The 210,105-nt window shown below is 45.2% G+C and overlaps 2 protein-coding genes across 5 annotated transcripts in view; both read right to left on the minus strand.

Annotated features, from left to right (window-relative positions):
- Positions 1-57,188: 57,188 nt before the first annotated feature.
- CAPN15 (calpain 15) lies at positions 57,189-187,169 on the minus strand. 2 transcript variants are annotated; one of them, XM_087728556.1, is made up of 13 exons: positions 187,092-187,169; positions 136,317-136,634; positions 83,171-84,611; positions 76,530-76,738; positions 73,133-73,316; positions 70,263-70,486; positions 66,364-66,489; positions 64,815-64,967; positions 63,514-63,675; positions 61,969-62,195; positions 60,770-60,936; positions 59,927-60,105; positions 57,189-57,908 (listed from the first exon to the last, which is right to left on the minus strand). In XM_087728556.1, exons 2-13 carry the CDS (start codon positions 136,490-136,492, stop codon positions 57,731-57,733), a joined length of 3,426 nt encoding a protein of 1,141 aa, XP_087584682.1. In that variant the 5' UTR covers positions 136,493-136,634; positions 187,092-187,169; the 3' UTR covers positions 57,189-57,730. The 2 variants fall into 2 exon arrangements, with proteins under 2 accessions (XP_087584682.1, XP_087584683.1); XM_087728557.1 differs by lacking the exon at positions 136,317-136,634.
- Positions 187,170-204,886: 17,717 nt separating this feature from the next.
- RAB11FIP3 (RAB11 family interacting protein 3) overlaps positions 204,887-210,105 on the minus strand; it is an 86,363-nt gene continuing 81,144 nt past the window's right edge. For 2 of the 3 annotated variants that reach the window (XM_087729298.1, XM_087729299.1), the window contains 3 exons: positions 209,629-209,769; positions 207,633-207,742; positions 204,887-207,257 (listed from right to left, as the gene is read on the minus strand). In XM_087729298.1, the coding sequence (XP_087585424.1) occupies positions 207,146-207,257; positions 207,633-207,742; positions 209,629-209,769 (363 nt within the window). In that variant the 3' untranslated portion in view covers positions 204,887-207,145. Of the gene's footprint in view, positions 207,743-209,628; positions 209,770-210,105 lie in introns of all 3 variants that reach the window. The other variant, XM_087729300.1, reaches the window with a different exon arrangement.

The following is a 210,105-nucleotide window of genomic DNA, read 5'->3' on the forward strand; positions in this document are numbered from 1 at the left end:
CCCACCATATTCCCTGAACCCTACAACGATCCAAACAATATTTATTCCACACCTTTCCCATCTTCTCTGCTGTCTTTATTTCTATTAAGAGAGAAAAAGTTAAGAGAGATTTTAAAAAATTGAGTAGATGGCCACATCTTTAGATTGCTCTCGTTAGGCTTGGTAGATCTGGAACAGTGGTGGGTTTCAAATTTTTTTAGAACCTCTTCTGTAGGTGTGGCCTGCTTTGTGGGAGTGGCTTGCCAGCCATGTGACTGGGTGGGAGTGGCTTGCCAGCCATGTGACTGGGTGGGCATGGCCAACTTGTAAAATGTGGTGAAACCCACTTAATAATGCTCTTCCTTAACAACCAAAATGTTGGCTCAGAAACTCTGGCATTTGAAGCACGCAAGTCTTAAAGCTGTCACGTTACAAGACCCTTGCACCCCCTAACCCTTTAGAAAAAAAATCCCCCAGGGGTCTTCAAACTTGACAGCTTTAAGACTTCTGGACTTCAACACCCAGAATTCCTCCTCTCGCTCATTTTGATGATGTGCGGACAGGCGGGGGGAGGGAGCTGGAACCGGTTCTAAACAGCACTGTAGATTTGTGGAACCTCTTCTATAGAAGGGGTTAGAACTGGCAGGAACCCACTCCTGATCTGAAAGTACGCTAGCTATCATCCCTAACCAACATGGCTGATGGGAAGGAGTGAAAAACAGGGACATAACTGTGTGGAAATCATTGAGATATCAAAACACAGGTAGTCTTTGATTTACGGCCACAATTGAGTCCAAAATCTTGGTTTTTAAAATTGAGACATTTGTTAAATCAATCTTGCCCCATTTCAACGACTTTTACCCCCATCATTGTTAAATGAATCACTGCAGTTGATAAGTGAGTCACCCGGTTGTTAAGTGAATCTGGCTTCCTCATTGACTTCATTTGTCAGAAGGTTGCAAAAGGGGGGTCACGTGAACTTGGGACGCAGCAACCCTCATAAGTAAGAAGCAGTTGCCAAACATCTGAATTTTGATCACGGGATTCTGGAGATGCTACGACTGTCACAACTGAGAAAAATGGTTGTAAAAGTCACTTTTCTCGGCTCTGTTGTAACTTCGAAGAGTCACTAAATGAATTGTTGTCAAGGACTACATCTATAAGTTTCTCATTGTAATAATCATCGAAGTAAGTTGCTCATTCCAATTAGAAAGAGAAACATATTTATTATCTAAGTTATCTCAAACCCCAACGAGGGGATGAGATCAGTGGTGGGATTCAAATTTTTTTTACTACCGGTTCTGTGGGCATGGCTTGGTGGGCATGGTGTGGCTTGGTGGGTGTGGCAGGGGAAGGGTACCACAAAATCCCCATTTCCTCCCGATCAGCTGGGACTCGGGAGGCTGAGAGTAGATGGGGGCAGGGCCAGCCAGAGGTGGTATTTACCGGTTCTCCGAACTACTCAAAATTTCCACTACCAGTTCTCCAGAACTGGTCAGAACCCACTGAATTTCACCTCTGAATGAAATGCACCCAGCATGTAGAAAATCAAAAGTTGAGAGTATCATAGGAATAGTTTGTTGAAGAGGTAGAAAGATTATGACATTGTGGTAGAAGATTTGTTAGAAAATCCAGGTTTAATTTAAACTGAAAGAACCAAATTTAAGAGAAGCGAATGACTCCCTTGAAACTTTGGACAGCTTTCTTTTGAAAGGAGGCTGGATTAGAAAATACATTTACAATAGATTTTAATCTGAATTTAACTACAGTTATCGTGATATTTAGGGTGGCTCAGTGGCTAAGACTCTGAGCTTGTTGATCAGAAAGGTCAGCAGTTCATCAGTTCGAATCCCTAGCACCGCGTAACGGAGTGAGCTTCCGTGACTTGTCCCAGCTTCTGCCAACCTAGCAGTTCGAAAGTACGTAAAAATGCAAGTAGAAAAATAGGGACCACCTTTGGTGGGAAGGTAACAGCATTCTGTGCGCCTTCCATGTTTAGTCATGTCGGCCACATGACCATGGAGACGTCTTCAGACAGCGCTGGCTCTTTGGCATTGAAACGGAGATGAGCACTGCCCCCTAGAGTCGGGAATCACTAGCACATATGTGCAAGGGGAACCTTTACCTATCGTGGTACTTCCTTGGGGTTTTTATAATTCTGCCCTTCTTTTTGTTTTTAAAATAAAAAAATTGAAAGGCGTCTGGGGTTTTTCCAGGGGCTACATTCATTACTGGATCTACAGATAAGTATTTCCAATTTAAACATCATGGACCCAACAATGTTTTGTTTTTTGTTTTATTGTAAAGCAATGTCCTCTGATCAAAACCCCAGAGATCCATCACTAGACAAGAGAAAGGAAGAAGAACTGAACTAAATAAATCTGTTGCTGGATGATAGACTTAGCCAAAAATAGAGTAAGGAGGGGAGGGAAACTGCTTTTAAACAAGCAACGATGTGGATTAAAATCTACCTGTGTTGTGTAATGTTATTTTCAGCCACAAAGCTTGATTTCTGATTAAATATTGTGACTCCAACATGTTCATACGATTAATTAAAAGTACTTGAAGCCAAAACTGCAAGGTGGAGCTTGTTGTATCACAAAAATACCATCTCAGCTACCATCTCTTGGTCTACCTGTTAGAAGCCAGGGAGAAATGGGATAGGTCCAGCAAATGAGAATGAAGAATAACAAGTTGAAAGAAATCATGGAGGTCTTCTAATCCAAACCTCTACTTGAGCAGTAAGGTAAAAGTTCCCCTCGCACACATATGCTGACTTTAGTGGGTGGTGCTCATCTCTGTTTCAAAGCCGAAGAGCCAGCACTGTCCAAAGAGATCTCCCTAGTCATGTGGCTGGCTTGACTCAATGCCAAAGAAGCACTGTTACCTTCCCACCAAGGGTGGTTCCTATTTTTCTACTTGCATTTTTACCTGCTTTCGAACTGCTAGATTCAAAGCTGGGACAAGTAACGGGAGCTCACCGCCGAACTGCTGTATTGTATTGTATTGTATTGTATTGTATTGTATTGTATTGTATTGTATTGTATTGTATTGTATTGTATTGTATTGTATTGTATTGTATTGTATTGTATTGTATTGTATTGTATTGTATTATTGTATTGTATTGTATTGTATTGTATTGTATTGTATTGTATTATTGTATTGTATTGTATTGTATTGTATTGTATTGTATTGTATTGTATTGTATTGTATTGTATTGTATTGTATTGTATTGTATTGTATTTATTTGCCTTGTATGCCGCCCACTCCCGAAGGACTCCGGGCGGCTCACAATAGACAAGGGAAGGGGGAAGACTAGACAAAGACAACACTTTAAAAACAAAACCACAACATTCACAATTTCCGAGGGGCTGGATGTTTCACAGGCCCCCCGGCCTGCTGGAGCAGCCAGGACTTGGTGGCTTTGCGGAAAGCCGGGAGGGTCGTAAGGGTCCGGATCTCGACAGGGAGATCATTCCAAAGGGCTGGAGCTGCAACAGAGAAGGCTCTCCCCCAGGGGGTCGCCAGCCGACATTGGCTGACGGATGGAATCCGGAGGAGATCTAACCTGTGAGATCTGATCGGTTTATGGGAGGTAATCGGCAGGAGGCGGTCTCTCAGGTACCCAGGTCCGATGCCATGTACCACTTTTCTGATTGACAAGCTCAGCATCTTAGCCACTGAGCCACCGCATCCCCTTTAGTTCTAGGTTGGATCTCTCTTTAATGATCTTCCATCCGTTACTTCTTGTCCTGACCTCAGGTTCTTTGGAGAATAGGTTGACCCTTTCTTATCTGTGACAGTCCCTTCTTCATAGGGTGGTTTTTCCTTTTTAGCATTCTTTCAACAACCGAGTCTCTCTTTTCTTCATTGTTCGGTGTTGGAATGAGAAGACATGTAAGAATTCTTTAGCGCAATCTTTCTCGAGCTTCACCACTTTAAGGTGAGTGGAGTTCAACCCGCCAGAATTTCCCCAGTCAGCATGGTAGCTGGGAGTTGAACTCCACTCCTCTTAAAGTGGTCAAGGTTGAGAAGCATTGTTTTAGTTGTTGTTGTTAGTTGCGAAGTCGTGTCCGCCCCATCGACCCACCGACCCACCCCATGGACAATGTTCCTCCAGGCCTTCCTGTCCTCTACTATCCTCTGGAGTCCATTGACGCTCATGCCAACTGCTTCAGTGACTCCATCCAGCCCTCTCATTCTCTGTCGTCCCCTTCTTCTTTTGCCCTCCATCGTTCCCAGCATGAGGCTCTTTCTTCTCCAGGGAGTCCTTCCTTCTCATTAGGTGGCCAAAGTATTTGAGTTTCATCTTCAGGATCTGACCTTTTAAAGAGCAGCCAGGGTTGATCTCCTCTAGGACTGACTGGTTGGATGGCCTTGCAGTCCAAGGTGACTCCATCCATCCACCTCATTCTCTGTCGTCCCCTTCTTCTTTTGCCCTCCATCGTTCCCAGCATGAGGCTCTTCTTCAGGGAGTCCTTCCTTCTCATTAGGTGGCCAAAGTATTTGAGTTTCATATTCAGGATCTGACCTTTTAAAGAGCAGGCAGGGTTGATCTCCTCTAGGACTGACCGGTTGGATGGCCTTGCAGTCCAAGGTGACTCCATCCAGTCCCCCGCATTCTGTGTCGTCCCCTTCTTCTTTTGCCCACTGTTGTTCCCAGCATTTTCGTTAGGTAGATCTTTTTTACACACACACTGGCTCAAATCCTTTTTCCGATATGCAACATCCCAGGGCATTGGGAGAAAGTTTAGGCAGGGCCGTGCCTGGTGCGACATGTGGCTCAAACCGGCCCCATGGTCTCATCCACGCTTGGCCACCTCGGGCGCAACTGTATCCAGAACAGAAGCCACTGTCTGCATGCTTGGACTGACTTAACGTGGCGTGGAACAGCTGTTCCGTGAAAAGCAATTTCCTGCAGCGGGAAACTGAAGTCAAACGGAGGCGGCTGCAGCTGTTTGGTGGAGAATTAGCTCTATGTGGGTTAAGCCTTCACTCCCAGTTAAACCTGCAGGTTGTGAGAAAAAGGGCAATGCTGTCAGGCCCAATGAACGAACGGGGTTCTGACAACCTTTCTTTTTTTTCTATCGGAATGAGAAACAGGTTTTAGGGAAGGGAGGGTGGGAGAGAGGGAAAGAAGAGTGTAAGGAAAGAGAGAGAAAGAAGACGGCAACATTTGGGTCTGTCTTTTTGGCTTGGGAATCCCCCCCCCTCCTTGGGAGCAATTGTTTGCCTGCTTTGAGTTCAAACAGAGATTTTTTTTAAAAGTTCATTCACATTTCACATTTCAAGGTTGAATTTTATTCGGTAGAAACGGACCCTTGGCAAGGGAGAGCCAACCTAGAACTAAGAAGAGATTTCCTGAGGATGGGAACAATTAATCAGTGGAATTGCAGAAGTTGCGAGTTCCAGTGATATGCTACTCAGCTGGAATGATCCACTGGACTTTGGCTGAGCTGGAAAACTTGGACCGGCAAACGCACAACCTTTTGAATATGTACTACGCTTTACACCCATGAAGTGATATCAACAGGTTGTACCTGCCAAGAAAAATAGAGGGCAGGGGGGGTTATTGCAAATCCATCAAATTGTAGAAGAAGAAAAATGACGTTTGAATGATTATGTGAACCAAAGCACATAAAGATTGCTGCAGGATGTGAAAATAGAGAACATTATAAAAACAACAGAAACGAAGGCAAAATATAAGGAAAAACAGTTTGGTGACAGATTAAAGTTCTGCATGGACAGCACTTGAAAAGCATTGAAGGAAAATGTGATGATAATTTGACATGGGCACAGCTTAAGAAGGGAACCATCAAGAAAGAAATGGAAGGTTTAATACTGGCTGCTCAAGAACAAGCACTACAAACTAATGCCATGAAAGCAAAGATACAAAAATCCACCAACAATCCAAACTGCCGATTTTGCAACGGCAAAGTCGAAACTGTTTCACATTTAATATGTGAATGCAGCAAAATTGCACAAACTGATTGCAAAGCTAGACATGATCGAGTTGCTAAATTAATCCACTGGTAACTATGTAAAAAATATGCCCTACCTGTATCCAGAAAGTCATGGGAACATAAAGTGGAAAAAGTTATTGAAAATGAGAAGGTGAAGATCTTGTGGGGCTTTCGAATACAAACAGATCATCATTTGGAGCACAACATGCCAGATATCATGGTTGTAGAGGGCCGAAGTGTACAGTTTATTGATATCGCTATACCAGGAGATGCCGGAGTCGAAGAAAAAGAACTAGAAAAAATCACAAAATATTGCAACCGAAACTACACGGCTATGGATGAAGCATGTAACAGTGATACCCATTGTCATCGGGGAACTTGGCACCACGTCGAAGAATTTTACAAGACACATCAACAAATTGCAGCTTCCTGCAATAACACCAGCGGAACTGCAAAAAAATGCACTACTCAGAACATCGTATATTTTAAAAAGATACTTGGTTGATACCTAGGACGCTGGCAGCAAACCGTATCAACCATCAGTACCAGTCAATGCTATTTGTACTATTTGTTTAATGAATAAAATATACACCGGTAGTAATAATAATGCAATTTTGCCAATCTTTGACAGGGAGTTGGATTAGAAGATCTCCAAGGTCCCTTCCAACTCTGTTATTCTTTTATTCTGTAAAAACTAGGTTCCTCCCCAAAAAATGTATCTTTAGAATGGAAAGATGGCTTTAGCTTGCTAAATTTTAGTAATAGAATAGAATAGAATAGAATAACAGAGTTGGAAGGGACCTTGGAGATCTTCTAGTCTAACCCCCTGCCTAGACAGGAAACCCTACACCACTTCAGACAAATGGTTATCCAGCATCTTCTTAAAGACTTCCAGTGTTGAAGCATTCACAACTTCTGGAGGCAAGTTGTTCCATTGATTAATTGTTCTTAACTGTCAGGAAATTTCTCCTCAGTTCTAAGTTGCTTCTCTCCTTGATTAGTTTCCACCCATTGCTTCTTGTTCTGCCCTCAGGTGCTTTGGAGAATAGTTTGACTCCCTCTTCTTTGTGGAAGCCCCCCTGAGATATTGGAAGACTGCTATCATGTCTCCCCTAGTCCTTCTTTTCATCAAACTAGGCATTCCCAATTCCTGCAACCGTTCTTTATACATGTTAGCCTCCAGCCCCCTAATCATCTTTGTTGCTCTTCACTGCACTCTTTCTAGAGTCTCCACATCTTTTTTACACTGTGGCAACCAAAACTGGATGCTGTATTCCTAGTGTGGCCTTACCAAGGCATTATAAAGTGGTATCAACATTTCACGTGATCTTGATTCTATCCCTCTGTTTATGCAGCCTAGAACTGTGTTGGCTTTTTTGGCAGCTGCTGCACATGGTTAGCTCATATTTAAATGGTTGATCACTAGGACTCCAAGATCCCTCTCACAGTTACTACTGTTGAGTAAGGTACCACATATACTATACCTGTGCAAAGAGCAGAGCCCCCACCATCATCTCTTGGATAAAAAGAGTGATGTACAATTCAGTTATATATAACATCTTTGTAATATTTCTCATTCCCAATAGCAACCGTAGGGAGATTCACTAGGAGAGTGTAACAAAAAACAAGATGGTGGCCAAAGCCATGTGACTGAAACCCTGCCCTATTTTCACAAGGGACTTAAAGAGGGACTAGTTCTGATCACACAGTTGTGGTGCCAGTCTTGACATTTTTGAGGATAACTCTCCAGATTCCAATCAGATTCCCAAGTGCATTCAAACACAGGCCAACCAATCTAATCTAATCCCAATCTAGGGAAGATGAATACAATCTCCATCACAGTCCTCACCAGCCTCAACCACTGATCTGAAAAATTAGATGCGCTTACTTCAGAAACATGGTTTGTCACTAGATGCTCAAGCCAAAAAAGCCAGTCTTGATTGGATGGGATGTGTCATCCAACATCTGGAAGGTACCAGGCTGAGGAATTGTTTGACTGTAGAAATGCATTGGAGACAAATAATTAGCATCAGCAGTAGGCCATCAAACGTGTCTTCAAGAATCATCATCATTTAACAAACCCATAATCCCTTGTGGGGTGGAGTCAGGCAACTGAATGGCCGGATGCCCTTCCCTGTCGCCTATGTGGAGTTTTGTTCGGCAGATATATTCTCAACGTGCCCAGAGAGAGAAATATCTGCCTCTACCAAGGATCGAACTCACAACCTCCTGATTCTGAGGCGAGAGCTCCACCTCTAGGCCACTGCACTACTCTGCTTGTCTTCAATAGCATCTTCAAGAATGGGTCTACCTCCTTCTACCATATGTGGTGGGGGTGCACGAAAGCTAGGGCTTTTTGACACCAGATAAGAAAGTATTTGGAAGAGATGCTAAATCAAAGGATGGAGTTGAGGCCAGAATTATTTCTACTAGGGATCCCGAAAGAAAAACATGGCAAAGGTAGACTATATTTAATGCTGCATATTTTAACGGTGGAAAGACTGGTTTTTGTACAAGAATGGAAAAATAAAGAGACTCCCTAGGACAGTGTTTCTCAACCTTGGCAACTTGAAGTCCACAGGACTTCAAGTTGTCAAGGTTGAGAAACACTGCCCTAGGAACAAGAAGTAATAAATAAGATATGGACATGTGCAGAAATGGACAGACTGACTCTAGAGCTCAAAGACAAGGATGAATGAGACGGAATATCACAAAATCTGGGACAAATGGTACCGATGATTAGAAATGAGGAGAAAAGGCCGGGACAGAAAAACACAAGACAACTTAAGAATTGGAAAATATGGTATTAAGAATGTGTGATAGGTAAGACTTGGATATGTGCAGTGGTGGGATTCAGCCAGTCCGCACCTATTCGGGAGAACCGGTTCTTAACTTTCTAAGAGGTTCAGAGAACCGGTTGTTGGAAAAAAAATCTCCTTTTGGGTTTTTTTCCGCTTTACAGGGCTAATCCTGTAAGGAAGGCAGGAAGGAAACATTCTGGTGGTGTTTCTAGCCTCATCTTTATTGCCCTGCTTACAGAAACTGCCTCTCCGGTTAATCCTTATTACATTGTAACAGCTAAGGCAAAGTGCCCATTGACCTGAGCAATGTTGAGTTGGCCACGCCCACACGGTCACATGACCACTAGGCCCCACCTACCCACCTGGTCATGAGGACAGAGAACCGGTTGTTAAATTATTTGAATTCCCACCACTGGATATGTGTTGTATGATTAGTAATTATATAAAAGAAAGGCTCAATGGATAGGTAATCTGACAGACTACATATACCTATGTAATGGATATAAAATGTAATTGTTGTAAGATCTAATCACTATATGGAAATGTCGCACTATGTCCAATGTTTTTAATGTTTATTTAATAAAAAACTTTTTTTAAAAAAAATGGGTTTACCTGCCTACCTGAAGAAGAAGGGGAACATCTGGGATGCCTTTTCAAAATCTTGCCATTTTCATATCTATATGTGAGGGATGGAACCGGCCCAATTTTCACATTTTTAATTAATGGGTGGAGATAGCCATAAGCATTCTTTCTTCCATAAGAGAAGAAATTACCCAATTGCACAGCATTAGCATATTCTAATTTATACGGCTTTGTTTTATTCATTTGTTTATGTATCAAGTTACTAAGGTTGGACACTCCTGCTTTCAAGTGACAAAAGACATTGTGTTCTCCTCAGAGTGGATGATATGATGGGGAAAGATCTAGATGGCTTCTTCTTGTGTGGAGGGAGGATACCTGGCCATCTACTTCAGCCGTCCAAGTGGGTACGGCTTCCCTCCTTCACAATATGAGGGACGCCTAAGACCTCTTTAGAGATAGACAGAACGTAAGTGCTGTTCTGACTTAGGCTTCCCCAGCGGCACGAAGCCGAGTCCTCATCCCAATACACCTCTTTTATTTAATTTACAGTGAATTCCTCTCCAGCAAAGTCTTTCTTCTCCCACAGTCTTTCGAACAGATCACAATTACCGACCTTTATCAGGCTTGGAGAGTGTCAGGCCAATATCTTTCAGACACCGCAATATTTGGCAAGAATGCAGGAATGAACTAATTGTCTCCTGCAAACTCCACTCCCCTTTTGGTCCTCTTTTATTCCCTATGGGAGGGGCCATTCACCATCCACCTGTGCCTTTACTCCGAAGTCTACCCTGATTTCTGAGTTATTCTTTTCTTCTGGCAGCTCTGTGTATGTGCACACTGGGAACAGGCTCCAGCTGTTCCTCTGCCTCACTGCTGTCTAGCTCCGAAGGCAGCTGAGCATTCCCAGATGGCCACGGCCCCGTATCTGCCTCCGACACAGAGCCCTCATCAGAGCTTTCCCCAGCCTCCACGACTGGCCTGTGTTCCACCCCAACCTCTTCCCTGTCCGAATCTACTGCCAGGTCCACTGGCCGCTGGTGGGCCCCAACAGGTGCTTTAAGCCTTGTCATCCATTCCAACGGGTGACATTCTCTGTGTGGTATAACAGGATTTGGATCAAGTCGGAGAAGAATTTTCGGTATTTGGAAAGGTTTTTGCTCTTCCAAGGGGAAAATAAGAACATCCAAAATAGAGTAAGAGGAGAGAGCATGGATAAATTCCTTGATCTGGTGAAGAAAATCAAATCAAATCTCTTTCCTTTTGACCCAAGGATGTCCCGAACACCTAAGATCATGGATCGACCTGCAGGACTACCTTCTGGAAAAGCTCTTTCACGCCAACTAAGACACACAACACCAAGCCTTGACGTGTTTTTTCATCTTGTGACATTGTGTATGCCTCAGCCTAGGGGTGGGCTGCTACAGGTTTGCCCAGGTTCGGGAGAACCTGTAGCTAAAGTTATGGCCAGTTTGGAGAACCTCTGAATCCCACCTGTGGCTGGCCCCGCCCACACCATCTCTTCTGCCCTGCCCCTCCCCTCCCAGGAGTCTCCACACAGCCCGTTTTGGATGCGAGGTAAGTGCAGGGCCTACGTGGAGCCTCAGGGAGGGGGGGGTGAAACAGGCCCATTTCCAGCCTTCGGAAGGACTCCAGAGCCCAGGGTAGATGGTTTTTGCCCTCCCAGAGGCTCAAGGAAATCCTCCAGAGCCTGGGGAAGGCAAAAACACCCCCAACCCTGCCGTTCAGCCTGATGTGTAAAACCAGCCCATATGATTAGATCATGGTTCCAAAACTACCATTGCAGCCTAAGAAATGGGATTCAGGTAATTAAATTAAAACATTTATTATTTAAGCCATTGATGCAGCCTGTGCTATCTGTGTTAGGGTTAACCAGAATCAGGCTGTGAATACATTTTGTCTTGTTTTTCCCTGTTCCGCTTCCAAAACCAGCATGCTGGTTTTTTTTCTGGATTTACTAGATGTCACTGTAAGTGATAAGCAATCAAGTGGAATCTAGGAGAGAAGCAAGACAACGAAAACCTGAGAGTCCGTTTCCGAACCCTGCAGCCATTCAGTCTTGTGGGCAGTGAGGACGCAAGAATTGGTTATTTGTGACTTCCCCTAGAACCTTGCCACAGGCAGTTTCTGCTGTCAGTGATTGTAAACACTAAGGTTTGTGGTGTGTGTGTGTGTGTGTGTGTGTGTGTCTGTGTGTTGAAGTGCTGAAGTCCAAACCCTGTGGAGAATGGCTTCCTTAATGCAGCCTTTCTCAACTTTGCGAACTTTAAGATGGGCGGGCTTCAATACCCAGAATTCCCCAGACGGTCAAGGGTAGCTGGCTGGCTGACTGGGGAATTCTGGGTGTTGAAGTCCACCCTTCTTAAAATGGGCAAGGTTGAGGCACACTAATGTCCTATTGTGTTCAGAACAGCCAACATTAAGCAGAGAAGGCAGCGTTGCAACGTTGAAAGGTGGGCTTAACAAATTGGAAGACATTACAAGGATAGCCGAGAGGGGGAATTGATTACTGCTTAAGCGATATTGGTCTCCCATTAGTCAGACAATTGCCAGATCAACAGGCAGGGATCTTCAAGAGCTCCTCCAGGCATAATGAGTGAGTAGAAATGACTTGTGAATGAAAATGGCCATGAAGTAAAACCATCTTTTTCGGAAGATGTCGAACCCAAATATTATATAGCCAAAACCAAGCATAAATTTTGCATGCAGAAAACAAGTCCCATGGTTCCCACATCTCAGCCTAAGTCAAAGGCGGACTTCCTTGTTTGAGGCCCTGACTACAACTCCCAGAACCTTGAGACAACCTTGGCAGATATGGGCTAAGAGTTTTGGATCGGGTAGTCCAAACATCTTCCAGTGATGAAGGCTTCAGTACATAATAAAATGAGGCACCAGGGGAAAGAAAAAAAAAATTGCTGCTTCTACCTTTCAGTTCTGAGGAAAAGTATGGAAAAGGAAAGGTCTATTGCAGGGGTGGCAACCTGCAGCTCTTGAGCCGCATGTGGCACTTTCATCCTTCTGCTGTGGCTCCTTGTCACTGGTCAGCTCCACGATTGATAGGGCTTTCAGTTAGGACAGGTAGAGGAAAAAGGATGCCGGGCTAGAAGGAGACTCTGTGGTGGGGGAACCGGACTTCGGTCAGCAGAGGAAGAAGGACGCTAGGATGCTAGGACGCTAGGATGCTAGGAGGAGATTCTATGGTTGGGGAACTGGACTTCCGGTCAGCAGAGGAAAAAGGATGCCATTCTAGAAGGAGACTCTTTGGGGGGGGAACCGTACTTCCGATCAGCTCCAGAATTGAATGGGGGGCTTCCGGTTAGCATCTTTGTGGCTCTTTGAGTGTTTAAGGTTGCCGACCCCTGGTCTATTGTGAGGTTCTTGGTGCTCTCTGAGCTTGGTGATTTTCTTGCAGACATTTCATTACCAAACTAGGTAATATCATCAGTGTTAGAAGAGAGTGAAGCTTGTTCTTATTTTTCTACACTAGTCAGGAAATGTTCCTGGTACTTCCTTGATTAGGCTGTTGTTCACTGTCAGCTTGTTCAGCTGTGTTGGTAGTTCCTGGATTGGGGTATTGTTTACTTGATTGTTGGTCTGGTGTTAATCTTAGTCTCTGTTTATATTGATTGCTGGTTAGAAGGTCTTTTTGTTTCCTTTGGGGCTTTGGGATGGTCCCTTTTGAGTCGTACGTAGATGTCATTTACCTCTGTGTGCCTGTTGATTTGTCTGAGTGCCAGGCCTCCAGGAACCTTCCGGCGTTTTTGGACTTGGTTTGATCTAGGATGCTCACCATTTCCTAGTTAAAAAGACTACTGAGAAGGTCCACTACATCAAACATGTTTTTGGAAATCTGTGCATAGCCACACCTGTTCTCCATGGGGGGGGGGAAATCTAACAATCAAGCTTGCCTCTGCCTTGCCTTCATGGGCCCACCCTTACCATTTCCATGGCATAGCTTACAGCTTTGGGAAACTTCCCAGAAGAAAAGCAAGGGTCGAGCTGAAATTTCCTCCTGATAAACGGAGGGTTTAGGCCTGACCACATCCATCATGGCAGCCATGTTGGGAGCAGACAGCCATTGAAAAGAGCACCTTCCACAGTCCTGCCGTCACTTTACCACTAATGAAGTTGACTTCAAGTCCAGCTCTTATTTCGGCATGGAAGACCTGCCTGAAACAGACGACACCTCTTCCCCCTGCTCTCGCCTTAATGGGGCATCTTCAAGGATACTTTCACAGCAAATCGCATTCCCTTCTCTGCAGCCTTCAAGATCTTCCCCTTTGTGAGGACTGACTACCAACCTGCCTTCTACTGAGGACCTGCAAGAGTCAAAAGAGGGCCGTGAAAATATCTACAGATCAGGGGTGGGTTGCTGCTGGCAACTTGGGGGGGCAAAAAAACATTATAAGAGGAATTCCTTCACCATGGAACTGTTCTGACCCAGCCTTAGCAGACTCCCTTGTCTGTGCCCCCCAAAAAACCCTCATTATTTATCTCCTGTGAATTAATGGCATTCACACACCAAAAAGTCCAGGCAATAGTCCTTCAAGGAGTTAACTGCAGTACAGACCTTATCAGTTCCTTGCGATAATTGCAAGGCCGTGAGCTCCCAGCCGCAAAGCTGCACACTAAGTCCTGGCAACCAGTCTCTGAGGCACGAAACACGATGAGCCAAATCTTCAGAAATACGAACTGTTGTCTCCTATGACCACTACTCCCTTTTCCTTCTATTTATTCAGATAGGGAGGAGCCATTCAGCGTCGTCCATGTGTGATTTGCTTCCTGAGTCAACTCCTTGACTTCCGTTGTTCTCATCTCCTAAATGCTCTGCGCGTACGTGCATCTGGAACAGGCCCCAGGTGTTCTTCCTCCCCGCTTATCTCAGCCTCCAAAGGCAGCTGCCTCTCCGGTGGCTAGGAAATGTCGGCCAGCCCTGGTTCCATCTCTGTGTCTGATGCAGAGCATCCATCAGATCCTCCCCCAGACTCCAGGACTGGCCCAACCTCCTCATCGTCCGAGTCTGCCACCAGCTCTGCTGGCAGCCGGCGGGCCACAACAGGAACAACACTACCCAGTGGACGCTGTAGCAGTGATGGGAGCCATTTACCCCAAAATAAATAAAAATAGTTTTTGTGACAGGGAGCTTAATCCTAGTGGACTGTATTCAATACTCTACAAGTAGTGGAACCTTTTGGCGAATAGTCAATAATCCAGTTATCCCTGCTGGTCCTTCCTGCATTTTCTTCCCCACTATTTTCAGTCCTGTTTTCCTGCCCTTCGTTCCAGATTTTCCAAATGATGGAATAGAACTTGTCTGATGGTGGGATGGGCAGCATATAAACTTAATCAATAAATAATCAATAAATATCCAGCAAGAGCTAAGTTTCTGTTACCCGAGATCCTGCCTGCAAACAAGGGGGTGTGGAAATTCCCTCATCTATTTCCATTGAATTCTTTTTTTTAATAAAAAGTTTTATTATTTTTCAATTACACAAATAAACATTCCATCTTTCCTTATGCTGTGTCGTCTGGGTACAAAAATCTCTATGCAACATTGTTCCTCTTTTGCCACATCTTTCCCATTCATATTAACATTATTTCCCTAAGTTTAGTATGATAATAAATTAAGTATTTAAACATTATAAAACTCTCCATTTTTCTTCTTAATATCTTCTATAATGATATCATATTAACATTAAACATCATTTATTCTCATCATACACATACCAATATTTTTTATTCTATTTATATCTCTATCTAAATATATTGTCTACTTATTTTTTAGCCTTCTTCATTTCCAAACTCCATTTTTCTCTCTCCAACCATTGGTAAAATACTTTCCAAATCATATAATATTCCGTTTGCTCTTTCTCCTTATTTGCTAATGTTAATCTGTTCATTTCTGCACATTCTAATATTTTCCTTATAACCTTCTCATCAATAATTGGCTGCTCAGGTTATCATGGAGGTACCAAAGTGCTCCCATGTCACACCCCTTTTAGGCGGCCTGCACTGTTTGCCGGTTGTCTTCCAGGTGCAATTCAAGGTACTAATTATGACCTTTAAAGCGCTCCATGGCTTAGGCCCAGGATACCTGTGAGACCACCTACTGCCACTGGTAGCCTCCCACCGTCCAGTGCGATCCCACAGAGTTGGCCTCCTCAGGGTGCCGTCAGCCAGACAGTGTCGGCTAGAGACCCCCAGGGGGAGAGCCTTCTCTGTGGGAGCGCCTTCCCCTGAGCTTCGCATAATCCCTGACCTCTGGTCCTTCTGACGTGCCCTAAAAAGTTGGCTTTTCCAGCAAGCCAGCCTGGCCTGAATAGAATAAAATATAGGATTAATTTGATTGTTAACTTTAATTTAATTTTTTTAAATTTTATTGTAAATATCAATTGGGGGTTTGTTTTGGATACTTTATTTAATGTCCCTTTTAATTTTTGTAATATGTATTTTCTTTTATGTTGTACGCCGCCCTGAGTCCTTGGGAGAAGGGCGGCATATAAATCCAATAAACCAAACCAAACCAATAGGAATCTCTACACTTTTCCAATGTTGTGCAAATACAATTCTAGTTGTGTTGAATTCTTCCCTGTCAAAGCTAGTATCCTGGCCCCTCAATGGTTGCACCATTAGTATCTTTGCAAAGTTGCACCATTAGTATCTTTGCTATCTCTCCTAAATACCATTCCCTACTGGCTTAATGGGTGACTGAAATGGGGGGGGGGGCTGAAAAAAGACGTGGGAGCCTTGGACAAGAGAAACCAGACAATCTGGATAATTTCCCAGGCATGTGGGTGATTTTTTTCGGCGACAGCCAAAATATCACCCAGACAGCGGCCAACAATTCTACCTCTGCAGGTCCCACAGACCAGGCTCCTTCCTCGCACAGGGCATGAGGCTAACGAGGAGGGGTGGGTGAGTTCCCATCCTTCTTTCCACTTAGGTAGATAACGGTTCCAGCGAGGAGGAAGGCCGAGCCGTTGTCCCCCCCCCTCCCCGCTCTCTGCCGTAGAGAGAAACGCGCTGGTGATCGCCCCAAGCAGCTGCATTCAGAGCGCTGCGTGGGCCTGCTGTCACTTCGCATCAGCCTCCTGGCTCCGATGTGGGGACTCGATTAAGTCTGTCGCCGCAGAACCCGTTTAAGGAGTCAGTGATTCACTTCACTGGCTAAGTGGGACCGATCGCGGTGCAGGTCACTGGCAAGGCCTTGGCAGCGTCTCTGGGAAGAAATTGCATCCGAGCACAGCAAAAAACCACAGTGTCTCCTTACAGGCCTTGTGGGACTCAAGTAGAGTCATAGGGACCTGAATGGTGGAGGAAGTGTTCTTAGAAACAGAAAGGGACCAACTCAGCTTCTTCTCGGGGAGACATTTGAAAGACAAATAATTCAGAAGAGGCCCTCCCTAGTTTCTTGGCCTGTAAAGGCGACGGGGGAGAAATGTACTTTCAGACCTGCAAGATTCCATGAATGCAGGGGTGAAATCAGAGGTGGGTTCCTACCAGTTCGCACCTATTCGGTAGAACCGGTTCGTCAAATCTACCAAACCGGTTGGGAAGAGGTTCCACCAGTGGACCCGGAAAGCAGGCCACACCTATAGAAGAGGTTCCAAAAATTTTTGAAACCCACCACTGGTCCTTGGATATGATTATTCTACACCATCATGCTCCTATTTATAAAACTCAGTGCCTCTGTGAAAGGTAAGGATGACTACTGCGTTTGTGGTGCAATCAGAACATTGCGTGTGTTGAAGTTGTTTTAACGCAAACCAAAGATGCCTTTTAAAAAACAAGTTTCCATCATATTCTTATGCATGCCAGTGCTGTGTGTGAAGTAATTTAAGGTGGTTCTGACAAGTGTCATTGGCATTTTCATATCCGTTCACATGGGCGGCAAGCCACTCCCATCCAGTCACATGGGGAGCAAGCCACTCCCACAAAGGAGGCCACACCCACAGAGTAGGTTCAAACAATTTTTGAAACCCACCACTGGGTGAAATCCAACAGGTTCTAGCAGGTTCCGGAGAACCGGTAGCGGAAATTTTGAGTAGTTCGGAGAACCGGCAAATACCACCTCTGGCTGGCCCCAGAGTGGGGAGGGAATGGAGATTTTGCAATATCCTTCCCGCAGGAGTGGGGAGGAAGGGGATTTTGCAATATTCTTCCCCTGCCACACCCACCAAGCCACGGCCACAGAACCAATAGTAAAAAAATATTGAATTTCACCTTTGCATAAAGTAGAATGAGCTCATCTGGGTGTGCTTTCTTGTGGATTTCTTGCAAGGTTGACACAAACATCTGATGCCATGTTATCCAGAATCCCAGGAAGGAGGGGCTGTGTTCCAGAGGACCAAGCGACAACACAGTTGAGATAGTTGTGTAAGAGAAAGAGGGCGAAGACGGCGCCTCCCTGATATCACCCAGAGTATAAGGTTGGTGGGGCAAGTCATCTGCTTTAGAGATGGAATCTGCCAGGCCAGATTTCTCTTTCCACTAAATGGAGATACAGGAACAGAATAACAAAGTTGGAAAGGACCTTAGAGGCCTTCTAGTCCAATCCCCTGCTCAAGCAGGAGACCCTATGCCATTTCAGAGAAATGGTTATCCAATCTCTTCTTAAAAACTTCCAGTGATGGCGCACCCACAAATTCTGGAGGCAAGCTGTTCCACGTTAATTGTTCTCATGGTCAGGATATTTCTCCTTAGTTCTAGGTTGCTTCTCTCCTTGGTTAGTTTCCACCCATCGCTTCTTCTCTTGCCTTCTGATGCTTTAGAAAATAGATCGACCCCCTCTTCTTTATTGGAGGCTCTCAAATATTGGAACGCTGCTATCATGTCACCCCTAGTCCTTCTTTTCACTGGACTAGACATAACCCACTGGCTGTCCAGTCTCTTCTTAAAAGTCTCCAGTGATGGGGCACCCACAATTTTTGAAGTCAAGCTGTTCCACTGGTTAATTGTCCTCGCTGTTAGGAAATTTCTCCTTACCGTATTTTTCAGAGTATAAGATGCACCGGAGTATAAGACACAGCAACGTTTTGAAGAGGCAAATTTACAAAAAAAAAGGTTTTGCACTCTGCAAACCTTCCAAAAACTGCCTATTTTTTAAAAGGGCATGAATAGCCTTTAGGAGGCTTATAGAGTGCTCCTGGGGAGGTGGGGGGGGGCAAAATTGAGCAAAAAACGGGCCATGTTTTGCTCCTTTCTGCCCTCCCCAGCCCCCAGGAGCACTCTGAAAGAGAGCATAGCTCTCCTAAAAGCTATGCATGGCCATTTTGGTGAAGGGGGCAGGGTTTTGGGAGGCCAAAAATGATGTATTCAGTGTGTAAGATGCACCCAGATTTTCAGCCTCTTTTTTATGGGAAAAAGGTGTGTCTTATACTCCAAAAAATACAGTAGTTCTAGGTTGCCTCTTTCCTTGATTAGTTTCCATCCATTGTTTCTTCTCTTGCCTTCTGATGCTTTGGTAAATAAGTTGATCCACTCTTCTTTGTGGCAGCCTCTCAAATGTTGGAACACTGTTATCATGTCATCCCTGGTTCTTCTTTTCACTAACCAACCATATCCAAATCAGAGGTGGGTTCCTACCAGTTTGCACCTATTCGGTAGAACCGGTTTGTCAAATCTACTGAACCGGTTAGAAGAGGTTCCACCAGTGGACCCGGAAAGCAGGCAACACCTACAGAAGAGCTTCCAGATTTTTTTGAAACCCACCACTGGTCCTTGGATATGATTATTCTACACTATCATCCTCATATTTATAAAACTCAGTGCCTCTGTGAAAGGTAAAGATGACTACTGCATTTGTGGTGCAATCAGAACATTGCGTGTGTTGAAGTTGTTTCAACGCAAACCAAAGATGCCTTTTAAAAAACAAGTTTACATCCTATTCTTATGCATGCCAGTGCTGTGTGTGAGGTAATTTAAGGTGGTTCTGACAAGTGTCGTCAGCATCTTCATATCCGGTCACATGGGCGGCAAGCCACTCCCATCCGATCACATGGGTGGCAAGCCACTCCCACAAAGGAGGCCACACCCACAGAGTAGGTTTGAACAATTTTTGAAACCCACCACTGATCCAAATCATGCATCCATTCTTTGTACGTTTTATCCTCCTGTCCTCTAATCATCTTAGTTGCTCTTCTCTGCGCTCTTTCCAGAGTCTCAACATCTTTTTTTATAACGTGGTGACCAAAACCACATGGATGCGATATTCCAGGTGAGGTCTTTCTTACCAAGGTTTTCTAAAGCGGGGCTAAGATTCCCTTGCCTCCCTCCCACCCTCCCTCCCAACCTGCCAATCCAAACCCATCGAGTGGTTAGCACAAACACCACGATCCCAGCACACGGATGAAAGAAACCGTACCGCAAGAGGAAAGAAATGAACGTGTACTTTTCTGCACCCCCTGGGCTCAGCCTTTCTGGGTTTGTCAGCATTGATTTGCATTGCTTGACTGGCACGGCCATATTCTCTGTTGGATTAGCTGCTCCATAAATTATCGTGCTTTCTCTTGAGGGTTTTGCTTTCACCCGGCATGGAAGCCGATCAGCTGAGGGTCTCTTTTGATACTGGAAGTGCCAATCTGCTAACAGCCTGGTGACCTTTTATTTCGTTTTGGGGAATAATCCCTTGGATATAACCTTCTCCTGCTCTGTCCCCTCCAAACCATCTCTTTCTTAATTGAATGTCAATCCATCCATGGTGAAACATTATCCACTAGATTCACCTAGCAGGGAAATTCAAGGAGCATGAAATCCATCATCCCCGTTGATGCTAGCCAAAAGTAGAGACCCCCTTGAAAGCTGCAAAAGGAAGGCAGAATTATAGCGAGCCAATCCAGGTGGAGTCTCTTCCCTTCCCGTGACTTCCATCTCTGGGATGGGCTGCCTCTTATCCTATCTATCCTCTTCCGACTGAGTCCCAATCATTCCCTCAATGTGGGATTCCAAAGAAGAGCACAATAGCAGAGTTGGAAGAGGTCTCAGAGGTCTTCTGGTCCCACAGCCTGTTCATGAAGAAGACCTTATACCATGTCAGACAAATGGTTGTCCATCTCTTCTTAAAATGAAAAAAAAAGATGTTGAGAGTCTAGAAAGAAGGCAGAGAAGAGCAACAAAGATGATTAGGGGACTGGAGGCTAAAAGATATGAAGAACGGTTGCAAGAACTGGGCATGGCTAGTTTAATGAAAAGAAGGACTAGGGGGAGACATGATAGCAGTCTTCCAATATCTCAGGGGTTGCCACAAGGAAGAGGGAGTCAAGCTATTCTCCAAAGCACCTGAGGACAAAACAAGAAGCAATGGGTGGAAACTAATCTAGGAAAGAAGCAAGTTAGAACTAAGGAGAAATTTCAGTTCTAAGTTAGAACAATGAATCAGTGGAACGACTTGCCTCCAGAAGTTGTGAATGATCCATCACTGGAGGTTTTTAAGAAGAGATTGGATAACCACTTGTCTGAAGTGGTGTAAGGCTTCCTGCCTAAGCAGGAGGTTGGACTAGAAGACCTCCAAGGTCCCTTCCAACTCTGTTATTTTATTCTATTCTAAAATCCCCAAGTATTGGAGCATCCACAACTTCTAAAGGCAAGTTGTTCCATTGATTAATTGTTCTCACTGCCAGGAAATTTCTCCTTAGTTCTAGGTTGGTTCCATCCTTGATTAGTTTCCACCCATTGCTTCTTGTCCTACCTACAGATGCTTTGGAGAATAGATTGACTCTCTCTTCTTTGTGGCAGCCCCCTTAGATAATGAAAGACTTACCTAATTCCTACAACCATCTTCATAGATTTTACCCTCCAGTCCCCTAATCATCTTCTCTGCACTCTTTCTAAAGTCTCAACCAGAGGTGGGTTTCTGCCAGTGTTACTGGCGGTTCGGTGCATGAACAATTTGCTCTGTGTGCGTGCACAGTTGCATGTAAATAGGTCTGCGCATACACAGAACATTAACAATGTGGGGGAAAAATGCCATGGTGACTGGGGAACTTGCCATCCCTACTGGTTTGGCAACCCACTTGCCATTTCCACCAGTAGTTTGCCCTGAATCGAGTATTCCAATGCAGTCTTACCAAGGCATTTGATGGCAAATGAATGGAAAGAAGATCTAAGGTAAAATTACCTTAGGGGATTAGGTGAAGTCCTGATCTTGGTAATGGCTGAAATAAATAGGATACTTCAACTGAAGCTGAGTCAGAACAAGACAAACTGCATATTTTCAGTCACCTCTGCTGCTAGGGAATCTCTTGGATTCAGGACCATGGAGAGCAATAAAACAGACACGTAGCTCCATTGCTCCAGGCCCATCAACTGGATTTGATAGCTAAAATAATCTTGCTAGAAATCTCATCCCTCTTCTAGATCTATAGCTGGCACCTTCTATGAAAGAGAAGTTAGAAATGTGATTGGCAGATTGGAAAATGTTCATCACTAAACTCCATTTTCCCCAATAAAAAAAATCGGCATCACATCTTGGGGGGGTGGGTGAACAACATCTGGAAAGGACCTCAACCTACAAAGACCAGGGATCTGTCAGAGTTTTGGCAGCATGACTAGTATTATAAGATAGACCCAGGAGCAATAACACACACAGAGTCTCTATGCAATTAACAGTAGTTTATATACAACTATATACAGACATACGCATGCAGGAGATAAATTCCCTTAACATTCACTATAGACACAAGGAGAGAACTGAATACACAATGAGCGAGAGAAACGCCTTCTAATGACCACTTATATATAGACTTGTGTGGATCTCCCATCAGAGTCTTAAAAGGGTTATACCATAGCTGCAGTGACTCAGCCTCATTGCATCACCTTACTGATGACAGCTTACAACCTTTCATCAACTGGCAGCTATTAAATCCTCAGTACCTTGACAGAATCTCTTCTAATCCCTTAACAGAATCATGATCACTGCGATCTAGTCACTTAACACAGGGAGCTCTCAATCCTGGTCTGTCAATGGATCTTCTCACAATCTCCCTCCCTCTCAGAGCACCATAGAATCCCTGCCTGATCTCCATCTAGATCCTCATTTGCTCCAGAGACACTGTAGCAAATCCAACTATTTTTTTTCACAGCCTTTGGCTGTGCTAGATTTGAATAGCAGCATTCCAGTGTTTCAAGGGCTGCCAACCAAGAAGAGGAGGGTCAACCTATTTTCCAAAGCACCCCAAGACAAGACAAGACACAATGGATGGAAACTAATCGAGGAGAGAAGGAGAAGCTTCCTAACAGTGAGGACAATCAACCAGTGGAGAAGCTTGCCTCCAGAAGTTGTGAATGGCTCAACATTGGAATTTTTTCAAGAAGAGACTGGACAGCCATTTTTTGTCAGAAAGGGTCTCCTCTTTGAGCAGGGGTTTGGACTAGAAGACCTCCAAGGTCCCTTCCAACTCTATTATTCTGTTAATCATGGAGAGATTCAACCTAGAACTAAGGAGAAATTTCCTAACAGTGAGAACAATTAACCAGTGGAACCACTTGCCTCCATATGTGGTGGGTGCTCCATCACTGGAGGGTTTTAAGAAGAGACTGGACAGCCCCATGTCTCAAATCCTATAGGTTCTCCTGTTTGAACAGGGGGTTGGACTAGAAGACCTCCAAGGTCCCTTCCAGCTCTATTCTGACTGAATCATCTCTTGTGCTTCTGATCTCACAGGACAATACTTCAAAGCCATCATAGATACGTGCAGGTCTCCAAGAGAAAATTATATATATATATATATATATATATATATATATATATATATATATATATATATATATATATATATATATATATATATATATATATATATATATATATATATATATATATATATATATATATATACACATACACATACACATACACATACACATACACATACACATACACATACACATACACATACACACATACATACATACATACATATATATATATATATATATATATATACACACACATACATACACACACACACACACACACACACACACACATATATATATATATATAAAATCAGGATTTTTCCCTTCGAGTCCAGATCATACAAAAAAACCATCCAAAGTTCTGTAGACCAAAACAGACCTTTGCTTGTGGCAGTTTTCCTTCCAAACTACCTGCCACCCCACCAACCACCCTAAACTTCATTGTAGTATTGAGAAACAAAGTCAATCCCGCACCCCCTCCGGTCAATTTCTCCCTTTTCTCTGAATCTTGAGTTTCCCTGGTCTCTTGATGCTTCCCCTGTAGGACGCATGGGGGTGGGGGGAATAAAATACTGCGCAGGATAAAAGCGCATCACGCAAGATGGAGAGAAGGAATTGCTGGATTCCAAAAATCCTCAGATCTTTGTCTGGGCTGCCCTTGAAATATATTTGCTCCAGTTCTGCTGTGGATGCTTTGAAAAATATTGGCAAAACATCAAGGACCGGACTAGCTCTGACCTATCTTGTGGTTGCATTTAGCACCGGGCATTTGCCGGATTTCTTTCTTTCTTTTTTTTCAACGTCAAGGCTGCACTTGCTATATCGTACGGAAAACACTGGAGGGAGGTGTAGCTTTTTGCTTGCAAAGAACACCTTCAAGGCGAGCTCCGATTCAGAGAGGTTCTTTTTGCCAAAACTGAAAGTTCGAATTCCGCAGTAAGCCAACTGGGAAGGGGAGAATTCACAAGGCACCTGGCTAGCCAAAGAACGATCCCTAATTTTTTGACTTCTCCTGCAAAGCAATTTGTAATTTCGTAACAGCAAAGGAAATGCAGATTCAAAAAGGCAAGTCCCACGATAAATTCCCATTTCCTGAAGGCCAAGAAACTGCTTTCTACACGCTGGCTTTTCTGCTTACTTGGGTTTAGAAAAACGGGTGGAAAAAACTCAATTTTGAGTATTTCAGTATTTCAGTATTTCAGTATTTCAGGGGCTGCCACAAAGAAGAAGGGATCAAATTATTCTCCAAAGCACCAGAGTGCAGGACAAGAAACAATGGCTGGAAACTAATCAAGGAGAGAAGCTACCTAGAATTAAGGAGAAACTTCCTAACAGTGAGGACAATTGACCAGTGGAACAGCTTACCTCCAAATATTATGGGTGCTTTATCATTGGAAGTTTTTAAGAAGAGACTGGACAGCCATTTGTCTGAAGTGGTATAAGTTCTCCTGTTTGAGCAGGGGGCTGGATTAGAAGACCTCCAAGGTCCCTTCCAGCTCTATTCTATTCTAATTCATCAAAGCAATCAGAATTTTCAACATCAAATTCAGAAATGCTGGATGCTCCATTTTCACTGTAATACAATTTTTAGGCATTACGTCACTCCATATTTAGCAATAGCAATAGCAATAGCACTTAGACTTATATACCACTTCATAGGGCTTTCAGCCCTCTCTAAGCGGTTTACAGAGTCAGCATATTGCCCCCAACAATCCGGGTCCTCATTTTACCCACCTCAGAAGGATGGAAGGCTGAGTCAACCTTGAGCCAGTGAGATTTGAACAGCCGAACTGCAGATAACAGTCAGCTGAAGTGGCCTGCAGTACTGCACTCTAACCACTGCGCCACCTCGGCTCTTTAAACCTCCACTCGTTGCATTCCGCTCTCAGTCATCATTTAGCTTAATATTTCCCTCTTCCTGCAATAATAATCTCTGTTTCCATGTTTGCCATTTAAAAAAAAACAGTGGAAAAAAATTGGAAAAACCACTGAGAACAAAAAGGTAAAGGTTCCCCTCGCAGGTATGTGCTAGTCTTTCCTGACTCTAGGGGGCGGTGCTCATCTCCATTTCAAAGCTGAAGAGCCAGCGCTGTCTGAAAACGTCTCCGTGGTCATGTGGCCGGCATGACTACTGTTCCCTTCACACCAAAGATGGTCCTATTTTTCTACCTGCATTTTTTACGTGCTTTTGAAACTGCTAGGTTAGCAGAAACTGGGACAGGTATTTATTTATTTATTTATTCATTCATTCATTCATTCATTCATTCATTCATTCATTTATTTTATTAATAAGATTTATAGGCCACCCAATCCCGAAGGACTCCGGGCGGCTTACAAAAACAAATGGGAGTTAGCTCTGTTATGTGGCGCTAGGGATTCAAACCGCTGAACTGCCGACCTTCTGATTGACAGCATGCACCAAAGCAAAAAACAAGATGGCGGTGCCTATGACGCTGCAGAGAGAACGGGTACAGGGGCGTGGCAGGCCGAGTTACTACCTATTCAGCCAAATTGGTCCAAACCGGTAGGAACCCACCTCTGACGCCATCCTTTTTCCTCTACCTATCCTAACTGAAAATCCTATCAATTGTGGTGCCGACCGGTGACAGGGAGCCACAGCAGAGGGATGAAAAAGCCACATGCGGCTCCGGAGCCATGGGTTGCTGACTCCTGCCTTAGGAGATACGATTCAATCAGATATTTCTGTTTTTTTTTTCAGATTTGGGGAACAGAAAGTTACAGAGAAGAGAAGGAATAGAACCAAATTCATGCCAACTCCCTGAGCTGCCTCTAACTATCCAGCCTGCTCAAAATCACCTCCGAGAGGAATTAAAAGGGAAAAAAAATACTTCAGCAACTGAGAAAAAAGAACAGAAGCTTCTTTAGCTCGGGGTGGGGGAAAGTTGAAACATCCCAGGGCAGATTTCCACCTTGTAGAAGATATTTGAATTGCGGCCAAAAAGATGGCATGAAAAGGAGCCAAGGATGAGTTGCCTATTCCATATTTCAGCACCTCCCTTATTTTTGTTCCTTAACGTTTTCTCCCCCCTTCCTCAAACACCGCACTCGGCTTAGTGTACCAAGTCACGCATCTATTAGGCAAATGATGTACTCAACATAGGCATATATTTGCATGCATTTCAATATTAGAACTTTCCAGTTTTACCAGTGCTGAAAACACATCTCCCCTCCATCTTCATTAAGCTCTGGACTTTCTCTTGTTGAGTCTTCCCCAAAATTCTGGCTCGGTAGATTTGCTACGCATTGCCAGCATTTCAAATCCTATTGTTTTGGGTCTGTAATATCCCTGAGCTGCAGGTTTGTCTCACCCCTCCCTCCCAGAATCTTAATCACCGAAATCTGTCAACCTCCAGGACAAGTAGCAATGCCCATCTGTCGAACCAGGCTTCTGCCTCAGGTCAACAGTGTGGATTATTATGGTTCTGATCAGAGTTTTAACTCCAGGGCTGAATTTACTTGTCTGGATGTTGATCACTAGGATTGTCAGTTTTTGGATAGGGGACGAGCATGTGGGCTGGAAGTGGTTAGGATGGATGCATTCCGCAAAATGACGGGTGCATTATGCAAAAATAAATCAAAGAGAAGACAACACGGGGCCGTCTCTGTCCAGCTGATATGATTGCAAACAGGAACATTTAAGCAATGTGTAATAGAATTGAATAGAATAGAATAGAATAGAGAATCAGGAATAGGATAGGATAGGATAGGATATATGGAATATGGATAGGATAGGATAGGATATGTGGAATATGGATAGAATAGAATATATGGAATATAAATAGGATAGGATAGAATAGAATATATGGAATATAAATAGGATAGGATAGAATAGAACATGTCGGATATGGATAGGATAGAATAGAATAGAATATGTGGAATATGGAGAGGATAGAATAGAATATATGGAATATGGATAGGATAGGATAGGATAGGATAGAATAGAATAGAATAGAATATATGGAATATGGATAGGATAGGATATATGGAATAAGGATAGGATAGGATAGGATAGAATGAGGATAGAATAGAATCAATAGAATAGAATAGAATAGAATATATGGAATAAGGATAGGATAGGATAGAATAGAATAGAATAGAATTCTTTATTGGCCAAGTATGATTGGACACACAAGGAATTTGTCTTTGGTGCAGATGCTCTCAGTGTACATAAAAAGACAAGATGCATTGGTCAAGAATCATAAGGTTCAACACTTAATGATAGTCATAGGATACAAATAAGCAATCAGGAAACAATCAATATCAATAGAAATCGTAAGGATAAAATCAACAACCTGTAGATATTTTTCCAGCCCTCTTTTTGACTCCTGCAGTGTCCAGGTCCTCAATGGAAGGCAGGTTGGCAGTAATTGTTTTTTCTGCAGTTCTAATTATCCTCTGAAGTCTGCGTCTGTCTTGTTAGGTTGCAAACCAGACAGTTCTACTATATATTATACTATTAATTGTACTTTTTATTCTGCCTCTTAATGCTCTGTGTTGGAGGCAGAGAGGGGGTCGAGGCTGTCTGAATTAACTACTCACCTTCTGAATTAATTACTCACCTTCACCCAAACTAGGTAGACATCCCATGACATGGGCAGGAGGGCTCCAGAGGGTGTCGAGGATAAAGGAATCTTAAGAGAAGGAGATGGACAAACCGAGATGCAACTTTTGTTGCATCCCCTTTCACTATCATTCTCCTGACACAAATGTCTTGACAATGGCAGGTTTTTCTACCCTACCTCCAGAGAACTTCAGCCATCAGAGGTGATCAAACCAAAGGGGGAAAGGGGCTCCTTGAGAGCCAGGTCTTACCCAAGAACATGGAATCATAGGGTTGGAAGGGAACTTTGAGGTCTTCTAACCCAACCCTCTTATGCCATCCCAGTCAAATGGTTGCCCAATCTATTTTTTTAGAAACCTCCAGTGAGGGAGTATCCACAACTCTGGGAGGCAAATTGCTCTGTCGATTGTTCTCACAGTCAGAAAATTTCTCCTTCCTTCTAAGGTGGATCTCTATTTAACGAGCTTCCACCCGTTGCTTCTTGTCCTGCCTTCAGATGCTTTGGGGAAAAGGTTGACCCTCCCTCTTCTTTGTGGAAGCTTCTCAAGTACTAGAACACTGCTAACATGTCACCCTAGTCCTTCCCTCAAATATAAGCAGTGTAGAGATATAGATAGATAGATAGATAGATAGATAGATAGATAGATAGATGGATGGATGGATGGATGGATGGATGGATGGATGGATGGATGGATGGATGGATGGATGGATGGATGGATGGATGGATGGATGGATGGATGGATAATAGACAGACAAACTGACAGGTGATAGATGATAAATAGAGATGATAGACAGACATAGATATAGTTAGATAGAGATAGATAGATAGATAGATAGATAGATAGATAGATAGATAGATAGATAGATGGATGGATGGATGGATGGATGGATGGATGGATGGATGGATGGATGGATGGATGGATGGATGCATGGATGCATGGATGCATGGATGCATGGATGCATGGATGCATGGATGCATGGATGCATGGATGCATGGATGCATGGATGCATGGATGCATGGATGCATGGATGATGGGTGGGTGGGTGGATGGATAGATAGATAGATAGGTAGGTAGGTAGGTAGAGATAGATAGATAGATAGATAGATAGATAGATAGATAGATAGATAGATAGATAGATAGATAGATTCAAATACTTTGGCCAGCTAATGAGAAGGAAGAAGAGCCAGATGCCAGGAAAGATGGAGGGCAAAAGAAGAAGGGAACAACAGAGAATGAGGTGGATGGAGTCACCAAAGCAGTAGGGGTGAGCTTAAATGGACTCTGGAGGATGGTAGAGGACAGGAAGGCTTGGAAAAATGTGGTCCATGGAGTTGTGATGGGTCGGACATGACTTCTCAAGTAACAACAACAACAACAACAACAACAACAACAACAACATATATAGATAGATATGATTGATAGGTAGATAGGTAGATAGGTAGATAGATAGATAGGTAGATAGATAGATAGATAGATAGATAGATAGATAGATAGATAGATAGATAGATAGATAGATAGATAGATAGATAGATAGATACACACACACACATATGATTATTTCATATTTTTTAATCTGGTTGTGTCCCACTCACAGGCTTTATAGACTTGGGTGGGCTGCAAAAACTGCAGATCATTTAATCGATCATTAAATTAAGTTAGTGGGGCTCATATCTTGTTCCGAACAATAAGGCTCGTTTCAGTCTGCAAAGCGCAACATCTGGGCTCCCACAACAAATTAAGCTGAAAGCAAGCAGCCCACATCATGACTTATTTCTTCGTTAGCTGGACATAACAGCCTGCTCAGCAGTTTTGAGCACAATTAAAAAGAAAGGCAGGCAATAAAATCCAAACACACGTAGAAAAAAAAACATATATAATAATAGATAACTCTAGTGCCAACTCCAACTTCATGGCAAGAGGAATTAATCTTCAAAATCCTGTGGGAAAGCTCCATCTTCTCTTCTGCAAAGATTCCTAAAGATCTACCACATAATGGAGGAGACCAAAGAAAAGTATAGCTAGTCCTTGAGTTACGACAATTCATTTAGTGACAGTTGGAAATTACAAAGGCACTGAAAATGTGACTTATGACCATTTTTCACACTTTCGTTGCAGCATTCTGCATTGTCACGTGATCAAAATTATTGTGCCCGGGAACTGGCTCATATTTATGACGGTTGCAATGCCCCGGGGGGTCATGTGATCCCCTTATGCGACCTTCCGACAAGAAAAATCAATGCGGGAAGCCAGATTCCCTTAACAACCATGTTTCCAATTTAGCAACTGCAGTGATTCACTTAACAACTGAGGCAAGAAAGGACATGACAGGGCAAAATTCACTGAAAAACCGTCTCAGTAAGAGAAATTTGGGACTCGATGGTGGTCGTAAGTCAAGGACAATCTGTATTTGTGGCCCCCTATCTCATGCGCCCTCATAACCACCACCTCAATGACAATGGCAAGTGTATCTTCCGCTTTCCCCAAATCCAAACATCTTTTCAAGTTTTCTCTCTCTTTCCAAATCCTTAAGCATCCCTCACTGAAATAAGCATCTGTTATGGCCCGCCAGCAGCCAGTAGAGCTGGCAGCAGATTCAGACAGTGAGGAGGTTGGGGAGGAACATGGGCCAGTCCTGGAGGCTGAAGAAGGCACAGACGAATGCTCTGTGTTGGAGGCAGAGAGGGGGTCGAGGGTGTCTGGCATTTCTCAGCTGCCTTTGGAGCGAGACAGCAGTGAGGCAGAGGAACAGCTGGAGCCTGTTCCCAGTGTGCGCATGCGCAGAGTTGCCAGATGAAGGGAACAGCTAAGGAACAAGGGTCAACTTGGGAGTAAGGCCACAGGGGGATGGTGAATGGCCCCTCCAGAGGAAATAAAAGAGGAGTGAAAGGGGAGGGGGCTTTTGCAGGAAACAATTCGTTCCTTCGTTCATTAGTTCGTTTCAGGAGTGTGAAGATCTGTCCGTGAATCCCAGAGACTCTGTGCCCAGTCTTTCCTTGCACAGCACCTCATTTGGAAAATATTTACATGGCAGCTTTCCATGCTAGATGAGGTCTGTGGTCATAAATACTCCTTTGAAAGACTGTTTACCAGGCCTTTGCTGAATGTGAATGAGAGGAATTCACATTCATCTAATAAAAGGGTTTTTGTCAGGACCAGGACTCTGCCTCATGCTTTTTGGGGAAGCCTAGGTCAGAACATTACCTCACAGAATGGCTGTAGGTAGCTCACCCAAAAAATCATAAAAATGTGGTGACAAGAGAGCCAGTTTCCTCTCCAATGATGAAGGCACTGAAGTAGAAACTATTGCCGTTGTGTGTGTGTGGGGGGGGGGAAATAGGAGGATGAAGGATTATTGGATGCGTTCATTGCCTTGAGTCGTTTATAAAATAATAGCGAGGTGTTTTTTTAAAAAAAACTTAAAAATAAAGTAACGTCATAATAATAAACAACTTTCAGCCTCACCCTCCTGCTCCCCTGGAAGACTAAAGGGGTAGAGAGCCCTCAGATCTCAGGTAAGGGATGTTCTAATGGGATGAGGTGGCCTCCCATCACCCAGGTCTGATCAGGTGGTCACATTTAAGGAAGGTAAGAGAAGAGATGATTAGGGGACCTGAGGCCAAAACATACGAAGAATGGTTGCAGGAATTGGTGATGTCTAGTCCAGCGAAAAGGAGGACCAGAGGGGGACATGATAGCAGTCTTCCAATATTTGAGGGGCAGCCACAAAGAAGAAATGGGGGGGGGGGTTCAAATTATTCTCCAGATCACCTGAGGGCAGGACAAGAAGCAACGGATGGAAACGAATCAAGGAGAGAAGCAACCTAGAACTAAGGAGGAATTTCCTGACCAATTAACCAACTTGCTTTCAGAAGTTGTGGGTGCTCCACCCCTGAAGGTTTTTAAAGAAGAAATCAGACAAGCCATTTATCCAGAAGGGTAAAAGGTCTCCTGCTTGAGCAGGGGGTTGGACTAGGAGACCTCCAAGGCCCCTTCCAACTCTGTTATTGTGCCAACCGTATCTAACCTACAGTAGGATGGGTAGATACCCTCAGGGAGAGCAGTCTCACAAGTACACTGCCCTGATAAATTTTGGATGCCATCTTGGTCCATATTCCTTTCCCACTCTTTTTTCCAAGCTCTAGAGATCCAATTTCAGGACCCTTGCAAGCAATAGGCAGAGCCCCTTCCCCACCAAAAGAGATGCTCCGGGAAACACCGAGGCAGAGCAGCAAGGACCATCTCCATCCCAACTCTATGACTTTCCCAGGTCCGCCTGCCTCCTCAAGCTTCTTTTCCCTTCACAAAACCACGCGACAAAACCAGAGTTTAGAGGCTGGCGGAGTGTGTGTATGGGGAGGGAATTGTCGCATGCCGCCCTCCTTCTCTCCCCCCCCATTTGAGGGAGGGCTAATTGTGAGACAAGGCCAGTGGGGAGGGGAAGGGGGGGAAGAGACTAGCAATTATTTCTCCTCCCGAAGCCCCGAACCCATTTGAAACGGTTAAGCAGAAGTCGGGCGGTATGGATGCCACACAGTTTCTCGAGGCGCATTCGCTGTTTTTTCACTTGTGAAATATTTCTGTCAGAACCAGTTAATGTACAAATTAGCAGCAGTGGTCTCTCTCTTACGTCTTCTGACTCACTAATTTGACGGAGGGGAGCGGGGGTGTGTGTGTGTGTAAGAGGAAGACTTGGCCTGTCCGGGGAGAAAAATCTCGTGCGCGCAAGGGGGCAAAAGGCCAGCCAGGCATGACTGCGGGTGGAGGGGAGGGACACACAGAGGAGAGGGGGGGAGGAAGGGCTGGGAGGCATTTGTCACAGCTGCGGCAATTAGAAAGCCCACTGCAAGGTGTGCTTCAAATGGGGGGGGTGCCCCCTTTCCGTAGATGCCATTACAAGAGAACCAGGCAGGTCAAACCATCGCTGGGATGATGCCTTGAGTCATGAGCAATTCAAGACACCCATCAAAGCTTACATACGATTCAGAGGGTGGCATCTTCCCAACCCTGGGAGATCTTGAAATGCTAAGCAAGGCCAGAGCTCCATAGGAAGGGATGAGAGACCACCAGAAAAATGCCAAGGCTGTGGAATAGACTGGGAAGTCAAACTACACCCCCCCCTTGTTGTTGTTGTTGGTTCCACCACAAAACCGCGGAGTACAAAATCGCGCTCGACGAAAGCGCGCATTTGACGTCATCACAGCGCGACGAAAACATTGCGCTGTGATCGAAAAATGTAAAAATAAAGCGAAAACCTTACCCTAACCCCCCCAAACCTAACCCTAAACCTAACCCTAAACCTAACCCTTAACCTAACCCTAAATCTAACCCTAAACCTAACCGTTAAGGTAACGCTAAACCTAACGCTAACCCTTAACCTAACGCTAAACGTAACGCTAACGCTGTAACCCTAACCCTAACCCTAAACCTAACCCTTACCTTTATGTGAATCGGCTTGCTTTAATTTTAATTTTATTTCAATTTTTAATTTTTTTCGTCGCGCTGTGATGACGTCACATGCGCGCTTTCGTCGATTGCGATTTTGTCCTCCGCGGTTTTGACGGGTCACGGTTGTTGTTAGTTGCAAAGTTGTGTCCAACCCATTGCAACCCCATGTACAACAACGTTCCTCCAGGCCTTCCTTTCCTCTATCATCCTCTGGAGTCCATTTAAGTTCACGTCGACTGCTTCAGTGATTCCATCCAGCCACCTCATTCTCTGCCGTCCCCTTCTTCTTTTGCCCTCCGTCTTTCCCAGCATGAGGCTCTTCTCCAGGGAGTCCTTCCTTCTCATTAGGTGGCCAAAGTCTTTGAGTTTCCTCTTCAGGATCTGGCCTTCTAAAGAGCAGTCAGGGTTGATCTCCTCTAGGACTGACCGGTTGGATGCCCTTGCAGTCCAAGGGACTCACAGGAGACTTCTCCAGCACCAGAGTTCAAAGGCCTCCATTCTTTGGTGCTCAGCCTTCCTTATGGTCCAACTTTCACAGCCATCCATTGCAACTGGGAAAACCATAGCCTTGACTATGCACACTTTTGTTGGTAGGGTGATGTCTCTGCTTTTTAGTGTGCTGTCTAGATTTGCCATAGCTTTCCTCCCCAGGAGCAAGCGTCTTTTAATTTCTTGGCCCCATCTGCAGTTAGCATTGGCCAGTTATTCTAAGTCAAGTTGTCCAGAAAACAAAGTCTCTATGGAAGAACTTGGATTCAAAGTCAATGTGAAGGAGATGTGACACTGGCTTGATGGTTGCTTAAGCAGGTAAGAGAGGTAAGTTCTCGACTTACAACCACAATTAAGCCCCAGATTTGTGTTGCTGGGCAAGGCTGAGTTTTGCCCCACATTTTACAATCTCATTTTACCTTGAGGTCAAAGCCCCACTCTTTTAGATACATCAAAAATATGTTTTTGTTTGTTCCTCTGTAATTTGTTGTATCCATTTCCAAATTTTCAGCCAGTATTTTTGAGTTTCCGGACAGGTCCACCATATATGATAGAAAGTCACTTGCATTTTATTTATTTTTTTGCACTTCCAGCAGAACAAATAGAATACAAATCGGAACTCTTTCTGCTGGGAATAACCAAGGGGAAATATAGAAAGGAAATTAAATACATACTAATACACCTGTATCAGTGTATTAGCTAGAATAACATTTGCCCAATGTTGGAACCAAAGTAATATTCCCTTAGATGAATTAGTGATTCAGAAAATTCTAGATTGTGCAGAAATGGACAAGTTAACATTAAGATTAAAGGGCAAAGAAGAGTCTGAATACTATGAAATTTTGGATAACTGGTATAAATGGTTGCATAACAGGAATAAAAGTTAATTCAGCTGAGAAACAATAGAGAAATGTATAGAACTGTAGATGAATGCATATAAATATAGAAGTGATATAAGATTGATATATACAGGCATGGTGACATAACAATGTTAATGTGATGCTTGTAAGATGTGATAAAGGGGAAAAACAATAAAAATCTGCTTTAAAAAAATAAGAGCAGAGGAAGAATAACTCAAAAAATATGTTTTTAATTGCATGACTGAGTCTCATCATCTTCCCATTCTCTGCCCCTTTGTGTGTTTTCCTTTTTAAAGAAACAACAACAACTTAAAGTCAACTTCAAAACAGATCAGGTCTGCCGCAGCCATCTTTCTGTGTTTCAGATTGGCACACAGTATGGAAAGGGGGAGGGGTCTGAAATGTCAGACCAGACAATAGCAATCAACTATCCCGTGGGAACCAAGGTCATCCCAACAGGTGCTTGTCGGAGACTAAGAGGAGTTGCCAACGAGATGCCAGAACACCTCATTGTACAATGTGATCTGTGAAATGTGGGGAAAGGGTTGTCTATTCTTTAATTATACTGAAAATGCGGGAAATAGAGTTGGTTTTGCTTTCATACATGCCGAAATGGTGTGCTCAATAAAACAGTTCTTTGAAAAAGCTGTCCGTCTTGGAGTGCTGAATTGGTCAGAACCTTGAAAGTAGAGTGGTGGCCTAGAGGTGGAGCTCTTGCCTCACAATCAGGAGGCTGTGAGTTCAATCCTAGGTAGAGGCAGAAATTTCTCTCTTTGAGCACATTGAGAATATATCTGCTGAATATAACTCTGCATTGGCGACAGGGAAGAGCATCGGGCCAGTAAACACTCAGTTCCATTCAATTGCCTAGACTCCACCCGGCAAGGGATTATAAGGTGATTAAAAGACGATGATGATCAGTCGGAACCTTGACCTACATTTCACAGGTATTCCTCGACATATAATGCAATGAAGCATGCCCATTACAGTCATATCATGTAACGGTCATAAAACAGGTCAGTCTGGTGACCGACCTGACTTTATAACTTCTTTGCAATGATCATATTGTGAACCTAAAAGTCATTGAGTGGACCAATGGTTCGCTATGAGTGCAATTTTGATGAAAAGTGGAAGTGTCAGGTTTTGGCAAAACGGTTGCAAAATGTGGTCAGATGATGCCACAAATGACCATAAATACAATCAAAGTTTTATCATTTGACTGCAGAGGGTCCCCTATTGTCAAAACTTCAAATCCAGCCCCCTTGTTCTAGTCCCATGATGGCAAACCTATGGCATGCGTGGCCAAAGTGGCACGCAAAGCACTTTTACACAGTATGCATGGCCTTGCCTGTTTGTCTTCCGGGTTTCTTGTGTGCATGCGCAGGCTGCGATCAGCTGTCTGTGCATGTAGCGGTGCTGAAAACCAGTGTGCAAATGCCACCAGCCAGCCGATTGTTGGGTGCACATCAGAGGTGGGTTCCTACCGGTTTGCACCAGTTTGGTAGAACCGGTTCATCAAATTTACCGAACCAGTTAGAAGAGGTTCCACCAGTGGACCCGGAAAGCAGGCCACACCTACAGAAGAGGTTCCAAAAATTTTTGAAACCCACCACTGGTGCACATGAATGCTAGAACCCAGAAGTTCGGATTTTCCAGAGACTGGTCCCTTCATGCACATGGCAGTGCTGAAAACCATCCCGTGCATGCCTGCCAGCCAGCTGATTGTTGGGCGCGCATGAATGCTAGAAAATCCAGAAGTTCAGCTTTTCCGGAATGTGGCCCTGACAAACATGTATACAAGATGTTTTTTCTGTGACCTTTTCGGCCATCAGTGCCGAAAAAGTTTGCCGTCCCTGTTCTAGTCAGTCGTAACTTCCAACGTTACACACAGTGACCGGTCATAAGTTGAAGGCAATCTGATTTTCAACCACCTGGGTTTCCAGGGCTTTTAAAAGCATGGGCTTTCAGCCTGGTGCATTTCCGTAGGGGATTGGATGCTTAGACGATGCTGCCTAAATGACTTTTAGCATCTTCCTGTGATTAGGGGGAAGCTAATTACAAGATGCTTTGCTTGTTTGAAAAGCGTTGTGGGAATCAGCCGGGAAACTGGAGCGAAACAAGGGATTTAAAAAAAGTGGCACAGGGTGGGGTGATACATATACAAATACATATACAAATACATATACATATACATATACAAATACAAATACAAATACAAATACAAATACAAATACAAATACAAATACATATACATATACATATACATATACATATACATATACATATACATATACATATACATATACATATACATATATATACATATACAAATACATATACACATACACACACACACACACAGACACTGCAACGGATGAACCAAAAGCACCTTTGGTGAGTTAAAAGGCCCTTCTTTGGTTTCCAGCCTGACAGGCTGCCCCCCCCCCCACCTCCCCTTCAATTAGCGCACATATATCTCTATTTTTAAAAGAGTACACGGAGCGTAATAAATCTCCAGCACTTTCACTTGAAGACCTGACCAGGTGAAAGACGCCTGGGGCGGCCAAGCTAATTCTCTAGCTTTGGGCTTTGAGGACTAGCCGCCTTAATACCGGGGACAAATTGATGACAAATTGATTTAGGAATCACGGGCAAATAGCCCCATGGGGAGGATGGGTCACTGCCCCAGCTCGGCTTCGGAGGGGCAGGGAGGGGGAAGTGGCTGGATCCCAGAAGGTGGGGTCAGCTGGCACGTTTCTTCCCCCCCCTCCCACCTGCCCTGAATGCCCGGTCCGGCTTCTTCTCTGGCTGGAGAAGATTGTCCTGACAGATCGTTTGGGTCTGACAAAGCATTCTGCTTATCCACAAGCCAAGAGGGGCGGCTGGGCGAGGTGGGGTACCCCTGCCAGGCAGGTGGGAGGCAGAGAGCTGCCTGAGGGTCCCGGGGACAGCATCCACTAGTATGTGATGTGTTATGGCAGTTTCCCTGCAGCCCGGAGACAGCCTGGAGCAAACCCCGCTGATGTCTTTAATTGCTTTCCGATTTGATAGCCCACTTTCTGACAGCCTCGGCTGCGCAGCTGCCACGCTCACCACTGTCCCCACTTAGTTGGGGGGCAGCCAGGCCCCCAGTTTCATCTCCTCTCCCCACGGCCTTTGAAAAGAAGGGAGCCAACAGGATGAGGGTCTCCCTGGGCAGTGGTGGTGGTGGTGGGGAGATCGGACCTGCCTGAGATGGTCCTTCGGTCATCGAAGAATTTCTCCTCCCTCGACGTAGCTCAGAAGGGAGGAAGGAGAAGTGAAGTTTGCCCAGGGATGGATTGGGAGCTGAAATGATGAACAAGGGATCAAAGAGAAAAGAGAAGTGGATTGAAGGCAGGGAGCCATTTGGGATCTTTTTCACAGAGATCCTCTAGGAAGATCTAGGGCAGGGGTCAGCAACCTTAAACACTCAAACAGCCACAAAGGTCCTAACTGGAAGCCCCCCGTTCAATTTTGGAGCTGACCAGAAGTCCGGTTCCCCCACCATAGAGTCTCCTCCTAGCGTTGCGTCTTTTCCTCTGCTGACTAGAAGCCCAGTTCCCCCACCATAGAATCTCCTCCTAGCATGGCGTCCTTTTTCCTCTGCTGACCAGAAGTCCGGATACCCCACCATAGAGTCTCCTCCTAGCGTTGCGTCTTTTCCTCTGCTGACCAGAAGTCCGGATCCCCCACCATAGAGTCTCCTCCTAGCGTGGCGTCCTTTTTCCTCTGCTGACCAGAAGTCTGGTTCCCCCACCATAGAGTCACCTCCTAGCGTAGCATCCTTTTTCCTCTGCTGACTGGAAGTCCACTTCCACTGCCATAGAGTCACCTCCTAGCATGGCGTCCTTTTTCCTCTGCTGACTGGATGTCCACTTCCACCGCCATAGAGTCTTCTCCTAGCGTGGTGTCCTTTTTCCTCTGCTGACCAGAAGTCTGGTTCCCCCACCAGATTGTCCTCCTAGCACGGCATCCTTTTTCCTCTACCAGTCCTAACCAAAAGCCCTATCAATTGTGGAGCCGGCTGGTGAGGGAGCTGCAGCAATGGGATGAAAGAGCCACATGCGGCTCTAGAGCCTCGGGTTGCTGAGCCCTGATTTAGGGGTTTGGATCAGCTTTTGCTGGAGTCACATCTGGATTTTTTAAAATTGTATTGTCTGTCTCTACTTTTTCTTCTCTTGATGGGCTACAGCAGTGTCTCCCAACTTTGGCAAATTTAACATGGGTGGACTTCAGAATAACAGATTTGGAAGGGACCTTGGAGGTCTTCTAGTCCAACCCCTGCTCTATGCCATTATATATTACATATGATAACTTTTTTCAACTACATGAAAGACTAAGCCATACCTCAAAACTGGTGCTCTCTCATCCAGTGTGCAGGACACCGGTTGAGCTCTTGGGGGCTTAACGTTTGGAAGGGACCTTGGAGGTTTTCTAGTCCAACTGTCTGCTCAAGCAGTTGACTGTACCATCCAGTGAGGCTATGGACACCTTTTTAGGAAATCTGACCAGCTGGTTTTGCTCACCCGTCCATCCAAAGGATCACGGCCATCCACCAGCTCCTTGCAAAGTTTTGATACCCCCCTTCAGATGTCGAACTGAAATTTCCTGGCTGCAGGAAGGACTTGACCTGAATGGTGCAGTGGCCTCACTTGTGAGCTCTCGCCTCACAGTCAGGAGCCTCTGAGTTCGATCCTAGGTAGAGGCAGATATTTCTCTCTCTCGGGCATATTTGAGAATATATCTGCTGAATATAACTCCGCATTGGCAACAGGAAGGGCATCTGGCCAGTAAACACTTAGCTCCATTCAGTTGCCCAGACTCCACTCCGATGCAAGGGATTGTGGGGTCTTTAAAAGAAGATGATGATGCTGTGGTGTTTTTTTTATGTTGTAAGCTGCCCAGAGTCATCTGGGTGTGAGTTGGGTGGCCATATAAATTTGTTTAACGAACAAAAAGTAAATAAACTGGAGGAAGAGGAGAAATGAAATAGAAATGTAATGTCTATGGAAATTTCAAGCAAAATTTTATTTTAGCGTTCTAGAAAATCTAAAGCAAGAGACTTCTCTAGCAATTGGGTAGCAAAAGAAGATTGAACAATGAACTCTGGAGATAACTGAGCAAGGAAGGTCAGACTCCGTCTTCCGGAGGTGACGGGTGCTCCATTTTTGCAACGAAGTTTGGCCTGGTTCAGCCCTTTTCATTGCGCAATGTCTAAAGGACAAAGGTAGATTTGTCCTCTGCTGGGGACGAGTCCAATTTCCAGCCAAGGAGAGATTATCCCTCAAGCACAACTGGGCATTTAAGCAGTGAGGGATCCATTAGACATGCTGCCTACAGCATCCTTGAAGGATAGGAACTCTGCTCCTGGGTACCAAGTGGATCTCTGGGAGAAGTCAGTGAGTGTGCTTGAGCAAGCTGCGTGAACCTCAGAAGCTCAGGTGACAATGTCCTTGGTGCTCCTCCTTTGGATTCCTTGAAGGTAAAGGTTCCCCTTGCACATAGGTGCTAGTTGTTCCCATTCAAAGCCGAAGAGCCAGCGCTGTCCGAAGATGTCTCCGTGGTCATGTGGCCAGCATGACTCAACACCAGAGGTGCACAGAATGCTGTTACCTTCCCACCAAAGATGGTCCCTATTTTTCTACTTAGAAGAGGCTTCAACCCACCTCCACCTTAAAGTCTGCTTAGCTTTTTTAAAAGTTCAACGTATTTTACGATGATGGATTTTATGATTCTCTCCCAGAGTCATGGGTTCCCCATTTGGGATCTTCCCAGCCATCTTCTGCCAAGCAAAATCAATGGGGGGAGCTGAATTCACTTAACGGCCATGTGATTCATTTAACAACTGTAGTGATTTGCTAAGGGATGCGGTGGCTCAGTGGCTAAGAAGCTGAGTTTGTCGATCAGAAAGTTGGCAGTTCAGCGGTTCGAATCCCCAGCACTGCATAACGGAGTGAGCTCCCGTTACTTGTCCCAGCTTCTGCCAACCTAGCAGTTCAAAAGCACGTAAAAAATGCAAGTAGAAAAATAAGAACCACCTTTGGTGGGAAGGGAACAGCGTTCCATGCACCTTTGGCATTTAATCATGCCGGCCAGATGACCACAGATACGTCTTCAGACAGCGCTGGCTCTTCGGCTTTGAAACAGAGATGAGCACCGCCCTCTAGAGCTGAGAACGACTAGCACATATGTGCGACGGGAAGCTTTACCTTTGCCTTCATGATTCATTTAACAACTGTGGCCAAAATGTTGTAAAAATGGGAATCGACTCAATTAACAACTGCCTTGCTTGGCGATGGAAATTCTGACCCCAACTGTAGTCGTAAATCGAGAACTACCCATATTAAGGGGGGGAACTTCCTGTACACAAATTTAAGTCGGGAAAGGAAGTCCTTTCCCAACTTAAAAGGTAAAAAGTTTTCGAGAAAGGGCAGACGGGGAAACCATCACAATCCGACCGAAACTAAGAAGGAGGCGAACCATTTCGTAACATTTAAGAGAACACAGAGAAAGAAAGAAAAATAAATACTTTAGCTCCCTCCCGGGAGATCCTGCGTGAAGCACCGCATTTAAAGTTCTGCGGAAGCAACAACAGTGGAGAACTTCGCCCGGCGCTTACAAAGTGCTTACCCCGAAGGGCCATTAGCAGCAGCCTGCATTATTGAGGAGGGCCTGATGAAGCAACCGCCAACACCGGCTGGCCCTGGGGGCAAACCACTCGGCCTGCTTTGCAAAGCCGCAAGGCCCCACAGCCGCCTCACAAAAGGGAGACCGTCAGGCCGGGAAAACTACAGTAGTGGCCAAAATTGTGGAAACCTTTTGGGAACAGTGTATTTTTTGAGGTTTGATGGCTAATAACACCACTTTTTTGGGTGGGGGGTGGAGTTTCAAGATCATCATATTCCACTGCTGGAATGTCCTGGGAATAGCCCAGACCAGGGGTCGGCAACCTTAAACACTCAACGAGCCACCAAGGTCCTAACTGGAAGCCCCCTGTCCAATTCTCAAGCCAACCGGAAGTCCGGTTCCCCCATCATAGAGTCTCCTCCTAGCGTGGCATCCTTTTTCCTTTGCCAACTGGAAGTCCAGTTCCCCCATCATAGAGTCTCTTCCTAGTGTGGCATCCTTTTTCCTTTGCTGACTGGAAATCTGGTAGCCCCCACCATAGAGTCTCCTCCTAGTGTGGCATCCTTTTTCCTTTGCTGACTGGAAGTCTGGTACCCCCCACACACCATAGAGTCTCCTCCTAGAGTGGCATCCTTTTTCCTTTGTCGACTGGAAGTCCGGTTCCCCCACCATAGAGTCTCTTCCTACCGTGGCATCCTTTTTCCTTTGCCGACTGGAAGTCTGGTTCCCCCACCATAGAGTCTCCTCCTAGCGTGGCATCCTTTTTCCTTTGCTGACTGGAAGTCCGGTTCCCCCACCATAGAGCCTAGCGTGGCATCCTTTTTCCTCTATCTGTCCTAATTGAAAGCTCTATCAATTGTGGAGCTGACCAGCGACAGGGAGCCACAGCAGAGGAATGAAAGAGCCACATGCAGCTCCAGAGCCACCAGTTGCTGACCCCTGGCACAGACCTTAACCCAACTGAAAATCTATGGAGCCGACTAAAGAAACTTGTTAGTCAGAAGCGACCCAGCAATAAAACTCAGTTAATAGAAGCAATCATTCAATCTTGGTTTCACTTTGTAACAGCTGCAGAACTAAAAGACTTGGTTCTCTCTTTGGGAAGATGCTGTAAGGCTGTAATTCATGCTAAAGGTTAACCAGCTAAGTATTAACTGACATGGTGATCATTTTTGTATATCTCATTTTTTTCTACATGTTTCACTTTTCTTCTTTATACTGTAACTGATATTCTAATAGCAAATCCTCCATAAAAGTTATTGCATTACTTTTTGATTAAATTATCTTTCTATATCTTTTTTAAATTATCTTTTTATATTATATATAATTTTATGATAAAGGTAAAGGTTCCCCTCGCACATATGTGCTAGTCATTCCCGACTCTAGGGGGCAGTGCTCATCTCCATTTCAAAGCCAAAGAGCCAGCAATGTCCGAAGACATCTCCGTGGTCATGTGGCCGGCATGACTAGATGCTGAAGGCGCATGGAACGCTGTTACCTTGCCACCAATGGTGGCCCCTATTTTTCTACTTGCTTTTTTACATGCTGTTGAACTGCTAGGTTGGCAGAAGCTGGGACAAGTAATGGGAGCTCACTCCGTTACGCGGCGCTAGGGATTCGAACCGCTGAACTGCCGACCTTTCTGATTGACAAACTCAGCATCTTAGCAACTGAGCCACCACGTCCCTAATTTTATGGTACTACTATTAAAAAAGTGGTGTTATTAGCTAGCTTTAGAAAATACAATTTTCCCTAAAAGTTTTCCATAATTTTGGCCACTACTGTAGGTGGGTTTAGCATCTCTTCCTTTTCTGGCTTCTTCCTCCACAGGCCATTTGAGTCCTTCCTTGGAAGAATGGCTGCTAACGGACACGTCCAGATGCAGAAGAATTATTTCATTTTTTAAAAAATAAAAGGCGATGTAGAATTCCCTTTTCACCTGTTCATGGGCTCTTTTAAGAGGGCATATGGATTTGGGCTGCCCCTGGAGAAGGCTTTGTTTACATTGAGGGTTTGCGTTCCTCAGCTTCAAAAGAAGTTTAGAGTTTTATTGTGGATCTGATTCGTTACCGTTTATTAGAGGTCTAGTTAATAATTTATACCACGTTAATCAGGAATGCTTAATCCAAAGAGTAGGTTTTCCTTTAAAAAATGGGTAGAATGTATTTCGTAACTCTAGAAATAAAGTTCTGTTCAAAAACCTGACCTCATGATGGATGGATGGAAGGAAAGGGGGGGAGGGAGGGAGGGAGGGAGGGAGGAAAGAAGGAATTAATAGCAGTAGACTTATATACCGCTTCATAGGGCTTTCAGCCCTCTCTAAGCGGTTTACAGAGAGTCAGCATATTGCCCCCAACAATCTGGGTCCTCATTTTACCCACCTCGGAAGGATGGAAGGCTGAGTCAACCCTGAGCCGGTGAGATTTGAACCGCTGACCTGCTGATCTAGCAGTAGCCTGCAGTGCTGCATTTAACCACTGCGCCACCTTGGCTCATATGTATTCAAAGAATCTATGGAGAGGAGAGGAAGGAATGGAAGGAAGGAAGGAAGGAAGGAAGGAAAGGAAAGGAAAGGAAAGGAAAGGAAAGGAAAGGAAAGGAAAGAAAAGGAGGAAAGGAAAGGTAAAAAGGAAAGGAAACAGGGAAGGAAAGAAGGGAAAGGAAAGGGGGAAGGAAGGGAAAGGAAAGGAAAGGAAAGGGGAAAGGAAGGGAAAGGAAAGGGGGAAGGAAGGGAAAGGAAAGGGGGAAGGAAGGGAAAGGAAAGGGGGAAGGAAGGGAAAGGAAAGGGGGAAGGAAGGAAGGCGGAGGAAAGGAGAAGAGAGGAAAGAAAAGGAACCTTAGCTATAAAAGGCAGCTGGGTGACTTTGGGCCAATCACCAGGAGACTGGGAGTTCTAGTCCTGCCTTAACCCTGAAAGCCAGCTGGGTGACTTTCTCTCGCAGGCCAACCTACCTCACAGGCTTGTTGTTGTTGTTGTTGTGGGGAAAATAGGGGAAATGGGGAGGATTAGCTCTCTCTGCCCCCTTGCGTTATTTGTAAAACGTGATCAAGGCGGGATAACCCACAGACAAATCCACACAAATAAGATTCAGTCCCTTTTTCCAAAACCATCCTAGCTCGTCCTGGCATCCGGCTGTCAGTTACTCCAGCGAGTTAAGCAACTACTTGTTGAGCGTGGAATAAAGGCGGCATTTATTTGGTTTCCATCAGCCGGGGGATGATTTATCTTCTCTCCCAACCCAGCCTCTCTGCCTTCCTCCCCGGGATAAAAAGCTGCTTGGTTCTTTGGCAACGGTTGTTGTCTCGAGGCGGAGATTTGTGCTGTAAAATGCACAATATGTTCTATCTGCCCTTTGGGAGACATCAAATATTCACCAGGCTGAAAAAGGAAAACTCGCCTCGCGCTTCGCCCTGCTCCCAACCCTCCTCCCCATTCGGGAAGGGCTCAAAATGTGCCCTTATCTCCAGCTGTGATGCTGCGCGCGGGGTTGCGGCAAAGAGAAAGGGGAGACGGAAGGACATGGGGACGAGGCGTGTGATGTGTGAGAACACAACAGGGACACACACACACCAATAGCTGATCTAAGTCTCCCCCTGCACACAGACACACAGACACACAGACACACAGACACACAGACACACAGACACACAGACACACAGACACACAGACACACACACACCGTTTAACCCAAACACACAATAGGTTTGGGTGGGTGAGTGAAACCGAGAGAGAAGAATCAGAGCTCACAAGTTTCAATCACGAGGTCTATACAAAGCTTTAAATACAGTGAATCAGTTTGGCCTAGCGGTTAAGGCACCATGCTCGAAAACAGGGAGGCGGGGAGTTCTAGTCCTGCCTTAGCCAATGAAAGCCAGCTGGCTGACTTTGGGCCAATCGCCAGGAGATGGTGAGTTCTGGTTCTGTCTTCGCCGTGAAAACCATCTGGATGACTTTGGCCCCAATCATCAGGAGAGGGTGAGTTCTAGTTCCCGCCTTAGCTATGAAAACCAGCTGGGTGACTTTTAGACCATCACTAGGAGATGGTGAGTTCTAGTTCCCCCTTAGCCAGGAAAGCACACAGGATGACTTTGAGCCAATCCCCAGGAGATGGTGAATTGTAATTCCAGTTTAGTCACGAAAGCCAACATGGTGATTTTGGGCCAATCACCAGGAGACTGGGAGTTCTAGTTCCATCTTAGCCATGAAAGCCAGCTGGGTGACTTTGAGCCAATCCCCAGGAGATGGTGAGTTCCAGCTCCATCTGAGCTACGAAAACGATCACCAGGAAACGTGAGTTCTAGTTCCACCTTATCCAGAAAAGCACACAGGGTAACTTTGGGCCAGTGGTGGGTTGCAGGCGGTACGCTCCGGTACCGGATACTGTTCTGTATGGTGCTCCAGAGGGCCCACCTGCCTGCCCGCGCTCCTTACCGTGTTTTAAAGCTGTTGGCACTTACGTGCAGGGCGCATACAGCGCCTGCACTCCACTCCACTGAGCAGCTGGAGCCTTGCGGAGCCTTGCGGAAGCATCGTTTCCAGTTATAACGCATGCGTGCATGTGCGTGACGCCAGGGGCATTCCAACGGTACTAGTTGGAACGGAATCCGGAACCCACCGCTGCTTTAGGCCCATCTCTCTCTCTCTCTCTCTCTCTCTCTCTCTCTCTCTCTCTCTCTCTCTCTCTCTCTCTCTCTCTCTCTCTCTCTCCCTCTCTCTCTCTCTCTCTCCCTCTCTCTCTCTCCCTCTCTCTCTCCCTCTCTCCCTCTCTCTCTCCACTCCCACAGAGTAGGCTCTCCCCCTGGGGGTTGCTAGCCGACACTGTCTGGCCGATGGCACCCTGAGGAGGCCAACTCTGTGGGATCGCACTGGACGGTGGGAGGCTACCAGTGGCAGTAGGTGGTTTCGCATGTATCCTGGGCCTAAGCCATGGAGCACTTTAAAGGTCATAATTAGTACCTTGAATCGCACCCAGAAGACAACCGGCAATCAGTGCAGGCCACCTAAAAGGGGTGTGACATAGGAGCACCTAGGTACCTCCATGATAACCCGCGCAGCCGCATTCTGGACCAGTTGAAGCGGGTGCTCTTCAAGGGCAGCCCCATGTAGAGAGTGTTACTCTCTAGGATTGTTGTTGTGGGGAAAACAAGAGAAGGAAACATTGTGATATGTTCACTACCTACAATTGTTGTTTTTTTTTTTTTTTTAAAAACCCAATAACGGTAGGATGAAAAGTTTTTTAAAAATTTAAATCCCAGGAAAACTTTTCACACATACATGCAATACACGTTACGTTCCTGTGTCCCTGAGTGGTACGGGGGCTGAAATCACTTCAGAGGTGGGATTCACTTACTTTCCCTACCAATTTGCAAATGTGAGAGCATGCACAGTGCTCGCACATTACGTGGGGGGTGGGGGTGGCGGAGCCTCCCACAGCCACTGCTACCGGTCCACCCGAATCGGAGGGAACCAGCTGAATTACCACCTCTGGCTCCCTTGTGTAAAAGAAGGGACAACGCAACGTCGCAGCACAGGACGCCTGGAGAAGAGGGGATTGTGTCGTGCGGCGCTTCCTTTCTGCAGACGACAAAATTCCTCAACAGGAAGAGAGGCCGAACTCAGGCGTGGGGGTGGGGGTGGGGGGCTGAAACAATGCAGCTTCTGCAAAGCCATTCCCCAAGTCTTCTCCTCCACCCCCACCCCATCACCCCACCCTGCCTTCCCAATCCTCTCCATCTGTTCCTGTGCAGCTGATGCTGATGCCTTTTGACAAGGCCCTCCTGCACACAAGACTGCTTTGCCCAGAAAATCTATTACAAGTTGCTCTGAGACAGACCGAAATCTTTCTCCTTCTGCCACACCGAGCTGGTCTTGCTCAGTGTCCAACCCCGGGCATTAAAGGAGGCTTGGCGTGGGCAGAGGGGTTGAGCTCATCTAGGAAGGTGGGGTGGGGGGGACACACCAGACAACTCACAAGCAATCTGGCCGGCTCCCTCCCACCTTGGGTCGAGATCAGAAATAATTGGGGGGGGGGATATAGGATTCCTCTCTGGGGTTTCCCCCCCACTTCTCTCCTGGGGAGGGGGAACCTCAGGGTGGTTGCGTCCATCTGCCGCAAACTAACTAACTTTAACAAAACCACATCCGAATGGACTGCATGGGGCAGGGGGACAGGGAGAGAATGCCTTGGGGAAATGAATCAGAACCCAAGCTGGCTTGCAAAATTAAATCTCTCTCTCTCTCTCTCTCTCTCTCTCTCTCTCTCTCTCTCTATCTATCTATCTATCTATCTATCTATCTATCTATCTATCTCCCTCTATCTATCTATCTATCTATCTCTATATCTATCTATCTATCGATCTATCTATCTCTATATCTATCTATCTATCTATCTATCTCTATCTATCTATCTCTATCTCTATCTCTATCTATCTCTATCTATCTCTATCTCTATCTATCTATCTATCTATCTATCTATCTATCTATCTATCATTTATCTAATCTATTTATCTATCTATCTATCTCTATCTAGCTATCTATCTCTATCTCTATTTCTATCTATCTATCTATCTATCATTTATCTAATCTATCTATCTATCTATCTATCTATCTATCTATCTCTATCTAGCTATCTATCTCTATCTCTATTTCTATCTATCTATCTATCTTTCTATCTTTCTATCTATCTATCTATCTATCTCTATCTCTTTCTATCTCTATCTATCTATCTATCTCTATATCTCTATATCTCTATCTATCTATCCCTATCTATCTATCTCTATCTACCTATCTCTATCTACCTATCTCTATCTATCTATCTATCTATCTATCTATCTCTATCTATCTATCTATCTATCTATCTATCTATCATCTATCTATCTATCTATCTATCTATCTATCTATCTATCTCCTATCTCTCTCTCTCCCTCTCTCTCTCTCTAACCAGAAAAAAACCTTGAGTTTTCCCCGTTGAAAAGGACAAGAAAAAAATTGGCTCATTCTGAAGAGCCGAAACATCGCAATGCCCCAGCCACCCACACAAACAGGCACAGAGAGACTAATTGAAATGCTTTGAAGGAGGAAAAAGGAATCAGTCAATCAGACTAGGGACCTTGGAGGTCTTCTAGTACAGTGCTCAAGCAGGAGAACCCATCCCATCTCTGACAAGGGATTGTCCAGTCTCTTCTTGAAAACCTCCAGTGATGGAGTACCTACAACTTCTGAATGCAACTTCTGTTCCAACGGTGAATTGATCTCACAGTCAGGATATTTCTCCTTAGTTCTAGGTTGCTTCTCTCCTTGTTTAGTTTTCATTCATTGTTTCTTCTCTTGCCTTCTGATGCTTTGGAAAATAGATTGACCCCCCCCTTCTTCTTTGTGGCAGCCCCTCAAATATTGGAACGCTGCTATCATGTCACCCCTAGTCCTTCTTTTCACTGGACTAGATATAACTAAGTGGATGTCCAGTCTCGTCTTAAAAGTCTCCAGTGATGGGGCACCCACAACTTCTGGAGGCAACTTCTCTTCCACTGGTTAATTATCCTCACTGTTAGGAAGTTTCTCCTTAATTCCAGGTTGTTTCTCTTCCTGATTAGTTTCCACCCATTGTTTCTTGTCCTGCCATCAGGTGCTTTGGAGAATAATTTTCCCTCCTCCTCCTCTTCCTTTCTTCCCTTGGGATGGATGGAAGGATGGAAGCCAAAGAGGCTGCATATGGAAGAGAGAAGTTTGGAAAATTCGAGAGGTTCGCACCCACTTCCTGGGCAAATTCATTACTGAAGAAGAGGAAGGACACCATCCTTTCATTCAGGAGAATGAAGCTCACCCGGTCTCTCTTCCCCTCTGTTTAGTTTACTTTATTGTCATTGCACCTCGTACAATGAAATTAAATGCCATCTTCAGTGTACATTATAAAAATAAAAACACACACCCTTCACATTCTATATAATTAAAATTGAAAACCTGACATTGCATTAATATTGCACTATATACGGTACAATTCAATAGTTACTGCCCTGGGATAGAAGCTGTTTTTTAGTCTATTTGTCCTTGTTTTTATTATCCTGTACCGTCTGCCAGATGGTAATAGTTAAAAAAAAAAAAGGGGGGGGGGTCCAGGATGAGATGGATCTTTAAGAATGTTTTGAACTTTCTTAAGGCAGCGGGAGCTATAAAGCTCTTCCAAGGTGGGGAGAGGGCAACCCATGATCCTCTGGGCAATAATATTAACCCTCTGGAGCGCTGTCCTATCTGCCACTGTGCAATTGGCAAACCAGACACAGGTGCAAGAAGTTAAAATACTCTCTATGGTGCAGTGGTAGAAGGTTACTAGCAGTGATCTTTGGAAGGAAACCTAGGGTAGTTTCTCTTTATCAAAAGAGATAACAATCAGGAAGGGAGGGGGGGAATCAAGAAAATGTTTTTCCCTGCCACTAATTTTAATTCCCACCCCCACCCCCTTTCATCCTGTGCAGGGTGCCAAATGTCACATTGAAAGTGCCAGTGCTAATTGGGAACTAGAATTTTTTTTCTGCAAAGTTTGGTGCTATATTTGAGATGCAGGAAATCCAAAGCATTTTGATTCAAGGGAATCTTTTATTGTGCATTAAGACTTACCGAGACCTGTACTTATAATGATAAATCACATGAATGGAAAGAGTCAATGGTTTAACTACCTGGAATGTGCCTTGGCATTCATTAACGTTGTAATTATTGATGTTGGACTTAACGTTGCGTGGATATTTATTTTTTGCTGGTACGGTTGTCTATATACGTAGCTTTTGACTGTATCAGCATTAAACTTTAGCAATAGGAAGAGTATTGATGCTTTTGAACTTTGATGTTGGTGAAGACTCCCAAGAGCACCCTGGATGTCCAAGAAGACAAATTAGAACAGAATCAGAGTTGGAAGGGACCTCGGAGATCTTCTAGTCCAACCCCTGCTCAGGCAGGAAACCCTAGACCACTTCAGACAAATGGTTATCCAGCATCTTCTTAAAGACTTCCAGTGTTGGGGCATTCACAACCTCTGGAGACAAGTTGTTCCACTGATTCATTGTTCTCGCTGTCAGGAAATTTCTCCTTAGTTCCAGGTTGCTTCTCTTTGATTAGTTTCCACCCATTGCTTCTTGTCCTACCCTCAGGTGTTTTGGAGATTAGCTTGACTCCCTCTTCTTTGTGGAAACCCCTGACATATTGGAACACTGCTATTATGTCACCCCCTAGTCCTTCTTTTCATTAAACTAGGTAAAGGTTCCCCTTGCACAAATGTGCTACTTGTTCCTGACTCTAGGGGCGGTGCTCATCTCTTTCAAAGCCAAGGAGCCAGCGCTGTCCAAAGACGTCTCTATGAACATATGGCCGGCATGACTAAATGCCAAAGGTGCACAGAACGCTGTGACCTTCCCACCAAAGGTGGTTCCTATTTTTCTACTTGCATTTTTAACATGCTTTTGAACTGCTGGGTTGGGCAGAAGCTGGGACAAGTGGCGGGAATTCACTCCGTTATGCGGCACTAGGGATTCGAACTGCCAACCTTTCTGATCGACAAGCTCAGTGTCTTAGCCACTGAGCCACCGCGTCCCCATCTTCTTTGTACAGTTGCAATGGATGGCTGTGAAAGTTGGACCATAAGAAAGGCTGAGCGCCAAAGAATGGAGGCCTTTGAACTCTGGTGCTGGAGAAGACTCCTGCATTGAGTCCCTTGGACTGCAAGGCTATCCAATCGGTCAGTCCTAGAGGAGATCAACCGGTCAGTCCTAGACGAGATCAACCCCGACTTCATTTTAGAAGGTCAGATCCTGAGGAGGAAACTCAAAGACTTTGGCCACCTAAGGAGAAGGAAGGAATCCCTGGAGAAGAGCCTCATGCTGGGAACGATGGAGGGCAAAAGAAGAAGGGAACGATAGAGAATGAGGGGGCTGGATGGAGTCACCGAAGCAGGCGGGGTGAGCTTAAATGGACTCCAGAGGATGGTAGAGGACAAGAAGGCCTGGAGGAACGTTGTCCATGAGGTTGCGATGGGTCGGACACGACTTTGCAACAACTCTTCTTTGTGGCAACCCCTGAGATATTGGAAGACTGCTATCCTGTGTCTCCTAGTCCTTCTTTTCATTAAACTAGACATACCCAGTTCCTGCAACTGTTCTTCATATGTTTTAGCCTCCAGCCCCCTAATCATCTTGGTTGCTCTTCTCTGCACTCTTTCTAGAGTCTCCACATATTTTTTATATCGTGGCGACCAAAACTGGATGCCGGATTCCAAGTGTGGCCCTACCAAGGCATTGTAAAGTGGTATTAACACTTCGTGTGATCTTGATTCCTATTTTAGGAGAGCTTATTTTAGGAGATGTATGAACCTTTGAACCTCAGAAGCCGCTGCAGGCAGGGCCCAGTCTCCATTTTCTCTCCAATCTAACGGCAGCGCCTGAAAGTGTCTCCAGATGGCCTCATGCATGGTGAGGAAGTTTCCAATTTAAATGAGCCAAATGTTTTCACGTTGACCTTTTGAGTCTGCAATTCCGGGGGAGATGGGTGAAGTCTGACAGATCTGAAGAAAGTAGACCCCAGGTAGAGGAAGGTTGGTGTGCAGGTAACTATGAACCAGAGCAGCCAATAATGGCATTGGACCTCTGATGAGATCTACAGGGCGTTTCTTGGGGTTGCAGAGAACAAATATGAGATGGGACTCAATAAACTCCGTTGATTGTAATTAAACGTATCAAACGGGAGTCACTCTAAGGGTTGAGAGTTTCCCTCCAAGGGCTTCTCCCGCTTGAGCAACGGGTTGGGCTGGAAAACCTCCAAGGTCCCTTCCAGCTCTTGTTATTCTGTCTTCCAACCATGTCATCTTCTCGTCTTATGGAGGATTGTGGCTTAGGAGGAACGGTTAATGCTGATCTTTGGCCTTTGCTGCCCTCTGCTGTTGAGGAGTGTTCAGTCAACCTCCCTGTGGCTTGGCAACTCAACTGAGCTAAGACTAGCTTACAAAATGTATATTTGCACCTAGCATAGAATATCATCAGAGTTGAAAGGGACCCCGGGAGGTCTTCTAGTCAAACCCCCTGCTCAAGCAGCAGACCTAAACACTGTACATGTTTTATGTGCCTAATGTATCAGATCCCCCCCCCCCTTACACAGAACTTGTTTCTCACTTTTATCTATTTTCCCTGCAAAAGAACATGATTGTAGCCCACTCTCGTATCCGCCATCCCCGAATGGTGAGATGCTTCTAAGGAGGTTAAAATTCAACAGTAGTGATGGTGAACCTATGGCATTTATACCAGGGGTGACACGCAGAGCCTTCTCTGTTGGCACGCGCACCGTTGCCTGTGCGCGCTGGAACCAGCAGCGGCCCAGCCCTGCCACACCCCCGAACCGGTTCTCCTACTTGATTTTCATTTCTGTGCATGCACAGAACAATTTTCATTGCACGGTCCCATATCCATGGTCCCATTTTGGAGAACCCTTAATAAGCTACCGAATGAATCATCTATGGCAGTGGTTCCCAAACTTGGCAACTTTAAGACTTGTGGACTTCAACTCCCAGAATTCTCCAGCCAGCATAGCTATGCTGGCTGGAGAATTCTGGGAGTTGAAGTCCACAAGTCTTAAAGTTGCCAAGTTTGAGAACCCCTGTTTTAGAATCTCCTTTTCCCAGTTCCATTTACTCCGGAGTAGAGCAGGCAATACATACAGTTGAGAATTTAAGGATTATCTCTACTTTTGCACATAACGCAAAGCATTGATGGGAGAACGGAAAATGCTGATTGAATTATCCAACTTGCTAAGCCCAGAATGACTGCTGGACCCATCATTTCATGTTCAAATAAGGGACATTGGTTTCACATAAAATGACGGGAGCAGCTGAATTTTGAAATATATCTAACCACAAACGTCCCATGTTTTAGCCAAGTTTACTATACTGAGCAAATCCAGTCTTGTAGCCTTCCAAATGTGTTGCTTGAAACCGATGTCTTCTAAACTTGGCAACTTTTAAGATGTGGGGGACTTCAACTCCCAGAATTCTGGCTGGCTGGGGAAATCTGGGAGTTGGAAGTCCACACAGTGTAAAGTCAGCAAGGTTGAGAAATGTTCTTGGCTGTGCCAATTAAAGGCGGTGTAAATTGTAATTGTGCGTCTCCCAAACACCCCAGGGGGAAAAAAATGTAAATGTACTCTTTTCATTCTTTCAATATCTGCACCCCCCACAAACGCATCGAGAAAGGCAAACGCTTTTAAAAAACCCAACTTTTTAATTCTTATTTGGTCCTTTTGAACCTGAGCTTGAAAACCACTCATGGGAGAGAATTCATATTATACAGGGAACGGATTATGGGTCCGATTTACAATTGATAAAATATCCTATGCTTTTTTCTTCTTCTTCTTCTTAAGAGGTGCACAATATTTACATGATTAAAAATTATTCACAGCTCGGTGAGAAGTGAATCGAAAGACGCACACGCACACACATACATTAGACACGAAAAGAAAGAAAGGAAGAAAAAAGAACGAAGAAAAGCAGAAAATGCCGGACGGAATTTTCGGATGGGAAATCCAAACAAATAAAAGGAGGGAGAAGGGGGCCGTTTTGTGTTTGGCCCGGGACAATGAAAAAAGGAGGCAGGATGGAGCGTTGACTTTGGGAGCCAACGTGAAGAGGGCGGAAGAAACAAACAAACAGGGAGAGGAAATTAAGCTTCGTCTCCGCTGCGACCTGAATATGGGTGAGGGATAAATGTTACAGATAGGAAGTATGATAAAAAGATTGGCATTGCGGCTTCATTCCCCAAGTCCTGGCAATGCCACATTAGCCCTCAAGTTGAGGCATACCCTGTCCTTCTGGAGGTTCGCGTGCGATGCCTATGCCATTGCCGAAGCCCTTCTCCCTCCCTCCCTTCCTCCTGAGAGTTTATGGCATATTTGCAAACAAATCTGTTCTGACATCAGTGTTCACTGCAAAACGTTCCTCCCCACCTCTGCTCAAGGTTCTCCGGGAAGAAGAATGGCTATTAAAAAACATGGAGGCTGTCGAGCTCTCCACGAAGAGAGGGAGAGAGAGAAGAGTCATAATCCCAGGTCAAGTCCTTTCCTCATCATCTTCTTTTAAGGACCCCCCCATAATCCCTTGCATCGGGGTGGAGTCTGAGCAACGAACAATGGAGCAGTGTGTTTCCTGGCCAGTTGCCCTTCCTGTCGTCAGTGCGGAGTTATATTCGGCAGGTATATTCTCAAGTGTGCCCGAGAGAGAGAAATATCTGCCTCTACCTAGGATCGAACTCAAAGGCTCCTGATTCTGAGGCGAGAGCTCACAAGTGAGGCCACTGCACCACTCAGGTCAAGTCCCTCCTGCAGCCAGGAAATTTCTGTTCAACCAACTCTTGACGTCTGAAGGGGAGTATCAAAACTTTTGAAGGAGCGGGTTGCTGGCCGTGAAACTTTGGATGGACAGGTGAGCAAAACCAGCTGGTCAGATTTCCTAGAAAGGTGTTTATAGCCCCGCCCCACTTCACCCATTCCCAAAGCACCTCCCCAGCCCGTGGCCACCTGCCACCAAAGGCCACTAAACTACATTTCCCCCAAAGAAAGTGCTAGAATACTGAAATGCTGGCTTTTTCTGAACACAGAGAGCTGCCACTTTGCTCTGGAAGGATGTCCACATTCTTTTGTCATCGGTGTGGCCAAACGTTTCCATACCCATCAATTTTCTTTGGGGGGGGGATTAGGGGGAAGGACCAGAGAATCGGTCTAATTCTACAAAATGCAGGATTCTCTGATCAACAGGGGATCTATCCACTCGACCCCGGAGGATGACATTTAATGGTGCAGGAGAACATCCCCCCGTTCCTAATTTCCAGCTGCTGCATTTACACAGGAGCAGGTACACAACTTTCTCTAAGGTCACCTATATCCTTCCACCTTTTCCCTTCTCCGGCTGGTCTGAGTTAATGCTCTTCTCTATGGCTCTGTCCCATTTGCGATCAGCCCGCAGAGCTAAAACGTTGGCATGGTCTGGTGCTTCCTCTGCAGGAGATTCCCAACAGTCAAGGATGAACCATGTCTGTTGTCGTGCCGCCATGTGGTCGGCAAAAGACTCTGGAGAAGATCCGGCCGCCGCCCGTGTCTCCAGATGACCTGTTAAGCCAACTATGGCCAAATGTTGACCAATTTCACTTCACCTTTGGTCTTGCTAAACACCAACTAATCCCGGGAGAAAAATGTCAAGCAAACTGGCTGCCCCCAGACCCACTGGGAAGTCCCCACTCCCCACTCAAATTTCAAACAAAGGGCACAAGCCCACCCCTACTCCCAGCTCCACCCTTGCTATCCTCCCTGTATCTTCTGCCTAGACAGAGGCTGGGGAAGGGGAAAGGGGCTTTATCTCCTGTCTGCAGCAGGTAAAACCTACTCAAGATGCCTTCATCAGCACAGGGGCAGAAATCAGTGAGCTAGACAGGAGGCCACAAAAATGCAGGTCCCCTAAACCTTTAGAGAACCGGAAGAGGAACATCTACTCCTGCTGACTCCTCAACATTCTTGAGTCCACACTTCCTCCAATCCTCTCCTTAAGGTCAAGAAGGTTGGCAGGAAGGACCCTATCCCTGCTTCCGTGGTTTTGAACCCATCCTGTTTCACTAGATACCCTGTTCCCCGAGTCTAAACTCCACAGATCTCGACGAGAGGCTCTGCGACTCCCCTTCAACCTCTTCCCAACCACCTCCCAACGTTCGGACCGATCCATCGGAAGCCCAGCGCCTCCCTGCAGGATTCAGCTGACCTTCGTGGGAAAATGGAAGGATCTCTCTACTGGCGGGCTTCTCAAGGCCTCTGCGGGAGGCCGAGTGCCCACCTGCAGAATGTAAAAGTGCTAAACTTCAGGCGATGCCCTCACACCTTGTCAACCTTTCCAGCTAGAGCTCAACCTGGAGCATGGAAAGCAAAGGGACAAACTGTCCATAATCTGATTTCCTCTCCTCCAAGGCTGATTTCTGGCTCATCTTTCTTGGGGGGGGGGGGATGAGGAAGGGGCCAAAAATGGACATTGGGGAGGGGGTGCTCCCCTCCCTCTTTTAACAGCTAGAGAGCTTGCCGAAGGAAACGGACTCCCAACTCTTTCTAAGGGCTGGGGGCTCCTGTGCGCTTCCTTCGTTTCGGCCCCTGGCTGCAACGAAAGGGCATCTCAACCCATCAAACGCACATGGGCGTCAGCTCCCTGGAGGACGACGACAAGGACACAACAACACAAAGACAAATGGAGACCTTCTGCTCTTCCCAGGCGGATAAAGCATTAGCTGGCCGGCCACCAAAATGGAAGGCTGGGCCTTTGTTCCTTTGGCCAGCCCCGGGGGTGGGAGTGGGTGGTCACAAGGAGGGAACCAGGGGCAGGTGCCAAAGCAAAGACCCACCGCCCCCAGCTCAGGGTCTTCAGTATGGCTCCGTTGTGTTGCAGCAACAAAGTCCCTCCGGGGAGAGCGTCTCCCTGGCCCACCAGTCCCGCACAGCTGCTTTTTGGGCTTGTGTTGCATTGCGAGAGGGCTGGTGCCACCTGCTTCGGGGGCTAAACGCCAACTCACCTTCGGCGACTGCAGGCCAGGTCTACCCATGTGGACTTACAGCCTCCATCTCTCTGGAAATCAGGGGTGTCCAACCTTGGTTGCTTTAAGACCGTGATGGCAAACCTATGGCGTGTGTGCCAGAGGTGGCATGCAGAGCCCTTTCTCTGGGCATGCACGCCATTGCCAGCTGCTCTTCTGGTTCAAATAAACTGTTTTCCAGGCTGGTTTTGGGCCATTTTCAGGGCTGTTTTCAGGCCCTTTTTGGCTCAAAAAATGGCCAAAAATGCCCCCAAAACAGGCATGTGCACGCCAGCCAGCTGGTCTTCTGGGTTCCAGTCCTCCGGTGCGCACATGGGCACGCATGCACACAGGTTCCAGTTTGGACACTCGGTGCTGAAAACGTTTGCCATCACTTCTTTTAAGACCTGTGGACTTCAACTCCCAGAATTCCCCAGCCAGCACAGCTTGCTTGAATCGTCTACAGACTTAAAAGTTGCCAAGGTTGGACAGCCCCCCCCCCCCCGCTGTAAATCTCCTGGGCCTGGAGCACCGGTGCTAGAAGGGAGATGAAACTCACCTCCTTCATTCTCAAGGGAGCAAAGGACCTCTCTCTAACCCGCCTGCCCCCCACCCCCACCTCGGCTGCTGATGCCATGAACCGCGAGGGAAGGCAGGCAGGCAGACAGACAGACAGACACATTCGCCAGAGGTATATTGTTGCAGCCGTAGGATATCTGGCGGCTGAGGGAAGGACGGCTGGCCGCGCTCAGGCCGTTCGGTGTGCTGGAACCTGCAAGGGGACATCCTTCCCCCCAGCTCTAAAAATTTTTTTCTCCTTGCTCTCCAATCCTGACTGCAGCTTTGGATAAAGTGCATCTTCTGTGGGAAAGGGGTGGTGGAAAGGGGAGATGGGTTTTTCAAGAGAGGGGGGGGAACCTGAGCAGCTCCCGGCCTAACCCCAGAGAACAGGAGAAGAGGCGCTTAGTTTGAAACCCGCGATCCGTCGGTCCTCCTTAATCCTGACGGGCTCTGCACGGATGGAGGGGGCAACGCGGGAGACAGGCGGGGCTAGAAAAAGGCAGAAGCAGAAGAGGGGGGCAGGGGGGGCCCTTTGTCATAGCGGCCGGGGCCCGTGAAGTCCCGCCACCTCGGGGGTGAGCAGGGGGTTGTGCGTCCCCTTCGTTGACATCCAGTCGTTCAGGAACGCCTGGGTGGCCTTGCGGTGGGCCAGGCGGTGTGTGATGGAGAATCCGGCGTTTCCTTCCAGTTGGGATAAAATCACCAGGACCTGCCTGAAGGAGGGGAACCAAAACAGAGAAGAGGGGAAGGGGGGAGGGGAAAAGATGGGAGAGGGAGGTCAGAGTGTTTCTTGAGTCTGAAGAAGTAGTTAGTAATAGCAATAGCGGTTACTTATATGCCGCTTCACAGTGCTTTACAGCCCTCTCTAAGCAGTTTACAGAGTCAGCCTCTTGCCCCCAACAATCTGGCTCCTCATTTTACCCATCTCGGAAGGATGGAAGGCTGAGTCAACCTTGAACCTGGTGAAATTCGAACTGCCTAATTGCAATGCAGCTGGCAGTCAGCAGAAGTAGCCTGCAGTACTGCACTCTAACCACTGCGCCACCATGGCTACCTACCCAAAGCACCCCTAACACCCCTCGGAAAGTGTGTTCCGTTAAGAGACAGCCTGTTGTGCCTTAAAATGGCTTCTCCTGTACTGCCATAAAATGGCTTCAACTGTACAGCGCAGTGGAGTTGCCATGGTAACAGCTTCACAGAACTCCACAAGGGGACTCCCTCTGGTAAGGGGTAAAATACAACATTAGAAATTATTTTTGGTCTGGACATTTTCCCCCTATATATAAATGCCCGGGAAATGCTGGTTTATCGGCTAGTAATATATAATAAATGAAGAGTCAGTTGGACTAGTGGATAAGACACCAATCTAAAAATTGGGAGGCTGTGAGTTCTAGTCCTGCCTTAAGCACAAAGCCAGCTGACTGACTTTGAGCCGATCACTCCCTGTCAACCCTAGGAAATAGGCAACGGCAGAACACTTCTGAAAAACCTTGCCAAGGAAGCCACAGGGGTAGTCAAGGCACCGAAACCTAATTTGCAGGCTGACACACAAGGGACCAATATAGATATAACTAAGAAGTAAGATCCGTAATCAGCGATAGATAGATAGATAGATAGATAGATAGATAGATAGATAGATAGATAGATAGATAGATAGATAGATAGATAGATTAGCTGATAAGATAGAGAGATATGGATAGGTAGATAGACAGACAAATATGGATAGATGGATATTAAATAGATGGATGGATGGATGGATGGATGGATGGATACGGATAGATAGATAGATAGATAGATAGATAGATAGATAGATAGATAGATAGATAGATAGATAGATAGATAGATATGGATGAATAGATGGATGGATGGATAGATATTAGATAGATAGATAGATAGATAGATAGATAGATAGATAGATAGATAGATAGATAGAAAGATAGATAGATAGATAGATAGATAGATAGATAGATAGATAGATAGATAGATAGATATGGATGAATAGATGGATGGATGGATAGATATTAGATAGATGATAGATAGATAGATAGATAGATAGATAGATAGATAGATAGATAGATAGATAGATAGATAGATAGATAGATAGATATGGATGAATAGATGGATGGATGGATGGATAGATATTAGATAGATGATAGATAGATAGATAGATAGATAGATAGATAGATAGATAGATAGATAGATAGATAGATATAGATAGATAGATAGATATAGATAGATAAATATGGATGAATAGATGGATGGATAGATATTAGATAGATAGATAGATAGATAGATAGATAGATAGATAGATAGATAGATAGATAGATAGATAGATAGATAGATATGGATAGATAGATAGACAAATATGGAAGGATAGATGGATGGATAGATGGATAGATATTAGATAGATGGATGGATGGATGGATGGATGGATGGATGGATGGATGGATGGATAGATAGATATGAATAGGTAGATAGATAGACAAGGATGGATAGATGGATGGATAGATAGGCAGGCAGATATGGATGGATGGATGGACAGACAGACATGGATGAATAGATGGATGGATGGATAGATAAACAGACAGACGATAGGTAGGTAGATACTAGATAGATAAATCTCAAAGGCTGATCAGGGATCTTATCTCTCCTTAGTTGCACAGCTTCAGCATTTGAATGCAGATTGGATCAGCCATACCTGCCCTGCTATTTTGCATTTCTGGGCTCTCACCTGTGCAAAGGTGGCACACTGTCCTGGGTCTTCAAGCTGCCCCGAGTGGACACAACGTTGAAGCTATCTGTGCAATCACACTGGACGTGGAGATAGGACTTGGGGTGCCGATTCTCCACCACCACAATGAGACCGGCCCAGCCGTGGGTCAGGTAGTAGCAGGTCATCCCTTCACGGCCCTGTTCCAGAAAGGAAAATAATCACCAGCCTGTTTCTCTGAAGGAGTCATAGGTCAAGAGACTAAAGGTTTGGGTGAAGTTCACATCCCACCACACGGAGCCAGGAGTCTTCCGACCTTGGCGTCTTTAAGACTTGTGGACTCCAACTCCCAGAATTCCATAGTCAGCACGGCTTTCTTTCAGCACAGCTGGGGAATTCTGTGAGTTGAAGTCCACAAGTCTTAAAAGTAGCGAAGGTTGGAGACCTCAGCTCTACAGGAAACTGACAGAGGAATTCTGGGAGTTGAAGTCCACAAGTCTTAAAGTCATGAAGGTTGGAAACCCTTGCTCTAAACGAAAAAGCTGACAGGGGAATTCTGGGAGTTGAAGTCCACAGGTCTTAAAAGTTGCCAAGGTTGGACAGCTCAACTCTACAGGAAGAAGCTGACAGGGGAATTCTGGGAGTTGAAGTCCACGGGTCTTAAAATTGCCAAGGTTGGACATCTTTGACTAAGCTATGGTTAAGTGGGTAGGTTGGTCAACTGGTTACTCGATGATCCTGAAGAGAACTGAGATCTTTTTAAAATTTCTTTTCTAATCGTGTTTATGTCAATAATCAGAACCGCCAAATCCAAATCCAAAACTCTATAGTCTCTTCAAGAGGATGTCGGCTACCGACACCCACCTCATGCCGCTCGCCCTTGTGCTCCGTGAGGAGAATGATGGCATCGGCCAACGTGGTCGATTGGGCCTCAATCTGTTCGACCATCACGAGGCGGGAACCGTAGATGGCCAAGATGTAGTTGGAGACCTCGGTGGGCGGGGATTCGCTGCTAGGTGTAGGGCTGGAGCCTGAAAGAGATGGAAAAATAGAGAGATGTGGCTGGATTCAGTTGGAGGAGACAGGGCCCCATGTCAGGCTTCCAAGTAAGACCCCCAACGAAAGAAGACTCCGAGGCTTGAGGTTCCTCAAAGTCCCATTTTATTAGAGATGTCCTATTGGCACATCTGGGAAAACCCAAATCTGAAAGCTTCCAGGTTTTCCCCACCCAAACGAAAGTCCAAGCCTCTGCCCAGCACCTTCATGTCTGTCACATGGCCAATCAAGCACCATCCAACACTGGAGATGCCTCCCAATCACACCACTCCAGGTGCAGGGCAAGATGTCCTTGACTCTCTGAGAAAGGAATGTTATTTTGACTATATCTACCCCACTACATATAATTCCCCCCTCCCAATTTTCCACAGCATTAAATGTGGCAGGTCTGAAGGCCCAGTCAGGATCGAACTGTTGGCAGTCGGCAGAGTTAGCCTGCAATACTGCATTGGAAGGAAGGGAGAGAGAGAGGGAGGAAGGGCAATAGCAATAGCACTTATATACCGCTTCAGTGCTCTACAGCTCTCTCTAAGTGGTTTACAGAATCAGCCTATTGCCCCTAACAAAGGATGAAAGGATGGAAGGCTGAGTCAGTTTTAGGCAGTCAGGACTGAACTCCAGATTGTGGGCAGAGTCAGCCTGCAATAGCACATTCTAACCACTGCGCCACCAGGGCTCCTACTGCAACATCCAATCAACTATAACTATAGCAATAGCGCCTAGACTTATATACTGCTTTACAGTGCTTTACAGCCCTCCTGTAGCAGTTTACAGAGTCAGCCTCTTGCCCCCCAACAATCTGGGTCCTCATTTTACCCACCTCGGAAGGATGGAAGGCTGAGTTCAACCTTGAGATTTGAACTGCTAAATTGCAGGCAGCTGGCAGTCAGCAGAAGTACCCTGCAGTACTGCACTCTAACCACTGCGCCACCGTTGCTCTTCAAACGCTGGCATCTTTCTATTCCCTCTCAGTCCTACCCTCCAAGCAAGCCACCCACTGCTCTCACCTGGGCCCGAGGTCCCTGGCACTGGGGCAGTCCAGTGGTTGAAGGCACAGCACACCACGGCATACTCGCCCGGCTCCAGCATGATGTCACAGTTGACAAATTTCTTGACCGCTCGCTTGCTGTGGGCCATCAGGCGTCCCAGGCTTAGCTTGCTCCCGTTGATGAAGGTAGCCCGGAACACCATGATGCAGAGGTCGAGGAGATGGCTGTCCACGGTGTCTGAGCGTCTGAGGAAGGACAAGAGGTAGGGGGTGCAGCTGAGAGGCAGGGCGCTTCTTGTCCATTTAGATCAGAGTCCCTTTTGGGAGTATACTCCTAGTGTTGGGTAGGCAATATATATCTTTATACAACAACAAATGGTCGTTGTTGCTTTAAATGAGTGGATGTACTTATCAGGTGTAATTAACTTTACTATAAGAAGGAGTCAAGAGAGCTCACTCTTCCTCTCTGCTTGTCCTATGATTGATGACTTGATGACTGGAATGTAAACTGCGACTGTAAGCTATTGTTTGTTCTTTGAATTGTCTTTGGACTAATATCTACTATCACTGCTTGTGAAGCAATTATCAGTAGTAAAGCTACTTGTTTTTACTAGCAGTGTCTGAAACTCTATTCGTGTGTTTCTACTAGCAACATTCTTTCTCTCTAGCTGTACATTCTGCTGCACTACTTTCTGTCTCCCAACGGAGATACACCTAACAGTCCCCATTTGTGGCAACTTTAAGAGGAGTGGACTTCAACTCCCAGAACTCCCAAGCTTCCCAAGAGCCTGAATCAAACTCCTCGTCCTGACAAAAATCCCTTTTATTAATTGACTGTGAATTCTGCTCCTTCACATCCAGCAAAGTCTTTCAAGGGAGAATTTACAGTCACAGACCTCATCTGGCTTGAAGACCTGCCAGGCCGATCTCTGCAAAACTTGGCAAGGAATCTTGGAGAGTCATGGACCAATTAAGCGAACTAATTGTCTCCTGCAAACTCCACTCCCCTTTCGCCCCTCTTTTATTTCCTCTGGGAGGGGTCATTCACCATCTACTTGTGGCCTTACTCCCTTGTTTCTCAACTTGATTTCATTGAGGGCCACATCAGTGTTTTACTTCACCTTGGGGGCCTGGGGGGGGGCGGGATGGATGTAGCCAGGGTAGGCGTGGCCAGCTCAACGTCACTTGCCGAGGCACCGTTTTCATCTGCAATGGCCTCCTGCAACCTTCTGCCAGCAAAAACAGAGCCCAAGGGGGCTGCATACGCCCCACTGGGCTTCGTTTTTGACCGCAAAGACCGTACAACCCTCTGCCAGCAAAAATGGAGCTCGGGGAGGCCCCTGCAGCTTGCCCGGGCGCAGCACACTTGGGCTCCGTTTGCCCTGACAGAGAGGTGCAGAAGGCCGTTGAGGCACCGTGGGCTGGTTCTTCCCTGTTTCCAGAGCAGCCCTGGTGGGCCATATCTAAGCACCCCACGGCTCAAATCCCACCTGCGTTCTTAAGTTTGCCACCCCTGTGCTAGAACCTGGGTTCTTCACCCAATTGGCTTGATCTTCCGCCTCACCTGCTGCCTTCCTGGAAAAGGGCAAACTCCAAAGTTGCTCGCTCCAGCACAGTCAGTGACGTGACCGTTATGGGGCCGCTGGCCTTGTTGGGAAAAGCCGCCTGCACACGCACTTCGTGCCAGTCGGAATGAAGCTTGCAGATGTCCACGGAGTCAAAGTACCTGGCAAGAGAAACCAACCTCTCTTCACCTGGTTAAGTCGGTCGCTCTCTCTCTCAGCCCAGCCCACCTCACAGGGTGGCTGTTGCGGGGAAAATGTGAGGAGGAAGGGGTGTGGGATGTGTCCACCGCCTTGGGTTATTTGAAAAACAATAGAGGCAGAAGATAGATAGATGGACAGCCAGTCAGACAGACAGACAGATATTAGAGATATTACATAAAAGATTGTAGATATAGACAGAGCATATATGTGTCTTGATAAACATAGATAAGATATTAGAGATGATAGACAGATAGACATATGAGATATGAGATATATAGATGATAAATAGATAGATAGATAGATAGATAGATAGATAGATAGATAGATAGATAGATAGAGATAGATAGATAGATAGATAGATAGATAGATAGATAGATAGATACCGTAGATAGATAGATAGATGGATGGATGGATGGATGGATGGATGGATGGATGGATGGATGGATGGATGATTAGATATAGAGATAGATATACAAACATACATATAGAGATATGTAGCAGATAGATAGATAGATAGATAGATAGATAGATAGATAGATAGATAGATAGATAGATAGATAGATAGATAGATAGATAGATAGATAGATAGATAGATAGATAGATACCGTAGATAGATGGATGGATGGATGGATGGATGGATGATTAGATATAGAGATAGATATACAAACATACATATAGAGATATGTAGCAGATAGATAGATGATAGATAGATAGATAGATAGATAGATAGATAGATAGATAGATAGATGATAGATAGATATTAGAGATGATAGATATTTGAGATATGAGATAGATAGATAGATAGATAGATAGATATTAGAGATGATAGATGATAGACATTTAGATGATAGATAGATAGATAGATAGATAGATAGATAGATAGATAGATAGATAGATAGCTGTAGATAGGTAGGTAGATAGAAAGTGTGTGTGTGTGTGTGTGTGTGCGCGCGCGCGCACGTGCGAGCATGCAGATTGCCATACAGACCCAGGAGCCATTTCTATCTTCTGATCTTAAAATCTATGACCTGACAATCCCACAGCTGAACTCAAGCAACCCAAGGGCTCTGGGAGGCAGCTGGCTCCCCCTGGGAAATACCTGATGAAGTCATTGTATTCCATCCAGAAGACCCCATCGCTGCTCCCGTGGGGCATCAGCTCGTGACGCAAATGGGAGGGCCAGTGGGGCCATTCATCGGACCAGCTGCCATTCCAAGAGAAGCGGCCCCAGGGATTACGAAGTCGCAGCAGTCTGAAAGGGATTGAGGGAGGGGGGGAAATAGAGAAAGATGGGTTACTCAGGTCTTACTCTGAGCTAAGAGTAAGGTATAAGCTCTTCACTGTAGGAGAAGAGCAGACGGACCTGGGAGAGCGGAGTCAAATGTGTCATCAGCCTAGAATCATTACGTTTCTACCAACGGTCCAAGCCCAATCCTTTAGTTTTAGAAAAGTTTTTTTTTTAATTTTCATATAAATAACCACATTTCACCTTAACAGACACTGTTTAACAATAGCAAGAGCACTCAGATTTATATACTGCTTTACAGTGCTTTACAGCCCTATCTAAGTGGTTTACAAAGTCAACCTATGCCCCCCCACCAACAATCTGGGTCCTCATTTTACCCACCCCGGAAGGATGGAAGGCTGAGTCAATCTTGAGCCAGTCAGGATCAAACTCCAGACTGCGGGCAGAGTCAGCCTGCAATACCACATTCTAACGGGGCTCCTCATGCAACATCCAATCAACTACAGCAATAGCAAATGCACTTAGACTTATATACTGCTTCACAGTGCTTTTACAGTCCCCTCTAAGCAGTTTACAAAGTTAGCCTCTTGCCCCCAATGAGCTGGGTCCTCATTTTACCCTCCTTGGAAGGAGGGAAGGCCGAGTCAAGGGCAATAGCACTTAGACTTATATACCGCTTCACGGTGCTCTCCAGCCCTCTCTAAGCAGTTTACAGAGTCAGCATATTTCCCCCAACAACCTTGGAAGGACAGAAGGCTGGGTCAACCTGGAGCCCGGTGAGATTCGAACTGCCAAACTTCTAGACTGAAAATGGTTCAATCTATACACTCTTAATTTTAAAGCAAGCAAGTTGTCTGTGAGGAATATAATTCTAACGGCTGGGTTGGCAATATATAAATCATGTAACAATGTTATACCTGTTTCTTTAAATCATACTGTAAAATGTGATTGGTTGCTGTTTTCCTCAATCGGCCATAAGAGGGAGCCAGAATGACTGTTAGTTTCATTAGATGCTGGGCTGATCTGATCTGAGTGTTTTGGAAGCTGGCTGTTAGAAAGTGCCGTGAGCTATCGTACGTTTTGCAACTGCTAGCAAACTTTGAGTACTGAACTGATTATATGATATTGGACTATGTTATTTGGATTATCCCTTAACTGAAAGACATTGATGACTGACTGTCTTATCCGTGTATGACTTGGGCTGTTTGATGGACTCTGATACCTCTATTTTCCACAAAAGTAAAAGCCTATTTAAACTGCAGTGTCTCTGTATGCTGGTTTGTGTGTTCTCCAACACAACTCTCACAACACTTCTCTGAACGCACTCACTCTCCCAATGGGGAGTTTACTTAACATTGTCCATGAGCAAAGTGGCCATGATCACCAGCGTAGCCATGTTTACCTGCGTCCTTGCACGTCTCGTACATCCAATATGGAGTACGCATGTCGTGGGCGAAGACCCATGCTTTCGTAGGCCGCATCATCCACCTTCATGTTGCCTCCTCCGCAGGATGCTCCCATGAGGAAGCTGAAGAGTAACAGAAATGGGAATAAAATAGGGGGACAGTACGAGAGAAAGAAAAAAGGGAAAAAGGACAAAGATTTAGGGTTAGGGTTAGGGCTAGGCTAACCCTAACCCTAACCCTAACCCTAACCCTGCCCATCTCCAGTTGGGTGGACTTCAAATCCCACAGTTCCACAGCCTATCTTGGCCCCTGCTAAGAATTCTGGGAGTTAAAGTCCACCTGGAAGGTACCAGGACTGGGTGTGGCTTTCAGTCTTAGTTGAAAGTTTGGTGTCCCCCAAGGTGCTTTCTTAAAAGGCAACTGGACTTTTATTTTATTTTTTGCATGAAGAAGTTTCGCTTCTCATCCAAGAAGCTTCATCGGTTTCGCTTCTTGTCCACAAAGCTTCTTTAGTCAGAAGTGAAGACGCTTCTTGGATGAGAAGCGAAACGCCTTCAAGGAAAAAACAAAGAAAGTCCAGTTGACCTCTGAAAAAGGATCGTTGGGACAACCATGACCTGGATGGCTGAGAATCCCCATAGAACTGGAAGTTAGGTATTCATCCTCTTCATTTTCCAGAAATATATTACAATTGTCATGTTTCTTCATGGTTTACTAGAAAATAAAAGCTGACAAGGATCACAGAGGCATTTCCTGCTTCCCTGATCCTTGAAGGTTACGCAACAAATATTGTGACTGTTTCTTAGTGTTCTGACCGAGGCTTCCCAAGAGCAGGAAGCAAACCCCTTGTCCCAACAAAAAACCCTTGTATCAATTTACTGTGATTTTTTCTCATTCACATCCAGCAAAGTTTTTCAAGGGAGGATTTACAGTCACAGACCTTCTCTGGCTTGGAGAGCTGCCAGGCCGATCTCTGCAGAACTTGGCAAGGAGTCTCGAAGAGTCCTGAACCAATGAAGCGAACTAATTGTCTCCTGCAAACTCCCCTCCCCTTTCGCTCCTCTTTTATTCCCTATGGGAGGGGCCATTCATCGTCTACCTGTGGCCTTACTCCCAAGTCGACCCCTGTTCTTTAGCTGTTCCCTTCGTCTGGCAACTCTGTGCATGCGCACACTGGGAACAGGCTCCAGCTGTTCTTCTGCCTCACTGATGTCTGATGGAAGCTGATTACTGGCATACGGCCCTGGCCCCCTCTCTGCCTCTGACACAAAGCCCTCATCAGAGCCTTCCCCAGACTACAGGACTGTCCCAGGTTCCTCCCCAAACTCCTCTCTGTCCAAATCTGCTGCCAGCTCCATTGGCCATGGCAGGCCACAACACTTAGGACTACTCCACACATGGGGCAAAAGGTGTTGATGAAATCCTATAGTAGATTGCCCCAATTCCAACTGGGGTGGAGGAAGAGGTACCATTTTTGGAGAACATACTTTCCCTTGGGAGAAATCATTGTGATGTCGACACAAGGGTCTAGTCCAGTGATGGCAAATCTTTTTGGCCAAACCAGAACATGCATGCTCGCCGGAGTGCCAAAAACTCAAAGAACAGCTAGCTGGCGCGTGCATGCCTGTTTTTTGGGGGCCGTTTTGGGGGCTGTTTGTAGGCCATTTTTCAGGCAAAAAATATTTTTGAGCCAAAAAAAACCTCATGTTTTTTGGGCCAAAGAAAACATCTATAAACCAGCCTGAAAATGACCTGGGAAATGGCCTGGAAACGGCCTTTAAAATGGCCTGTTTTTCCTAGATTGTTTTAGACTGTTATTAAATGTTTACTCGCTAACAATTAATTAACCATAAATAATAACAATGATATGATAATGGATACAGCGTAACGATATATACATGCATTGACAATTTAGTAAAAGAAATTTGGATAAAAACTGTAAATTGTGACTTGGGAAAAAGACCTATAAATTTTATTAACAAATTTTCATTTAGATTTTGTTATAAAGGTGTAAGGTTTTTTTTGGGGGGGGGGATGCCCTGATGAGAGGAGATGGGGCATAAATAGTAAATTATTTTTAGCCAATTATAATAACAACAGGGAAATGTTAATGGTCATTGTTTAACAATATATACATGCTATGGTATTGGCTAAAATAACTTAGATATAAATATTAGTCAGTGAGTTGGGGGAAAAACAGCGCGGGGGAAAGGTTTAAAAATGCTATCTATTGACTTTTACTTAAAAGATGCTATAAAGGTGTAATGTTATTGGAGGATTTTCTGAAATAGCTAATGAATGCCATTATGTGGCTGTGTCTCTAAGTGTTGTGGCCCAGCAGGAGCCATTGGAGCTGCCACCAGACTCCGATAGTGAGGGGCCCTATGAGTCGGCTCTGGAGGATGTGGAGGACCCTGGACAGGGTTCCTACTCTGAGCAGGGCGCAGAGAGGCTGGTTGGCCACCAGGAGGCACCTGAGCCTTGGACCAGTGGGGAGGAGACAAGGGAGAGTGATCCGGACACCAGCAGTGAGTTGTTCCTGAATGCCCGAAGAGCTAATAGGCATCAGGAACAGTTGCACAGTTTCAGGAGGTAATTGCACTCAGCTGGTGGTCATTAGGCTCCTCTCCAGACTATAAAAGGACTGCTTGTGCACACGCCCCTCTTGCAGAAGTCAACGCAGGAGCTAATGTTGGAGAACATTATTGTGAGCTTGGCAGGCTGGATTGCTGCCATGGCCTATCTATGCTGGATTGCTGCCCAAGCTTGTCTGTGCCGGTTTTCTACCAAGGACCTTTCTGTCTGTTAATTAAATGCCATAACTTATCTTTGTCTTGGTGTGGGGTGAGGGGGGTGATCAGAACATTTAAGTATGAATGATTTGAGGTAAAAGCATGTTCAAATAATTGTAGTCAAATGAGAATTGTGGTACATTGATAGTAAGATATACAAAGATTTTTGACTTAAAAGTGTATAATCTAATATGAACTATAAGTAATGACTGTGGAAGAAATGCACGAAAGTTATCTGCAACCAATTGACACACTTTCTACAAGATGTAATGAAGGATGATCCTTTTTCTGTGTTTTTGTTTAATTAAAATAAAATAAAAATTTCAAAAAAAAATGGTCTGTTTTTTGGCCATTTTTCAAGCCATTTTCAGGTCGTTTTTCAATGCTTCGGCTCCTGCCAAGGCCTGCAGAAACTAGAAGAGCAGCTGGGGATGGCACCTGTGCCCACCGAGAGGGCTCTGTGTCTCATAGGTTCGCCATCACGGGTCTAATCAGTGGAAATAGGTTTTCCTTTTGAAGGGACACCCAAGGGAAAGAGTCCATCCTGCACTCCCTGACCCGGGTGGTGAACCACAGGTAGTCCTTGACTTACAACAGCTCATTCCCAAGTTGCAACGGCACTGGGGAAAAAATAGTTAACTTAGGATCATTTTTCCACACTTAACAACCGTTGTAGCATTTCCCCCACGGTCCCGGGATCAAAATTCGGATGGCTTGGCTACTGGCCCGTATGGATGATGTCATCCTCATTTGGGATTTCCTGACCAGCAAAGTCCATGGGGAAGAAGCCGGATTCACCTCACAACCGTGGGGTGACTAACGTAACGATGGTAGCGATTCACTTAATGACGGCGAGGAGAAAAGATCGTAAAGCGGGGTGAAATTCCCTTCACAAGCTGTCTCGCTTAGCTGGAAAAAAATTCCGGGCTCAAAACTGTGGTCGTTAAGTCGAGGACTACCTGTGCTTCAATTCGGGATGCAAGAGGACTAGGTCGGAAAGGGGAGGGCGTGGGATTCTCTCGGGCTCCCCTCCTGATACGAGCTTTGTCCTCCTCCTCCTCCAACCTCAAAAGGGAAGCCCCCTCCCTCCTGCCTTCTCTTACCCAGCCTCCTTAGAACTCAGCATTTTGGCCCAGATGAGATCAGTGTCAATGGCCTCCTCGCGGGGGTTAGTGGAGCTGACCTGCAGCATCAAGCTCTCGCAGGGAGCGCCGGTCAGCGTAGCCAGGCCTTCGATGGCGCGCCCTGCTTGGAGGGCGAAGTATGAGCCGTGGAGCTTGGCCAAGGCCTTCTCAATCAGAGCCACCCATAGCTGTTTCCTCTGAGCCTGGGGGAGGAAAGGAAGACAAGACATCGCGTTGAATATATATACATGTGACAACCGACAGATTTTGTTCTGATCTAGGTGTCCCGAGAAAGCATAAATCACAATCTTAGTCCCCCAAACCCTCTTTTATTTAGACGGCTGTGAATTACGGTCATTCACAGCTTGTAATGATTCACAAACAGCCTGTGAAGAGTCTGACAGATGTCTGCTCGAGTTGCCGCAGTCTTTCAGGGTAATGTTAATAAGCGCCCACCTTTACCTCCCTTGAAAGGCTGCCAGAGACCAAATTGCCAATTAGTTTTGCAAGGCCAAGCGTAGCACAGAGCCAAATGGAACTTCTCAGAGCTTGAACCGACCAGATGAACTAATTGCTTCCTGCAAAGGCTCACGTCCGTTTGCTCCTCTTTTACGTCTTATGGGCGGGGCCAAGCCTTACTCCCGAATCGTCCCCTTTTAAAAAAAATTGTTTTTCTCTGATGGCAGCTCTGCGCATGTGCACACTGGGAACAGGCTCCCACTATTCCTCTGCCTCGCTGATGTCAGACTCTGGAGGCAGCACATAACTACCAGATGGCCCTTGGCCCCCTCTCTGCCTCCAACACAGAGCCCTCGTCAGAGCCTTCCCCAGACGCCAGGACTGGCCCATGTTCCTCCCCAACTTCCTCACTGTCTGACTCTGCTGCCAGCTCCACCACTGGCCTGGGGGGGTGGGGGTGGCAAGGAAGAAAGGAAGACAAGATAGGCAGATTGAAGAAACAGCTATTCTTCTCTATCTGTGCAACAAGTTGGGAAGTTTCCTCCAAGAATCCCGAGCAGGACATTTCTCCACAATCCCAAAGGTGTGTTTTCTTCTTTTTTCCCCCAATTTTTTATTTTATCAATTTCATATATACATTCACAATTATATGATCTCATAACTGTTATTAATAATATGTATTTATAACAATTTTTTCCCTACAGTTGACAATATACTTGAAAATTGCTTTCTTACCATCCCATAGATCCATCTTATCTTACAACGGTCCTACTTCTTCTTCCCTCCCTCCCTCTTTCCTTCCCTCGTTTCTTCTCTCCTACTCTCCTTCCTTCCCTCCTTCCTTCCCTCCCTTCTTCCCCCTTCCCTCCCTCCTTTCTTCTCTCCTTCTCTCCTTCCCTCCTTCCTTCCCTCCTTCCTTCCTTCCCTCCTTCTCTCCTTCCTTAGGTGTGTTTTCATTTTTTCATTTTTCAAAAGGCAACTGGACTTTCTTGTTTTTCGTTGAAGATCTTTCACTTCTCACCCAACAAGCTTCTCCATCTTTGACTTCAATTCTGATTTTGAAAGACAGCAAAGTCCATATTTTGGACCAAGAGGACCGCTGGTTTGAAAGAAAGCTGGGTCAAAGATGCCCTTTAGGTCAAAATTGAACAGCCCTCTCCCAACAGAGGAGGAGGGATACGGTACCATCTATCTAAAGTCAGAAAGGACTACAACACAATCCTTTCAGCAGTTCCAAGAAGAGCCTTGCACACCCATTTGCACTATTCAGGTGACCCTGAGGACACAGACAAACCTCCAATCGGCCTCAACGACTCTCTAAAAGGATGCAAATTGTTGGGAGTATACTCCTAGTGTTGGGTAGGCAATATAGATTCATATACAATAACAAATGGTCGATGTTGCTTTAAATGGGTGAATGTACTTATCAGTTGCAATTAACTTTACAATCAGCTGTAATTAACTTTGCAATAAGAGGGAGTCAGGAAAGCTCACTCTCTCTCTCTCTCTGCTTGTCCTATGCTTGATAACTACTTGCTCACTTGATGACTGGAACGTGAACTGCGACTGTAAGCAATTGTTTGTTCCTTGAATTGTGTTTGGACAAATATCTACTATCACTGCTTGTGAAGCTATTAGTAGTAGTAAAGCTACTTGTTTTTACTAGCAGTGTCTGGGACTCTATTCGTGTGTTTCTTCTACTAGTAACGTTCCTTCTCTCTAGCTGTACATTCCGCTGTGCTACTTTCTGTCTCCCAACGGAGATACCCCTAATAGAAATGACCAGCTATCCGCAAGGAATATCAATCCTTCCATTCCCCACCATCCAATCAGAGCTGAAGAAGCTTCTTGGATGAGAAGTGAAACCTCTTCAAAGAAAAAACAAGAACGTCCAGTTGCCTCCTGAAAAAGCACCTTTGGGACAACCATGACCTGGATGACGGAGAATCCTTAGGGATGTTTAGCTATATAATTTGGGATGAACAGCCTTTGAATGGCATGGGAGTAGGAATGGATTTCCAGGGTGAAAATTGCAGACTACAAGAAACAGGAGCACTAACTCAGATGACCCCCGAGGACACAGGTAAACCTCCAAGTGCTTCAATGACCCTCTACAAGGATGCAAATGATCGGCTGTCGGCAAGGAGTATAAATTCTCCCACTCCCCACAATCCAGTCAGAGCTGAAGAAGCTTCTTGGATGAGAAGCGAAACGTCTTCAAAAGAAGAAAACAAGAAAGTCCAGTTGCCTCCTGAAAATAAAAAGCACCTTTGGGGACAACCGTGACCTGGATGACCGAGAATCTCCATAAACATTTCTCAGCTCCCATTTTACCCCAAGAGTCATACAGCTTCCAAGCAGCCTCTTTTCCCCCAATTCATGGCACCCACCTGGGAGAAGAGGAGATAGCCACACTCATCGCAGGGCAGCATGTCATCCACCAGCACGGTGGTCCAGGTGCCATCTTTGCATAGCCGGACTTGGTAAGCCCCCTCGGGGCACATGGTCCGCGTGATCATGACCCTTTCCACCAACTCGGGCCGCTCCGCTAGCACTGCCAGCGCACTCAGGAACCTGAAAGAGACAGGCATCTGATGAAGACCCCTAACTGCGAGGAATAAACTCATGAGAATGCACCTGGGGTGGGGGGGCTGCCCACACTCCATCAAGCTGATGGACTTCTCAACCGTGACTACATTTAAGGCATGTAGACTTCAACTCCCAGAGTTCCCTAGCTGCTCTGACCTAGGCATCCCAAGAGCACAAAGCCGATCTCCTTGTCATGATAAAACCACTTTTGTTTAAAGGGAATTCCTCTCCAGCAAAGTCCCGGCCAACAGACTTTCGTGAGATTTCACAACTACAGACCTTGATCAGGCTTGGAGAGCTGCCAGGCCGATATCTTCCAAACTCCACGCTGTAGCAGCAATTACTTAGCAAGGAGCCAGGAACAGATCTTCACCCTAATGAATGGAACTAATTGTCTCCTGCAAACTCCACTCCCCTTTCGCTCCTCTTTATTCTCTATGGGAGGGGCCATTCACCGTCCACCTGTGCCTTTACTCCCAAGTCGGCCCTTGTTCTTTAGATGTTCCCTTCTCCTGGCAGCTCTGCTCATGTGCACACTGGGAACAGGCTCCAGCTGTTCTTCTGCCCCACTGATCTCCAACTCCGAAGGCAGCTGATAACTGTTGGATGACCCTTTCCCCCTCTTTGCCTCCAGGACAGAGCCCTCCTCAGAGCCTTCCCCAGACTCCAGGACTGGCCCAGGTTCCTCCCCAACCTCCTCACTGTCCAAATCTGCTGCCAGATCCGCTGGCCGGTCACAGTAATAGCTAGCCGATCCTGGTCATGTGATTCATCTTAAGACCATTGAGTGGTCTCAATGCAATGTCAGGTGAAAGAGAAGGTCCACCTTGGGAGAACCGATGTACAAGTAGTCCTCACCTTATGACCATAACATAGCCCAACATTTCTGTGGCTAAGTGAGACATTTATTACACTGAGTTTCATCCCGTTTTACGACCTTCCTCGCCACGGTTGTTAAGCGAATCATTGCAATTAAGCTAGTAACACCGTTGTTAAGGGAGACCAGTTTGTTCGTTGACTTTGCTTGTCAGCAGGGTCATAAAAGATGATCACTTGACCCTGCAACCGTCATAAGTATGAGTTCGTGGCCAAGGTTCTGAATGTTGATCGCGTGACCCTGGAGATGCTGCAACGGTCGTAAGTATGAAAAACGGTCCTGAATTACTTTTTTCAGTGCTGTTGGAACTCTAAACAGTCACTCAATGTAAATCAAGGACTACCTGTATTTTGTCATAACAACCTGGCTCTCCTCCATTTCTGTCTCTTGCTGGCTGTGGCTGTGTTTTACTTAATACACGTAGTCCTTGACTTACAACGGTCCGTTTAGTGACTCTTCAAAGTTACAACAGCATTGAAAAAAATGGGGCAAAACTCACTGAGCATAAATTTTGGGTCCAATGGTGATGAAATTAATCAACGCAGCTGTTAAGCTAGTAGCACGCTCATTAAGGGAATCTGGCTTCAGTTCATCTCGACTCGGCCTCTCACAAGTGTTCAAAAGGGGATCACAGGACGCTGAGACCGTCATAAATAGGACATAAAGTGGACAACCATTTAAATAGGAGCCAGCCGTGTGCAGCAGCTGTCAAAAAAGCCAACACAGTTCTAGGCTGCATCAACAGAGGGATAGAATCAAGATCATGTGAAGGGTTAATGCCACTTTATAAGGCCTTGGTAAGGCCACACTTGGAATCCTGCATCCAGTTTTGGTTGCCACAGTATAAAAAAGATGTGGAGACTCTAAAAAGAGTGCAGAGAAGAGCAACAAAGATGATTAGAGGACTCGGGGATAAAACATATGAAGAACGGTTGCAGGAACTGGGTATGTCTAGTTTAATGAAAAGAAGGACTAGGGGAGACACGATAGCAGTCTTCCAATATCACAGGGGTTGCCACAAAGAAGAGGGAGTCAAACTATTCTCCAAAGCACCTGAGGGCAGGACAAGAAGCAATGGGTGGAAACTAATCAAGGAGAGAAGCAACTTAGAACTGGGGAGAAATTTCCTGGTAGTTAGAACAATTAATCAGTGGAACAGCTTTCCTCCAGAAGTTGTGAATGCCCCAACACTGGAAGTCTTTAAGAAGAGGTTGGAGAACCATTTGTCTGAAGTGGTGTAGGGTTTCCTACCTAGGCAGGGGGTTGGACTAGAAGACCTCCAAGGTCCCTTCCAGCTCTGCTATTGTATTGTATTGTATTAAATGCAAATGTGAACCAGTTGCCAAGCATCTGAATTGTGATCACTGAAAAGGGTTACTTGCATCGTTCAGGTTTCGGTGGCAAAGCGGCATACAAGTCTCATCAGGGAGACACGAGGGCAACCTCTGTCTATAGCAGGGGGTGTCAAAACCCGTGGCCTGCAGCCCGGATGCGTCACACGCTGGCCACGCCCAGCGAAGTGGCGGGAAGAAGTTATGATACGTCACGTGACAACGTGTCTTCGCGAGTTTGACGCCTCTGGTCTACAGTCTTTTCTTCTTCCTCTTTCAGCAGGTGGCAGCACCTGACCAACCTTGAGTGGACCGAAAGGGTCAAAAGCAATGAGCCCCTTGGAAGAGCAACCTTCCAGGAACATCAAGAAGGTGGGGGGGGGGGATGGATGAAATCAATCCTGGAAGGAGGGAAGGGCAAATTTCAATAGATCCGTTTGTCATCGGCACTACCGGTGGGATTGTGCAAGCCACAGAAAACAAAGGGCGAAGGGAAGCTGCAAGTGGGCCTCAACTTACTACCACCACTCACCCAGTGGTGGGTTGGGTACGCCCCGGTATGGGCGTACCAGTGCCTGCTCGAAGCACCAGAACGGTACACTGCTCCGGAGGGCCCACCCGCCTGCCCGTCATCCTTAGCTGTTTTTAAACTCTTTGGCGCTTCTGCACACGCGCACAGCACGTACAGCGCCTGCGCGACACTCCGCCGAGCAGCCGGAGTGTCGTGGAGGTGTCACTGGAGGGTAGGATGCATGCACGCGTTCATGTGGAGGACGCTGGGCCCCGTTGCAACCATACCAGTTGCAACGGGATCCGTAACCCACCACTGCACTGACCCCAACGATTCAGTTGCTAAGCGAGAGTGGTGCGGTGGCCAAGAGGTGGAGCTCTCGCCTCGCCGTCAGGAGGCAGGGAGGGATGCTAGTGTGTGTGTGGCACGTGGGTACATGTAAGTAATACAACAGGCCCATCTGCTTTTGGTTCTCTTACCAACAGTTTCCCAGGAGTCCCTGCAGGATATCTGAAGGTCGGGGTGTCCGGAAAACTGACCACTTGACCGACCGGTCTTTGAAGATATTGCAGTTGATTTCGTGAGGCCTCAGCCACTGTTTGACTCGCTGCTGGACGCTGTCTCCTTCGGGAAAGCCAACCGACTTTGGGCCGGGGGGAAAGCTGTCATCCACGAAGTTCACCTTGTTCTGCAGGTACAAAGTTTAAGAAGTCACAAGGCAATTCCTGGATGGAGACGGAAGTTCTACATAAATAAGAAGCTGAGAGGCAAGCGGACATTTGTGAGACCCCACCAGTTCTTCCCTTTCCCAGATACCTCTCTGTCAAGTTTCCAAAGGATGCCCTAATTAATTTACAAGCCTCGAGACAAAGTTCAAAAGAAATCCATTCATTTATTAGGAGCAACATTTTGGCATGTTCTTCTGCGGAGCCGAAACTGATTTCTGGATAATGGTGTCTGAACTTTTACCCCTGTGTCTCCCCTGCCCTCAGTCTGGGTCATAAATCACATCCACCAACGAGGTGCTGCAGCAGGCTGTGAACTTTGCGCCTCACGCGCCTGCTGTAAAAATCTGAGATCCGACTCGGGTTGAAGGTATGCATGGAATTCACATGGAGGTGTTTCAAACTTCAGTCTCCTATATTGTAAAATATTTTTATGAATTCTCATCAATTTTATTTTTTTTGCATCTGTTCCAGATGCCTGTTTGCTCTCTTGGCTGCTCTTTCCCTGGGTATTAATTTTACTGCACTTTTATATCAAATGTTCTGGATTTTTTGGCACACCAATCTACGAGCTTTATCATGCTCATCCTCTTTTAACGACCCCATAATCCCTTGCAAGGTGGAGTCTGGGCAACTGAATGGAGCTGAATGCTTACTGCCCTGATGCCCTTCCTGTTGCCGATGCGGAGTTTTTTTCCCCAGCTGATATATTCTCAGTGTGCCCAGAGAGAGAAATATCTGCTTCTTCCTAGGATCAAACTCACAGCCTCCTGATTGAGCTTTATAAAAGTAAAGGTTCCCCTCGCACATATGTGCTAGTCGTTCCTGACTCTAGGGGGCGGTGCTCAACCCCGTTTCAAAGCTAAAGAGCCAGCGCTGTCCGAAGAAGTCTCCGTGGTCATGCGGCCGGCATGACTAAATGCCGAAGGCGCACGGAGCGCTGTTACCTTCCTACCAAAGGTGGTTCCTATTTTTCTACTTGCATTTTTATATGCTTTCGAACTGCTAGTTTGGCAGAAGCTGGGGTTTAGCCACTGAGCCACCCTCAGTATGAGCTTTATACTGAAACATAATGGACTTTTTTTAGTCACTTAGGACTTGCAATAAATGTGTCAGTGCTACTGTGTTGTTGTTGCTTTTTCAGCTCCTACTTTTTCTTTCTGGTCCTGTTTAGATATTTATCTCACTGTTTTATTTTGCGTTTTTGCGCTAAACATCTGTTTTGAGTTACTGTCTGCTTTATTTATTCACTGATTATCGTTTTAACCTACTGTTTTAAACCACAATCGTTACGTTAATTGTAAACAGCTCGGAGAGCTCTTTTAATGAGAATTGGTGTAAATTAGATTAAAGTTGTTCTGTTGAAATTAAAAACGGAGCAATCCTTTAAACGACTAATGATAGCTCTGACCCCATTTCCGGGTGCTATTCTTAATGGAAGAGAGGCAAAGAAAATCACCTTCGATGATCAGGGGCCTAGAAATCAGGTCTTTGAAGCAATTGGAGTATGTTTAGTCTTGAGAAAAAGATCACCAAAGGATATACGATGACGTTTTTTTCAAGTCCTTGAAAGACACGAGCCGTACAACAAGCACAAAACCGGTTTTCTCTCATGCAGTGTGCAGGACGCTGGTTGAGCTCTGGGAGGCTTAACGGTTGAAAGGGACCTTGGAGGTCTTCTAATCCAACCCCTTGCTCAAGCAGGAATCCCTAGACCTGTGCATGAACATGCGAAACATCCCCCCCCCCCCGCAGTGGTGGGTTTCAAAAATTGTTCGAACCTACTCTGTGGGTGTGGCCTCCTTTGTGGGAGTGGCTTGCCACCCATGTGATCGGATGGGAGTGGCTTGCCGCCCATGTGACCGGATATGAAGATGCTGAGGACACTTGTCAGAACCACCTTAAATTACCTCCCACACGGCACTGGCATGCATAAGAATAGGATGTAAACTTGTTTTTTAAAAGGCATCTTTGGTTTGCGTCAAAACAACTTCAACACACGCAATGTTCTGATTGCACCACAAACGCAGTAGTCATCCTTACCTTTCACAGAGGCCCTGAGTTTTATAAATAGGAGCATGACAGTGTAGAATAATCATATTCAAGGACCAGTGGTGGGTTTCAAAAATTTTTGGAACCTCTTCTGTAGGTGTAGCCTGCTTTCCGGGTCCACTGGTGGAACCTCTTCTAACCAGTTCGGTAGATTTGATGAACCGGTTCTACCGAATAGGTGCGAACTGGTAGGAACCTAACTCTGCCCCCCTGCCACATTTTGGGCCTAGTGGAAGCAAAAACGGGCTGTTGGGAGAAGGGTGCACATAAAATCCTCTTATCTTCAATACCAGTTTGCTTTGCTCGCCTGTGGCACTTCTGCGCATGCGCACAGCACCCGCAGGTGGGCAGGTGGATGGAACCTCCCGAAACTGCCACTATCAGTTCACCCAAACTGGGGCAAACTGGCAGAGTACCACTTCTGCTGCAGCCTGTCAGGCCTGCAGTCATATTCCTTTTAGGATTTTCGGCCTGCCACATTCTCTCTCTTATTTTCTATGCTGTTTCATTAGTGGGGTAATTGGGAGTGGGGAATAGTAAGGAGCAGAATGTGTTGCTGTCAAAATAAAACATTCCTTTCTAGAAGCCCAAGGTCATCTTTTGTCTCCGCACCTCTGCACCTGACCGGAACTAGATGGGTGGAAATGCCGGCGTGGCAGAGGAAGATTGGACCATGTGATGGACTTGTGGGTGTGGGGGCAAGGTCTTGAACTTTCAACTGGGTAGGAAACCCAGGAAACTTTCAGATTTGGGTTTTCCACAGATGTACCAACATGTCTCTCTTATTAAATTGGAACTTTGATGAAAGTTATGTCTTGAACTCTGATTTAATTCTGGATGATACTTGGAACACTGATACAGCCTCCTGGGACCAAAAATGGGCCGCAGGAGGGGGAGAACAGCACTCCCCCAGGCTCCCCGCCACGTGCATAAAACACCCCCCCCTGCCCATACACGCACGTCTCCCGCATGTGTTCTACCCACACATGTTCTTGGTGGTTCTGCTTCATCAATACAAATGAATCCTTTTTCCAATCAGCCTCCAGCCTCCATTTTGTTCTCTCGGCTTGGAACCGAAGCAGATGGATATTTCAGAACCACCAAGCAGCTGACCAGTGGTGGGTTCCAGCCAGTACGCCCTGGTATGGGCGTACCCGGTGGCAGTTGGGAGCAGTAGTCACCATACCGGAATGGTGTTTTGGTGGGCCCACTGGCCCGCCCGCATTCCTTACCTGCTTTTAAGCCAACTGGGCCATTCGCGCACGCATGAGCAACCTTCACCTAGCAGCTGGGTGTGCATGCATGCGTAGTGCATGTGCCCGAGGTGGACCTCCGGCCCCATCACAGTGTGCCAGTTGGGATCTGGAAACCCTCCCCCCACTGCAGCTGACCCCATGGAGTTGAGAATGAGGGGTTTTTATACCTTCTCCTGGGCTTTTCACTTGAGCTTCCTGTTCCTGTGTAAGAACATGTAATTCTTTTGGTTGTTGACAGATTCCTATGGTTGCCATATACAAATCCTACGAATTTGTCTGAGCTAAGTTTGGTTGAAGTTTGGGCTGATGCAATGAAGGGAGTTTTGGGGCATTTCCTGTTGAGGCTGAGGGCTTAACAAGTCCTCAAGTCTTAAAGTTGCCAAGGTTGGGAGACCCGTGGATTAGGAGACCTCCAAGGTCCCTTCCAGCCGTATGATTCTATAACTCTACCAATGCCTGGATAACCACCATTTTCCTCTCCCTGCGCTGCACCGCACCGCAAAGGCAGGGGGGAAATCTCTTTCAGGCAGTACAAAGAATCAACCCGAAAATGCCAACTCCGTCATTCAGCTAGCAAAGAAAACACCCCATGCGAGGACCACCCGTTCTTCGCCAGCGTCAGCTCCTTCTGAAGCTGGACAGATAGTATTTTTTTCCCTCTCTCTCCCACACAGACATCGCTTGATGTGGCTTCATTTGCCAGAGGCAATCGGAGAACTAAAACAGCCCTTGATCATTAAAGCTTCTGTACGGTTAGTTATTAATAAGTCTGGGATCTGGCGTCTCCCAAAACAGTCGGGGACTGGCAGGCAGGCGAGCTCTGAAAAGCTACGTTTGGCAGAGACGGAGAGAGAGACATGAAACATCTATCTCAGGGATGGCTCAACTTTTTGGTGACGGGGGCCCAAAGTGCGCCCGTGCAAATGCACATGCGTGCACGCGAAACACAAAAATGCAATGCAAATTCCCCCGTGCATGTGCGGCCATCCCCCACGCATACATCCCGCCCCCCCCTTTGCCCATTTTTTACTTCCAGGTTGGAGCAGGAGGCTTTCCAGACCCAAAATGGGGCACATGGGGAGGGCGCGTGCCCCCACCCCCACCCCCGGGCTCTGTTTTGGCTTCTAGGTTGGTGCAGGAGGCCTTCCAGGCCCAAAATGCAATGTGAGGGCCCACCACACATGCGCCCCACCCCACATGCACAGACGGCAGAGACCCAAAGTCAGCTGGCTGGAGGGAGGTGAGTGCTCATGCACGGTGAAGCTGGGCTGTGGCGACTGCTGGCATGTCCGCAGAGAGGGCTCTGCATGCCACACGTAACATAGTTTTGCCATCACAGATCTATCCAGATTTATTTACAGGCCCCAAAGCACTGTGGGTATGAAACAAAAGAATATGGGAGTCCTTTTTCAGCCAGGTGTTTGGGATCATTTTTTGGGGGGGGGGGGGAGCCTGCAGGGAGGGGGGGGGCATGCTATGTGGCCAAGTTGAGAATCCAGGTAATCCTCGGCTTACGACCACAATCGTGCCCCCATTTTTTGTTGCTAAGTGAGGCATTGGTTAAGTGGGTCTGGCCCAGGGGGTGGGTTCCTGCCAGTTCTAACCTCTTCTATAGAAGAGGTTCCACAAATCTACAGTGCCATTTAGAACCGGTTCCAACTCCCTCCCCCCCACCCGTCCGCACATCATCAAGATGAAGAGCGAGAGGAGGAATTCTGGGAGTTGAAGTCCACAAGTCTTAAAGCTGTCAAGTTTGAACACCCCTGGGGTTTCTTCTAAAGGGTTAGGGGTGCAAGGGTCTTGTAACTTGACAGCTTTAAGACTTGCACTCTTCAATGCCAGAGTGCCTGAGCCAACATGACTGGAGGAGGAATTCTGGGAGTTGAAGTCCACAAGTCTTAAAGCTGTCAACTTTGAACATCTCTGGGTTTTTTTTTCTAAAGGGTTAGGGGTGCAAGGGTCTTGTAACGTGACAGCTTTAAGACTTGCGTGCTTCAAATGCCAGAGTTTCTGAGCCCACGTTTTGGTTGCTAAGCAAGAGCATTGTTAAGTGAGTTTCACCACATTTTACAAGTTGGCCATGCCCACCCGGTCACATGATGCCAAGCTACTCCTACTCGGTCACATGGCTGGCAAGCCACTCCCACAAAGCAGGCCACACCTACAGAAGAGGTTCTAAAAAAATTTGAAACCCACCACTGGTTTGGCCCCATTTTACAACTTTTCTTGCTGCAGTTGTTCCAGTGAATCGCTGCAGCTCCTAAGTTAGTAACACGGTTGTTAAGAGAATCTGGCTTCATGGGCACCATGCTCATCTCTGTTCCTTGGCCAAAGGAACCGGCGTGTTCACATAGTCGTGTGTGGCCAGCATGGCTATATTTCAAAGGCTCACGGAACACTGTTACCTTCTCAATGAAAGCGGTACCTATTTATCTACTTGCATTTACAGATTTTCGAACTGCTACATGGGCAGGAGCTGGGGCAAGGAACGGGAGCTCACCCATTGCATAGCGCTTGGGTGTCGAGCCCAGGCTGTCAGGTTGCCAGTCTTTAACCATCGAGCCATTGTACCTTTACCTAGGAAACTAGGTGCAGGTAAATGTTCCCCTCGCATACATGTGCTGGTCGTTCCCAACTCTAGGGGGCGGTGCTCATCTCCGTTTCAAAGCCGAAGAGCCAGCACTGTCCGAAGATGTCTCCGTGGTCATGTGGCCAGCATGACTAAATGCCGAAGGTGCACAGAACGCTGTTACCTTCCCACAAAAGGTGGCTCCTATTTTTCTACTTGCCTTTTTCGTACTTTCGAACTGCTAGGTTGGCAGAAGCTGGGACAAGTAATGGGAGCTCACTCCATTACGCGGACCTAGGAACTCTAACTGCCAAACTGCTGACCTTTCTGATAGACAAGCTCAGCGTCTTAGCCACTGAGCCACCTTTAAAAGAAACTACGCAGTAATTCTATGTGGTCTTCTCGGAGCCTGGCAATGTCAGGACAGGTATCCAAGCCAGAGTTGCCATGTGTAAGAGCAATACCGATCTGTGCTAGGAGCAACCGCCGACAAACCAGAGCTGCGGGTGTCAACTCACCTCTTGACAGAAGGAGACAATGTTCTCCCAGAGGGCTTTGGCCTCCCCCTCGTCCGTCTGCCGTCGCTTCTCCACGTGCATGCTCTCGCGCCGCCGCAGCGGCTTGATGCCCCTGCGCTGCGCCATGTAGACTTGAGGAGTGTGGCAGGCAAGGCAGTGCTTGGCCTTCAGCTCGTTGAGGAGTGTGCAAGCTGGGCACGCCCACTGGCTGGCGCGCTCGGGGGTGACCGGGGGCTGCAAGGGGAAGAGACGGGCGACTTTGCGGGCAGAAGGAGCACGGGTGCTGCAAGCCACACATCGGCCTTTGTCTGAGCCGCATTCGGGACACTTGGGAGCTGGGTCGGGCTGCAAGCTATGTTCCTGAAAGCCGTGCAATTTGGAGGAGCCACAGGCTTTGCACTTCTGGGAAGCGTTGGGGTTCTTCAAGGTGCACTTGGAACAGGACCAGGTGGTGAAGTCGGGGCTGGAGGGCCCACAGGGGGTGAAGCGAACGGAGTCGCCCGTCAGGTCGATAGTGTCACTGCCCTTCTGGCTGCTGCAGGCCTCGCAGGCCTCGCTCCCCGAGGTGTTGACCAGGGAACAGGTGCTGCACTGCCAGGACGGCACGCTGATGTCCATCTCTTCCTCCAGCATGCTCAGCCGCTTGGTCGCCATCATTTCCTGGAAGTGGATGGCCTTCTGGACGGGGGTTGGTGGAGATGCCGGTTGGGAAGCTTCGGGAGCCGGGGGCTGGAGTTGCGGGGGAACCTCTCGGCGGCTACGGGGAACGGGGTTGTTCTGGAGACCCGGGGAGAAAAGGCTGAAGGCTGGCATCTTCTGGCTCTCTTCCTCCACAAGGATTGTGCCTTGGTTGGCGGGCGGGTGGCCCTCCGGGGTCTCGGTGGCGGGTGCGATCTGGAAACCGGCGGGAGTGATGATTTCGGGGACCACCAATGCCTCCGGAGGGATCTTGGGCAGGGAGAGCTTTCGGGGGCCCCCACAGGCCGAGCAAGAATTCGCGACGGGGGTGTTGTGGAGGGTGCAGCGTTGGCAGGCCCAGCCCTCCTCCAGCTCTGCCTCCTCGGGGCTCTTCCCCCCCGAATCTTCAACAGGGCTCTCCATCTGGGGCAACTCCTCCTTGCAGCTGGCTTTGGGCTCTACGAGGACGGTGGGTTTCGGCAGGACCCCATTGAGGATTGGCAGAGGGGAGCCCCCGGGGCCGGGTTCGGGGGTGAAGCCGCACACCTCGCAGGCCTCTTTGCCCACAAAGTTCCGGAAGGTGCACCGGGCGCAGGCCCACTTCTGCTCTTCCACGCTCAGGCGCAAGATGTGATTGAGGTCGGGCTTCTGGCGGGGGGCCTCGCAGATGGAGCATTGGCGCTGTCCCACGGGATTCAGGAAAGTACAGCGGGTGCAGGACCATTCCCGCACAGTGGCCATAGAACCAGAAGAGTGGGTATGGCTGAAAGAGAAGAAGGGAGACGGCTGTTAGAGGACGCAGCAAAAAGGATCCCACGAAGGAAGGGAGAGACATCCTAATCAATTTACTCCAAAGGTGGGGTACCAGTGTTCCTCAAGATAGTTCTAGACTCCCAGCAACTCCAGACAGTTAGCAAATGAGGGGGTGAATCAGTGGTGAATTCCTACCGGTTCGGATCGGTTCGGCTGAACCGGTAGTGGTTTGGCGACCTGGGTCGGTGGAACCAGCAGCGACCCAGGCCTCCCACACCCCCAGTTGTTTTTTGCTTCTGCCCATGAACAGAACAATTTTTTATTATACTGCGCATTTACGCGCTTTCGCACGGCGCACCCACGAGCCAATTGGCAGTAGTGACTGCCGGAACCCAACACTGGGGTGAATGTTAAGTGGTATTTCACAGTGTCTCCCAGTTTCCCTCAAACTTACAGGTTGAGATCTATAGAGGAGAATATTTGTGACTCAAGGTTTGAGCTGTGGAGTCCTTGGTGCCCTCTGAGCTGGGATGTTTCCTTGCAGACATTTCATTACCCATCTAGGTAACATCATCAGTGATAGAAGGGAATGGGGTTTGTGGGAGGAGAGGAGGAGGAGGAGGAGGAGCTGATTGTGGGGTCCTTGGTGCTCTCTGAGTTTGTTTGTTTTCTTGCAGAGGCTCTGATGATGTTTTCTAGTTGGGTAATGAAATGCCTGCAAGTAATCCATCCAGCTCAGAGACCGCCAAGTAGCCCATAAGATGAGATCTAGCAAAGCTGACTTATGATGGTGACATTTCTGGAAACATCCACAGATCAAAGATCCTTCTGTTTACAAAACGAGTAATCCCACACAATCCTCCTCACAGCAGTTATCTTACATCATCAGGGGTGGTATTCACTCATCTTCCCTACCGGTTCGCAAATGTGAGCATGCGTGTACGCCACACATGTGCTTAGCCTTCCGCACATCCTCTTTGGCTAAAAAACTGCCTAAATGGGACGGCATAGAGCTGGGGTGAGTGGGAGGGGAGGGCCCACCCACGATTTCCACTGCGGGTTCGGGCGAACCGATCTCAACTGGCAAAACACCACCTCTGAACACCATACAAATATCTACAGTACTTCATGCTCATCTTCACTTAACCTTCTAAAGCACACCAGCTATCCTTTTGAAGAAAGAACCAAACCGAGATAATGGGCAGGTGGGTCTTGACTACAACCCACTAGCAAATTTGGGAAGGAAGGAAATTTGTGATAAGCTCTTTAACCACTATCTATCCCAGATTTCTTTAAACCTGGGTTCCTGCAAATCCATTGGGCTACAATTGCCAAAAAGCTTAATCCGAAGGAGTTGGGACCAGCATCACATGGGAGTTGTGGTCTACTCCTTAGAACAGTGTTTCTCAACCTTGGCAACTTGAAGATGTCCGGACTTCAATTCCCAGAATTCCCCAGCCAGCATTTGCCTTAGAAGAAGCAGCTGAGCTGGGGAAGAGGGATGTCTTCTGACCTAGGCTGCCCCAGAAACACGAAGCCGAGTCCTCGTCCCGATAAACCCCTTTTAGTTAATGTACAGTGAATTCCTCTCCAGCAAAGCCTTTCTTCTCCCCCAGTCTTTCAAGGTAGCTCACAATTACCGACCTTTATCAGGCTTGGAGAGCGGCCAGGCCGATATCTTTCAGACGCCGCAATACTTGGCAAGAATGCAGGAACGAACTATTTGTCTCCTGCAAACTCCACTCCCTTTTCGTTCCTCTTATTTATTTCCTCTGGGAGGGGCCATTCACTGTCCACCTGTGGCTTTACTCCCAAGTTGACCCCTGTTTTTTAGCTGTTCCCTTTATCTGGCAACTCTTCACATGCGCACACTGGGAACAGGCTCCTGCTGTTCTTCTGTCTCACTGATGTCTGACTCTGAAGGCAGCTGATAACTGGCATACGGCTCTGGCCCCCTCTCTGCCTCCGACACAAGAGCCCTCATTAGAGCCTTCCCCAGGCTCCAGGACTGGCCCATCTTCCTCCCCAACCTCCTCACTATCTGAATCTGCTCCCAGCTTTGCTGACAGGCCACAACAGGACATAGGAGATGCTCCCCAAAATAGGGTGGCACATCACTTTCAAGGCTCGTAACACAACAGGAGGAGAAGACAACTTGTCTCAGGATATGTAGTTGTGGATTAGCACGTCTACACCTCGTCTTTTGAGGGACAACCGGCGTAAGTTGTATGACCTATTGCAAGATGGCTTTCCAGGGAAAGGCTCCTCGAAGGAAGCAGGGAACGGACAATCAGGAATGTCTACACAAAGGACACCCTTTTCTCCAGGCAGGGTGGCTCAAAAGCATTCCAATTTCAGGAGGAGGCTGAAGGCCTCACAAATATAAATATATAAAAATAAAATATAAAAAAGATGTGGAGGCTCTAGAAAGAGTGCAGAGAAGAGCAATCAGGACGATTACGCGACTGGAGGCTAAAACATACAATAGACAATTGCAGGAACTGGGCCTGGCTAGTCCAGAGAAGAGAAGGACCAGGGGAGACAGGATGGCAGTCTTCCAATATTTGAGGGGCTGCCACAGAGAGGAGGGGGTCAGGCTATTTTCCAAAGCACAAAAATGCCAGACAAGGAAAAATGGATGGAAACTGAATAAGGAGAGATTCAACCTGGAAATAAGGAGGAATTTTCTGACAGTGAGAGGAATCAACCGAAGGAACAGAAGTTGCCTTCAGAAGTTGTGGGAGCTTCATCACTGGAAACTTTCAAGAAGAGACTGGACTGCCATCTATCAGAAATGGTTTAGAATCTCCTGCTTGGGCAGGGGGTTGGACTGGATGACCTACAAGGTCCCTTCCAACTCTGTTAATCTGATCTAATCAAGGACATCCACCTAGCAAGTTCACACCATTCACCTGATCTGCTCCTTGCATCATCATCATCATCATCACATAATGTGGCCATCTACCTCCCATCCAGATCGCCCAACCTTACAAACGATTCCTTCAGAAACTATTATTCGTAATATTCAAAGATCAAAGGAAGGCTGCAGCTCTTCAGAATGCAAAGCAGATTATTCCATGCTCAGCTATGGCGTCTTCTCTCCCCATGTCTTTGCCAGAGGGAGCTTCTTCAGGGGAGGGAGGGGGGGAGAGAATTTGCTATTTATACTCAGAGACTGCACGTGACATGACGTGACATGTCAAGGAAGGATGGGAGAGCTGCAAGACATATGCCTTTTTCCAGGAAAGACATCCCATCGCCGGCACCTCTGGAATCAAGAGGAAATAATCCTCATATTCCACTGTGAAGCTTTTCAAGGACATTTGCTTGATCAGGGCAAAAACCAGGAAGATATTAAGCAAACTCCCATCAGCAAAATCCTTCTTTTTTATTCTTCAGTCGGAGTTAAGTGGTGCTCTAGCAAAATTGTGCTTAAATTATTCAGCCTTGGGTTTCTTCTTCACACTTTCTGGATTGCTCGTGCAAGACCACGAGCCCCAGTGCCCAAGCACCCCGATAGTCGTATATAGAAACAGCTCTCAAGACGTGTTCGCTATTGTCTTCGCTAGCTATCGCTGGTCTTCAGAATTTTACGGCTTGTAAGTGCTAAATCTGGTGAAGCAACAACCTGCAGTTCTGAGGCTCAGAGAGGACATTTATCTGAGCACATCAAAAGCCAGTCGGCAGCTTTAAACAACTGTTGTAGAGTTGGCAGGAGTGTCAGACAGTGAGGAGGTTGGGGAGGAATATGGGCCAGTCCTGGGAAGCTCAGACGAGGGCTCTGCGTCTGAGGCAGAGAGAGAGAGCTAGACAGCAGCGAGGCAGAAGAACAGCTGGAGCCTGTTCCCAGTGTGCACATGCGCAAAATGGCCACAACAACTAAGAAAGCAGGGTCGACTTAGGAGTAAAGCCACAACTTGGAGGTGTTGAAACAAAAGAGGAGTGAATGGGGAGGGGGCTTTTGCAGGAAAAAAAATTCGTTCCTTCGGTCGTTTCAAGAGTGGAAAGTTCTGTTTGTGACTATAAGAGACTCTGTGCCAAGTTTTGCCTTGCCCTGTGTTTGGAAACGAGTTATTTGGCAGCTCTCCAAGCGAGATACGGTTCGTGTGGATAAATATTCCTCTGAAAGACTGTTTGCCAAGCCTTGCTGACTGTGAATGAAAGGAATTCCCAGTCGTGTAAATAAAAGGGGTTTTGCTGGGACCCAGACTCTGTTTCTTGCTTGTTAAGGAAGCCTGGGTCAGAGGAAACTTGGGAAGGGAAGAAGTCTATTGTTTACATTCTGCAGCATATAGATTATGACTTTTTAAAAAAAACTTTTTTAAAACTTTGGAAAAAGTGCAGAGAAGAGCAACTGAGAGGATCAAAGCCCTGGAGACTAAACCGTATGAAGAATGGTTGCAGGATTTGGGTATAGCTAGTCTAGAGAAAAGAAGGACCGGGGGGGGGGGACACATGATAGCAGCATTCCAATATCTGAGGGGCTGCCACAAAGAAGAAGGGGGGGGGGTTGTCAACTTATTTTCTAAAGCACCAGAAGGCAGGACAAGAAACAAAGGATGGAAACTAATCAAGGAGAGAAGCAACCTGGAATTAAGGAGAAATTTCCTAACAGTGAGGACAATTAACCCATGGAACAGCTTGCCTCCAGAAGTTGTGAGTGCTCCATCACTGGAAGTTTTTCCAGGAGAATCTGGATAGCCATTTGTCTGAAATAGCATAGGGCCTCCTGCTTGAATAGGGAGTTGAACTAGAAGACCTCCAAGGTCCCTTCCAACTCTGTTATTCTATTCTGTTCTGTTCTGTTCTATTCTATTCACATCGCCATGGTGGTGCAGTGGTTAGAGTGCAGCACTGCAGGCTACTTCTGCTGACTGCCAGCTGCCTGCAACTTGGCAGATCGAATCTCACCAGGCTCAAGGTTGACTTAGCCTTCCATCCTTCCGAGGTGGGTAAAATGAGGACCCAGATTGTTGGGGGCAACAGACTGACTCTGTAAACCGCTTAGAGAGGGCTATAAAACACTGTGAAGCGATATATAAGTCTAAGTGGTATTGCTCTTCCTTTTCTCCTTCCTTCCTTCCTTCCCAGTGGTTAGAATGCAGTATTGCAGGCTAACTCTGCCGATTGCCAGCAGTTTGATCCTGGCTGGCTCAAGGTTGACTCAGCCTTCCATCCTTCCGAGGTGGGTAAAATGAGGGCCCAGATTGTTGGGGGCAAATAGGCTGACTCTGTAAACTGCTTTTAGATGGCTGTAAAAGTACTGTAAAGCGATATGTAAGTCTAAGTCCTATTGTTAAGTATAATCTTTATTGTCATTGTACTTAAATACAACAAAATTGGTTATCGCTATTGCTATTGTTATTGCCATTCCATTCCAATTTTCTATTATATTAAGCTTGTAAAAGGCAAATTATTTCTGCCTAAGTGATGGCATACTTCTTTGCAATGAAGGCTGCCATCTAGTTGAGCTATTATCTGGAAGCCTTCTGCTAATTAAGTCTATTTCTGAATAGGGATACGGAGAGTTGGACTCACTGGGAATGTGGGCGGGTGAGGGCTAAGGTGATAAACGGGCTCTCACACCTGTCAGCGCCTGTGGGAAAGTGGGTGCTGGAGTCAGAAGTAGGTTGTGGCCCATGCGTGGGAGACCAACATACGAGCCTTTGCAAACCACGGTGGTACACAGAGCGCATTTTGGGAATCGCTGATTTAACCATTTAAGATAAATTTTCCCTGGACATTTCTAAATGGTGTTTATAAAATGTGTGCAATCACCGAATGCATTGATTTTTTTTTTAAAAAAAAGGAAAATTACCTAGCAGATTAAGCCACCATAAAAGCAAGGAATGACATCTAATTTCCATTTGTGCTCCCAATGAAAGATGACAACCTATAAAACTCTAGTTATTTCTGGCGCTTGCAGGAGAGAGAGAAATAATAATAATAAGAAGAAGAAGAAGAAATGTACAGAAAGAAGCAAACTCCATCATCACTGCCATCCCAGCAATTTGAAAAAAATGAGGGAGGGGTTGCAATTAACTGTCTAACACAGTGTTTCCCAACCTTGGCAATCTGAAGATGTCCGGACTTCAACTCCCAGAATTCCCCAGCCAGCGAATGCTGGCTGGGGAATTCTGGGAGTTGAAGTCCAGACATCTTCAAGTTGCCAAGGTTGGGAAACACTGGTCTAACACACCTGGGCATTTTATGGCCCTTCGGCTACATCTTGCCCTTCGGCTGTCCCTGTCCAGTGCATGTGAGGTCATGCACCGGACTTGGTGTTCTGACCGAAACTCCCCCCAAAAGCACGAGGATGAGTCCCGGTCCCGGCAAAACCCCTTTGATTAAACGAATGTGAGTTCCTCTCATTCACCTTCGGGAAAGGACTGGCAAACAGTCCTTCAAAGGTATATTTATGACCACAGACCTTCTCTAGCTTGGAAAGCTGCCATGTAACTATTTTCCAAACGCAGTGCCTAGCAAGGGAAGACTGGGCACAGAATCTCTGGGATTCACGGACAGATCTTCACACTCCTGAAAGGAACTAATGAACGAAGGAATGGATTGTTTCCTGCAAAAGCCCCCTCCCCTTTTGCTCCTCCTTTATTTCCTATGGGAGGGGCCATTCACCATCCACCTGTGGCTTTACTCTCAAGTCAACCCTGATTTCTTAGCTGTTCTTTTCTTCTGGCAGCTCTGCACATGCGCACACTGGGAGCAGTCGTTCCTCCGTTTCACTGCTGTCTAGTTCCGAAGGCAGCTGATCACTGCCTCGCCCCGGTCTCTGCCTCCGACGCAGAGCCCTCATCTGAGCCTTCCCCAGCCTCCAGGGCTGGCCCATGCTACTCTCTAACCTCCTTGCTGTCCGACTCTGCTGCCAGCTCTGGGCCACAACACTTGGATTATTGCGAAGATGAACACCCCCCCCCCCCCCCCAAATGTATGTATATATGTCTGTGTTTGCCTACACACATGCATACATGCATTGGTCCTATTGCTTTAACTCTCCACAACAGTCCCAGTTTCTCATGTAGTCCTTTGGGAAAATTAATAGCCTACTCCTGGGCTAATGGCTTGCTTTTCCTAGGCAGGTTTAACCCAGGGACTGCTAATAGCTGAGCGGTATTCTACAGGAACATGAAAACACCAGACCGAATTATTTTCTCTGGCAGAGTACAGAAAGGTAAGGCAATCGACTTCTTCAACATCGCAACAATCCACACCACTCAGTGACTATGGAGATTCCCCATCATCCAGGTGATAGTGTCAGGCCAGCAGGGGTTCCTTTAAGAATCTTTGGCCTGCCACACTCTTATTAAGCGGGGGGGGGGTAGCAAAGGGTAGAATGTGTTGTTTTCAAAATAAAAAAATTCCTTCCTAGAAGCTCAAGGTCATCTTTTGTCTCCCAAACCTTTACACCTGACCGGAAGCAGTTAGGCGTAGACGCCAGAGTGGAAGAAGAAGATTGGACCATGTGATGGACTGTGGGTGTGGGGGCAAGATCATGAACTTTTAACTGGGTGGGATTCTGATGTAACTTCCAGAGTTGAAATCCCCACAGCACTATGCCAACATGCCTGCCTTATTAAATTGGAACCTTAAGCATAGTTTTGCTTTCGACTCTGATTTAATTCTGCATGATATTTGGAACGCTATCATCATTCCAACTCTCAGATGGTTTGTCTCAAAGGTGCTTTCCCCCCCTCCCCACTTTGAAAACTTTTTGCTTCTGAAGACATCCCATTACTCAACTAGGTAGCATCATCGATGCTCTGGTGATGTTCCCTAGTTGGGTAAATGAACCATCTTGATGTCAACCTTCTGTCGGATTCGGATTAATGTCAGGGTTCCAAATAGCATCCAAAAGTAAATCAGAGTCCAAGGCAAAGGATTCCTTAAAGTTCCAATTGATTAAGAGAGCCATGTTGGCACATATGTGAAAACCCAAATCTGAAAGCTTCCCGGTTTTCCCCACCCAGTTGAAAGTTCAAGATCTTGCCCCCACACCCACAAGTCCCATCACATGGTCCAATCTTCCACTGCCATGTTGGCAGCTTCCCACCCACCCAGTTTCGGCCAGGTGCAGAGGTGCAAAGACAAAGGATGACCTTGGCTTTCTAGAAAGGATTTTGTTATGGCTACATAGCATTGAACTCCGTACAAACCCCCCGCTCCCATTTTCCCACAATAGAAAAGGCATAGTAGAATAATAGAAAGTATAGCAGACCAAAGATCCAAAAGAAAAGATGGCTGCAGGCCTGACACCTTCATCCCTAATTCCCTTCTCTCCATCCTTCTTTCTGCGAGAGAGAGGGGGGGGGGGTAGTTTCTAAAGGACATCTTCTCTCTACCTTCTCATCTCCAGTTGCTCAATTACTTTAAAACCCCAAGGTGCTTCTGTCCTAGTTACAAGACCTTGCTGCCTGCCGCACACAACTGACTACATCAGAGACGGAATGGGAAGGCGGAATCTCTACTCTGCCTTAGTCCTGGAAGGTCTAAGGAGCTCAAGCAACCCAGGACATCCGCTGACAGCTAGCCATTATAAAGCTAGCCAGATTATTGGCCAGTATCTGCTGAGATCTTCTTGCTGGTCATCAGCAATTTCCCTGCTTCTCTTTATTAGCTCAACCTGCCTTGATGATGCCAATCGTAATTAGCAAGGGGACAACAGACATCAAACAACCTGCTGATGAAAGCGGAACATTCAGCGCCATTAGCTTTGAAATCACAAAGAAGGAAGAAAGGCTGTTCTCAAAACTGCCACTACTGTGATGGGCTCCAAATCAAGCAGGCCAGTCTCACAACGTCTCTGATGTTTATTCCATGTCCTGGATTGTACCATAGATTAGTGGTTCCAGCCAACTCTGCTGGCTGGAGAATTCTGGGAGTTGAAGTCCAAAAGTCTTAAAGTTGCCAAGTTTGGGAACCACTGCCATAGATGATTCATTCGATAGCTTATTAAGGGTTCTCCAAAATGGGACCATGGATATGTATAGAGCTGTTGGCGGTATTGTGGTCAAGAGAGCAAGCCTATGGATGATCCTAATCTCTAGCCTTAACGAGAGCCCAGCTATGCATTCACCAGAGTCACCTTTTCTAAGTTTCCCACAATAAATAAAAGTTTTCCACAATAAATAATTGACCAGGATGTTCAACAGAAGTCTCAGAGCTGTAGCCGTAATGCCTCTGGAGTTTGTGTAGATAGATAGATAGATAGATAGATAGATAGATAGATAGATAGATAGATAGATGGATGGATGGATGGATGGATGGATGGATGGATGGATGGATGGATGATAGGTAGGTAGGTAGGTAGGTACGTAGGTAGATAGATGATAGATAAACACACACACACACACACATACACACACACACACGTTATGTCAAAGCACCTGGCATGCCCAAATATGAGAGGGAGCATACTGCTTCCCTTAATCATTTAACACTTAATCATTTCCTTGGCTCAGCTGATAAGGGAGGAGAGCTTGTGGCTTAGAGGATAATACAACTGCCTAACATGTAAAAACAGCCCAGGTTCGAATCCCAGTAAGGGTATGGCTAGCTGATGAGAGTTAAATAGCTTGAAATAGATCGATACTAGTGTCCCTTTATTTATTTATCAGCACAAATGCAACACACACACACAGATGGAGAGAGATATTGTGTGTGTGTGTTTGTATTTGTTGAGAGACAATAATTGGACAAACTTCATTCTCCAAACTTGGCAACTTTAAGACTTGTGGACTTCAACTACCAGCATGGCTGGCTGGGGAATTCTGAGAGTTGAAGACCACAAGTCTTAAAGTCGCCAAGTTTTGGAGACCCCTGGACTAAAGCCATCCAGAGAAATTCAAAACTCTAGGTCAACCTGGGTCTTCCTGATGCAAATCCATGTCAGTGCCTGAACCAGTGCTGCCTCTTGGTAAGCACACTATTAATTCCCTACTTGTGCAGTTACCCACAGCATGAACCTCTGACAATTTTTTGCACCCGACGAAAATTAATCACAAAGTCAAGACCATAATTCAAAGATGCACAAAGTATTTTCTACGAAGATAGTGGGCCTTTGCAGCAGGCCCTATTTTTTAATTCTATCTTTAATTTCTGTACATTCCACATTGATCCTAGGTTGGTTTTTTGTGAAATTTCTAAAAAAAAAATGTGTCGTACTCGGTTTTAAGGCATGAGCCATGGAGGCACAGTGGTTAGAGTGCAGTACTGCAGGTGACTTTTGGCTGCCTGCCGGCTGCCTGCAGTTTCACAGTTCAAATCTCTCCGGTTCAAGGTTGACTCAGTCTTCCATCCTTCCGAGGTGGGTCAAATGAGGACCCAGATTGTTGGGGGCAAGAGGTTGACTCTGTAAACCGCTTAGAGAGGGCTATAAAGCACTGTGAAGCGGTATATAAGTCTAAGTGGTATTGCTACTGCTCTTTTCCTTCCTTCCTTCCTTCCTTCCTTCCTTCCTTCCTTCCTTCCTTCCTTCCTTCCTTCCTTCCTTCCTTCCTTCCCAGTGGTTAGAATGCAGTATTGCAGGCTAACTGCTGATTGCCAGCAGTTTGATCCTGACTGGCTCAAGGTTGACTCAGCCTTCCATCCTTCCGAGGTGGGTAAAATGAGGAGCCAGATTGCTGGGGGCAAGAGGTTGACTTTGTAAGCCACTTAGAGAGGATATATAAGTCTAAGAGTGCTATTACTATTGCTGTTTAGGCAGCCCAACAAATTAAATAAACAAATTCAGTGTGTTTGCAACACAGCCGTAGCATCCAGGATTATGGAGAAAGTGTTGTATAGGTCGGTGATGGCTAACCTTTTTCTAAACGTGGGCCAAAACTGTGCCCACCCACCTGTTGTGTAGCTGTTCCCTTCGTCTGGCAACTCTGCACATGCACCCACTGGGAACAGGCTCCAGCTGTTCGTCTGCCTCACTGATGTCCAACTCTGAAGGCAGCTGATAACTGGCAAACGGGCCTGGCCCCCTCTCTGCCTCCGACACAGAGCCCTCCTCAGAGCCTTCCCCAGACTCCAGGACTGGCCCATCTTCCTCCCCAACCTCCTCACTGTCTGAATCTGCTGCCAGATCTGCTGGCCGGTGTATAGCTAGCCGATCCTGGTCATGTGATTTACCTTAAGACCATTGAGTGGTCTCAACGCAATGTCAGGTGAAAGGGAAGGTCCATCTTGGGAGAACCGATGTACAAGTAGTCCTCGACTTACGACCATAACAGAGCCCAACATTTCTGTGGCTAAGTGAGACATTTATTACACTGAGTTTGATCCCGTTTTACGACCTTCCTCGCCACGGTTGTTAAGCGAATCATTGCAATTAAGCTAGTAACACCGTTGTTAAGGGAGACCAGTTTGTCCCTTGACTTTGCTTGTCAGAAGGGTCACAAAAGATGATCACTTGATCTCGGGACCCTGCAACCGTCATAAGTATGAGTTTGTGGCCAAGGTTCTGAATGTTGATCGCGTGACCCTTAGGCATTTGACTAAGTTCAGGTTGTAGCTTATCAGCCCTCTGAATTTAATGCAAGCCATTGATTGACTGCTGGCCACTGGTGAGCCACAACATGGGCTTCCAATGAAAGAAGGCAAAGAATGTTGTAAAACTGGACCTGATTCACTTAACAACGCCCTCGCTTAGGCAATGGAAATTCTGGTGCCTACTGTGGTGGTACGTTGAGGATCACATTTATGAGGAAAGAGAGAAAAATTGCCACCTTTTTCAAAGTAGGCACGGCTGTTGTTCTGTTCTGCATCTTTTATTTCCCCAGTGACACGGGAGTCTGCCAGCTATGCTAAAAATCCCCCAAATCAAAGCTACAAATACAAACAGCTTTGCCGTGGTCCTAGACTAGTAATATCTTAATAAAACAGTCAAAAAGATGTGTGTTTGTATGTGCGTGTTTGTGTGTGTGAGACAGTGCTGCAGTCTTGCTCTGCCAACACTAACATCACGCAGTATAATCCTTTCAGCTAAATGCTAGTGCATCTCACAGGTTTTTATGTACCAAAGGCAATAAGCATAAACATCACTTAGATAGCAAAAAAAAAGTTTTGCTTATAAAGACTGCAATAATCTTAATTGGAGAGAGGTCAGTGCCAAATTCACATCCCCCCCAAATCATGTGTTCAACCGATTCAACCAGATTCACAAGAGTGTACAGGCAAGTCCTTGACTTACGACCACAATGGACACCCCCCCCCCCCCAAATTTCTGTTGCCACCATTGTTAAGTGAATCACTGCCATGCGATTGCCAGGCTGATATCTGCAAAACTTGGCAAGTCATCTCAGAACGAATTAATGGTCTCCTGCAAACTCCACTCCCCTTTCGCTCCTCTTTTCTTTCCTCTGGGAGGGGCCATTCACTATCCACCTGTGGCCTTACTCCCAAGTCAGCCCCTGTTCTTTAGCTGTTCCCTTCGTCTGGCAACTCTGCGCATGCGCACACTGGGAACAGGCTCCAGCTGTTCATCTGCCCCACTGATGTCTGACTCCGAAGGCAACTGATAGCTGGCATACGGCCCTGGCCTCCTCTCTGCCTCCGACCCAGAGCCCTCATCAGAGCCTTTCCCAGACTCCAGGATTGGCCCATCTTCCTCCCAACCTCCTCACTGTCTGAATCTGCTGCCAGTTCCATTGGCCACTGGCGGGCCACCAACAGGTCTGTCTTAGGCATTTGACTAAGTTCAGGTTGTAGCTTATCAGCCCGCTGAGTTTAATGCAAGACATTGATTGATTGATTGATTGATTGGGTTTGATTTCTATAGTCAACTACCTCAGCCGAGGATTTTGGGCAGCTCATCATTCAAAACATTCTATTAAAATTTTAAAAACATTTAAAACCCTTTAAAACAATAAAGAGCATTAAAACCGTTTTAAAAAAACATAAAAATGTCTCTAATTCGTGCTAGTTACTTTGCAGACAATCCAGATGTTTGTCATTCGGCTACATATGATGCCGCTACTTGAATATCTCTCTGCCTGGTACAGTGGGTGGGAGCACATGTGACTCAGGTGAATTGCTTAAGGAATTCTTGCCTCCAGAGGTTGTGGATGTCCCAACCCTGGAGGATTTTAAGAAGAGATTGGACAACCATTTGTCTGAAATGGTATAGAGCAGGAGTGTCAAACTCAAGGCCCGGTGTTGGGGTCACCCTGGAAACAATACAATACAATAGCGGAGTTGGAAGGGACCTTGGAGGTCTTCTAGTCCAACCCCCTGCCTAGGCAGGAAACCCTATACCGTTTCAGACAAATGACTATCCAACATCTTCTTAAAGACTTCCAGCGTTGGGGCATTCACAACTTCTAGAGGCAAGCTGTTCCCCTGATTAATTGTTCTAACTGTCAGGAAATTTCTCCTTAGTTATAGGTTGCTTCTCTCCATGATTAGTTTCCACCCATTGCTTCTTGTTCTACTTTGGTGCTTTGGAGAATAGTTTGACTCCCTCTTTTTTGTAGCATCCCCTGAGATATTGGAAGACTGCTATCCTGTCTCTCCTAGTCCTTCTTTTCATTAAACTAGACATACCCAGTTCTTGTAATCATTCTTCATCTGTTTTAGCCTCCAGTCCCCTAATCCTCTTTGATGCTTTTCTCTGCACTTTTTCTAGAGTCTCCAAATCTTTTCTACATCGTGGTGACCAAAACTGAATGCAGGATTCCAAGTGTGGCCTTAACAAGGCATTATAAAGTGGTATTAACACTTCACGTGATCTTGATTTCGATTCTATCCCTCTGTTAACTCTGTTAACAGCGAAGGCCTGCGGTACCTCTGCCAGCAAAAGTGGAGCTCGGGAGGGATGCTAACGACCCGCTTGAGCCCCATTTTTGCTGGCCGAGGATGCAAGAGGCCGTTGCAGCCAAAAACGGAGCTCAGGAGCTCGTTTTCGCTGGCAGAATACTCAGGCCACACAGGCGCCCTCAATACGAGTGACGTCGAGCTGGCGACACCCATCCTGGCCACAATCACCCGGCAAAATCAAACACACCCCTGATGCGATCCTCAATGAAATCGAGTTTTACATTCCTGGTATGGAGTCTCCCATTTGAGTTGACTAGAAGATCTCCAAAGTCCCTTCCAACTCTGCAATTATGTTAAATATCACTTGCAGTTTCTAGCTTCTTTGCAACTACAACTGCCTTACTTCCCAACAACTTGGCCTATGAGATATATCCCTACAGAAGGTATTCCACTACTCCATATTACTCAGCCATGTTTTGCCACGCCATTAAAAGCAAGGTAAGGGAGCCCTGGTGGCGCAGTAGTTAGAATGCTAATTCTGCCGAGTGCCAGCAGTTCGATCCTAACTGGCTCAAGGTTGACTCAACCTTTCAACCTTCCAAGATGGGTAAAATGAGGACCCAGATTGTTGGGGGGGGGGCGATAAGCTGACTGTAAACCGCTTAGAGAGGGCTGTAAAGCACTGTGAAGAGGTAGATAAATCTAAGTGCTATTGCCCTTCCAATCTCTTCTTATAAACCTACCTACCTACCTTCCTTCCTTCCTTCCTTCCTTCCTTCCTTCCTTCCTTCCTTCCTTCCTTCCTTCCATCCATCCATCCATCCATGATGCACAGTGGTTAGAATGCAGTATTGTAGGCTAATTCTGCCAACTGCCAGCAGTTTGATCCTAACTGGCTCAAGGTTGACTCAACCTTTCATCCCTCCAAGGTAGGTAAAATGAAGACCCAGATTGTTGGGGGCAATAAGCTGAATCTGTAAACCACTTAGAGAAGGGTGTAAAGCACTGTGGAGCAGTATATAAGTCTACTGCCCTTCTTTCCTTCTTTCCTTCCTTCCTTCCCTCCCTCCCTCCCTCCCTGGAGTATGAAATGCAGAATTGAAGGCCCACTGCCAGCAGTTCGATCCTGACTGGGTCAAGGTTGACTCAACCTTCCATCCTTCCAAGGTTGGTAAAATGAGGACCCAGATTGTTGGAGGCAATAAGCTGACTCTGTAAACCACTTAGAGAGGGCTGTAAAGCACTGTGAAGAGGTAGATAAATCTAAGTGCCCTTCCAATCTCTTCTTAAAAACCTTCCTTCCTTCCTTCCTTCCTTCCTTCCTTCCTTCCTTCCTTCCTTCCTTCCTTCCTTCCTTCCTTCCTTCCTTCCTTCCTTCCTTCCATGGTGCACAGTGGTTAGAATGCAATATTGCAGGCTAATTCTGCCAACTGCCAGCAGTTTGATCCTGATTGGCTCAAGGTTGAACTCAGCCTTTCGTCCTTCTAAGGTTGGTAAAATGAGGACCCAGATTGTTGGGGGCGAGAGGCTGACTCTGTAAACTGCTTAGAGAGGGCTATATAGCACTGTGAAACGGTAGGTAAGTCTTAAGTGCTATTGCTATTGCTAAGCATCTTCTACAACTGACAGCAAATTAGAACATCTATAGCCCAGTTCATGCTTTCCTTTGGATTCCCAACTGGCCCTATTCACAAAAATAGACCATTCCCACAAGCAGCTGTTTCCCAGTACAAATCAGCTCCCAACATATTGTCAGTAATGATTATTTAGTACATGAGCAAGGACATACCACGTTGTCTCCAAATCTTCCTGGAGCCCCACTGAGAATTCCAACAGCTTTCCTAGAGTTCGGCTTTGCTAAAATTCACAGCCCAAATCTCCAAAACGACTCTTTTCAGGAACCGGGCAGCAGAAACTTGAAAAGAGCCCAATTCACAGCTGGTCTACATCCATCTGAGGTTTCAAGGATTTCTGAATGAAGTGGGAGCTTTTCCTGCGCTAGTCTCATTTTAGACACTAAACATTTCCTTCCTGTAGCCACCCAATTACGCTTTCGTGCGCAGGAATTTAGAAAACCAGAGTCTAAAAATACGCCGCACCAAAGCGTAGAGTTTAGTTGGGCAACTGCTAAGCAGCGGTGGAATAATTTTCCAAGAATCTGAGGGCCTTCCAAATTTTCTCTCATTGGTCCAAGCTGTTTTGTCCACTTCTTTTCTTTTCATAAATTAAGTTCTGCTCTTCTGAAAATTCCTTAGCGTAGTTCCCTCACGTTGTGAATGTTAATGATGCAATCTTTAATTTTACAGAATTCCCCCCCCCCCGCGCTTTTTTTTCTTTTCCAAATTCTGGGAGAGGAACTAAACTTCACTCAGTGCCAAAATAAACAACTACTACTCTGTTTTCCTGAAAATAAGACATCCCCGGATAATAAGCCCAATCGAGCTTTTGAGCGCATGCACTAAAATAAGCCCTCCACTAAAATATTTAACCGCATGCGCAGCCAGTTCCTGCCATTTCTGGCGGAGGGAACATGCCCCACACGCTCCACAGGTACTTGCCATCTACGTGGAACGGCCTCTCAGAGTCTGCTCCCACAAACCCTAGCTAATGCACCGCTTCTCTTAGTGGCGGCCACAAAAAAGAGCACCAAGCCCAGCATGGCTGGGGCTGGCAAGAGTGTGCCAGAAAGAGAGACAGAACTTCTAGCCTTCTCTAAATCAGCTGATCTGCGGGCCGTGGGCCGAGGTTGAGGGGCGTCCTACACCTCAAAAATAATAAGACCTCCCTGAAAATAATGCCAAGGTCTTATTTGGGGAGATCAAAAGAAAATAAGACCCTGTCTTATTTTCGGGGAAACGCGGTACATCTTAATGAAGGAGAAGAGACAGCGATGGAGGCACAGAGCATTCAAACCTTCTTCTTCCCAGTTTCTGCAGCTTTGCTTTGCATAAATCTGAGATAAATCTAAACCACGGTGAATCACCAGAGCTAAACAAACTCACATGTTAGAGGGACAGCATGCTGGAGAGGCTGGGGAGAAATTAAAAAGGGAATGAATCAGCCTGGCAGTGCCAAGAGAAGGGCCTGCAGTCTATTAACCCTTGCTCTCCTTCCCCAAATACCGCCATTGCTAAAAGAAATAAAAAAATAAAAAAAAATAATCCAGGGAAAGACGTTCAGCTGGCATTCAAACCGAGGGTTCTACGTCGTCGTTTCAAAGAAACGAAGAATGAAAACCAAGAAGGGTTCTGAAGATTTTAAGGAAAACGATGAATTGGGATCTCCAGTTTGCAATGCATGCTAAATTTGGCTTTTTCCTAGACTGCTGAATGGCTGCCATGATGGACAGCTAAGCGGAAGGCCCAGCTGTGAAAAATATGAGTCAGTTATTGAGAACCCATGACACTGAAAACAATGCTGTCATTTAGGCTGGTAGGCATCTGCCCGCATTATGTGCCACGGTATTGTAGCTCTAAAACTAGGAGATCTGGAGATCTTTAGTGGTTATGTTGGAGCTGGACCAGGAAGACCTGAAGTCCATCCCCAGCCGACTGTCTGGGAGGGTTTGGGCCAATCCCTCCCCCCCCCCACTTTACTTCAAAAGACTGTGGTAGGGAAAATAAAAACAGGGAAGGATTGCTATGTGTAATATTAATCAATATGTTGTGGCCCGCCAGCAGTCAGCGGAGCTGGTGGCAGATTCAGACAGTGAGGAGGTTGAGGAGGAACATGGCCAGTCCTGGAGTCTGGGGAAGGCTCGGAGGAGGGCTCTGTGTCGGAGGCAGAAAGGGGGCCAGGGCCGTATGCCAGTTATCAGCTGCCTTCAGAGTCGGACATCAGTGAGGCAGATGAACAGCTGGAGCCTGTTCCCAGTATGCGCATGCGCAGGGTTGCCAGATGAAGGGAAGAGCTAAAGCATAGGGGTCGACTTGGGAGTAAGGCCACAGGCAGCCTCATTCACCGTTTCATTCCTACAGAGTGTTGTGGCCCGCCGTGGGCCAGTGGAGCTGGCAGCAGATTCGGACAGTGAGGAGGTTGGGGGGGGGGGACATGGGCCATTCCTGGAGTCTGGGGAAGGCTCTGATGAGGGCTCTGTGTCGGAGGCAGAGAGGGGGCCAGAGCCTTATCCCAGTTATCAGCTGCCTTCGTAGTCGGAGATCAGTGGAGCAGAAGAACAGCTGAAGTTGGTTCCCAATGTGTGCATGCGCAGAGCTGCCAGGAGAAAAGAACAATTAAGGAACAAGGGCCAACTCGGGAATAAAACCACGGGTGGATGGTGAATGGCCCCTCCCATAGGGAATAAAAGAGGAGCAAAGGGGGTGTGGAGTTTGCAGGAGACAATTAGTTCGTGCCTGCATTCTTGCCAAGTATTGCGGCGTCTGAAAGATATCGGCCTGGCCACTCTCCAAGCCTCATAAAGATTGATGATTGTGAACTACCTTGAAAGACTGTGGGTTGGGACTTTGCTGGATAGGAATTCACTGTAAATTAAATAAAAGGGGTTTATCGGGAAAGGACTTGGCTTCGTGCTGCTGGGGAAGCCTAAGTCAGAACATAACATTTGATAGGCTGCCACAAAGAAAGAGGAGTAAACTTATCTTCCAAAGAACCAGAAGGCAAGGCAAGAAACGATGAATGGAAATTAATCAAGGAGAGAAGCAAATTGGAATTAAGGAGAAACGTCTTAACAGTAAGAACAATTAACCAGTGGAATGGCTTGCCTACAGACGTTATGGGGGTTTCAACACTGGAGGTTTTTAAGAAGAGATTGGCCAGCCACTTGGAACGGTATAGGGTCCCCTGCTTGAGCAGGAGGTTGGACTAGAAGATCTCCAAGGTCCCTTCCTACTCTGTTATTTTGTTATTTTATTATTCTGGGTTAACTTATTTTCCAAAGCACTAAGAAAGGCAAGACAAGAAATGATGGATGGAAACTAATCAAGGAGAGAAGCAACCTGGAATTAAGGAGAAACTTTCTAATAGTGAGGACAATTAACTAGGAGAAGGAAGGAAGGAAGGAAGGAAGGAAGGAAGGAAGGAAGGAAGGAAGGGAGGGTAGGAAGTTATCACCCAGCCCTCTCCCAGAAAAATGAAATATCCTAGGAAATATTGAAAAGGCCGAATATTTCTCTGGATGTGAAAAGAAAGAAACATGTTTTAAAAGACAGAATAGCTGCCTGTAGCTTCCTGCCCATCCCTACTTTCTCAATGGGCCATTAAGAAGGCCAAGCTAGTCCCTTTACATAATAAAGACTTCTCCAGTTCAGCTACAGGGGGATGGGATTAAAGCATGATAATATTGGCCCCAACTGACCACATGGCATCTGAGAACTCAACCAAACCTGGATTCAAAACACAGCCTACAGAGTTGCCCCTGCATGGCCCCAAGGGAGTCTGACAACCAATCAGAATATATTTCTTACACAGGAACAGGAAACAGAGAGGTGGGACTGAACAGGTTATAAAAAGCCTAGCAAGCCCCTCCCTCGGCCCTTCTCTTCTTCCCCACCAACATTGAAGCATGTGATCACCTTTTCTGTTCAGGGCTCAAGCCATGTGGTCCTGTCCAACAATAAACCATCTTTCCAAGCAGCCTCCATGTCTCCAGTGTCTTTTTCCACACTTGGAGCTGAACCCAGAAGGACATTTCTTTCATCAGAAGGAAGGAAGATTGATTTTTAAGAAGAGATTGGACAACCATATCTGAAATGGTATGTGGCTTCCTGCTTGATCAGTGGGTTGGATTGGGGGACCTCCGAGATCTTGCAAAACAGTGGAATTACACATTCCATCGGAATATTCCATATAGTGAAAAAAAGCCCATTGTTAGCAGGAAACAGGTTGAGAAGTTGTTCTCCAATTCCACAGCAAAGAATTTAGGCAAAGAAGATAAACATTATAGATTTTTGCCAAGTTTCAGCCTTTTGAAGACTTGAAGAATGCCAGGGATTAAGATGTGGTTTTTTCCCCCAAGTTTTGCTTCACCTTCGGTGGCTTTTAAGATTTGGTTGGGCCATTTTAAGTGTGACTGTGTTGGCACACCCACCCAAGAGTCAGGTTCACGTGAGATGGGCGGCCATAGAAATGTGTTAAATAAATAAAGGACTTCCTAGGAATTTAACAGATTGGCATTCATTTGGCACCGTAAAAAAAACAAACATTACTAGCCATTTACAGTTGCTAGTTTGCGTATTTTCAAATGCATGTCATTAATATGACTTGCACAGCATTCTCTTTGGCAAGGCAAACATGCCAACACATTTAATCCTCGTTTATTTTCAGAAAGTTCCTCGGCTGCCAACGTGAAAAATCCTTGACAAACTGTGAAATCTAAAAATTCAGACTCTTTCTTTCGTTTATCTCACGTAAGAGTCGCTTCCTCGCCAACAGTAAAATAGAAAGGAAAGGAGGGACGTACACACTGACCAAGGTCCATCCCAGATAACTTTTTAAAAATTTTTGGACATTATCTGTCTCTCTAAAAGGTAAAAGGTTCTCCTCGCACAAGCGTGCTAGTCGTTCCCGACTCTAGGGGGCGGTGCTCATCTCCGTTTCTAAGTCGAAGAGCCAGCACTGTCTGAAGACGCCTCTGTGGTCAAGTGGCCGGCAAAACTTAACGCTGAAGGCGCACGGAACGCTGTTACCTTCCCACCAAAGGTGGCCCCTATTTTTCTACTTGCATTTTTACATGTTTTCGAATTGCTAGGTGGGCAGAAGCTGGGACAAGTCACGGGAGCTCACTCTGTTACACAGTGCTAGGGATTCGAACTGCTGACCTTCTGATCGACAAGCTCAGTGTCTTAGCCACTGAGCCACCAGTGGCTAATAGACCATCTGTTTATTATCAGGGTCTTTCTATTCCATTATAAAATATTAACAGATGTCCTATTTATGAAGACATAGAAGAAACTGGGCTTTGAGTGCAAGCCAGGTTCTGGAAATGCCAACATAATGCAATAGAAGAAACAAATTTTTAAAAAAACTGCAATAAAAGATAGTTTAAAACAATGATATTATTGCCGTGCAGGAAACATATCCAAGATTTTTTGGGGTGGTACCAGATTTCACTCAGTTTTAATTACAGAAAATGTGTTTTTGATTTTTTTCCTCCCCTCCTTCCTTTTTAAAGGAGAAGAGAACATTGGTGATATTTTCAGAAGTGGAATATGCTCAGCTCTTATTTGGGTAGTGGTGGCACGATGGTCTTTGCTTCCTTTCGCTAGAGAATTCTTTTTCTCTGGGGGTTTTATAGCTTCCTTTGCTGCAATTAAGTCCCAACGGGAGAGAGATCTAAAAGAAACTTTTTCCAGGAGTTTGAGAGGCTTGTTTTTTCCAGATTGGGGTGGGTGGGTGTTACAGCCAGGCAAGCAGCCTTTAGTGATGAAAAGCTCTACTTAACAGAAAAGGGAACTGCACCAAAGGCCTTTGCTGTGCTTTAGCAATAAAGGAATCACAAAAGAAATTTGAAAGAAATTCTCAAGCACCCTGGGAACAGCCTTAAAAAAAAACTCAAACAGGCCCTTTGATGGCAGAGGAAAAAAACGTTGGTAACGTCGCAAAGGCAATTAAAACCGCAAGAAAACAGGCGTTCAAAACACCAGTAGAAATGTTTTTTATGAAGGAAGGAAGGAAGGAGGGAGGGAGGAAGGAAGGAGGGAGGGAGGTAAGGAAAAGGGAAGGAAGGAAGGAAGGAAAAGGGGAGGAAGGATAGATGGAAGGAAGGAAAGGGGAAGGAAGGAAAAGTGAAGGAAGGAAGGAAGGAAAGAGGAAGGAAGGAAAAGGAAGGAAGGAAATGGGAAGGAAGGAAATGGGAAGGAAGGAAGGAAAAGGGAAGGAAGGAAGAGAGAGGGAAAGAGGGAAGGAAAGGGGAATGAAGGAAGGAAAAGGGAGGGAAGGAAGGAAAAGGGAAGGAAGGAAGAGGGAAGGAATGGAGGGAGGGAAGGAGGGAAGAAAGGAAGGATGGAAAGAGGAAGGGAGGGAAGGAGGGAAAAGGGAGGGAGAGAGGGAGGAAGGAAAAGGGAGGGAAGGAAGGGAAGGAAGGAAGGAAGGAAGGAAAGAAAGAAGGAAGGAAGGAAAGGATTCCTGCTTACTCAGAAAGGCATTTTTCGACAAGAGAAGATGAAGGGAAAAATATAATCTCACATTAAACCTGGTGATCTCTTTGAATCACAACTCCCACACTCCCAGGCCCATGGGAAACAGGCTGATATGAACTACAGTGCAAAACATTGATTGATTGATTGATTGATTGATTAAATTGATTTGCCCCCTGCCCCTCCCTGGGGCCACTCTAGGCATCTTACAGCCATACAATGAAACATGGGCAGTGAAGCCAGGGATGAAAGTGGAGGAAACATGAGCTCAGTTTCTGATCTCTGACCCAACATACAAACGGCAAAATCAGAGATACTTCTCCATTGAAATATGTACTGGAACAGAAATGAGTCACAGTCCAGGTAGTCCTCGACTTACAGCTGTTCATTTAGTGATAGTTCAAAGTTACAACAGCAGTGGAAAAAGTGACATGACCCTTTTTCACACTTATGATGGTTGCAGCATCCCCATGGTCAAGGGATCAAAATTCAGACGCTTGGCCACATAGTATGACGGTTGTAAGTATTCCAAGGTCATGTGATTCCCCTTTTGTGACCTTCTAACAAGCAATGGAGAAGCCGGATTCACTTAACAACCGTATTATTAAGTTAACATCTGCAGTGATTCACTCAACAACTGTCTGACATAGCAACATAAATTTTGGTCGCAATTGTAGCTGTACCTATGCCTTTCTTATCCATTTAACAGATTAATAGAGTTGGAAGGCACATTGGAAGCCATCTAGCCCAACCCCCAAGCAGGAGACTCTATGCCATTTCTGACAGATGGCAGAAAGCCATCAGGGATGAAGCTCCCACAACTTCTGAAGGCAACTTTAGTTCCATTGGTTGATTGTTCTCGCTGTCAGAAAGTTCCTCCTTATTTCCAGGTTGAATCTCTCCTTGATCAGTTTCCACCCATCATTCCTTGTCTGGCCTTCGGGTGCTTTGGAAAATAGCTTGACCCCCTCCTCTCTGTGGCAGCCCCACGAAAATTGGAAGATGCTCTCGTGTCTCCCCTGGTCCTTCTCTTCACTAGACTAGCCGTGCCCAGTTCCTGCAACCATTCATTGCATGTTTTTAGTCTCTAGGCCTTTGATCATCTTAGATAGATAATAATTAACAGTGTTGGAAGGGACCTTGTAGGTCATCTAATCCAACACCCTGCCCAAGCAGGGGACCCTACACCATTTCTGACAGATGGCAGTCCAGACTCTTCTTGAAATTCTCCAGGGATGAATCTCCCACAACTTCCGAAGGCAACTTCTGTTTCATGGGTTGATTGTTTTCACTGTCAGAAAGTTCCTCCTTATTTCTAGGCTGAATCTCTCCTTGGTCAGTTTCCATCCATTATTCCTTGTCTGGCCTTTGGGTGCCTTGGGAAATAGCTTGACCCCCTCCATTCTGTGGCCGCCCCTCAAATATTGGAATACTACTATCCGTCTCCCCTGGTCCTTCTCTTCACTAGACTAGCCATGCCCAGTTCCTGCAACCGTCCATTGTATGTTTTAGCCTCCACTTCCCTAATCCTCTTGGTTGCTCTTCTCTGGAATCTTTATAGAGTCAACCTCTTTTTTATAATGTTACAGGCACTCCCTGCCTTTAGTTCCTGAGATGGCATTCTTTAAAAAAAAAACACAACAAGGAAGCAAACAAAACTACATTGACAAGATAATTAGAGATGTCAGGCTCACAGAAATAACAACACATAAGGGAACCCCTCTTGTCTTTGAACATCTCATTCCACAAGTTAAAAACAAACCAATCTTCAATGAATTTTCTGCGCTGCTGATGGGCCGACCCCAAAGAGGAAAGAATTAAAAATAAAATAAAGAAAAATAGAAAATCAAGAAATAAAAGCTCCTAGACTTTCTAAGTAGGGAAGGGCCAGTGAATGACCCAGATGTGAAAGAAAAGGACAAATGGAAAGAAAGAAAAATCACATATATTGCTTTACCTTAAGACTCCAAGGCTGAAAAGAAAGGAATGGAATGGAGTCGCTGGCTCTGTTGGCGTTAACACATTGAGCCTCTGTTGGAGAATGTGCTTTTATTTTATCTTGCATGCGTTTGATTTCTAGGGGGGCATGCTAACTGTCTTCCAGTACTTGAGGGGCTGTGACAGAGAAGAGGGGCTTGACTTATTCTCCAAAGCACCAGAGGGCAAGAAAAAATGTAATGGGTGGAAGCTCGTTAAAGAGAGAACCTGACCAAGGAGAAATTTCCTGACAATGAGAACAATTACTGTATTTTTCAGAGTATAAGATGCACCGAAGTATAAGATGCACCAAGGTTTTGAAGAGGCAATTTTTTAAAAAAAAGTTTTTGCACTCTGCAAATCTCCCAAAAGCGGCCCATTTTTTGCAAAAACAGGCCCATTAATTTTTATTTTTTTTAAAGGCATGAGTAGCATTTAGGAGGATTGTAGAGTGCTTCGGGGAGGTGGGGTGGGCCATAAACAGTCCATTTTTCGCAAAAACGGACCCATATTTTTTCAAAAAAATTGCATGCATAGCCTTTAGGCGGCTTTCAGAGTGATCCTAGGGGCTGGTGGGGAGGGGCAAAATTGAGCAAAAAATGGGCCAGGTCTCCCCACCACCATAGAGTCTCTTCCTAGAGTGGCGTCCTTTTTCCTCTGCTGATCGGAAGTCTGGGTCTCCCATCATAGAGTCTCCTCCTAGCGCGGTGTCCTTTTTCCTTTGCTGACCAGAAGTCTAGTTCCCCCACCATAGAGTCTCCTCCTAGCGCGGCATCCTTTTTCCTCTACCTGTCCTAACTGAAAGCCCTATCAATTGTGGAGCTGGCTGGCACAGAGCCACATGTGGCTCCAGAGCCGTAAGTTGCCGACCCCCTAAGCCTATCAGGCCTCCTTGGGCAGTCCCAGGACTTCAGGCCATGCCTAGCAAGCCACCTGCACCGGCTTAACAAATCTCCTGCTCTCCGATCAAATTCTCTCTCTCTCAATTGCCGCGAAGAAAAAGAGGCCATTCCCGCCACACACCCTCTCCCACCCCAGAGTTCAAAACGCATAAAGCCCTTAAACCTCCTTGTCTTGCTTTGCTCCAGTGCAAAAAATCAATGGCTCTTGTTAACAAGGTATAAAGCCAGAATCCTTTGGCTTGCCAGAACCTTCAAATGGAAATCTCTATCTTGTTTTGCCTTCCAGCAGCAACTAAACCCTGCAGGCATGGGCTCCCTGGCCCCTTCCACCATCTCACAACTGTGCCCTGGATCAAAGAGACCCAACTTGCGGGGAGGGTCATAGCCAGAACCCCCCCCCCCCCGGTCTTTCCCTGGCCTCCCAGGTCCATGGTTGGCTTTGTTGACAGGGATCGTTTCACTTTTCAAACTCATCTGGCAGGAGAAACCGATTCCGTCTGCTTTAGACAACACCTCCGTTCATTTTTGAAATAGGGTTTTGATTCTGTAGCTAACTTCGGGCTCAGGACGAGGGCTGCATTTGCATGGCTTAATCGTAGGCTTAATCGCAGCCTGTTCATTAAACTATATTTGAGTTTGCATCGCACAGTAAGCCATCAATTTGCAAAGCAAAAGAGGCCAGGATCACAAAACACACTTTAAGAAGCAAAGAAAGCGTATGATGGCTTAACATAAGGGTAGGCAACCTAGGATCCCTTACCTTCCTCCCCCACCCCCACCCCCACCCCCAAAAAACAGCTTTCTACAATGAAAACATAGTGGCTATCTTAAAATATACCGTATTTTTCGGAGTATAAGACGCACCTTAGTTTTTGGAGAGGAAAATAGGGGAAAATAGCCTTTGCTGAATGTGAATGAGAGGAATTCACATTTGTTTAATAAAAGGGGTTTTGTTGGGACCAGGAATCTGCTTTTTGGGGAAGCCTAGGTCAGAACATACATTCTCCTTTTTTGCATGTTTTAGAATGCTGCTTACGCCAAAATGGAAGAGCACGAGGAAGACGTAAGCACGCCCATTGGCAGAGAGAATCATTTTTCTCGCTCTGTCTAATCCAATGGTAGTCAGCCTGGTCCCTACCGCCTACTAGTGGGCATTCCAGCTTTCATGGTGGGCGGTAGGGGTTTGCTATAACTCTGCTTTATAAATTTTATAAAGTAAAGTTATTTCCCTACTTTATAAATCACCGTTACTGTGGAACCGGTGGGCGGTTAGAAAATTTTACTACTAACAGAGAAACAAAAGTGGGTGGTAGATATAAAAAGGTTGACTACCCTGGTCTAATCAATAGCAAATTAGCCAGCCCTAAGAACTATTTATATATATATACTGTTGAGAAGTGGGCAAAACATATAAAGATATCAACCTTTCTAATCCTCGTGGTTTAAAAGCGTGCGAGCAACGGCTAGAACAATGCCAGATTACGAAGATATCCAAGAGATAAAAAAAGTTTCGAGTTTCGAGTTTAATAAAATTTGTATGCCGCCCACTCCCATTGGGACTCTGGGCGGCTCACAGCAAGACAAAAAAATCTCCATATCTGGGGCAGATTGTTCAATACATGACTAAGTGGTCAGTGTCATTGCAGAAATCTCGGTAGACTAGGTGGCTCCATGGATTTGGTCAATCAAGGTTTTCACATCCTTTTTTTTTTTAGTATGTCAGTAAAGGTATCGTAGACCAGGTGGCCAGTCATGTTCCTCTCACAAGATGCACTGCCTGATAGCAGTAAGGATTGTACTGTCACCTTTAGCTCATTTTAACCAGTATTCCCTAGGGTGACACTAGCCTAGTTTTACTTTAAGGATGCTCAGGGGATTCCAATGCTTAGTCTAGAGCTGTGTTTGGTCTAGAATGCTTAATCTAGAGCAGTGTTTCCCAACCTAGGCCATTTTAAGATGGGTGGCCTTCAACTCCAAGAATTGATGCTTAATCTAGAACAGTGTTTCTCAAACTAGGACATTTTATGCTTAATCTAGAATGCATAATCTAGAGCAGTTTTCCCAACCTAGGCCATTTTAAGACAAGTGGACTTCAACTCCCAGAATTAATGCTTAATATAGAGCAGTGTTTCTCAACCTGGGCCATTTTAAGATGGATGGACTTCAACTCTCAGAAGGGATGTTTAATCTAGAACTTAATCTAGAATGCTTAATCTAGAGCAGTGTTTCCCAACCTAGGCCATTTTAAAACGGGTGGACTTCAACTCCCAGAATTGATGCTTAATCTAGAGCAGCATTTCTCAAACTAGGCCATTTTGATGCTTAATCTAGAATGCTTAATCTAGAGCAGTGTTTCTCAACCTAGGCCATTTTAAGACAGGTGGACTTCAACTCCCAGAACTGATGCTTAATCTAGAGCAGTGTTTCCCAACCTAGGCCATTTTAAGATGGGTGGACTTCAACTCCCAGAATTGATACTTACTCTAGAGCAGTGTTTTCAAACTAGGCCATTTTGATGCTTAATCTGGAATGCTTAATCTAGAGCAGTGTTTCCCAACCTAGGCCATTTTAAGATGGGTGGACTTCAACTCCCAGAATTGATGCTTAATTTAGAGCAGTGTTTCTCAACCGAGGCCATTTTAAGACGGGTGGACTTCAACTCCCAGAACTGATGCTTAATCTAGAGCAGTGTTTCCCAACCTAGGCCATTTTAAGATGGGTGGACTTCAACTCCCAGAATTGATGCTTAATCTAGAGCAGTGTTTTCAAACTAGGCCATTTTGATGCTTAATCTGGAATGCTTAATCTAGAGCAGTGTTTCCCAACCTAGGCCATTTTAAGATGGGTGGACTTCAACTCCCAGAATTGATGCTTAATCTAGAGCAGTGTTTTCAAACTAGGCCATTTTGATGCTTAATCTAGAATGCTTAATCTAGAGCAGTGTTTCTCAAACTAGGCCATTTTAAGACGAGTGGACTTCAACTCCCAAAATTGACGCTTAATCTAGAGCAGTGTTTCTCAACCTGGGCCATTTTAAACTGGATGGACTTCAACTCTCAGAATTCTGGGTATTGAAGTCCACCTGACTTCAAATGGGCCAAGTTGAGAAACACCCTCTAGAGGTGTTGCAAGCAAATATACCGTTGTCTGCATCCCACCGACTAGAAAACACATTCAGTGTCAAAAGGCAACATATGAAGCCATGGGTGGCTGTGATGGAAACCAGATGGTTTGCAAGGATAAAAAGGTACGGGGGGAAATAGAGGGAAGTGGGCTGCTGTAAATTAAGCCTTGGTTGATTCCTTCTCCTTTCCTTATCTCGTGCCATACTTTTCTTACTCTTCCACAATCGCTACAGTGCTGCTTATCTCAAAAAGGGAATCGAAAAAACAGCATCACGTACAGACCAGACGCCGAATTATTCAGCGTGCTGCACGCCAATCCTTTCCCGGGCGCTATTGACATAGAATGTAGAAAAATCTACTTGCCTTTGCAGGATGTACACAGCTGGGTTCCTTTCAACAATAGAGTGCCACCTCCTAGAGCTACCAGAACAAATCCTGAAGCCGCTGTGAATAATTCCCAAACTTTGCACGTTCCACCCCCACTCCCCCTTCTGCCTTTCCTCCTCCTACACCCAAATCACCTCTTAACTTAGACCAGGTCAGCCCGTGATCGATCTTCAAGCAGCCTGTGGGCACCCAACTGTCGCTCTTCATGACGTGCCTGTGAAGTGACAGGGCCTGGGCAGGCCATTTCTTGAGTGGTTGTCATTCCAGGCCAGCAAGTCAGCCGAACCACCAGCTAAGAGGCCACATTGTGATGTCACCAGTCTCCCTAGGCTGTCTTTGAAGCCAACTCGGGCTACTGCTTTTGAATTGACTCCAGAGGGGACAAAGTTGAGCTTCTCACGAGACCTGCCAAATTTCACAGTCCTCACCTTCTCCTTGAGAGTTAAAGAGTCGTTGACTCATCTAATATCAGCGAGATTCATACAACGAAACCAGGAGACCAGAACGAACAGGATAGCTTAGCTCAGTATGTGAGCCAATGGGAAGATCTCAAGGAAACAGACCAAGATCTGAAGAACAAAAGGACGGGATCAAGGTGTGGCCTCTTTCCTAATTGCTTGAAGAGACCTTTTGATGCTAGTCTTCAACCTTACGCTTGGGTTAGAGTACTTCTCTACAGACAGAGCACAGCTTTTCTCACCCAGACTTCCTTAAAAAGAAAGAAGCAGAGTCTTGGTCCTGGCAACACCCCTTTTATTTATACGACCGTGGATTCCTTTCATGCACAGTCCGCAAGGCTTAGCAAACAGTCTTTCAGAGGCATGTTTATCAACACGAACCTTATCTCCCTTGGAGAGCTGCCAGATAACTAGTTTCCAAACGCAGGGCAAGGCAAAACTTGGCACAGAGTCTCTTATAGTCACAAACAGAACTTTCCACTCTTGAAATGACCGAAGGAACAAATTGTTTCCCGCAAAAGCCCCCTCCCCATTCGCTCCTCTTTTGTTTCCTATGGGAGGGGCCAATCACCTCCAAGGTGTGGCTTTACTCTTAAGTCAACCCTGCTTTCTTAGTTGTTCTTGTCTTCTTGCAGCTCTGTGCATGCACACACTGGGAACAGGCTCCAGCTGTTCCTCTGCCTCACTGCTGTCTAGCTCCCTTCTCTGCCTCCGACACAGAGCCCTGGTCTGAGCTTTCCTCAACCCACAGGACTGGCCCATGCGCCTCCCCAACCTCCTCACTGTCCGACTCTGCTGCCAGCTCCGCTTGCCACCCGGCGGGCCACAACATCAGCTCTCCTTCTAATTCCCAACCTTTAGCCTTGAATTCCAACCTTAATGTCAGGCCTGTCCTCTTCAGTTTCTTTGCTTTGCTGGCATCCTGCCATAAAATGCAAGGGAGGGGAGGAAGGAATTTTGGGAAGTAAAGTTCTGATTTGGGGATGGGGAAAACAAAAGGAAGAGTGGGAGACAAGCTGACAAGAACCAGAGATGTCACACTGGAATAAGCCAACCGCCAACGATACATTGCTTGAGAACAAAATATGAAAGTACATCAAGAAGCACCAACTGTCAAACCAGTTCTCAAAACATCAAAAAGGAATACTGATGGACATTGATGAACCGGTCAAGGGGAGAGGAGGCCAGGGAAAGGAGGGAAAATGTGTAACCTTTGTGCAGGAATACTCAAGATCTAGTTTTGTTTCACTGCAACTGCTTAACTTTTAGTAAAAGAACATTTCCCTTCAATCAAATGGAGTCGAGAGTCTCTCTTTCCTAAATGTCTAAGCTGGGACAGGTCTGACACCTAATTGGCGTCTCCAATTTCTTCCCTGGCTAGTAGTAGTTTTTCTTGGACAATTCTATACATTCTCACCTGCCCTCTTTTCTGAGCTGGGCACAAAATCGACAAGACAGGTTTCTCTGTTTTCAAATACGAGTTGCATTCCTTTCCCTGTTTTACGTGAACTTTTCACTAACGCAAATATCTGAGTCATGAACTGCATTATCAATTCCAGTCGAGGGCAAACATTATCATGTGAGCCTACTGCCACCTGTGTTTAGGCTGAGAACGTTAACTAGCTGGATAACTATTTGAAGACTATTTTTTTTCTCTCATTCCATTTTTATGAATTTACAAGAGTGGAAGAGAGAGTCATGTGTTCACATCATGGGACAAAAAGGTTCAACCGTGCATCAGAAAGGGGCTCTCAAATTTTCAAAGGTATTGTCCAAGATAGCTCCCACAGTCAAAGCAACAGGAAGTTTCCATGATAGTCCTACAACGCTTGAGCAAGCCATATCACACACACACACACACACACACACACACACACACACACACACAAAAACACCAATTGGTTGTGACCTGGAGGAACTTATCACTCACAGCTTAACAGCCCATGTAGTATGACGTGTGTCAGGGCTCCAATTAATACACCCATAGAGTCAACATTGTCAACATGAGCCCAAGCAACTTCATTAATTTGTTATAGCCAGCTAGTGGCCAGAGAAGCTGGCAGCAGAGTCAGACAGTGAGGAGATTGGGGAGGAAGATGGGCCAGTCCTGGACTCTGGGGAAGGCTCTGATGAGGGCTCTGTGTCGAAGGCAAAGAGGGGGCCAGGGCCGTATGCCAGTTATCAGCTGCCTTCAGAGTCAGACATCAGTGAGGCAGACGAACACTGGAGCTTGTTCCCAGTGTGCGCATACGCAGAGTTGCAGATGAGGGGAACAGCTAAAGAACAGGGGTCAACTTGGGAGTTGGGCCACAGGTCAATGGCCCCTCCCAGAGGAAATAAAAGAGGAAGAAAAGGGGAGTGGAGTTTGCAGGAGACAATTAGGTGAATGGCCCCTCCCAGAGGAAATAAAAGAGGAGCGAAAGGGGAGTGGAGTTTGCAGGAGACCATTAGTTCGCTTAATTGGTTCCGAGACTCGTTGCCAAGTTCTGCAGAGATCAGCCTGGCAGCTCTCCAAGCCAGATAAGGTCTGTGACTGTAAATCCTCCCTCAAAAGACTTTGCTGGATGCAAATTAGCAGAATTTACAGTAAATTAATAAAAGGGGTGTTTGTCGGGACAAGGAGTTTGCTTCATGCTCTCGGGATGCCTCAGTCAGAACATAATTTATGGCTTTTGTGCCAATCAATGACTCCACTAATGGTCTGAAGAATGCCATGTGAACACGCCATCGAGTTTAGGAACAGACCAAATAACTAAAAGAACATCCTGTGGCCCATTGAATCTGCAGAAAAGCAGACTTCAAACCAGCATCTTGAGGTGGGGCTGGAAAAGCTCTCCCTGTGAGGTCCAGGCAAAGCAAAACAGAGGGACCGTTCTTTCAGAGCCAATTGCATATTTGAAATGATGAATCCATGTTATTCATATTCTTTCAATGGCTCCTTGATGGTGTCTCTGTGTGTGTGTGTTTGTGTGCCCAGCACAAAACACACATTGACCAGAAGGCAAGCTGGAGAGATTGATTCTCACCACTTACTGTAAGATATCTCAGAGCCATATTGGCTTTGACTATGAAGGCAGCTGATAACTGTCAGAAGGCTCTGGTGCCACCTCTGCCTCCGACACAGAGCCCTCATCAGAGCCTTCCCCAGATTCCAGGACTGGCCCAGGTTCCTCCCCAACCTCCTCACTGTCTGAACCTGCTGCCAGCTCCACTGGCCCATGGCGGGCCACAATACTCTGTAGGAATGAAACGGTGAATGAGGCTGCCTGTGGCCTTACTCCCAAGTTGACTCCTGTCCTTTAGCCGTTCCCTTCATCTGGCAAATCTGCACATGCACACACTGGGAACAGGCTCCAGCTGTTCTTCTGCCTCACTGCTGTCTGACTCCGAAGGCAGCTGATAACTGTCGGACGGCCCTGGCCCCCTCTCTGCCTCCGCCACAGAGCCCTCCTCAGAGCCTTCCCCAGACTCCAGGACTGGCCCATCTTCCTCCTCAACCTCCTCACTGTATGAATCTGCTGCCAGCTCTTCTGGCAGGCCACAACACTGTATTAACGTATCAATGCACTGAACAAATAAACACGCGCATCAAGGCATACACGGAAGAGCTTCGTTAGCATAAAGGATAAACCTCTTCCTTCCCAATGACACTCATTGCTATGGGGTGGGGGGGAAAAAACCATCGCCCACAGCACATTATTATGGAGCTCCAGCCTCCTGATTTTTTGACTTCTCTGTAGATCGGTTTCAAACAGGAAAAAGCCAGCAGCATCCCGATTCAAAAGGAAGCAGAGAGCTAAGCATGCAGAGATTTGATACCCATCTCATTCACAGAACGTGGCAAACCTTTGGCGGGTCTCCTCTCTCCAGCGCTTTACTGGTAGAAATGCAGCCTGCTGAGCTTCACGGGGGGCGGGGGGGGGAGGAAGCGAGGCTGTTTGCACACATTCCGTTCAGAGCTGCAAGCGGGAAAGCTTTGCTCCAGCAGATGTCCAAACATCGGAGCACTTCAGTGGGAATCAGACACACGCTCACCCCCAAGTCTGTTTGCAAAATAAGGAGAACATAGAATGAAGGAGTCGGGAGGGACCTTGGAGGCCTTCTAGTCCAACCCCCTGCTCAAGCTCTATCTTGTTTTGCCTTCCAGAAACCTTCAGGCATAGCTTCATGAAGTAGCTTCATGCTGAATCAGATTGGGGGTCTGTGTAAGTTCAGGCGTGTCTTAGATTTGTCTGAGACTAGACTGCTTGTGGTGGCCCAGTGGAGCTGGCAGAGGACTGGGACAGTGGGGAGGTTGGGGAGGAACATGGGCAAATCCTGGGGGTTGAGGAAAGCTCAGGCAAGGGCTCAGAGAGGGAGCTAGACAGCAGTGAGGCAGAGGAACAGCTGGAGCCTGTTCCCAGTATGCACATACATCTGTATTCCTCCAACCACTTCCACCATCTCACAACTGTGCTGTGGACAAATAAGAAAGTAAAGGTTCCCCTCGCACATATGTGCTAATTGTTCCCAACTCTAGGGGGTGGTGCTCATCTCCGTTTCTAAGCCGAAGAGCCAGCGCTGTCCGAAGACATCTCCATGGTCTTGTGGCCAGTATGACTCAACGCCAAAGGCATACGGAACACTGTTACCTTCCCACCAAAGATGGTTCCTATTTTTCTACTTGCATTTTTTTATGTGCTTCTGAACTGCTTGGCTGGCAGAAGCTGGGACGAGTAACGGGAGCTCACTCCGTTACGCAGCGCTAGGGATTCGAAGCGCCAACCTTTCTGATCGACAAGCTCAGCGTTTTAGCCCCTGAGCCACCGCATCCCACTTGTTGTTGCATATCAATAATACGCAACTCTATTGTGAGGATCATAGCCGGAGGCCCCCACCTCTTGCCGGTCTCCCAGGTTCATGGCTGGCTTCCTTGATTGGCTTCACATCTTTTCCTGACTCATCTGGCAGGAGAAGAAGGCTGGCTCTGCCTGCTTAGAAAATACACCCTCTATTTAATTTTGAAATAGGATTTTCTTTCTGCAGCTAACTCCGGGTTCGAGACTATGGCTGAATTTGCATCACAGAATACCAGAAGAGCGGAGTTGGAAGGGACCTTGGAGATCTTTGTCCAACCCTCTGCTTAAGCAGGAGATCCTATACTATAGTAGACAAGTGGATGTCCATTCTCTTCTTAAAAACTTCTAGTGATGGGGGCATCCACAAGTTTTGGAGGCAAGTTGTTCCACTGATTCATTGTTCTAACTGTCAAGAAATTTATCCTCAGTTCTAAGTTAGGGTTAAATTTGGATGCTTAGCAATAGAATAGAATAGAAAGGAAATTAGGAAAGAATAGAATAGAAGTTGGGAAAGAATAGAATAGAAATAGAATAGAATAGAATAACAGAGTTGGAAGGGACCTTGGAGATCTTCTAGTCCAACCCCCTGCTTAGGCAGGAAACCCTATACCATTTCAGACAAATGGCTATCTAACATCTTTTAAAGACTTCCAGTGTTGGGGCATTCACAACTTCTGGAGACAAGTTGTTCCACTGATTAATTCTTCTCACTGTCAGGAAATTTCTCCTCTGTTCTAACTTGCTTCTCTCCTTGATTAGTTTCCACCCATTGCTTCTTGTTCTACACTCAGGTGCCTTGGAGAATAGCTTGACTCCCTCTTCTTTGGGGCAGCCCCTGAGATATTGGAAGACTGCTATCATGTCTCCCCTGGTCCTTCTTTTCATCAAACTAGACATACCCAGTTCCAGCAACTGTTCCTCATAAGTTTTAGCCTTCAGTCCCCTAATCATCCTTATTTCTCCTCTCTGCACTCTTTCCAGTGTCCCCACTGTCTTGTTTTGAGAGAGGCGAAGTGACAGAGCATCAATAGTGGGAAGTTATGCCAAGCCCTTTCCAGGAGCTGCTGAACGCAACCACTTTGGAGATCGGCTGCCAATACTGTGCTAGAAAGCAAGTCACCCATGGTGAAGGACAGGAGGAAACCTAACAGAGATAACAAATAAAAGAAGAAGAACAAAGGTGCATCTTGTACTTTCTGGCTAGGCTCGAAGGTTGCACCTGTGATTTGCAGGCCAAAGCTCTGCAATTCAACCGCTCCATCAGAATAGAGCTGGAAGGGACCTTGGAGGTCTTCTAGTCCAACCCCGTCCAAGCAGGAGAACCTATAGCTGTGATGGTGAAGGCACACAGAGGCCTCCTCTCTGGGCATGGTCGCCGTCGCCCTAGCCCAGCTTCCCCATGCATGCTCGCGTGCCACCCAGTGGCTAGCTGGTCTTTGGCTCTCTGCCACGCATGCATGGGGTGCATACAAGGGCCACATGCACACATGTGCGGGGAGCATGCACGGGAGGGTGGGGAGCACATGCGGGGGCGCTCACATTGCATTTTGGGGTTCGCACGTTTGCGCATGGCCCACCTCCACCTTGTTCTGTGCCTGAAAAGCCTCCTGCACCAACCTGGAACCCAAAAATGACAAGGGGGTTGGGGCGCATTCATGGGGAGGGGGCTTGCTTTGCATTTTGGGGTTTTGAGCGTGCACATATGGCACTCGACACCAAAAAAAGTTAGTCTAGGGCAGTGGTCCTCAACCTGTGGGTCGGGACCCCTTTGGGGGTCGAATGACCCTTTCACAGGGGTCGCCTAAGACCATTGGAAAACACGTATTTTTGAAAAAATCTGGGAAACATAAAATAATTTTATGGTTGGGGGTCACCACAACATGAGGAACTGTATTAAAGGGTCGCGGCATTAGGGAGGTTGAGACCCACTGGTCGAGGGTTTCCTGCTTGAGCAGGGGGTTGGGCTAGAAGACCTCCAAGGTCCCTCCCAGCTCTGTTACACGGTTATTCTGGAGGTTTTGCTAAGCAATTCAGAATTCACTGCATCTCAACGGTGACCAAACCCGCAGCTCTCCCAGCTTGCTCAACAGCACTGGGGTGGGGGTGGGGGTAGTGACCCCCTCCCCTTAAAGCAAGTGCTTCTCCGGGAGAATGAAAATGGTGTCCTTAAGACGGAGGGGAGAGAAAAATTCCTGCACCGACTGCCAGATTATCTCCTCTGCCTCTCGAAGGAGATGCGGCTGCTTGGCAAAGCCAACATTTTGTATTAACCTTCTCAGGCCCTCTTCCCCTCTCCACCTCCGAGCCGCTATTCACCCGGCAACCAAGTATCTATTTATTATCTCGCTAAACATATTATAGCGGGATGCGGTGGCTCAGTGTCTAAGAGGCTGAGCTTGTCGATGAGAAGATCGGCAGTTTGGCGGTTCGAATCCCTAGCGCCGCGTAATGGAGTGAGCCCCCGTGACTTGTCCCAGCTTCTGCCAGCCAAGCAGTTCAGAAGCATATAAAAAAATGCAAGTAGGAAAATAGGAACCACCTTTGGTGGGAAGGTAACAGTGTTTCGTATGCCTTTGGCGTTGAGTCATACTGGCCACATGACCACGGAGACGTCTTCGGACAGCGCTGGCTCTTCGGCTTAGAAACGGAGATGAGCATCGCCCGCTAGAGTTGGGAATGACTAGCACATATGTGCAAGGGGAACATTTATAAGATGATAAGATGAGGTAGCCCATCTCTACAATGAATCTTCCCCCTCCCCCCATCTGTATCTAGGTCCTGCCTGACAATGCAGAGTCCCTTCTCGTACATACTGTATGTGCCGTTCTTTCTCAATGCACATACACAAACACACTCATCCTTAACGTGCGCACAGGGCTTTCTAGAAGAAGCTCATGAAGCTCAAAGAAGAAGAAAAATTAAGTGGCAATTAAGACATGAGAGAAAAGTGATCTGGGAAGGGAAGGAAATGAGGACAAACTAGGACAGAGAGAGAAAGGAAGGAAGGAAGGAAGGAGCGGAAAGGAAAGGAAGAGAAAAGGGAAGGAAAATGAAAGGAAGGAATGTAAATGAGAATAAACTAGGGAATGGAAGGAGAGGAGAAGAGAGGAAGGGAAGGAAGAGAAAAGAGAAGGAAAGGAAAGAAAGAGACAAGAGAGGGAGAGGAAGGAAAGGAAAGAAAGAGAAAAGAGAAGGAAAAGAAGAGAAAGGGGGTAGGAAAGGAAAAGAAGAGAAAAGAGAAGGAAAAGAAAGAAAGAGAGAAGGAACGGAAAAGAAGAAAAAAGAGAAGGAAAGGGAAGGAATGTTATTTAGGTGTAGAAGCGAGAGAGAAGAGGCAACCAGTGACCATTATGCGAACATCTGGAGTCCATTGGGAGAATGATTAGTTTCCACCCATTGCTTCTTGTTCTGCTAGAGTCGGGAACAACTAGCACATATGTGCGAGGGGAACCTTTACTTTCTTATTTATCCAGACCACAGTTGTGAGATGGTGGAAGGGGCCGGAGGAATACAGATGTATGCGCACACTGGGAACAGGCTCCAGCTGTTCCTCTGCCTCACTGCTGTCTAGCTCCCTCTCTGAGCCCTCGCCTGAGCTTTCCTCAGCCCCCAGGACTTGCCCATGTTCCTCCCCAACCTCCCCACTGTCCCACTCTTCTGCCAGCTCGAAAGCACGTAAAAAAAAATGCAAGTAGAAAAATAGGAACCACCTTTGGTGGGAAGGAAACAGCGTTCTGTGCGCCTTCGGCATTGAGCCATGCTGGCCACAGGACCATGGAGATGTCTTTGGACAGTGCTGGCTCTTCGGCTTTGAAACAGAGATGAGCACCGTCCCCTGGAGTCAGGAACGACTAGCCCATATGTGCGAGAGGAACTTTTACCTTTTCCTAAATGTATTATAGCGGCTCACTCCAGCAGATTCTGGGAGGCTTACCATAGAGAACACTAAATGAAAGCAATTAAAAACAGGCAAAGGGCCAATGAAATCAGAGTACCACAAAACACCACACAACACAGAGTACCAACAATAGACACATAGAAAATTGCAGCTGCCAGCCTCTGTCTCCCTCGCAGGAGACAAGAATTCTATTCTATTCTATTCTACTCTGTTCTATTCTATTCTGACTTTAACCTCTTTATTCTCCACAAATGGACAAGTGCCAAAACTGGACATGAAGAAAACAGGTGTTCTGCTTTAAGTATTCACAAGCATGCTCTATATACAGAATAGAATAGTAACAGGTACAGGTACAGAAATAAGAATAGAATAGAATAGAATAGTGGATGGGATAGGATAGGATAGGATAGGATGGGATAGGATGGGATAGGATAGCATAGCATAGGATAGCATAGCATAGCATAGCATAGGATATGATAGCAGATGGAATAGGATAGGATAGCATAGCATAGCATAGGATAGGATAGCGGATGGGATGGGATGGAATAGGATAGTTTAAAATAGAATAGAATAGAATAGAGCAGTGGTTCCCAAACTTGGCAGAAGAGCTGGCTGGAGAATTCTGGGAGTTGAAGTCCACAAGTCTTAAAGTTGCCAAGTTTGGGAACTACTGGAATAGAGGATGGGATGGGATAGAATGGAATAAAATAGGATAGGATAAAATAGAATAGAATAGACGATGGGATGGGATGGAATAAAATGGAATAAAATAGGATAGGATAAAATAGAATAGAATAGACGATGGGATGGGATGGAATAAAATAGGATAGGATAGGATAGGATAGAATAGAACAGAATAGAAAGGTAGGATAAAATAGGATATATAGCTATAAGTGATAAATCATGATCCCAGTTATCATAAAAAGATTCCTCATAAATTATAAGATACAACACTTAGCGATAGTCACCGGATACTAAATAAGCAATATATGTTTATTTTATTAACATACCACTCCAACTGCTGACCGATGCTGAGTAGCTCATGATTCTACCATAGATACGTGTACAGGATTAAAGAATTAAGGGGGGGGGAGAGAAATACAATCCCTATAAATAACAGACGTTAATGTTAACAAATTAATAGCCAAATATTCCTGCGTTGAGGAACCATAAAAGCTAATAAAATCAGTCTGGGTACACTGGAGGAATCTCACTCAATTTGCCTCCCTCTCAAAAGCCTGCTGAAACAAACAGATTTTGACTGCTTCCCTGAATCTCAATAAGTGGGAGGAAGGATCTCTGGAGAGATCCAGTTCCAGAGACCCATTAAGAGTGACAACCAGCAGCTTGAAACATACCAGGAAGCTGAATGGAAACCAGGCTGTTCTCTTGAGCAGCGGTTACCAACTGGTGGACCGTGAGAAAATTTTGGTGGTTCTGCAGAAAAATTGTTTGCATTTTTTTTAGATTGCACTAAATCGGGGTACTCAAACTATATGTGCAGAGCCAGCCTGCAAGGCCACATTCTAACCACTGTGCCACCAAGGCTCCTGATGCAACATCTAGCAGTCTTCCAATATCTCAGGGGCTGCCACAAAGAAGAGGGAGTCAAACTATTCTCCAAGGCACCTGAGGACAGAACAAGAAGCAATGGGTGGAAACTAATCATTCTCCCAATGGACTCCAGATGTTCGCATAATGGTCACTGGTTGCCTCTTCTCTCTCGCTTCTAACCTAAATAACATTCCTTCCCTTTCCTTCCCTTTCTCTTCTTTTCCTTCTCTTTTCTCTTTCTTTCCTTTCCTTCCTCTCCCTCTCTTGTCTCTTTCTTTCCTTTCCTTCTCTTTTGGATTTGGATTTGGATTTTACTTTATTTATATGCTGCCCTTTTCCCTGAGGGGACTCAGGGCGGCTCACAATCCAGGGGGAGGGAAGTACAAGACAGAGTACACACATGAAGACAATACATCGTTAAAAAACGCAACAGTCATACTATTCGGGTGGGGTTGAAGTCTTTAGCCCCAGGCTTGTCGGGACAGCCAGGTTTTAAGGGCTATGCGGAAGGTCTGGAGGGTGGTGAGGGTACGAATCTCCACGGGGAGTTCGTTCCATAGGGTCGGAGCAGCCACCGAGAAGGCTCTCCTCCGGGTAGTTGCCAGTCGACATTGACCGGCTGATGGAATTCAGAGGAGGCCTAATCTATGGGATCTTATTGGCCTAGTGGAGGTAATTGGCAGTAGTTTTCTCTTCCTTCCCTTCCTCTCTTCTCCTCTCCTTCCATTCCCATTCTCTCTCTCCTAGTTTGTTCTCATTTCCATTCCTTCCTTTCATTTTCCTTCCCTTTTCTCTTCCTTTCCTTTCCACTCCTTCCTTCCTTCCTTTCTCTCTCTGTCCTAGTTTGTCCTCATTTCCTTCCCTTCCCAGATCACTTTTCTCTCATGTCTTAATTGCCACTTAATTTTTCTTCCTCTTTGCTAGAAAGCCCTGCGCGCACGTTAAGGATGAGTGTGTTTGTGTATGTGCATTGAGAAAGAACGGCATATACAGTATGTACGAGAAGGGACTGTGCATTGTCAGGCAGGACCTAGATACAGATGGGGGGAGGGGGAAGATTCATTGTAGAGATGGGCTACCTCATCTTATCATCTTATAAATGTTCCCCTTGCACATATGTGCTAGTCATTCCCAACTCTAGCGGGCGATGCTCATCTCCGTTTCGAAGCCGAAGAGCCAGCATTGTCCGAAGAAGTTTCCGTGGTCATGTGGCCGGCATGACTCAACGCCGAAGGAGCACAGAACGTTGATCCCTTCCCACCAAAGGTGGTTCCTATTTTTCTACTTGCATTTTTTATGTGCTTTCGAACTGCTAGGTTGGAAGAAGCTGGGACAAGCTCCCTCCGTTATGTGGTGCTAGGGATTTGAACCGTCGAACTGCCGACCTTCTGATTGACAAACTCAGCGCCTTAGCCATTGAACCACTGCATATCTTATACGTGTGTGTGTGTGTGTGTGTGTGTGTGTGTGTGTGTGTGTGTGTATACATACACAAGCATTTATCACACGCGCAAACAAACACACACTGTTTAGGAGAGGAGGTGTAAATCTCTGGAAGTCGGTTGACAAGGAAGAAAAGCTAAGGAAAAAGCAGAGGCTGTGCAGGCAAGTGTGTTTTATTTGTTTACTGAAAGGATCGTCTTAAAATTCGTTACATCTTCCTCCTGGGTAAATACAGAATTCCTAGCCAGTGTTTTGTTTTGTTTTGTTTTAAAAAGAACTTGTTACAAGGTACAAGGCTAAACTAAGCGGAAGAAATCCAAGAAGCTGCCCTTACCTTAAACGAAGCCCAGCTGAAGCTCCATTAAGCTCAGCATCCTATTATAAGCTAGCAGCAATTCTCCAGATATTGAAATGGAAACTTCCAAGGCTCTACTTGGGGATATCGGGGATTAAACTTGGACATTTTTGCATGCAAAGCGAGCGGTCCGTGACTGAGCTGTAACCCTTCTCTTAGGAGAAGAACAGAAAAAATGATGGTAAACAAAGGATGCTCTGTGGATGTGATGGAGATGAGCAGCTCTTCCCCACCCCGGTACCCATTCAGATGGATGGGGACTGTTCTGAGCGAGGCTTCCCAAGAGCAGGAAGCAAACTCCTTGTCCCGACCAAAACCCCTTTTATTAATCTACTGTGAATTCTGCTCATTCGCGTCCAGCAAAGTCTTTCAAGGGAGGATTTACAGTCACAGACCTTCTCTGGCTTGGAGAGCAGCCAGGTCAATATCTGCAAAACCTGGCAAGGAGTCTCGGAGAGTCAGGAACCAATTAAGTGAACTAATTGTCTCCTGCAAACTCCACTCCCCTTTCGCTCCTTTTTTATTTCCTCTGGGAATAAGGCTGAGTCAACCTTGAGTCAGTCAGGATCGAACTGCTGGTAGTTGACAGAGTTAGCCTGCAATATTTCATTGGAAGGAAGGAAGGAAGGAAGGAAGGAAGGAAGGAAGGAAGGAAGGAAGGAAGGAAGGAAGGGGAAGGAAGGAAGGAAGGAAGGAAGGAAGGAAGGAAGGAAGGAAGGGGAGGGGAGAGGAGGCAGGCAAGCAGGCAAGCAGGCAAGCAGGCAGGCAGGCAGGCAGGCAGGAAGGCAGGAAGGCAGGAAGGCAGGAAGGCAGGAAGGAAGGAAGGAAGGAAGGAAGGAAGGAAGGAAGGAAGGGACATTAGATTGGGGGGGGTGTTCCCACAAACCAAGGCAAATTGAATACTAAACTGAAAATAATCTATATTAAGTGTCTTTCTTCCAGATGCCTTGGTTTTCAGCTTGCTTCTCCTACTCCCTCTGGAGAGCACCAGAATTCGGAGGCCATCTTATATTAATTATACTGGGAAAGACACTCTCTCCAGCCCCGCAGCAGAACCTTTACAGAGACCATTTTCCAATGCTGGCAATGCAGCCATCAGGGGCCCCACTTCCCACGCGAGTAGAATTTGCAGTTTTACCTTCCACCTTGGCCCTCTTTCCATGGGGAAGAGACAAAACTAACACGGCATCTATAAAGAGGGCTAGGATTCAGAGACACAAACATGGCGAGTGAACAAAGGATTGTGTTTGAACATCTTTGGCCATTAAGGTAAAGGTTCCCCTCGCACATATGTCCTAGTCGTTCCTGACTCTAGGGGGCAGTGCTCATATCTGTTTCAAAGCCAAAGAGCCAGCGCTGTCTGAAGACGTCTCTGTGGTCATGTGGCCGGCATGACTAAATGCCGAAGGCGCACGGAACGCTGTTACCTTCCCACCAAAGGTGGTCCCTGTTTTTCTACTTGCATTGTTTATGTGCTTTAAACTGCTAAGTTAGCAGAAGCTGGGACAAGTAATGGGAGCTCACTCCATTATGCGGCACTAGGGATTCGAACCGCCGAACTGTTCCATTCTCATCAACAAGCTCAGCGTCTTAGCCACTGAGCCACCACGCCCCTCTCTTTGGCCATTATTTCCCCTTATTAAAAATAGGAGGTTTTTGTTTTTTCCATGATTTGCATCAAGCCAAATGAAGTAATCCCAGAATGAAGAGCCAGAGAAGAGTCGAGATAACATTCTAGGCCTGATATATCTCAGAGGAACATCAGCCCTTTGGACTGCAGCATACAATAAAGCTGAACAATTAGAATTTTCTACGGTAGGCTAACTTAAACAGCCATTTGTTTACAAAGCTATTCCTTTGCGCGTGGGGCTTTCAGGCGTGGGGCATAACTGGGCCGAGCAACACAATGCGTACACAGCAGGGGCCCTAAGGTCATATCACATCTATGCGCAGGACGCAGCAAGCAGCGAGCGTGCAAATGTAACGCCTTCCGATCCGCAATAAAATAACTTCCCCGTAGTCAAGCTGTACTGGTGTTATCCCAGCACAGCGCAGCAACTGGAAGAAACAATTCCCCCCCCCCCCGCCTCTCCGCTTATCGTGCTCTGCCTGAAAATCTCAACACAACACCGGTGTAATTAATACTAGGGCGGGGGGGAAACAACGAATGGAAGCTTCGTCTGCTCCGGAGTTGCAGATTAAACTCAGCAGCCTGGTTTGCACGATAAGAGATTCGCAGGAAAAGCCAAGGTCCTTTTCGGAGCTTCGGGAGAATTCCTGCGGAGGTCTGTTGGGAAAGGCCATTTTGACAAGGCGGCTGAAAAAGCCAGCTGGAGAAAAAGAGGGCAGGAACGCCCAACGCTTAAGCTTTCTTGTCTCACTCGTTCCAAGCAAAAGGAGGTTTATAGACCTGGTTCAGGGCAGAGAGAGCGAACTGCGCATCGGACACCTCGGCTGCATGCTCAAGAGACGCTGCCGATTGGAAAATGAGCTCCTGTGCAATCAGGGGATTAAACCCAGAAAGCGCATGACTCCCACACGTTCGATAATGCGCTCCAAAGTGGTTGCTAATGTCTCTGTATCTAATAAAGATAGCTAAAAGGAAGCTCTAATTCTGCTTTATGTACAAAAGGACCTCTAACTCAAGCGTTCTGGCTTCAGAAGAAATTGACGGGGTGGTGGGGATGAGGCTGAAGACAGAAAGTGCTGTCGGATGTAACATGGAGGAAACAACCCAGTTGCTTCTTTATCCCCCCACCCGCCAGTAGCCCTTGGCAAGTCTTGGGACTTGTTTGAGGCTCAACAAGATGAACCTTATTCTAGAGCAGACAAGGACACACAAGTGTGTTGGACACAAGCATGCGTCCTTCTGTACCCAAGTGTGATTTGGACACACAAAGAAACAAATTCGTTTTGTGTCCAATCACACTTGGCCAATAAAGTATTCTGTTCTGTCCTATCCTGTCCTATCCTATCCTTTATTCTATTCTATTCTATTTTCTTTTCTTTCTATTCTATTCTATTCTATCCTTCTTATCCTCTATTCTATTCTATCCTACCTTCTATCCTATCCTATCTTCTATTCTATCCTTCCTATTCTATCCTACCTTCTATCCAATCCTATGTTTTATTCTATTCTATCCTATATTCTATTCTATCCTCTCCTCTCCTCTATTCTATTTTCTATCCTATCCTATCTTCTATTTTTTCTATTCTATCCTATCTTCTATTCTATTCTTTCTATTCTATCCTTCCTATCCTATCCTCTATCCTATCCTCTGTCCTATCCTATCCTCTATCCTATCCTATCCTTTCCTATTCTATCCTATCTTCTATTCTATCCTCTCCTCTCCTCTATTCTATTTTCTATCCTATCCTATCTTCTATTCTATTCTATTCTTTCTATCCTATCTTCTATTCTATTCTATGCTATTCTATTCTTCTTATCCTATCCTCTATCCTATCCTATCCTGTCCTGTCCTATATTCTATTCTATATTCTATTCTATCCTCTCCCCTATTCTATTTTCTATCCTATCCTATCCTTTCCTATTCTATCCTATCTTCTATTCTATCCTCTCCTCTCCTCTATTCTATTTTCTATCCTATCCTATCTTCTATTCTATTCTATTCTTTCTATCCTATCTTCTATTCTATGCTATTCTATTCTTCTTATCCTATCCTCTATCCTATCCTATCCTATATTCTATTCTATTCTATATTCTATTCTATCCTATCCTCTCCCCTATTCTATTTTCTATCCTATCCTATCCTATCCTATCTTCTATTCTATTCTTTCTACCCCATCCTCTATCCCATCCTATCCTATCCTCTATCCTATCCTGTCCCATCCTATATTCTATTCTATCCTATATTCTATTCTATTCTATTCTATTCTTCTTATCCTATCCTCTATCCTATCCTATCCTATATTCTATTCTATTCTATATTCTATTCTATCCTATCCTCTCCCCTATTCTATTTTCTATCCTATCCTATCCTATCCTATCTTCTATTCTATTCTTTCTACCCCATCCTCTATCCCATCCTATCCTATCCTCTATCCTATCCTGTCCCATCCTATATTCTATTCTATCCTATATTCTATTCTATTCTATTCTATTCTTCTTATCCTATCCTCTATCCTATCCTATCCTATATTCTATTCTATTCTATATTCTATTCTATCCTATCCTCTCCCCTATTCTATTTTCTATCCTATCCTATCCTATCCTATCTTCTATTCTATTCTTTCTACCCCATCCTCTATCCCATCCTATCCTATCCTCTATCCTATCCTGTCCCATCCTATATTCTATTCTATCCTATATTCTATTCTATTCTATTTTGCATTCTATTCTATCCTATTTTTATTCTGTCCTGTGCTGTCCTGTCCTATCCTATCCTTTCCTATTTTCTATTCCTTTCTGCCCTTCCCTCCCCTATTTTATCTCAGTAACTCCAAACCTGTCATAAGATGCTGAGTGGGCAAACTGCAGACCTTAGGCCAATTAATCAGTGGGACAGCTTGCCTCCAGAAGTTGTGGGTGCTCCATCAGTGAAGGTTTTCAAGTGACTGCACAGCCATTTGTCTGGAATGATAGAGGGTCTCTTGCCTGAGCAGGGGGGCTGGACTAGAAGACCTCCAAGGTCCCTTCCAACTTTGTTATTCTGTTAATACATCATGGTTGGGTTTGTTTGTTTTTCAATCTCATCCCTTCTGATTTTTCCACACTTCTAACCAGACTTATGAAGACATTAAATATCTCCTCAAACTTAATGATTCCCCACCACCACCACTGGTTTTGAAGGGAGTGCTTTTATGTTAAAACATTTGAATTAATTCCACTTTGGGGGAAAAAGAAACCACTTAAAACAGTGGCTAGAACTATTGCTATAGTTCCGTTCATTTTGCTTTATTTTTTTCATCTTTCTATGCCCACCTTAAAAGGAAGTGTTTTTCTCCCTGTTCTTTCTCTTGAGGTCTTTAATTGTCTGTCCTCTGGATTTCTCCACGCTTTTTTTAATACAAACTGTTCTTGGCTTGCATTGTCCTGAAAATTGCTCCCATCTATATATTTGGATTGTATTTTTCCAGTACTTCTGACATGTTCTTTTTTTTTTCTTCTATTCCCTCCCACCCCCTGAAAAAAAAATCTGGCTTTCTAATAAAATATGGGTTACAAAAGACTTCAGAAGAATTCTCTTGGTATGGAGACTCAACTGTGCGAGCATAACAGACCTTGAATAACTCCATTAGCAATGTACAAATCTGTAGTGGGAGCTGTTTGTGCAACCAAGAAAAAAATGAGGGGAAAAGTCAAAGCAATTGACAGCAACAAACAGTGAAAAATGAATAGACTTAAAGCAGGAGGACAAGAAAATGACCTTACCCAAATCTTGATTGGCTTCATTCATCGCCATTGTAGTACAAAGAAAGAGTGACATATTAACCCCAAGAATTAACATCGGCAGTTCAAGCCTTTGCCATTTAGTCGCACTGACTCCCTGCTCAGGTCTAATAATTGGGGAGATTAAAGGTAGTCCTCAACTTACGACCATTATTGAGCCCAACATTTCGGTTGCTAAGCGAATTTTGCCCCGTTTTACAACCTTTCTTGCCACACTTGTCACCCGGTTGTTAAGTGGATCTGGCTTCCCCCTTGACATTGCTTTCCAGGAGGTCGTAAAAAAGGGATTCATGTGCCCCCCCCGAGGACGTTACAACCGTCATAAATGTGAAGCAGTTGCCAAGTGTCTGAATTTTGATCACATGACCACGGGGAGGTCGCAATGGTTTAAGTGAAAAATGGTCCTATGTCACTTTTTTTCAGTTGTAACTTTGAATGGTCACTAAATGAACAATACCTGTATTCATTTTCTAAATTGTAAACATTGTAAATATTATTTTCCCGTGTAGTAGACTGTATTACTATTGTCCTTCTCTTCTTTCCTATTACCTTCTACTATTGGTATCTTATGATTATATTACTTGGTTGATTGTTGTTTGTATGTACATTGAGAGCTTATGAATCAAAGACAAATTCCTCGTGTCTCCAATCACACTTGGCCAATAAAGAATATTGTATTGTATTGTGTTGTGTTGGTGCTGTGTTTCTATTGTATTGCATTGTGTTTGCATTATATTATGTCTGTATTTATTGTCTTGTGTTTATATTGTATTTGTATTGTGTGTGTATTGTATTGTGTTTGTATTGTATTATTTTGTGTTTGTATTGTAGTGTTTGTATTGTATTGCGTATTATATTGTATTTGTATTGTATTGTATTGTGTTTGTATTGAATTGTGCTTGTATTGTATTGTATTGTGTATTATATTGTATTTGTATTGTGTTTGTATTGTATTGTGTTGTTTGTATTGCATTGCATTGTATTGTATTGTTTGTATTGTATTGTGTATTGTGTATATTGTATTTGTATTGTGTTGTATTTGTATTGTATTGTGTTTGTATTATATTGTTTGTTTGTATTGTATTGTGTTTATATTGTACTGTGTTGTTTTTGTATTGTTTGTATTGTGTTTGCATTGTGTTGTAGTATTTATATTGTGTTGCATTGTGTTTGTATTGTGTTGGGTTTGTATTGCATTGTAGTGTTTGTATTGTGTTGTATTTGTATTGTACTGTTTCTATATTGTTTGCATTGTATTGTGTGTGTATTGTATTGTGTTTGTATTGTGTTGTGTTGTGTTTGTATTATATTGTATTGTATTTCTCACTAGATGCTCATTTTGGAAGGCTTCTTAAAGAGGGAGACGGAATGAATGAACATGAGGAGCTTCCAAGGTCCTCCAAGAAACCTAAGTCTAAATTTCCATGTTTGTTGCTCAACGTTTTAGCCCCATCATCACCTGGCTGTTTATTTCCACTTATCAATTACCAAACCTGTCAACTGCGAATCCAGGAAAGTTCTAAGCTCGAATCAATTCCATTTCCCTGTGACGCTCAGCACCACTGTGGGTAGATGAGCTCCATGCAAAAGTCATGTGGCATCAATGGTCATCCCCCGACAGCATTTGCAAGACAAGTAGTCTGGACTTATAACAGTTCATTTAGTGGCCATTCAAAGTTACAACGGCACTGGAAAAAAGTGACTTACGACCATTTTTCACATTTATGACCGTTCCATGGTTCATGCAATCAAAATCCAGACGCTGGGCCACTGACTCATACTTATGACGGTTGAAGCGTCCTGGGGGCAGCGTGTGTCCTGTGATCCCTTTTTAGCGACCTTACTGACAAGCAAAGTCAATAGGGAAGCCAGGTTCCATTTAACAACCGTGTTGCTCGCTTAAGAACCGCACCAATTGACTTAACAACTGTGGCAAGTAAAATGGGGCAAAACGCGCTTAATTGTCTCGTTTAGCAACATACATTTTGGGCTCAAGTCGTAAGTTGAGGACTATGTGTCCAAGCAAATGCGCTTTCCTTCTGTTTCCCGTGTGTCCCCAAAAAAGAACCCCTTAGGGTTAGAAAAAATATATTAAATGCACAAAATATGCACCTGTTGTAATGCTGTTGCTATTCACAAAGTCAATCAGGTAGAAGGCTGGATCCAATATTACGGCATCGCACAATGCCAAAACTCTACAGGCTGTAAGCCCAAAGACTAGATATTGGAAATTGCTAGATGAAAGAAAAGCCACTATGTGCACAGAGAACTAATCTTCCCGTACACATTTTTCCATTTATGACTGGGGAGCGGGTGGGGGTGGGGGGAGAGAGATCTGGCTTAGAAGCCATGTTTCCTCCTCAAATGGCGTTATTCAAAAGTTTATCTTCTCTCTTCACTTTTTATTCCTCTCAGGTCGCATGGAGGATTCAAGGGGGGGAAGGGGAGGGGGAGAGGGAGGGGGAGGAGAAGAGGAGGCGGTAGTGGTGGAGGAGGCGGTGATGGTGGTCAAGGAGGAGGAGGAGGAGGTGGAGGAGGAAGAGGAGGAGGAGGAGGGGAAGAGGAGGAGGTGGAGCAGGAAGAGGAGGAGGAAGAGGAGGAGGAGGAAAAGGAGAAGAAGAGGAGGAGGAGAAAGGGAAGGAGGAGAAGACAGAGAAGGAGAAGGAGAAGAAGGAGGAGAAGAGGAGGAAGAAGAAGAAACAAGGAAGAAAACATGCTGGTTGGGGAATTCTGGGCATCAAAGGCCACAAGTCTAAAAGTTTGCAAGGTTGGACAGCCCCGCTCTAGATATTAAAAATTACTCGGAACATTCCGTGTCTCCCCAGTGGGTAAATCTGGACTCGGGAAATGTATTTTCCAACTAAGAGTCTGTAGAGATTCTCTGTCATCCAGGTCACGGTTGTCCCAAAGGGCCTTTTTCAGTTTCAAACATGATCTGGATGACTGAGAATCTCTACAGACTTTTAGCTATGCAATTTGGGATGAACACTCTTGGAATGGCGTGGGAGTAGGAATAGATTTCCAAAGGGGGGGAAAATGCAGACTACAGGAACCATTTGCACCATTCAGGTGACCCCGAGGACACAGATGAACCTTCAAGTGGCCTCAATGACCCTCTAAAAGGATGCAAATGACCAGCTGTCTGCAAGGGATATAAATCCTTCCATTCCACACCATCCTGTCAGAGCTGAAGAAGCTTCGTGGATGAGAAGCGAAACGTCTTCAAAAGAAGAAAACAAGGAAGTCCAGTTGCCTCCTGAAAAAAAGCATCTTTGGGATCTCCAGCTAAGAGATAAAAGTTTAGGGCAAATGATTTAGAAAATGGGAATCCAAAATAAACCAAAGGGGAGAAATAGTGGCCCACTCTTTCTAAAAGGGCAAAAACACCAATAAGAAGATTTACAGTGACCGAAGTTGATAACCTTTCTTGAAGGAGGACTTTAACTAAGCTCGGAGTTTAGCCTCTTATTGTGTTAATGCCAGAGAGCAGAGACACAATATTCTTGAAAGAGGCCTGGGTTAAAAACAAAGAGGTGGGATCTGGCCAATTAATCACAATATATATAAAAGTCAAGTACCTCTCACTCATCATGAAATCTCCAGAACTGTAAAGTCTACCAACTTGAAACTTGGCAGGAATGTTCCTCTTGGCTTCTACGTGCTCGCTAAGAAAGGATTTTCCAAAATGACCATCAGATCATTAGTATTTCTTATACAGTAATTAACACACTCTGATGCTAAGGAGTTCTACTCCCCCTCCCCACCTGAAAAGAACTCTGTTCCAACTGCCAGTTGCCTTATTTTTTTTTTTTACTCATTTTATTGAGATTTATAGGCCGCCCTTCTCCCTGAGGGGACTCAGGGCGGCTTACAATCACAAGGGGAGGGGGTGCAGTACCAAGAGACAAACAATAGTGAACAAAATAAAATGGTAAACCACAACATGCATTCAACAGTTGCCTTATATTAACACGCTCTGATGTTAAGGAGTTAGACATTCTATTCCCCCTCCCCACCTGAAAAGAACTCTGTACCAACTGCCAGTTGCCTTATATTAACACGTTCTGATGTTAAGGAGTTAGACATTCTACTCCCCCTCCCCACCTGAAAAGAACTCTGTTCCAACTGCCAGTTGCCTCACATTCCGTTACCTCAGTTCAAACTGGCAGACGTTCCACTCCTTCACTCAGGAGCGGTCTGGGGCTCCTTACAGTACTAAACGTCGATACCTCACCAAAATGTTTACGCCTTCCACCTATGGAACTGCTTCCAGACTCAAGGCGGCGGGAACAATATCCCCTTATGTGTTTCAATCACCGACCATCCCTGAGCCAACAGATTGTGAACTGAATTTCTCCTGCATAGCCCAATTACATACTTTTGTCCCGAAGCACATGTATCCAGCTAGTTTAATATAAACACGGAAACCATTCAAGACAGGTTAAATCTGATGCAACCTTTTCTAGGCAAATTTTTCACCAGGATGTCATGTGCAGATAAAGAGGGGGAAACCTCAGAACTACCCATGGGGATGCTGCAGCAGTCGTAAGTGTGAAAAATGGTCATAAGTCACATTTTTTCAGTGCCATTGTAACTCTGAACAGTCACTAAACAAACTGTCATATCGTAAGCCAAGGATTACCTGTATCTACAGAAATGGATGTAGGGGAAGGACTACCTGTATTGACTTCTACAAAACCAGCACCTTGGTCATTGACACCCACCCCTCTCCTAGAAGTATGAAATATTTTTGAGAAATATTTTTTTAAAAAGGCAGAATATTATATTTCCCTGGATGAGAAAGGCAGAAACATGCTCTTGGAGGCAGAAAGCAGCCCCGACTTATCTTGATGGCCCTTAGCAGATGCCAGCACTTAAGAGAGAAAGAGCTTATTGAGATCTGAGTAGCTCTATTCATAAGCAAATTTCCTGCCGCGAGGTAGTAATCCTACTACCTGTGGCCCTCAGCCTCAGTAGGAATTGTCCAACAAGCCCTTTCATTGCATCAGCCCAAATTTCAACCAAACTTAGCTCACACAAACTTTTATGGTTTGTATATGGCAACCATGGGAGTCTGACGACAGCCAAAAGAATTACATGTTCTTGCACAGGAACAGGAAGCTCAAGTGCAAAGCCCAAGGTATAAATACCCCTCCACTCTCAACTCCATGGGTCAGCTGCACCTGCACCTGCACCGTGTGTTTGGGGGTTCTGCTCCATCATTAAACCATCTTTTTAATTGGCCTCCATGTTTCCAGTGTCTTTCTCCCCTCTTGGAACTGAACCAGATGGACATTTCTTCCAACAACCCCAACCCAACGCCCCATGCCACAAACAGCCAGCATAACTATCATGCACATGAACATGTAACGCATCTCCAGATGCCTCCAGCTGAGCTGCGCAGCTGGGTTTGGCAGTTATTCCATGGCCTCTCATGGGGCTGCAGTTGGAAACCCACCCACCCGCAGCCCCTCAGCCGTGGGTTTTCAACCAAGCTGAGACCAGACCAAGCTTTCTTACCTTCGTGCCCGGTGACTGGCACGCAGATGTTGCCGTGTTATAAGGGCACTGTCCCAAACGGGGCCACCATGGTTACTTCTATACCAGCTTGCTGCCAGATGCCCAGGATAGGTTGGGCCAGTAAAGCCATGGTCCGACTCCGTCTCGGCGGCCAGCGATGAGGCTGAACTGCCCATGGCTCCCCCCAACCCTGGCCGGGCCAAGATATACTCTAGGTTAGGTCCTAGGGAGTGGCATGAGCTGTCGGCCTGAAAGGATGAAGACTCGTAGCATGGAGTGGAGGAAAAGGTCCCACAACCGGAGAAAAGGAGGCTGGTGCTGATTGAGGAAGAGAAGAGACACACAAAAACAAAAACAAAACAAGAGGAGAGGGGGAGAAAAGAAACAGAAAAAGAGAAAGGAAGAAAGGTATGATTTTCTTTCAAACCCATGAAGTGACATTTCTAAGAATCTGTCAAAAGGAACCAGAGACGGGGGCCGTAAGCATCAAAACCAGCATGGGCTTCATGCAGAGCAATTCAGACTCAGATTTGGGGATTGGAAGCCCACCTCGTCATGAAAGGCAACATGTTGTTCTGACCTGGTCCTGACAAAACCCCTTTTATGAAACGAATGTGAATTCCTCTCCTTCACCTTCAGCAAAGGCCTCGCAAACAGTCTTTCAAAGGAATATTTATGGCCACAGACCTTATCTATCTTGGGAAGCTGCCATGTAAATATTTTCCAAATGAGAGTGCTGTGCAAGGAAAGACTGGGCACAGAGTCTCTGGGATTCACGGACAGATCTTCACACTCCTGAAACGAATCTAATTGTTTCCTGCAAAAGCCCCCTCCCCTTTCGCTCCTCTTTTGTTTCCTATGGGAGGGGCCATTCACCATCCACCTGTGACTTTACTCCCAAGTCAACCCTGATTTCTGAGTTGTTTTTTTCTTCTGGCAGCTCTGCGCATGAGCACACTGGGAACAGTCTCCAGCTGTTCCTCTGCCTCACTGCTGTCTAGCTCCGTAGGCACCTGATCACTGCCAGATGGCCTCGGCCCCGTCTCTGCCTGCGACGCAGAGCCCTCGTCCGAGTCTTCCTCAGACTCCAGGACTGGCCCATGCTCCTCCCGAAACCTCCTCACTGTCCAACTCTGGCAGGCCACAACACATTTGAGAAGTCGGGGAGGCACACAAGGTTTACAGTTAGGTTTTAGGGAGAGCTCAGTCATTTTTTGGGGGAAAGGGAGAGGCTGAATTGGAAGATAGGTAATGGCCAATCATGAGGGATGGCTGCCTTAAAATTTATATTATTTAGGAAGAACGGGTTAAATAAAATACACTGGATTGGGAAAAACTTGCTGGCATTCCTTTCAGCATCCTTTGGGAATCTGTACAGGTGGTCCTTGACTTACAACCTTTCACTTAGTGACTGTTTAAAGTTACAACAACACTGAAAAATTGACCTATGACTGTTTTTCTTACTTATGACGGCTGCAGCATTCCCCCGGGGGTCATGGGATCAAAATCCAGATGCTTGGCAACTGGCTCATATTTATGACGGTTGCAGTGTTCCTGGTGTGTGTGTGTGTGTGTGTGTGTGTGTGTGTGTGTGTGTGTGTGTGATGGGGTCCCCTTTTGTGACCTTCTGACAAGCAAAGGCAACAAGGAAGCCAATTTCACTTAGCCACTGTGTTACCAACTTCACAACGGCAGGGATTCACTTAACAACGCTGGCAGGAAAGGTAATAAAATGGGGCAAAATTCATTGAACAACTCTCTGGCTTAGCGACAGAAATTCTGGGCTCAATGGCGGTCGTAAGTTGAGGACGACATCTTCTGGAATTTTTGTTGACATATTAGGAGCCGAGGTGGCGCAGTGGTTAGGGTGCAGTACTGCAGGCCACTTTAGCTGACTGTGATCTGCAGTTCAGCGGTTCAAATCTCGCCGGCTCAAGGTCGACTCAGCCTTCCATCCTTCCGAGGTGGGTGAAATGAGGACCCGGACTGTGGGGGCAAGTTGCTGACTCAATTTGCTAAAAAAAATTGTAAACCGCTTAGAGAGGGCTGAAAGCCCTATGAAGCGGTATATAAGTCTAATAATAGATAAATAAATAAATAAATAAATAAAATATTTGAAATATTTCCATCTGAAAGGATTCAGAATCCTTTGGAAGTCTGTATTTTTTTGAAGTTAGATTGGAGTTTAAAAGCAGGTGAGTCAAGGTAGAAAATGAGTTTCCTGAAGTTTGAGAAACTCTGGCACCCCAGAGAAAGATTTAAGTATTCTAGCAGTAATTAACATAGAAAACACCAGCCATTATTTCTGTTGTACATCTAGTCCTCGACTTACAACATGCCCAAGTAGGGACCGTTCAAAGTTACAACAGCAATGACGAAAAGGGACTGATGGACATTTTTCACACTTATGACCGCTGCCAAGGTCATATGATTCATGTTCAGATGCTTGACATCTGACTCACATTTATGACGAAGCAAAGTCAATGGGGAAGCCAGATTCACTTAACAACTGTTTTACTAATTTAACAACTACAGTGACCCTTAACACCCTTAACAACCGTGGCAAGAAAGAAATGTAAAATGGAGCAAAACTCACTTAACACATTTCTCACTTAGCAGCATAAATTGTGGTCGTTAAGTTGAGGACTGCCTGTATTTTGGTAAAACTCAAGTCCACATGAAGCCCTTTGATCAAACAAATACAGTAGATTACAGCATAATATCCTAGCCTGATTCACTCAAGACAATTTTTTGAGTTTCAAACAATTCTAACTAAAAAAAACCACAATTTTTTGAGCGTCTGAATTGTCACGCAATTGGCAACTCCAAATCTCGACTAACAAATGCTCTGTCCTACACATTGGCAATAAGAATCAGAACACCAAATACAAGTTGGTCGGACCTGGAGTAGTCACGTTCTACGTCCCAGAGCTCCTGGTAACAGCATTGCCAAAAAGGCATTAAGAGTTGTTAACCTAATTTTGCGAAGCTTCTTCTCCAGTAACATTGTACTGCAAACTAGGGCATACAAAACCTTTGCCAGACCAATCCTCGATTACAGCTCGTCTGCCTGGAATCCACACTGCATATCGGACATTAATACGATCGAGTGAGTCCAGAGGTATTTCACGAGAAGAGTTCTTCGCTCCTCTACTCACAATAGAATCTCCTATGCCACCAGGCTTGAAATGTTGGCCTTGGACAATCTGGAACTGCACTGCCTACAGTATATACACAGTACACAAAATTGCCTGCTACAACATCCTACCTGTCAACTACTTCTTCAGCTTCAACCTCAATAATACAGGGGCAAACAATAGATACAAACTCAAGGTGAGCCGTTCCAAACTCAATTGCAGATAATACAACTTCAGCAACAGAGTGGTGAATGCTCTACCCGACTCTATTGTTACATCTCCAAATCACCATAATTTTAACCTAAGACTGTCTACTGTTGACCACACCCTATTCCTAAGAGGTCCATAAAGGGGGCAGGCATAAGCGCACCAGTGTGCCCACCATCCCTGTCCTACTGTCCCCATTTATTTGCATTTCTTTCTTTCGTTCATGCCCATGCCCAACCCTAGCACAGGACCGAAAACAGTGGCGTCAAATTTCCATGGAAGTCGCCTATACCCACGATGGGTGAAGAGGCGTCAAGTACAAGTACAAGTACATGCCCATGTTTTATATTTATACCTGCTATCTTGTACATGTTTGACAAACTAATAAATACAAATAGTAAAACACACACTGCCCGATTTCATTTCAGCCAAAAGTAGCGTGCTAAAGCAAAATCAAACACAGAGACTCAGAAATTAGCAGATATTCTCAGCCTTGGGTTGTGATGGTATACACACCACTTAGATGAGCGGATACACAACCAAGGCATAAAACATGAAAAAAAGAAAGGAGCAGACTTAAGGATGGCATGGGTGACATTATTAAAAGCACGGACTCTTAAATCAAACTCCCAAAATATGTCTGAAGTTTCACCTTAGCTGGGCTGCCCCTTCTCTCTCTGCCACCTAAATTGATCGGTGGGAGAAAGGCTGAAGATGCATTAATTTAACATCTTGCCAGCCCACAGAATATTTTTTTTTTTGCTACTTAATATGGAAGACAAGCATCTTCTTCTCCAAGGACCAGCCTTGCCAAACGTTTTGCTATGCCATTCTGCTACCGATCGTTCCAATCGGCCCAGAGGCGGCTTCCTTCGACAAGCATGGCCCTAGTCAACTACCGTTATGGCAAAGAATACCAAAATGAACACCGCAAATCTTGCTCGGGGGGTGGGTGGGTGGGTGGGAGGTGGAGACCAGGAGCCAGGTTATCTGAACCGACTCACTAAAGTGGGGAAGGAAGGAAGCTGCGGTGGGCCAGTCAGGGTTGGGATTGAAAAATTTCAGCTGCGGGTTCTCTGCCCGGTTGCTGGGTGGGCATGGGGGCAATAATACAATAGCAGAGTTGGAAGGCACCTTGGAGGTCTTCTAGTCCAACCCCCTGCCTAGGCAGGAAACCCTATACCCTTTCAGACAAATAGCTATCCAACATCTTCTTAAAGACTTCCAGTGTTGGGGCATTCACAACTTCAGGAGGCAAGTTGTTCCACTGATTAATTGTTCTAACTGTCAGGAAATTTCTCCTCAGTTCTAAGTTGCTTCTCTCCTTGATTAGTTTCCACCCATTGCTTCTTGTCCTACCCGCAGGTGCTTTGGAGAATAGCTTGACTCCCTCTTCTTTGGGGCAGCCCCTGAGATATTGGAACAGTGCTATCACGTCTCCCCTGGTCCTTCTTTTCATTCAACTAGACATACCCAGTTCTAGTTGGCTTCCTGCACCAAGGTATGTGGGAGGGGGCATTTTTGTCCTCTCCAGGCTCCGGAGGCATTTCTTGAGCCTCCAGGAGGGTGAAAACTGCCTCCCCCAGGCTCTATTCAGCACTACTCAGGTGACCCTGAGGACACAGATAAGCCTCCAAGTGCTTCAATGACCCTTTAAAAGGATGCAAAAGACCAGCTGTCTGCAAGGGATATAAATCCTTCCATTCCTCACTGTTCCTATCAGAGCTGAAGAAGCTTCTTGCATGAGAAGCAAAGCGTCTTCAAAAATAAAAACAAGGAAGTCCAGTTGCCTCCTGAAAACCCATCTTTGGGACAACCATGACCTGGATGACTGAGAATCTCTACAGACTTTGAGCTATACAATTTGGGATGAAGACCCTCGGAATGGCGCGGGAGTAGCAACAGATTTGCAAAGGGAAAAATATTGCAGACTGCAGGAACCATTTGCACCACTCGGGTGATCCTGAAGACACAGATAAACCTCTGTGGCCTCAACCACCCTCTAAAAACACGCAAATGACCAGCTGCCTGCAAGGAACATGAAGCCTTCCATTCCCTACTATTCCGATCAGAGCTGAAGAAGCTTCTTGGATGAGAAGCAAAACGTCTTCAAAAATAAAAAGAAGGAAGTCCAGTTGCCTCCTGAAAAAGCACCTTTGGGATTCCCTGGGCATTGCATCGCCTTACAAACACTGTTCCTCTCCCCCACCCCCAAAACCCCTGATATTGGGAAACTTTTACAATTCCTTTACCAAAGGCAGCCCAACTACTCTGTCGAGTTGAAAAGAACAACGAGAAACAAACAAACTGGCCGAATTCCATCAAACTAGTTGCCAAAAGCACCACAGAGAAGCGACTCTTCCTGCCAAGAGAAATTTGGGATCCAGATTGAAGTTCGCAAGGATGTGTAGAAGGGTTGGGGGGGACAACCACCAGCTTTAACAGCGCTGGGGGGGGGGGAGCTACGAGGAGCAAGGGGAGAGGATCCATAAATAGACCCAGGATAACCCCAGCTCAGTTGGAAGCCTCAAACGCTGTTCTGTTCGCAAAGGCCGCTATTCCAAGCACAAATTCTGTTGTGCCAGATAAACCAAGGATGCCTGGCATGATTTAGGGGCAGGGGGTGACACTGAATCTTTTAAAATGGGAATCAAGGTTAACTCGGCTGGTATAGAACTCAATTTAACCATGAACTGTAATTACATGCTGTGTTCACAACCTCCTGCATTCTTCCCACTTACTATTTATAAAAGAGGAAGGGGTGGGTGAGGCTTCCCAAAGGAAGGAAGGAAGGAAGGAAGGAAGGGAGGGAGGGAGGGAGGGAGGGAGGGAGGGAGGAAGGAAGGAAGGAAGGAAGGAAGGAATAGCAATAACACTTAGACTTATATACTGCTTTAGAGTGCTTTACAGCCCTCTCTAAGCAGTTTACAGAGTCAGCCTCTTGCCCCCAACCATCTGGGTCCTCCTTTTACCCACCTCGGAAGGATGGAAGGCTGAGTCAACCTTGAACCAGTCAGGATCGAACTGCTGGCAGTCGGCAGAGTTAGCCTGCAATACTGTAAAGGAAGGAAGGAAGGAAGGAAGGAAGGAAGGAAGGAAGGAAGGAAGGAAGGAAGGAAGGAAGGAAGGAAGGAAGGAAGGAAGGAAGGAAGGAAAATAGCAATAGCCTTTAGACTTCAATACCACAATAGCCCTCTCTAAGTGGTTTACAGAATCAGTCTTTTGTCAGGAAGGAAGGAAGGAAGGAAGGAAGGAAGGAAGGAAGGAAGGAAGGAAGGAAGGAAGGAAGGAAGGAAGGAAGGAAGGAAGGAAGGAAAGAAAGAAAGAAAGAAAGAAAACAGCAATAGCAATAGCCCTTAAACTTCAATACACTTACAGCCTTCTCTAAGCGGTTTACAGAGTCAGCCTCTTGCCCCCAGCAATCTGGGTCCTCGTTTTACCCATGGGCTGAGTCAATCTTGAGCCTGGTGAGATTCCATCTGCCAAACTGCTGGGAGCCGGTGATCAGCAGAAGTAGCCTGCAGTATTCTAACCACTGCGCTACCACGGCTCAGGGTGCTTCCTTCAGTGGTCATAAGCGTGAAAACTGGTTGTTGCTTTTTTCCAATGCCGTTATAAATTTGAGCGGTTCCTAAACGCAGTCAAGGACTGTTTGTATGTTGGTTCCCTACTGAGCAGAAGACACCCTCAGATAAATATTTGTAGTGTAATGGGTTTTTTGATAGTCCCAGACAATATTTGCCTACTTTCAAAGAACCCCACATCAACGTTCATCCTTGGGATGTCTTAACTGCAAATCTATCTTGAAATAATACACAACAGGTAAAAACCATGTAGGCTCTGTGCAATTATACACCTGCCACACTGCAGTTTGTTAGCTGATTTATCTTTTGCACGGGGCCAGGAGTAGGAAAGCACCCCAGGCAGAGTTGAGCATTACTCAAAGTCTTGGGCTCAGTGGTTTGTGAAAGATGGGGAGAAGAGGGAAGCGGGAGGGAAGCGTTCCAAGATTGGGAATGACAAAAACAGCACTTGCTAAAAATTTAACAGGCAGTAAAGAGAACTGCAGATGGCTCAGTGGCTAAGACGCTGAGCTTGTCGGTCAGAAAGGTCGGCGGTTCAAATCCCTAGCACTGCGTAACAGAGTGAGCTCCCGTTACTTGTCCCAGCTTCTGCCAACCTAGCAGTTCGAAAGCATGTAAAAAAATGCAAGTAGAAAAATAGGGACCACCTTTGATGGGAAGGTAACAGCGTTCGGTGCACCTTCGGCATCAGGTTATGCCGGCCACAGGACCACGGAGACGTCTTCGGACAGCGCTGGCTCTTTGGCTTTGAAACGGAGAGGAGCACCGCCCCCTAGACTCGGGAACGACTAGTACATATATGTGAGGGGAACCTTTAGATTACCTTTAAAGGGAACTGCAGAAAAACTCGTGAAAAAAACCTGCATTAGGAGGGGTTGCGCATGGAGGGGAGAGAATTAGCTTTTCCCTGCCATATACATAACAAAATAAATCACTGTTTGAATTAATCTAATTTGGGAAGCCCAACGCTGTAGCAATAACAATGGGGGTTAAAAAAAAAAGACAAATGGGAGATTTAACTAATAGAAACAAATAGTTAAGCACCTATTTTCCTTTCTTTTGTGGTTTTAATGCATAATTACCACATTTCAAACGTTACAGTTAATTACGCCTGCAAGAGAGCTTTCTGGAGCAAATACGCAGATCTATTATCAATCCATTTCCTCCTTCCTATTCTCTAAATTAGTTCTCTGCCCTCCCCCAGAAAAGCACTTACAAAGAGAGGAAACGGAGAAAATTTCCAATCTTGTAAGTTTTTTTTTTTTAAAAAGAAAAACACCACGGCTCTTCCTGATTTCCAAAAGCATGCACAACGGAAACACATCCCGCGTTAAATCAGCTTCTTCGGATTAAACAGTAACCAGAGGTTTGAGTTACTGCCACAAGAACAACAATGCCTGCTGTGTCCAGGTAGAAGGTAATCCTCAATTTATGACCACGACTGAGCCGTTTCCTCCCTCCCCCCCCCCCCAAATTTCTGAGTGAGACATTCCTTAAATGAATTTTGTCCCGTTTTGCAAATCTTTCTTGCCATCTTTGCTAACTGAATCACTGCTGGTTAAGGAAGTCACACAGTTGTTAAAGGGAATCTGGTTTCTCCATTGACTTTGCTGGTTAGAAGGTCTCAAAGAGGAATCACTTGACCCCTGGACACTGTAACCGTCATAAATATGAGTCAGTTGCCATGCATCAAAGGTTTGATGCCGCAATGGTTGTAAGTGTGGAAAACGGTCATAGGTACCTTTCTTCCGTGCCATTGTAACTTTGGTCACTAAATGGACTGTTGTAAGTTGAGGATTACTTGTACTTTACTGAAGCTTAAATGGTTACAGAGGTAGCGTAAGGTGAATCTAAGGTTTTCCCCCGCTCACAATACGAAGTATATTTTCCCCTCCCCTCACCCACCCACCATCCCCCAGTTACCTGTAAACATCCAATGAGGTTCTTGTATATTGTTTATAGAGTGCAAACGTTGGCTTCACACTCAACATTAAGAAAAATAAGATCATGGTATCTGGCCCTCTCAATTCCTGGCAAACAGATGGGGGAGAAATGGCGGCAGGGACAGCTTTAATTTTCTTGGGCTCCAAGATCACCGCAGATGAAGACTGCAGCCAAGAAATTAAAAGACGCTTGCTCCTGGGGAGGAAAGCGATGGCAAATCTAGATAGCATCCTAAAAAGCAGAGACATCACCCTGCCAACAAAAGTGTGTAGTCAAGGCTATGGTTTTTCCAGTTGCAATGGGTGGCTGTGAAGATTGGACCATAAGGAAGGCTGCGTGCCAAAGAATTGAGGCTTTTGAATTCTGGTGCTGGAGAAGACTCCTGCGAGTCCCTTGGACTGCAAGGCCATCCAACCGGTCAGTCCTAGAGGAGATCAACCCTGACTGCTCTTTAGAAGGCCAGATCCTGAAGAGGAAACTCAAAGACTTTGGCCACCTAATGAGAAGGAAGGACTCCCTGGAGAAGAGCCTCATGCGGGGAACGACTGAGGGCAAAAGAAGAAAGGGACGGCAGAGAATGAGGTGGCTGGATGGCGTCACCGAAGCAGTCGGCGTGAGCTTAAATGGACTCCAGAGGATAGCAGAGGACAGGGAGGCCTGGAGGAAGGTTGTCCATGGGGTCACGATGGGTCAGACACCACTTCACAACAACAAAATATTGTTTAAGGCAGGGGTCCCCAACCGCTGGAAATGATGTTCTCCAGGTTTTCAGAAAGGTTTGAGCTGCTGAACACAACACACAACTAACTTATGACACACTTACAGCATAAGGCAGAAGCTGCCTGTTCAAAAGCAACCCACACAGAGCGAGCAATCGGTTAGTAACCAGGCCCAGGTTAGCCCATGGATTAGAATCTTTGCAAATATTTACATCCTGCTTTAAAGCTTTGGAGATCCTCTTAAGGTAGCTTACAAACGCCGCGCTTACTCAATGCAACCCAGGAGCAGAGCCTCTGAGCCAGAAATAGCAGGCTGTTGTGTATCTGGCACAGCCATTATTCAACAGAAAAGATTTCCAGCTCCCCATCCCACCCCTTTCCCTGTGACATTCCCGAGTAGCTGGGTTCCCAGTTTGGATCCCTTCAAAGCTCGCTCAACCTACGTTGGAGAGAAGCTTCGTTGATTGGAACAGACAAGCAATCGCTCCTAATGGGTGTTTTCGCTGAGGCTGGAGGATGCAGCCGAGTTTGATGAGGCAAGCGGGTTTTTCCCTCCCCATTTGTTATCATCTGCCAAGGAAGAGGTGCTTGGAGATACCACCACTCCTAGCTGAGCTGATGCTTTTTATCTTTTCAAGGCCAGGGTTGACCTATCACTTATCACAACATTGGGGGGATGAGCCAACAAAAAAAAAAGGAGAGCTCACTCCCTGCTTGTTGCAGGAAATATCATGTTTGTTGTGGACAGATTCGGACAGTGAGGCGGTGGGGGAGGAACCTGGGCCAGCCCTGGAGTCTGGGGAAGGCTCTGATGAGGGCTCTGGGTCGGAGGCAGAGAGGGGGCCAGAGCCGTATGCCAGTTATCAGCTGCCTTCAGAGTCAGTGAGGCAGATGAACAGCTGGAGCCTGTTCCCAGTTTGCACATGCACAGAGTTGCCAGACGAAGGGAACAGCTAAAGAACAGGGGTTGACTTGGGAGAAAGACCACAGATGGACGATAAATGGCCCCTCCCAGAGGAAATAAAAGAGGAGCAAAAGGGGAGTGGAGTTTGCAGGAGACAATTAGTTCACTTAATTGTTTCATGACTCTCCAAGACTCCTTGCCAAGTTCTGCAGATACCAGCCTGGCAGCTCTCCAAGCCAGAGAAGGTCTGTGACTGTAAATCCTCCCTAGAAAGACTTTGCTGGATGTGAATGAGCGGAATTCACAGTAGATTAATAAAAGGGGTTTTTGTCAGGACAAGGAGTTTGCTTCAGGCTTTTGGAAAGCCTCGCTCAGAACAATGTTCTCCAACGGAGCCAAGATATGCTGAAGAAGTACAAGTGGCCCTTGAGTTACACAACAGTTTATTCAGTGATTGTCCAAAGTTACAAAAAAAAGGGACTTGCGACCATTTTTCATGCTTACGGCTGTTTACAGCATCCCCACCATCGTGAGATCGAAATTCAGTTGCTTGGCAACCGACTCATACTTATGACGGCTGCAATGTCCCGGGGTCATGGGATCCCCTTATGTGACCTTCTGACAAGCAAAGACAATGGGGAGGCTCACTTCACAACCGTGTGTCAAGAGTGAAACTTTCGTTTCAACTTGCCATTGGGGAGGGAGGGGGAAGGTGTTTTTTAAAATGGGTTAGATGGAAAACCGAAACTACTATGATTCGGCTGAAGACCGTGACAGCCTGAAACCTTTTCAAGGGCATCATAACAGGTGCTGGAGTTGGAGCAGACGGTTCCTATAACAAAGCGAACTTGTTTACATGGACTATGTGAGAATTTGGGGGATTGGCTGGGGAAATTATTGTTTAATTCTATGAACTGGTGTTTGGGAACCTCACAGTTAGTTTTACTCCGACATTTCCATGCAGCGCATCCAAGAAACAGTAAGATGTTCGGAAATGGAACGAAGCTGGAGTTTTATTTGGATTCTTGACCTGGATGTCGACACCATGCTGCTAACTTAATAACTGTAAAGATCCACTTAACAACTGTGGCAAGAAAGGGAGCAAAATTCACTTAACAACGGTCTTGTTCAGCAACACAAATTTTGGGCTCAAGTGCAAGTCACAAGTCAAGGACTATTTGTAAACCAAGATGAAATGATGTTTAGTTCTTTTGAAAGACATGTCCATCTGGGTTCAGTTCCAAGTTGGGGAAAAGGACACTGGAAACATGGAGGCTGCTTGGAAAGATGGCTTTAATGGTGGACAGGATCACATGCCTTGAAGATGTTGGGTGAAGAAGAAGAAAAGGGGGAGAGATGCTGAGAGCACCTGGGTTTTATGCCCTCTCTGGGCTTTTGAATTTGAGCTTGTATTCTGATTGGTTGTCAGACTCCCACAGGATCATGCAGGGGCAACTCTGTAGGCTGCCCTGAGTCCCAGGCTTGGTTGAGCCTTGCTGGGTGATGATGTAATGAAAGGGCTTTGGGATTCTGCCTGATGCAGGTAGATCTTTGTTATGTAGACTAGACTGGCCTAGTGGGAGGGGTGAGTTTCTGCCTTCCTTTTAGGGGAAATATTCTGCCCTTTTAATATTTCCTAAAATATCTTATTTTCCTAGGAGACGGGTGGGTGCTAACTTCCTACAGTTCAAAGTGTTGAATATTCAGTACATGTTAAAGGGCTGGAATAGCCACCTCCCCCCCAAAAAACCGTCTAAAAGTAAGATATTGGAAAGCCCACCAATCCCATACAAATGGAAATATTTCTCAGAATCACCCCTTTAATCTAAAGTAAAACGTGGACTTTTGAAGTGGACTATTTAAAAGAAAGACCGAGATATTTGTAGTAGTGGGCATCAGCTTTGGGATGTTATTTTATAATAAACTCCCCAAAGCTCCTAACTTGATTTGTTTCCCATATTCAGCCGCCCTGCTCCTTTTTGCAAAGTTTGCTGCCTGTGTGCAGCTACCACGGATGGCAGAGGGTGGTTTTATTAATTTTTTAAAAAAATATACAGTTTTAATTACGCCGTGAGCTAAAGGGAAAAACTATTGTGCATGTTTTTAAGTATTTCCTTTAATAGCCGCGGAAAGCAAGCACCGTTTCTGTAAATACTTCTTGATAGAAAGGCTTTCTAGAATAATCTGGATTGCTTTAGCATTAAGGGAAAAGAATTCTAAATTCCCCTGCCAATTGCTAGTAGCATTTAAGGATTCCCTAAGGGATCTGAACATTTTAATCCCAAACGTAGGAAGAGAAGGGGGTGGGGGAATCATTAAGATTGCAATATCTGCATTAATGCTCTGGTTTTACAATCATTTGGCGGGGTGGAATTCATCTTCCACCCCAAATGGATGGCAGGGAGAAGCATTTAGCATTCAGGAAGGGATTGATGCCAGAGTCAGCTGACAGCTAACCGTTTTTGACTCTAAAATAACCTAAAATAGTAATAGCCAAGTCTAAAGCCAGCGGAGGCAAATTAAAAGCCTCTTCCTTGGAATTTAAAAGTTAAAGACTTCTTGAAAGCACCTGCTCATTAAAGGTTCCCCTCGCACGTATGTGCTAGTCGTTCCCGACTCTAGGGGGCAGTGCTCATCTCCGTTTCTAAGCCGAAGAGTCAGCGCTGTCCGAAGAAGTCTCCATGGTCATGTGGCTGGCATGACTCAATGTCAAAGGTGTCCGGAACGCAGTTACCTTCCCACCAAAGGTGGTACCTATTTTGCTACTTGCATTTTTACGTGCTTTTGAACTGCTAGGTTGGCAGAAGCTGGGACAAGTCACGGGAGCTCACTCCATTACGCGGCGCTAGGGATTCGAACTGCTGAACTGCCGACCTTTCTGATCAACAAGCTCTTAGCCCCTGAGCCACCGTATCCCGTACCTGCTCACTACTTCCAATTAATTAAATTTGGGCAATGACTTCCAAGGGATTTGTTCATAAGAGAAGAATGTGTCCTTTAAAAAAAAATAAAAACCTAACACTCAATGAAAAGCTTAACCCACACATCACACAGTACGGGAGGTCCTTGACTTATGAGCACAACTGAGCCCAAAATTGATGTTGCTAAGTGCGACATTGGTTAAGTGAGTTTTTTGCCCCATTTTGCAACTTTTCTTGCTGCATTTGTTAAGGGAATCATGGCAGTTGTGAGTAACCTGGTTGTTAAGTGAGTCTGGTTTCCCCACTGAGTTTGTTTGGCAGAAGATGGCAAAAGGGGATCACGTCACCCTGGGACATTGCAACCATCATAAATATGAACCTGGAAGCTAAAACATATGAAGAACGGTTGCAGGAACTGGGTAGGTCTAGTTTGATGAAAAGAAGGACTAGGGGAGACAGGATAGCAGTCTTCCAATATCTCAGGGGTTGCTAAAAGAAGAGGGAATCAAGCTATTCTCCAAAGCACCTGGGGGTAGAACAAGAAGCAATGGGTGGAAACTAATCAAGGAGAGAAGCAACTTAGAACCGAGGAGAAATTTCCTGACAGTTAGAACAATTAACCAGTGGAACAACTTGCCTCCAGAAGTTGTGAATGCCCCAACACTGGAAGTCTTTAAGAAGATGTTGGATATCCATTTGTCTGAAGTGGTATAGGGTTTCCTGCCTAATCAGGGGGTTGGACTAGAAGACCTCCAAAGTCCCTTCCAACTCTGTTATTCTATTCTATTTCTATTCTATTCTATTCTTTCCCAATTTCTTTTCTTTTTTCTATTCTATTCTATTCTATTGCTAAGCATCCAATTCTTGGTCACATGACCATGAGGATGTGGCAAGGGTTGTAAGGATGAAAACTGGTCATAAGTCCCTTTTTTCAGTGACGTTGTAACTTCGGTCACTATTCGAACTGTTGTAAGTCGAGAACTACCCGTAGTTTAGCCTTCAATGAGAACTCTCTCCTACAAGCACAGAACAAAGTATGAATTTAAAACGAAGCAGAGAACCTGCTTAAAAACTTGGTAAAGCATCACGAAGGATGGGAACCGATGTGAATCTTGAGAAAAGGTTTTATAGGCAGTTCTCCACTTACAACTTTCCATTTAGTGACCTTTGTGAAGTTGCAATGCCCCGCCCCCCCTTCCAAAAGGTTTTTTTTTTTACATTTACGACCGTATGCATAATCTCTGCGGTCCTGTGATCAAAATTCAGACATTTGGCAACTGACTCATACTTATGACAGTCGCAGTGTCCTGGGGTAATGTGACCCCCCCTTTTGCGACCTTCTGACGAGCAAAGTCCATGGGGAAGCCAGATTCACTTTACAACCCCATCCGTAATTTAAGAACTGCAGGAATTCACTTAGCAACGGTGGGAAGGAAGGTCGTAAAATGGGGCAAAGTTCCCTTGGCAACTGTGTCTCTTAACAACAGGCATTTCGGGTCCAACCTTTACTACCAAATTAAACTAAGGAAACCAATTGTTCCAGGTGGAAAAGATTTAAGCGGCAAAATAATAATAATAGTAATAATAATAACTTTGCAACTTTGCAACTTTAATAAGATTTGTATGCCACCCACTCCCTAGGGACTCTAATAACAACAACAACAACAATAACATTTAAAACAGTTAAAAATTGACAAAATCTCCATCAGTCAAATGCAAAAAGACGCACTGCTTGGATCTGCACGCATATTACGAAAATACATTATAACGTCCTAGGCCCCTGGGTGGGGCCCGACTAATAACCAATGCCAAATCCGGCGAAACAACTGGCCGCTGTGATACAATTGTATGTATAGATAGATAGATAGATAGATAGATAGATAGATAGATAGATAGATAGATAGATAGATAGATAGATAGATAGATAGATAGATAGATAGATAGATAGCATTTTACTGTGGCTACAGATTATGCCAGCCCATCACTAATGATAAAGTAAGGGCTCTCACAAAGCTGAATGATGAAATCCCCTAAAAAAAAACACAGAATAACAGAGTTGGAAGGGACCTTGGAGATCTTCTAGTCCAACCCGCTGCTCAAGCAAGAGATCCTATACCATTTGGGACAAATGGCTGTCCAGTCTCTTCTTAAAAACCTCCAGTGGTGGAGCACCCACAACGTCTGGAGGCAAGTTGTTCCACTGATTAATCACACTCACTGCCAGGAAATTTCTCCTTAATTCTAGGCTGGTTAATTTCCGTCCATTGCTTCTTGTCCTGCCCTCCGGTGCTTTGGAGAATAGCTTGACACCCCCGTCCCCCAACGTCTTTGTGGCAGCCGCTTAGATATTAGAAAGCTAATAGCACTTAGACTTATCTACCGTTTCACAGTGCTTTTCCAGCCCTCTCTAAGCGGTTTACAGAGTCAGCACATTGCCCCCCCCCCCCCCCAATAATCTGGGTCCTCATTTTACCGACCTCGGAAGGTTGGAAGGCTGAGTCAATAGCTGGGGATGTGAGCATCAATCTTGGTTGTGTTTGTCCTTGTTCCTGGTCTGCACCTGAACTACAAAATTGTTGGTGGAGCTGTTATGGGATTGGGGAGTTTGAAGGGTTAAACAGCATTAATGTTTCCACTTTAGGTTTTGCTATTCATTTTATAAAGTTCACTGCAGATAAACAAGCACCAAGATCTAAACAAGCTGAAAGTGCTTCTATAGGAATATTCCTATTAGCCAAGTGTGTGTAGGCATTTTTTTTAAAGTGTGATATTAATAAAAACATATGTGGGTTGGTATGGCTTGCCTCATTAGCAGCATAGAAGCAGTGTAAATCCCTGCTAGAGCTCCCTCTCTCTCTCCCTCTCTCTCTGTCCCTCTCTTCTCTCTCTGTCCCTCTCCTCTTTCGCTGTCTCTCTCCCTCTTCTCTCTCTCCCTCTTCTCTCTGTCTGTCTCTCTCCTCTCTCTCTATCCCTCTCCTCTCTCTTCTCTCCTCTGTCTCTCTCTCTCCCTCTTCTCTCTCTCTCTTCTCTCTCTGTCCCTCTCCTCTCTCTTTTCTCTTCTCTGTGTCTCCCTCTTCTCCCTATCTCCCTAGCTCTGTCTGTCTCTCTCTGTCCCTCCTCTCTCTTTCCTCTCCTCTGTCTCTCGCTCTCTCTTTCCCTCTCTTCGTTCTGTCCCTCTCCTCTTTCTCTGTCTCTCTCTCCCTCTTCTCTCTCTCTTCTCTGTCTCTCTCTCTCTCCTCTGTCCCTCTCCTCTCTCTCCTCTCCTCTCTCTCTCTTCTCTGTCTCTCTCTTCTCTCTGTCCCTCTCCTCTCTCTTCTCTTCTCTATGTCTCTCTCTCACCCTCTTCTCTCTGTCTCTCTCTCTCTGTGTCTCCTCTCTGTCCCTCTCCTCTCTCTTTTCTCTTCTCTCTGTCTCTTTGTCTCTGTGTGTGTGTGTGTGTGTCTCTCTCCCTCTCCTCTCTCTCTCCTCTCTCTCTATCTCTGTTTCTCTGTTTGTTTGTGTGTTTGTGTCTCCCTCTCCTCCCTCTCTCTCTCTCTCTCTCTCTCTCTCTCTCTCTCTCTCTCTCTCTCTCTCTCTCTCTCTCTCTCTCCTGCACACACCAAGTAAAGCCTCTCTCTAGCCCCCGAACGCATGTTGCACGTAATAAGACTCTGTTTCTGATCCATCTTGCTTTGGGTGGTTCATTAGATCTGTAGAAGAAACAATCAGGCTCAAGTGCATAAAAGCAGAGACAAAAATCAGCTGCAAAAGAGAGATTAATAGCTGCTTAGAGATCGAGGCATCTGCGGCCCTCCAGAGTGTGGACTACAATTCCCAGCATCCTTTATGATTGAGGACACTAGCTGAGGATGGGTGATTTTGGTTTTTTTTTTTAATTCATTGAAAATATTAGCCTAAAGGAATTATATCTGAGGTTTTTTTAGGGGGGGGCGGGTATTAACTGATGCACATTTCATTCTATTGTAATTCGGTAATACTCCTAAATTCAGCTATTCTCTATATTCAGCCATCTGCCGAAGAAGACGAAGACACAATATGAAAGATGCACAATCTGGAGTAAAATCAATATGATTAAAGGGGAATTCAACAGGATTTAACACAATTTGATCGGGATTATACTAGAAAGACTATTAGGAGCAGTCCTGGTACAAAATACATGTCCCTTTGCTCTCCAACATGTTCCTTTTCTTACACCAGGGTTATTCAACCTTGGAGACTTTAAGACTGGTGGACTTCAACTCCCAGAATTCCCCAGCCAGCCAAGACTGGACACGCATGCTTTATGCCTTCTCCAAGATCATCCATGGAGTCTTGCTTATTATAGGACAGTGATGGGTAACCATTTTAGTGCTGAAAGCTTGCACACCCATAATGCAATGCATGCATGCCCCACGCCCCAACCAACCCCCGCATGCGCATGACCCCCGCATGTGCACCTTGCCCCTGGGCATGCGTGTGACCCCCTGCATGCACCCTGTGCATGTTCATGCAACCCCCACATGCGCCCACCCGCCACGCATGCACGCACATCTCCCCCATGCAACAGAGACCCGAAAATCAGCTGGCTGACGGGCGGCACATGCGCTTTCACGGTGGAACTGAGCTGGGCCAACGGCTCGCATGCCCGCAGAGAGGGCTCTGCGTGCCAGGGGTTCGCCATCCCGGTTATAGGTTGTTGAAAAGAAAGTTTCGTACGGTTATTACAAGAAAAGGGATGAGAAAACCAGCAAATGCTTCATGCAACCTGGTCAGTGAAAATCAGAGACTGAGTTAATAAAAGCCTGAACCTTGGCACAATAGTTGGGTTTGCGGCAGAAGATGCAATTTTAACCTAATCTGGTTTATTTAAGCAAGGAATCGTGGTTCAGCAAAATCCCAGTTCGACACAAGGTAGGAACCAGGGAATTGATATTCTCAGCTGGCAATCAACGAAGCCTGGATCACTTGTGGCTTTGCTTTCTCACAGGGCAAGTACCGCTGTCCCTTGACTTTCAACCACAAGTGAGGCCAACATTTCTGTTGATAAGTGAAACCGTTGTTAAGCGAGCTTTGCCGCATTTTATGACCTTTTGTTAAGTGAATCACTGCAGTTGTTAAGTTAGTCACGGCAGCACAGTGGTAAGAGTGCAGTACTGCAGGCTACTTTCTGCTGACTGCCGTCTGCCAGCAGTTTGGCAGATCGAATCTCACCGGGCTCCAGGTTGACTCAGCCTTCCATCCTTCCGAGGTGGGTCAAATGAGGACCCAGATGGTTGAGGGCAAGAGGCTGACTCCGTAAACTGCTTAGAGAGGGCTGTAAAGCACTGTGAAGCGGTATACGTCTAAGTGCTATTGCTCTTCCTTCCTTCCTTCCTTCCTTCCTTCCTTCCTTCCTTCCTTCCTTCCTTCCTCCCTCTCTTAATTCCTTCCTCTCTTAATTCCCTTTCTCATTCTCCTTCCTTGTAGCACAGTGGTTAGAATGCAATATTTCTGCCAACTGCCAGCAGTTCAATCATGACTGGCTCAAGATTGACTCAGCCTTCCATCCTTCCGAGGGGGGTCAAATGAGGACCCAGATTGTTGGGGGGCAAGAGGCTGACTCTGTAAACCGCTTAGAGAGGGCTATAAAGCATTGTAAAGCAGTATATAAGTGCTATTGCTATTGCTCTTCCTTTTCTCCTTCCTTCATTCCTCTCTTAATTCCCTTACTCCTTCTCCTTCCTGGTAGCGCAGTGATTAGAATGCTCACGTGACCATGGGGATGCTGCAAAAATGGTCATAAGTGTGAAAAACAGCCCCAAGTCCCCTTTTTTAAGAGCCAAGGTGGCGCAGTGGTTAAATGCAGCACTGCAGGCTACTGCTAGATCAGCAGGTCAGCGGTTCAAATCTCACCGGCTCAGGGTTGACTCAGCCTTCCATCCTTCCGAGGTGGGTAAAATGAGGACCCAGATTGTTGGGGGCAATATGCTGACTCTCTGTAAACCGCTTAGAGAGGCCTGGAAGGCCTATGAAGCGGTATATAAGTCTACTGCTATTGCTATTGCTATTGCTATTTTTTCAGTGCCGTTGTCAATTTCAGTCACTAAACAAATGGTTATAAGCCAAGGACTACCTGTATCCGTACTCATTATTTTTTGAGAGGGGAAAGAATGAAAACAGAATCTCCTCCAAGGCTGGTCAGCAAGCATCAAGGTTTCCTTAGGGTTTCCTGCCTAAACAGGGGGTTGGACTAGAAGACCTCCAAGGTCCCTTCCAACTCTGCTATTCTATTCTATTCAATGTGATTAAACAAACTTTTAAAAGACACTGGCTGGGGAATTCTGGGAGTTGAAGTCCAGAAGTCTTAAAGTTTCCACTGCTGGGGACACACACACACACACACACACACACACACACACACACACACGAAGGCTTGGCACGTTCTCCTTGTAGTAGCAGTGTGTTTTGCCTTGTGTGCAACAACTGGGCTTTGATAAACCGTAGCTCTCCCTCTCTGAGGCTGTGTCAGGCTGTTCAAAGCAGCATTGTTTTCATTGCACATTCGTAGCCAAGAGACAAACACGGGGATGAGCCAGGCGCAATCTCTTCTCCCAATATCAGCCGTGCTGGGGGAATCATTCAGCCTTCCAGAATCCTGCGCAAGAGCAACCATAGAAGCTGCACAGCGAAGGCTGACGTATCACCAACCTTTGAGAGGGGCTGACTGGTGCCCCTGCCTTTATAAAACGATTTTGTACTTGGGATGGGAAGGGCAGCAAAGTGAGAGGGAGGGAGGGAGGGAGGGAGTCGATCCGATAAGGAAGAGGGGGGAAAAGAGCCCCGATTCAATTAAATAGCGAAAGAAGGCTGCCACTCATCAGTGGCTTTTTCCCCCCCAAGTTATCTTCGGATCTATCAATAAATACTAATCTGTTTTCTGCTCATCTTCTCCTGATGGGTTGGTACTGTGAATGGTGTTGAAGAGAAAAGCACTTAGTCAGGCTCTCGTTGTCTCTCCTTGATGAGTTTCCATCCGTTGCTTCTTGTCCTGCCGCCTTCAAGGGCTTGGGAAAATAGTCTGACCTCCCTCTTTTCTTTGTGGCAGCCCCTCAAATATCGGAACGCTGTCACCCCTAGTCCTTCTTTTTCACCAAACTAGACGCACCCGATTCCTGCAAATATTTTTCATATATTTTAGCCTCCAGCAACCCTAATCGTCTTGGTTGCTCTTCTCTGCACTCTTTCCAGAGCCTCAAGATCTTTTCTATTAAAAATGGCTGTGTGTGTGTGTGTGTGTGTGTGTTTTCCAGCACCTCTGGAATGCCTCAAGCAAACTTGGTACATAGATGACTTACACTCTGGAAACAATAGCAATAGCAATAGCAGTTAGACTTATATACCGCTTCATAGGGCTTTCAGCCCTCTCTAAGCGGTTTACAGCGTCAGCATATCGCCCCCACAGTCTGGGTCCTCATTTCACCCACCTCGGAAGGATGGAAGGCTGAGTCAACCTTGAGCTGGTGAGATTAGAACCACTGAACTGCAGATAACAGTCAGCTGAAGTGGCCTGCAGTACTGCACCCTAACCACTAAGCCACCTCGGCTCCTCGAATGCTGTGGGGGTAAGATACCCTTAACAACCCTTGGTGTGTCTGTGTATGTGTGTGTTTCTGTGTGTGTGTTCCAGCATAACTCTGGAACGCCTGGGCCGCTGAAATAAAAAGGACCGAATTATATCCATAGTGACAAGTCACAGTACTTTTGACAGTGATAGTGTGCATTTTACATTCAAGATTCAAGTTCTGTCAAGATACAGCCTGTTGTGCCTTAAAATAGTTTCTACTGTACAGCACAGTGGACTTGCCATGATAACGGCTTCGTAGTACTCCCCAAGGGGGCTCCCTCTAATACAGGATTGGGATAAATACATACCTGGACTATGCCGGGTTATCAGCTAGTCTTTTTTCTATATTGTGGCAACCAAAACGGGATGCAATGTTCCAAGGGTGGTCTTACCAAGTCTAAGTGGATGTCAGGAGCAAGAAATCAGAAGTCAAGGCAGTTCAAATGACTTCGGGTTTAGTGTAAGGGAATTCCCCTTACAAGGATTGGTACTACTAACTGGTGAAAGCAAATTGATAGTAGAGAAGAGTCAACGGAATTCAAGATGAGCTGGACTTGGATCTTGTGGGCACGAAGGGACTCAAGACTTATGACAAGTTTGACCCCGCCCTCACACTAGTTGGGCAGGAGCTAAAGAAAGGACAGGAGCTCACCCTATCCACCCGGTGCTCAGGTCTCAAACCTTGGCTGTCAGCCTTCCAGCTGACCAGCCCAGCAACCTGAACCATATACAGGTAGTCCTCGAGTTATGAACATAACTGAGCCCAAAATTTATGTTGCTGAGACATTTGTGAAGTGAATTTTACCCCATTTTACCACCTTTTCTGCCACAGTTCTTAAAGAGAATCACGGCAGTTGATAGGTTAATAACACAGTTGCTAAGTGAATCTGGTTTCCCCATGGACTCCGTTCATCAGACGGTCGCAAAAGGGGATCACGTAACCCCCAGGACACTGCAACCTTCATAAATACGGGTGCGTTGCCAAGCGTCTGAATTTTGATCACATGACCATGGGAATTCTGCTATGGTCGTAAGTGTGAAAAAAACAGTTGTAAGGCACTTTTTGTCCGTACGGTTGTAACTTTGAATGGTCACCAAATGAAATGTTGTAAGCCGAGAACCATCCCACTGTACAGCCCTATGTTAAAATCGCAGAGCCTTATTTCAGGAAGGAATGATGAAATATGTCTGATACAATACAATACAATACAATACAATACAATACAATACAATACAATACAATACAATACAATACAATAGCAGAGTTGGAAGGGACCTTGGAGGTCTTCTAGTCCAACCCCCTGCCTAGGCAAGAAACCCTATACCGTTCCAGACAAATGGCTATCCAACATCTTCTTAAAGACTTCCAGTGTTGGGGCATTCACAACTTCTGGAGGCAACTTCTGTTCCACTGATTAATTGTTCTCACTGTCAGGAAATTCTTCCTCAGTTCTAGGTTGCTTCTCTCCTTGATTAGTTTCCACCCATTGCTTCTTGTTCTGCCTTCTGGTGCTTTGGAAAATAGTTTGACTCTCTCTTCTTTGTGGCAGCCGCTGAGAAGAGGGAGTCAAACTATTTTCCAATGATGAGCATGAATGCTGCATTAAACCAACAAAAACTAGAGACAGACTAAACCAGATATGGCAGATGAAACAAAATCAGAGGGGGGGGGGGGAAGAGAGCACTGAAATGTTTTGTTGGATTTTGAACAATTGTGTCTAAATGCTCCCTTCCCCCCCCCCCAAAAAAAAGATGAGGGGGGGGAGGGAAATAAAGCTAATTGTTAAAATATCAATCTTACCAAATGGAATTATTTCATACTTCTCTCTCTCTCTCTCTAACCCTCCAACCCTCTTATCCATTGTCTGAAAGGCTGAAGAAAATTTAAGGTTGACTTGCAATTGTAATTTTTGTGAGCGAATTAGATTCTTTCTCATTTGAGAGTCTTTCCCCCCCCTTCCCCCCATCTCTAATTTTCATCCCGGGTGTATTACTGACTAAGGCTTTAAAGACTTTAATAGCATGGGGTTATTTCAAAGGACAAAGGGAACAGATGTTAATAATCCAGCTAAAGAGATAAGAGAAGTCAGGCCCAGTAAAACTTAAGATACGGCAAGTTCCGAAGTGAAAGAGCATGGCCAAAATGTCCGTTTAAGAAGCTGATAGAGGAAATATCTTGGGCACCAGCTATAAAACAGGTTGTCTGAACAGGAAAAAAAAACTTGAGTCTTATTCACTCACTCAATCAATCAATCTTTATTGATTAGCCCTTGGGCCATATCAAAATACTAAGTTCCAGAGGCAAAAACTACAATTTAAAACGAGATTGAAATAAACCACAATTTAAAATGTAAATGGAACAAAATACAATTTAAATGCTGCACCAACTTCGTCCTTATTTCCATCAACTTTACAATAAATTTGGCAACCCCATTTCACCAACTGCAAATTAGTACCTAGCAAAACAACGTTGCAAAAAGCGCTCTTTAGACTTAGGGGTGCTGGTATAAAAGATCCTACCCAACTGGGGTTCCCTCAAATCTGAGTACGGGGGGCAATCAAAAATTACGTGGGACGTTGTTTCGACTTCCTCCCGTCCCACATAAACAGATTCTTTCACTTGCAGGGATCCCCTTATACCGGCCCCAAAGCATGTTTGTTTGAAGTTGGCCCAATCTCAATTTGGGAAAAAAATCTCTTTATGACGGGAGATAAAGGCGAAGTTAAATATTTTTCTATTTTAAAAAATTGTTTCTTTACTGATAGCCAGGGGCAAACATTTGCGGCTGCCACCTGTGCAGATACCTGCTTCAAAATTATTGATAACCAATTATTTTTATTACTTGAGATCATCTGCTCCATTCGCGCTACCTTTACTAACCTCCCTTCTTCCACCTCGATTATTCTTAGCCAGTAATAAATGGTCTTCAACATGGCCCTTGTGCCAATCGCATGTACGCCCAATTCTGCCCTCACCACGCATGCTGGGGTTCCAGGGGACACTGCCCAGATTCTCCTCGAGAACTTATTTTGAGGGATTTCCAACCCAGGCACCTTAACTAACCCCCATATTTCTGTCCCATAGGTACGTACTGGTTCAATTCACTCATTAACCACTTTATTAAACCTCATGCCAAACTCACTTTAAGGGAACAAAACGTTCTCCAGATGGCAAGGTAACATTTCTAAGGGTCTAAAGGTAAAGGTTCCCCTCGAACATATGGGCTAGTTGTTTCTGACTCTAGGGGGCGGTGCTCATCTCCGTTTCAAAGCCGAAGAGCCAGCGCTGTCCGAAGACGTTTCCGTGGTCATGTGGCTGGCATGACTCAATGCTGAAGGCGCACAGAACGCTGTTCCCTTCCCACCAAAGGTAGTTCTACTTGCATTGTTTAGGTGCTTTCAAACTGCTAGGTTAGCAGAAGCTGGGACAAGTAACGGGAGCTCACTCCATTACCCGGCGCTAGGGATTCGAACTGTCAAACTGCTCCATTCTCACCGACAAGCTCAGCGTCTTAGCCACTGAGCCACCGCGCCCCTCTCTTTGGGCATTATTTCCCCTTATTAAAAATAGGGTGGTTGTTTTTTTCATGATTTGCATCAAGCCAAATGGAGTAATCCCAGAATGAAGAGCCGCAGAAGAGTCGAGATAACATTTTAGGCCTGATATCTCAGAGGAAAATCAGCCCTTTGGACTGCAGCATACAAGTAACGGGAGCTCACTCAGTTACGCAGTGCTAAGGATTCAAACCGCCGAACTGCCGACCTTTCTGATCAACAAGCTCAGCGTCTTAGCCCCTCAGCCACTGCATCCCTTAGTCTAGAGTCTAGCAGGTAGCCAAAAGAAGGTGAGAAGTAGACAGCAGAATGGGCTGCACAAGCTTGGTGGAGGTGGCCATTCAGACAACTCAAGTCTCAATTGGTCAACTGCTTTATAGGGTAAACCTGTCATTGAGCATTCAAGCTGTGTCCAGGTGTTCTCTCTCAGCATCCAAAAGTCACATTGTGCAGCCGTTGAAGTTTTAGAGACCGTCCCAACTAAAGTGCAGCGCAATTACAATTTTAATTAATTCAGGCACCTGCAATCCCAGCTAGCTTTGACTGACATACCAGCCAGAATTCATTACAAGAAACACTTCTAACCACGCCAACCACAAGGAGAATCCCAAGATGTAAATTGGCTCTCGGGGGAAATCTTGTACTATCAAGGATGTGTGTGCGTGTGTGTGTGTTCAGGGCCACCCAGATGAGCTGGCTTGGCAACCAATTAAATTGCCCTCTTTTTTCCTCCTCATCCATTGCAAATTTCAGCTCAAGAACATCAGACAGAGCCTAGAATCCTTAGGTAGAGTTGTAAGTCAACACCGTATCAGTTGAAGGAAAGATTAAATGAATGAACAACTTCTGCCAGCAGTTTCATAGTTGTTCAAGAACACGGGAGATAAGGCAGAACTTTGCAGCACACCTCAAAAAAGGCTATAAAATGGAACAGAATCGCCTAATGCTACAATTCTAAAACCCACCATTTAAGGAGGACTGAAAACCGTAGCATGGCGCCTTCTAAACTGGCCTGATAAGTACGCATTTACTATTTATGTATCTTTATTAAACCTACCTTCTGTAACCAAAATTAACTGAGCCTGTTAAATCTGCGGTAACTGCTAATTGCACAATTCAAATGTAATGAAGTCAGGCACTATTTATTCGCATTATCCGAGATCAATATACCTCTGGAAATCCAAAAGGCTATTAAAAAAAAAAGGTAGCAGTATTTTCAGGAAAGAAATGGCATACAGAAAGCAAAGCCTAGGATCATGGCAGAATGAAGAGTTGGCGATTGGAACAGACTAATTTCAAATCAGATTTTGAATTTGATTATAAGAATCCTTCTTATAATTAAATTCAAGAAAATGCTATTGTTTGGAATTCTTTAAAAAGTGATAGGATGAGGCTTTGAAGGTTGGACACTAGAGAGAACCAAAAGGAATGAAAAGATTACGGTTAAAGAAGAAGATCAGTTAAATTTGAGTTACTAATAGAGAATGGAGCAACATACTTTAATTTGGACATATTGATGGATTTTTATGAACAATGGACTCAGAGGTTAATTTTAAGATGGTCTGCCATTTCAGGCAGTCTTCATTTAAAAGATGTTGTGGAAGAGGAAACAAGCTTTACCAGGCAAAACTGAGGCCGATCGGAAAATGTTTTTTACAATGACAAGCTATAGGGATGATATGGAAAAAGATGTACAAATAAAAGTGATTGTTGTCTTGATCATTGAAAGAGATATACAAATAACAAATCAAAAGAGCAACCTGGATAACTTTCACATACTAGATTTACAAAAGAGCCTTATTAGTTTTGAAGATTTTGTTTTTGAGAAAATATAAAGAAAAAAAAAAGAAAGGAAATCAAACTCCAGGATTTTATTAACGGCCAAGATTGTTAAAAGGAAAGGATATAAAGTTGTTTTATTTGATCAAGGTTAGTAGGTATGTTGTTTTCTGGTAATCCTTGATTTTGCTGACTAGGTTTTAAGAATCTTGTTGATAAATAAGAGATGAAATATGGAAAGACGACATCATTTCTCGCATTTTAAGAAAAGATGGTAGATTCCTAAAATTGTGAAGGAAGAAGTAGTTTCTTTGTATATTTTTGTTTCTTTTTACTATGTTCTTTTCTATTTTTTATTTTTTTCTGCATTTTCTATTTTTGCTAAAAAAAAAATTATTTGCATTAGTATTTATCTTTTAAATTGTAATATTTAAGAAAATTACTTTCTATGATAGAGAGATAGATGATCTTCTCAGCCTATTAGTGATACTTATGGTTATAAGATAAACTGCTGAGAGCAATCTTAAATCCCACTGACCACCACAAGTATTATAATTTCTACATTCATAAACCTCTAATATAGACTTGGAAGCCCATCATGAATAGATGGGGCATGAGGGTGATAAGATCTGAACCCAGATCTTTCAAGATTATTCATTGGACCACGTCTTAGCTACATTTATCTTCATCTGAGGTCCTTCTGCAGCAACCGGGGTTTGTATTATACGCAAAAAAATATGGTTGACAGCCCAACAAAGATTTAGCTCCAGCGTTTCAATTTTACTTGCCATTTCCCAGCTCAAGTAATTCTCTACATCCTAATTTCCTACCTTTTGTCCTATATTTGAGAGGGCTGGTTTCCACGAGGCGCTCTAATTCGGGAAGCAAAAAAGTATACTTGCTGTGCAGATTAATTCCTTGCTCCATCCTCAAGGAAGAGAAACAAACTTGAAATAGGACCAGCAGGGCATGTAGAGGAGATCCATTATTTCACCGTGACCGAATCAAAAATAAAGTGTGTGGGGTGTCAATGGCCCAGGGAAATCTCCCAAAGAATCAGGTGCGAATGAAGTTATATATGTATATATATATTTCCCATTGAATTTTATCATGCCCTTCCTTCCAAGGAGCCCATCGACAACATCTCCCTCTGCATTTTTAAAGCCACAACAACCCAGTGCGAGGTACGGAGTGCTGGATCTAAATTCCTCCAGGGTTTAAGCAGCGATTTTGGACTTAAGACACCAATCTCATTAGAATCATGTTTCCTTCTGGGATGACCGTCGCATTTGCTATCACAAAAAAGTGGGTGTTGAGTCAGGGTCACCGCATGCGGCCAAAGTTCCTTTCCAAGAAATAACACAAGGTAGCCAAGTTCGTAGCTTGTGAAAACGAACAGCCACAGAAAGGATGCAGCACGCCGCTAGGCGCGAGCATTGATAAAACCAAACAAGACGACAGCCTCATGTTCCTATGTGAAGAAAGGAGGAGACCAACAGATGGTCCCCCCGTGGATTATTCTAATAGTATCAGGGCATGTAAATTACATCTATGAATATCCTATCAGGGATTCAGACACTTGTTATCTTGGACTTTCACCCGCTTTCATCGGAGAACGGATGCCAAGGTCACACAAGGGCCTCAATCCTTCCCAACAGATAGTCAATTGCTTTTCGGACAAATGACGCCCTCGTCCTTTACGAGTTCCCCCGTCACCTGCCGATTCTTGTGAGACAGCTCCAAAAGACTTGTTGCTTCCTGACAGCCAAGATAAGGAGGCTGGAGACAGATTGGTAACGCCACAAAAAGGGCAACAATTTTCAACTTCCAAATAAGAACTCAAAGTCAGGGCAAGGGTAAAGTCCCTTCAGGAAAGCAGGCAAGGTGAAAAGGATGGGCACCGAAAGCCAAGCTCATTCAGAACCATCGCCGTGAACAAGGTGCATTTTATCCTTGTAGCTCAGGTTATGCAAAGTACAGAACAACCGAATTGGAAGGGACCTTGGAGGTCTTCTAGTCCAATCCCCTGTTCAAGCAGAGACCTTATACCAAAGAATTGAAGCACTAAAGAAGAGATGTACACTATAATGAGGATTATATAAAATGGATAAATGTGATAGAGGTTATTGACAAGGTTAGGATCAACTGGATCGATATAAATGAAACTTAGTTACATTTGTTCATATATAATAGAGAAATGTTTTGATAGTACAAGAAAGATATAGAAGAAGGTAGAAATAAAGATGAGGAGTGAGGCATTTTTTGAATATATATGTTTGAACAATATAATAAGGATTATATTTGAGAAATGGGATAGAGATTACTAATATTGTTATTGTGAATTGGATTAATATGAATGATACCTAGAACCAACTCTGTTCATACATAATATAAATGTATAACAATAACAATAATAATAATAGAGCCGAAAATTGGAAAAGCAAAGCTATGCATGGCCACTACTTGAAAAGTATTGAAGGCAAAGCTGACCAAAAGCTAACTTGGAACTGGTTAAGATCAGGAGCATTGAAAAAAGAAACAGAAGGCTTTATTTTGGCAGCTCAAGAACGAGCCTTAGCCACCAATTACATGAAAGCAAAAATTCAGCATGTTACCACCAATAGCAAATGTCGCTTCTATAATGAGAAAGATGAGACAGTCGACCACTTGATCAGTGGGTGCAGCAAAATTTCACAGACTACCTACAATGCCATGACCACGTTGCTAAGATCATTCACTGGAAATTGTGCCAAAAGTTTGGATTTGAGTACAGCAAAAACCACTGGGACCATCAAGGTTGAGAAGGTTTTAGAGAATGAGAAAGGCAAGATCTTGTGAGATTTCAGAATCCAGACTGACAGGCACTTGGCCTACAACACTTAACAATAGTTGAAAAGAAAAAAGTATGGTTCATTGACATTGCAATACCTGGTGATGCACGAATTGAAGATAAACAGCAAGAAAAAATCACAAAGTACCGGAACTTGCAAATTGAGGTTGAGTAACTGTGGAAAAAGAAATCGCGTGTTCTCCCGATTGTAATTGGAGCCCTTGGAGCAATACCCAAAGGGCTACCTCGCTATTTGGAAATTCTAAATTTTCTGGACTTGAAAATTCTGACGCTACAAAAAAACACCCTACTTGGAACAGCTTATATCCTCCAATGTTACCTTAACAGTTCCTAGGTCCTTGGTTAGGACTCGAGCTGTTGAGCTACCAACCAGCCCCAAAGGCTGTGAATCTCACCAAAGATTAACATAATCATCATCATCATCATCATGAGCCTTATACCAGCGATGGCTAACCGTTTTGCCATCGCGTGCCATAATGCAATGTAAACACCACCCTTGCCCCCTGCGCATGCGTGCATGTCCCACCCCCATGCATGCACACATAACCCCGCACACGACTCCACTTATGCACCTCACCCCACGCATGAGTGCACATCTCCTCCATACACTCCCCTCCCACATGCAAGGCAGAGGCCCAAAAATCACCTGGCTGGTGGGAGGTACACACGCATTCCCAGTGGAGCTGGGCTGGGGCGACAGCTCGCGTGCCTGCGGAGAACGCTCTGTGTGCCACCTGTGGCATGTGTGCCATAGGTTTGCCATCACGACCTTATACCATTCCATATAAATGGCTGTTCCGGTCTCTTCTTGAAAACTTCCAGTGATGAAACACCCACAGGTGTTGGCAAGCCATCCCACCCCTTAATTGTTTCTCCTTAATTCTAAGTTGGATCTCTCTGGGTTGATTTTTCATCCGTTACTTCTTGCCTTGCCCTCAGGTGCCTTGGAGAATTGGTTGTGCCTCTCTTCTTCGGGGCAGCCCCTCAAATATTGGAAAACTTCTCCTTGTGCCGTATCCATCATTCGGATGTTGGCGATCCTATTTTTATCAGCAGCCACATGAAAAAGTGCTGCTGAGTTTTGTCCCAACCGGACCCTTAGATTGGGAAACCACAATGTTCTTCTTCTGTCTGAACCTCGTTTGCCTTCAATCTTTCCCTGGAGGATGAGGCGAAGGATGCCACATTTTTCCGGGTGTCGCATCACATCTCTGAAATACTCCAACTTTTGCTTTTTAATGGTCTTGAGGATTTCCCTTGGCTTTCCCAGGTGGTTTATCCCCTCCTCTTTTCTGATTTGGTCGACCCAACTTCTACGTAACAGCCGCCTGTAAATCCACATTTCAAGTGCTTCTGGTTTCTTCAAGTGAGAGACCAACCCTCAACTCCGAGGAGCAGAAGAGAAAAGATGTAATATCCGACAAGCCTGATTTTCAGTCTTAGGCTTATGGCGTGACTCCAGAAGACCTTTTTCCTTTTGAAGAATGCTGTTCCGAGCTTTCTCTCTCCTTGTCTTTACTTCACTGGAAAACCTCTCTCAAGTTATTCTTAATCCTCCTCTCCATTCGACTAGATGCGTGCCACAGGTGGCATGAAGAGCCTCCTGTCGGCACATGAGTCGTTGCCCAGCTCAGCTCCACTGCGCATGCGTGCGGGCCTTCCGCCGGCCAGCTGATTTTCAGGTCTCTGCTGCACATGCGAAAGATACACGTACATGCATGTGGGTGGGCAGTATGCATGCACGTGCATGGGGGGCAGGGATTAGTGTGGAGGGGTACGGCACTCCCCAGGCATTATTTTTCAGGGGGGATTGCTAGACGCAAAACAGGATGTGGGGGTGCGGCGCCACCCCATGACCCATTTTTTGATCCCAGGAGGCTTCATGTACACATGCACAGGGGGTGGAGTGCAGTGCATGGTGGGTGTGAACACACACACACACACACACACACACACTGTCACGCACATGCTCACGATTTCGGCACGCCAGGACAAAAAGGTTAGCCATCACTGGACTACAATACAATACAATAGCAGAGTTGGAAGGGACCTTGGAGGTCTTCTAGTCCAACCCCTGCCTAGGCAGGAAACCCTATACCATTTCGGACAAATGGCTATCCAACATCTTCTTAAAGACTTCCAGTGTTGGGGCATTCACAACTTCTGGAGGCAAGTTGTCCCACTGATTAATTGTTCTAACTGTCAGGAAATTTCTCCTTAAGTTCTAGGTTGCTTCTCTCTTTGATTAGTTTCCACCCATTGCTTCTTGTCCTGCGCTCAGGTGCTTTGGAGAATAGTTTGACTCCCTCTTCTCTGTGGCAACCCCTGAGATATTGGAAGACTGCAATCATGTCTCCCCTAGTCTTTCTTTTCATTAAACTAGACATACCCATTTCCTGCAACCGTTCTTCATATGTTTTAGCCTCCAGTCCCCTAATCATCTTTGTTGCTCTTCTCTGCACTCTTTCTAGAGTCTCCACATCTTTTCTACATCGTGGCGACCAAAACTGAATGCTGGATTCCAGACATTCACTAGACATTCCCAGTTCCCACAATTGTTTGTCGTATGGTTTAACCTCCAATCCCCTCATCATCTTGGTTGGGCCAATGTTACGGGGGTGACTATTGGGACTTAAGATTCAGCTTCCAGCTCTTCACACTCAACCATTGCTTTTACTCAAGCTGCGCACGGAGATGACAGGTACCCCTGCAAATAGAACCTCGTGTTCCTGATCCCCTTTTATGGCCAGCCATTAATGCTCACACATCTCCTCCAAACTCCTTGTGTGGGCAAACTGGTCCAAGGTTCTTATTTGCTCCCATAGCAACAACACAGTTCTTGACAGCAGCGCACAGAGCATGGCTCCCAATGTGTCTTAAAGTGAAGTGCGAGGAAAAACGAACAAGAATTGCGCATCTGGTGTGGGATAAAGAGAAAGGAAAAGAATGTAAAGCGGCATTTTTATGAAAATACCTTATAATATGTATGAATATCAGGACTACATGCTGGATACATGCTCTGTATGTTGTGCGAGACCAAAATCATTTTTGAATATATATATTAGTAAGGTAGTAATGTAATGTATGTTAATGTATGTTATTAGAATTATAGAGGCTGAAAAAGAGCTTGTAAATTAGATAAACAGAATTTGCATAAGGGTATTATTAAATATGTATAAAAATGTGATTAACAGCAAAAAAGCTAGGATTAAGTAATTTGATAAATGCTTGAAAGATCATGATTGATGCTAGAAGTGCATATTGAAATATTGAATAATGAAAAAAGGAAGGATCACGTCTTTGCATATTAGAATGATAGGGGAAGGGGGGAAACGGGGAGGCTAAAATAGAGGTAGAAATAAGAGGGGGAAATTAGCAAAAACAGATGTTAAGCTGACATAATGTACGGTAGAACTATGAGAAGGTTTAGGATTGAAGGGTGAAAGGAGAAATTACGTGTCAGTAAAACTAAAAATGAAAATGAAATAGCAATAGCAGTAGACTTATATACCGCTTCATAGGCCTTTCAGGCCTCTCTAAGCGGTTTACAGAGAGTCAGCATATTGCCCCCAACAATCTGGGTCCTCATTTTACCCACCTCGGAAGGATGGAAGGCTGAGTCAACCCTGAGCCGGTGAGATTTGAACCGCTGACCTGCTGATCTAGCAGTAGCCTGCAGTGCTGCATTTAACCACTGCGCCACCTTGGCTAATTGCTAGGAATAATACTGCTATGTTTATTGGTATTGAACTGTATAACACCAAGGAATCAAACCATTCACGCGATGAGATCTATAAAAAATAAAAAAAAACTTTAAAAAAAGAATAGCACATCTGGGCACAGAAGCAGAAATGAGAGACATGGGGAAGTGTTGTGGCCCAGCAGGAGCCGTTGGAGCTGCCGATGGACTCTGATAACGAGGAACTCTCTGAGTCTGCTATGGAAGATGTGGAGGACCCTGCTCATTGAGACCAGCTTTTTAGTCTTCAAACATGGATTATCGACTTCACCTTCCCGTTGCAGAGTTTGATCAAACCTTAACCGCAAGGTAGTGTTGCTTATTGCAAGTTGGCCTTGTGATGTCAGCTCTTTTCCATTTTACACATGATATTCAGACTCCCCTTCTGTTTGCGTACAATGCTCCCGCTCCCAATTATTTCCCCTGGGCTCAGAAAGGGAGACAAGCCCAAAGTCACCCAAAAACTAGAACTCCCAGTTTTTAATTCAGCGTGAGAGCCAGTTTGGTGTCGTGGTTATAAGGGGCTGGCCTGGAAACCAGGAGACTGTGAGTTCTAGTCCCACTTTAGGCATGAATGCCTGCTAGTTCCATTTTAGGCATGAAAGCTTGCTGGTTGACTTTGAGCCAATCGCCAGGAGACGGTGAGTTCTAGTCCCACCTTAGGCATGAAAACAGATTGGGTGAGTTTCAGCCAATCACCAGGAGACTGGAAGTTCTAGTTCCATCTTAGGCATGAAAACTGGCTGGGTGACTTTGAGCCAGTCACTCTCTCAGCCCAACCCACCTCACAGAGTTGTTATTGTGGGAAGAATAGGAAGGGGAAGGGGAATTATGTACACTTGTCACCTTGAATTACTTATCTATAACTATCTCTCTCTCTCTCTCTCTATCTATCTCTATCTCTCTATATCTATCTATCTATCTATTTATATCTATATCTATCTATATCTCTATCACTATATCTATCTATATCTATCTATATCTATCTATCTATATCTATCTATATCTATCTATCTATCTATCTATCATCTATCTATCTATCTATCTATCTATCTATCATCTATCTATCTATCTATCTATCTATCTATCTATCTATTTATATCTATATCTATCTATCTATATCTCTATCACTATATCTATCTATCTATCTATATCTATCCATCCATCCATCCATCCATCCATCCATCCATCCATCCATCCATCTATCTATCGCTCTGTGTGTGTGTGTGTGTGTTCCAGCATAACTCTGGAACGCCTTGAGCAATTTCAACCAAACTTGGTACACAGATGACTTACTTTCTATAAATAAATACTGTGAGGGTAAGACACCCCTAACACCTTTTGGGATGAATGTTCTGTTTAGATACAGCCTGTTGTGCCTTAAAATGGCTTCTACTGTACAGCGCAGTGGAATTGCCATGGTAATGGCTTCAAAGTACTCCATAAAGGGACTCCCTCTGGTAAGGGGGGAAATCCAACATTAGACATTTGGTACAGTTATTTCTCCCCCTATAAATAAATACCCGGGCAACGCCGGGTTGTCGGCTAGTACAGTAATAAAAGTGGGATAAAATCTAATAAATAAATAAGTCTTAGCCACCACCCCAATCCAGCTGTCTTTTTTTTTAATTTCAGGAGGAACTTTGTTCCTCTCAGCCATTACAGGTTTTCCAGGCTCAACTAACTACCTGACTTTTCACCAGCACCGTAAACGGATATAATGAAAAACATCCTTTTAATGTTGCGTTTAATGTCACAAACTCTACAGATACTAACAGCCAAGGGTTGTTGCTGGAGAACTTATAGACTTTTGGGGGTCTCTTTCTTGGAAGTCAGCAAAACATTTACATTTAAATGGGTATCCTGGGTCTGCCTCTGAAAAATGTTGTACAGCACATAAATGCATGGGAAATGTTTATAGCCCCTGCAAATCAGTGGCGGGTTCTGAAAACAAGGCAAACTTCGCAAGATCTAAACTAGTGCTGTGATGCCTCATGTATGGGTTCCTTGAGCCCATGGCGACTGGTGCATGCAGGCAAGAGCGTGGAATTCCACACAGGTGAAGCACAGAGGGAGCGAGGGAAGGGGAGAAAGAGAGGGAGGGAGGGAGAGGGAGAGACAGACAGACGTAGGTAGATGGGTACCAATAAAGGAGAACAATTGTAGGTCAGAGTTGAACTGTGGGGTCCTTGGTGCTCTCTGAGGATGATTGTTTTCTTGCAGACGTTTCATTACCCTAACTGGGCAACATCCTCAGTGCTAGCATTGATGGTGTTACCTAGTTATGGTAATGAAAACAAACATTTCATTAACAAACAAAAGTTTAGAGAGCACCAGGGGCCCCTCAGGTAGATAGGTAAGTAGGTAGATGGTAGGACAGGGAGGGAGGGAGCGGGAGAGATGATAAATGATAGAGAGATGATAGATGAAAGAGAGAGAGGAGGAAACAGATGATATGATAGAGATGATAGATAGATGATATAGATTACAGCTAGATAGCTAGATAAGAGAGAAAGGGGGAGAGAGGAGAGAAGGATATAGAGAGAGATAGGTAGATAGATAGATAGATAGATAGATAGATAGATAGATAGATAGATAGATAGATAGATAGATAGATAGATGGATGGATGGATGGATGGATGGATGGATGGATGGATGGATGGATGGATGGATGATAGATAGATAGATGGATGAGAGGAAAGAGATGACAAATGATAGAGAGATGATAAATGAGAGAGAGAGAGAGAGGATAAATGAGAGAGAGATGATAGAAGATGGATGGATGGATGGATGGATGGATGGATGGATGGATGGATGGATGGATAGAAGAGAGGAAAGAGATGACAAATGATAGAGAGATAGAGAAGGGATGATAAATGAGAGAGAGAGAGAGGATAAACGATAGAGAGATGATAGAAGATAGATGGATGGATGGATGGATGGATAGATGCCAAGCCATTCAAGAGAAGAATACCATTCTCTTTATCCAGCACAAAAATGCACAAAGATCAAAGTTTTCTATTGTCTCCACCGGCAACATTTATCTTGATCTAGACCAGCATGTCTCAACCTTGGCAAATTTGAGATTTCAAATTTGTGTGGACTTCAGCTCCCTGGCTGGCTGGTTGGCTGGAGAATTCTCAGAGCCAAAAGTCCATGTAGCTTAAACTTGCCAAGGTTGAGAAACACGGATTCTACCCTCTGCTCATAGAATCCAAAGACCTTCAATCTTTCCCTGGAGGATTAGGTGAAGTCTGTCGTATTTTTCCGGGTGTCGCATCGCATGTCCGAAATATTCTAACATGGCCTAACACAACATAGGAAATGCCATACTTCAAACATTGAATCTCCTATAACGGTTCCGATACCCTTTTATTCATTTTCGAGGAGCTGAAGACGGGAATTAAAAAGTTGACCTTGATGTAAGCGTCTAATGTTAAGATTGGCATCAACTACTTTTTACCAGATTAACAGAGTTGGAAGGGACCTTGTAGGTCATCTAGCCCAAGGAGACCATGCACCATTTCTGACAAATGGCAATCCAATCTCTTCTTCAAAGCCTCCAGAGATGAAGCTCCCACAACTTCTGAAGGCAACTTCTGCTCCACCAGTTGATCACTGTCAGAAAGTTCCTTCTTATTTCTAGGTTGAATCTCTCCTTGTTCAGTTTCCTTCCATTATTCCTTGTCTGGCCTTCAGGTGCTTTGTAGAATAGCTTGACTGCCTCCTCTCTGTGGCAGCACCTCATATATTGGAAGACTGCTCTCCTGTCTCCCCTGGTTGTTCTGATATTGTGGCATCATCATTACAACAAGGGCTTGGGAACATTTCTGCATTACTCCTAAACTGGTTGAAATCGCTGCTCGGAGGGAAGCCGTAAAATTTTTTAAAGACTCACATGCAGCGATAATGAACCCACCCACCACACCAAAGTAGAATTTCGCTAGCCTCCAGCCAGGAGTAATTATTTCCAGCTCGCGAGGAAAAACACTCCTTTTGCAGAAACACCTCTCTCTCTCTCATCTTTACAACAAGCAACCCTTTTTTTTTCTTTACTTATGACTCAGCAGCCAACCTCTTTTTAAATGCCTGACTCTGCTATCTTCGAGTGACACTGTCCTTTCCCAACCGGTATTTTATTTGCACGCTTAGCGAGAAAGCGGTTTAAATGAAAAGGCCGGAGTCAGAACTTATCAGTTTAAGTTACCCTTTATTGTTTCGGAAACAAGAATGGAAAGAGATGGCAGACTTCCCAATGCCCGATTGAAAGGAATATTTAAAACTGTTGCACAGGGATTCCTATCTCGAAAACAACAAGCTTGCACACATGAGCTAGTTAACATGTCACTTTGGAGTATTCCTAAAGATTTACTCCTCTTTGAAAACCCGGTTTTAAGAGCGGCTGGCCTGTTGGGTTTGTCTTTCTCAACAGTAGGAGAGGACAAAAGTAAAGCGGAGTCTCTCTTGGGAAAGATAATCTAAAAGATAAACTGCCTTTATCTGGAATGGAGGCTTTCAGGGAAAATCCAGACTTTGGTTTGAATCGACTTTAGCTTAACTAGAAAGGAGGCAGCTGTTTTGGGGTTACGTTAATAGCACCGTTGTTAAAGGAATCTTGCTTCCCCATTGATTTCGCTTGTCGGAGGGTCGCAAAATGGGATCATGTGACCCTGGGACACTGGAACCGTCATGAATATGCCTCGATTGCCGGCTGTCTGAATTTTGATCATGCGGCCATGGTCCTAATGAGAAGAAGGCAGTCACAGATCATTTTTTTCAGTGCCGTTATAACTTTGAATGGTCACTAAGTGAACTGTTGTAAGTTGAGGGCTACCTGCATACCACCCCCACCCCATCTATTTATCTACCATATTTTCAGAGTATAAGATGCACCGGAGTATAAGACGCACCAAGGTTTTGAAGAGGCAAATTTTAAAAAAAGTAGGTAAGTAGATAGAGGAATAGAGAGGGAGAGAAAGGGAGATAAATACAGTAGGTAGGTAGGGGGAGAGAGAGAGTAGTTATGTAGGTAGGTAGATAAAGGGATAGAGAGGGAGAGAGAAATAGAGATAGATAGATAAATACAGTAGGTAGGTAGGTTTCTCACACACACACACACACACACACACACACACACACACACACACACATATATATATATATTAGATTTTTACAACCCCTGGTAAGCCCCAATTATGGGAGGAAGCTAACTGCTTCCATCATCTGTCAATCGGCTCGTCACAAGAGTCCATCACGACAGAAACCCAATATTTTTACTGTTGCCTTTGTTATATTTGTAACAAAGTACACAATATAACAAAGGCAACAGTAAAAATATTGGGTTTCTGTCGTGATGGACTCTTGTGACGAGCCGATTGACAGATGATGGAAGCAGTTAGCTTCCTCCCATAATTGGGGCTTACCAGGGCTTGTAAAAATCTAATAGATACCTTTCACCCTGGCTTCGCTGATAACGGATAAGAGCCTGTGGCCTAATGGCTAAGAAGTCTGCCTAGTATTAATATAGCCCAGGTTCAAATCCCAGTAAGGGTATGGCTAGCTGATGAGAGCTAAATAGCTTGAAATAGATCTATACTAGTCTCCCTTTATTTATTTATCAGCACAAATAAAACACACACACACACACACACACACACACACACACATATCTGCCTACCTACCATTTAGCTATTATCTATCTATTATCTATCAATATCTTTCTATTAATATCTATCTATCTATCTATCTATCTATCTATCTATCTATCTATCTATCTATCTATCTATCTATCTGATAAAACGAAACAGTGCTGGGCTAGAGAGAAGAAGCAATGTTTGTTGAACTCCCACATCACACAAAACCATGCTACATCTGCGTGGCTCTGGCGTAGGATGTGGTGTGAATCCAGTAATGAATGATGGTTTTTACACATTCAACGGTTAGTTTTAGCGGCTTCAAAAGCCAAAGCACTCCATTTCCATGAAATGCTTCGGAGGCACTTGGGAAGGAAATTTGAGCAAAATAATTTGAAAGCACCATTTATTAGGTTTCTCATTTTTAAAACTCAACCATGAATATCCGCCCCTGCCTCCAATCTACACCTCGGCAGAAACAGAATAACCTCATAACTCAGTATCCATTCAGCTACTGGTGCTAACCGGCAAATGCTGAACAGATATACAGTAATTGGGAAGCGGGGGGGGGGAGGGGGGGAGGAAATCAGTGGAAAGATTGCTACGAGCCAGAATAAAAAAAAAGCCCAAATCTATGAAGGCTGCAGTATCCCCCCCCCCATCTCTCAAATTAAAGCATCTTCTCAATCCCACTCGGTATGGTCGCTGGATTTAAAACTAATGTTGCCCCTAACCTAGACATCCACTTGTCTGTCCTTCTAATTACATCAATATACATGCCTTATCTTTGCTGTCAAACCTTGGGGTTTTTTTTAAAAAAAGACCTAAAAGAGCAGCAGTCTTGCAGTTAGATCAAACACAGAGGTAGGTGTGGCTGGGAAGCCTGAATGCCTATCACAATTTGGATCCACGTTCTCCCTTCCTCTGCTGACCTTGGATTTCTGGGGAAGAAAAACAGTGATTTCGTAATACAATCATCCAGGGGTGTCAAACTCAAGGCCCACGGAGTGCTTAGACCTGGCCCGGCCTGGAAACAGCAAAGGACCAGGCCAAGATGTCTCCGATAGCAAAAAAAAAACATCAAGAGAGGGGGCTGCGAGTGGCCCTCCCGGGCTCCGTTTTAATCGACCAGCTCAGCGTCTTAGCCACTGAACCACCGCACCTAGTGAGGTCTAGTGAAATCTAGTGAAAAGAACTAGCAGTGATATGATGGCAGTATTCCAATATTTGAGGGGCTGCCACAAAGAAGATGGTGGTCAACCTACTCTTCAAAGCACCTGAAGGCAGGAGAAGAAGCAATGGGTGGAAGCTTATCACGGAAAGATCCAACCTAGAGCTAAGGAGAAATTTCCTGACAGTGAGAACAATTCATCAGTGGAAACGCTCGCGTTCAGGAAGTTGTGGATGCTCCATCATTGGAGGTTTCCAAGAAGAGACTGGATAGCCGCTTGATAGGGTCTCCTGATTGAGCAGGGGGTTGGACTAGAAGACCTCCAAGATCCCTTCCAACTTGGTTATTTTGTTATATTCTGATAAATGCTCCAATAAGGGCACATTGGAGTTGTGGACTATGTTATCTTTTTTTTTTTTTTTTTACCTTGGTCAAAATCAGAATGAGGTAGCAATTAAGGCTGGACTCAGATTATGTAAAGCAGGGTTCTCCAACCTTGGCATCTAGTCTGGCTGGAGAATTCTGGAAGTTGGAATCCACAAGTCTTAAAGTTGTCTGGGTTGGATAACCCTGGTACAGAGTTTTGAATCTGTTTTTTTTTTAATTATGAAGTTGAGTGAGCGTAAACAAGAGGATCATCATACATTGCTCACTGTTAAGGGGAACAGGGATGGACTTACTACTTCCTTCTTTACACTGAGGACAGAAATTGGGTTCATGCAACACGAAAGTTTTTGCTGGCAGAGGGCTATCAAAACAGACTGAAAGCAGAACAAAAGGAGAAATGTTTCCCCTTTGGCATTGGAGCAGGAAAGGAGAAAGGGAAAGAGGAAGGACAAATAAGGGAAGAGAGCAAAGGAGGAAAGAGGGGAAGGAAGAAGAAAGGAGAATGAAGAGGGAAGGAAAAAGAAGAGAAGGAAGGAAGGATATAATGAAAGTGAGGGGGGTCTCAGTGATGTCCTGCCTTAGCACTTGGCCACCACAGGTGCCCCCGATACAAGTTCTGTGTCATGCCCACCATGGCCCTGCCCCCAGCCATGCCCATGCCCCAGTGGTGGGATTCAAATAATTTACCAACCAGTTCTCTGCCCTAATAACCAGCTGGGTAGGCGGGGCTCGGTGGTCATGTGATCATATGGGCGTGGCCAAGTCAATGTCACTCAGGTCGATGGGCACTTCGCCTTAGTTGTTACAATGGTAATAAGGGTTAACTGGAGAGGCAGTTTCTGTAAGCAGGGCAATAAAGAAAAGGCTAGAAACAACACCAGAATGTTTCCTTCCTGCCTTCCTTACAGGATTAGCCCTGTAAAGTAGGGAAAAAAACAAAAGATTTCTTCCAACAACCGGTTCTCCAAACTGCTTAGAAAGTTACCAACCGGTTCTCCCGAATAGGTGCGAACTGGCTGAATCCCACCACTGCCATGCCCTGTCCACACACATACCCGGCCCCCGAAGTCAAACACAACCCTAGTGTGGCCCTCAATGAAATCAGTTTTGACACCCCTGCAATAATCAGAAGGCAAGGACATTCTCCCCCTTTCCCTTCCCCAGCCTTCGTACATGTTTATTCATTTCCTTTAGCCAAATCTCTAGCGAACGAGAGGATGGAGAAACGAGAAGGAAGCCTCTGCCTTCTGCCTCCCGAAAGACAACTGGGCATCAAAGTGAATTGCGGGATGGAATTAAGTACGAACGTTGGTAGGTGAAAAGGAGCTTTACTGTCAGGCTGTGGCAATCCAATAGCTCCTCTCTAGCCCACGTCGCCTCAAAACTAAGCTGCAGACATCAGCGTAATACCGAAGAGGCTTGGATTTTCATTAGAAGAATTATGTAAGGACAGGCAAGTAGGCCACAGTTGCCAAACTGCGCCACAAGCCGGTCTGGTTCGCTCCTGGAAATATTTGACTACTTCTATGCCATTACCTGGAGGAAATCTGATTCTTCAAACAGGTAACAGAGTGTACCATCAATATCAATAGCAATTAAAGGGAAAGATCGTGTCTGAACTCAAAAGACATTATGCTAAGCCTCAAATGGCCTTGCTTGGGGCTTTGTGATGCAACGGCTATTTATGGTTTGGCCAGATTTAGCCCGTTTTGATTTCTGCAATGACCCGTAGCAAAACCAAGATGGCTTGTAGTGAGTCACAAAATAGCTCAGAAAAGGATTCTTGGTGGATCTGGACCTAGTGTTCTCCATGCAACTTGGGAAAAGAAAGGAACAGGAAGGAACAAGAAAAATAGAGGAAGGTTGCAGGAATGGGGTGTGTTTAAAGGTAAAGGTTTCACTTGGACATGTGTGCTAGTCGCTCCCGACTCTAGGGGGTGGTGCTCATCACAGTTTCAAAGCCGAAGAGCCAGCGCTGTCCGAAGACGTTTCTGTGGTCATGTGGCCGGCATGACTCAACACCAAAGGCGCACGGAACTCTGTTAACCTTCCCACCAAAGGTGGCTCCTATTTTCTACTTGCATTTTTACATGCTTTCGAATGCTAGGTTGACAGAAACTGAGACAAGTAACGGGAGCTCACTCCGTTATGTGGAGCTAGGGATTCGAACCGCCGAACGGCCAACTTTTCTGATTGACAAGCTCAGCATCTTAGCCACTGAACCACCGCATCTAGTGAAGTCTAGTGAAATGTAGTGAAAAGAAGAACTAGAGGTGATATGATCACAGTATTCCAATATTTGAGGGGCTGCCACAAAGAAGACGGTGGTCAACCTATTCTCCAAAGCACCCGAAGGCAGGAGAAGAAGCAATGGGTGGAAGCTTATCAAGGAAAGATCCAACCTAGAGCTAAGGAGAAATTTCCTGACAGTGAGAATAATTCATCAGTGGAAATGCTCGTGTTCGGGAAGTTGTGGATGCTCCATCTTTGGAGGTTTCCAAGAAGAGACTGGACAGCCCTTTGATAGGGTCTCCTGATTGAGCAGCGGGTTAGACTAGAAGACCTCCAAGATCCCTTCCAACTTGGTTATTTTGTTATATTCTGATAAATGCTCCAATAAGGGCACATTGGAGTTGTGGACTATGTTATTTTTATTTTTATTTTTTTTACTTTGATCAAAATCAGAATGAGGTAGCAATTAGGGCTGGACTCGGATTATGTAAAGAAGGGTTCTCCAACCTTGGCATCTAGTCTGGCTGGAGAATTCTGGAAGTTGGAATCCACAAGTCTTAAAGTTGCCTGGGAATTCTGGATAACCCTGGTACAGAGCTTTGAATCTGGGTTTTTTTAAATTATGAAGTTGAGTGATCGTAAACAAGAGAATCATCATACATTGCTCACTGTTAAGGGAAACAGGGATGAACTTATTACTTCCTTCTTTACACTGAGGACAGAAATTGGGTTCATGCAACACAACAGGCTAAAAAAAATATATCAAGGTTTAGGAGCCACAATTCACCCAGTAGCAATAGCACTGCAGACTTATATACCGCTTCATAGTGCTTTATAGCCCTCTCTAAGCAGTTTACAGAGTCAGCCTCTTGCCCCCAACAATCTGAGTCCTCATTTTACCAACCTTGGAAGGATGGAAGGCTGAGTCAACCTTGAGCCTGGTGAGATTTGAACTACTGGCAGAGTCAACCTTCTATACTGCATTCTAACCTCTATCAAAGAAGGAAGGAAGGAAGGAAGGAAGGAAGGAAGGAAGGAAGGAAGGAAGGAAGGAAGGAAGGAAGGAAGGAAGGAAGGAAGGAGGGAAGGAAGGAAGGGCAATAGCACTTAGACTTACATACCACTTCACAGTGCTTTTTCCAGCCCTCTCTAAGCAGTTTACAGAGTCAACATATTGCCCCCAACAATCTGGGTCCTCATTTTACCCACCTTGGAAGGATGGAAGGCTGAGTCAACCTTGAGCCTGGTGAGATTTGAACTGCCAAACTGCAGACAGCAGGCAGTCAACAGAAGTAGCCTGTAATACTGCCCTCTAAACACTGCACCACCGAGTAAAAACCTACCAGATTTTGGTTAGCCTGTTCTAGGAACCCAACCAAGATCCAGCCATGTTGAAGCATTTCTATGCAATAGTAATCGAATTCTTTATTGGCCAAGTGTGATTGGACACACAAGGAATTTGTCTTTGGTGCAACCGGAGTTTTTTCTACATAAAAATTCTGTTACCAGAGAAACTACTTCAGAACAGAAAATATAAACGATGGCGAATGTAGACTTTATAGGCAAAAGCAAAACCCAATTTAATAGATCACGTTGCATGGAAATGATCTTTTGACAGCAAGCCATCTCAGAAGGCTCAGGATTTACACAAATGACGTGGGTGCCTATTATTCAAAACAATATACGTTTTTAAGAAGCATGTTCATCTAAAGCCTAACTTATTTGCTCTGGGCAAGGACTTGGCGCTTTCAAACAAGGAAGCAGAGAATGAAAAACTCTTTTCATTGTTCTACTGGGCGTTCTCCTAAGTTAGCCCAAGGAGTTGAGTCACTCAGATATTAACTGGCTTAAGCTGGTTATTTCTCACGAGGATATAAAATATTTTCTTGCCGGTTTCAGAACTACAGCTTCTATACTTGGGTACTGATACACAAGACTTGCGTCTCACAACAATAAAGAGACAGTGAATCACTTCTGGGAGTTTCTTCCCGCATCACCCAACCTCCCCAGTTCATGCCTGCGATTAAAACATTAGCCCCAACGTGTTGAGAAATGAGCTCGATCTTTTGACTAAAGACAAAGGACAGTAATTTAGAAAAAGAAAGAAAAGAAACCAAAACAGAAGGCTAAAATAAAATCCATTGTCTAACCTGAGTGTAGTACACAAAATTGGCTGCTACAACGTCCTACCTGTCAATGACTACTTCGGCTTCAACCTCAATAATACATGGGGCAAACAATCGATACAAACTCAAAGTAAACCGCTCCAAACTCAATTGCAGAAAATACGACTTCAGCAACAGAGTGGTCAACGCCTGGAATGCTCTATCTGTTGTTACAACCTTAAACCCCCACAACTTCAACCTTAAACTGTCTACCACGGACCTCTCCCCATTCCTAAGAGGTCCATAAAGGGGGCGTGCATAAGCACACCCAGCGTGCCTACCATCCATGTCCTACTGTCCCCATTTATTTGCACTTATTCCCTTTGTTCATGTCCATATTCATACTTATTATACCTGTTATCTTGCACATGTTCGACAAACTAACTAACTAAATAAGTAAATAAAGTCCTTTTTAAAAATATATAACCGTTTCATACTTGAAAAGCCTCACTCCGTGATATACTGGGAAAGCAAACCACATTCAAAAGTCAGATGTGAAATTCCCAGAGAGTTAAGCAGCAGAGGGGGGGGGGGAGGCCTCCTGCAGCATTTCAATGTGATCTACAAGATTCAGAATCTCTTCTTGCCCTGTTCAAATACCATGTGGTTGCTATGCATGTAATATGCATGAGCAATGCAATGACACGCAGGCACTGTCTAGCTTCTTTCGATTTAGGAAAAGAGAAACAGGTTTAACCAAAAATTAACATGGTAGATTATTCAGGTCACATTCCACGCATGGAGAGCAATCAAATCCCCAAGATGGCAATGATTTGGATTGCCCTGGTAGCAATAGAACTTAGACTTATCTACCACTTCACAGTGCTTTACAGTCCTCTCTAAGCAGCTTACAGAGTCAGCCTTTTGCCCGGAACAATCTAGGTCCTCATTTTACCCACCTCAGAAGGATGGAAGTCTGAGTCAACCTTCAACCGGTCAGGATCGAACTCTTGGCAGTGGGCAGAGTTAGCCTGCAATACTGCATTTTAACCACTGGGAGAGAAGGAAGGAAGGAAGGGCAATAGCATTCAGACTTATATACTGCTTCACAGTGCTTTACAGCCCTTGCTAAGTGGTTTACAGAGTCAGCCTCTTTCCCTCAACAATCTGGGTCCTCATTTTACCCACCTCGGAAGGATGGAAGGCCGAGTCAACCTTGTGCCTGGCGAGATTCGAACTGCCAAATTGCAGGCAGCCGGCAGGCAGCAGAAGTAGCCTGCAGTACTGCACTCTGACCACTGCGCCACCGCAGCTCACATACCATATAACCAAGGGGATGCCTTCAAATTATATGGCGAAGAACGTTTGTGGAAAAGGGTCTAAATCAATGGTTCTCAACCTTTTCTTCACCATGGACACACTTTAAGTACCTTTTGTGGCCATGGATCCCCCCCAAGACTTAATATTTAAATCATAGCATTTCTCCAAGCCTTCACAGACCCCCTGTGACATCGCAGCACCCCTCCCCCGAGGGGTTGTGGACAATGGGTTGACAACCACTGTTGTAAACATCACATGGGAAGACACTGAAGTACTCACCCAAACCCGAAAATGTTGCTGTCCTACGTAGCAGTAGCACTTATATACCACTTCACTGTGTTTTTACAGCCCTCTCTAAGTGGTTTAGAATCAGCCTATTGCCTGGATATATATATATCCTGCTTCCTTCAAAAGAATAGAGTCCATCTTGTATTATGGAATCTGTCAAATTTAGAGAACAGACAAAGGGAAGGAGAATTTCCTTGATAGGTTTTAAGCAGCTTCTCACAAGCAAAGCTGTGCACAGTTCGAAAGTTGTAAGCCTCCCTCTCAATAGTGACAGGTCTACCAAAAAAAAAAAAAAAAGGAATCAACTTTCACAATACAGAGATCCAAAACCAGCCACATTGTAGCATCTTTGGAAGAATCAACCAAATGTATCAATTAACAGCAAGTTTTTCCATTCACCCAAACTGAAATTGAGAGGAGGTGGAGTTGCCCAATTGAACCAACAAATCTTTTTTTGTTTTGTTTTGTTTTGGTGAAGTAAATACAATGTTACTTGCCATTACTGCAAAACCAAGAAAAATATCTGAAAATAAAACAGAGAGAACAATTTCTTGGTGAAGTGTATTTACAGTGAAATTGGGAGATCTTTCCCGCCATCGGTTGGGAGCTCGCTATAAAATAACCATAAAACTCTGGCAAATCTTTCGCAGTGCACAGTTTTAGACCATCTGATGACATTCTGCAGGAAAACAAAGTGAGAGCATCTGTAATTATAAATACTTATCGGCAAATCTGCTAGAGGTCTACTGTTTGTATTGATAGCCTGTGAGTTACAGGCTATTATAAATCAGTCCACTATTGTGTTAGATAAGACTAAAGCTTCAATGCAATTGCACTACCCTAACAACAGCAGGCAAAGGCATCTCCATTAAGTGCAGATTACAAATTATTTCCAGTAAAACTGAAAGAATTCAAGAGAAAAACTCAGACGGGGAACCTGATTTTCCTTCTGCCACAGAGTCTTCATTTGACCTTATGGCAGGTGGTATTTCCCTGCCAACATTTCCCGGTCTCAAAACTGGATTTATCCCCGGTTCCTTCCTGTTTTGGGAGTGATGGAATGAAGTTTAGCTTTGCTGTGGCACAGTTAATAATATTCATTAAGGACAAGTACAAGGAAGCAGCAAAGCAGTGATGGGTGTGTACGTTTCAGCGTGGCTCTTAAATTAAAAGATACTTTGAAAACAAAAGTGGGCACACTCACCAACACACTTTCAAAAAGGAAAGAGGACATTTTTTTGAAAACTCACTTACAGGCCTATTAATGTAAGTCACAATCCTCTTACAAGCACAAGTTTAAAGGGGTACATTGATCATTCTTCCCTTTGTTATCCACATTTTTTATTATTATTATTCCGAGATGTTATCCAATGCGATGGGATATTTTTATTTGTTTGTTTTTATCCTGTCTTTATTATCCTTTTATAAATAGCTTAAGGTAAACTCTTTCCTCTTTCCCACAACAATATCCCTATAAAGTTAGTTGATCTAAGGAAAAGAGGGACTGGTCCAATTGACCGTCTTCTTTTGCAAATAACATCTGTTTCCCTTCCATTTATTCTCGCTCAGATTTTCCCAGGATACATTTCCCTCAGTATTAGCGATATACAAAAATTTAATTCTGAAAAGATATACCTCCTTCTCTGGCTCTTTAGCAACTCATCTCCTAATCCCCCCAAAATATGCTGGAATGTCAACTTAAATAAAATCAACAGGAAAAATGCCGCTCATTTCTATTTACGTGAACACATCCACAATATTGTTCAGAAATCTATCCTGTCTTGTCCAATTAGTCGGCAGCTATTATTTGGACAGTCACGTTAAAGGGAGTTTTCCAAGAGATGGCCAACTCCAATCTAACCTGGTGTCCTGCCTGCATTTCTCACAACCCCCAACAAACCTATCCATGGTCTGCAAGCTAGGACTGATATCACAATTTAACACGCCTGGATTTCCATAAATGACTAGAAAGGCAGAGAAACACAGATTGCTGGGTGTACCCGAAAAAACGTATGATAAACACAGCCTATCCATAATCCACATGGGACACACAGTTAATAGAATATAGAATCATGAGGAACTCCAAGGGACCTTGGAAATCTTCTAATCCAATCCCTTGCTCAAGGCAGGAGCTTTACACCATCCCAGTCATAATGGTTGTCTGTCTATTTTTGAGAATTTCCAGTGTTGGAGCACCCTCAACTCCAGGAGGCAAGCTATTTCATTGATTAATTGTTCAGAACATTTCTCCGTATTCTAGGTTGGCTCACATTACTTCTTGTCCTCCATTCCTTGGGAAAATAAGATAATCCCCTCTACAGTCCCACAAGTACTGGAAGACACCATGTTCCCCCTAAAACTTCTGTTTTTTAGGCTGGACATCCCTCAATCATTCATCATACAATTTAGCCTCCAGACCCATTATCTTGACCTCCTGCAGGACGGAAGAGAAGGCCATCTCAGCAGAAAACTAATGGGAACACTAAACCCCCAGTAGGATTACAACTCAATCTTCCCCCAGCTGTGTGACCTGTATATCAGGGGTCGGCAATCTTAAACACTCAACGAGCCATTTAGATTAGTCTCCCACAGAAAAGAAAACACCGGGAACCACAAAGGTCCTAACTGGAAATCCCCCCCCCTTTCAATTCTGGAGCCGACCGGAAGTTCAGTTTCCCCACCATAGTCTTCACTTAGGGCAGTGTCCTTTTTCCTGTACCTGTCATAACTGAAAGCCCTATCAATTGTGGAGCAGACTGGAAAACCTGCCCCTTGCCATAGAGTCTTCTACTGGCGCACTGTGCTTCTCTCCCCCAAAACTGGAAGCTCCTCTCAAAATTGTGTTGGTGACTGGCGACAGGGAGCCACAGCAGAGGGATGAAAGAGCCACATGCGGCTCCAGAGCTGCAGGTTGTTAACCCCTGCTTTAGACATATGGAAATTCCAAAATTCCCTAGCAGATATGCTGGAAGTTAAATTTCACACATCAAGTGAAGGTTGCTTTCTCCTCTTAAAAGGGATATTTCTGAAACAGCAACCTTCCAAAATAATGATACCTAAATGAGGGATTTTTTTTTTAAACCCACGGTAAGGTTTTCTAACTCCCTCTACATCCATTTGCAAATAGGTTTTTAAAACCATTTAAATTCAGTGGACTTTTCTTTCTAACTGCTACCAATGCTATGCTTTTCAGTTTTCAGTGCAAATACGGTTCTTCTTTTCTCTTGACATTTTAACTGCTGTTTGTATATTATGTTTTATAGTTCATCTTGTTTTAACAGTTTTATGACTGTTTCATTTCTCATTTATAAGCCACCACAAATTCCAGGGTTGGGTGAATTTTCTTTTTTTTATCACTCAAGAGGCAAAATAAGAGCATTCAGAGGCTACAACAGGAAAAAGGCAGCATTAGCAGGACCCCATATGTATGATATGGAATTTTTCTTCCAGATAGAGAAAAACGACTTAGAAGCAAGCATGGGTTGGAGCAGTGTTTCTCAACTCTGGCTGCTTGAAAGATGGGTGGACTTTAATTCCCAGAATTCTCCGGCCAGCATGCTGGAATTCTGGGAGTTAAGAATCCACCCATGGGAGTCGAAATCTGTTCATGCTCCCTGTGGAGAATTCTCTGAGTTAAAAGTCCACACATTTTCAAATGGTCAAGTTTGGGAAATACCGAGTTAAGAAAGAAACAGCCAAGAGATTTAAGCAGCAAGGGGAGGGGGGGGGAAATCACTCATTCATTTCCATCTATTAAATATAAATATTATATTCATATTTATTCTAAATATTATATTTAACATTACACATAGTGTTAATTCAAATATTTTTTTATATATGCCACCTTTTTTTCCCCCAACATGCAAGGGAGGTTCTACAGGGATCACCTTTCCATTCATCCCGACAATGAAAAGGGTTGCACCAAGAGGAAGGGATCAGTTCCAAGTCTTCCTAGCCCACCCCAAGACTTCCTATCCTCATGGATGGACCGGATCCTGGTTTCTCCCATCCTGTGTAGTACCAGCCTTGTTCTTCATCATACTTTCAGGGCACCGGCCATTCCCCTCCATAACCCTAGTACTCTCATCCTTCTGGCTGGGGATTCTGGGCCTCCTCCACCTGAAGAACACCATGTTTGCCCACCTAGGCACCCTAAGAGATGCGCCCCGCCCCCACTACTCTGCAGCTCCCCTACAAGGGCTCCCTGGCCCAAACCCCTTCTCTTACCCACCCTCCCCCAAAACTGATCTGCCACCCACCCCCACCTTAAGCAAGCTTTCTCCCCCACTCTTCCTTCTGGGGCAAGACACACCCACACACACCCATTAACGCCAACTGGCCCATGATGGAGAGGGTGGGGGAGTGAGTGATGGAAGTTGCAGTCCAAGCCAAGTTGAGGAAGGGGCCCCAGGTGGGCAACATGCATCCTGGGGAGCTGTGTCTGTGGGGGGGGGGATAGACAGTGTCCTTCAGACCAACCCCCACCCTCTCCAGGCTGTCCCACAGGAGGAGCTCCCTCCTCTTCCTTCGAGACCCCCGCACTCCCCCCCCCACACACACACCGCCGCAGGAGCGCTCCCCTCCCGCCCCCCCCCGCGCCCCTCCACCGCGTTCTATCTCCTCCCCCCCGGCTGCCTCGCGCGCTCTCTCATTGGCCCACTCCCTGCTGCCTCCCCCTCCCCTCCCCCCCCTCCCGAGGGTCGCGCGCTCCACTGACCGTTGCTGAGGGACGCGGCAGCGGCGGCGGCCGTTGGCGGAGCGTCTGCCGTTCCTCCTCTCTCTGCCGGGCCGGACGGCTGAGTAACTTGGACTCCCCCACCCGCCCACCCCGCAGGGCTGTCGGCCGCTTCTCTCCCTCCCCTTCCCCGTGGTGGTCCTTCCCGGCTGTCTCTCTTCTTCTTCTTCTTTTTCTTGCTTCTTCTGCTTCTCTTTTAACCTCCGCCTCCCCAGCCCTCCTTGCCTTCCCCTCCCCTCCCCTGCCCTCCCCTCCCTCCTTCCTTCCCGCCCGCCTGCCTGCCTTCCTCCGGGAGTCCAGATGCATCCCCCCCCCCGCACTTACGCCGTTTGCGTAATGTCGCGGCGCCGCCCCGGCAGCCAGCCTCCCGCCCTGCGGAAAGTGCGCCCGGGGTTTCGTGAATGGCGAGGTGAGACTACAAGGTCCAGAGGGCCTAGCGGTGCGGAGGGGGAGAGAGAGCGAGACGGCGGATGTGGCGCTCCCGGGGCGCGAGGAGCTCGCCGGGAATTGTAGTCCGCGGAGTAGGAGGAGGAGAGGGGATTGTATGCCCACCGCTTTGTGGGGGGAGGGGGAAGCGGAGGAAGAGGGGAGGGACAAGGCAGAGGAGAAGTGGGGAAGGAGGGGCGGCGCGGGGCTGGCCCGCCTCTGCCTCCGAGAAGGTGGAAAGGAGTGGACGGAAAGGGGTAGACTACAACTCCCAAGGTCCTTTGTGCGTCCCCCCCCCATCTCAGTAGCTGAGCAGCTGTGCGGCGACTCACCTGAGCCTCAGCTGGGAACCGGAGGCGGGGCCAGGCGGAGGGAAGGGCCAGGCGATGCAATGCCCGGGCGCTTCTGCGGTCTTTCGGCAGCGGCGATCGCCCACCCCGGCCGAGAGGCAGGGGAAAAAGCGCCCCCTACCCCGAATCTCGGCGAAGAGCAGCCCCAAAATCGCAGCCGCCAAACGAGAGGCGAATAGAAGGGGCGTGCATGATCCTCCCTCTTCCCTCCCCAGAAAAGGAAGATTCAACCCACTGCACTGATGATGTTGCACGTAGACTTATATGCCACTTCAGTGGTTTACAATCCTCTCTAAACGGTTTACAGAGTCAGCCTCTCCGCCACCCCCCCCTCCAAACAATCTGGGTCCTCATTTTGCCCACCTCAGAAGGATGGAAGGCTGAATCAACCTTGAGCTGGTCAGGATCGAACTGTTGGCAGTGGGCAGAGTGAGCCTGCAAAACTGATTCTAACCACTGTGCACCATGGAAGGGATGGATGGAAGGAAAGAAGGAGGGAATAGCAATAACACTTAGCCTTATATACCACTTTACAGCACTTTATGGGCCTCTCTAAGCTCTTGCCCCCAACCATCTGGGTCCTTGTTTTATCCACCTCAGAAGGATGGAAGGCTAAGTCAACTTTGAGCCAGTCAGGATCGAACTGCTGGCAGTCGGCAGTGTTAGCCTGCAATACTGCAGTTAAAGAAGGAAGGAAAGAAGGAATAGCAATAACACTTATATACCCCTTTACAGTGCTTTTACAGCCCTCTCTAAGCGGTTTACAGAGGCAGCCTCTTGCCCCCAACCATCTGGGTCCTCATTTTACCCTCATCAGAAGGATGGAAGGCTGAGTCAACCTGGAGCCTGGTGAAAATTGAACTGCCAAATTGCATGAAATGTCTGCAAGAAAATGAGCACGCTCAGAGAGCCCCGAGGACCCCTCAAACCCATTCCCACCCTACCGAAGAATCGGTGGCAAGGGATAAGGAATTCTAAGCAAAGCCAGGTTCACCATGAAGAGCCTCTCCTGCCTGGTGCCCTTATTGCCCACATCCCCGACTCGAACCTCTGACCCGGTCCTCACCTCACAAATGGCTGGACTTTGGTTTTGCTAGCAGCGGGCACCCAATTGCAGTCTGTGTCTTAGGGCACAGGAAGTCCTTAACCTGCAACCATTTGTTTAGTGATTGTTAAGCAATAAAGATTAGGGGACAGCAGGCTAAAACACAAAGAACGATTGCTGGAATTGGGTTTAATGAAAAGAAGGACATGGGGAGACATGATAGCAGTGTTCCAATATCTCAGTGGCTGCAACAAAGAGGGGGAGTCAAACTATTCTCCAAAGCACCTGAGGGAAGGACGAGAAGCAACGGGTGGAAACTAATCAAGGAGCGAAGCAACTGAGATCTAAGGAAAAGTTTCCTGAGTGAGAACCATTAATCACTGGAACAACTTGCCTCCGGACGGAAGTATTGAATGCTCCCACACTGGTTTTTTAAAAAGAGATTGGACAACCATTTATCTGAAATGGTACAAGGTTTCTTGTTCGTGCAGGGGGTTGGACTAGAAGACCTCCAAGGTCCATTCCAACTCTGTTATTCTACTCTGTTCTGTTCAAAGTTACAACAGCACTGAAAAAAGGACTTATGACAGTTTTTATACTCAGCTGTTCCAGCATCTCCCATGGTTATGTGATCAAAATTCAGGCGCTTGGCAACCGATTCATATTTATGATGCTTGCAGTTTCCTGGGATCATGTGATCCCTTTTTGCAACCTTGACAAATCAAGACAATGGGGGAACCCAGATTCACTTAACCTTGTTACTAACTTTACAACTGCAGTGATTCACTTCAAAACTGTGGCAAGAAAGGTTGTAAAAACAGGGCAAAACTCAGAACTCTCTTGTTTAGGAATGGAAATGTTGAGCTGACTTGTGATTGTAAGTGGAGGATTACGGTTCTCGTATTGGGTGAGCCTAGTTCATTTGTATGCATCCAGATATCCCATACTGAAGCAAACTTGCCTAGCTTGATGGGAAACCTGTTTCTCTCTAAGGTTGCAATAAGTGCAGAAGTACTTCTGGGATACCTTCCTGACAAAGGCAACAAGGCCGGTGGGAAAGGCAAGCCCCCCCCCCCCCCAAGACAGGCAAGCCCCCCCCCCCCCAAGACAGGTTCCCACTACAGATGAATACTTTTCAAAAATCTGTTATAACCGCATCATAAATTAGATAAAGGGTACAGGGTTTAAATCAACTCCAAATGTAGTTGGTGCCAAAGGAAATAGAACATAGAGACCGTGCCTTTAGTTTCGGAGCACAAATGTAGCAGATACTAATTTTATTTCAGAATTTATGCACATCTTTATTGTGACAGATCTGTTTTGCCTTTATTTTTATTCTCTGGGTTAAATGTATTTCTTTCCTTTCCTCAAGGTCAGGCAGCATACATAACACCTTTTCCTCCAGTATTTTCCCCTCTCTTCAGTCTTTCATATCTAGAGGTCAAACTGATATGCGCTTGCATATTGTGTGTGTTGGGGGGGGGTGCATTGCTTATGACAAAAATACATTTTATCAAGGCTTTAGCCCTGTTTTTTCAGTCAGTATCTGTAGATCTATACGTACTTTGCACAGTTTACTTTTAAGATGCCTTGCTTTTCTTTGCTATTTGTTTTGTTTTTATTTTTGTTTTGATGTACACTATATGCCAGAGTCAAAACATTTGAGGAAAGAGTTAAAGCAGGCTAGAAACTGGGAGACCATGAATTCTAGTCCTACCTTAGGCACAAACCAGCTGGTGACCTTGGGCCAGTCCTTCTCTCTCAGCTCTCGAAAGAAGGTAATGGCAAGCCGTTTCTGGTTTTGTCAAGAAAATTTCAAGGACTAGTCCAGGCAGTCCTTGACCGCAAGTCAAAACTGAGTCACTCAGAAGACTACCTATCACTCAAAGATAGGTAGATAGCTGGCTCTTCTGTAACCTCTACAAACTGTCAGACTCATGACAGTGTCACAGAACGTATCGGGACTTTGCTAAACCGGGCGTGGCCAGCCAGTGACGCATCTGGCCCATAGGCCAGGAGTTTGACAGCCTTGCTCTACAGCATTATCTATTTTGTAATGGGGATAACAAAATCCAAATGTGTATAGAACTACAATAACAAAGTTGAGTAATTTTTATATGAGCCAAGTTAAGACTATGCAGACCAGTCACTTTTTTCTCAGCCCAAATGACATATAGATACCACATAGTTGCTATTGTGGGGAAGATGGAAGGAAAAAGTCTTATGTACGCTACCTTGACATTCAAAAATAAAGATGGGTCATAAATAATTATTCATTAGTTGCAGAACAATTGAAGAACCAGGAAATGAAACTTTTTTTCTTTTTTTTAAAGGATATGGCTGGGCTTCTTCTCCAAGATGGCTGCTGAGCAATAGGAAGACTTTTCTCTTCTGCCAACAATCTGCATTGGACGATCCTGGCAAGGTTGTTTCCTGACCTGAATGGGATACTTAAGAAGATTTCCAGCTGATTCCTCTGCTAAACAAATTTTTGTTTTGATGTACTGGGGCTTGGCCAACATTTTTGAATCTAGGACTGATGTAACATTTGAGAGGAGGACAAGGGCCACAAATTTTCCCTTATCTAAGATTTTTTTTTAAAAAAAAAACTTTCAGTACAGACACAGTCGCAGGGACCGTTAAAAAGGGGGAATATGGAACATCTAATAATCATAAATTGCCCATTTCTGCAGTAGAATTTTCCAGCACAGATTTTAGACTTCCAAGTGTGGCTAATTTGCCTTTTGCCAAGCAAAATATATATGGACATTTAGACAATATAGAATAACAGACTAGTCCAAGTCCCTACTCAAACAGCAGAACTCTATACCATTTTGGGCAAATGGCTGTCCATATAAACCATTTTAAATTTTGTATTTTACTAAACATTTATGTCGCTATTAAAGGTCATTGTGTACAATAAAAATCAACAAGGATATTAAAATGATTATAATTGAACATTAATTTCAACTGCCTGTACAAGCCTTTACAGCCCCAAGAGGTCAGTTCTCTTAATTCGGAAGAAATTGCCTTGCAAATATATATGGCCTATGCCTTCATTTGGAGAGAAAGGTGAGGCTGGTAATTAATAATTTCATGTAAATGTGAGGAGCAGAAATATGTGAAGCTTAAAATCCTATTTGCAAAGGTATCGCCCTGAAATAAAATAAGTGCTTGAGGTGTTTAAGTTGCTTGCAGTGTTCAACGTTAAATGGAAAATACAGTGTTTACTTTTCAGAGGATAGAAACTGAACGAGGAGGCAGAATTATCTTGTCATCAAAAGCTGTGAGGAACACAGTATTGTAGACAGGAGCTTCTGTACTGATATATGCAGTGACAAGCCAACAAGCCAGCCTTCCGTCCAAATCTAGGGTAGGAACAGTCCTTCCTTCCTTCCTTCCTTCCTTCCTTCCTTCCCAGATGGCATCAGCCCCCACCCTTTTAATCTGTTTATTTCAGGAAATGCAGAAATCAAAACATTGCTGGTCTGTTTTACTAGTTGCTCCTACTTCTTGTATTCATTTCCCAGATCAATACATGAAAAGGAATTTGGGAATTGGCAGGCATTGGAAACATGTTTAAATTACAATACATTTTTACAAAACCTCACCACCATTCATTCCCCATTTAATTTTGATAAGTTCTATCTAAATTTAGTGTGACAGGGATCTTTTTCTCTGTCAACTCACCCCAACAATTTTATTTCTGATTGGTAGAATACAATAAACTGTTTTTTTTGGGGGGGAATTAATGCTCTATTAAGCCTTTAGATGATCAATGTGATTTCTAATCAGCTAAACTAGCTCTAGAATTTATCAGACTGAGTTCACAGGTCTGTTGGGACCAACAAAAACAATAAAACCTCGCAGCTTCTTAATCCACAAAAGTACTGCCATTACTACAAGGAGGACATATAGAATATTGTTGCCCTTATGGACTCATCATATCAATTTATAATCAGTTTGTCTGGGTCACTGATTACCATCTAGGAAAATAAATTTGTAGTATTACATATGTACATATAGGCTTCCTTTTAAATAAAAGTACTAATAATTTAGGTCAGGGGTATCAAACTCAAACCGCCTTGCAAGCTCCGTTTTCGCTGGCAGAGAGTTGCAGGAGGCCATCACAGCTGAAAACAGAGCTCGGGAACCCATTTTCACTGGCAGAGCGCTCGGGCTACCACAGGCATCCCTACACAATTGATGTCAAGCTGGCCACGCCCACTCTGACTCCCCAAGATCAAACTCAACCCTGATGCAGCCCTCTAACAGAGTTTGACACCTCTGCTCTAGGTTGTTGTTGCATAATTTGACAAATACCCCAGATCCAGGAAAGATGATTGAAACTTAGTATAACTTTCTTCGCCTTGAAAAAAAGAATTCCAAAGTAAGAGTTGAAATCTTAATATGTCTGGCTTATCGTGCTAATTCCACTTTTGCTAACCCTCTATCATCTGATGTCACCTGCTCACTATCAGCAGGTGTGGTTTACAATGCTGCAGTCTCAGGTTTCTTCTCCTGGCTGAAGGAAATTCTTCGGTGCTCCTTGACCCTGAGATTATAACACAATTATGGCAATTAAATGTTAACATTGTACCTGCTGTTTGGGTGACTTGTACAATGAAAGAAGAGAAAAAAACAATACTTGTACTGTATACTGGAAAATCCATTCAAAGACTGCCTTTGGCAACACAGCTATGTATAATTTTGGGCAGGCAGTACTTGTTCAGCTTCCCAGAACTCCAAAATGAAGACTTCACATTAGCTGCTGTTGATACCGCAACTGTGAGCTCCACCAAAGGAAACCATTTTCACAAAGGCGGAAAATCCTATTTTGTATAGGAAGAGAATCCAGAGACACTGAAGGATCAGAGATGATGGAATGTATATCCAGACGAGGGATCAGAGGAAGGGTTATACGTGGCGATGAGACCCAGGTGTGGATGGAATGGACATGAGAGAGAGGAATTTTAATTTTGATAAAACATTTTCTCTTGTCTTCATTTCTTTGCATTGACAATTAAGAGCTTTGCTCCTTTCCTGTCTCTCTCAATGAGGAAGGAGAGGGGGGGGTCATGGGGAAGGGGAGCTGCCTCAGATAAAACTGTTCTTTTATTCTGCTCTGCAATAGGAAGGGGGGACTGTGTATTAACAGCGAGACAGAAGTTAGCACCTTAAAACCACTAGCCAGGATGTTAGGAATAAGAATAGCTCACTTATAAGAAAGACCCCAAAACCCACATAGTTGGCACACTGCAAGAACATAACAAGCATAAGGGTTTAGGAGGGCTGAAATCCAAATAATCAATATTATCCGTTTGCATGCATTATCAGAGACAGGGCAAAGGGTTTAACGTAACCATCCCTTGACTATAAAAACTGCTGTAAGATTCTAGTCTGGGCCCTTGGTTAGCTTTTCAAACCGGGGTCCTTATATCTTAGTACCAAAATGAAGGTATAATTCTATATCACACCTTGTGTCCGGTGACTTATCGGCTTCAACACCAAGCAAGAGCCCAGATTTGGGGACAACACCACCAAGAGAGATTTCATATTCATTTGTACTTCAGAAGTCAGTGCTTTTTTTCCCTTCCAGTCTGGTTGGGGGGAAAAAAACAGCACATTGTTCTTTGTTTAACACTGATGGCGGAAAAAGTTAAGACTTGAAATTCCCCGCGAGGTTTCAGTGGAGAAAAACTGAGTCACTTTTATTAGATAAAGTTCTTGCAGAAAGTCAAACTAGGGCGCTGTCCAGATTTGGCTTCCACATTCTCCAGCTTGCAGTTGAACACTAAATGTGATTCTATACTCCCATCTAGCTTTGGCTCTGGTCTCCCACTCGCTTCTGACTTTACTTGACTTGCCGCCCATCCACTCTGCCGATTGCCAAGGTGAGCCTCCAGTTTACAAATAATGGCCCGTGCCTGGCTTAAATGAAACAGCAGCATAAAAACTCCTATTTGCTTTCATGCCTGATAGAACCTGCATGGAGAAAAGCCAACAAGTGTGGTGGAATTCCATCAGCAAGCAAATCTTCCCAATCCTCCTACAGCAGGCCTGGTTCTCGCACCGCTGTTTCCCTTCTGAGACAGAAATGCTAGAAACTTTAAATCGCTGGAACGATGCGGCTGTATTTGTTCATATAATAAACAGTGATAAAAACAGAGCAAACAAGTAATCTATCCTTTGGAGGTCAAAGCAATGAGAAAGAGGTTGAGAAGAAATAAATGGAGGTGTTCGCTACACTTGTAATGTAATCCTTCGGGTTCGAAGATACATTGCTGTGAAGTTCATCTGCTGTGAAGTGGATATGGAACTCTGCAGTCCCAGTCTGCAAGGACACAATCTAGCACAACAGGGGCACTGGAAATCCATTGTTGTAATCATGGATGTTAAATTTGTGAAGCCACTTGTAGTTTTCTATCAGTTTTTGTCTGTCTTCAAACCTGGTGGTCATAGCATAAAGCTCTCCAGTGAGTTATGACAGCAGCTGCAGCTTACAGTTAAGAGAATAACATAATAATAGATGGGGGGGCTTGGAGGACATCTAGTCCAATCCCTTGCTTGAACAGAATACCACTCCAAACAAGTGGCTGTCCAGTCTCTTCTTGAAAGCCTCCAGTGATAGAGAACCCACAACTTCTGAAGGCAAGCTATTCTACTGCTTAATTGTCCTCACTGTTAAGAAGTTAATAAGTTTCTCCTTAATTCCAGATTGCTTCTCTCCTTGATTAGTTTCTACCAGGGGTGGGTTCCTGCCAGTTCTAATCTCTTCTATAGAAGAAGGTTCCACAAATCTACAGTGCTGTTTAGAACCGGTTCCAGCTCCCTCCCCTCACCCGTCCGCACGCCATCAAGATGAAGAGCGAGAGGAGGAATTCTGGGAGTTGAAGTCCACAAGTCTTAAAGCTGTCAAGTTTGAACATCCCTGGGGTTTTTTTCTTCTAAAGGGTTAGGGGTGCAAGTGTCTTGTAACTTGATAGCTTTAAGACTTGCGTGCTTCAAATGCCAAAGTTTCTGAGCCAACGTGACTGGAGGAGGAATTCTGGGAGTTGAAGTTCACAAGTCTTAAAGCTGTCAAGTTTGAACACCCCTGAGGTTTTTTTTCCTAAAGGGTTAGGGGTGCAAGGTTCTTGTAACTTGACAGCTTTAAGACTTTCGTGCTTCAATGCCAGAGTTCCTGAGCCAACATGACTGGAGGAGGAATTCTGGGAGTTGAAGTCCACAAGCCTTAAAGCTGTCAAGTTTGAACACCCCTGGGGATTTCTTTTTCCAAAGGGTTAGGGGTGCAAGGGTCTTGTAACTTGACAGTTTTAAGACCTGCGTGCTTCAAATGCCAGAGTTTCTGAGCCAACATTCTGGTTGCTAAGTAAGAGCGTTGTTAAGTGAGTTTCACCACATTTTACAAGTTGGCCATGCCCACCCAGTCACATGGCTGGCAAGCCACTCCTACAAAGCAGGCCACATCTACAGAAGGGGTTCCAAAAAAATTTGAAACCCACCACTGGTTTCTACCCATTACTTCTTGTCCTGCCTTCTGGTCAGAGGTGGGTTCCTGAGGATACAGCCCTGTACGGCCGTCCCGGGAGTGGCCAGGAGCAGCTGAGAGCGTACCAGTACAATGGCTCGTTTGGCCCACCCGCCTGCACTCTATTGCTGTTTTTATGGCAAACGGCACAGTGTGCACAGCATGTGGTGCCTGCGCAAGCCCCAACAAGCAGTTGGTTGTTGCAGGGGTGGTGGATTGTGCATGCGTGCGCAGCGCACCTCACGCCTGTGCATGAACAGACCGCAATCAGCATACTGGTAGTGACGGTAAGAGCTGTGGCACGACAAAACCGCGCTCGTCAAAATCATGGTGATAAAATCGCGGCGCTAAAGCCGCGACGTCATCACCGCGCGTCATCACCGCCACGACAACAGCGCGGCAACAGAAGGGCGCTTTAAAACGGCGCCGCTGCAGAAAGCCGACTTCAATTAAGGTAAGGTTAGGATTAGGTTTAGGGGTTTGTTTTATGGTTAGGTTTAGGGTTAGGTTTAGGGTTAGGTTTAGGGTTACGGTTAGGGTTAGGTTTAGCGTTAGGTTTAGCGTTAGGTTTAGCGTTAGGTTTAGTGTTAGGTTTAGCGTTAAGTTTAGGGTTAGGGTTAGGGTTAGGTTTAGGGTTAGGTTTAGGGTTAGGTTTAGGGTTAGGTTTAGGGTTAGGTTTAGGGTTAGGTTTAGGGTACTGAGTGCTTGGGAATGCGCGAATTTGCCCTCCGCGATTATGTCATCGCGGTAGGGTCACGTTTTTCCTTAGCGCTTAGAACGGCGCGAATTAGTCTTCGCGCTTATGTCTCCACGGATAAGGGCTTCGCGGATTTGTGGTGGAACTGGTAAGAGCAACCCACCACTGCTTCTGGTGCTTTGGAGAATAGCTTAACTCCCTCTTCTTTGTGGCAGCCCCCGAGATAGTGGAAGACTGCTATCATGTTTCCCCTAGTCCTTCTTTTCATCAAACTAGACACACCCAGTTCCTCCAACCGTTCCTCATATGTTTTAATCACCAGTCCCCTAATCCTCTTTGTTGCTCTTCTCTGCACTCTTTCTAGAGTCTCAACATCTTTTTTACATCATGGCAACCAAAACTGGATGGTATTTTCAGTAAAGAGTCCAAGACTCACATCCATGTAAGAGCTGATCCACCAAGGCAATCAGACATCCAAGGACAGAAGGACAGCCGTAGCACAAGAGAAGCGAGCACTCTGCAAAGCCAGAGCTGCCAATGCGGCAACAGTGGTGCCCACACGTCTGCCCGACATGTGGCAGACCATTCTGTGCCCGTATATAGCCCTTACCAGCCACCTGCGGACACATCGTGGCCAACCCCACAGCCTGTTAGATGTCAAGGTCCTCTTTGAACACGCTGGACAAACAGCATATCTATGCATTTCGGGGAAAATTTTGCTCTCAATTTCCTTGGCTTTTATCCATTTCCATTTTGAAGTTATATTCCCCCCTCCCCTCAAAATATGCCTATTTCAAGTCATAAAGGGAGTTTCAGAATTCCAATAAATAATGGGCTTCGTGAATCAAGATAGAGGGGATAAAAAATCCTCCTCAAATTGATTCATATGAGACTCTTCCTGTCAAATTACATGGCAGGGGGTTTAAAATTTGTGTATAATTTTAGCTGGGAGATAAAAGACTGCTGCCAGAAAAGCTGGGAGAAAAATGGTGCCAAATAGCAAAATCAAATATTATTTTCGCACACAAGCTGCAAAAGCTCCCCTAAGCAGAAACCATTTGGGGAAGTGTTATCCAACACATTCGGAGGCCCCAGGCCAAGGAAAGCCATTTTCCTCTGGAATGAATGAATGTACCAACCACATTTCATTGCTCTGTCCTTTGACTGAGCTCTTCCGAGTAGCTAGTAATTATTCTGTATTGTTGGCCAGCTCAAAAAATGTTCCAGATGAGATCAGCCTAAGCATCCCTCCCATGACAAAATAAATAATATTTAAAATAGGCACAAAATACAGGCACAAGCTGCTGTTCCTGTCAATTAGTTGGCTGTACTTGAGCAACTACATTAAAAATCAAACCCTTATTTTACAAAACCAAACACAAGAGGTGTAGAAAACGGGTTGTTTTTTTTAAACCACGTTTCAACAGAAATCTATTTGGCTTGGATTTTGTTATCTCAAAGTCCCATAAATTAACAGTGGCAAATATTCTGCAAGAGTAACTTGAAAAACCACATTTAAAGGTTCAAAACTATTATCCATTTACCATGCCTTGGAAATCTAGCTTCAAAGAAACTAAACACAAATTACAGTCATGTTTTACACACACAACCAAATCCCAAAATCTATCCTAGCACTTTAAAAAAAAAGTTCGCATTTGCACTTGAAATTTGAACTTTTACTTTTCAGTCTTAATTAACTAGAAATAGATATATCCTTTGATAAGTTTCTCCCAGTAACTGCAACACTTCACTAAGGGAATATATTAACTTTGAGTCAGTGGAGGGTGAATGCAATTCTAAATATCATATAACTGATCAGGGGTAGAATTGTCAATAATAATAATTACTGGGAGTACAAGGTTGAGAGTCCCAGACCGGGGGAAAAAATGAAGCCAAATCCTGCTCTGTCAATAGATCTTCGCATCAGATGCATTTGGTGTCCAGCTGTTTTGATTTTTCATTTAAACGCCGCAAAGAATCAGAGCTAACATTCCTGGCATTTGTCATTTTAAAAAATCCCCAAAGAAAATGAAACGTAGAGCGACATGAATATTTCAGCTGAAAGTCAGTACATCTGAACAAAAGTTAAGAAGAGGTCAAAGGTGTGAAATTCTATCTTGGTGGAAATCTCTTGCACCCTAATCTTTTGAAAAGAAAAGAAGAAGAAATAAGCGTTGCCCCCAGGGGAAAGGACTGTGATTTCTCTAATTTTCAGAGTTAATGAGGCAGACTCAAAAACCCATGCTGGCATCAGAGCTTTGTCCCCCATTTGTCATCTCTCATTCCCGATGCAACCTCAGACAGCTCAATTTCTTCCTAAGTGCCAGGTTTGCATTCGGGGAGAAAAATCCGAGTTCTAATGAAGTGCAGCGGTCAACACTAAAGCGGTTCTTTAACTAGAGGCCAGGAATTAATTGGAAGTCAGCCAGGCAAACTTCAAGTTTATATATATACTGCTGGAATATATATTGCTCCTGGAAGCACGAAGCCTGAAGATGACGAATGAGACTTCGTCGAAACGTCGCCAAGACACCTCCAATTTTACACGGGAGAAAACCCAAATAACCAAAGACAGACAGACAGACAGACAGACAGACAGACAGACAGACATCATATATATATATATATATATATATATATATATATATATATATATATATATATATATATATATATATATATATATATATATATATATATCTATATCTATATCTATATCTATATCTATATCTATATCTATATCTATATCTATATCTATATCTATATCTATCTATATCTATCTATCTATCTATCTATCTATCTATCTATCTATCTATCTATATATATATATATATATATATATATGTTGTATTTGTGCTGATAAATAAATAAAGGGAGACTAGTATAGATCTATTTCAAGCTATTTAGCTCTCATCAACTAGCCATACCTTACTGGCATTTGAATGGCTAGCTGATGAGAGCTAAATAGCTTGTAAAATCTAATATATATATATATATATAAAGTCACAACCCCTGGTATGCCCAAATATGGGAGGAAGATCACACTTCCATTCTCTGTCCTTCGGCTCATCATAAGAGACCATCCAGACAGAAACCCAATATTTTTTACTGTTGCCTTTTTGTTACATTTGTTATATTTGTGCTGATAAATAAATAAAGGGAGACTAGTATAGATCTATTTCAAGCTATTTAGCTAGCCATACCCTTGCTGGGAATCGAACCTGTGCTCTATTGCCTCTTAGGCAGATGTGTTAACCATTGAGCTACAGAGCTCGACTCCTTATCAGCCAGGCCAGGGTGGAAGGTATATATTTAAAGTCACAACCCCTGGTATGCCCAAATATGGGAGGAAGATCACACTTCCATTCTCTGTCATTCGGCTCGTCACAAGAGACCATCCAGACAGAAACCCAATATTTTTTACTGTTGCCTTTTTGTTACATTTGTTATATTTGTGCTGATAAATAAATAAAGGGAGACTAGTATAGATCTATTTCAAGCTATTTAGCTCTCATCAGCCAGCTGCCTAGGGAATTCTGGGAGTTGAAGTCCACCGGTCTTAAAATGACCAAGCTTGGAGATGTCTTCTCTAGAGCAGGAGCCAGTAACCCACGGCTCTGGAGCCGCATGTGGCTGTTTCATCTCTCTGCTGCAGCTCTGTGTCACGGGTTGGCGCCACAATTTTGAGAGGAGCTTCTGGTTGGAGGAGGGACGCACAGCATGCCCAGAGGAGACTCTATGGCAAAGGGCGGATTTTCTGGTTGGCTCCACAATTGATAGGGCTTCCAGTTAGGATAGGTAGAGGAAAAAGGATGCTGCGCTAGGAGACAACTCTATGGTGGGGGACCTGGAGTTCCGGTCATCTACAAAATTGAACGGGGGGGGGGGGCTTCCAGTTAGGACCTCTGTGGCTCTTTGAGTGTTTAAAGTTGCCGACACCTGCTCTAGATCAACCCGGCTGTCCTTAAAACTCACTTATGAGGCATGAGATGGAAATAGGCAATGCCTTGTTTACCACTCTTCTGGAAATAAGAACACAGTTAGAGAAACTGTGACCCACTGAGTCATCGTTTCAGAGATATTTCTTTGCCAGATTCCCCCAAAGCCTTCAACAACTGCAGAGCTAACTCTCCCATCTTTCAAACAACTCTGGGGGAAGGTTCCACAGATAGAGAGATTAATGCAGTGTTTCTCAACCTTGGTCACTTGAAGATGTCTGGACTTCAACTCCCAGAATTCCCCAGCCAGCATTCGCTGGCTGGGGAATTCTGGGAATTGAAATCCAGACATCTTCAAGTGGCCAAGGTTGAGAAACACTGGATTAATGTATTTTAATCTTCGGGATTTAACTAGTTAATTCAGGGTGATATTCAGAGATGTACCTGCCTTGAAAGTTGAACTGTCCAGCACAGTTCAAACATCAGGACCTGATCTCAGGAAAGGCTTCGTGACATTTTGTACGACGTCATAAAACGCTTTATGACTTTTATGATATGAAATGTTTTATTATGAAATTTGCCAAGTTTCGGTTTTACAGGAATCATGGGTCCCTGGTATTGGATACATTCTACAAGTTAGGTAACCCGTTCGTGGTACCTTGCTGCCCTAGGATGGACTCTTTTGCCCAGTGAAAGATTACAGAGACAAGCATTACAGTACCACTTATGGCCACAATTCAGTCCAAACTCTGTTGCTAAGTGAGACAGCTGTCGAGTTGTTGCCCCATTTTATGAACTTCCTTGCCCCAAATGTTAAGTGAATCACACGGCTATAAAAATCCCCATTGACTTTGCTCGTCGGAATGTCGCCAAAGGGGATCCCATCACCCCAGGACACTGCAACCATCATAAATAAGAGTTGCCAAGCATCTGAATTTAGATCACATGACCATGGGATGCTGCAATGGTCACAAGTGTGGAAAAGAATATGTCACCTTTTTCAGTGCTGTTGGAACTTCTGTCACTAAACAAACTATTATTAAGTCAAGGACTACCTGTATAAGTTCCTAAGAAAAGTAATACAGACCAGAAAGTCTGCTTCCTCAATAAAAAACACTCAAGACCATAATTGTTGTTGTGTTGTTAGTTGCAAAGTCATGTCTGACCCATTGTGAACCCATGGACAATGTTCCTCCAGGCCTTCCTGTTCTCTTCCATCCCCAATTTAAGCTCACACCGACTGCTTTGATGACTCCATCCAGCTACCTCATTCTCTGTCATCCTCTTCTTCTCTTGCCCTCAATCTTTCCCAGCATGAGGCTCTTCTCCAGGGAGTCTTTCTTCCTTCTCATTACGTGGCCAAAGTCTTTGAGTTTCCCCTTCAGGATCTGGCCTTCTAAAGAGCAGTAAGTGTTGATCTCCTCTAGGACTGACTGGTTGGATGGCCTTGCAGTCCAAGGGACTCGCAGAAGTCTTCTCCAGCACCAGAGTTCAAAGGCCTCCATTCTTTGGTGCTCAGCCTTCCTTATGGTCCAACTTTCACAGCCATCCATTGCAATTGGGAAAACCATAATCCCTGAATATGAATTTTGTGATGTCAGATTATCCTCTGGTTTATCACTGTTTTCTGTCCAACCTTTCATGTACCCCCTTTCTACAAAGGATTGGGAACGAAGTCTTGTTCCTACCCTTTATCTTACTTTGCTACTGTAAAGTAAGATAAAAGAATAAGACTTCACTGCTGCCATCTACCGAACACTTTCCTTTTCCAGCTCTTGTATTCTATTTTGCTGTTTTAATGAAACAGTTTACTGTAAAATGATTTTGAAGCATTGGCAGCCTTGACTTGAAGGTGATTGCAATTAACAAGTTAACCGCACACAATATAAAATGACGCTAGAATAACAAAGTGGTTCCTTTGTTAGAGAGTGAGAATTTTCATTTTTGAGTGGAGGTCGAAATCACAGAAGCCTCTCTCTCCCCCCCCCTCCCTCCCTCCCTCCCTCTTTCACACACACAGCTTTGTTGATCAGCCCGTTTATGAAATTAGCTACAGGGGGGGAAAAGAAAATAGCTGCTCCTAAACTCTTACTTTGCAAATCTGCTTTCTGCAACTTGATAAGTCACCAAAAACGTAAGGATTGCAACGGATTTATAACCAACGCTGTCCATATCTGTGTTGCTTCAGACCTCTACAAATTACAGCTTAATACACTTGCAGCACACTAGGTTAAGTTAAAGCTTACCCATGCCTAGTCTGTAAAACCCTGCATGATCATCATATGGCACTAAAAGGATATTAGAATCCTTCTTTGCTTCCAAACGGTGGTCCTTTTGGGATACTGCAGCCCAGATCTAACAGTGGAAGCATTATTGTAGAAAGTTTTTTTTTTTTAAAGTCAGATCACGTACCAAAGATCAGGTCCAAATCTTGGTGAACTGGACCCAGACAAAGCAACATCACTAAAATCCAGATTTTTTGTCTTGCGTATGTGAGGGGAAAACTGTCCATTCCTTAAAGGAGGAAGTAACACATTGCAAATTCCAGCAATGCTTTGATGCCACCTTGTGCCAAACCAGAAAAATGATCGTAACTCTCCAAGATGAAAAGAGCTTCCATTATAATGGGTACAATTCTGCAGTGATTCTAACAGCCCCTCATAGTAGGGAGCAACCATGATTTTCTAGTTCAGTGTTTCCCAACCTTGGTCGTGTTCTGACCGAGGCTTCCCAAGAGCATAAAGCAAAGTCCTTGTCCTGTCAAAAATCCATTTTATTAATCTACTGTGAATTCTGCTCATTCACCTCCAGCAAAGTCTTTCAAGGGAGGATTTACTGTTACAGACCTTATCTGGCTTGGAGAGCTGACAGGGCGATATCTGCAAAACTTGGCAAGGAGCCTCAGAGAGTCATCAACCAATTAAGCAAACTAATGGTCTCCTGCAAACTCCATTCCCCTTTCGCTCCTCTTTTATTTCCTCTGGGAGGGGTCATTCATCATCCACCAAGTCGACCCCTGTTCTTTAGCTGTTCACTTCGTCTGGCAACTCTGCGCAACTCTGCGTCAGTGCTGGTGAGCTGAGCTGTTTTTTAGCTCAGCTGAGGCGTGGCAAATCAGCTAAGGACAGGGAACGATGGGGGAGGGAGGGCGGGACCAACCACAGGTGGTATTTGCCGTTTCTCCAAACTACTCCAAATTTCTGCTACCGGTTCACCTGAACTGGCCTGAGCCTGCTGAATACCCACCTCTGCAGCCCCATGGCATAGAATCTAATCTGAAACAAGCAGCGTTGATATTTATTGACGCACAAAAAGCATTCGATAACCTAAATTGGGATTTTCTTACAAATCAATTAGCAGTCATGAACTTCGGAGAGAAATTTATCGGGTTGACCAGAGCAATATATTCTAACCAGATGGCAAAAAGAACGCTAAATGGAGAATCAACAGGAGGTTTCACCATTACCAAAGGGGTACAACGGGGATGCCCTCTATCCTTTCCATAGAGACGTTGATGTTACAAATTAGACCGAACCGGGAGTTAAAGGGATTGAAAATTAGGACAGAGGAATACAAAGTGCTGGCCTTTGAGGACGATCTAGCATGTATTATAGAAGAACTCCTAGAAACTGGACTAACACTAATCTGAATTTGGGCACAAGGGCTAACAAATCCCATTTTGGATGGATGGCAATTCTGACAGTTGCGCCAAGGTCTCCTACATGACAGAGAGCTCCACCTCCCCTGGATGCAACAAGGAAAAAAAAAAACAAGCAAGGCGTTTCTCCAGCCAGAGACAGTAACAGCTTTTAATTAGACAAGAGTCAGCACACCCGTTAAGACAAGCAACTGTTTGCCTGTTTTTGGAAAACTCCTTCACATTACCCACTGGGGGGGAACAATTTTCCTTGAGAAATTAAAACCGTGTGCGCAAGGCCAGAGCTTCACTGTTTATGGTGGATCCGCTTGTTCTTCTCCTGCTGTGACTATTTACATTACAGTACCACATTGTGATCAGCCAGGAGGCCAGGAGGAGCCTGGGGGGGGGGGGAGGAAGGGGGTTGGAGTTTACAATACGGACAGGTGAGCCCAAGTCAAGAAAGGCAAATCTGATTATTTATAGATCTGTACATTATACAATACATACATATACAGTATATATATATACATATAGATAGATTTGTGTGTTTACACATTGCTCTCTGAAGTATTAAAAATTGATCGGCCTCCGTTCTGTAAAAAAATACCTAACTCTACAAGGTAGAAAAAGGAAAAAAAAATCTTTCTCTTCCCAAGTATACACTGATTTACACACCCAAAGTTTCTTCTGGAAATGTACAGTATGTGGATTCTTCCTGCAGACACTTTTTTTTTCTTTTTCGGGGGGTACAGAGAAATACAGGACATTAGCAAGTGTGTAAGAATGTTTGGGGTTTGAGAATCACTCTCCTCTGCGTTTTTCTGACCATTTCATCTCCCATGTTCAAGCCAGTTGCAAATCATTAATAGGGGAAACTACTGATATATACATATATATACATTCCAGTGTCCTGGTTCAAGGAACTGCAAAGTATTCCAGTGGCCCAACAGTTGGGTCAATGTGGGAACGCAAAGACACGTGACTTTGGCCTGGAACTTGTATTTTCAAACTAGCATCATGTCACTTTCGCCATACATGAAGGAACTCAAGAACTCAACGGCTTGATGATTTCAAAGAAAGGAGAGGAATAGCGTGTAACACTCTCGGCACAATGTTCCTGCACTCCAGGAAAATGATCTGCATATGTGGGTCGCACAGACACGAGTCTGGTTAGGCCCCATACATTGTGTTGTCCAAGTTGCACAATTGCTCCATGTGTGTGTGTGTGCTTTAGAGAAGGGGACAGTGGAGGAGATGCAGAGGAGACACGTGTAGAAATGGACAATCTCACCCTCCTTTGGGCTCCTGAAACTTCTAAAATAAAGCATCGGTGAAGCAGGATTTGCTCACGAGAGGTATAAGACGCCCCTTTCAAATTCCAAATAGTGGCATTAAAAAAATAATAATTAAAGAACCCCCGAGAAGCTCTTTTAAAACACATCTCAAAGGGGCAGATTTAAAACACATTGAAAACCTTTTCTTTCTTTTTTCAGGGGAAATAGCCTGCTTTCTAGATACGGGCAAAATTCATCCGCTCGCCTAAAATTTATGTTGGGGGGGGGGAAGTTGACTTGTCCCCAATGGCTGGTTTTTCAGCCTCCCATCGATATGCAAATCTACTTCGACCCAAGGAGAAGGCAGAAGAGCAAAAGAGCTTAAAAGGTGCAATTTCTCTTTCAGCGCCTTCCCAAAGGGATGGATGCAAAGCCAAAGCAATGTTCTACTAGAGCTTGAACAGGCCCTTCTAAAGCAAAGTGATGTGTTGGTGCCAAGAGACAAAAACAACTCCGTTCTTCCGGTCCCGTGATGTCCCTTTCCCCCCTCCCCACCTCCCTCCTCCCCTGTTTTCATTATTGAACCGACATATCTGTTGCCATGCTTGCCTTAAAGTGATTTTAACCCATGAAAACACCAAACGAAAAAAGGGTGTGAGATGAATGAAGCATGGAAGGAAGCGGCTGCCGCCAAGAGGGATAAAGGATCAGCTCTGCTTCCACATTCAGTATCATCAGCTGAGCTTCCTCCTCCTCCAGCACAGCCATTCGCCAGCTGTCCCCCGGCAACCAAATTCATCAGCCAGGGCTGCCACCCACCCAAATCATCCAGAGGACCACGCCTGGGTTTGACCTTCTTTTCTTTTACATCAGCCCACCTCTCTGCAGAGGGGCTCCAATTCCCCAAAGCACCACAACTCATAGGTTTTAAGGCAGAGGTCCTCCCCCCAAGAAACCAGGGGGGGGGGCTCCCTACAAAACAGCACAAGGGACAACGAAGCCGGCCGGAGTTCAAGGCAGCCCCGTTTTCCTTTCTACTGGCCGAACAGCTTCAAAAAGGAGAGCGATGGGAGGGCTGAGGATTCAACCAGAGAGGCATGGGAAGGCAGGTGAAAGTCCTCCTTTGACTGCCGTGCTACAGCTTCCAGGTGCCGAGGGATCCAGCACAAGCCAGCTTCTGTTGCTTGTGGACAGGAGAGGTTTCCAAGAAGGCTATTTCAAGGGGCCACCCAGATTCTGCTCCATTCCTGCAAAAGAGGGCAGGTGTGTATGTTCGCCCCGCCCACCCTCGCCCCTTGTTTCTGTGACTCCGATTCTCTTTTTTTTCCAAACTCTTTTTTGCCACCACTAGCCCCACAAGCCAGAGGGTTCCAAAACCCATTAGAATCAGGACAGCCTTACTTAATGGCTGGTCCTCTCTCTTCTTTCTTTCTTTTTCTCTCTCTCTCTTTTCTCCACCCCAAGTTCACTGCCATCTGCCACCCAACCACTCCAACGTGAGGCTTCCTGTGCCTTCTCCATAGAGTGAAGACTTGGCCAGCATTTCCTTCTTCCAAGTAGCAAATCCGCCACACCCACGTGACGCTGGCTTTGTGTTGCTCTCAACTCTTTAAGTCTCCTACTTGACTTCCAGGATGGATGGGTTGGTTTCCATGATGGCCACAATGATTCGGTCGATGTAGTCTTGGAGTCGGAAGTTGATCTCTTCTTGCTTCTGGATTGCCTCCATCAGCTGGAGAGAAAAAGGATCGAGCTTATTTATTTTTTCCAATTTTAAGGTAAAGGTAAAGGTTCCCCTCGCACATATGTGCTAGTCGTTCCCGACTCTAGGGGGCGGTGCTCATCTCCCTTTCAAAGCCGAAGACCCGGCGCTGTCTGAAGACGTCTCCGTGGTCATGTGGCCGGCATGACTCAATGCCAAAGGCGCACGGAACGCTGTTTCCTTCCCACCAAAGGTGGTCCCTATTTTTCTACTTGCATTTTTTACGTGCTTTTGAACTGCTAGGTTGGCAGAAGCTGGGACAAGTAAAGCTCATTCCGTTACGCGGCGCTAGGGATTCGAACCGCCAAACTGCCAACTGATCAACAAGCTCGGCGTCTTAGCCACTGAGCCACCACATCCCTTACAAAAAACATCCTTTACAGCAGCCACCGTCTTTCAATTTTAGAAAAAGGTTAATGAAAATCTGAAAAGCCAATAAAAAGCTGAAAGATCAGGAAGGATGAATATGTACCTGGATAGCTAAAATATGCAGTGAGATTAGCACAGGTGGCACGTGGAGTCACATTCGCTGGCACGCGAGCCTTCAGCTCCAGTGCACATGTGCGTGCTGGCCAGCTGATTTATGGCCTTCCGGAGGACCTGGGGAGGGCCGTTTTTGCACTCCCTAGCCTTCAGGAAAACTTCCGGAGCCTGGGGAGGGTGAAAACTCCCCCCCCCATGCAGGGGGTATAGAGCATGCACGAGTGTGTGGGGGGGGGGGTCCTGCACACAGGTGCAGATGGGTGGGATGCATTGCATTGTGGGCGTACACAATTTTGCCACGCCTTTACAAAAACGTTCCCCATCCCTGACCTAGCTCATTAAAGCAGCTGTGTCTGTTTCCAGGACTGTAATAGCAGCACCCCTAAAAATCAATCCCATCTAGATGGGAAATCAACTTCTACTATCTCTCATTTGCTTGGCCTTGCTATGGATTCTAAGCAGCCTTTCAGAACCGAAGTGGTTCTGATGAACCACGGGAAGAAGTACCGATAAATGTTATCAGATAACTGGAGCTTTTCAGCTCTGAGCCCAGCACTCTCCAAACTTGGCAACCTTTAGACTTCAACTCCAAGAATGGAGCTCTTGGCTGGCTGAGGAATTCTGGCAGTTGAAGTCCCTAAGTTTTAAAGTTTAAAGCTCTGGCGAGCCTTCCCTAGCAGGGCACTTAAAAATACACATGGGGTTAGGAAGAGCTCCGTGCAGAATCTCTCAGGACTATAAACAAAATGAAATGCTCTGGAGGATTTACACAATTTATGGAATATATATCCCTTCATACCCTATTTCCCTGAAAATAAGACCTCCCCGGATAATAAGCCCAATCAGGCTTTTGAGCACATGTACTAAAATAAGCCCTCTCCCCCCCAAAAAATAAGCCCTCCGCAAAAATATTTCAACACAGCAGCAACCATGGGGTGACCACGCTCGCAGCCTCCTGCACCTCAAAAATAAGCCCTCCCCCCAAAATAAGCCCTCCCTCAAAATACTGCAACACAGCAGCAGCCATGAGATGACCACTCTCGTTGCCTCCTGCACCTCATAAATAATAAGACTTCCCCAAAAATAAGGCCAAGGTAAAAAGAAAATAAGACCCTGTCTTATTTTCGGGGTAACACAGTAGTAGGCTCACCTAACTTTCCAAAATTAGTGTTAAGAGGAAGCCGGCTGGATGTTAAAGAAAAATGGATCAATTGTCATCTAGTAAATGCTTAGTTTTATCAACAAGATAGAGAGAAACCTGCCAGAAGCCAAAGTAGCCCTTTCTAATGTCAAAGCGTGAATTCTCTAAATTTCCTCCACCACTCAGCTCCCCCTTCATTACTCGTAGGTCCCTGAAAGGTCGTCACATTTACCTCGTCTCTAGAGACCGAGCTGATTTCCGCAGCCAGAGATTCAGAGAAGGAAGCGGAGAAGAGATTCTTGGCACCTTGAATACTGAGGTTGATGATCTGCCCGTTCAGCTCATCGTTCTGCTCCTTCAAGTTTCGGTTGTCCTGTTTGCGAAGAAAATCCCCCCGTGGTCACATCAGTTTCCGCCTTAACCAGGAGACCAAAAGAAGCTGCCTTCATAGAGGCCAACCACCCAGGGCTCTTTGGACCAAGGTTGTCTCTGCTCAAATCCTTCCCCACCTGATCAGTGTTTTAACTAGACCATTTACCCTTGGACTGCAAAGTGCCAGGGAAATCAGGAGATTCAGGCAGTTCAAATGAATAGTAGCTTAAGTCTACAAGCTTAGCTACTAAAAGGCAGAGACATCACCCTGCCAACAAAAGTGTGTACAGTCAAGGCTATGGTTTTTCCCAGTTGCAATGGATGGCTGTGAAAGTTG

Source organism: Thamnophis sirtalis, unplaced genomic scaffold (genome assembly GCF_051295495.1).
Source record: "Thamnophis sirtalis isolate CommonGarterSnake01/CBP01778 unplaced genomic scaffold, rThaSir2_p1.2 scaffold_14, whole genome shotgun sequence".
Classification (NCBI taxonomy): Eukaryota; Metazoa; Chordata; class Lepidosauria; order Squamata; family Natricidae; genus Thamnophis; species Thamnophis sirtalis.

What these genes read in the sequence shown, in the direction of transcription:
- CAPN15 (XM_087728556.1), bottom strand. Translation starts at nt 136,492, where the DNA reads ATGGGCAGTTCAGCCTCATCGCTGGCCGCCGAGACGGAGTCGGACCAT. An exon ending in TTGTCTCCTTCTGTCAAGAG is followed by an intron (nt 76,739 to 83,170) that starts GTGAGTTGACAC and finishes TTGTACCTGCAG; the next exon opens with AACAAGGTGAACTTCGTGGA. An exon ending in CGAGACGTGCAAGGACGCAG is followed by an intron (nt 64,968 to 66,363) that starts GTAAACATGGCT and finishes AATCCCTTTCAG; the next exon opens with ACTGCTGCGACTTCGTAATC.